General features: G+C 35.6%; 23 protein-coding genes across 32 annotated transcripts in view; 13 read left to right on the forward strand and 10 right to left on the reverse strand.

The window, feature by feature from the left end:
• LOC144438163 (uncharacterized) overlaps positions 1-2,703 on the reverse strand; it is a 46,288-nt gene extending 43,585 nt beyond the window's left edge. For 3 of the 4 annotated variants that reach the window (XM_078127195.1, XM_078127197.1, XM_078127194.1), the window contains exons 1-2: positions 2,525-2,703; positions 2,315-2,412 (exon numbers count right to left, since the gene is read on the reverse strand). In XM_078127195.1, the coding sequence (XP_077983321.1) occupies positions 2,315-2,412; positions 2,525-2,561 (135 nt within the window). In that variant the 5' untranslated portion in view covers positions 2,562-2,703. Of the gene's footprint in view, positions 1-2,314; positions 2,413-2,520 lie in introns of all 4 variants that reach the window. The other variant, XM_078127196.1, reaches the window with a different exon arrangement.
• A 1,620-nt stretch (positions 2,704-4,323) lies between these two features.
• LOC144437847 (ubiquinone biosynthesis protein COQ9, mitochondrial-like) lies at positions 4,324-9,683 on the forward strand. The gene is made up of 7 exons (XM_078126875.1): positions 4,324-4,420; positions 5,579-5,651; positions 6,207-6,473; positions 7,083-7,272; positions 7,842-7,997; positions 8,518-8,571; positions 9,073-9,683. The coding sequence occupies exons 1-7, from the start codon at positions 4,360-4,362 to the stop codon at positions 9,109-9,111; spliced, it is 840 nt and encodes a 279-aa protein (XP_077983001.1). The 5' UTR covers positions 4,324-4,359; the 3' UTR covers positions 9,112-9,683.
• A 2,596-nt stretch (positions 9,684-12,279) lies between these two features.
• Positions 12,280-15,808, reverse strand: LOC144437395 (uncharacterized). Its single transcript, XM_078126326.1, has one exon. The coding sequence runs from the start codon at positions 15,685-15,687 to the stop codon at positions 14,296-14,298; it is 1,392 nt and encodes a 463-aa protein (XP_077982452.1). The 5' UTR covers positions 15,688-15,808; the 3' UTR covers positions 12,280-14,295.
• A 1,420-nt stretch (positions 15,809-17,228) lies between these two features.
• On the reverse strand, positions 17,229-28,256 carry LOC144437394 (receptor-interacting serine/threonine-protein kinase 1-like). Of its 3 annotated transcripts, none has more exons than XM_078126325.1 (13): positions 28,208-28,256; positions 27,490-27,817; positions 26,717-27,011; positions 25,542-25,702; positions 24,196-24,245; positions 23,282-23,431; positions 22,621-22,709; positions 21,978-22,167; positions 21,403-21,480; positions 20,886-20,989; positions 20,355-20,382; positions 19,962-20,096; positions 17,229-19,402 (listed from the first exon to the last, which is right to left on the reverse strand). In XM_078126325.1, exons 2-13 carry the CDS (start codon positions 27,675-27,677, stop codon positions 19,134-19,136), a joined length of 1,737 nt encoding a protein of 578 aa, XP_077982451.1. In that variant the 5' UTR covers positions 27,678-27,817; positions 28,208-28,256; the 3' UTR covers positions 17,229-19,133. The 3 variants fall into 3 exon arrangements, with proteins under 3 accessions (XP_077982451.1, XP_077982449.1, XP_077982450.1); XM_078126323.1 differs by having other exon boundaries at positions 21,403-21,621; XM_078126324.1 differs by having other exon boundaries at positions 21,403-21,621; positions 27,490-27,842; positions 28,208-28,254.
• Positions 28,257-30,731: 2,475 nt separating this feature from the next.
• Positions 30,732-43,137, reverse strand: LOC144437647 (receptor-interacting serine/threonine-protein kinase 1-like). The gene is made up of 11 exons (XM_078126634.1): positions 43,057-43,137; positions 41,206-41,395; positions 40,514-40,808; positions 39,716-39,879; positions 38,790-38,839; positions 37,835-37,984; positions 36,803-36,897; positions 35,673-36,009; positions 34,012-34,047; positions 33,085-33,234; positions 30,732-32,835 (listed from the first exon to the last, which is right to left on the reverse strand). The coding sequence occupies exons 2-11, from the start codon at positions 41,385-41,387 to the stop codon at positions 32,567-32,569; spliced, it is 1,728 nt and encodes a 575-aa protein (XP_077982760.1). The 5' UTR covers positions 41,388-41,395; positions 43,057-43,137; the 3' UTR covers positions 30,732-32,566.
• A 501-nt stretch (positions 43,138-43,638) lies between these two features.
• On the forward strand, positions 43,639-52,216 carry LOC144437660 (nudC domain-containing protein 1-like). The gene is made up of 9 exons (XM_078126657.1): positions 43,639-43,763; positions 45,061-45,215; positions 46,030-46,218; positions 46,819-47,026; positions 47,442-47,624; positions 48,271-48,475; positions 49,102-49,246; positions 49,798-49,923; positions 50,639-52,216. The coding sequence occupies exons 1-9, from the start codon at positions 43,649-43,651 to the stop codon at positions 51,089-51,091; spliced, it is 1,779 nt and encodes a 592-aa protein (XP_077982783.1). The 5' UTR covers positions 43,639-43,648; the 3' UTR covers positions 51,092-52,216.
• A 507-nt stretch (positions 52,217-52,723) lies between these two features.
• LOC144437880 (transmembrane protein 170A-like) lies at positions 52,724-54,880 on the reverse strand. The gene is made up of 3 exons (XM_078126912.1): positions 54,708-54,880; positions 53,927-54,097; positions 52,724-53,687 (listed from the first exon to the last, which is right to left on the reverse strand). The coding sequence occupies exons 1-3, from the start codon at positions 54,808-54,810 to the stop codon at positions 53,557-53,559; spliced, it is 405 nt and encodes a 134-aa protein (XP_077983038.1). The 5' UTR covers positions 54,811-54,880; the 3' UTR covers positions 52,724-53,556.
• Positions 54,881-54,937: 57 nt separating this feature from the next.
• LOC144437610 (craniofacial development protein 1-like) lies at positions 54,938-62,693 on the forward strand. Its single transcript, XM_078126586.1, has 8 exons — positions 54,938-55,074; positions 55,450-55,546; positions 56,038-56,293; positions 56,653-56,771; positions 57,416-57,571; positions 58,149-58,221; positions 59,763-59,848; positions 60,570-62,693. Exons 1-8 carry the CDS (start codon positions 55,017-55,019, stop codon positions 60,664-60,666), a joined length of 942 nt encoding a protein of 313 aa, XP_077982712.1. The 5' UTR covers positions 54,938-55,016; the 3' UTR covers positions 60,667-62,693.
• A 3,126-nt stretch (positions 62,694-65,819) lies between these two features.
• Positions 65,820-92,420, forward strand: LOC144438299 (enhancer of filamentation 1-like). 4 transcript variants are annotated; one of them, XM_078127357.1, is made up of 3 exons: positions 65,820-66,390; positions 84,753-85,046; positions 87,946-92,420. In XM_078127357.1, the coding sequence occupies exons 1-3, from the start codon at positions 66,370-66,372 to the stop codon at positions 90,526-90,528; spliced, it is 2,898 nt and encodes a 965-aa protein (XP_077983483.1). In that variant the 5' UTR covers positions 65,820-66,369; the 3' UTR covers positions 90,529-92,420. The 4 variants fall into 4 exon arrangements, with proteins under 4 accessions (XP_077983483.1, XP_077983484.1, XP_077983485.1 ...); XM_078127358.1 differs by lacking the exon at positions 65,820-66,390 and adding an exon at positions 80,078-80,233; XM_078127359.1 differs by lacking the exon at positions 65,820-66,390 and adding an exon at positions 83,485-83,800.
• A 1,934-nt stretch (positions 92,421-94,354) lies between these two features.
• LOC144437707 (small integral membrane protein 13-like) lies at positions 94,355-98,391 on the reverse strand. The gene is made up of 2 exons (XM_078126713.1): positions 98,024-98,391; positions 94,355-96,901 (listed from the first exon to the last, which is right to left on the reverse strand). Exons 1-2 carry the CDS (start codon positions 98,094-98,096, stop codon positions 96,747-96,749), a joined length of 228 nt encoding a protein of 75 aa, XP_077982839.1. The 5' UTR covers positions 98,097-98,391; the 3' UTR covers positions 94,355-96,746.
• A 145-nt stretch (positions 98,392-98,536) lies between these two features.
• LOC144437583 (proteasome subunit beta type-5-like) lies at positions 98,537-103,213 on the forward strand. The gene is made up of 6 exons (XM_078126551.1): positions 98,537-98,684; positions 99,952-100,096; positions 100,467-100,678; positions 101,073-101,102; positions 101,800-102,004; positions 102,685-103,213. The coding sequence occupies exons 1-6, from the start codon at positions 98,538-98,540 to the stop codon at positions 102,777-102,779; spliced, it is 834 nt and encodes a 277-aa protein (XP_077982677.1). The 5' UTR covers position 98,537; the 3' UTR covers positions 102,780-103,213.
• A 3,126-nt stretch (positions 103,214-106,339) lies between these two features.
• On the forward strand, positions 106,340-122,933 carry LOC144437140 (phosphatidylinositol-3-phosphatase SAC1-like). Its single transcript, XM_078126001.1, has 18 exons — positions 106,340-106,371; positions 106,853-106,950; positions 107,485-107,562; positions 107,972-108,099; positions 108,956-109,105; positions 109,738-109,831; positions 110,842-111,029; positions 111,840-111,926; positions 113,181-113,249; positions 113,461-113,540; positions 114,121-114,219; positions 115,527-115,665; positions 116,141-116,210; positions 117,017-117,089; positions 117,543-117,636; positions 118,324-118,425; positions 119,284-119,344; positions 119,897-122,933. Exons 1-18 carry the CDS (start codon positions 106,346-106,348, stop codon positions 120,031-120,033), a joined length of 1,773 nt encoding a protein of 590 aa, XP_077982127.1. The 5' UTR covers positions 106,340-106,345; the 3' UTR covers positions 120,034-122,933.
• A 1,389-nt stretch (positions 122,934-124,322) lies between these two features.
• LOC144437172 (adenosylhomocysteinase B-like) lies at positions 124,323-132,461 on the reverse strand. 2 transcript variants are annotated; one of them, XR_013480998.1, is made up of 9 exons: positions 132,374-132,461; positions 130,474-130,664; positions 129,657-129,885; positions 129,283-129,395; positions 128,667-128,874; positions 127,542-127,744; positions 126,760-126,954; positions 124,857-125,882; positions 124,323-124,826 (listed from the first exon to the last, which is right to left on the reverse strand). XR_013480998.1 is itself a non-coding variant. In XM_078126053.1 (8 exons), exons 1-8 carry the CDS (start codon positions 132,396-132,398, stop codon positions 125,751-125,753), a joined length of 1,296 nt encoding a protein of 431 aa, XP_077982179.1. In that variant the 5' UTR covers positions 132,399-132,461; the 3' UTR covers positions 124,324-125,750. The 2 variants fall into 2 exon arrangements, 1 of the variants encoding a protein (XP_077982179.1); XM_078126053.1 differs by having other exon boundaries at positions 124,324-125,882.
• Positions 132,462-132,809: 348 nt separating this feature from the next.
• On the forward strand, positions 132,810-139,763 carry LOC144437268 (V-type proton ATPase subunit d 1). Its single transcript, XM_078126185.1, has 7 exons — positions 132,810-132,996; positions 133,962-134,133; positions 134,485-134,663; positions 135,333-135,490; positions 135,758-135,934; positions 136,858-136,935; positions 137,773-139,763. Exons 1-7 carry the CDS (start codon positions 132,870-132,872, stop codon positions 137,935-137,937), a joined length of 1,056 nt encoding a protein of 351 aa, XP_077982311.1. The 5' UTR covers positions 132,810-132,869; the 3' UTR covers positions 137,938-139,763.
• Positions 138,489-144,021, forward strand: LOC144437479 (dynein light chain roadblock-type 2-like). The gene is made up of 4 exons (XM_078126422.1): positions 138,489-138,551; positions 140,825-140,900; positions 143,403-143,570; positions 143,978-144,021. The coding sequence occupies exons 1-4, from the start codon at positions 138,489-138,491 to the stop codon at positions 144,019-144,021; spliced, it is 351 nt and encodes a 116-aa protein (XP_077982548.1).
• Positions 144,022-145,044: 1,023 nt separating this feature from the next.
• Positions 145,045-147,023, forward strand: LOC144437258 (dynein light chain roadblock-type 2). The gene is made up of 4 exons (XM_078126160.1): positions 145,045-145,099; positions 145,360-145,435; positions 146,002-146,169; positions 146,651-147,023. The coding sequence occupies exons 1-4, from the start codon at positions 145,097-145,099 to the stop codon at positions 146,692-146,694; spliced, it is 291 nt and encodes a 96-aa protein (XP_077982286.1). The 5' UTR covers positions 145,045-145,096; the 3' UTR covers positions 146,695-147,023.
• A 2,378-nt stretch (positions 147,024-149,401) lies between these two features.
• On the forward strand, positions 149,402-160,707 carry LOC144438259 (ras-related protein Rab-30-like). Its single transcript, XM_078127311.1, has 2 exons — positions 149,402-149,957; positions 160,038-160,707. The coding sequence occupies exons 1-2, from the start codon at positions 149,754-149,756 to the stop codon at positions 160,512-160,514; spliced, it is 681 nt and encodes a 226-aa protein (XP_077983437.1). The 5' UTR covers positions 149,402-149,753; the 3' UTR covers positions 160,515-160,707.
• Positions 160,708-169,633: 8,926 nt separating this feature from the next.
• On the reverse strand, positions 169,634-175,313 carry LOC144437127 (ubiquitin-conjugating enzyme E2 variant 2-like). The gene is made up of 4 exons (XM_078125984.1): positions 175,277-175,313; positions 172,584-172,723; positions 171,967-172,092; positions 169,634-171,549 (listed from the first exon to the last, which is right to left on the reverse strand). Exons 1-4 carry the CDS (start codon positions 175,296-175,298, stop codon positions 171,409-171,411), a joined length of 429 nt encoding a protein of 142 aa, XP_077982110.1. The 5' UTR covers positions 175,299-175,313; the 3' UTR covers positions 169,634-171,408.
• Positions 175,314-184,338: 9,025 nt separating this feature from the next.
• Positions 184,339-214,051, forward strand: LOC144437480 (uncharacterized). Its single transcript, XM_078126423.1, has 25 exons — positions 184,339-184,387; positions 187,823-188,061; positions 189,921-190,067; positions 190,856-191,005; positions 191,197-191,397; positions 191,999-192,119; positions 192,708-193,034; positions 193,810-193,990; positions 194,452-194,563; positions 195,346-195,444; positions 196,341-196,414; positions 197,338-197,352; positions 198,832-199,003; positions 199,492-199,610; positions 200,020-200,164; positions 200,747-200,932; positions 203,197-203,376; positions 204,168-204,307; positions 204,939-205,136; positions 205,617-205,743; positions 207,541-207,660; positions 207,808-207,961; positions 209,181-209,344; positions 210,972-211,050; positions 213,565-214,051. Exons 1-25 carry the CDS (start codon positions 184,339-184,341, stop codon positions 213,648-213,650), a joined length of 3,585 nt encoding a protein of 1,194 aa, XP_077982549.1. The 3' UTR covers positions 213,651-214,051.
• A 5,590-nt stretch (positions 214,052-219,641) lies between these two features.
• Positions 219,642-225,930, reverse strand: LOC144437536 (cyclin-dependent kinase 10-like). Its single transcript, XM_078126484.1, has 10 exons — positions 225,769-225,930; positions 225,293-225,365; positions 224,238-224,309; positions 223,401-223,706; positions 222,271-222,400; positions 221,602-221,725; positions 221,192-221,331; positions 220,917-220,969; positions 220,353-220,431; positions 219,642-219,848 (listed from the first exon to the last, which is right to left on the reverse strand). Exons 1-10 carry the CDS (start codon positions 225,883-225,885, stop codon positions 219,782-219,784), a joined length of 1,161 nt encoding a protein of 386 aa, XP_077982610.1. The 5' UTR covers positions 225,886-225,930; the 3' UTR covers positions 219,642-219,781.
• A 126-nt stretch (positions 225,931-226,056) lies between these two features.
• On the forward strand, positions 226,057-229,799 carry LOC144437609 (NADH dehydrogenase [ubiquinone] iron-sulfur protein 3, mitochondrial-like). Its single transcript, XM_078126585.1, has 6 exons — positions 226,057-226,129; positions 226,436-226,489; positions 227,009-227,256; positions 227,476-227,601; positions 228,635-228,754; positions 229,358-229,799. The coding sequence occupies exons 1-6, from the start codon at positions 226,072-226,074 to the stop codon at positions 229,520-229,522; spliced, it is 771 nt and encodes a 256-aa protein (XP_077982711.1). The 5' UTR covers positions 226,057-226,071; the 3' UTR covers positions 229,523-229,799.
• Positions 229,800-275,473: 45,674 nt separating this feature from the next.
• LOC144437866 (uncharacterized) lies at positions 275,474-278,933 on the forward strand. Its single transcript, XM_078126898.1, has 3 exons — positions 275,474-275,841; positions 276,255-276,488; positions 277,169-278,933. The coding sequence occupies exons 1-3, from the start codon at positions 275,481-275,483 to the stop codon at positions 277,312-277,314; spliced, it is 741 nt and encodes a 246-aa protein (XP_077983024.1). The 5' UTR covers positions 275,474-275,480; the 3' UTR covers positions 277,315-278,933.
• A 745-nt stretch (positions 278,934-279,678) lies between these two features.
• Positions 279,679-288,358, reverse strand: part of LOC144437254 (poly [ADP-ribose] polymerase 2-like) — a 14,438-nt gene continuing 5,758 nt past the window's right edge. Inside the window, exons 8-16 of the mRNA XM_078126155.1 lie at positions 288,060-288,143; positions 286,339-286,562; positions 285,386-285,449; positions 284,794-284,928; positions 283,793-283,914; positions 283,045-283,144; positions 282,488-282,586; positions 281,399-281,523; positions 279,679-280,801 (exon numbers count right to left, since the gene is read on the reverse strand). Of these exons, the coding sequence (XP_077982281.1) occupies positions 280,648-280,801; positions 281,399-281,523; positions 282,488-282,586; positions 283,045-283,144; positions 283,793-283,914; positions 284,794-284,928; positions 285,386-285,449; positions 286,339-286,562; positions 288,060-288,143 (1,107 nt within the window). The 3' untranslated portion in view covers positions 279,679-280,647. The remainder of the gene's footprint in view (positions 280,802-281,398; positions 281,524-282,487; positions 282,587-283,044; positions 283,145-283,792; positions 283,915-284,793; positions 284,929-285,385; positions 285,450-286,338; positions 286,563-288,059; positions 288,144-288,358) is intronic.

Consider the following 288,358-nt stretch of genomic DNA (forward strand, 5'->3'; position numbering starts at 1 on the left):
TTGTCTATTCAGCACTGAATTACTGTGTGTCTATTCAGCATAAACAGAGGATGAAATGTACAAAAGATCAAATTACATTTCGTATCAAAACTTATCAAATGACATTTAACTTAAGTAAAGTCGTTTTATAGTCCCTGATGAGATACCCAATATAATTTGATATCACATCAAATGGTGGTTTATCTCTCATGTTAGCTTTGCATGCAAAATCTACTTTACTAATATTACAAGTAAAATCTACATGTACCTATCCATCACTGACAGTTGGTTATATTGTAAGTCATGATTTAAAATCATGTCAATGTGAGTTTGTTATAAGTGATGATCACAGTAAAATCTACCTATCCATCACCTTGAGGGTACTATTACAAGTGATGATTTAAAATATCTATTAATAATATTAGGTGAATAATCATACATTTCATAACCTATGTAAGGTATATATATATATATATATATATATATATATATATATATATATATATATATATATATATATATATATATATATATATATATATATATATATATATATATATATATATATATATATATATATATATATATATATATATATATACAATATATTTGTAATTTCTAAAAATGTATTCCCAGTAAAAAGACTGACTGCACTATAATTTTTTTCTAAAAGTAACAGTGTTTTAATAATTGTTGACAGTACTCCATATGCAGTTTATTTATTGCTAGTTCTAGTGACTACCCATCAGCTGTTCACTGGAATTTTAAACTTCATTTGATGTAAATGAAATGAATCATAAATGGCATATTAATGCACTTAGAAGTGGAAATACTAGCTGAACAGATTATGAGTAACTGGAGGAGTATTAAAAAACTTGGAATGTATGAATAACATCTATTTTATGCTATGTCTGATTCTGATTTGAAACAAAACATTATACATACTTCACCATATTTCACATAGTACCTACTATTAGTACAATAAATTGCATAAACACTCAAGATTTGTTGTTACAAGGAAAACACTGGTGCATGCAAGGAATGGTGCAAAAATACTTGAATGGTGTTTTCTGTTTTTAATACTTGACAGGAAAGACATACAAGTACAAGAATATTTTCATATATTATAACATATGTCATGTAAACATAATGTTCAGTGCATGGTTGGGACATACATGTAAATACAAGTTCTTGCTTTTCTTTCATTTTTTGAACACTTGTCCCAAAGTGGCCATCAGCTAAATGTATGTACCCTCTGACAGTCCACAATCCATGACATAAATTTTGCTTATAAAAGGGAACATGAGTGAGGCTCATTTCATCATAGCTGCATATCTTATGCTCATGATGAGACACATACAAGATATTTCTACCAACCAACCATTCATCATTCAGCCTCTATATACATTGTAATAGTGTTATGAAGTTTGGCAATTCTGGCTCATCAGATTCCTCCTGCACATTGGGCTATGGCATCATCATAGCTAGCCAAACATGATCTAATTCTTACTTTGTTATATTATCCAAAAAAAAAAATTCTCCCATATTTTACTACATAAATTTACTGTTTTTTGTTTATGCTGGGATGTGAATAGAATTTATTTTTGGTATCTTGACAATGATAATTTCCACAGCACCAAACAGTCATGAACCAGCACCAAACAGTCTACAATTTAGTGCTACAATCTACCAAATTTTAATACTGTGTTCATCATGCATAAAACTTAAAAGTATGTCTATCACCCATACATCATGTAGACAAAATAATTTCTTAGTCTTTCATTATAATTGTTTTGTTTCCCCAATGTTTTATTTCCTTTTTTGTCTTTACATATACTGACAGTGACACTGTGATTTCTAAATTTAATGACTGAAGAAGCTGGCAATAAAATTTCTTGTAAACTTTCACACATTCACTTTGACAATTCAATAAACTAAACACAGTTCATGGGCAGCCTTTGATCAACGATCTATACCCTCGACCTCCCCTCTACACTGAATGCAAGGTCACCTGTGGGCTGTGTTTATATTATCCAACAGCTTTGTAATCAAAATTAAAAGTCTGTAAGCAGTGTAAATGTGTGTATAATGTACTTCTAAGTTCTATACATGAATTAATCGATCACAAATTTTGGTTACAAGAATTGGGACAATTACAATTGTCCGTGATTGAAAAACTGAACTATGTCACATTTCCTACTCACTGTTGTCACTTCAAAACGATTGAAGAACCTGATTTCTGTACACAAGTTTTGCCGTGAATGGTTCTTCCTGTTAGTACCGTTTGACAAACAAACATCGTGGCAGTACGTACGTGTATAAATGATGCACTTACCAACAAACGATCTTCCCATTTTTCCGTCTTCGGTTCCACTTTCACAAGTTTATATACTATGTGTTTACCCTTGTCTCCCAACTCATTTCGAATGCTCTCTACGTAAAGAAAAAAATTTGCAAGTAAATGAAGTTAGCAATGTTAATTTCTGTGGTGAATGTCGTTTACCGTATTGAATGCAACGTCTCTGAGCTATCTATCAACACTTGCCTGTTATTTCCTTCGGTACATCCTGCTGTGTCGACATCTTGTCTTACGGTTTTGACCCTAGTGGGCCTTTAGACTATCACTGGTCTGTTATATTACTCTTATAATCACATAAAGGAACTTTTTTTAGTGAAGGAAACAGAACTTTGGAAAGGCGGAAGTAAAATTGTAGTTGGGAGTGTCCGCCATGATCTAATCTGTGTAAGTAAGAGTCCCTAACATGATAGAAATTCCACAACCCTAAAGCTATCACCAGTGCTCATCACTCTCAACACAACTAAAGTGTCGTCATCGGGTCTCCATCTTTACTATATATATTATAACGTGATTATTAAATTCCATTTTGCCTTGCATCCTGTTTTGTTTAAATTTAAAAAAAAAACATATTTCAATACATCTGTGGTACAGCAGAGAATGTTTCATTTAATAATTAATAATCATAATCTTTGATTCTTATAAAGAGCATTACATTAAAATTAATCTCAATGTGCTGTACAACTGATTGGAGAAAAAAAACAGACAAAAAAGACAACAAAAATACACTATCTAAAAATAAAACTGTTAAAACTGTTAAAAATGACTCGATATTATTTACTGTATAATTAGAAGTTGACCGAGGTCTATTCTCACACACACACACACACACACACACACACACACACACACACACACACACACACACACACTGCTTTGCGAAGTTTGTTTGAATGTAGAATGGCTGAATATAGTAGATCAAAATATGTCTGGGTTTTTTAGAAATGTGTTACTTTTCCTAAACATTACTATCTTTTAAGTTTACAATTTGAATTGGAAAGGTTTATAGCAAGTTATTGTGCCCAAATGTCACCCAAAAATGTCATCCAAAAATGTCACCCAAAATATCACCCAAAAATACCATCCAAAATGTCACCCAAATGTCACCCAAAATGTCACCCAAAAATGTCATCCCAAATGTCACCCAAAAATGTCGCCCAAAATGTCACCCAAAAATGTCATCCCAAAATGTCACCCAAAAATGTCATCCAAAAATACCATCCAAAATGTCACCCAAAAATGTCATCCAAATTATCATCCCAAATGTCACCCAAAAATGTTATCCAAAAATGTCATCCAAAATGAGAGAAATGAGAGTGATAGATACTAATGAAGTGTGCATGTCACATGCTGAGAAAGAAATTAGAGGTTTGTGAACAATTTGTCAAAATCTGGGATTGCATAGAAATTAATATTTCAAATTTTGATACTTTCAAAATTACAAAGGTTTAGACATAGGGTGTAAACATGCTAGATTTCCATTGAAATTAGTAAGTATGATAATAATCAATCATCTTGAATTATTACAACTATTTTTTTTTAACTTCAAAATCTGCATTTTATCTTAGGATGTTGCCAAAATTGACTAATCATTTGTGAAAATTTGACAGCTCTTTCATGAGAACCGTCACAAATATTTTTTTTAAAAAGTCAGTCAAAGGAACAACTATTTTATTACAACTCTTCCACACACTTTCAACAAGCTCAGTGAACAATCTTTTTCTCAAAACACTTTATTTCACGTGAGTTAGGGGTCTTTGTATTTCGACCATACCACTTTCCGAAAGTAAGTTGTGATGTATATTTTTTGTGTTTTCGAGCTACTAGATATAATTATCATCCCGAGTTACGTGTGTTAATCAAATAAAATAGATAATAATATGGTATTTTGTATTAGTTTTGAAAGGATAAATGACATTTTTGTTGTTAATCGCGAAGTAATCCCCTTGTTTATGCTAATCCCCCACTAGTTGACAATGGAATAGACCACCCCAGGACGTTCACTCGCACACATCGACCTAAAGATGGCGTACAGCTGTGGTCACAATCTTCTGAAGACATCGCTCTTACTCGTCACTAGAACAGGTGAGATCGTATACTGACTACTAAACACATACTTGGATATAGTATTATCATGAAAATGCACTGGTTTGTTTTTCAAAATCGTCCAGACGACGAGTGAATTATAGCCCGAACATCATCACATGTGATGTAACACAATTTGGGGTTTACATAACATAATGAGCAAGATGAAATCTCGAGAGACATAACAGCTTAGTAAACCGTGAGGGCCGTGTATGAACTTGTAACGTTGGCCTCACGTCGATAACATCAACGGGAGTTCTGTCTTGTTCGGAAATGGTGATGGCCAGCCATGGCAAACAGGAGTCCCAAGTACCATATATTAGGGATTAACCATTTCATAAGGGGGGGGGGGGTCTAAATACGGAAACTTGCTTGTGGGACAGTATATTCTGTATGTAGCACAATCTTAGTATATAATTATAATAATGAAAATGTTAGTTTTTATATAATAGTGCTTTCCGACAATGTGCTCAAAACACTTCACAATTATCACCCATGGTATGGACCTATAAAGGCACAGCTGACCCTTATATTTCCTCTACTCCCTTGGAAGCATACAATCCATAGCACCCATCTGAACCCATATTAGTGCATAGGATTAAAGCATCAACATTGTAACTTCTATCCTACCAGGTATTCAATTATTATATAGCGAGGTTGACTGGGGCAAAATCCTAGTTCAAATCTTATCCAAGGACTTTAGCCATCAGAAACAAATGGCATTTAGTGAGGCTCAAACCCACAACCTGCAGATTCCAAGTCAGCCACTCTAACAATTCAACCATCAGAAACATAAACAATGAGATATCAACATAGTACAATCTCTCACCCATTTACCTTCATGTCTCATCCATAATGATATCCCCCTATTTCATATTTCATCCTTATTTCACCACTATCTGGTCTGATGTTTCTGTTCCATTTACATATTTACACACCTCACATCTTTTACATACATGTATGATAATGTATCGTCTATACATACCTCATGTCTAAGCCATTTACACCCACATCAAGTACAATGTCCTCTTTTCTGATCATTGCTAGTATTCGATAAAGACCTACATGTAATGCATTTTGTAATACTGATCATGCTACATTTGTAGTTCCAAAATGAAGCTTATCAAATTTCTTTACATAATTTGACTTTTTTTTCAGGTCTTAGGAGATGTATTGTAAATGGCAAGCAAAGTCTGTGTACAGCTACAAATAATAATGGCAACGGAGTAAGGTAATACCAATAACACACAGTTTTCATGCTACAAATATCACTGTTATGTGGTTTTTAAGTTTCAAGTAATGAAATGCCTCTTTCTACTTAGTTCCAATTATGTTGACAATTTGTACTGTTTTGTCCTATTTTAAAAGATTACACCCGTTAACCATACATCATCAGATTCAACAAACTCTTTTAGAACAGCTTAATTAAAACTAATTAGTTCTTGTATCACAACAAGGGTTACTTACGAGTAACATTTCCCCTGTTCAGGTAACTTGTTGACAAACTTTGCTGCAATTGCCACTAGGCCAAAAAAAAAGCCTGTCAACCTGAGCAGGTGAAATGTTACTTGTAAGTTATTCAATCCCCTCAGTCGTGATACAAGAACTAATCATTACTGTTTTAATGACCTAGTAAATGTATGTAAGGATAACTTACATGAAAGTGTTACATCATGTATAACTCTACAGAAAGTAACTTTTAAGAGATGCACACACTACATTCTCAGAACGAAACATTATTCTTAAAGAATCAGAAAAAAAGAACAAAACATTTGATTGTTTACAGTGGTGAAGAAATCTATGAAGATGGAGAAAGTGAGCAAGCAGTAGAGACAAGAATTCTTAATACAGCATTATCATTTGTTCCAATTCATGGATGGAGTCGTCAATCACTTGCTGAAGCAGTAAAGGCTGAAGGTTATCCTAGTATCACACATGGAATGTTTCCAAGAGGAGGCGGAGATCTAGTTCATTTCTTTGTAAGAAATTGCAATGAAGAGCTAGCAGCAAGTATGTCTAGTGACATGAAAGAAAGAGAGGCAGATGAAACAATGTGAGTGGCTGCTGAATTTTTAGTATGACTGAACTGAAGGTTCATTAGTACTATACTTAGTAAGTAAATCCCACATATTCATTTATCATTGATTTTATCACTTTGCCTTGAACAGTCATCCAATTAGACACCCAGAGTATATTCCCATCAACTTTCACAGCAGTTTGCCAAACTTCTGATATTCCACCAATCTACAGTGACATCATCATGGAAGGTGGACAGTTAGATTTACATAACTGACAAGTACTTTCACACCTGAATTTACATCTATTGAAGCTAACCTTTTCACACCTCTGGTTACTCAACACCTCCAGCAAAATTTGGATCATTCTGTCAGATCCAGTTAGACAATGAAGAAGGACAAGTGATTTGTTCAAAACATGTCTGTTTCTCAATCAAAAGTGGCAAAAGAGAACTTGTACACACACACACACACACACACACACACACACACACATTTGAATTGTATGATATTCTAGTACAAACTATTATTGACAGTTTAACTAGTGATCAATTAATACATCATTGACAAAAATGTCCATTTATGTTTAAGTAGACTTGTTTCCAAGGTTACAAAGCTAAAATTATCTTTTCATTCCTGTTTTCCAGAAAAATGAGTACAACTACTATATTAAGAGATGCCACAGAATCAAGACTACGCATGATTACACCATATATAGATACATGGCCTCAAGCCATGGCATTAACTGCACTTCCAGAAAATATACAAGAACATTTCAAAAATCTAGGTATATTAATGGATGATATGTGGTTCTATGCAGGAGATAAATCAACAGATGTAAGTCTTCTTTATAGCACAACTTAAATAAATAGATAAACTGCTTTAAGGTATAATTATGCATAGATCAGTACATATAGGGTTAAAGACCAAGTTTGGATGAGGATTCAAATTTAGGTGAGACAAACTATTGTCTGATAGAGCTATAGAAGTTGGTCCTGAACTGATAAATGATTACATTAATCTACTGATAAGCGCACTAAATGAGAGAACCTGAAATTGAATCATGCACCTGTGTGTGTGTGTGTGTGTGTGTGTGTGTGTGTGTGTGTGTGTTTTGTGTGTACATGTGTTGTGTGTGTGTGCATGCATGTATGCATGTGTGTGTCTGTGTGCGTGTGTCTGTGTGCGTGTGTGCGTGTGTGTGTGTGTGTGTGTGTGTGCGCGCATGTGAAGCACTTCAAGTACTGATGGTGGTAGAGGTGTTTCCGTAAAAGTTCAGATGGGAAATAAATGAGTGGATCATGTAAATGTAAATTAAGAAGAATCTGAACTCAAAAAAGTTACTGACAAGGTGCATGAAGCACTGACCACAATGGTACTTACTCTGTTTGTTTTCCTCATTTCAGTTTAATTGGTATACAAAACGAGCCAGTCTAGCTGTTGTTTATAAAAGTACTGAAATGTTTATGATTCAAGACTCTTCATTTGACTTTGAAGAAACATGGTCATTCTTAGACAGAAGACTTGCTGATGCAGCCTCATTTGGTCATCTTTCAATGGGGGTATGGTTCGTTTCATTTGTTTCAGCTCATATAATACTTTGGACATAACATGATGACCCAAATTTTGTTATCTGTACATTGTATAATTTGCCTCAAATAGGCATAGTGAGAGAGGGAGTCGCCTTAGGGATGATCGCACAATGTCACACAAGCTCAACAACTTCATTCGTTTAGGACAAAACCCCCTCCCCCATAATGAACATTCGCAAGTGCGACATCGACACTATAGCAACATATTCCATCTGTCCAACTTACTTATTCAGTTTACACTGTTAAATCTCTGTAACCAAAGAGAGAGTAGTTCTTCAGCAATTTGTACAATTCAGTGTACATGTATGTGGTACAGAAAATATTGCATAGCTAGGAATAGCAGTTCCTCAATACAAAGACATACAAATATGATTAGATATATATATGATAATAGCTGATATATGATATCTGTACAATAGTGGTCTTACTCTGTGTTTTTATACTTCAAGTTGTGACTCATCATTCTAATTTTATCCTGTTTTTGTGACAGTTAAGACAGTTCACTGGTAATTTTGGTACAGGAGCACAAACAGTATTTGAGACAGTAAGTAGTCAAGTTTAGTAGTTGTTTGATATGTATATCCAGCTGAAGTACTTTTTGGTCTTTGACAAAAATGATATATCATGTTGCAATCACTATGCAAGCTCATACCAATACTTTCATTCTTTTTATGCATTGTGAAATACATCTGAACAAAAGCATTTTGGATTTTGGAGCTATACAAATCTTATCTATTTTTAGTTCCGACCACTGTGTTAAATTTGGCTTATTTGCATGACACACCAAGGTTCACTTGGGGGATAAGTCTTTCATAAATTGTGTAAATTTCTACTTAAAAATGAAGTTTGTGTTAGCATCCCTAGTTACTGGCTAGGTTTTCATATCCTAACACAGTTCATTGTAGTATCTATGTGGACTGAGTTGATTTTAGTTTAGTCAATTGTGTTACAGTGCCATTGGCGCTATTTTTCTTTAGTCACACACACCATTCCATGTTCATCATCTATACTTACCAAAGTACATTTCATTTTATTTTGTATACAGGCAAGAAATATGGCCGGGTTGAACTCAAGGAACAGATGATCTTCAGATTTCAACAGTAATCAAAGTATATGTAGTATGATGCATTTGAAGTTCTCAATGCCAAAAAAGCAAACTATAGCTGTCACATTGCATGTATATGTTGAATGGATAGAGTGCTTAACAAGTATTATGTGAAACTTGATAACTCGCCACAGATGAACAACAGGGCAACAGAAATCAGCAATGGGACAACACATCTTTTAGACAAAGCATACATGAACAATGGCAATGAATCAGTTACGAGGAAAGTCAGTGATACCATTAGCAGCACTTTTAATTTATGTACAACTCTTAAGAAATAGTGTTAAACCTGGTTTGTAGAGTTTGCACTGTCTATGCTGTGACTTGACAACAACAATAACTTGATAGGTGTACATGTTTAAGTGTAAATTGACTTTGTATGACAAACTCTGACAGTCAACACTAGAGTACACAATTTATCAGTCATGATTTACTGATACATGTTCATACACGGCAATGCTGTCACCATTTCCTGTCATTACATTAAGATTTCTAAGAAAACTACTCGATGTATGATGTGTGTCACCAAAAAGCTCAGAAATTTCTTTGAATAAAGAACAAAAATATTTCGTGTTAAAGTAAATATTTTGTTGCGTTTGTTTTTCAATGAAAGGTTTCAGACACGACATGGCACTAGACCAAGTTCAGTACTGCTACAAGCATGGTAAAGTGTGTTACCCAGTCCATAAATGTATGCATGTGTGTGTGTAGACTGAATGTATGTTAGAATTGACCTTTGACCTTAACTTTCAAAGTCAAACTGCCAAATTTGGTCCGTGCAGTCATAGCAACTTAAATTTTCACCATAGTCATGCTTATCGAATTAGTCAAGAATACTAGTATATTTCATTTTCACTTTGTTGTGGTAAAAGGTACACTGCACTGTGGATATGCAAATTAGGTCAAATATGATTGTTGGTTCAAAAACTTTCACAAATTTGAAACCGGAATTAAGAGTCCCCTAACGAGAATTATGCTCAAGAGCCACATTCCTACCTCATTCCTACCTCAACAAGGTCAGGCCATCAAATCAACACTTGTAAACAATCTAGGTAAACAATAACATACGTTGATACAATTATCAGTGAATTTACATAAGGAATACTGTTGAATGCCTGTAGAGCTGCACAACTAGTTAAAAGTGTACCCATGGTAGAACCTTCCTTGTGCCAAGTTCGTTACTTCTGTAGTAGCTCATTAATATTCATAAATTCAGTAATCTCACTTGGGATATACTAGTAATGTATACTGCAAATATAGTGTACACGATCTGGTATACAGAGAGCAATTAGATATTGAATGAACAAAGCATATCACATAAGTGTCCATCATGTGCGTCAAGACACCTCATTGAACTTCTTGAGCGACAGTGATCGAACATGACAGTAGGAGAGTATTCATTATCATTTTCTTAGCTTAAAACAAACCTGCTTTAGTTTGACTCTAATTACATGTAAATAGCATTATTCTGATGGTTTTGCTGTTTATTGAAACCAAAGGAATGGCATATACTACTCAGTTCTGAACCAATGTAAATTCAAAGGAAAACACACTACTAGTCCTCGAAACCACGTCTAACATACAACATATGAAAATCAATTGTACGGTTTTGTACCATCGATTATTCTTGCTAGATTATAGACAGTGTTTAGAGAAGATCACTGCAAAGAATAAGAGTGTGTTTGGTGACTTTCAGAACACGACTATCAGTTGAACTGGCCTTCAGGCTGTACAAACATACAGTAAGTGTATGATTTGAATTGGTAATAAGTGAGGACCAAAATGTGACATCACTTCATGGTGTATACCTTTGCAGATCTTGAGTTCATTATGTCATTTAAATTTAAACTGTGACTGTGCAGTCTACACTCCAAATATAGCTTGAACACAGACACATTAAAGTAATATACCCAATCAATCAATCCAAATTGTTTTTAAGTCACACTGTCTACTTACACTCAGACTACCTGACAGACACTGTACCATAACTGTAGCCCTGCCAAACCTCAATTTAGTTGTGCTAACATGACCCATGCAAGGCTGCTTAAAGGTTAGGGTTGATATAACAATTCTCCATTTAGAAATCCCTAGAAACCTCCCAATCAATTTCAGTTTACTTCACACAATAGTTTAACTTTTAGATTTTCATGTCACACCATTGGATTGTTGGTGGCCAAATCATGGTTGAACCACTTTCCCTTTACCACTGCAGATGAGGTTCAAACCCTTGCCTGGATTTGATAAATTTGCAATACTGTAAGTGACAAGAGTCTCACCCTGTAGGACTCTACTAGACAAGCATGTTACCTAGATTCTCCAAGGCACTTTGGTTTCCTCCTGCACTAGCACTGACCGTCTGGACTTCTTTGAAGCCAAGCAATGATATCTTATACAGTTATAGAAAGATCATTATTGTACTTGTATTATTATTATTATAAACATGAGTGAGTAGCAGTCATTACAGTAACTACAGTACCCTTTCCCACACAGAGTGATGGGCAATAATTGGGAGGGTGTCTCAGAGAGGAGGCAGTACCGTACCTATAGTATCATGTCACCTTTATGATGACATAGGGACTATGGCAAATAACTCTTAGTTGTTTAGAACTATTTTTCATCTTGAATATCTCTGTCTGATATGTACCTAGCATTCCATAACAAGCCACGTCTTTGAAGTCACAGCAAACATCAAAACTGCACTAGCTGTAACCGGAACTATTTTTGACACAGTTTTGTTACATACAATGACTTACTAACTTGTAATATCGTAAACCCTGAACAGTATTCAATTACCTATAAGTAGATATATCTGTGTAGCTGTACAAATAATACAATACAATAAATCCAAGTACATTGATTTTTGGGTCAATACCCTAAAATCAGTGCCCCTTATGGAATCACAATTTTAATCTCTTACTGTATAACTTATCGTTAAAATTTACCTAGTACCTCTTGATACCACGTACAATGTTCTACCTATTGGTATTTTAAACATTTTTCACATTTTTCAGTTGGTTGTCATCAACAAAATAGTACTTCAGTTACAGCTAGTACGACTTTAACTTATTTTTATCTCATTACATCCAGTCACACCATTACATGTAAAAATCGTGAACCAGTACAAATTACATTGTTATATTTTGTCTGCAAATTTTTATTTCCCAATTAATACATGACTGGTTAACTGAGCCTGTAAAACCATTTATGTACCTAAAAAACATTGTTTTCAACTTTCAACTTTTATGTGTGCATTTTATGTATATAGGTACAGTATACCATTGTTTACAAAATGTGTGTGGTGTATACATATTTATACACAATGAACATATATACACACACACACATAATTCTGCCAGGAAGTCAAATAAATGTAGCTAAAATAACACTACAGTTAGGTTTTGGTATTCTTGTTTTGTGTGACATGTCCTTCATAGCTCACAACATACTCTTAAGATTGACCTTTCATGACCTTGGACATTCAAAAGGCTTAATATTGAACAAAGGCTTTTAGGTCAACATGTCAGATACAACACAATCCATAGTCTATTTTCTTCTGTTTATATATTTTTGAAGTACATTGTACCACTAACCTGTACTACATAACCTATTTCTAATAATGTTGCCACATTGCTGTTTTCTGTTCTCGTTTGTATGTCTGGTTTTCATCATAGTATGTAAGAGAAATTGCTATTTACAGACTCAAAATATATCCATTGTATTGTACATATGATATTATATGGACATTTCATTTAGTCCTGTTCTTTCTTTTCCACCAAACAAACAAATCATAGTCCAAGCGTATTTGAAATTAAGAGAGAAAAAAATGGCTACTTTCAAATTTAACTGGGGTAAAAAGAAGTTACAAAACTTCCCTGTCAAATAAAATAGTGTACTGGTAATGAAGCAAAATGGTGCATGTTTTGGTAGGCAAGTGATTCTGGGAATACAAAAAATCATTCAATTTGAGATTTAATGTATACAGTATAGTGTCATTTCATGGAACTATGTGTGTACGTATTGATTTTCACAGTGTACGCACTGACAGGGGTCTATGCATACACAATACACATTGGAAAAAAATAATGGAAACACTGTTCATAGTGGAATTATTATCCAGCAATCTGGATAAATATTGGGAATCACTGCAGTACAAGTTACTGAAAATATATGCACATGTGAGCAACACACTGCAACTAAGGGAACTATAATTGGACCACAACATATTGTAGTTCATTATAGCTGAAAACATACATGTGTGAACAACACAGAATTGCCAATAGGTTTAAGTAGCGATAACTAAGTTAATTCTGGAATACAAATGATGATAATAAATCTTTGGCAAAAATCATTTCATTGTGCAAATACATCTCTTTGTAAAAATAACTTGTTGTCATACCTTTCCAAATGTTTTAAAACCAATCTTCCCTGTGAGAAACAAATAATGAGCAAATCATAATAAAACAATGGGTCGTACAACAATTATATTTACATTAATTAATCATGAGGTTGTATACTACCAATATTGACTACTTGAATATTCCATTCTGGTTTATAATGAATCCTACCAGTCTCTTCTACAAAAACAAAACAAAAAACAAATACTGTGCTATTGAACATAAAAAAACAATGACGTAGTCATGTAGTGTACTTTTTTGTCAATAATCTTGCACTATTTTTAATTTGTTAAACCATAGACCCTACACATAGGGTGGGTCTATGGGTTAAACATTATGAATGTTTGTCTCTGTTTGCACAAATAACTGAGTAATGCAAAACAAGAGTGAGTCACAGCCATTAGGCCTGGCAAGTCCATAAAATTGATATTCAATAAAGCTGCGTATAATAGTAAATTCATTTGTAGCACTTTAGTTCAATTTCTGTGTATGACAAGGTATTTGTAACTTATAGTTATATACTACTGCATGATTGATCCCAAAAAAATATTATGGGATACATAATGTTCTACATTCAGCTCTTGTTGTCAGACACATGATAATGCAAAAGTTCAACTTCATACATATACCTGTATATGTAATGCATGACAATAGGATCCATTAATTAGCATTTTGTAACAATGTGTAATATTTATGTTTATGTCACACCATGTCAGACATTCCCCCACCCGACCCCCCCCCCCCAAGTCTCTGTCTTGATATGTGGGACTCAGAAGTGATTTTCTTCAAGATATCCCTTTATCCTGGTAGGGAGAGGTAACCTCTGGATATGGTCTCTGCGGATGAATTCTCGGATAACAAATCTGCATAGATATTGCAGGGATGGAACTTTTGTGAAACGTGACACTGGATTGGTGAGTCGTACTGGGTATGAACGTACCCCTGGTAAGCGTTCTCTTGAATAGCAGAACACTCCAGCTCTGGAATCATTCATGGAATGTTCTATCAAATCCACAATGGAATGATATCCTTCTGAGTCCGACAGTGGATAGAAACTAAATAATCCATTGCTATGTTCAATTCTGGTGTGTAAGGTCCTTCCATTTGAACGAAAGCTTAAACTAAGTAAGTAGCGATCATCAGAACTATCTCGCACAAGGAATGAACCATCTGGCATGTTGCTAAGCTTTTCCTCAGCTTCATTTCGAGTCAGTGGTCCCCAGTACCATGGCCTCTTTGATAACTTATTCAGCTCTCTGGTTAGACTGTTATGTGGTTGATCATTAACTAAATCATAAACTGGTGATGCCATAGCCTTTAAATCCAACTCACACCCATCAATCACCTTATCAGGATATGCAAGGTTATTTTTCTGCATAGATAAAGCTCTGTTATTCTTTCCCGGTTTGGCATTTGTGGGTCGTTTAGGGATTGGTGGTCCTTTGTGATTGAGTAATTCCTTTTCAGGATGATTTGTACTGGTATTATCAACGGCTTTAATCTCTTTTTGCGTGATATGGGAGGTGGTCGCATAGTTCATGACGGGTTGACTATGTGACCTGAGGCGTCCATCATTGCTAACAGTATCAACAGTTTCATATGTATCACTGCTAATACTATTCCCACCATTGTCATGGTGTCTATTTTCAGAATATGATGTCACCGTATCTTTCGTTTCACCCTCTTCACTTTTACCTTCATTGTGCACTTCTACATGAACTTCAAATTTGTCCAAGGCCTCTTCAGAATTAAAGGCACGGAGTGGCCCAGCAAATGAACGCCGACTGCGGTCACGCATACTACTGTAAACTTTCGGTCGAGGTGGTCGATTGTAATAGTCGAAATCAGAGTTTTCATTGTTTCCTGGTGACGGCTGTGTGTGTTGTGGCACAGGGAAGGCATCCTCCGACGAACTGATTGAACCCCTTCTTCCCCGGCCTTTACGGTGCGTTTTAGCTGTAATTCGTTTCCTTACTGTTTGTAGGAAGCTTTCTTTTACCTTTTGTCGCTCAATGTCACCGTTCACAGCAGTTTTAGCACGTTCTGTATCCGTCACCTCGATGGAACTCAGAGATCGCCCATTTTCGTCACCAGAACTACTTGGTTCACGATTTTTACGATGAAATGTTATTTTCAAGCCTCTTACCGAAAATTTCTTCATCTCGGATGTGTTTCTCTTAAATCATAAAGTTCTCATTTTCATTATACATACAAATGTTATTCTTTGCGACGAAAAATACAGCAAGTGATCATGAGGAACTCGACAATGCTACTTCCTGCTATAAATAGTACTGTTTAAAAACAATGGCGTCATTCTCGCGAGATTTGAACGAGGATGGTATCCACTGTTCCGTTGTCGTTCGTATGAGCTTCGTACACAGCTTGCACGTTGAGGGCGCGATCTTTATATCATCCCATTGATCCAGACTTGTTTTACACTATTTGATTTATGGGGAATGGATGGGTCTGAAGGACTTTCTAAAAAAAAAAAAAAAATTCGCAAGCCAAAAGTGGAGAAAAATATTTGCTGACCAACTCCAGACAGAAGACATTGATTCTAGAGTATGAGCTGAAGAAGAAATGTGCTGTAAGAGTGCAAACATAATACACATGTCAAATTTCAAGGTACACATGTCTCCATAGTTAGCAATACTTAAACTTTTAAAGATTAGCTTTATATGTAAGTTTTCTAAATTCAAATACAATTAGGATCAGGAGAGGGTATTCATTATCACCTTGACATGTTCAGAAAGCGCTAGATAGCACTTTCACTCCTTGAATTTCAAAAATCTCCAAGGCAGAAGGGGACAAAAACGCCTCTCGTACCCACCTCCACTTGGCTTCTTCAATTCTATTCAATTTTCGCCACCTACTTACAAATTTTACTTGCTATTTTTGAAATATGCTGCATTTATTTACCTGCTACTTCATCACTTTTGAAATCGAGTCATATCCATCATTAACGTCTCCTGTCACTAGAAAATTTAATTTCAAGAAAACAATTTTGCATGTGTGGCAGAAAAAACTTATGTTGGCTTCAAATCCCCCCCCCCCCCCCCAGGAATTAAATGATTTACTCCTTAGGATCTAGTAGTCCCAAAGCTATCCGAGATCTTCAGATTTGAAACAAACAGATAGCCTAGAGACTAGTTTTGGAGTCATTAGTTATAGGAACTGCACCTCAGACTGTACTCGGTGTACCCTGTAAAACCTAGGATTGAAAATATTTGTTCCCTACCCTCCCAAAAGTTGCATTTTTGGCCAGAAATATCAGCTCAGATATGTATCTTAAAGGGCACATTCATTGATTGGACATACGACTATCCATATGAATAACACAGTCACATAGCCTGGAATCCACAGGGGTTGGATTTTTTATCACGCTGTGATTGGAAAGATAAATGTAACACTCACAATATAGCCTCAATTCATAGATGTCAACCAGTATAAATAGCCATTTTAGAACATTCATAAAACATTGTCCAATGTATCAGTCCAGGGAAGATCAGGGAAGGAGCACTGAGCTTGTTTGGCAGCGGATACGTACACTACCAATACGGATACGGTCTACCAATCTTAACACACACACACACACACACACACACACACACACACACACACACACACACACACACACAGTTTGTGACAGTGTGATTTATTAACTCATTTAGGATTCTGAGAACAATCTTAAATGACATGTAATTCACTATTCAATTGCCACTGAAGTCATTGCATGAACATCAATTTCTTGTGCAATTAAATGTCATATCTACCGGTACATGTTTCCAGTGAAAATGATGTCCCCCTGAAAACAAAGAAACAATGTTCACAGAATCCCAATAATTACAGCATGTCTGATATTCTGAAACAGCGCATGGTTACTATGGTTATTACATAACTAGGTAAACTGTCAACAGCTTAGATAAAATCCCTGGCATAAAATGACACAAACATGGCATGAAAAGTTTTCTTCTACTTCTACTCTGTCTAAACACCCAAAAAGGATTATCATCACACAGGCGTAACTATTTAAAATGAAAATGCAGGACAATATCTTATCTTAAAATTAAATACATAATTATATGATTATGTGATAAAAGTACGGCTGCTTTAGCAAAAATGACCGTGACATATATAATTATAGCAATAAACACCTGTATGATCTTTGCTACCACTGGGGGCGCTACACATAATTTGCCACCAATGCACAAGACACTTGGAACACTTGTAAATCCTTAGTGTAATGGCAGCGTTTCCATGTTGTCTATGACTTAATTTGTGACAAGAACCACAACAAATATTTAAAAAGAAGTATTTATCATCCCTTAAAAAAAATGTTCCATACAAAGTTTCCAAACTAACTGATGGATTTCTATAGATATCTCGATAGAAATGTATTATTTTTATTGATTTTTGATTTTTGTAAATTTTTTGTAGCATTTAAAGTGCACATCTGTCAATTTCAACATAAATCATATTCCTTAATAAATTTTAATGAAAATATATTTTGCTCCTGGTTTTTATTAGACAATATAAAAACTTTTAGTTTTTTAATGATATGCAATGTATGGAATAGTATAGCTACTATCATTTGCAGTGTTTAACACCTACATACTCACATCCTCAGAAATCTTTTTTTCTTCAAATTTCAATAACCTTTTGTAGAGAGCAATTTATGTGTTATCTTATGAATATATTCAACTTATATATTTTGTCATTTTCAATGACAAAACTACTTGCCCTTAAGAACTAAATTCATCGTACCCAGTATACAGTTAAGACTCTACTAGCCACTATAGGTGCTACTATGCAGGGTTGGTTAAAGTGACTTCTCTCAGTCCCCTAAGCGTACAAAATACATCTAAGATAAAACCAGTGTCACCCTTATTCCCCTTTAAGGAGTCCAACATGGTGATTTATGGGATGATATATCCCTTCCACATGTGCCATAACAAACAATGACTTAATAAGCATGATAGCAAGGGCATTATTTACCACATGTTTAATTAACGTGTTATAATAAGGTCTTTTACTTCAATCATAGACCCTCCACTAGGTGGATGGTCAATGCTTCAATTGTAAGTACATAACTCAAGCAGTCTATTGTCTTGTTAAATGGTCCAGCCATGAGTATTTCCTCAAACCCATGATTGATATCAATCTGATTAAAATCCAATGTAGTTTACTCGGCACGATTATTTTTTGGCTCTTACGTTTATTGTCGTTTGTTCTTTTGTGAGCGCCCAATACCTACATCTGACATAATACCATAGGTGTTCTCGGACCCAATCTCATACTTATGAGTAGCCAACCAGAATACAATATAACACTCAACATTCAAAACTGAAAGAAAGAGAACCACCAAACAATAGCGATAACATCTTTGTGTGCACTGTTTGTGTGTGCTCTAGTGTGCTCTAGTGTGCTAAAGCTCATTTTGAACAGAGCCCTCTGAAGTAGTGTATGTAGCTATTGGGTGCTCAAAAAAGAACAAATGACAGTAAATGTAAGAGCTAAAATTAAAGAAATCATGCCTAGTACACTTAGCATACATTGGATTTTAATCAGATTGGATTGACATATCCCTCATTGTTATGAGTGATTTCATTAATCGTATGGCAGCAATTCAGCAACCTCATACATCTTCAAGTCAAACAAGATTTTGGCTAACTCTCCTCTTGTTGCACTGCTTCCTTGTCTTTCTTTCCATTTTCGTAGCAGCTGATAGTTCTTGTCATTCAGCTTATTGCAGTCATGGTCAAAACAATCCACTTGGCCATTGGAGAATCCTAACTTGCGTCCAAGGCGACGGAACGCATGACCAACATGTTCACTAACTGCTTCTAGATCCTCTAGCATTACTGGAGTTGTTGATGCTGAAATCAAGATCCCAAAGTTAAAGAATAAAGTGTTTCTGATCTTTTAAATTAAGATAAATGTGCCTAAACCATGACATAAGCATTGAAAGTACTGTATACTGTTGCGGTATACGTTCACATGTGAAAAAAGAACATTCACTTGCCATATGTTCACATTGAAAAAAGAACATTCACTTGTCTTTTGTGCACTTGTGAAAACAAACATTCACTGTCATTTGTTCACATTTGAAAAAGAATGTTCACTTGTCAATTTTTCACTTGTGGAAAAAGAACTTTCACTTGTCATTTGGTGACACTTGAAAAAGAGCATTCACTTGTCAGTTTTTCACTTGTAAAAACAGAACTTTCACTTATCATTTTTCCACTTGTGAAACAGTGTGTTCACTTGTCATTTGTTCATTTGAAAAAAAAAGAATATTCACTTGTCATTTGTTCGATATTGGAAGAGTATTGATGTGTGATATTCTACAGCATGTAATATTGATTATTGAAAGTATCTTTTGTTGAGAACAACAGTGAATGAAATCATCATTCCCACACCTTCCAGTGTACTTACTTGATATCTTTATCTTTCTAGGTGCTTTACTTGGCAGTTTGTCTGTTGATGCACTGGATATGTACATTGTGTTACCATCACCTATCTGGATACTGCTGTTATTGGCACTGATATTTATAATCTTAGATGCATCACCTGTTGCAGATATGAAAAAGCGTTAAATTTACAACAAATATCACCAGACCACGTTTGGTCAGAAAGCGCAAGGTCATGAAATTCCTACATTGAAGTCCAATCCTAACTTTTCTCCATTGCTAAAAGTCTCCTTTAAAATAAAACATCCGGGTATGCAACATAAATGAATATTCCTCTATCTATGATGTCTACTCATTTGTATATTAGAGTTCATGTGCATAAAGTTTGAATGCTAATTAGAACATTTCAGATATTTACCTTCTGCAGTGTGCTCTGGGACTGTTGTCTGCAATGAAATACCAATGACATTTATCAATGTTAATTAGACGTTGCCAGAATAAACAGTTACAAACATCCATTTCTATAGGTTTTTGTTTATTTTTTTTGTTGTTTATCAACAAAGCAGAAGACAATGAATTTGTTATTAGTATCAGTTGCTGTACATTCACTTTAATGATTTATTTTAGAACTGATGTACTTTTGATGTTAGTTGGACACTAGTAGAGGTACTTGCCACCTGTTTGTCCATTCCTTTTACTGGCTGTCTTTTGTTGTTTGTTGTATTTTCATTGTTTGTTTGTCGCTAGTGTTTTGGGTATATGTATGGTCTTTTTGTCCTGTTGTAGTCTATTGTACATGTTGTCGCTAGTGTTTTGGGTATATGTATGGTCTTTCTGTCCTGTTGTAGTCTATTGTACATGTTACTTTAATTTTGACTTACCTGTGATGAAGCGTAATAAATTAAAAATTAAAAAATTAAAAAATTATGAAATCAATTGTTACACTTACATGTTCAGTCCTTAAAAAGATAGGTTGGTGTCCTGGAGCAATATAATAGACCCCACCTTGGGTTGGCGTGTACTTCCCACCTGGGGGTAGGTCTTGCTGGTTATCTGAGAAATGGTAACCGTAGAGATTGTTGTAATACAAGTGGTGGCATCTGGTCTTGTAGGGCATGATGGACCACAGGTGATAATGAATCTCTGTGTACAAGGATTTACACCTAAATGTTCTTCATCAGTACCACAGATTTGGTTAAAGTTACATTTGTCATGATTTGGACTTTCAGGAAGTACACTTTGCTTAAGTTGGAATTTTGGTTAAGTCAGAAATTAGGTTTTGAAAAGTTTGTATTTGTTTTAGTGTGCTCTTATCATATGATGAATATTCTTTAGTTTTTAGAATGTTGTAGCCTGACAGATGTTATTATATACTGAGTTATAATATGGTACACAGACTCCTATGTTGCTCCATGAATGTTGTACAGTATTAGAAGTTCTAATTGTTATGGAAACAGTACACATACCTAAAGTACGACCAGTATATTCAGCTTCAGTAGGTTCACTTGTCACTTTGTGTGGATGTATCCCTGGAGAATGTGTCTCTGTTAATGGAAATGCATCGTCTGAACTTGTAACATCAACGGTCTCAGTTTTATATTTTGTACTGGAATATGGATCACTTACAGGAAGGTTATTGTCACTGCCTTTGTTTGGTGTGCCAGTTTCTTGTTTGTTCCTATGATCTACAAACAATCATCACCAGGATTATTTTTTGTGACTATTTTTAAGATGGTTTAGTATGGAATGACACTGATGATGATGATGATGATGATGATGATGATGGTGGTGGTGGTGGTGGTGGTGGTGGTGGTGGTGGTGGTGGTGGTGGTGGTGGTGGTGGTGGTGGTGGTGGTGGTGGTGGTGATGATGATGATGATGATGATGATGATGATGATGATGATGATGATGATGATGATGATGATGATGATGATGATGATGATGATGATGATGTTTGAAAGTGTACAACTTGACTATTGAGTGGTATAATTATTTGGAAAAAAACTTGTAACCTGAGAAGTAATATCTTTACTTCACTCACCTTTGTCAAGTTCACTTGAAGTTCTCAATTCAATATCTTCTAAAACCAAGTCATCAAACCTTGCAGAACATTCTGCTATTCCAGTTTTGTCCGGTTGCCTTGTGACCTTTGACACACCTTCAGCCTGTTCTTCCTCCTGTCGTATTACACTACCACCGTCACTTACTCTTTGCTCACATTCGTATTGATTCTAAAGATAGATAATATTATTTATAAATGTTATATATCACTCATACTCGTGCTTTACTTTCATCTCACATGATTAATTGTTTTCAAATTAATCATCGTAAGCCTAACTTCTGGCAGTGTCCCAATTTCCCCTCAATTGGATCAATATAAAAATGTGTGTGTGTGTGTGTGTGTGTGTGTGTGTGTGTGTCTGTCTGTCTGTCTGTCAGTCTGTCTGTCTGTCTGTCTGTCAGTCTGTCTGTCTGTCTGAGTGTGTATGTGTCTGTATGTGTGTAACAGAGAATAATAGATTATTTGACTCGGTAACATTAACAATTACTCACCTTAATTTGTCTGTCTGTCTGTTTGTCTGTCTGGCTGTCTGTCTGTCTGTCTGAGTGTGTATGTGTGGGGATGTATGTGTGTAACAGAGAATAATAGATCATTTGACTCGATAACATTAACAATTACTCACCTTAATTTGTTCTTGAAGATCTATTTCAGCATTTGTGATGTCAATTTCACGCACATTTTCCATCTCTTTTTCTATTCGTACTTTCAGATCTTAAAAAAAAAAACAGTATGTAAATATCATTGGTATTTGTACATTTGATAAAGTTGTAAGTTTGGTCTTATAATGATAAAATATTATAATTGGTAACTTGCATCTGATACGGGATGGAAATAAATGCAAGGAATGTTTCTCAATATACCAAAATCACTAGTTTTAAGAGATTACGAGATGTACTCAAGTTTCACTGACACCCCCCACCCCACCCACCCCCAGTCATCCCCTACCCCATCCCACCCACCCTATGAATTAAGCTGTAGACAACAATTGAAATGAAACAAATTGTTAGAAGTAAAGACCTGGGCATGGCTAACAAAGCATAACAATTATCCAACCTGCTTTATAATAAATCTGTTTCCATGGAAATATATTATTTTATGCTCTTAGAGTGTACATCAAACTGTCATAATTCAATCAGCTTATGTTTATTTTAGCCTAGAAATAAAGTGACACTGGGTTTATGAAAGTAAAAATCTTGGAACCGGTCTATTGATAAATTAAAGAGTCACTCCAGGCCCTTTCAATTCCACCGAGTCATGTCAAGTTTGAGTAGTATCAAACATACCTCCAAACGATGGCCTATCTTCAGGTGTTCCATTCCAACAATCTAACATCATAGTTTTCACAAAGTCTGGACATTCAGGTAGTACTCTGGCCATGTCAGGTCGTTGACCAGTTGTAATGGCAACACATATTTGTGCAGAGTTGTGGGCATCTTTGGTGAAACAGAGAAATTACATCTATGATAAACTTACACCTGTGCAAGCAGTAATTAGGGTATTATTGTTTCAATCAGACAATCTACTATATTCAATAAAATGTTCAAATACCAATAATTAGACATTGTATCGGTACATGTCAATTAGAGGTCTCTTTTATCTATGAGGGCTGATTTTTGGTTGCGGATCAAAAATCTCTTTTATTACATATATTTCTGAAATATAATGACTTAGTCATAAACTTGTATACCATGCACAGTATTGCATCAACTGTGGGTGAATGTATCTACGATACATATAGCATATGCTGAATTTCAGCATATACTATGTGTACCATAGATACATTCATCCACAGATGATTCAATAGTGTTCAGGGTATACAATTTTATGACTAAGTAACTACATATCTAACAAAACAGTTTCAATAAACATTCCAGTTGCAGCTAGTGCAATCTTAACTTTATCATATGTAATGAAATTTGACTAGGCATATAATTATTTTTATGTAATTAATTAATATGTGTACGTGTATGAGTATTCTAATGCGATGAGAAGATAATGTCTAATATGCAAATTAATTTACACCATATCACGCTATATAAATTTAGTCGTCTGTCGGTCTGAGTAAAAAATTAAAGTCTGTCTGAGTAAAAAATTAAAGTCTGGCTGAGTAAAAAATTATACATATGATAAACTTTGTTTGATCTATCAATTTATTGTTATGTATTACAGCAAAGGCAAATGAAGTCATTATACTTACGATCATAAGGAGATGCTTCCGTGATAATTTCCCAGAGTGTAATCGCAAAACTGAAATAGTTGGGACAATAAACAAAAGTATTAAAAGGGGCACAAGCTGAGTTTTTTTGTATTTGGGTGTAGTTTGTTGCTGCATATTTAAAAGCTAGTCGCAGTATTCTACTTACTGAAGCTTACTAAACCATCACTTGCAATTGACTAAACTCAAACTGGGTATTAAGATATAACCCATAAATGACCCGATGACATAATTTATCATATGTATAAAAAATGTCCAGGAAATCCATACCATAATTCAATCAACTGTTCTAACAATGCCAGAAGACAATTGTAATGTTATAGAAGACATGCAGTGACATTAACATAATACTGAAATGTGGTTTTATGTAGGTATTTTCACATGAGTAAAATATCTCATAAACTCAACATCTGTGCATGTATAAGTTATATCTTGGTAGACACATCCATGACATTGTGAACTATGTATAACAACAATGCCTATATACCAAAGCTTTAAGTTCAAACTCACTAATTGTCTCTTAATATCTCCCTGTTTGGGCCAAATAAAAATATAGTTTGTTTCTAATAACCCATTACTGACCCTAGTTTAAGCCCCCAACCCTAAACATGGATGTGGATTTAATGATGGGCAAATGGTTAGAGTGGCCGGCTTGGAATATGCAGGTTGCAGGTTCAAGCCCACTAAAGTGGCTAAAGTTCTTGGGCAAGATCTGAACCACGACTGTACCTCAGTCAACCAAGCTGTAAATTGGGAACCTGGTAGGATAGAGGTTGCAATATGAATGCTTTAATCCTATGTGCTTATAAAGGCTGCAATGAATTGTATGCTCCCAGGGAGTTGAGGAAGTATACAGGGCTGTTGTGCCACTATAGATCCATGCCAGGGTTAATAATTGTTAAGCGCTTTGAGCACAAAATAGGAAAGTGCTATATAAAAACCACATTAATATTATTATTAAAAATTTTGAAAACAAAAAGGTAAAATGGTGACAGTTTATTTCTATTTCTGTGTACACCTTCATGCTTTTGCCTCATCTGTAGTCACATTTTCTTAAAAATCATATTCCAGAGAGAAACCAGGTCTTTTTGGACTATAACAGTACAGTCTGCCTAACCGTTAAACGCGTTCGCCTACTTAACTTATAATTGTCTTCATTTAGTTCTTTTACACCTCATCAAACTCTCACGGAAGTATATGAGAATATGAGTATACATTGGGGTCAAAGTAATTTTTAAAAATTCAAAGTAAAATAAAATAAAATTCTGACCTACATACCCTATTTTCTGAAGTCATGTTATCAGAAACAAACATTTTTTTTGCCTTACCTGTAGACATCAAACAAACTATCTGGTTTTCTGTTAATATCAAGTAAACTCTCTGGAGCAATGTGAGATATTGTACCAGCTACTTCCTGTGATTGAGAGCGCTTTTTCCTTCTATATTTTCTGGTATACTTCTTCCATACTGACAATCCAAAATCCGATACCTAGGTCAAGGAAAGTTAGAAAAAATAACTGGTTAGAAAAATTAACCATTAATTATATGCTGCTAACAAAATTACCCAATTAATCAATCAATTAATTAATTAATCAATCAATCAATAAACAAACAATTTCATATTAATGATATTTGAGATTTACTGATATGACAACAATTTAAGACTAAAAGCAATGGAAAAGCAATTTGATAAATGACAGCTATCCTACTATCAAGTAGACACAGTGTATTCCTGTTTCTCATATTGGTGGGCTGAGATTCTGACAAAGTAAGCAAACCAATTGTTGGCTTTTTCATAGACTATTACCATGTACAGTTTCTCAGTATTGTTCAATCTAAAATTCATACAAACTGGCTGCAAATTTTAATACAGTTATAATATATTACTGAAAATTAATATCAATAATTAGACATTATACATATCAATTTATAGAGGTCTAATTTATCTGCAAGTAGTATTAATAAGTTGAAATCGTAATTCACTGGGGCACTGATTTTTGGATGTGGACATACAAATCAATTTGATTGGAGATATACCATATTCTACATACAGCTACACCCACTATTCAAGGTGAACAATATTACGAGCAAGTAGTCATATTGTGTCTTAGCTATAGATATTTCACAAGTCCATATGGTCTTATATACTAGCAAACATCTTGACTATAATAAACATTTAAACACATCTACAAATCATCTATAGTCTATATAGCCTTATAGACTAGCCATACTTTGGCTATAAATAGTTCATCACGTCGACAAATCATCTACACCGAGTCTATATAGCCTTATAGACTAGCAATATCCGGGCTATATATATTTCACATCTACAAATCATCTACAGTCTATATACCTCTATAGACTATCAAATACCTTAATGGCTATAAATATTTCATCACATCTAAAAATCATCTACAGTCTATATAGCCTTATAGACTATCAAATATAAATATTTCAGCATATCAACAAATCATGTATCCTGTCTACACACTTATAGACTTACCTTGGCTATAAATCCTTGTCCAACAAGAACGTTATCAATCTTGAGGTCTCTGTGTATAATATTCAAGGTAGTAGCCAGATAATTCATAGCTAATATTATATCACGTATCATTCTGGTCCTAATAGGCCATGGATTATCAAATCTTGTTTGAAACTTCTGTAACGATCCATACTGCATAAATTCCACAACCAGAGAATAGCTTCTTGGTTCCATAATGACACCATACAATAAAACAATATTCCGATGACGAGCTTCTGCCATTTTCTTTGCCTCGGCTACTAATTCTTTATGTTCCCTGCAAATAGAACATGATCAACACACTCTCATAAACCACTCATTTTGTGGTGTGTCTTGGATGGTGCCATAAAATAGGCAGTGTATTAGCATGAAATATTGTTTTCAATATGTTTACAATGCAACTTATGTTATGTGAAGGGTTTTTACCATGTACAAGAAAACCAGTACAAGGGTGTTTGTAGCACAAGTAATTAAATTCATTCATTTCGGGGAAACAGTTCAGTATTCGCAGTGGATCATGATACGATATACATTTATATGATTGCTAGGAATTATGGGAATGCTTTTTGTACTAGGAACATTACCACCAATTATTGAACTGCCTGTTGAGTCTCTTGACCAAAACAATCACAAGTTCAGAATGATTTACATTGTAAATTGCATGCTATGGGTAGTACTCAACATCATGCATATGTAATTCTATTATGTGCTATGCCATAGGTATATTTGATCAATGATATTAAACTTTCCTTTACCTATCCATTATTCTAACATTATCGAACATTGTTTTAACTGCAACGTCACCCCAGTCTTCATGACAGCTTTTATGTACAGCTCCAAAGCTACCAGCTGCAAGGAATGTCTTCCCTGTTAACTTCTCTGACGATGTTACTTTAAAAGTATATAGCCTTTCTGGTTCTGGTTCTGGTCTTGACTGGTTCATGTTGAAACTTTACTGTCTATTGATATTGAGCACAACTATACTAGAAGGTGAGTTTAAATGAAGGACGACAATCGAAGGACCACTGAGGTCTTCCAGTGCATATATCCCCTCTTCACTTCAGCTGACGTTCAAGCAAGCGTCTACAAATAAATACGAGTAAAGATCCTGTTCCATATGCAACAAATTTGATAAAATGATGACAAAGATGTTACGTACATATTGCCAGAAAAGGGATCCATAAAATTGAAGCATAGAAACGAGGATATTTTACATAACGTTCAATTTTTGATCAACACTATTGTCTAGTATTGAGGTAATGATATCTCAAATAGGACTGACTCTGTGACTGCATTCAATACAGTCTTACACGAAGTTACAGATATAAGTGTAAATAAAAGATAAAATTTTCGCATCTCAGACTAAAATATGTATGATTCATGAAGGATAACGAATTTGAATGGTTAGATATGAGCTATAACAATCTCACGGGAAGTTTAATTACTTGAAGAGACAACTATTCAAAACCTTACCGAACTTGAAAGACGATCATCGGCTATATGTTTTGAGCGCCACTACGCATATTGCGGAAGTGTTTGGGGGAATCCCCGGTCATATATGTGGGAGATTCCAATAAAATTATAGGTAAGTGTACTATCAACCTGGATGATATCTTGGTCACAAATAAATCCATCATTTATATCTATCAAATAAAACGCATTATTCACTTCCACGTGTACATAATTGAAAATTATTGGATTATGATACAGAGTTATCTACACAATACATGGGAATGTTATTTTTATCTCAGTTCAAAGTTGGAGTTTATGATCAACTAACTTGCACTAACCCGTACAACAAATAGTTTATCCTAAAGATATTGTCGCCGCCGCCGCCGTTTCAGTGCACGCCAACTTATATCACGTCCCTGTTAAATGTATAGATGAGAATTCTGCAGGAATGTTATTCTTGATTTTAATTATACCGTAACACGGACGTTGTCATACACACGATTAATGTGATCTCATCCACTGAAAGACACGGTCACGGCAAAAAATTTGCTCTATTGTCCTGGAACAAAACATTCAAAAAAAATACCGTCACTGGTCTCTGCTCTGCTCTTTTAGACCATCATCATTGAAACGTGACTATGTAAAAATACCCTTCCTGTAGACGTGTAGGACTAAACGCTACAACAGTATTAATTTCCGCTATCCTAACTGACATTTTGAATTTTCGCTCTGGATGAAGTCAAAAACCATTAGGAATTGTAAGAGTTTGATATTCAGTAGGGATGTTCAATCTCCATTTAGGAAGATGGAATGGGCGTTTTTGGGTCAAAATGATACATTTTTATTTTGTAAACTTTTCACTATGTACAAAACCATGTTGATCGTGGATTGTAGCGTCTGATGTTGATAGCCTCCCTGATCTTCCTAGATAAATAATATGGGGGATGTATCAGTTACGGAAACAAAGTCCCAGTCGATATAATGATTGTAGCTACGGGAGTGTTCAGTATGTTATAGTTTTGTCACTCACAGATTTGGGATGCGACTCGAGGTTCAATGTTCGTGCGTGTTCATCGATTCTGGTTTTCAATTGTCTTCCCGATTTGTAAATACACTTGATACATGGAATAATATCCAAATCACTAATATTGGTCGGTGTGTTTCAAATGATTTGAATTTCTAGATCACACGTTCCAAGTACAAAATTACCAGTATTTCCCGAAACATCCCTATTATCACAACCAGAGACTAACACAAAGGTCTGTCTGGATAAACATTACTCAATGACAAGTCTGCATTCTACTCAATTTTGTAAAATGTTGTTTAATGTTGTTTCTAAAATTACATGTCTCTGTTTTGATTGACAGTCAAATCTTGCAGCATCAGGTATATACAATTGCTTGGGACAAATAATGAATGAATCAGAGTAAAAGACCAAAAACTCTTTTATAGTACTGGGGGGAAAACGTCTGCAACTCCTCTAATACCACATAGTTTTTTTGGGAAAATATTTCCATACCCTTCTAAATACTGTAAATACACTCATAGAATTAGAACCTTCTGTTTGCAATAAGGAAAGTGAAACACAGCTTGAATTTGTGTAACCATGGAAACACTATTCCAGACTAACCACATACTACTTTTTAAGTTGGCAAAGAACATAAGTAGTTTACATAGAATAAAAAAGATGTGTTATGTGTTTGTACTAATGTATAGTTGTTGAATTTATTCATTTTCCTGGGAACACCCATCCTCAAAATGACCCTTATCACTTAATTTTTTTGATGACACCCCCACCCTACCCACACTCACCTAATTTCATATCCTGGAAAAACATGATTTGTGAAATAAATTCACGTTTCCAAGGGAATGGATTATTTGACTCTAAATCTTGTATATGAAATAATTAAACAAGAAAGCATCATCATAAATTAGCAATTCATCTTACATGTATACCATACATTGGATTGAATCATTCTACGAGAGTTTATAGTGGTGTCATGATGGTAAAGGGTCAACTGATGGTCATATTAGGTTAGACAGCTCAAGAGCTTCTGGAGTCAAAACAGGATAAACCCCCTTCCCCAACACACTGTGCAGTCCCTACATACAGAGTATCAACATTTCATTTTAAAGGGAAAACTAAAATACAAGTAAAAGTGTATTCTCACAATGTGGAACAAGATTCTCCTGTAGTTATAGAATCAGAAATGTACTAAGACACTAGCTGATGTCATTACGTATGACACATCCCATCTACACTTGTAAAAATCACACACACGTTCATGCACACACATACACACATATACACTCACACACACACACATGTGCTCACATACACACACATATGCACACACATGCACTCATATACACACATATCAGAGCACACTTGTAAACTTGCATACACACATCCACTCATACACACACATCTGTGCACGTACACACACACACACACACACGCACACATGACACACGCACATGTACACGCACACACACACACACACACACACACACACACACACACACACACACACACACACACACATTCATGATAATAAGTCAGTTGCAGATGTGGTGATAAGTCGGCCTCAAAATGTTGACTTAAAAATCCTCAAAGAAGACTTAGACCCAGTGAGGTACTTTGGTAGAATTCAATACTAAACACTATTCTGAGTATACCTATGCCTCTTGTAACATGGGGTCAAGTAGTGATTTAAATATACATTACAGCATTTGTGATTGGCCAAAGAAAACATAAGACCTTGAAGGTTAACTTCAAAGCAATATTCACTTTGAATTTTGTTTTTACATATGTAAAGATATTGTATACATAGTGGGCTTCTATGACAAAAATGGTTACTCTCCAAATTCCATATGGTCACAAAACAAAGTGACAGTACATATACTACGCAATATATAGCATTTATAGTATGTTATGCATTTATAATGATATGTTAATTAAGAATAACACAAAATGCTGAAAATTGACTTTACAGGATTGCCATGTAATTAAGTTTACAAAAAGGTCAACCTTGGTAATATGGTTGTAGACACTTGCATGAGTTGAGTGCTAAATTATCACACTTTCTGTGAGACATCATACAAATTACTGATCAAATGCCAAAATAGAACACAAGATAAAACGACAGACATATTTTCTATGTAATGTACAACCTATTCTGTGTTGTTACATTGTCTGTTGTGTGCAAGAAACAATCTGATTTTGACAGTTGTCAAATGTCAAGACCAATGAGACTTTCAAAGGAAAGCTCAACTGAGAAGTAATGGGTGTAGGCACTTGAATTGAGAGACTACGATGGTCTCAATAGGGAACTTGCAATCCAGACTGAGCATGCTCAGACGCAAGGGACTATGGGATTATCTGTGGTTACTGTAATACCTAATCTGGAGCTAATGATAAAATTAACCTCCCACAATTGTCAGGGTAATTATGAATTGATTATTTGTGGTTACAAACTATGTATCAACAATGTTTACAATACTAATTGATTAGTATTTATTATCACATTTCCCATGATGCAACATTCAACATGGCGGGTTTGCAAGTTCTCTATAATAAAAGTTTTCACAATGTATATGGCCTTCAGCCAATTTTTATTAGTGCTCTGTCCCTCTATCACATACAGGGATTGTGTATTAGATCACAACAAACAAGACAGACATATGCTCTATGTAGTGATAACCTTATAGGCTTGAAAGAAATTAACAAGAATCTTTTTTAATGTGATTCTAAATACTCACGGTATTAATAAATGTATTTTGCTAGACAACGTGTTCATGAAACATATTTTGGTTTTTAAAACTCAAAAAGCATCTGCAAATACCTTAAAAATATGTTTTTCAGTCGGTTCCCGACAGATTTACTTCGAGAGTCCCACCTAGGCACAATTTTGTGATATCACAGAGGGGTAAATTCAGCAGTCCGGAAGCATCTAAGTATAACATCAATAACTGTAAATGCACCATCTGTTGATTGCTGGATACTGTATCCTATCTAGATATTACACATCCTATCTTTATTGCATCTAATTTTTTGTACAAGGTTTGGATATATTAGTTCGAGCATGTTAAAGATATGAGGGTGCATGGATGCATAGACACATGAATGGATGGACAGACAGAACCCAATGTATAAGCCCCCCTCTAGGCATTGCCCAATGCGCTAATAAAGCCTAGAGTTAAAACTGAACAATAATGTAAAAATTCTTATAAACAAACATTTCTTTAATGGTAAGTGGCAACCTGTACTTATTTGGAAATATTTCATTTTCCAAAAATTGTTCAATGAAAACTTATCTTATTGGACAGAGAGATTAATTGTTTTCCTTAGTTACAAATATGTGTCATTCAACAAAGACTTTAATTATATGGTATCATTGCTGCAATATCATACAACTTAATTTTACAGAGAACTTCAGCTAATTTCCCTCTTGTAGCCTTTTTCCCGTTACTTTGCACCCAAGAATAAAGCATTTGGTAGTTCATTTCAGTTAGCTTAGAATAGTCGTGGTGAAAACCATCCAATTCGCCATTAGAGAATCCAAGTCTGCGTCCAAGAGTACGAAAGTCGCTACCAATATGTTTACTAATATCATCCAAGTCATCCAATTTTACTGGTGTGGTTGATGCTGTAATATGATAACATGATAAGTGACAAATTAGGAATATGATAACTCAAGGACAGTTTCTGGGCTGATGTTTCTCACTGATTGTTCAGCAGAGGGCCTTGCCTTAGACATGCACTGCACAAGCATCTCATGGGAACTAGCAGACATACATGTATAACGTAGAACATAAACATTCCTAATTTATTTAGTAGTTGGTGTTGATAATGTCAGCAGTATGGAAAATGCAAATAACCAGTATATAGTACTTACTTGAAACCTTTATTTTCTGACGTGACGTGGTAGGTTTTTTCCCTGCAGGCGTTCTTGCAGCACCTTGCACAACCATATAATTTTGATTTCCTATCTGTATTCCACTAGGGTTACCAGAAATGGTAATGTTAGTACTACCATGCTTTATACCTGTAAGAGAGAAGATATTTCCACCAAGTGTATTTCAAGGTTGCATGTACAAGTGGCACATATCATAATACACACCTAAAGCTAAGCCAACCAAAATTATACCACAAACTTTAGTTTATTGTTTTCATAAGAAAAACCACAAAAAATATATATTTGATGTGTTAAGCTGCCTCTCCTGTTCAAATTTTACTCACACTGTATTTCACTCACTTGGTCTGCTTTGTGCTGAGTGTTAGATCTAGCACTTTGGTCCTACACTTGTACACATTTAGCGCCTTTGCATTCCTATGAATGCACTCACACACATTAAAACACACTACATACATACACAGAATCAGACTCAGTCTGAAAGAGGCTTTTGGTCTCTTCTAGCATGGAAATAAGTATTCTTATAACATATCATTTTCATACAGCATTCAGTGATTGGTTTAGACTGTGTCATGTGATATGGACCACTGACCCATAGTAACCATAATTTGCATACAGAGGGCAATATTTGTTTCCTTTTTTTCCATAGCCATAGGGCACTATTACAATAGCACAAGACTAGTCTTACCAGATATTTTCTTTCACTCTGGAAAGAATATGTGCCTGGGAAAGTAATGTGTTATGAAATGCTTATTGCCTGGCTTTATTCGGGCACTAGTAAACACCATATTACCACTAATGCTGTTATGTACCCACTATTTCCCTCGGTTTTCAGCCTTGGGGAAATAGTTGTTGTAATAGATGTCTACTAGTGCCCTCATAGCCAGGCACTAAGTGTGTAGTACATACCAGTTGTGTGGATAGTTGTTGGCTGTATTCCAGGAGCTGTTATGGTAGAATTAAGAAAAAAGCATACATGTTTGAATCAAATAAGTGTAGAAGTACACATCCAAAGGAAATAAAATGTAAAAAGTTTCAAAGTCAGCCATTGGCAACACACCTGACAACGACCAAGCAGTATACCCTTACATCACTTCAGGAGCCCTGGGTGTACTTGTTACATAAAAATAAAGTACAGTATCTTTTTCTAAAGAAAGAATTCTCAAGGAAAAATTGTGCCCGGGTATTAAGAACAGCAGTCCTAGACATAGAAATTGGCATATGACAATGTTTATAATACTATACAGCCATATTAGTACACAGTCATACTTGTACACACAAAATTTGTGCCTGCAGGTACCAAGAACAGCAGTTTTATAGCCTTTCCCATAAAAGCTGTCAGAATGTAACTTACATACTTAAAAATGGTTTGGGAAGAGTTTCCCCTTAAGTTCATACCAGTGCCTTGTAGGAATAACAGAAGTTGTGTTCAACCAAGGTAAAAATTATAGTGTCAACAGATATAAAATGTTCGCGCATTTTCATTTTCATTTTTCATGTACAGTATGTAGTTTGTGAGTTTTTGCAGCAGTCACCTGATCTTTTTTTCATTGTAATATTTTTACTAGTGTATGAGTTTTGAGTGGCTAGACTAGATTAGTTATAGAAACTATTTTCTAGCCTCTAACCCGCTCTGATACAATTATGCACACATTGTGTATTATATGCTTTCAATTGTTATGTATTATTTTTTTGTGATGGGTAAATAAATTACAATTACAATTACAATTATGAAAGTATTTATGGTGTAAACTCAGCCTGAAATCCACTAATCTACAAATAGTTGAATCTTATGAAGTCATACCCAAATGACATTAATTGATTTAGTAACAATATGAACTGATAGTTAGGGATGCCTTCAAAAGGCTTTATAACAGTGACAATAATTCTCTTACATTAGTCATATTACTATTTTATCCAAGCAGAAGTAAAAATTATGTTGTCATTTCACAGTTATATTGAAGTTAATATTCAAAGTTTTGACCAAATCTTGTCTTGTTATTCTGTAAAACCAGATACTTTTCCTTTAAAATTGTGGAATCAGTATTTGTCATATTTCTGTTAACACCCTTTATTAACTAAAGGAAAGCTTTACTTTAAAGTACAGGAATAATGCAAATAATTTTCTGGTTTCTGTTGCTCCTAGCCTCTGTAGCAGGCTGAATGGCTGACTTTTTTACAAACATTCTCTCCAAACAGCCTGTGAGCTCGATAATGAGAAGTCAGTAATGTTCATGGTTCCCAAGCACAACAGCTGATTGGTTGAATAAGTCACATGATGACTAGATTATATGTGATTAGGTCACATGATGTCTATATGATATCCATCCATGTCATATTACCCAGATGCAACATAGTTGGTTGTATAAGAAAGAGTTTCCTTTGCACAAATAACCTTGACCACCAACATTTTATATTTGAAGTCTTTATTCAGGGTTCACAGTTCAAGAGAATGAGCATGGCCAAAATACTGAAGTTTCCTTACTGAGATTGCAAGCTGTGTGAAAATAACACTAACCGGATTGACCATCCAGTCTGTGTGACATTAGGCTAAACTGACCCTGATTTACCTGCACTAGCTCCTTGTGTTGCCTGACTGTGACCGCCAGGAGCAGCACCATCACCAGAACCTGCTGCATCAATTTGGTAAGGCCCTGGAGTTGTTGCTGTTTCTTGGTATGGTTCATGGCAAGATTTACTAGAATCATGGATGGAGCTGCTGGGTGGTAGACTCTTTGGACCTGCATCTGTAACAACTTCTTGAGCCCTGACATCACCTACAACTGGCTGAGGAGGGGAAGGTTGTAATGATGTCCTGCCAATCCTCTCTGTTATGTCTGCTACATCAGTATCTTCTGATGGTTGCTGGACTGGATTCATATCACTTGTCAAAGTGAGTGGGTTACTCTGTAATTTTAGAACAATAATAAATGTTTTGTGTCAATAGTGACATTACACTATACAATGTAACATAAACTGTTCATGAAAAAACAAACCATAAACTATATAAAACCGAATGCTGACTTTAATACCTTTAAATGAAAATATGAAATAAAATAAAAATCAGGCATGACAGTGTTGCTTTTAAAACTCAAATCCATATTTGCATGATTATACAGTCTTTAGAGATGTACCCATTCATCTATTTTACATTGTCAATGTTGAAGTGTTTGACAAGGTTATTACTACTATAAACATATATATTTTTGTCACTAGAAAATTTTGTGATTTTACAGTCATCTGCTCATTCTAAAAGACTAAGTTTTACCTATGACCAAGCTGGTAAATTGTGTTCATCAGTATATCAAACTCCCAGCTAACAATATTAGGAAGTGGTTAGATTAATACTTTAAAGGAAGAGTCTAGTCAGACTTTTTTTCTGCCTTAAATAGGAACACCAGTCCAGGAAATAAACATATTTTCATAAACTTTGGGTTCTGGAGAGTCATTTCATTGTCTTGACATTACCAGAAGTTTTCCCATAAACCCTTGCCAGAAATTCACAAAATGGCCAAACACATGTCAAGAGCAGTAGATCTTCTTTACAAGACTTCAAACTCAAAATCATCAATAAAAATAACAGCAGAAACCAAAACAAATTAAGTGTACTAAAAGCAGAAATAAATGTTACCTTTAATCATTTGAATGTTTAATGGTTATTAAGGTATCAAGCCTAGTTGCAGTGTATTAATTGTCTCACCTTTTGCCTTATCTGTTCCTGTAGATCTATAATGGCAGAAGACATTTCACATTCATACTTGGTTTTCAGTTCTTTTTCAATGACTTCTTTGAGCTCTGAAATCAAAATATATAGCATGGGATTTAATGTCAAAACCATTTTGAAATACAAGATCACAATTTAACAACAGAATTAATTCATTTTCATGCATATTCAGCTTAAAGGGACGCCACTCCAGCAAATAACATTTTCAGAAACTATTGGTTCTGGAGACATCACATAAATTTCACTCAGATGTCAAAACACCAAATTGAAACTCTTTTCACTTCTATTGGTCTTTCAGTGAAACACCATGCCTCCTGATTGCCTAGGAAGTTGTCGGTAATTACTGGCATTTGCAGGTGATAAATAGTCCAATAGAGGTGAATTTCTGTAAATACCTGAATTCAGCAGGTGACATTTTAAATTTACTAGCATTTGAAAGGTGAAATTTCAACTTAAGCTGCATTTGACAGACAAATTTTGAAGCAAATTTGCATATTGACTATTTTCATGATGAGAAATTTTTTTATTTGCATTAATATGAACATTGTCATTCAACAAAATTGATAATTATTTGTTTTCAACAGATAAACATGGCATTTGTTTAATTGTCACAGTGAATTTTGATAAGAATTAAAATTTTATATATATTTTTTTACTCTGCCCCTAAGTTTTAAATTTTAGAAGCATTTTGCTCCCAAATTCATGAGCAAATTGATCCTAAAAAATCTTACTCAAAGAGTTAACTTTCTAGGCTGCATGGGTCTTAGCAGACACCAATATTTATTAGATGCACACTGAATATTCACGACTATCTGTAGAAAATAAGCTGTTGTAGTAAATGATAACATGTCATCTAAATGATCTATCTATATTTCCACAATACTGGTCCCTGTGTAAGGTGAATGTTTATATGTAAATATGTCACGGCAGTTTTCTGTAGAGCCCCCGCCCCCTACCCTCCAAATAAGCTGAGAGTAACTTGGGATGAATGGTTAATTGTAAGCTTACCTCCAAAAGATGGTCTTTTTGTTGCGTCACCATGCCAACAATCCTTCATCATCTTTTTAAGAAACTCTGGACATTGTTCAGGAATTTCACTTTCATCAGGTCTCTGTCCATTCACAATACAGGAAAGAATTTGGACAGAGTTGTAAGCCTCTGAAGATTACATAAGAACATCAATGTTACTTCATATCTTAGCATCACCTGTATATATTAGCATTTTAGTTAATATCACAAGTACATATTAACATACCAGTTGACTTCCCCTGTACATATATTAGCATATTACATTATACCACCTGTATATATTAACAAATTATTTGATCACCTCCATATATTATAGTGGCCATATGGATGAGAATTGGGTATTTATTTTGGAATTTTGATTTATAAAACAACTTTACTATGTGTTTCTACTTGAAAAACACAATTTGAAATAACATATACCAAGTCCTCATTTATAACTCAATAAATAAAAAAAAGATGCAATCAGTGTAAAAAGTTTGTTCTTGTATGTACAATAATAAACATTTTACTTTTGCAATTTATTGAGTTACAAACGAGGACTTGGTACAAGTTATTTCATATTGTCTTTTCAAATAGAAAAACATAGTAAAGTTGTTTTATAAATCCAAAATCCAAAATAAATACCCAATTCTCATCCATATGGCCATAATAATATATTAGTTGACATCACCTGTATATATTAAAATATTAGTTGACATCACCTGCACATCTCAACATAGTTATTGACATCACCTGTATATATTAGCATATCAGATGACATCACATGCATATCTTAGTATATCAGTTGAAGTCATCTGACAGACTGCATGTATATTAACATATTAGTTGATGCTTGTATTAGCATTACCTATTGACAACATCTACTAAATAACTTCTAATAATTAGTGCTGTGTGTTATCGCTCACTTTTCACAACCATACCTGTATGTACATACCTGAATAAGGTTCTTCACCTGTTACAATCTCCCACAAGGTTATCCCAAAACTGCAGGGGAGACAAATGTAGTATCACTGGTCAGAGTACAAGATATACACTACTAACCATTCAAAGGTGGAAGAAAATATAGGTGACCCTATTTTTTTCTGTTTCTCATTACCTGACCAACCCAAATTTTCAGCTCCGGCATCAAAATAAAGAAAATATTTTACATTTTATCTCTATTAGACAGTGCCCTCTCTGGCAAGAATAAAACAAGTGTTTGGACTGTCAACATCATCTACAAGTGTTTGGACTGTCGACATCATCTACAGTCATGGCAGAGGTGACAACACTTGTTCACAAACAGAGAATTTCTTTCATGATGGAAGTTATTCAAGAAGAGAGGGGCTAAAAACATGCCAATTGTGTAGAGAAGCTGGGAAAGGGTTTGTTACCAGAGAAGCATGAAGATGACTTTTTTTTTACTTTTTTTTTTTTAAATCGACCAACCAACCCATAGTTGCTATTAAAAAGTAATGAGAAACATATAAAAAAAAAATAGGATCACCCTATTGCTGTAGCTATTCATTTTTGTTCCTGCTTATACATACTTGTTTGTTTACAACTTGTTACAAAACAAAGATCTTCTAATACAAGCGACCAGATGAAAAAAATAGCACTAACATTGTCCCACTGCTAGAGTCCACAATTTTATAGGGTCAGAGGACAGTATGACTTTGGAATGCTATGTTGGCCGTGAGTCATTCCTGGTCATTAGTCTGAATACGGACTAATATTAGTTTTGGGTAATAGGATTAGTAACTTTGGTTGGCAACAATTAAGTCAGTGGACTACAGTGTGAAGCCCAATGGAACTCTCGCTTCCAGGGGTAATATGTCAAAAAGCAATGAGTGCAACACATTGATAGTTTAGTATACATACCTATAGACATCACACGTGTAGCTCACTTTTGTGTTGATGTTGTCCAGACATTCTGGAGAAATGTGAGATATAGTACCAGACCCTCTTCCAGAACTACCTGGTGTGGTTTTCTTTGAATATTTTCTGGTATATTTCTTCCACATAGCTAATCCAAAGTCACCAATCTATTGTGAAAAGAAAGAAAGAGAGAGAGAGAGAGAGCGAGTGAGAGAGAGAGAGAGAGAGAGAGAGAGAGAGAGAGAGAGAGAGAGGGAGAGAGAGAGAGAGAGAGAGAGAGAGAGAGATAGAGATAGAGAGAGAGAGATAGAGAGAGAGAGAGAGAGAGAGAGAGAGAGAGAGAGAGAGAGAGAGAGAGAGAGAGAGAGAGAGAGAGAGAGAGAGAGAGAGAGAGAGAGAGAGAGAGAGAACAGCTATTGTAAATATCTGTTCATTGTCAAGGGGTGCTTTGTGTACATTTACATAGGACATAGGACAGAATGGGCTTTGCATCATAAGTGATTCTTCTAAGATGACTTCACCTCTTGTATGTTTTTTTATTATCAAGACTACAATTTGCGCTTCAGTTGTTCATTTTTAAGTCATAGAAATAGCCTCAACACAATCACAACCAGTGAGACACACACACACACACACACACACACACACACACACACACACACACACACACACACACACACACACATGCGCGCGCACGCACGCATGCACGCATGCACATATAATATACACATACATACATACACAAATTGACAACAAACATGTCAATAACATAACTGTTCTAGAAATTGAACAATTTGTTACCTTGGCAATGAATCCCTCACCAACCATAATATTGTCAATCTTCACATCTCTGTGAACAATCTTAGCTGTTGTATGAAGGAAATTCATCCCTAATATTGCATGATAGATCATTTGAATCTTCATTGGCCATGGATTCACATAGTCATCTTGGAAGTCTTTAAGTGATTTAAATTTCATATACTCAACAACTAATGAATAATTGGCAGGTTCCAAAATAACACCAAACAAGATAACTGCGTAAGGACAACGCACTTTTGACATTTTGTCTGCTTCTGATTCTAGGTCTGTTTTCTCCCTGTAAAACAAACACAACATATGTGATATCAATGCTATCTCATTCTAGCTTAATGATTTACATAACATCAGAATTTTCATGTTCAAACATGGTACCCATGACTTATATTGTTGTATGTTGATTGTTTATGGAAAAGTCCAGTTATACTTAAATTCTGCCTTTAGTATTGGTTAATGCTATCAACTTACATATGATTTGGGTGATAAAATAGCGTCTCTATAACTTAATATTCAAGTTTGAAAACTTGTGAAGAAACTCTACTGCACTTGACATGTGATCAGCCCTTGGGATGTACAGGAAATGCCCTGGTGATGACATTACATTTACTGCAATCTCTTTGTCTTGACATTCTTTGCAACTTTTTATAATAAATTAATCACGATAAAATTGTACTCACTTTCCTGATAGCTTTGCAGAGGAAAATAAGTGTTTAACTGCAACTATACCCCAGTCACTATGTTGTGCTTTGTAAACTTGTCCAAAGTGACCTGCACCAAGCAATTCATCATCTGCTATTTTGGAACTATGTGTGATAAAGAATTGGCTTGGTAACTTTTGTAATGTTGGTGGGTGACTCATGATGAAATCTGAAATGACAAGATACATGATATTATCCACATAACAGAACTCAATGATGCATGAGTACTAGTGTGAAGCACTCACAGTAATGCATATTTTGGTATAATTACCCCCCACTGTTTACCATCAAATATTTCACCAAGAATTAATTGAATATATACCTTAGCTAATATTTTAAGAACTAAGTGTGATTATGCTGTGATCTACTAAAAATCTGCATTTGAAATATCTATGGTACAAAACATATAAACACTGTAAACATTTGAATTCTAAAGCACTTTGGAAGTGTTACTTTTGCCATAACAAGAATGAGATGCAGATGAGAAGCTGTTCGTCATTGTCGTCTCATTCTTGTAAGCCAGATGCTTAATCTCTCTAGTACTACATACTGTATTGGTTTTTAAAACAATACATTTCAGAAAGTATAGCTGTGCATTGATCGATCCACATGATTTCACATACATGTATATCATGGATGAAACAGCAACAAGGGTTAAATCAGTCTAGCTGCTAGACCTCAGGCTTTCTTCTGATAGCTATGAGAGTGTAACACCCGAGCTATCACCCTTGCTATAACGACTCGGTCACCTTCACAGTGAGCAGATTAGCCTGAGGGGTCTGGGGGGCAAGACTAGGGTTGAATGTGCTTCAATGGAAACTATTTTCCTGGGAATTACTGATGAGTCACAATAACTAAATTAGCATTTGTGATTGTCTTTAACATATCACAAACACTTTGCACATAATTTCAACATACTGTAAACACATACATGTTGGTACACAAACATTTTAAAGACAATTTTTACACTTGTGCTACATTTTATAGATGGATAAAAAGTGTAAACATAGTGTTATAGCCATCTTACTTGTGTATATTACTCAGTGTATTGATTCATACCTATTCAGTAAATCTGATATTATTACATGTCACATAGTCTGGATGCCACTTTGGTTTCTAACTAAACCACTTCTGATCCCCCAATCAGCACAAAAAGTTGTTCATAACTGCCCCAATAAACACTAACTTTATGAGAGACTGTGTTATTGGTTAGAATTTTGTGATTGATTAACAAACACATGATGATGTTAATTATTGTGTGGGTGGCTGTGGATGAATTTTAAATTTCATCTCATGCATCCCAGGACTTCTAGAGTAACGACTTTGACCATACTGTGAATAGAAATGTAAATTGTAACTGTATAGGAACCGGGATAGGAACTAGACTAAATATCATCATTGAAAGTGACTGCATTTTCACGGTGATTTATTTTGGCGCAAACATTGATTGCGCCAGTAGTTTAGAGCTGTACATTAATGCACAGTCAGTGAGCGTTTGGAAGGAAAAAAGTATTGCCATAGCGACAGCATAAACTAAATAACGTCACCCGCTCTGAGAATATGGATCTGCCTAATATGATATCGTTGTGTCTCTATTGAATTTACTGTTAAAATGTTAGTTTAAATGGGGAAAAAAGCGCCGTGTGCGTGAGGTATGGAGCGGGTATGTTCGTCATGTTGTGATGTGTAATTACTTATGTCATTTCACCTGAAGTTCAGGTCATGTGTCTGTCTGCGAAGAAGTACACTCACACAAGCTGGTTTCAAGACTAGCTTTCACTTTGACGCGATCATCAGAAGACGGAATTTTTGAGAAAAGGCAAAACTCACCTGGATATGTCGCGGTTAGTGTTTGCTATCGAGATACATCATGACTTGTAACGGTAGTAATTTAACTTCCGGGTATGCGTGTGGTGGAAGGGGGGGCCGGGGAACTTCCATGGCACGTTCCATTCATCAGTAGGGGAGTTGCGATATTTACACTTCCTGGCGAGACATTGCGCTATTAGCATGAAGTGAAAATAAAAAATATCTTTTTTTGTATGTCTATTTTTCAAGTAAATTTGTTTAATTCTCTGATATATCTGTTTCATTTTTTTCTCTTTCTGCGTGCACGTGAAATCAATCAAATGTAATAACCTGATTCTTGGAACTGTGAGGTGCTAATTCGTGAAGTGCTGTATAACTAATACGATTTTAAAACAAATAAAGTTTTACGCGTATTTATATTTGAAATTGGGGGATCAATTTATCTAGTATGTCATTTTGAATATATAACATAATATTTTGTATGCATTTTATTGAATTTGGTATTGTTTTCAATGTCTCTTAAAATATATTATATACACAGTAGTATTAATTTACTGAGTACTTGATATTGCATCGCGCATGGCAGGTCATAATAAATTCAAAACAAGGAAAGATGGCGACTTGCACGGAGATGCTTCATGTTGACCGGGAGAAGTTGGATCCTCATTTTGATGGATACAAATTATCTCTCGACCCGTTACCAGTGTACAGAGTTTCAAATAACACAGGTAAGAATGGTAAATTGTTTGGAAATCATAACATTATTTTCACTGCTAGATAAATCTCCGCATATGTCCATGTTTCGCTGTGCTTCAAATAGCCACTGTATTCAGAACACCTCCGTGATGTACATGTAGTAAGTTCCACGTCACTCGTCTACACGTCATCCGAAGGCTCAACTAAAGATGCAATGTCTGCCTATTGCCAATATCTGAACAACTCTGTATTTTGAACAATTCAGTATTTCTGGTAAATCCATATCGTCCTTCTCTTTTTAAAAATAATCTTGATGCTGTTTAGAGCTGTAAATTCACAGTCAGTGAGCTTGATGTTGTTACTGCAATGGCGATATTGTTTATAATTATGATTTATAAATAAAAACTTCCAGGATTAACACATGGTATATACTGAGAGTCATTTTGATGTGAACTCCCATAAGATACAAGACTAGGCTACTTCTATATGCTACTAAAATGTTAAATGTTATGCTAACAGAGAATATATATATATATATATATATATATATATATATATATATATATATATATATATATATATATATATATATATATATATATATATATATATATATAATATGTATGGAACCATACATATGGATATATATAATATATATATATATATTAACAATTTTGATAATAATGCAAAGAAAGAAAATATAATCTACCAACTGTATTTATAATGTGTTGAACTGCAGAATCCCTGAAATTACAGACTATTGTCATTTACTAGTTACAGAACCAAATTTTTAATGAACACATTTGAAATGGTAGCCTACATGTACTGGTATATCGCATTACATCATGTTATTACAGCGATAGTAATGCAAAACGTATGTGTGTAATTATGATTTACTTATCCATACAGCTGTTGATAAGTCACCTACTATCCACTATTTTTATTTGGCAATTCTTAAAAGTGGAGGGGCTTTGATTAAACTACTCTAGTATAATGTTAATGTTGATACATGCCTTCTACGACATAACATTTGTCTTCTGCCATTGTTAGAACAGTTGATTGCATAGCACAGATTTCCTCAACATTTTATGTACGTATGATAATGTCATTGTACCGTTTATAAGTTTTATCTTAATACCAGGTTCCATTCATTCAATTGCAAGTAATGGTTTAATATGCTTCAGTAAGTAGGATACTGCAAGGACCTTTTAAATGTGTAGCAAAAATTATGCCAAAAAACATATCAACTCAGCTTGTATTCCTTTAAGCTAATTGATGGTTCACATTTTGTCCAATGTTCGAATACATTTATATTTGGTATTTCTGTAGGTATTGATGAAGTCAAACTTCAAGATAATCAATATTCATTGCAACATGTGAAAGCATTTGGTGTACATAATTATCTAGTACTGGACAAGTGGAATCCTAACTGTGTATTTTATGTTGATGATGAATGGAAAATACAGCAGAATAGAGTTGTCCTGGTGAGTGCTTTAAGAGCTTTGAAGTGATGAGAAGATAACACAGACTATACTTATGATATGATAGCAATCTTACAACTAAAAACATAGTTTCCTTGCCCTGGAATTATCTTTTGTATTAGTTCTGAACTCAGTGTGTAGATAATTTACGTAGGATATTTTGAACCACTCGGCTTTCTTCAACTGTTATTGTATACAATTCAATGATGTAGACTTGTCATATGACCTGAAGAAGGCAGAATGAATTAACCAAAATATAAAAGATAAATTATTTACACTCTGACTTTGAAAGTAATACTAAAAAGGCAATCTCACAGTTGTGCAAATGCACAATTTTCCATAATTCTATATCAAAACCTCATGCAGCATTGTAGGTCAAGAAACATCATTGAGATACTGTACTGGTTTTGTATATCCACAAGTATAGCTGTGTGATCTCTATGTTCCATGTGCCCTCTCATGAAAGACAAAGATGATTAAAATTGATTTCATATTGACAGGGAAAAGCCATAATTTGAGACTAATCTTCAAGGCCCAGTTCAGATTAGGTGTACATGTATAATCTGAGTGTAAAAACAGTTGTCTGGCAAAGCTTTAGAAAAAGTTGGTCCAGAACAGGGGAATGATCCTGTAAATGTAATGCTAATGGCTCTACTGATCAGAAAGCACTGATGCAAGAACTTTGAAACTTTGGCTTTGAAATTTATCAACATTGATAAACATAATTCAAGTGGTAGACCTGAGCTGCTCAGCATCATAATTGACACCTTTACTACATATCATGTTTTCACATCATCCAACTTTTTCTATTCATCAGGAAACTCACCTTGAACCCTCAAAGCCAGTGTTCCAGATTCCAGCAACCAACCACAAGACAGCTTCCAACAGACACTTTGTTTCATTTCATTTCCCTGATCCTAATTGGTCAGTACTAGCTGATGGTGCTGGTACACTGTTTATTTTGGAGACCAGTAATAGAGATCAAGCAGAGTTAACTGAATGGAAGGTAAGGGGTTTAAAACACGAAAGAAACCCTCATGGCATTTTTAAGTCTGAAACAGATTTCAATGACATCCACTCTATAATTAAAGGAAGGTACATTTCTTTTGCTGTTATTGAAATCAACCATCATGTATACATCCATTGTTACAAGATTGAGTAATTTTTCCACTTTCATTGAACAAGTATTCTGACATATGTTCATTGGTTGTAAACTATCTTCAAGTCATAAATATTCATGAGGAGTGACATCATAGAAATCTGACCAATCAATGGCTACCTCTTGACAAGACCATGGCTCTGCGCTTGGAAGATTCCTACAGAAAAGCTGAGGATAGCAGTAGCTCTGGTACGCTTTGGCACTCTTTGAACTGTGGCCTCTTTTAAATTTAAAGTTAGCCCAAAGGTCTAGCAGCTAGACTACCTCTTGAGGAATTTCATTACAGTAATGGCAATATGTTCTATGTGTACAGTTACCAAAACCTAAGGCATGGCAACTGTGTATTTATGACAAACCACTATGAAAGAATTATATGACTTTGAGAAAGTGGCCATTTACATGTAGCTTTATGGTGATGACAAATGTCGTGTTTTCTTTTCTCTGTAGATTGCATACTCTGAGGATGTGTGTGGTAGTGAGAGACCATTTATAGTGTTAGATTCCATCTTACACAAATCTGATACCAAGTATACCATTGATTGTTTACTTCTATACATTGAAGAAGCCAAACCAGAACCTTCCAATACTCCACAGAGATCCTCTACCTCCAGTTTTACCTCGATAATTGAATGGATAACTATCACCAGGCAAAGAGGTACGGCTCACTAGGCATATTAGTACATGTTTACTATTACCAGATATCGTAGTTGGGTTTACAAACTTCAATCTGAACGAGAATTTTAAATATCTTCAATGTCATAGCATCCTGTGGAAGGCAATAAAAATGTAATTTTTTGTTCATAGAAGAGGTATTATGGCAATTAGGAACACGACAGCTGTACAACATATTAAATTACAATTTTATGTAAATTTATTCAGAATGAAATACTGTTATAGTGTCACATGGGATTATGAAAGTGGACTATTATGTATCAACATTTGCAATCACCAAACAAAGAGATTTTGTAATTGTATGTGCATACATATTATAGTAATCACAGACAAAGAGGTTGTGTAGCATACATCATTTTTTTATACCCAAAAACTAGCAATATGTATTATCATTACAGAAGATGACCAATTCCAGGTTGAAAGGAAGAGAAAACTCCAGTCTAAGGCAGCACCTCAATATGCTGCTTTAGAACCATCAGGTGAAGCAGTGTATGTTGCTTCTGATGAAGATTATGAAATGGTTGAAGATTCTGTCAAACCTGTCGTAGTTAGAGATACAACAGAGCAGGTGACACAGAAAGGTAGATATACACAGACACTGTTTAAGCCCAACATAGATGACAGATTTTTGTCAAAAAACATTGTTGCTGACATTCTTTTCAACAAATATCAGTTGTGTGCATTGACTGAAAACAACATACACTTGCTGCCAATAGTTGTTGGATTGCCAAAAATGAACAGTGTACGGTGCCAACAATGTTGACAACAAAATCTTTTCTTTACCCATTCAGTGTCTCGTTTGGGGCACATGACAGGGATATTGTCTACTGTGATGTATATAATACCTCAGACCACAAATTTGTGGTCTGAAATAATACATAGCAGTCTACGGATGGATTGCACTGACAGATTGCATATTCTTTGTTAACAATTATGTTATCATTTCGGAGATAAAGCGTTTGTAAAGGTGAATACATCCATGTAGTTACAACACTGACACATGGGTTGTCATGCCATAAGCTACTGTGCAGTGAGATAAAATGCTATCAACAATGTTACTAACAACTGTGTGTGCCAAGTTTTAAGCTACATGGTTTGATATTAGGTAGCATGTGATATTTTGACAAGGTTTCATAAAAAATTGTGACATCTTGGCAAGGCCTCTCTACAAATAGTAGTGATAACCAACCAGTCTTTCTAAATGACAGATACCCTTTTTCCTTCCAGAAACTGTGTACAGTTGGACCCAGACCATGGAAGATGTGACAGTGACATTTATACTACCAGAAGGAATCAACAAAGCAGATATTGACTATAAGTTGACATCTAAGGATATTTCCCTGGGAATCAAAAACTCAGTGACACTACTACAAGGAGAACTGTTCAACATGGTAGAAGTCAGCAGTAGTGTTTGGACAATGGAAAATAGGATGTATGTTGTCATAGCAGTTTTATCGGACTTTCTCTAAGATACCTGCGTTTGTTGTTTCTTCCTGTCATAATGTCAAATTTTCTCACAACAAAGTTTTTGGCCATTTGTTGTCTCTTTAAATCAGTTTATCAGACTTTCTCATAAAGTGACTGATTTATAAACAAAATTTATTGGTGTTTTATTAAGAGTGGTATAAAAAGTAGGTAAAAATCAGTCATTTTACCAAGGTTCCCCACTATAGTTTGGTACACTGTATAGGAAACCATACTCGCTTTACCAGATATTTTCCTTTGTAGTGTATGGGAAACTGTGCTAGTTTTACTCGAGTTCCCCTTTATGTTACTGGGGGTTCCCAGACTTTAGCAAAAAACACGGAGTATACTATAATCAAGTAATAGACAGGGAAACAGAAATATTTAATGAAAGTATAAAACTACAACTTTCGTTAATCAAAACCCTTGTCAAAGCCATACCAAGTTAACCAGTCAGTTGTGATGTCTTCTCAAACCATAGCCCCTACTTTAGTCTATGCTCATCTATAATGTAAAGATCAAGACTGTTAGATTCACATCAGTTTATTATGTAACTGATCGTAATATGTGATGTATCTCCTTTGGTATCTTTAGGTTAGAAGTTACACTGACCAAAGTTGAAAGTGGACCATTTTGGTCTGAGGTGGTCAGAGGTGACCAGAGAGGGCAATATGTGACAGATGCAGACCAAGCAAGTGAAATTCATGAAAGACTAGCTAACCTGACTGCAGAGCAACTGGTAAGATAATTATATTAGACACAAGTCTCATATTAAAATAATATATGTAATATTTACTAATATAGGAGATTTCATTTGATATACAAGTACTCGCACTTGACTTGTTATTCTAATAGATTGTAGAATATAGATGTACATAGGTGTGTTTAGTCAGTAGTGCCCTTGTCCAGTTGCTGTAATAGGCTTTGATATTTAGCGTAAATGTCGATGTACTCAAACGTGATTCAGCAGGTTTGATGATTGCATGTGGTATATTTGATCTATTCTATGCTGTATTGATCATTTATTCAGATGTCAGGACAGCCATACACATATCATTGATAAAGAATCTATTGCTTGAAATGTCTGTTTTATTTTAAATAAATACTACTTATTATTTATTAAATATTACTTTTGAGACTGTTTGCCTGAATCATTACTTCTAATGTATGGTTTCACATTGTTAGAAAACATCAGTGAACATGACAGACGTTTTATTTGTGTTGTGTTAGTATGGCTAACGTATAACGTTATTGTGGTGCATTATGATTATTTTCTGTCTTCCTTCTCAGAGCCTCAGTGATGAAGACAGGAAACCAGCATACAACAGTCAAGAATTAGAAGAGTGTGATGCATTCCCAGAAGACTCCTCAGCCATGATCAGAATTGATGGCAATGAACATCACATCACAAACAAGGTTGGTAGATGTATTTTACCACACTTCACTAGATCTCAGCACTCAACATGGATGTATATAAGGGCTGGTAGCCAGCAAACATAACTCATGGCTACTCTGCAGTGTTTTGCTGGCTACTTTTTCAGGAATTTGTTTAAAAAATGTCTTTGTTTAACTCAGTATATTTCCATTGGTGGGCAATTCACCTACTTTTCACATTTGACCAGCTACTTTTAAAATTAGTTCCATCCCTGTCCATGACACTACATGGTGTGTTACATCAAGGACAGTGCTGTGCATCTTTTACCACACAGGTAAATAATTCACTAACTTCACCACACAGTGACACTAGATGAGACTACACTACATTACATAATATACATATCCACATTAAACCACATATTTTCAACTATGCTACACTACATCAAATTACACCATATCTCACTGCATCACTTCATATCAGCAATATCACACCACATTATATATACTATACAACACCACATAACACAGTATCTCACTACACCACATTTAAGCAACACACTTCAACAACACTGCCTTCATCACATCACTTCATATCACATCACCTCATGCCACGTCACGTCATGTCATGTCATGTCATGTCATGTCATATCACATCACATCACTTCGCAGCAGGCTTTTTCAAGAAGTTTATCAATGAATTAAATTGAATGAAACCATAAATATAAATTAAGTATGTATTTTATTGTTATTGCAGGTCAGCCTAGGTAGTCACCAGTGGTTATTTAACGTACAAATAGAACCAGACAAAGCCCCAGCTACCTGCTTACGACATGACGTGGATGGGTTAGTATGGCAACCAGAAAAACCTGATGCTGGTGGATCGTCCTGGAAACATATTGGCACATTCAATGCTTTAGGTTATGTTCAAGCCTCTAAAAGGGACAGAAAGTTTGCCAGTTGTGCTCCTGATTTGTCATATGCTTCACTATGTGACTGCTCCAGACATATCTATCTCTACAGACAATGTATACCTGCACAGACCCCTCTCAGAAACAGGAAAACTGGTCAGGTCGTTGGTCAGGTTGCCAAGCAACAGCTAGTTACATTAGACTGCAAAGAAAACATCTTAGGATTTCAAGCTTCAAAAGAAAGATTGTATATACTTACATCAAAGAATATATTTGTTGTCAGAATTCCCAAGAAATGAATTTACAATGAAAACCTTGTGTAGTGGGGATGTAGAAATTGGGTCCAATACTTGGACAGGCAGAGATTTGATTCCAAAAGTTTCAATAGAAAGTTAAAGGTATATGTAGTTGCATGTAGAATGGTAAGGTTGCTATATTGTTTGTTTGAAATTAGTTTGTAATGTTCTACTTATTTACAACTAGGATCCTTTCTGAGGTGAGGAAGATGGGGAATACTTGACATATGTTGCATACGTTTCTTGTAATATCAGCCATACCTTGCTCACCAAGTTATGTTAATCTTGCATTTTTTAAAGTCACACATGTCTAGTAACATTATAGTATATCTATAAGCATTCATGCATGTATAGGCCATTATATTTTCAAACCACTATATCAAGAGTTACAACCACATTACAGTATAAAATACAGAGTGATATTATATATTGATCGCTGTGTGGTAAGCAGCCTATCAATCATGACATCAGGCCAATGAAAATCATGAACTTTGACATGTGATTCCATTAAAAGTATAATTAGATGCAAGTAAGCCTTTAATGACTTGGTTTCAGTAACTCTATGTAATTACACCTCATATACATGTATTATATTTACATGAGTTAACATTGAATCTTGTCAAGGTATTTGATTTCAAATCGCAAACTATTATGCTTCAAATTGGGGTGGAAAATTCTCTAACTTACTATCTAGTATTGCTGATGATTTATATTACCTCATCTGATGTTTATTTTCAGTAAACATATATACATATAATGGTCATTTTATTCATGCGAATGTGACTTTGTGATAATATATACCTGTGCACCATCACATTAATGCAACCTACCTATGTCAATGCTACGTGAAATGAATGTAAATGCATCCATGTGTAAAATTATAAATCAGACAAATCATCATCATGTCTACGTGTGTTTATTTCTTGTATCTTGTGGAGGAGTTAGCAATTGTCCACTTAAAGTTTGAAGCACAAGCTGTCTTGAATGAAACTGTTTGTTTGTTTGTTTGAATGAAAAAATCCATCAGAAAACATATCATTAAAATTGATGGGCAAGTAGTAGACTGTATGAGTAGGAGATGTAGCTGAAATATGTTTTTGAAAAGTTTCCCATTTTTTGACATCCTACTAGTGGTATAAAGTTTTGTTTATAATAACATTGTCAACAAGATGGCACTGCAAAAATGCTGACATTGCTAGCAGCAAGTCTTTTTTGTACTACAGATGTACTTTGTCACTTGAAACCATAATGAAACAAACTATCCTGCTTCCAGCAATTTAGACATGACAATTATTCCAATTCGATGATGAAAAGTTGATGGAAATAAATCATGGATACTTGTGCATTAAAGTATTCCATACTGTATATGTATGTGGTGTAGCAGAGTGTATTTTACATTCTAGTGAGAAGTATAAATGCTGTAAGTAGCGACATACATTTGTACACTCTTAGTAGCCACATATACTGTCAGATAATCAAGTGGAAACAAGTTTACTTTGTTATTACTTCTTTATTATAGTTATTAAACACTTCCAATAAATTGATACGTTTTAAAATAACTGAAATTCTTTAATTAGAAATTGTTAATTGATAAACCACAAGAGGATAGTAATATTTGTAATGTTTTTGCACCAAATTGATAACATGTTAGTGGTAGTATCTTCACATAGGTAGGTCTATTTAATTCATACAAAATATAAATCCATCATTTCTCATCACATTAGTTACAGGATGAACATGAGTAAAATTATGTTTATGTCTGGCCAAGTGTGAAATGTTAAATGATTATCACTAAACACTAATCTCATCTTGGTGTGATACTTCTAAATTTCACTGAGTCAAAAGAAGCCAAAAATGTTTTCTGCTTATCCCCAGACACACCACATGGATATTTTGTCTTCAGAAATACTTACACTGAATCTGACACTGCTATATCTTAATATACACAGGCTTGGAATAAATGTTCATTTCTTGGCCCCCAATCTTAGCTGTGATAGTAGCACAACGGAATTAAACATATTCATCACTAACCCATAGATGATGAATGATAAGGTCTACTGTTCAACTAAGTATATACTGTTTCTGTATACTAATGTTGAATGGAGAGTTCTGATTTGTGCCTCAAAATCTGATACACATTACAAATTGGATTTTCTTTAAGAGTTGGTCACAGTTTAAAGGCATTTAGATATACAAGCATATTTCCTGAACAGGTACGCTTTGAGTATTCTAAATGTAATTAGATAATGTGGACACCTAGATGTGATAAACACTCCTACAATACGCTACTTTGTATGCACTTAGTTTGACAACTGTACGTCCATGTCATAATAAGGCAACACACTCCTGAGTCACTTTCTGCCATGAAGTCATGATCCAAGGCATGAAAAAGTACATCTGATATTAGCACACGATATTATATTGTACTGTATTGCACATAGTAATAAGTCTAGTCCAGACAGGTTCCATCACATTGTGGCAAGTATTCTTGAGAATGACACAACTAAAACCATTGTTGTCTGTCCAATTCCAAACACCATAGCATAGAGTGGCTCCATAGTAAAACCAGCTGCTCTATACACACCAGCAATGGCAACACCTTTAATAGATAAAACAAGCAATATCATTACATTGTACTTGCAAACATAAGATAAATTATGGATGTGCTATATATGGCAGTGTGTATTGAATTAGGGACTGTTGTCCTATTGTGTCCCAAGTTCCACTTGCAGATGAAAAATTATGGTATGTGATTTTGACTCACAAGATTATACGTCAACATGCAATGGGAGAGTATTATCAAGAATAAGGTAAGATATATTTGAAACAAGTTCTTACTTGTAATACTGCCTCCTGTCATTGGTCCAAGGAAACCCATAATAATTATTGCCACAGGAATGAATCTACCAATCTTATGCTTTCGAAGACAGAAGAATGCAATAATACTTGCAACTGCATGAACGAGTACTGATGAAAACAGGAACCATAAAAAGATGTGATACCACATTTCTGAAATTAAGAGACATGAAAATGCATAAAGGGTCATAGTGAAATCACAACCTACTTGTTGGTGATATATACTAAATTCATCAAAATAAATCTTTTGACGATGGAATGGTTCACAGTTATTATGCCCTCTATTTTGATACAGTGAATCAAATGCAAGCAAGCATTCATGGAGAGGTGCAACATGGAGTGGTAGTCGTTATTATCAGATGTTCTCATAGCTGGTCTCAGCATTATGTGACCAGTGTTTCTACAATGTAGATGTGTGAATCTCCAAACACTTAACTTCACACAGCCTTGTCCCAATATACAGCAGGCCTGTTTGTTAATTTTATAGGTTGGTGGAGAGTCTGTGGTTAAACTATGAATAAACAACTCAACATACACATGGACAACAAATCATAACCATGTTAATGAAATACACAATTAAGCCTACCACAATAATTGATTCACGTTGTCAGTACCTATGCAACAGATATTACAATAATATTTCCTATAAACAGGTTGGGTGTCCTTTAGCTGTAGTGGGATCACATTGACGTTCACTTTCGGACATTGATTATGAATGTCACTGACATTGTGAAATATGAAACTCTCAGACTCAAGTACTGACCTGCAAAACCTCGTAATGGGTCACTTGACAGTCCAATAACACTGGCAAAAGAATCAAACCGTGTTGTGAAGTCTTCTTGGTTAGCCATAATTATTTTTGACATTTCTAAATGAATGCAGATATCGCAAAAATTAGGATTTCAATCGAGACGATAGTTTTTGGGATTTCCTATTTACATCGTCGGCCATTTTGATTTGATTGTTCGCTAGCTGTGCACTCCACACAGTCACAACTCACGTGTTGTGATCGGGATTAGGCTCAGGTGTTTACCTCCGATTTTTTACGTATTGCTCCATTGGGGAACCAAGGATGTCTGATTCGGAAGAAGACTATAGCTCCGAAGAAGATGAAGACTACGTTCCATCGGGTAGGTATAGCGAAAGAAAGGTTTGTGACAGCCCTGTTGTAAATAGTATGTGATGGCGCACTGTAATTCGAGATGTCATTTGTGTTGTTATGATTGCATAGTGCTTGATGCAATCAACATCTTAGACCTAGGAACATAAATATTTCAACTGTTGTTGTCATTATTACCCAATTTGAAATGAGATTATCACTTAAGTGATATTGAACTCCTAGTTAAATGGCCGTTTATGATGATTAAAAAAAATAATGCATTCACTATATCAATATTTTAAGAAATATATCAGTAACACTGAACTTATGACGTTATGTACATGACACATTAGAAATGTTGTTATTTCAAGTTATCATTTGATGATAAGATTATGTCTCTTTGCAGCTGAAGAAAGTGATGAGGAAGATATTGTACAAGAGGACTCGGAAGGTACTGTTGCAGTAAAAGCTCAGAAAAAAGGAAAGAATAAAGATGAATCAAGGTATGTACATGTACTGTACATGCATATAGTATTATAGTTGTTTTGATTCAGCCAAGAAAATTAGAGTGGCCTAAGGGGCCTTGTCACTATGAGTCGAAGACGAGTAATGACAAAACTCTGAGGTCAGTGTCAAGTATTTTCTGACTGAATGAAGGAAACATTGGAGAATAATAATTACCATGCAAAATTATGATGAATTTCAAACTATTTTATTGATATTTCGAGCACCACAGAGACCCAATGATGTAAACACTTGTTGTCATGACAGAGACCAAGTCTCAAGGTATTAAATTTCATATTTTTTGGTCAAACATGTTCAACTTGTGCATGTGGTAAAATTACAATGTTACTTTCAGAAAGTTGACTTTTTTTTTGCACTTTTTTTTGCATTTTCTGACAAGTGAATGAATGTACTTGTGATATAATTTTCAGTTGTGTATATATCAACAGGGTACATCAAGTGAGTGGTCGTTATTATAATTTCATTACAGGAAAAGAAAAGGTGGCATACAGTTAGATGAAGAGGATGATAAGATAGCTAAGGAAGAAAGGGAAGAAGAAGAGGCACGAAAACTTGAGCTATCAAAGGAAATACAGAAAGAGCAAGAAAAGAAGAAGGAAGAAGAAGAAAAGAAGAAAGCTGATGATCTGTGGGCAAGTTTTCTAAGTGACGTTGATCCACCAGCAAAACCTAAACCCAAAACAAGTGTTAGTAGTTCAACATCACAGCAAAGCATTAGTCAAGTGGTAAGTTAGTTAGACAAATCCTAAACTTCTATCTATTGTATGAGAACTGTTTACGGGTAAAAACTGAAAACTAAACTCTCAAGGGACAAACCCTAGATGTTACCTTTTTTACCATCGCTTAAAATCAGCATGTATATGTGACAGCAGAATAGGAATTTTTATGTATTTGGGGAAAGAATGACGTCACATTCTCTGCCATATGCTAATGATAGTTACAGAATGTCAGACACTAATTTTTTATTCCCATAATGTAGATGTGTGACGCCAGTAAATAATGTTGCTGTTGTTATTTATCATGTAAGAGAATAATTGACCATTGTTTATTTTTGTGTATTTATTTTGTTATTATTTTTGTACAGGATAAAAGTGATGGAAGTAGAAGTGTTAATGCAAAGGAAAAGAAAGACGAGACCTCTAAAGAAACCGAAAAGAAACTCACAGTGACTAAAGTCTTTGATTTTGCTGGAGAAGAAGTAAAGTAAGAAATCAAAGAAACAATGTCATACAGATAATTGTTATTTGTTATTCATTGATTTCCACAAGTGTGCAAGAATGATGTCACAATTAGTAAAGACAGGGAAACAGGTCTTCTGTTCATCAATTTCCAATTTCAATCAAGTGTGGGCTCACCAAATTGAAATATTTAGATTATCAATTCCATAAGAAATCAATGTACAATATTCTGTAGACATATAGCTGATGTAGAATTTACTAATTGCCAACTTTTAAACCTATTTTCACTCATCAGAGACTATCGGTAATTTGATATGGTTTCTATAAAATAGGATGTATTGTCAACCCTTATATGGTTGCTCCAAAGATCTACCACAGTAACTATGGTATTTGATTTATATAGCAGCAAGGGTATCAAATAGAAATTAGGAGATTGATCATTGATTTATTGTTTCATGTGTGTATGTATGTAAGTGTGTGTGTGTGTGTGTGTGTGTGTGTGTGTGTGTGTGTGTGTGTGTGTCTGTATGTCTGTCTGTCTGTCTGTCTGTCTGTGTCTGTCTGTGTTTGTATCTGCATCTGTGTCTTTGTGTATGTATATATGTGTTTGCTGGCATCTGAAAGGACAGTGACATACTTAGCACATATCTGTATTTTCCTTTCTCAAAGAGTTACAGAACAGGTTGATGTTAATTCAAAGGAAGGCAAAGCATATTTAAAGCAGAAAGAAGCAGAGAAAGAAAGTCAGAAAGAAACAGAAAAGGGACAATCCAGCGGAATTTCCAAACCAACTATTGTATCAAGGCTAGGATCGGGTGTACCAGGGTAAGTCAAAATAATTCAGTCTTGATTTATTCATACATATACCAAAATAAATTATTGTGACAAAATATTAAACCATCAGTTTTCTACAGTTTGATTACTTAATTGTTATAACTAGAACAAATCTGTCATGACTTTCAGTAAACAGGTTCATAAGGTTGGAACTTCATATAATTAGTGATATTTGTTGATACAGAACCGATTGACTTTTTCCATACGTTTCAGCAGTGTGACAGTTGCCTACCTAAACTGACAATAATTAGGTTCACCACTAGATGGCAGTGTGGGTGGATGGGTGGGTGGGTGGTTGGGTGGTTGATTGGTTGGTTGGTTGTTTGTTTGTTTGTTTGTTTGTTTGTTTGTTTGTTCATTTGTTCATTCTCTGGTAAAATGACAGACTTGATTTCCCTGAAAACAAGACAGTGACTTGCTGAGTTTCTTTAAATATTTAATAATATTAATAAGCTTTAATATGGGAAAGTTTTGAGAGATTTGAATATTATTAACTTTAATTTTCAGGCAAATTGGCTGCTGAGGCATATTCTAACTTAGTATCTTCTGTCATCTTCATTTCTTACAGATTAAAACGACCAAGGGGTGGTCTCAGTGGTGTTCTTGGCAAAATAAACAAGAAGCCTAAAATGAGTACATTGGTAAGTTAAAATATATGAAGTGTGTTTTCATTGTCACTTTACTATAACTACAATAACAATATATTTGAAATGCATGTATCAAGTCTTCACTAAATCTAATACCATCTTCCTTGAAAGCACAACAGCTCGATGTTTCGTTTGCCCTCATCTAGGTATGTTAGAAATTAAAACAGAGGGAAGAAACACATATGTCAAGGAATTGTCACTAAATGGTACAATATCCAATCAAGACACACAGGTCTTTCCATAGGCCATGACAATTGTAGACTGTACAATCACAGTCATTGGTAATGCACCGCATGCTGTGCCAATCCAGAATGTGTCAGTAGAATATGTGGAGCGCCACCAATGACTGCATTTTACAATCTTAGGAATCTATATCTGTGTTGTACAGCATCAATGGATGATGCAGATTTAAAGTGTAATAATCATCTGATTCACATACATACCTCAGAGTCCTAAATTTGGGAAACTTTGACAGTAACTATGGACACTCAAACAAATTTTATGTTTGCATGGATATATACATGGTTAATGAAAGACTATCTTCCCCAAATGAACTTGTGTCATGCAAATAAACCAAATTCAACGTGATGGTGGGATGGGTAAGAGTTTGCATTGTAACCATGACGAGACGCATCATGTTTGTCAAAGAACAAAATGAACTTGCGTATCAGATGACCTCTGAACTTACCAAGAGATTCATCACATATACAATATTCCTAAGGTCAATGAAGCTAAGGTCAATGAAGTAACTACAGTAAATAGATATATCAAATCAATTTCAAAATCCTAAAATTCATAGTTATCTTTATCATGTTACATCTCTTTATTTATGACTTTGTGCTGGGAAAGTGTTCTGCTGTAAATTGCAAATTGTAAATTTAGTTTTATCAGTGATTTTCCACGTGTACATCTACAGGTGAGGTTACAGTATGAAACAAAATACAGAGTAATGTTTTGTTGTTATGTCTGTTGAGTAGGGAACAAAAATTCTGAATAATTTTTAATTTTTCCATTTTTTATTCGTCATTTTTAACGCTACTACAGTCTGCTTTGAAACATAAATGTTATTATTTTTTGGGGGTTACTTATTTGTCTATTTCCAAGAGCACAAGTGACAAATCAAATTCCAAAGTTTATTTTGTCATGTACACATGGTAATAGAGCATCTGTATATGTAGTTCACAAACTCTGTAATTGGAGTCATGATGGGCGAATGGTTCATGTTGCAGATTCAAGCTCTGTCGCTACCATTTGTTTCTGAGTGACTAAAGGCCTTGGGCAAGATTGTGCCTCAGTCAACCCAGTTGTGTAATTGGGTAGGAGAGAGGTTGCAATGTGAATGCTTTAATCCTATGCACGTATAGAGGTTGCAATGGATTGTATGCATCCCAGGGAGTTGAGGAAGTATAAAGGGCTGTTGTGCCGCTATAGATCCATGCCAGGGGTAACAATTGTAAAATGCTTTGAGCATAGTGTGGGAAAGCGCTATATAAAAACCAACATTATTATTATCATTGTCTGTCTGTATTTTTCAGCAAAAGTCACATTTAGACTGGAAGTCATTTAAAGAAGATGAAGGGATTGAAGAAGAACTAACTCAACATAACAAAGGCAAAGAAGGGTAAGATCTTTACAGTACCTTTAGAGAAATAAGAAGTGTGCACATGCACCTTGCAATACTTTTGAGATCTGGAATAGTTAAAATGGACTGAAGTTAATTGTAACTTTAGAGTGGTTTTAATAAAACCTGGAAAAAATAGGCTTTTGTGTCATTGCATTTTGTGAATTTTATCAGCAAACAAATATTACAAATCTGAGACATAAACTAAAATGATTGTTATTACATGAGGTAGATTACACAAGTGTATGATAGCTATGCCTTTGTTTGGGGATATCCCTGATTGTAATCAAGATAGTGTAAACACTGGATGAGGTTGGATGTGCTACTGAAACTTTTTTTACATCAACAGATGTCCATTGATAGCTTACATATCGCAATAATAGATTTTAGTATTGAATCAAACTTTTGTTCCAAATGCAAACTTGAAAACTTTACCTGAAATTTTCAACTGCACACTTCAGTCTTTGTCAACAGATTGACTCGCTGTTCAGCATGTGACCTTATGGATATGTGAGCCTAATAAGGTGACTGGAAGTTTATAAACTATAAAGTTTGTGTTTGGTGCAAAAGTACAATTCAGTTGTATGGTTTACCAACACAGATGAATTTATATTTGAAAATAATAGTTTTAAATTGTGTCTTTGTTTTATAGCTTCCTTATAGTCAATCTACCGCTGTGGTAAAATCTCTCAGTAATATCAACCATACATTTCTCTTGCAGGTATCTTGAAAAACAGGCTTTCTTGGAACGAACAGATGTCAGGCAATATGAAATGGAGAAAACTGTGCGCCTTGGTGTTAATAAAGGAAAGAGATGACAAAATGAAAACCATTCAAAACAGATGAACTATTGAAAGATAGAGAGTCATGAAAAATTTTAAAAAAGAGGAGCTTCAACCCAGACTACTTTTAAGATATTGGAAACAAAAATGATAGTTTTCATATATTGCTAAAAGATGTAAGCAGCATCCTGTTACTGCATAGAATGACCACAAAAAACATTGAAGCTGCACTAGCTGCAACTAGAACAATTTTAGAAAAAAAATTTTGTTAACTATAATGACTTAATTGTAATATTGTACATCCTTCAAAGTATTGAATCACCTGTGGGTAAACATTTTTAGTGTAGCAGTATGGTGCAATATATCCAATCAAATTGATTTTTTGGGTCACATCCAAAAATCAGTGCCCCAATGAATCATATGATTTCAATATATTACTGTATACTACTTGTAGATAAAATAGACCTCTAATTGATAAGTACAATATCTCATTATTGGTATATTTTAACAAATTTTAGTGAAAATATAGTTTGTTGAATCGTCAAAAAAATAATACCCCAGTTACAGCTAGTGCAGCTTTGATATCCCAAACTACAGTATAGGATGTTTTGTGAGCACAGAAATAGCTAGTGGATGCTACATATAAAACTGAATGTAAGTGTTATACTGATGAAAGGGTTCAGAGTGTGTGTGTGTGTGTGTGTGTGTGTGTAGATTGTAAGATACCTTGTGTCTCTCACTCCTACTCTGGCTTCTCTTTGAAGTAGTATCTGGTAAGATGGCACAACATGTTATTTCTTATTGAGTAGTCTGACTTGAGAGATGCAAAGTATTTCTACTGTTAGACTATTGATAAAAGGACAGAATCCCAGTCCCTCAGAAAGTAGTCTATGATACAACACAGCCCTTAGAGAAAATTATATGATAAAATCGCAAACACATGCTAGGGCTTGACACCCTTTAAATGTGTTTGAAAACATTTACTTAGCAATGACACGATGATAGTGTCCCTAGAACACATATTTCAACAAAGTGGCATGCATTTGAAACTGCAAGATTTGTTGTGTTATTCCACCCTCATCAGCCATCTCTTCCGAGGGATAGGCCAATGAGGGCGCCCTCATATGGCATATCTTACACAGACTACAGTAAATGCAGTAATTATCACAAATCTACAGGATGTGTTCGTTCTAAGATATTCAACTGATTTTTATGGATCTGTTACTTTTATGAATATTACTGCATTCCATAATGACCTTCTATTATTCAGTGTGTGTTGAGATTTATACCTGAAGTGACATTTCCCATGGCTTGTATATGAGTAGCCTTGCTACAAAATCTGAATGAATAATGAATGAGTAAACGATAATCACTTTTCATTAACATTTATTTGAAGTATGTTTTTTGACCAGTCTGGATGCCAACATGGTATCTTATTATCATCTCTACCCCAAAATCTAAAGAGATCTTCAGATTCAAACCAATGGATAGCCTCTTGACTAGTTTTTGACAAAAATGATATCAAATGTTGAAAACTCTTTTAGTATGTCTCACTTATTCCATATAGATATGATAAATTTTATGTTGACCATTTCCAACATTGTTCTGTCGGGTGATATGAGTTTGGCCATTTCCCATATTGTTTGGTGTGATGATCTGATTCTGAGCATTTTCCACATTGTTCTGTGTGTTGATCTGATCTGAGTATTTCCAACATTGTTCTGTCTGGTGATCTGGTTCTGAGTATTTCCACATTGTTCTGTCTGGTGATCTGGTTCTGAGTATTTCCACATTGTTCTGTCTGGTGATCTGGTTCAAAGCACTTTCCACATTGTTCTGTCTGGTGATCTGGTTCTAAGCACTTTCCACATTGTTCTGTCAGGTGGTTTGATTCTGTATGTGAATCTACTCTATTTTGAGATAGTAAAGTATTGCATGCAATATTAGTTTTACCAGTACCATACATATATTGCCAAATATCTCACTGTACTATGTAAATGTGCTCCAGAAAGTGCTCCAGAATAATTTAGGCTAGGCATATTAGCACAAGACAATACTCTCATTATCTATGGCATGTCAAATAATAAATAAAGAATATTTAAAACAAATGTATGCCATTAGTCAAAATATTTTATTAGACCTGATATTAGACTGTAAGATACATTGTGTCGCTCCACCCTTATCACTCTCACTCTCTCTCTCTCTCTCTCTCTCTCTCTCTCTCTCTCTCTCTCTCTCTCTCTCTCTCTCTCTCTCTCTCTCTCTCTCTCTCTCTCTCTCTCTCTCTCTCTCTCTCTCTCTCTCTCTCTCTCTCTCTCTCTCTCTCTCTCTCTCTCTCTCTCTCTCTCTCTCTCTCTCTCTCTCTCTCTCTCTCTCTCTCCACAATATATGATTGTATTATTATGATATGATGTTGATATGTGATGAAATGATAATACAATAGAGTGTGAGAAAGTATTTGTGGTTTTACTGAAACTTTAGTACCAGTGTATGCATTGGAGAAACAAAGTTGCAACCTTCAGAGTTTCTTTTTAAATGGCCAAGTAAATTGAATATATATGTTGATAACAGATTAGTACAGTAGCCGCAAATACCATGAATGTGGATAGTCACTGATTATCATTAATGAATGCACAGCTTAAGTGAGGTCAAGTGTAAGTAAAGGTTATTTTATCACAAGCGGGCAATGTTACCTTGTCCAAACATTTCGTGTACACTCAATTGAGTTCTTCAGTGGACTGATTGTTTTCACCAGGTCAGTGTTAATGGCATCAAGTAGTCATATAGACATGAAGCAAATGTGTGTGTGTGTGTGTGTGTGTGTGTGTGTGTGTGTGTGTGCATGCACATGCAAACAAAAAAACAACTGCAGAACCAATAACCATCTTCATCAAATCGAGAAATTCAAGAAGGACACCAAGACACATCGTTTGCAAGAGCTTTCTCCAACTTTTTATGTTGATATTGTTCCTGTTCAGTGCCATAGAACATTATGTCTTATTGGATTTTGGCTATACAAATTCTTTTGATTGATTGATTGATTGATTGATTGATTGATTGATTGATTGATTTGTGTTTGGTTAGGTTGTTACCTAGGATGTCTAGCTAGTGGATTTTTCAAATAAAATTGATGATATAGATGTGATTCAAAGTTAAGTTTCAAAAAATGATTTTTGGTAAAATACAAACAAAAAACCTTACAATATTCAAGAACTATTGGGCAGATTGGTCAGAAATTTGGTGATGTCCCAAAGGTGCCTCAATGAAGAATTGTTCAAGATGAAAGTCAATTGTTAATTTGGAAATTAGGTTGCAAGAATTTGATACTTAGTCAAAAATCTTTATTTCCAAAACTACCAAATAGCTAAGTCCGAAATTTGTTGAAGAGTAGATGAGTTGTTCTTGAAAAGATGTCATTCAGTGCTGATATAAAATTTGGTTGGGATACTGCTAGAGGTGTGTCAATGGAAAAAGTAATTCAAAATGTATAGACATAACTATTCCTAGCAACCAAGATCATGGCTTTAGCAACAATCAAATGTCAGCATCAACAGTGACTTATAGTGAAATAAATATGCATTTTTAGTACAACTGAACTGAACTTGGTCAAAAAATCTATAATTCCAAAACTACTGAGCAGATTCAGCTGAAATTTAATGGAGATTCATCTTGGGATGTGTAGATGAACAACATGATGATCCCATCAGAGATATCCAAATTAAGTCTAAAACTCTCAATTTTAGATGAAAATCTATATCTCGAAAATTACCAAGTGAATAGGCTGAAATTTTGCTGGGGTGTTTCTGAAAGTGTTATTCTACAGAGACTCAAATTATTTTGATACAACTGCCCCTAGCAACAAATACCATTTCCTTAGCAACAGGCGAATGACAGATTAGATAAAGGTAGGAACACCTTTGGTATTTTATGTGAATTTTAACACCTTTGGTATTTTATGTGAATTCAAAATGAACACTAGTGTGCCAACTAACTAGGACGACATCCATAGCAAAAACCAAACAAGAGCGTCTTTAGCAAATATAACAATAATGATTTATATAAATCAACCCACTTATGCTCAATGGTGTCCTACATGCCATTATGTTACCTAGAGCCCTTATTTTGGTACTCATTTGTTTATAAGTCTTATTTCTTCTTTGATATCTGTTCGATCACATATTTTATATATTTTTTATCAAGATTTTCAATGCCAAAAATTTCTAAACGATGTTAAACATCACATTTGGGCAATATGCCATACACCTTAATTCCTGGGGCAAATGGGTCAAATAAACAACCGACAACCCGGTCTATGTAGTCTGGAGTTCTAAACTGGTACAGTATTTATGTATTAAAAACTTCATTACTAATACCATTTGTAATGAATTTTTTAATCCGTAATACGTACCAGTTAAGAACTGTAGACTATATCTTTTGTGAAGAGCCCGCATTGCAAATGCCCACGGGAACATAAATTCAGACAGGGTATACGGGATGCTCAATAAAAAAATTAACTGTAGTCAATGTCACCTTTCATGTGTTTATTATGTATAGTAAAATGTAAATTGGCCCTTAATAATTCATATGTAGTATTACGTACGTACTCATCAAAATTCACGGACAAAAGGTTGTTCATATTAATTTTTAAATTATTATTATTTTGATAAATATTTACTATTTTGTCATTTCTGTTTTCAATCTGTCAAAGTTTAAAAGAAACTTCCGTTTTATTTATTATGATGTTCACGTCCAATTCATTATCATTGCCATATTTGGAAAGTAAGGCGGGGAACTAACATCCTGCTACAAGACCAATGAATGAATACCAATCGACGATGATTTTGTCCTTCATCTACACCCGAACCCGGATGACGTCATTCTCTTGTTAGGTTTGCTACGATTGAGAAAGCCATGCTATGATTGGTTTATGATGAGCTCCAGTTTCAAACGGGGAGCTTATATGAGTAGAGATATTTTCTGCTCGTATATGCTTTAGGCAGTAATGCGTTCAATATACGAAGACAACAATAATTAAGGAAAATCGTCGGTTTTTAATAGGCCTAGTATTTAGTGGAGATTTGCTGTATTTTTATGTCGGCTTGGCAGTTTGTAATTGTCCAATCATAAAACGTTTTACTGAATATCCCTTGTTTACATCCGGGTACGTGATAGAGGAATGCAGACAGGAATGAGAAGGCGTGAATAATGAACCAGCCCCATTGGGTTTATCATCTTCCTGGGATTTTCAGCAACCTACGTGTATAGGGTTTACTATTTTTGACCACGACCTGAAATTTGATCATTTCCTGCTGTCTTCCGTTGGTATTCTTGTCAACATTTAGGAGCTTGATCTGAGAGAGCTGACAGACCTTTCGTGTAGTATTGATCTGTACTGTCAAAATCGACTTTCTTCACTATGTTTTTCTATTATCGTAAATGACGTGAAGTCGTTTGCCGGTAGTCTAATTATTTTATTCGCTAGTGGTGCAGTGAATCGTCGAAGTGTAATCTATTTTCTTGAACGATGGTGGACTTTCTATGAATCGACCAATTGAGGCGGTACAAAGTGTTTCATTCATTTAGTACAACGTTGTTGTTGTTCTAACCCACGTCTAATACGGTCTACCACCGTTCCTGTTCGTTCAGTGTAACAAGCGAGTTCGACACGGACAGCAAACAGTTTCACTTGGATTAAATTTCTACAACTGTTTTCTTAATTTCGTTTGCCGTATAACCAAAATGGCGTACTCAGCTTCTCATGTAAGTATTTTTCCCAGTTGCTATGTGCAGTACATTTGTTATATGCCTTACCATTTACGTAATCTCGATTCATAGGACAAGGGTTGGGCTTGATAAAGATACCCGTGATTCACGTGAACTTGATTCTTGCGGTATGCTAGTCATAGTGTAAATACACGTTAACGGTTTGGTCAACCTGAAAAGTGAAAGAAGGAAGGGCCATTATCACTTCACAAGTTTGTGTTTTCAACATAGAATTCAAAAGGAAGAGAAAAATATCGGACCTTCAACCTCAAGCCACTTGGAGAATGCCTATATCATATAAAATGCATACAGTTCGTAATCACGACTCAGCTTAGCGACGTCCTGAATTTGGAAGTTCGGATCTATGATGATGTATTGTCGTCATATATATAAGATATGATCTATTCAATGATGTTATGATGAAGTAGCCTGAATCCTGTTTTAAGTAAATAATGTTTGATGTGTGTGTGTGTGTGTGTGTGTGTAGAGAGAGAGAGAGGATTGTGTGTGTGTGTGTGTGTGTGTGTGTGTGTGTGTGTGTGTCTCACTGGAGAGAACAGTGCTCGATGCAATATTAGTAGCAGATCATTATAGACCTCATCCAAGGGAGAAGGATGTTATAACTTATAAGTCGTTACTCAGAGTTTCAGACTTCTTCAAAAATAACACCCTTATCTCTTGGAGATATACATTCTAGTATATATATTATATATATAGATGTATATAGATAGATATTTGAATCCTTGTCAGGTCCCCAGGCCCATTTTGTAAATCCTCCAATGTTACCAGTATTACTTATCCATTTTGGGTAAATACAAAAAAATATTGTTGTCTATGGTGGTTGTAATTTCTTGTGCATAATTTCACTGCAAACTTCTTCTGTGAGGTAGAATTTGTAATGGAACAAAGAATGTTGACATAATCAGTCTGCTTTACACATTTCCTTACCGCAGCCGTAGTAATAAGTTACCTACCAACATGTGCAAACTTTGGGTTTTGCTAAATTTTATTACATTCTCCCATGCTTCATCAATCAATTGGGACCACTACTCAGTTACTGAAAACATGAGCAAATTAAAACACAGCCAGGGGAGTGAACAGATGTGTATGCCAGGTGGACGCAAAATTGAACAGCCTTGCAACCTCTGATACCTTTATTTGCAATATTACTTCACAAAGATGTACTTGTAGGAAAGGAAAGTAGAACTGTGTTATGTGGTTTATGAACATATTTGAATTTGAATGATTTGAAGAAAAAACCTCATAACACAGTGTTGGGTGACCTGCATATTTTGATGACTTGCTGTCTGTATGTTCATCAATCATCTGGAAATTTCATTACTGTCACTGAATTTTCAAATTTGAAACAGAAAGTTTCAATTATTAATTAGTTGATGTTGATTATGGCTCCATGCTAAAAATGAGATAAACTTGATAATTTCACGCTGCATCAACTTGCTAGATATCCCTAACACCAAGACTTGGAGAACAGAATAATCCATTGTTTGTATCTTCCTGGTAAATGGAGCTCATGAATTGTTCATGGGTTGAAACTGAAAACCTTAATTCTTGACACACAGCTTCAATAACCAGTTGACTTCTCTAAAATACTGTAGTCTATTCAACTGTCTTATCAGTTTATTTGCTTCATTAATTATCCAGAAATTCAAGCAGGTGTTCATACAATAGTGTGTTGTCACTGCAAGAGAGTAGATGATAATAGGGTTTTGTCCAGTTAGTAGGCAAAAGTTAGACACAACAGAACTAATACTAAGGCCATATTTTTAAAAATAGAAATAGCCTTGTTTACCAAAGAGATAACCACTGAATAGTCAAATAGAAACTGGGCAGTCAAGGGTCTTGTGAACTTGCTTGCTTTATATTCACATGGATTCATTGCATAGAGACATGTCTATACCTATGTCTCATCAATTTTGCCATGGATGTATGACTAGTAGTAGTACCAGTATGTTCACTGATATGTCAATGATTGCGCTGAATACTATCATTCTTCTTTCTCTGTATTTCATATACAAAAAAAAGGGCTATGATTTTTCGAGCTGTGTGTGAATGCCAACTGTTGAGAATAATATGACTCAATTGCTGGTACTTCTCTATACCTACTGATTATAGATGACTATACATAGAAAACAGCTGCATGTTACTGTAGATGGTCAGAATCCTTTGCATTTCTTCGTGATACATAAGTTTATAACTGATAAGTATGGAATCCATTGTGGACTTTGATAGACATACAGTGCCTCAAACAGAATCCATATCATATTGTTAAAAGATAGGCTCAGTTCATGCTACTGATTTCAGTTCATTTTGCAATCCATTTGCCATCCTCTCAGAAAATCAAGTAGGTGTGACAAATATGATAATTTGTTAAGTTATATATTGTCAACATTTTATCTGGAGGCATTTGGATTATTCCTATAATGTAACTTCAAACCAGACCGCCCTCTAACATGTTATATTTATCTGATCCCTTGGTTTCTTTTTACAGGTTTATTTTGTGTCAGGTTGCCAATTTTCATACATACTGATACATACACAAGTGACATATATATTAAATTTTATATAATATTACATGGTACATTATGCCATCATATGACATTCTTGGTAGTAACCATGGCAATCACATGATAATAATATTTGGTTATTTATAGAATTTTTGCAAATAACTACATGTATATGACATATTGAGTAGAGTACTGCTAAGTTCAAATAAGGACAAAATTGTGTCACCCCAAGTTACATGTAGATTAAAACACAGACAGGCATGTACATTTCTATGGTATCACTATCAGCACTATCAACAACAACATGGCATTGTGTCAAATTTAATGTTCACGACTGTGTTTGTACGTACGTACATACGTATGTAGACTGACAGACAGACAGACATTCATACATACATACATACATACATACATACATACATACATACATGATGCACACATATGCATGCATGCACACATATATGTATGCACATATATATACATACATACGTACGTACAGACAGACAGACAGACATACATACATACATACATACATACATACATACATACATTCATTCATACATACATACATACATACATACATACATACATGCATTTACGTACGTACGTACGTACGTATATACGTATGTAGACTGACAGACAGACAGACATCCATACATACATACATACATACATACATACATACATACATACATACATACATACATACATACATGATGCACACATATATGCATGCATGCACACATATATGTATGCACATATATATATATACATATGCATATCTTGTGTTGACAGAAATGGGTATATAGTTACATCATTGAATCCATCCATCATCATCAATAGTAGTGACTAGGTAACCTAAGTATTATATAAATGTATAAAAATACCAGTACTGTACATGGTAGTATACACTGAGAGAAAGTCTAAATAGCCAGATGTCTGAGAGAGGAAATTAATGGGGAATTATCTCTTGTCATGCAAATAACTTTAATTGTAGAAGAAACCAAATTTCAGGAAATAAGAGGAAATTGATGATCTCATTATCACAATTATAAACCTCAGCTTAATTTAGTGACAGGTTGGTCTGTAAACCTACTGTCTAATAGATCACACAGATTACTAATGAGCCAACTGCATGTAAATGGGAAATGTGTGATGTTTTCATAATGAGTGAAACAGGTTGTGAAACATGATTCCAAGGGTTCATCAGTGACACAATTTTATGTGCTTATTTACTGAACACTTCTAGTGTCTCTCAGTATCCTGGTATTCCCTCTGTTCATCAATTTAATTTTACGAGATGTGTGTTATAGTACAGTATTTATCTACATGCTGTTTACACAGACGTTCTGCAGTCATAATCAACTAAATTTGCTTGGTTGGTTTGTTGAATTGATTTCTGTAGATGATTGATGATGTTATAAGGACTGGTTATATGATTTGTAGCTAATTATTGTACAATTACTAACCCTGTGGCATAATGGAATTTACTTTTGTCCATACAATGAATAATTAAAGGTACTTCGGAGAGGAAAAATGATTCCCTTGGTCTCAATCAGCATTGAAATGTACTCGCTGTCATTTGGTGAAAGAGATATAAGAGAAATGACTCAGTTGAAAATAACGTCGCATTATGTATGACTAGGTTCACGTAGGCTACTTCAGTGCCTCAATTGTACAATGCTAGCATGGTTCTGATAGGAAGTCATGACATCACAGTGAATTCAAATTATATGTTGTTTCTATAGCTGAACACTTTAGTGATGAAGGTTTCATATACATTGTCCATACAAGTAGCAGGAAGTTATAAAACATGAATTTGAACAGAGTATTATGTTAAAAGTAGCTTTCAACTTTGATGATATAGGGAACCAAATTGTCCTGTACAGATGTGATTATCATTTCCTATTGAGATCAGATTCCCTTTGGGGGCATCCTGTACTACTGGAGTTACCATGAGAATGTATTTCATTTCCATACTTGTTACAGTTTGAAGATTTAGCAATTCACACCACACTGTAATTGTCAAAAAAATCATACACTAGTAAGTATGTTTGCCCTTTGTAAGAATTCATGCAACATTGATTACAAATTAATATTTACACACTAAACTCTCTTCATTAAAGTATTTTTGAAAATTCACCAATATTCCCAAAATCAAATTTAGGAACACCCATACATGTAATATGTGAGGCTATATAAAGAAGATATATTGGATTTTTTCTTTAAAAATACAAAATTGATTTTCTCAATGGTATCATGGTTAATTTGGGTTTGTGACCCAAAAGTGAAAAAACAGCTGTGTAGTTCTGGAAGTACATATAAAATACAGAAATAATATTATCAAACTATTTGTTTTATTTTGTAAAATTCATCCGCATAAGTTTCTGTTGTAATTTGTGTAGTATAAAATCAGCTTGAATTTTCAACTAGTTTTGCACCATGAGCAAGCGTTTACAAGAAGTTAGAAATGAAAATTTATTGACATGATGTCAAAAGAATTGAGGTTGACATGAAAAACTAGCAAGACTAGAATCAAATGAATTGTTATTTTGACCTCACACATCGATTCAGCCTAGTAGAATGTAGGCTAGGGATGGGTAAATTGAAACACCCTAAATAGGAATTGTGTTTAATATAAATGACATCTCAAAATTCCTGTTTATAAATTCCAACCCTACCCCAGGCCTAACCATTTATTTATATTTACTGTAATTTACCAGTCTACTTGAAAAGTTCAAAACTGTTTACAAATTCTTACCCCCAAAATGTTGACCAATTGACACCTTTTGCACCTATGTTTACCTTATGACACACCCACAAGTTGTGTAACTGCAATATACTAACATAAATATCTGTAGTTGTGATATCTTCTAATGTCTTATATGTGTGGTTTTAACCAAAACATTTTTTTCAAACATGTACATGTGGCGATAAAAATTGCAATGAATATATAATGAAGTCATGAAATGACCTTAATGTTTTGTTGACCTGTTTGTAAATCCTCATAAAAAGTCAGAAATTGTGATAAATCTCATTATGTAATGTATTTTACATAATGCAGACATACTCGCCAACTGTGTGGTCACCTGAGACCAGTTCAGTCCCTTTATTAGCATTTTTTTAATGGTAACATTACATGTAACAGTAGGCTTGTGACAACTTACAAGCTCTCAGTGTTCAAAGCCTTCAAGACTGTAAAGTGTAAAGCCATGCTATAAATATTTATGAAATATTATCAGCAGTGAGGGATGAGATCACCTTCTTTCATTCTTATTCAGGATAACTGAATTATCATAATGACAGCTCTGTCTTGTCTCTCAATTTTGAAATGTTTGAACTTTTACCAGTAAATTTTAATACTATATATTAATTTATTCAATAGATTGAAATACCATTAGAGCCTTTTGTGTGAAAATGTGTCCCCAGTTGTCATGAAGCGTATTGTGTTTGCTTTGTCAGTGGAAAGAAAGTGACACATTGATGTGTATAACAAAATTGACGGAGGTTCATGTTAAGATACATGTATTATGGATGAAGATGGAGCACAGCTGGGATGGTTCCATTCATTAGTTTTCATATTCATAAATTGGATTAAAATTACTAATAAATGAGTGGTTATGGTCATAATTAGTCTATATTGAAATTTCAATGGAGGTCGCCTAAAGCAATGTATATTTGTATTTTTCATTTCCATACATACTTGTGTCCAGTTAAATATGAATTTATATCTCACAGTGTGATAATTTTCTTTACCTGTAGTGCATGCATGTCATTAAAATAACAATCGTTCAATTTCCTGTTCCACACCATGAATTCCCTTCCACACGCTACACATGCATTGCAATTCATGTATAGTATGCATTAGAATACTGACGCCAAACCTTGTTCTACTTTGACCCTCCAGCATGAGGTGAAATGCTATTACAGGTACAGAGAATTACATGATTACAGTTGTGTTTTATATTCAGTCACTAACTAAATTCAAATTGTGTTCAGTACCAGTGTATTTCAGCTTTCACCCATTTGTCATTTACATCAGTTTATCATGTTAGACATGTGTCATACTAGTACTCAGTATGTCTTTCAAACACAAATTTCTGTTTGTCATCTGTTATCTAACTAATTTGAGCCATTGCTAGGTCTATAGTGGCAAGTTATGACTGAATAGTGACTGGAATAAAGCTGTCTGCCACAGTATGTGTATTCAGGAAATTTAATGCAAGTTTTGTTGTGTTGAAACTCTCAGCCTGCTCTTCCCTAGCCTATCAAGTCATATGGGGATTTTGGCTACTACTGTATCGATGGTATGGGGCGATAGCAAAAATCCCCACATAAGTTGACTCTAGGCTAGTCTGGATGTTGTAAATCATAATGATACCGTATAGGGACTAGACTAACTCTAGGCCAGCTCTTCCTACTTGCAATCTTGAAAGGACAAGTAACAAAATATGATTAAACTATGACCTTAGTGACATATATTATGCACATAACACTCTCTCTAGTCCTGCTTTCGTACAGGATTTGATTCTGACGTGACAAACACTTATGTAGAAGGAAAAGGGACAATGTCAGAATTGAGTCCATACTTATTCCATCTGCCAGCAGGTCTACACTCTCACACACTGTATATATACATTCTTGACAATAATGTATGGTATTCAGAACCACTGACAAAAAATGTGATCCCTTGTAGGAGACAGCTAAAACTTGATGATATACTTTTGAGGACACAGCTAGATGTGTGATACTTAGTAGAACACAAGCTTGGTAAAAATGTTGATGTGCAAATAAAATGCAGTGTTGAAATGCCAACACACTAGAAACCTCTCTTATAGGGTTATAAATGTATACAAATCAGACATCACTATTCAGTGACTTGCATAGTACACATTGTATAAGACTAAGCTAACATTATAAAAAATATACAGTTTTGTCTTTTGTTAAAGCTTTTTTGTCATTTCACACACAGGTTTAGATATGTTGTGATCGCATGGTAATTGAAATGTACACGTAGGTGCCATTTCAGTAGTGCAGTGTGATACAGAGTTGAACTGTTTCTCTGTCATCTATGCAAATGAATGTTATTTGACACAACAAGGTTTCAGTAACGCCACCATTGCATTTCAGTATACTTGAAACTATGCAGAGAGACTCTTGACCTAGTTTAGGAAGTGGAATTTATAGAAAACATGGACTGCTATTGTTGTTTCTCTCAATCTAGACATTATGGGATTATATAAGATTAGCCAAATTATGTGTATTAAATTGACCTTTATGAAAATTAATTAAGTCGTGGAAAATTAGTCCTTATCATTATCACAGGTAGGTAATGAACACTGGTGACTGGTCGTACCAGCAACTGACCAGTAGAAGGCTAGGCAAAACCCATAATATTCCTAGTATAATGACTAGCAGAGTTTACAACAATGAGTGTTATTTCTGTCTATTTACTGGTATAGATCAGTATTGTACAAAGTGAGATTTTTAGCATAAATTGTTGATAATTGAATGCAGCAATTTAACTAAAAACAGGATATGCATAGACTAGGCTGTTGTCAACACTGGATACAATAGATGCTATGCTGTTATAACCATGTCTATGCTAATAGAATCATGTGTGGAATGTGCACATGTAATGAAACCAATATAAAGTGTATGCAAGCCCAAAGAAAGGTTTGAAGGACTGTCTCATCTGCCTACACTAGCAAGACTCCACTCTTTTGTAACACTTGGTAGTGATACAATTTAAATGACCCCTTGAAGCTGAGTTCTCAAAGGAGTCACCTTCCTCTTTTGTTTCTTTTGTATAGTCAAATGAAACACAGACAAATTCATGAAATATTTCACTGATATAAAAGACCTACTGTAACTGGTTTCCATTGCTTTTAACACCTTTTGTGTTAGTGACCATCAAGAATCAATTTTATAAAAACCCAAGCACTGTAAATATGATTCCTTCATTAAGGTTGGGAATTACATTTGCCAGTTTCCATAATGGACAGTCCCCTTTATACATATCATATATTGAGTATTCAAAACATCCAAGAATTTTATTCGCAGTGCATCAGTTTTGACAATCTACACCTCTAGATGAAATATAATGTGTGTTCAAGAATTACATTTGTGGTGCATCAATTTTGATAAATGACAGCTCCAATATAGATATCATACTGTGTTCAAATACTTCTAAAAATTACATCAGCTCAAGTATGAATATCATAATGTGTGTTCGTACACTTTAAAAATTACATACGCATTGCATCAGTTTTGACCATTTGACAGCTCTAGATTTATATTGTATTCACACACCTCTAAAAATTTCATTTGCAGTGTCCGTTTTGACCATTGACAGCTCTAGAATAAATACAATAATGTGTATTAAACATCTCTAAAGTGTAAAAATTACATTTACAGTGCATCAGTTTTGACAATTGACTGCTCCAATATAAATATATTGTGTTCAAACACTTCTAACCATTTGCAGTGCATCAGTTTTGACAATTGACAACTCCAATATAAATATCACATTGTGTGTTCAAACACTTCTAAAAATCAGTATTCCATCTAAATTTTACTTTTAGAGTTACACTTACAGTTTCCATTTCATAGACACAGTGAGAACAATTTGCAAAATTAAGTGATACTATGTATATTTTTCTAGTACTGTGTAGGAGGACACTCAGTTAGCATATCACAGTAAATTGTCAAGTTTGATACGGAGTCACCAGGAGTGGTTGGTATTCTGTACAAAAACATGCGATGCATTCTAACCATTCTATGTCCTTTAGTCATGTCAACTAAGCCATTATTCAATTTAAGACCTTAGTGAGTGTTTCATGATAGCCAGCTGTCATCAAAGTACCAGTTTGCAAGGTTTTGTCACGCTTTCTAATAAATCAGTCTTATTTCTTGTCTGTCTTTGATGAAGTTATAATCAACTTGTCAAGTTTTAGGCATACTTTGTGAGTTGTTCATTCCATATCTCACACACTTCATTTAGCAAGGTATTTCTTCTCTAAACTACCGCTTGTTATTTATTTAAAGTCCCACTTTAGATTAGTATTAAAATGTAGGTGTGAAAAGAATTGTCTGGGAGAGCTATAGAAAAAAGTTGGTCCAGAACAAAAGAATAAATCTGTCTAATCCTAGCCCAGAGACTTGTTATTGGCTTTCAAACCCTCCATTAACTTGACAAACTAACGGTGAGTTGTGGCAAGGCTAATCTAATCTTTATGACTCCACAGATAAGATTCACTAATGCAAAAACCTGGGATTGAAACATAGCCCTTACAGTACATTACGTAACATATGACTCTTCTCACATATTTTAGATATAACAACTCCATCAAATTGTACAAGCTGAATATTTGAAGTATTTTATGAATAAAAAATATGTGTGAAACAAATGAGGGATGAAGACTAGTCAATTTACCCCACTTAAAGAACAAGACATATTGTTCAAATTAACCAAGACCTGTAAGTTTACATAAAACTTATCACTATCAGTCAAGAGCTTGTCTTTAGAAGTGAAAATGATTTGAGACATTAATTTGGTATTAGTTTACTTGAAAATGAAGGCCAACCTTCATGGTGGCTAATGAAGGCTTGCCGTGATAGCATCTAGAAAGTGAACAAGGTATCATTGTGGTACTTGATGTGGGACATGCAGAGTTGAAAGGTACATGTACATGATCAAATAAAACAAACAAGGCTTAACGCAGAACAGATTGCTTGAAGCTATTCAGTAGCTGAAGATGAAGACAGATACATGAAGGGCTTTCAGAGTCTTACATACTGTCTGTGTACTGTCTTTGGAAACCCTCTACATGGTAGATATCTGAAACTCCACACAAGGTTCATGGTTAAATTGTTAAATAGTTGTAATATATTTTATGGCGGATATTATGGTGTTATAAGACTTGGATGTTCTACATACCAAAACAAACAATTGGAAAACCTTGTACCTGTCCTTGGTGTCAGGGCTGCAACCAGTAATGAGAAGAATTATGATGTATGTACCTTGTAAGTGTCCGACAGTGTCTATTGAGTAGGGCCATAGTAGCTGTCAACATTGACAGAGTGCTAAGACTAAGTTCAGGTTTAAGTTTTAAAAAGTTTATGCCTGAACAGACAGTACTTGTATGTAACATGATGAAATAACTCTGCTTTCATTCTATTTCATTTTTTTTTTCTGTAACAGTAAAACAGGTGCATTTGAGTGTTTATTTTTGGAGTTGTCATTTACACCTGGTTAAAGTGGTGTAAGTGGTCCCCCCAAGGTTATTGGCATATTGCATTCTTTTGTATGTTTCCAGACCTTTCACTTTAATGTTACAAGGCTGATAACCTAAATCCGTTCTCTGTGCTAAATGTCCTTACTCCCAGCTACAGTGCAGAAGTCATTGCTAAATCATTGTTGACAAGGTCTACCAAGTGTATGTCCCAGTAGTCACGTGATAATTGTATATTTCAAGTTTAAACTGTAAGAAAGGATCAAGTCAGCAGAGTGCATGCCAACTCGGTATAAGATTGACACTGAAATGTGAAAGGGACATTGATTCGCTGGTGGTCTTAATTTAATCTTACTTACCTTGCCTCTTTCCAGATTTTGTATTTAGACTTAATTAAAAGATTCTAATCAGGCTAGTTAGAGCCTGGGGCTTAAACATTTACTCACAGAATCTTGACTGACAGTCCTTAGCTGGCTTCATTAACCAGTTACCCACATATACATGTGCATTTGTATGTACAGTACATTAACTTGTTGATGGTTTGTTAACCAGTTACCAATACCATCACCCACATACTTCAATGGCAACACATACAGTATCCTGACTGGTTTTGTTCACCAGTTACCTCCACATACAGTGTTAATGTGACTTGGTAATGGTATGGCTGGTTTTGTTGCTGTAACCAGTTACACACACATACAATATCTTGACTTGTTTTGGCTGGCTTTCTAACAAGCTACCCATGGTAGCTGACTTGTTATTGTCGAATGCTAATGTAATGGCACTTTTATTCACACAAACAGAATGTTGACAGAGAGTGACATGTAATAATTGTCTACCTACACCTTCAACACATAGATGACTACCACTGTGTAAGTGATTGTGATGCTGATATCACATTGGAAAGACCACATATATTTAAATGGCAATGTACTGTTGTTGTTTTGCCCTGTTTAGCATCAGTGAAAAGAAAGAATGACCAGAAAGAGGTCTTTCTATCCCGTCGTCTTGGCTTACTTGTCTGCCTTTCTTTATCAGGTATTAAGTCATGTCTACAGGCTTTGTTACAGACAAGATTTGTCTGGAATACTTTCTTAAGTGGTATTATTAGAGTTCAGCCTTTAATTTCAATCAGTCAGACAGTCTGTGTGCATCTAGTTAGTTGCCTGGGTGGTTGTTGTGGAAGGTACTTCTGAAGGCAATTTGGCGTAAAAGTGCTGTATATGCGTGTTCTATTTCACGACAAAAGAATCAATGGGGCAGTGTTTCACTTCTGAGACAAGAGACCAGAATAATGTAAGTACTTATGTACATGCTATGATGTTCTGATATATTTAGTTATGTCACAATGATGGGAGCTGGTAAAAGATACTCTGTGATATAATGATTACATTGTAAAAAGCATGTAAAGTACACTCTGTAACTCAGCCTTGTTTTAATGTGACAGACAAGTAAAGACTGTAATTCACCTGTGTTCAATGTAAGAATCGGGTAAAAACATTGACTCGTTTGATGAGTGCAACTTGGTCTCCTCATAACATACTTTTACACAATATATAATTGTAGTTTACCAGAAATATTGAGACCAGTCCTGGAGAAAATTCCATCCAAGTATATTATTAATGTGCAGTTTCTTTTAGTATTGATATTCTTCTATATATAAAAAAGTAAGGTAAACTGAAGATGATGGTGGTGGTGGTGGTGGTGGTGGTGGTGGTGGTGGTGGCGGTGGCGGTGGTGGTGGTGGTGGTAGGGATACTACATGTTTCTGAATCAGCTTTGTATATTGTAGTTCTGTTTTACTATACCTGGTATATCTCAAGTTCAATATCATTACACCTGGTATATTCATAGTTCTGTATTTTACACCTGGTATGTTTATAGTTCTATACTGTAACACCTGGTGTATATTTTGACCTGTATTTTTGCAGCTAGTATATTTGCAGTTGTATATCACAACACCTACAACTGTGATGTGGTCAATAGTTTTGACTTTTAATACATACTTTATTTGTAGTTCCACAAATAAATAACACCTGGTATATGTGTTCATGTACATTACACCTAACATATTTGATAATGATGAAACACTTGCCTACAATGAAACTTACATCAACTCTGATTACCCTGCATAACCTGTCAAAAGCTTTACATTAGTAGATTACATGCTAATTTTATAAGCATTACTGAAATTGTTATGGTCAAGCTTTTCCAAGACATGAATATGTAATGCATAACATTATAAAGAACAGTTGTTATAACTTATAACATTATGGTGGCACTATGTGACCGATAGTCTAGAGGGGTGATGTAAGTTTAAAGATAGTACTCCTTAGGTCACCAAGGTCCCTACGGCTTGACAGATTAGGTAAAGTGGGAACAGTATCATACAATGATTCAATTGTAAATTGTAAATTGTATCACTGTCAGAAACATTACTTTATCTTATTACACCTTAGTGTGACCTTGCTGGTTGTAATGTGAAGGTCAACTTGATTTATTGGTGTGTTCAATAAAGTGGGCCAAGTTCTCTATTGTCTGAATTGTTGCACCTGGAAATTTGTTTTTATAAGAAGGAACTGTATTCTATCATTTCTGTAATGGACAGGTGTTATTTTATTAGGGGTTGGAACACTGGAAATGGTTGCTGCCATGGCAACTGCAGAATGATAAATGGTAGTGACACCTGTCAAGTTTTGGAAGACTAATGCATGAATCGTGGTAATGATAGTGCTGTAAATTGAACTTGATTAAATCAAACCTGGTTTTTATCAGTCACCTCAAAGTCCAAACATTGAAAAAAAGGTCAACCCTAAGATGTGACAGGCTTAGTCCTATCTTTTCATCATAACACTACTTGAGATGTCCAAAGTGAGTCATTCACCTTCTGAAGTGAATGGAATTCTGGGAGTGAGGTATTGGTTAATCAGTGAACAATGTTTGAGACAGTGAAGCGACCAAGTGTGACCCAGCAGGACGGCCATAGCATGTCTCTATATCCGATCAGAGCCATTGTTTGTCACTAAAAAATACTTTACACGTCATGTATATATAAGGAACAAGACTTTGACAACAATGTTGGTAAGTCTCTTACTACTCTATGTTTTACATGTGTTCAGTTAATCACTGAGGAAGACTGTCAGGGGAAACAGCATTTGGTTAGATGAATGAATTTCAGTTGGCATGTTTATGATCAAGGTATAGGTAACATGGCGTAGTACTCAGAGTGTGTTTATGGTCACTAAACTGTATACTAATAAAGTACTGGTGTGTTGCCTTCCTGGACAAAGTAATAAGGACTTCAACCAGTATGGTCAGGCCAGACAGAATGAGAGAAAGCCATTAACTTACACATAATGTACGGGTAACCCAGTTACAATGGTGGTACTACTTAAACACTCCTAACACCTGCCATCTTACCAGTACTTCACTTTGTTCATTTTCTTATCATACCTTACCACAGCAACTGAAAATTAGTCAAGGAAATTTAACTTCATGAAAAGTCGTACGCCTACTTGCGAATAAATTTGGATACTCTGTAAAGCTCCCCCTCCCTCATAGGACCGCTTCCTGTTCTTTCTAATCTTGGCCTGTGTCCTGTTAGCCACAAAATGAAACAAATTGGTACTCTGTTATGTCTATACTATTGTGTTAAAATCAATATTGGCTTATTTCTTCCGCTAAAAAATTCCAAGTATTTGAAATTTCGACATGCTTGGAAGACACATGAAACCTAATATAACTTTTTGGGACAAAACACAGTATAGGTTCTGATTTAAATTTAAAAGAAATTCAGACTACTCCTCATGGAAGTGTGAAAATGTAATATTTATTTATTCAATACTGTTTACCTACTTTGTGTCTTTTTAAGTGAGTAAACTCTTTATTATCCGTTTTACCTTGATCTATACCTACGTCAGGAGTCCTAGTTAGAGTAGTGTAAACAACCCAACATTACCACGATTTGGTTAAACTGCTACAAGCATGGGGCCAAGCAAGGCCAGGAACTTTGACACTTAACAAGACCGGCTTTGTTCCAGTCTGTCTGACTGTGTAACTGGAATCTCGTCATACCTCTAACACCAAAGATGTGCATAGCAATTGAATCTGGCTTGTGGAACGAAGGAAAGGATTACTTTCCGTTCATTCAACTGTGTCCAACTGCATTTCTCGATCTCATTCTAGTCCCTCAGTGACAATCTTGTTTTCATTTCACCTTTTGAAAGCGTTACAAAAGGGGATAGGAATAGTCATGCAGTGTTCCCAATCAGTGTGTTTTACTAAGGTTTTGGAACCTCAGTAAGAGAAGGGGGAAATTTTGTAAAACTAGTATGGTTTCCCATGATTTTGGTGGGTGTACTCTGGTAAGATGATGTGTTGGGAGAGATGGCGAGAGTCAAGTTAAATCTACCTACTTTATGTTCTGAACAAAAAAACACTGACAATTGATCTACCAAACTTCTTGTGAACTGAACAATTCATGAATTGAATAGATTACAATTCAAAATCCAGTTATTTACAGAGTCACTCACATATTTTATGCATAGTACATTATGTAGTTGTAGTGTATTTGGTATGGTGGTAAGCAGGTAAAATCTACCTGAGTTCCCTAGTGATTTTACCAGGATTCCCCACCTAAATTATGGTAATTTGGTATGTCAATTACACCTATATAGTATTTCCCCTTTTCTGTTACCAGGGTTCCCAGAACCTAGCAAAAACACCAACGCTGTTGTCTTTACAAATTAATTTCCTAGTCTTTCTCATGACAGTGTAAATATTCAGGATATATATACATGGAGACGTTGACTAGTTTCTTGTTGTAACAGGATGTGACCCTACCACTTGTTTGTTTGATAGGTAGTTCACTTGTTTTTGGGTGTGGTGTCACCAGGGGGTAGCAATGATACCTACCCACAGCTCTGTGAAAGGACTAGAAGTTTTAGTATGTGGTATGTGCCCTGTCTAGCCATGATCCTTTGAAGTTGGTAAAATAAAACCAGCATATGTCAATGTGTGGTCTAATTTTAAAGGGGTTGAAAGTAGGACAGCTCATAGTGTTCGTAAAACAAATAAATACTTATCTGCAGTGGTACTAACATCATTTGACATCATTACTTGGCATGACAAACATGTTGGTTTTGTGATAAAAAGAAAAGCAAACAACAGTTATGAGGTGTCATGACTGTTGTCACATGTATGGTCTGCAAAAATACCTGATACACATGACTTGTGTTATACTGTAAGTCATTTTATTCTGTTCATCTTCACATCATATCCTTTTACATAGAATGGCTCTGTACATACTTCAAATGTTAAATTTAAACACGACTTGTAAACTATATATATGCAATTTATATCGTATATATACATAACACAGATGACAACTGGATGGTTTGAACCATACTTCACTCAGGTTTCCAGAAATTCTGACTTGTTTTTGACATCTTAGTAGAAGATCATTAAGTCTGCAAGTGTGTGTGTGTGTGTGTGTGTGTGTGTGTGTGTGTGTGTGTGTGTGTGTGTGTGTGTGTGTGTGTGTGTGTGTGTTTTAATGGTATAAAGTGGGATTGGAAGTCAAGGCCAACTTTGAATATTTCAACCCATTCATTGAGTCATTAGTACACATATTTATTTATATATACGATAACTGTGTTGATAGCTATACATATATATTAATCTATAATGTAATAACATACTCGTCTTCTTTCATGTATATTATATATATATATATATATATATATATATATATATATATATATATATATATATATAGTTATATATATATAGTTATATATATAGTTATATATATATATATATATATATATATATATATATATATATAGTTATATATATATATATATATATATATATATATATATATATATATATATATATATATATATAGTTATATATAGTTATATGTGGTCATATATAGTTATGTATTAGTTATATATAGGGATAGAGTTATATATAACTTATATGTATTCTTGTCATGGTGCAGCAGTGTGTACAATAAAGTCATTATGTGGTTGTTTCATAGAAATTATACCTTCAGTGTGTCAAGGATGTTTGTTCCTGACAAATTCTTCGTACTCTATCTAGTATATACCTGTTATCTTTATGTCCATTGTTTAAGTTACAAATAAATCAGTTTAGAGCACAATGGTTAGAAAGTCCTAGTATATAATACCACCTCTCATGTATGACGTAGGTACTATGAATGAAAGGTGTGATTTCTTAGAAGTTTAAAACGTCATTTCCCTATATCTTTCTTATATATTTTGGTGAGATGTAAAGCCCCAGTGAATCATATGTCTTGGTTGAATAGTTCTACCGAGTGTAAATCAGGTTCATTTTCTGTATGATGACATGTGTATATGTCATTGCGGTACTTGTAGTGTACTATGTACCACCTTCTCTCTTAGTCTAGAGGCTATCTGTGGCTTTGAATCTGTTCACCACAGTGAGCGATATCTTCAGACTTAAGCCGCCGATAGCCTCTAGAATACTCCTTTCTGAGATCAAATGCAGTAATTATAGAGGTGACTGTAGCCCAGAAACATGGCTATCTGTTAAGTCTGATAAACCTAGGCCAAACAGCATTGCTAAGCTAGAGAGCCAAGTTTCTGGTTTGATAATATAATGGTAAATGTGGTTTGACTGTTTTCGTTATCTAATATCATTATGACAAACTATTTCATGTATTTCAATTTTGAAACAGAAGTTTCGTCATCATGCATAAATAGTAAAGAAATACAAATGATGACGTCCAAAGTAGATCTTATGTAACTGTCAACTTATAGACTGGTTAAATTGTTGTCACAACTTTATAGCAAGATTAATCAGTCTCACTTATATTAAATGCTGAATGTGTTTCAATGTAAGAGTTAAGTATATACACAGGATATATAACATTATGTTATACAATTTGAAGATAATATATATTTACATGATAAAGCTTTATGGCAATCGGTCATATTATATAAGTTATATTGAATTTATGATACATGCGCCACTCTGCATGTATTTGTTGATTTTGTATTGTATTCCCCGTCAAAAGATTCTAGCCCAGAAACTTGGTTGTCTGATATGGCATACTTGCTGTATTAGTGAACCAGCATAGTGAGTGAAGTCTGTAGGCTAGCATGGGTCAGATTCTGTCACTCACACTTGTGTGACTAGAATAATTTACTGAGTGTTGTGAAACAAGTAAACTAATTTGAAGAATTTTAACTATCTTAATATGACTTATAAGAATGAGGAAATGACTATATGAAATATTATTAGGGTGTATTCTATCAAAAGTGGATATGCTATGTATGTGGTCTCTCTGGTATTACGAATAATTACAATGAAATGCAAACCACATATTTAAGTCGAGCTTTATTACATAAAATTGTCAGTAACAGTTGAAGTTACTAACTTTAGGAGATAGTAAATTGGTTGATTTAAGGCTATAGGTTTGACAAACACAAATTTAGCTTACTTCATGTTTTATGGGGGTGAGTTACCAATTTGACTCTTTTGAGGTCAAAAAGTGACATCATAAAATAAGAATTTGATATCTAATACTGTATTTTCGTTTATTTGTTTACAGCGAGTACTAGCCAAAGCATTGTATGATAATGTAGCAGAAGCCCCAGATGAGTTGGCATTTGTAAAAGGAGATATTGTGACTGTGATCGAACAGAACACCAACGGTTTGGAAGGATGGTGGCTATGTTCATTAAATGGGAGACAAGGCATTGCACCTGGAAACCGACTCAAATTACTTGCCGGGATGTACGAAAACCCGTATGAACTCAAAAAAGCTGCAGGACTATCACCACAGCAACCAAGCCAGCAGCAACAACAACAACAAAGGCATAGCTGGGATAACACACCAGCTAAGGTAAATTATCCTATGATTCATATTCTATTCCACTTGCCATGTATTATTGGATTGGCAAATTACTTGAGTTTTAGTGATATGTTTGCAAAGCTCTTTCCAATAAAATTCTAACCATTCTAAGTACTTCAGATTAAATATCGTTACGCTTCATTCCAATTAAACTCTTGATGTTATTGTTAGTATCACGAATCTGAATAGAATACACTATACTCATTCTTGTGTTTATTGTTCTGAGAAGGAACATTTAGGGTTGTATTACCAATTCCAATATTGTTCTCAGAATTGACAGCTGCAATACATGTAACATTTTACCTCGTGCTAGAAGGTCAAAATAAAACAAGATCAACTTATTTTCATGTGTAGGACATAGAATAGAAGTCAACCAAGGTATCAAACAATTGTTATTATCTGTAACATGCTGAGGGAATAAAATTGTATTTCGGGTAACAAGAATTTAGAGTTTACTGTTCCTTCAATTTGAAGGTGTATTTTGTAAACTTCAATCACTAAAGCCATGAACTCAAATCACAAAGAGACTAATACTGTTCACAAAAACCATGTCGTGTAAATGTGTACAACCAGACTTAATCCACTCTAGTAGTACACCTGTGACTATCCATTGTATATCAAAATGCCACAAGTATCCTACATGTATTACTAAGGTAAGTCAGGGCTTGAATTTACACTTGGTAGTCAGATTTCGCCAAGTGAACACTACCCAAGAGACTGGGCCATCTGGCTTTAAAATGTCATTCACCACTACTGTCAAACCATTATGTCAACATGTCAAGGCAAAATTGTCAAACCAGTATGTCGAGTCAAAATTGTCAAACCAGTATGTCAAGTCAAAATTGTCAAACCAGTATGTCAAGTCAAAATTGTCAAACCAGACTTGTCGAGTCAGAGCACCAAGTCTCTGGGCTTAAGAAGTAAACTGTTTCAACTACAGTTTTTCATTGATTTCCACTGGACTTAACAAACCACTACCTTATAAATTTTGTAGTCAACATACAGTGTTTAAGAATAGTTGTGTATGTGTCCTGAACTATTGCTAATTTGAATAGGATGGTTTTTTTTACTAGTCAGTGTCCTGGACTACTAAATTAAAGCCCTACAAGTGCAATGTAAAATGTGTTAGTTTGATCAGTCTTCCAATGGTACCAACAACGACTCCATTAACATTCACCCCTCAATCTTTTCCTTTTTTCACATTGTCGTTTTTCATCTTTTAATCTTTCCTGGTAAATGTGTAACATAATAACAATAATTGATGTTGTGTCTAGGATTAAGATGACGCAAAAGATACAGTGTCTGTTTGTTTGTTCATGACTCATCAAATCTTCAGTAAATAAATGATATGATAAAAGAAAAGTAGAAAAACATGATGAGTTGGTCTGCCTTGGGTTCGTTTTAATCCGATATAAGGCCAGGGTTTCAATCCCTTCCCAAGTTCTTGTATTAGTGTTATCCTATTAGTTTAGTGATGACGATTAAATAGGATTAGTCTTTTGTTTAGGACCTATAGCTCTGCCTAACAACCCTATTTCACACCCAAATTTCAATCCTAATTCACAGTTGGCTTTCAATGCCAAAGTGACATTTTGATGCCAAGCCACCACCCTGAAACCAAATGTTGAGAAATAGTCTTATAAGCTATAAATTCAAAACAGCAGTACAGAGAATGTCAAGTGGTTTTACTCTATAACTTGATATTTATTCAGCTGATATATGTGAATGGTGTATGAAAACAAAGTGAAGACTAATGATAATAGCAAGGCATAAGGAGTTACATAAAATCTACCATTAGTCATACAGACATTGTCAAAGCAGTTATTAGGTAGATGATTTATTGAAGGCCAAAAGTAGGTAAAACCTACTTGATTTCTAGCTAGTTGACAGCAAATCTCAGATTTATAGATTTTCATTTTGTATTATTTAATAATTATCGTCATTTATTATCATAGTACTTTGAAGCTAGTGAAACTGTAGGCACTACCACATATGTCCCTATCTGTTGGTTAGGGATGGATGGGGATCTAAAACCCTAGAGGGGGTATTAGCCTACCTGTAGTCTTGAAGGACTAACGTTACTACACTATTTCAGCTATCCTAACTGTAGCCTACCTGTAGTATTGAAGGACTAACACTGCTACACTATTTCAGCTATCCTAACTGTAGCCTACCTGTAGTCTTGAAGGACTAATGCTACTACACTATTTCAGCTATCCTAACTGTAGCCTACCTGTAGACTTGAAGGACTAATGCTAACTACACTATTTCATCTATCCTAACTGTAGCCTACCTGTAGTCTTGAAGGACTAATGCTACTACACTATTTCAGCTATATCCTAACTGCCATTTTGATATTTAACTGGAAGGACAAGCAAAAAATCAAAAAATCAAAATGGCAATGAGGATAGGTAGTACCATCAGTCCTTCAAGACTGCAGGTGGGCTAAAAGGACATAGTCTTCACATGGGGAAAGTTTTCAAAAATCTTTCTTGTACATCTTGTAAGTTGTAAGCTCAGTTATACAGATTGTTCCTGTCAACATTTGTGTTTTTTTAAGGGAAACAATAGTAGTGTAAATGTTAGAATTGCGTGGTTGTTTGTAGTAATGTTTTCTGACTCACACCTGAACTATATTGTACACCTGTGTCAACCTCAGGAAGTGCAAACAGTCAGGCTTTCATCAAATTGTGTAGACTTGGTTGCTTGGACAATGGCCACAATGCTGCTGAAAATTTAGTAACAATGAGGTGAAATAGTTTTGCCTAAGGTACAGACAAGACTAGGTAGGTAGGAAATAAGACAACCTAGAAAACAGCAAGATAGTCTGGAATTACTCTACCACACATCCTTTCTGACCATATTGTGTATAAACCATTCTGTCTTACAGGTTGTCACGCCACAAAAAGTTGGCCAGACTTACATGTACAATGGTGCTGGTACCAATGTGAAATATGATACACCATCCACAGTCCCTGCAGTGGAAGAAGACCAAGATTATGATGTTCCACCATCAAGATATCCACCCAATGCACAGATGCATTCAGAACCATCACAAGAGACATACGACACACCTAGAAGTATGCTTGCGTCAGATCAGGGATCTCCAACTCAAGAGGTATACGATGTACCCCCTATTCATCACCAAGCACAGGGTACTGTACCAACAGAAATATATGATGTTCCACCTAGGCATGGGAACCCTAAGGAAATCTATGATGTGCTTCCTAACCATCAGCCAACTGAAATATATGATGTACCACCCATTAGCCATTCAATGGGTCCAGGCCAAATGCCAACAGAACTGTATGATGTCCCTCCAAGACGCGATATCCCAAACAGACCTGAAGAGGTGTATGATGTCCCTCCAGAACATGGTGTTCCAAACAAGCAAACATTAATTCAAGACTTTGGTACTTGCAACAGGCAGGCAATCAGACAGCCATTAACTCAAGATTTTGGTACCCTGAATAGGCCAGCACTCACTCCTCAGCATGCTGCACCCAACAGACCAGCATTTACTCCTCAGCAGGTTGCTCAAAACAGGCCAACAGTTCCTGCCCAACATGTTGTACCCAACAGACCAGTAATGACACCTCAACAGGCTCCACCCAGCAAGCCAGCAGTGACTTTGCAGCATGGTGTTCCTATGAGGCCAGCAATGATACCCCAAATGGGTGTTCCCAACAGACAAGTTGTGACACCTCAACAGGGTGTCCCCAACAGGCAGTTATTTACTCCAGAATATGGTGTCCCAACCAGGCAAACAAAGACTACAGTGCTGCCTGATCATTTGGAAGAAGATTATGATTTCCCGCATCCTTACATGGAAAGTGGTGGTGATGTGTATGATGTGCCACCATCCATTAAAGTGGACCAGTACCCACAAGAAGTATATGATGTCCCTCCTAAACATATTCCCAGTGGTATGGAAGTTTACGATGTTCCAAAGAGTATTGGCAGTATGTCTGGAAGTGAATATGATGACGACTACTCTGATTACGTATATGATGTACCACCACAGGTGACAAAGGACAGACAAGACGGAGTGATTGGCACTCAAACTACTCAATCTTCCATCCATGAAATTAGTGGAGACATCAAGCAAATGTCTCTGAACGAGAGCAAACCAGAAATACTGCCAGGAAGAGAACTGAACATTGATTTAGATGCAGCTATGGATTTGTTAGTCAAACTGCAACAGCGAGTAGATGCATCAGTTACAAATTTACTTGGTTTTGTTAGTAGCAGTTGGAGGCGAAGATCCAGCTTAGAATCTAAGATTTATGACATCAGAGATGCTTGTCATCTCCTCAAAGCAGTACTTAAAGACTTTGTTGAATTCTCACGAGGTGCTGCTATCAACTCTGCCAAAGCAACAGATCACAACCTACAAAGAAAACTTAAAACTTACCTACAGCCACTTGAAGATACCTTAACCATACTGAATAAATCACTTGAAGTATTGGATGACATGGATTGGCAAGTCACTAAGTTATGCATGACAGAGAGTCTGAAAAGTCCTGATGAGTTGGATCAAATCGTCATGTGTGCACGCAGTATGCCTGAAGATGTTCGACAGATAGCATCAATCATTCATGGTAATTCTACTCTCATTTTCAAACGTTCCAGACAAAACAGTAATTCACCAGTACAAAGCCGTCCTCTACCAACACCACCTGGTTCAAAGGGAAGCACCCCGAAGCATTCACCAACTAGTAGCCCTGTTGCCAGCCTGAAAATGAAATCCAACTTGATTAAAACAGAAGCTGAGAAAGACATAACCCAGGCAAGACTCTCGACAGGTTCACCAGGACACCCGAACAAAAAACCCAACCAGTATGGTAGAGGTTGGCTGGACGATTATGACTATGTTCATTTAGAAGGCAAAGAGTCATTTGAAAGGAGACAACGAGAACTTCTGCAGAAAGGAGACATCATGAAACAAGAGCAACTGCAGCTACAACATAGAAAACAGATGGCGGCATTGGAAAAAGAAGCTACAGAACCTGTCAATAGTGATCCTTCAACTTGGAGTCCACCTCGGAGTAATAGGCAGTCCTTGCTACAAGCCAATGACCGACATATATTGACTTTCTATGCAGACCAATTGGATTCGCTCATCATTTCTCTGAATAATGCTATTGATGCATTCTTCAGTGCAGTCAATTCGAACCAAGCACCTAAGGTTTTTGTAGCCCATGGCAAGTTTGTTATTCTGTGTGCACACAAACTTGTCTTCATTGGAGATACCTTGCATAGAAGCGTTGAAAACAATGATATTCGCAATAAAATCACACATTCAACAGACGCTTTATGTGAATGTGTTAAAGTGACAGTTGCTTCTATCAAAACTGCTGCATTGGAATATCCTGCAATTCAAGCTATGCAGGAGATGGTGGACAGGGTGACAGACATCTCACACACGGCACAGCATTTAAAACATACCATATGTCAGTTTGCTGCCTTGTGATCATCAAATGTCAATCTGTGCACAAGTATGTGATGGTCACACACCTATTTAAAATTGTCAGACCATAACAATGTCCAGTGAAGTCAACACAGCTATCAATTCTTCAGTGAGATTCTCCTTGTTTTTGAGACTTCCCAGTGTACAGTTACATGTACATGTGACATATTGTCAGCTCACAAACCCTCGTTGCATGTTCTATGTTGTCAGCTCACAAATCATGATGTTTCTATAACACACCACCACCACACAGACAGACTGATGTGAAGCAGACCCTTGATTTCTCACAAATAACACTTCTGACATGTACCTCAAGAATGACATTGGTAATGAAAGAGGCACAGAATAAACTTAAAATAATCGCTTCACATCAATGATGACACACTTTTAAAAAGATGAACACTTTGGTGTCAAAACGTGTTAATATAATTTATGAATGTAAGCTATTTTATGCTAGAAAAGCAGGTGAGAGTTATTTTGTCATTCATAGATAACATTGTAGTGTTTAGAGGATAAAACTGTACTGCTTATAGCTATCAAGGACTTTGATATACAGATGCATGCCATTGTATGACAACATATACTGCATGCTCCATGTTTTCAAACACTCTTAGTAAGTAAATTATTGTAGTGAACATACATAACATTGAGTAGTTGAGAGATACTTTCAAACTGCCAAACTTGTTGATAGTCGTTTTCGCAGTTCCAAGATGCATTGTGTGTGACGTCAATCTTTTGATTTTCTTTTGTCAACACTTGAAAACATGTTCATCATTAAACGATGTAAAGACATATTGACCTCTTTAATTGTGAGCCAGTTTGTGGAACAAAGACTAAATGCGATCAATGGCAGAAACGAGTTTTGCGCGTAAACCTAGGGTACAGTCAGGTGAGCAAGGAGCGCATTCACAAGCCTGTGCACGTTAAAAATACATACCATTGTATGGGGAGATGCATCTTGGAACAGGCAGCATGTCTGTGATATGATTTCATTGTCAGTTACCTTGTCTAGTAGCCATTACATATACGTGTATGTATGTATGTAGTAACAGAAACCAAATCTAACCAGATATGACATTGGACTTCACAGTAGTAAAGATATGTGGTTTAAGACTTTGTCCGAGACTTGTATATGTTTGTGGTTTTTTTAACAGAAAGACAGATGTAAGTGATTTCTCCTTGTTTTTGTTCATTTTAATCAAGATGTTGATGTTATTTAATGAATGTAACAGTAGCAGGAAGAAATCAAAATTTCAAAAGACTATTATTTTTATATTCACTAATGTGTACTTAGTTATAATATTGTGGGAACATTCTACCTGATGGTAGATGCTGGTTCACTTCTATTAATTTTCATTCAGGGTTTTATTATCATCTTGTTGGATCCTTGACTAGCAAACAAATCTTCGATTTCTATTGAAATTTCATCTATAAACAATTATCAAGGCCGGAGAACATTATGAAACCTGTCTCTTAGCAACACTAACACCAGTGACCTCATAGCTATCATTGTTTCACAGTAGTATACATGTATATGGTGTCTTGGTGTGATTATTTCTGCTTAGTAGTAACGTTGTGTTGGTAATACGAAATACAAAATCATTCCACTCTTTCTGCCATCTTTATTTCATTGGGTCATGGGTTAATATTTTCTCGGTCATTATTAAGTAGTATGTGAACACTCCAGTTCGGTAAAGTTAGTGTAGTATACCCGTAATCTTCATAATTGTACACCTAGACTTAACCACCAGATATACAGAGGGCACTGTACAGTCAAATAAATATGTTCAGTTTGAAATATATTTGTCTCTCCACTTGTTATCATCCATGCAAAAAAATCTCACAGTCTGTCTTCAAGCAGTGGCAACTTAAAGTGTATATATATATATATATATATATATATATATATATAACTCGGTGAGTATCAATCTGCTATAAGACAGTGCTCTATACCGCAGTGGCAGAGCGTAATAGTTTTGGTAGTACTGGATGAGTGTCTGATGATCGCAATATGCGTGAAACTCCGAGTTACACCCAAGAAAGAGTTCCAGTACTACCAAATCTATATATATATATATATATATATATATATATATATATATATATATTCACACAATTTGTATGGCTGCAAAATTTCAAGCAACACTTAGAACTTGTTGGAATTATAGATAATCTAACACCAGGTGTAATACCATCTATAGACAGTCTAACACCAAGTGTGTGTGTGTGTGTGTGTATAGTCTACAGACAGTCTAGCATTAAAACTATAGACAGTTTATGGACTGTCCAACACTAGGTGTATGTATACCTATAGACAGTCTGGCCTGAGAACTATAGACAGTTTATAGACAATCCAACACCAGGTGTATGTATAGCTATAGACATTCTAGAGCAAGAACTATAGCCAGTTTATGGACTATTGTATACTAGATGTATAGTCTACTTACCATCTGGAAATTGTAAACAGGTCAGCATTGGTTATTACCAGTCCATGGATATCATAACCTATTAAATAGGTTTAGGGAAGACATACTAAAGATATTCAGACATCACATTTCTATGTTCCATGTATAATGACAAATTAGAATGTACATTTAGTATGTCATATATCACAACTCTGTACTCAAGCAGTTGACAATAGTTAGTGGTGCTAAATTACTGAATAACTGACAAATCTTTGCTGCAAAATAAACTAAAAGCAATAGTTTTATTGAAGCTTTTTTAAGTGCACATATTTTTTTTTTTTTTGTACTTCTTTTTAATGAGCCTTGGGCAGTAGACTATAATTAATTCATTATATCTGAATGCTGTTAGGCTTTTGAGAATGAAAGTTTAATGACAGGGTAAATATTTTTTTTTAGTGATTTATATCGTCTGCAAGTTTGTCAAACCCAGCTGTACAACATCATGCATCTCTCAACATTGTAGCTCTTGTATTCAGTCCTGTTGTAGTTTCTATGTGTCTGTACATGAACAGTTTGTGCAAATAAAGTTGGTAAAGTTATTACCAATGAATTATATGTAGTGATTATGTTATATAGTAAGTAAGTGTGCCCTTGACATTGACCGAGATTCAAAGATGACCAGACTGTCAATGTTTATACCCTGTCTATTAAGGATTCAATTCTTTACATGAATGATACTCAAAAGATGGATATGTGCTGTCTATGAACCTGGAAAGGGGTTCATACTTAACAGTGATATTATTTTTGTCAATTACTCAAGCAATTGATGTACTTTGTGGTGCTGAAATACTAAACCCAAGTGACAAATCTTGCTTGCATGACAAACAAAGCAGAACTGTAATAACAGCTTGAATTCTGTATTTATCATGTCTGAAAAGGAAAAGAGATTTTTCTCTTGCTACATCACACATGCCCACCACTTTCTCAGAGGATTAAATAACCTCTTCCCACACTTGTGGTCGAAATTCTCATTTTGAATAGCGCCTCCTAGAGGCCACACTATAGAATTCGGACCTTTGGTGTCATTGAGAAGTGTGTTATCTTGTCATATAAAGCACCCTACTTCATAATTCGTATCAAATCGATGAACAAGGCCCATGAAACATGGCAATTTACTCCAACACAGTCCATATTTATGACATAACCGTAACTCATTCCTAAAGAATCTGGTGTTGGTTAACAAACTACCATCCCATTCCGTGTACACTGACACAGAATCATACAAAGTTCAAAGTTTATCCATTCAAACAGACAATAGTCATATAACACTTGCTTACAACACAACATGATATATAAGTTTATTTCATGTCTTCTGAGGTCAGACACATTGGGACTTTTGTAAGTCAAACTTTGAGGTATAAATAAACTTTAAGGCATTTTTAAAATCTTCTATTGAGATGAAAAATAAAAAATATTACATTGATAAGTTTTCACAAACAAACTGACAGTAGTTACCATGCAATCATTCAACATAGGGCAAGAAACTGCAAAGGTTAAAGGTCAGAATCAGAGTAATAACAAAGTGCCACACAGCTGAGGGAAAATCTTTCAGCCTTGTAGGATTGAAGAACAGTATTTGTATGTTGTGTCCCATCAATAGGCCATTTTCCGGTTACCCTGCTTGCAGTCATTTTCAAAATAAGTGTCACCAGAGGGCACCGGCCGCACCACCTCACATGAGGAAATATAAGAGCTAAAAGTACATGGTAGTCAAATGAAGGAGTCAACAAAATAAGGCTAAAGCTACATCGAGTACATGTAATTTTAAACAAAATAACAACAGAATGTTTTGACTGGTTTGGAATGCCACTTGCTACTCTTGCTGTAAAAACACTGGGCAAAGATTTTCTATTCAAAGGAGGCTATCTATATTCACAGGACTGAGGTGCTCATGAAATTGCCCCACTCCCCAACTTCACGAGTGCCTGTGGAAATATTACTCATCTCTCATGGCCCTCACTTCTGCTCTTTCCAAACAGCACCCCCAGTGGCCAAAAAATATAATCTTTTGTCTTTCTGATGGCCTGCATATCAACCACAGTCAGCACACCTGAGTTGTAAACTATTTATTTTGACTGTAGACCCTTTGTTGTGGGCTATGCTTTGACAATTAAACTGAAATCAAAACTTTTATGGAAACTTCCCATTTTTGTTTTCTTTTTGATGTGCAAGTCCATGTTATATGACAATGGCAAATCAGCTGTCAGGAAGCTGACAGACACGAACTAAAACTATTGTTGCAACATGTTGATATAAGCTAGCAGCTGATGTTGATGTAATTACACTCAGAGGAGGGTGGCATCTCTGATAGCAAGATTTCCTCTAGTGGCTGCACATTTAAACTTCATTCAGTTTTTACACTATCTTGACTAAAGGGAGATTACATCTACATAACCAAGGCACTGTTCTCACCCCGGCACTTAAATAATCTACCACATGCAACAACAATGGTTTTAGTTTGTGTCTAGAGCTGATACCTTGTTTGCCAAGGTACTATGTAGTGACTACATGTGGGTTAACATTTGACACATCTTTCTCTTTTTATAACAATTGCTGATTTTTGTCAATGTAAATGGACCCTGTTTTGTGATCATTTACCCAGGGAAAATAATTACAACACTGAATATATTCCAAACAACTTGAATTGCACAACGTTTTTTGTCTATTGTGACACTACCAAGGTCATGCCAAATCTCAAAGACTTGGGTGTAAAAATTAAGAATTGCTGACATACATGTGGAATTTAATATTTACTTTTCATCTGTTCTCCCAACTAATAAGAGCGCACAAAGCTAACACCATCCTTGCAACCCAAGCCACCATGTTTCTGCTCTCCTTCAAAAGGTTTTGAAACTTTTCTGCTGCTATCCTCGAGTTCTAATAATCTTCCCTTTAAATAATAATGCATATACTTTTACATGACGAGAAATGGTTGATCCCAATTTTTTTTGTGTTTAAGTGGTGACTATACGCATGTCACAGTGCTTCACAACTGAAGACATGCATATATAATATTATGCAAATGATTAGGCAAATGTAATTGATATGTAAATCACCATGCAAATTAGCTATTATTTTTGTAGAGAGCACTGATTTGGGAGGTAAGTCAATGACAAACTGTGTAAGAAAATGAAAGAGTAATAGATGAATACACTAGATATTTCCTTCAATATTTTTGTTAAAATTGACAACTGCCACATTTATATTTTACAATCAGTATTCTATTGGTCACAAACTGCACTGAAATTGGTACATTCAGTAAAATTCAGAGAAAAGTTTGGTTATAGTCAGATGATGAATTAGGAAATAAATACAAAACATTTACTAATAGTTTGTTAAAATTGCCATAGCTGTAACTGTAAGGTTTTTCATCACTGACAAATATGTTCAATTATTTCTGAGCAGTTCATTTTATCTGTACTTCAGGATGTACAACATCAGCAGAGTTAACAAAACTGCCCCCCCCCAAAAAAAAAACTCCAGTTACAACCATTGCAGCATAAAAGTACACGTACGATTTCCAGATCTCTCACATAAATCACCACTCAATGACAAAGTGCACCAGCATTCACACTTCTTATAAAAAAAGACTGACAGAGTCGTACAAATACTAAAAAAAACACACACACTCAGCTAGCATGCATGCACACAATGTCATACATAACATTAAAAACGTAAATGACATTATATCTGGACAGGGGTAAAAATGGCACAAAAATATATATGTAGTTGACTGCAATTGGTCACAATTTGGTCTCAGTCATCTTTGAACCTTGTTCTCCTGGTAACACTTCTTGGTTTAGGTAGTGGACTTTCAGCTGGACTGTCATTTTCGTTATTATCATTTGCAGACAGCAGTTCTCTGATAAACTTGAACCTTGATAGGAAGGCCTTCCATACGATAAACCAGCCTAGACAATTGTGTGGACAAAAAAATAAATTAGCAGTATAGCACATAACTTTTCACAGTAGGTTAAGGAGCAGTGAACACCATAAAAAGGAATAAAGGAAGGATACACCCTAAGTGAATATCTAGTAATACCTGACTCCCCAGCACCCTTAGTATTACTAATTATTTATTTATACCTAGTCACTTTCCTAATCCTATTCACAGATCTATTAGCTGCATAATCTAAGTTCTACGCCATTAATACAATCCCTACATTATCCTCCCCCACCCCCACCATGCCACCACCACCACCAACATCCCCAATCTATGATAGCCTCTAACCCTATTTGTGGATTTGAGATATACATTGTAATAATAAGTTCTTTGCCATTTTACCAATCTCTACTTTAGCCCCAACAACCCCCCCCCCACACGGTAGGAATTTAACCCTTTCCAAGGATTTATTACAGATGTGATGTAAGAGTGATACCTGTTATTTTTCTACTTCTCATTATAACAGTACTAAACAGTACTAACACCATTAAAATAAAGTGTCAGTCAGTTTGTTAAAAATAGAAAGAAAAAGTATTAAGTGTATGTGTACATGTTGATGATGCTTTCACTTTAGAATTATACTTTTAACAGTGTCGATACCTCAGTAGGAAACTATGAACCACTTGTTTTATCCACATTTCTGTGGCAATCAATGATTTTGTGTTTGTGGGATCACTGTCAGTGACATTGTGATTTTTATCCTGTTGTAGAGGGTGTTGATTTTTTGTATTTTTTGCAGGATTGAAGAAATATAAGTTGGGTCATTAGAATAGAAAGACAAAAATAAAAAGGGCTTTACAAAGTTACCATTATTCAGATTTCTGACGTAGCATGTTACAAACGTGTATCTTTTGTACAGTCATTGAGTCATGACTAGTCAGTCCAACATTTGCATGAATGAATGAGCACGCTGGTGATTTCACAGAACGGTTTAGAATATAACCTGCAATCATTATATTTAACATTAAATTTCAAAGTTCAACCCCCCCCCCCCCCAATAAATTATGATGGGTCCCTATCTTATTTTACTTAGCGAAAGTAATGCTGGGTTTGCAGGAAGACAATAAATCTGTGGAGTACAAGTACTAACCTACAACAACAATCAAAATAACGATAACGAACGACGTCAGGAGAGACAATAATCCCAGGAGTATATTCTTCATGTCACAGTACAGTCACAACAATACAAACAATAGTTTGGTCTGGACCACGTATGCCGTGTTACTATTAGGTCAAGGAGGAAGCCAAGGTATTCGCTTCGTTTGAGAATGACATCGGCGACGCAACACACGCAGCTTCTGTCTTTGTTATCTTGAAATCATACTGTTCTATCTTTTCAAGTAAACAAGAACTCTTGAATGAATAACCAGCAACTTCACGTGAAATATTTCAGTCAGAATGGTTTCCGGATCGGTCTTTGCCGAAAACGACAGACGTCTTTGTCTTTCAGACGATTATTTAGAGGTAGTCAGCTGTTTGAACTCGACTTTTTACTTCCGGAACTTTAGAAGTTGTCAATGACCAATCATGTTTCAAGTTACATTTGTACCAATGGGCCAATCAAATTGTGTATAACAAAACGTGTAGGAAACTCCAAAAGCAAGATGGCGCTCGCTAGTGTGTGTGGTTCTACAGAGTTTGCTCCGAGAATAAGTTCAATTGCGACAAGGGGATCGGGACTTGAAAATGGCGAAAACTTTGAACCAGAATACCACGATATTCCAAAATTCATGGTACCACCAGTTGCTGAAGTAAGTCTTTCTTTTCCAATCAGCTATATTATTTGTTGTGGCCGGCCACCACAGCATGACCATGCATTAAACAGAACACAGCCGAGTGGATGACATAGCAAAACATATTACTTTCACTTGTGTTTGGGTTTTTTCTCGCTCTCCGAAAACATTTTCAACTTATTTTGCAGGAAAAACATAAACATCCCAGCTTTGTGTTCTTTGCTGTTACACAACTACTGTATGTAATGGGGTATAGGATAGGTGATGGGTAGCTGCAATAATTGTAGTTTTGTTTTTATATTTAATACGATACTATTTTTTATATTTTATTTTGTGAGACTCAACATCGTTCATTTTACTGTTTATTTTCTTACGGGGTTTGCAAAGAAAACCGAGAGCGACGTAACGAAACCGCTACAGTACTGCATCTAGGTAGTGGGCTGAAAATGAAATTGACAATGACATGTAATGTCATTTGTCACGTGTTGAACCACCACAACAATATGTGAGACTTAATAAAAAGCTCTTATTTGCACAGGCATGTGTTGTGAATGTGTCTATCATATGTATGTATGTATGTGTGTGTATGTACATGTATGTATGTATGTATGTATGTATGTATGTATGTATGTATGTATGTGTGTGTGTGTGTAGGTACATGTATAATGTATGTATGTATGTACATATGTACAATACATGTATATATATATATATATATATATATATATATATATATATATATATATATATATATATGTGTGTGTATGACGAGTATAAAGTTGGCGTCAGATTCAGATTCAGCTAGCGTCATATTGAGCATCAGATTCAGCGTCAGATCCGAAGATACCTGACGAACTCAATCAAACCTGAAATAATACCGTTGAGACTACAGGGAAAGATTCTGCTTCACAACCTTTTGATGGAAGATGGACCCATTTGTACAAATAATCCATCTATTACGTATTAGCATGGGTTTATAGCGATAACAGCAACTTTTCTCACAAATGGCTAGCAACTGATATTGATAGATTACTCGATAGCTTACTTACCTTACACATACAATCAAATCAGTGATTTAATTTTGATTTGCAGTGCCCCATCAACAGGACAGTACGACTACTGAAGTAGAGTTGCAGTAATATCAAAAGGTGTTGTTCCAATCGCAGCGTACATCTTTGTAGTTGTGACATCTTGTATGAATGAAATGAAAATGAAAGTTTTTCAACTGCGTAACTTTATTATGATGTGATACTTAAATTTTGTTGGTAAACCTCTCTCTCTACAGCCTGCTGAATACCTAAAACAGTTTGAAGATGAAAAGAGCAATGTTAGAATTCGTTTTCATCATGGTACAACAACACTAGCCTTCAAGTTTCAACATGGTGTTGTAATAGCTGTAGATTCAAGGGCAACTGCAGGACCTTACATAGGTAAAGTAACTGCATTTTGAAAATGAAAAGATTGGCAATACAACTATTGTAGCCATTATCTAGCGATATTAGATCATTGTTTTATCAGTCATGGACAATTACAGCTGAATTTGAATGTTTAAAAAATCTCCTTATTACACTATCAAACTGACAAACATGTATAAATACACAAAAACAACAGAGGGTGTCTTTGATGTAGGTTCATATGATGCTTTTATCAGTCTGTCACTTACAAAATCTAACACTGTAAACATCGTGAATTGACATCAGTTGAAAAATTTGAAATCAGTCAATATGCATGGTATTTCTGCCATCACTTTGAATTTGATGTAAATTGACTCGAGATAAATTTTGTCTTGTGTCCATTTAGCATCTCAGACTGTGAAGAAAGTTATAGAGATCAATCCATATTTACTGGGTACCATGGCAGGAGGTGCTGCTGATTGCTCATTTTGGGAAAGAGTATTAGCGCAACAGTGCAGAGTTTATGAATTACGAAATAAGGAAAGAATTTCAGTTGCAGCAGCTTCCAAACTGTTAGCAAACATGGTGTACAATTACAAAGGAATGGGTCTTTCTATGGTAAGTTTGATGAATAATCATGTGGTTGGTCTTTCTGTGGTAAGTTAGATGCCTTTTGTACATTGTCATGTGATTGGTCTTTCTATGGTAAGTTAGTTAAGTAGTGATCTAATTTCAATCCCTGTTAATTTTGGCAAACCATCTTAACCCAGTTGATATCTTTATAGTATTATGATCAAAATCCAGCATTGGCAGTTCTACATATAACATACAGTTTTCAATATTTCTATTACAGTCTCGGTCTTAAGTAAAGTTGTCATTTCAGCTCTGTTTTTTTATTTCTGACATTGTATTACTTTGAGAAGACCTTGATGAGGTATTCCTGAGAATATCATTTAAATCTTTAAATTCATTGAAACTGTACTTATTTTGTTTGTTTCTTGTTTTCATCCAGGGAACAATGATATGCGGCTGGGATAAAAGGGTAGGTCCTGTATTGCAATACTTTATATTAGTATAGACATTGTCAATGTTACAATAAGCAACCCCTAGATCTAGAGGGGATCTAGAAATAGGTTCTGTTCATCTGTGTGTCGCTGTCTCTGTCTGTGTCTCTGTCTCTGTCCACCCACTGCTATTTCTCTATTTCAGTCACACACAAAAATTAATGCTGTTGCAGCATAGATGTGAATTGTTTATAAAAACAGCAGATTAGTTGCTTGTTTTCACACATGGTTATCAGCCCAAAACTTGTGCAGATGTTACTGCCCCGTTGGGTTAACTCATTATAATGCAGATATGCAGCTAACTCCTCATGGCTTGATAGGTAAATGAATTTTCCCACCATTTGGAGTAAAGCGGGAAATTATTGTCTTGGTATGATGTTTCGTAATTGTTGGCCAATAGGAGGTAAGGATTGCACAGATGTTCTGTGCAACCTGGGGGTTTTGAAGTGCAAATGTGAGAGTTTTCTTTGGTAAAGCAGGAGTTGACTATGTAGTGTGCAAATACATTTAGTCTGCCATGAATTTACTATATAGGTTTACCTCAGTATGTCCTCTGCTTTCCATGGTCGAAGACTACTATGCAGTGTCATCTTAGATTATATGTCTGGTATTTATAGAGATTGAGACATTACCGTGTAATGTTACCATAGAGGGGGTATATCTTATTCTTTACAGGGGCCAGGTCTTTACTATGTTGACAGTGATGGCACCAGAATAACCAATAACATGTTTTCCGTGGGATCTGGATCTACATATGCCTATGGTGTGTTAGACAGTGGTTACAAGTATGACCTTTCAGTACCAGAGGCTCTGGACCTTGGAGAAAGAGCCATCTACCATGCAACACATAGAGATGCATACAGTGGTGGTGTTGTTAATTGTAAGTACACAGAACACATACAGTGGTGTCCGTGTTTTTACTAAGTTTAGGGAACCACAGGAACAGAATGGGCATAGTTTTCCTTACAATTTACCCTAATTTTGTTTTGAAACCCTGGTAAAATTACTGAGGAACTCTTGCAGATTGTACCTACTTACTGCCCTTAGCAAAAACACTAGGTGCTGTTAATTGTGAATAGATAAACATACAATATACAGACACATAATACACACTGCTATTCTTGATTCAAAATACATAAACGCATACCATTGTGTTGTTACACTCAATTTTTTGTAACCTTCCTGAAACAGTGTGTGTGTGTGTGTGTGTGTGTGTGTGTGTGTGTGTGTGTGTGTGTGTGTGTGTGTGTGTGTGTGTGTGTGTGTGTGTGTGTCAACAAATGTATGTTCTATCTTGGTTCATACAATATCAGTAGAAATGGACAACACTTCAGACACACCAACTCATTACAAATAAAATCAAAATACAGGTATTATGATACACTGTTAATAACCGGCGTATTGCACAAGGCTACATCAGGTGTAACATGTATACATTTTCCCAGACCTTACTGGAAGCAATAGTTCAGTTGTGTTGCCATCGCCACTATTTTTTTTTGTATTACCTCGAGTCCTTAGTGTATGCATACAGTTTTTAATGAAGTCCATATTTATTTGCAGTATATCACATGAAAGAAACCGGCTGGGTCAAGATATCTCAGAATGATGTACGAGATCTACATTACAAGTTCCAAGAAGAAAAAGAAAAGAAATAAGCTTTGTATATTTTTGCTATAAACATTTTGTTACTTTAAGTTTGTCATCAGATAAGGAGACCAAAATTTCTTTTCAATTTCAATAACTTTAGCAGGGAAGTTGCCCTTTTAGTTATCATCTGTCAAAGTGATGGGAAATGGAAGTTGGATAGAGTTATACCAGACACAACTAGAGAAAATTGACCGTTGATAACTGCTTGAAGAAATGACACTTGTGAAAAGACGTTTTTTTGTATGTGGAAAGTATCACTTGTGAAAAGACGTTGTTTTTTTTTTGCACGTGGAAGGTCTCTGGAGATGTATAGAAAACAAATAGCTGACAATACTCAGTGGATTCATTCAGATGATATATGATAAAGTGGTGTTGTCCAAAATCACAAAGCTTTCTGAGTGTTGTACTTTATGGTACAGTGCTGATTGTTAGTGGAATAAAGGTTCAAACATAACATTCCAATGATTACTCAGGTTTTCTGTCCATGTGTGTGTCTGTGTGCATGAGTCTGTATATATGTGTGTAGAGGGTAATGATCCTATCACCAATATGCAAATTAGGTCTCAACAAGACAAGTAACTTCAGCCGTGCTATAGGTAAGGTAAATGGTCTTATCTGTCTGTCAAAAACCCCAAGACCAATTATCTTGGTATTTGGTTGGTGTACAGTATAGTCGAGACATTTTTCAGATCAAAATGGTTGCCCACCATAGTTGTATACGTGGTCAAAAAGTGGTGTGTTTTTTTTGTTTAAAAAACTCAAAACTGCTTGTCAGATTGAGCTTGAATTTGCTGAGGTTTTTCTAGGGATGGGCAAATGAAGAATTGTTCATGACACGGTCTAATTTGTGATATGCAAATCAGGTAGAAATATTGGTCGAGCCCTGTTTGCATTGCGTGTGGTGGGTCTGTGACTGACTGTTATCACTCAACCATGCAAACACCCATAGTAAAACATAGAAGTCGTAGTAGCTTGAAGATTGCTGAAAATAAAGAAGCTATACCTGATTCAGAGTGCTTCTGACAAAATTTTGTCCAAAAATACCTGCAGATTACCATATGCTCCACTTTACATTCGAGATAATGCCGTCAGGATGCCATTTTGACTACTTGCATGGTGGACAAATGATATAACCAAGTTGTGTTTTACTTCTGAATGGTACTGTAAATGGCCTCCAAAGGGTGTTCATTTTTGAAAAAGCTCTTATCATGGGAGGGGCGACACCCCCTCCCAACCCCTCCCCATGCCTGCATAGCAGCGGGGGCACAACTTGAAATGATTTAAACTTTTGAAACCCTAAAATTAGTGATACTTTTATGTATAACTAAGTTGTGTTTTACTTCTGAATGGTGCTCTATATGGCCTCCAAAGGGTGTTCATTTTACAAAAAGCTCTTACCATGGGAGGGGTGACAAACCCTCCCCCATGCCTGCATAGCATGTGGGGCACGACTTGAAATGATTTAAACTTTTGAAACCCTAAAAATAGTGATACTTTTATGATATAACGAAGTTGTGTTTTACTTCTGAATGGTGCTGTAAATGGCCTCCAGAAAGTGTTCATTTTTCAAAAAGCTCTTACAATGGGAGGCGGACACCCCCCTTCCAACCTCCTCCCCAATCGCCACGCTTGTATAGCAGCCGCACACGAGCATAGATGCACTTCTCCCCATACTTTTCCCAGTTCTTTCCCTACTTTGAAACTTACTGAAACCCCCAGGTTTACAATTATATTAACTCCATCTCTAATATTGTACTTTATAATTAGCTGAATTAATCTATATTGGTAATAGTTCACTCAATCTAAGAGATATCCTAGAACTTTTGGTTACTAAACCATGAATATTTTACATGTCCATGAACAGACAATCATACATATTCTCCTAGGGTTCCTGTCTAAAAAGCTTTATACATGTGAAGCAATGGATTTGGGATAGCAATTCACCAGACTCACTTAAAATTACTGTAAATGTAACAAGTAAAATGAACTATGCAGTGTGCTGTATAGTGTTTTGAGAATCTAGAGTGTCTTTTGCAAGAACAAGAAAGAATGTTTCTTGTCAACAGATGTTGGGGGGGGGGGGGTCAGTGTGTTTTTTTATTTGTCAGGGGGTGCATTGTTTTGTGGATGAACCGAAGGGGGGTCACTATTTTTAAGTACAACAGGAACAAGAAGTCACCCCGGCCCACCCCCGACCGTAAAAACTGATCGCTCCCTTAGACCTCAGGAGTGGTCGTTTTCCGAGTACATTTGAAATTTTCTTGTGACTTTGCAGCAATAAGTTCTGTCTTATTTAGTGGTGAGGTCGGACTGCCATGCGAATGTGTTTGTGTATGCCTAAATCTCTCTTCCCTTCTCTCTCTCTCTCTCTCTCTCTCTCTCTCTCTCTCTCTCTCTCTCTCTCTCTCTCTCTCTCTCTCTCTCTCTCTCTCTCTCTCTCTCTCTCTCTCTCTCTCTCTCTCTCTCTCTCTCTCTCTCTCTCTCTCGAGTACAATTGACTTTCTGAACATTCAAACCTCAGGAGCAGTCGTTTACTTTGTACACGTGCAAAATTGTTCACTACTATTTTGCCTAACCATACACTTAATATTGCGAGGCAGTCAATAGACTTGACAAGCGAATTAATGGGTCACCTGGGTGTTTGTCTGCCAAATTATCTCTTTACAAGTTAAAGTGATCATATGGATGTGGGTTGGGTATTTATTTTGGATTTTCATTTTGTAAAACACTTTTGTTATGGCTTCCTGCGTGAAAAATCAATGTTAAACTACATAGGCCTTAGTCTGTACCAACTGTGGTTTCTAACCCGAGTCTTAGCGATACTCTATAGGAACTAGACTGCACAGACCAAGTCTGTGTTTTGCAACGCCATACAGTGCAAAAGGCTAAACAAACGCATATAAAAAGTTTGTTATTGTACGTACAGTAACAAACATTTTACATTTATTAATCTTTTGCAATTTATTGAATTACAAACAAGAACTTGGCATACTAGTATGTTGTTTCCCGTTGATTTTTCAAGTACGAAGCCATGATAAAATTGTTTGGTTTTTTTAAATCCAGCATGGTATAATAATATAATTGAGACTCAGTGTAAAATTGCGATATTGAAGACAATTTTCAAATACTCTTTGGCTTTTGATAATGTGAATGGTTTGAAATTTTATGCAGTTAAATGACCTCCTATATTATATTTTCACACACAAAATGCTCACCGTGGGAGGGGAGAAGATGTGTCGAAACCCCGCAGCGTATCTATTATCCATATACATCCGATCCAGAGCTATAATTCAGAACAATTTTTTATCTTGAGGAGCATGACAAATTGATTAAATACAAGTGGCCAGTTTTAATAATCACAGTTGTGGACATTTTTTTCACAAAACTCAAAATGAATAACAAACTAAAGACATTTGGAGATTTTGAGACTGCAAAATAAAAATCTTTCAAGGGACTGGTCGCCGATCTATGAGCTTGAGAAGGCGACTCACGTCATACCCCACGTGGCTTGGAGAGTTCGTTGACATGGACTGAAGTAACTTCCGCCGGTAAAAATGCATGTTGGGATAGCAAGATGGCGGTCCACGACTCTTTGATTCTGTACGTTGACGTGGTAAATCTTTTTAGAATTATGAGGGATCGTGCGTTGATCATGGAATGTCAGTGCGAGAAATGAAAGCATACGAAAGACCCCACTTCTGGTATACTGGGGCTCGTTTTTCTTTCATAGTGGGCCATATTCACACTTTCATCATAAATAGACCGACAAGCCACATCACTGTCATCAGACGGAGGAGGGTGGTGGGCAGGGACTCCTGCATATGCTGCTGCGTTCAGTACTAACACGTAAAATAAAACTCATTGTATACTTTTCAAAAAAGTCTTATTGATACAGAAAAACTGTTTCATTACACTAAAAACAGCTACATAGAAGTATTCATAACCATACTGAACAAAATTTGTTGTAATATTAATAAGCAATATGCAAGTTTAAATTTTAATGTTGAATAAACAGTTTTCGATTGGGCTTACTGCAATACTGAATTGTGAACATTTGTGGATTTTATATTAAAACTTACAGGCACATTACGGATGACAAATTTTACATTGCATCAAGAGATTCGGGAAGTAAAGAAGTATTGGTTATAGACCGTGTTAGCACCGAACTTACACTTGAAGGTATGTAATCAATGGTTGGAGATTAATGCTAGTATTACTGTTAATTTAATCTTGTCTCAAACGAAAATGTTAACTAGTCTCCAAGTTTACTTCATTTGTTGAAGTGTACAGTAAAGTAGTCTAGCTCCTATACAGTATCACTACGACTCACAGTATAATCTATCAACACCTATGTAAACATTTTATTTTATGTTTTAGGCTGGATCAAATGAGCTGGAGGGCTTGTCTAAATAACACGACTTAATCAAAAATAAATTGAATTAGATTTAGGTTGATAACTTCTGAGAGCCCAGAACATTATTCCTTTTTAGTGATTTTTTTGTGAGAAAGCCTGAAATTAAAAAGGTTATCCTAAAGCAAAAAATAAAAAAAAATATTTAGGCAAATGTTTCAAAAGAAATGAACATTTTGAAATCCCAGGAAATGTTGATAATCACCAACTGCATTCAAATGTGGACAATTGTGTGCAATGAAACCCGTATGTAAACTCCCTACTTGTCTGTTGTGTGATTTGACAGGTATTGTCTCTTTCAGCAAATGGATATCAAATCCCAACATACACAATTCGGAAGGAAATATGTGGGTTGATGGGTATCATAAGACTTGTAGCAGGTATGTACCAACCAAAAATATTGCAAGTTGTAATACAAATTGTCCAGCCAATAATGTATGTGCATGTAAACATGCATCTTTTTAATATTCAATTTAAATTTTGTGTGTTCCAAACACAACTTGAAAATTTTACCTGAAATTTTTGACAGATTGACCCATGTCATGTATCTTTTTATACTATGGGTAGATTTACTAATGGATATCGATCTGTTTGTGTCAATATGTATGAACATATGCGTGTGTGTAGATTTACTTGCGGATGTCTGTCAGTATGTATACATATGGTGTGTACAGCTTTACTTGTGGATGTCTCGGTTTTTGTCAGTGTGTAAAGTTTTAGTTTGTATCCGTCTTAATTGAGAATCTTAACGAATGTAAATCTGGAACATCATGCATTGTTGATTATTAGGTCCATATCTGGTAGTTATTACAAAGAGATCCAAGATTGGTGAAATCAATGGACAAACGATATGGAAAGTGGGAGCAACAGAACTACTAGCGTACAGAAGGACAACTGTGCATCTGACTGAAGAGCAGGTATGGTAATGTAAACAGACAAGCATACAATACTAGTTATCTTGTGATAACACTGGTAAGGGCACTGTGCCACCACCCATACTATGTTTGTCATCGGAGCATTTTAAAAACAATTGGTCAATCACTCATTAAGATATTTTTCTAAAAACAAAGCAAGTATATATGTTACATGTTAAACTTTAAAAGTCTAAATGACTTAGAAATGAAAATTAACATCAGAAGGAACCTTTGAATCATTTGTGTTATTAAAGTTCTGAAATTTCAGCTCAGATAACACACTCATGAGGGTCACCATTGTACAATTGGTGACATGATTGTTTTCCTTTTTAATTGTACCATAGAGGGCAGCATCACTTTTATTATTTTACCAGATTTAAGAAATACAGGTTATGAAAAACATCAAATTAAGTCCAGCCAGCATAATAAATGATAGGCAACTGTCAAACCTTGAAGACTCTGGATTAGGATTAAAATAAGATGTCAAAAGCTATTAGGCAAAAAAAAAAAATTGTTTGGTTCCAGTAACCTGACCCAACCCTAAACGTTTTTTTAGGTAATTCGAAAAATTATCAAAAAATCAAAAGATTTTGCAAAGTGGCGTACAAAATAGTGAGATTTAAAGACGTCATTGCCTCGTGTGATAAAACAACCTGTCGGAATTGAATTGGAAACATCAGAGTTGATATTTTCTTTCCATATTTTTCAAAGCAGTATTATTACAATATGATTAATTATGGATATTCTTATGATTAGTATATGGCAAGTGTTATTTGGGGTCAGATAAGTGTTCAATTTACTAGTAAACCAAAGAGTTAGTGAATCATTCATGTTTACTAATTGTCTATTCATTTTTTAGATCCAAGACAACAAGATTTATGTAGCTATGGTTGAAACGATACTAAATATGGAAGGGTACCATTTCTCAACAACGTATGATTTGACACACACAGTTGCAAGACTCAATAACACTAGCCCAGAATTTCTGTCAATGTCACTGCATGAAAGAGTAAGTCAAAACAATCAGTGATCACTGTCATGTGTTATAGCCTGGTATACTGTATTCACTCTGCATTGTACATGGTATACTGTATTCACTCTGTATTGTACCTGGTATACTGTATTCACTCTGTATTGTACATGGTATACTGTATTCACTCTGCATTGTACCTGGTATACTGTATTCACTCTGTATTGTACCTGGTATACTGTATTCACTCTGCATTGTACATGGTATACTGTATTCACTCTGCATTGTACATGGTATACTGTATTCACTCTGTATTGTACCTGGTATACTGTATTCACTCTGTATTGTACATGGTATACTGTATTCACTCTGTATTGTACCTGGTATACTGTATTCACTCTGTATTGTACCTGGTATACTGTATTCACACTGTATATTCACTCTGCATTACATCTGGTATACTGTATTCACTCTGTATTGTACCTGGTATACTGTATTCACGCTGTATATTCACTCTGCATTACATCTGGTATACTGTATTCACTCTGTAGCCTATATCATACCTCAGTCCTGGTATACTGCATTCATTCTGTATTCTTGAAGAAGTAATTGAATGCCATATAATACATGTCAATGTTTACACTGATTGCTGTATTTTTTACCATACCTAGGCTGACCAGAGATTTGTATGGAATGGACATCTGTTGAGAGAATTAGCCAATCAACCCGAGCTTCACCGATTTACCCTGCCAGTACTACTGGGCTGTATCCTTTTGATATTCATTAGTTTCATTGAATTGCCACAAAAACTCTCAGATTTTACACTCTTCTTTTGTTCTTACTAATTTGGCTGTATCCAGTAAGATTGCAGAGATGTAGAAACCCCCAAATATTACAAAATCGTTTTCCGCTCACAATGTACCATATTTGTGAATTACATCCTATGACATTGGCCATGTATAAATGGCTGAAATGTAACAAACAAAATTGGACTGTCCATTTATTTCCATTTATTTGTTCTGTATATCACAACTTGTAGCACCCAATTACACTGAGTGTAACAGTCATTGATATTCGTTATACAAGTATACAGTAGTTGACAAGAACATACCAGACTCAGCTGAATGTAATGAAAGATCAGTATATGTTGTTTTATTTCTAGCATGACTCATTGACAGACTAAGGTTCAGGGAGTGCTATATTCACATTTTTGTTGTTGTTTGTTTGTTTTGTGGGGTTTGTGTCTGTCTGTCTGTGTCTGTGTCTGTGTCTATGTCTGTCTTTGTGTGTGTTTTTTGTGTCTCTATGTTTGTCTGGGTTTGTGTGTGTTTTTTTCTGTGTCTGTGTCTGTGTCTGTGTCTGTGTCTGTGTCTGTGTCTGTGTCTGTGTCTGTGTCTCTCTGTGTGTGTGTGTGTGTGTGTGTGTGTGTGTGTGTGTGTGTATGTCTTTGTGTCTGTGTCTTCAAATGACAAATGAAAAACCATCTGGTGGGGTTGTTACTTATGATATCTAGTTTGGAAAAGATCACACCAAAGATGTGTGCTTTAAATAAAAAACATAATCTTGTATTTCACACATAAGATACTTGCTGGTTTCTCATCAAAAACAGCTCACTGTTGAGAACCATACATCTCATGTCTGCAAGTTTGGATGACATGCAGCACAAAAGCAATGATAGTGCCATACTCATATTAAGCTCTGAGTAAACTTGTAATATGTTAATACACAAAAACACACCAACATTTTACTATTATTCTTAACTCATGACACATCAGTTGTTGCCATTCATCACTGTTCAATCAACAGTAAATCGTTTGAGTACATTTTGATTTCTCGTCGTAGTTGTTTTCGTGCCGGCGTGCGTTACTATATGCGTGGCTTAGACAGTGAAGGTCACGCTGCTAATTATGCAGAAACTGAACAAATTGTGCAATATCAAGGAAACACCACATCCTTCGTACAGGTACGATAATAGCAGATCAAGTATCGGCAAACTAGACATAAAGATAGACACAAAGTACAACTCTTATTGCAACATGTTGATGTCAACTGTCAATGGACATTGCTGTAATTACACTCACTGTAGGGTAGCATCTCAGATAGTTAGTTTTCTCATTGAGTGTTTATACGCTATCTTGATTACAAGGTGATTATATCCTTACAGGAAGAGCACCACTATCACCCACTTGTGTAATCTACCACATCATGTAACAACAATAGTTTTAGTTTGTGTCTATCATAATTTTGGGAGAACATTTTCCATGGCAATAAATGCTTCTTGTTCTTTCTTTCTTTCTTGCTGTCATCCCTGTTTTGTACCCCCACCCCCCCCCCACCCCCCATGTATACATTGAGTCATGATGGTCAAATGGTTAGAGTGGCTGGCTTGGAATCTGCTGGTTGCTAAATGATTTTAATATCAATGCATACTTTTTATAACATTACAATTGTCTTCTGGCATTGTTACAACAGTTAATTGCATAGCAGGGATTTCTTGAACATTTTTTATTCGTATGATAAATGATGTCATCAGCTGGTTTATAAATTATACCTTGATACCAGGTTTGACGTCAGTTCATTGCAAATGGTGGTTAAGTGTGTTCCAGTAAGTGCAATACTGCGAGTACCTGATAACTATGCAGCATAAACTATGCCCAAACATGTGTAAATTCAGCTTGTGCCCCTTTAATGTATGGTGTAGTGGTCATGCCAAATAGATTATATTAAGAAAATATTTCCTGTGATTAAATTTCTAACAATTTTCTTTGTACAGACAAGGGGATCTGTGCCTATGTTTTGGTCCCAAAGACCTAATCTGAAGTATAAACCCAAACCAATACTAAGTAATACAAGAAAACAGGTAAGAATCACCTTATTACAATATATACATGTAGTACTATTTAACATTACATGTTGTTGATATGACAGAATCCCATGACATGTGAGTGCAAGTATGTCATGCTTGGGGTATTTGCATGAGTACTTGCAGTGTTGTCTGCAGCTGTACTTTCACAAGCGTGGTGAGTGAAAGTGCAGCAGAAAACACTGCAAATACTTCCCTGAGTACCCAAACAGTCACTCACGTGGCATGGGGTTCTGTTATTATTACAAATATTTATCTGAAACAACAAATTTCTGTAGATATGACACTATGCGATCACATGCTTTCCTGTAGAACAAACGATTGCATCCTCATTTGCATATCATTTGCATGCAGGTATGCACGCGCATCACTGCAAGTATGTAATAATTACTATTACTCATAAGTACTAAAATTTTCACCAATATGCACAACATAGTTTGATAAGCTGAGAATTTTTGACAGCAAACTCTGTCAGTCTAGTCAAAAGTTCTAGGTTTATCAAATTATGTAGCCACTTATGTAGTGTCCAGGTGCTTAGTGTGAAAGCAGGGGGGAACCCAGAGTATCTGGATAAACCTGTACTCAGTCGGGTCAAAGTGAGCATCAGTCTACTTACACTCAGTTCTGTTTAATTTTTAATCCAACCAAGTTGATACAAGGTAGTTTTGAATCCAGACTGCTGTGGTAAGAGGCACTCGAGTTAAGTGTCTGGCCAACAACCCAAAGAGAAACTAATGTCATAATAAAATGTCACATCAACTATTTTGTAAATACTAGAGAAACAATATTTTTGAAAATATGTACAGCGAGCGCACGCGCGCGCGCACACACACACACACACACACACACACACACACACACTCACAAACACACACACACGCATTTGAGATTTAAAAACTAATGTCATTGTGTTTTTCTGTACATTCACAGATTTTCTCAATGAATGGGTTCTAGTAGTTAAGTCCTGGTGTAAATTGGTATAAATACAATACAATACAGTACAGTACAATACAATACAATACATCTTTATTATCTTAACATGGGCAATTCTTTGAAATTGTGCAACATTAGAGAGTAAAACCATACTTGAAAAAATATTTAAAACAAGGTCACAAAATACCTTAAAATGTGTACAATAAATACAGTTCAAAAATGAAGAGACAATCACGAATCACTGTTTGGTAAGGAAGTACTGTTTTCACATTTACATGATGGAGTTGACCTCTTTGGCTGTTCTTCATTGTTTTCTAGTTGGATGGTTTCCAGCGACATTTTGACAGTCAGATTGTTAACTATGGTAAACAGGTCCTTATAAACTTGGTAAGTAAATGACTGTACAAGTAAAAAATTACGTTTTCAACAGAGACACTATTTTCTCTCCAGATTTGGTCATTGGCTTGTCTTGATAACGATAATAATCTAAATCAAATTTGGAAAATTAAGGGCAGTCACTACCTGTGCACACAGCCCAAGTATCCTATTGTTATAGCATTTAATATGTAACCCTTCTTCTCATGTGTTGTCATTTCAGCTGGATCACAAAGGAGCTGAAGACAAGTTGGAAAAAGCTTTCGCAAAAACTGTGTACGAATCTGAGAACAATCAAATAAGGTAAGAACGTATGAAGAAAAGCATTGTCATATCTCAGAATTTCAGAATAAGATTTACTCAGCAGGAAATGAGTAAAGAAGGTGTATAAAATCAAACGCTCATGAAATAAAAATATAAATTTATATAGATTGAGGAATTTGACAATAGTACTATGTTGGCGTCAGACTCAGGAATGAGGCAAGGTTCATGCAAAGATATACGACACAATCAGTGTCAGTAACTTGTCAAAGTATAAACACCACAGGAGTCTGAATCTCACAACTCTGTTTACTGATTAGAATGCTACACATTACAATGGAGTGCAACTGTTAACTGAAAGTTTATTTTACAGTATGACTAGCTTATACAGATACGAACAAACTATTAAATGAAAGTGATGCAGTCAACCTAAACCAGAGGCACCCATTATTTTCGTATCAGTTATCTTGTTGTCTTTACCTGATTTGTCTTTGCATAAAGTCTTCTCTTAGCTCACTTCATTCAAGCAAGGCACTGATGTTGACGTGATAGAGTACATGTTACTGAGTCAGAATGTATTTTGAGAAGTCTACAAATGTACAATGTCTTGCTATATTTCTAGGTATGAGTCATTTGATTTTCACCATGAATGTCGGCGGATGAGATGGGACAGATTATCAATTTTGGTTGACAGGATTAGTAAGGACCAAGAAGAATTTGGGTATGTATGATACTCTGTGCTAAGCTAGTCAGCCAGCTTTGGTATTCTGGTTGCGTAAGATCTAATCATTTCGCATGTGAGGATCACCACAAGATGGCACCCCAGATTTGGCAAAATGAAGACTCCAGTTCAGTCATGGCCACTGAATGTGTGGCAGTGCATGAAGCACTGAACAAAATATGTGTTAAACTACCCTGTGTTAATTCTTAAGATACCATTACAGTAGTGGTTAGGGTTGTTTTGACTACTTGTAGTCTAATAAAACAGTACAGGGAGAACAACATAGAGAATGAATAGGGAACTTGCAATCCACGCTGAGCATGCTCAGACGCAAAGGAGTATGGGATTATCTGCGGTTATAGTAATAACTTATCTGGCGCTACCGATGAAATAAACCTCCCACACTGGTCAGGGTAAATATGAATTGATTATTGGTGGTTATAACTTATAAACAATGTAACAATATTGTTTACAATACTAATTTATTAGCATTTTATCACATTTCCCATGATGCAACATTCAACATGGCGGGTTTGCAAGTTCCCTATTGCAATGTTGTATCTGCTGCCTTTATGTTATAATACTCCAGTATTCTGGCCCTCACTTCTGGTCCAGAAATGGCTTGTGAACAGCAATCCTAGTGGTCAAACCATGAAATCTTTTATCTCATTGATAACTGGAATATGTCTTATTACTTGAAGTTTTTCATATGTATGTACTCACCTCCTACATGAACAAGCTGCACTAGTTGTAAATGTAACTGGAGCGTAATTTCTTTATCAGACAACCAACTGTATATTCACTGAAAATTGTTTAAAATACCAACAATTAGACATTGTAAATTTTATCTATAAGTAGTACAGCAACAGGTTGAATTTGTGATTGCATTGGGGTGTGGATTTTAGGGTGTGGACCCAAAAATCAATTTGATTGGATTTATTACACCATACAGTGTTCGATCTAGGGCCCACAATGGCCCTCCTTTTTGGTATCCTAGATCGAACACTGCCATATTATGTTTACGCACATGTGATTTAATATTGTTCAGTGTATACAATATTATGAGTAAGTCATTATATCTACTCAAGCAGTTTCAAACAATCATTCCAATTGTAGCTAGTGTAGCATGTATGAATTTAATACCAGAGCACAATTAGATAAGTTGATAAAAGATGTAATATACAGATTTAACCCTTAAAATTCTACATACCAACTGACTATTTTTTAACCAAAACTGTTTGTCTTTCATTATTATAACAATTTGTGTTCCCTACACATTTTCATTACTTTTTATTATTTGTTAACAGCTTTTTTATGATGAGACGGGATGGTACCGTTGTTAAGACACAGGAAGGTGTCTTTCGTACAAACTGTATTGACTGTCTGGATAGAACTAATGTCGTACAGAGCTTACTTGCAAGAAGAAGTTTACAGGAACAGATGGAGGTAAATGTGTAGCAGTGACTTCTTTTTTTCATATCATTTAAAGGGGAACACCACTCCAGGAAAAAAGGACATTTTCATAAACTTTGGGTTCTTTAGCGTCATGTCATGCTTTTACATCACACCCACGTTATGCACAATTTTCAGAGAAATGTCAAGTTGTAGTTGGTCCCCATTTGGAGATTTTTGCCATGGGCCACATTGCATCATGGGAGTCAGCAGAAATGTTTATGCAGTCATTGAACAATGAATATTCATGAACCCTGAGAGAATATGACCATCAGTGAAAGTGTCATTTTAGAAATTTCCTGCAAAGGATTATGGGAAAACCTTTGGCGATGATGTCATACTTAACACAGTTTCTTCTCTTCACACCTTGTCTTTGTATTTGAAATTTTCATCAAATCTGAAATAAAGTTTAGACAAGAGGTGATTTTATCACAATAGAAGTTTAAATGTTTCTCTTCTTTTTTTACAGAAATTTGGAATTTTGAACCCAGGTCAGGCTGTCCAGGACCAAACACATTTTGAATATATCTTTAAAAATAGTAAGTACTACCATACTGTCAACTATACACCTTGCCATAAATGATTCACCATAGGTTCAGACAACCAACATGACAAACTAGAAACACAACACCTGCTTTGCTAGAATATTTGGTTTCTAATTTGGACAGAAGAAATTGACAACTATTATTTAAAGTAATTGACTACTATTAGAGTGGAGCCCTCTCCAGGATATGAAAACATTTTTGTTGACTTTGGAGAATAATTTCATATTTTAATTTCGTGCAATTACTAAGAAACATCAAAGTGTGTGATAGGGAGTCTAACTGGCAGAAATGTGGTATCACTGTCTATATCAAGATTTGCCCGAACAACCTGAACAGAGATGAGGGACAGTACTTTCTCCCTAAGATCTATGGGAGCAATCTATGTGATCGTGTCACAATGCCATCTATCATAGCCTGAACGAGACTGATACTTTTTTTTTTTTTTTCACTACTTTTAGTAACTAGTTTTTGTTACAAAAGTTTTGTCGTGTATTTCTTTTTTCCCTTTTTTCGTGATATAAATAAAATTAAAAAAAATTGATAAAATAAAAAAAAAGACTGATAGTTTGAAATTGAAAGCACTCAGCTTATGTTGTGTTTATTGGTCAAAATTTTAGTACTCATAAATTAAATTATTTCTAGAGTGGCATCAACATTATTTTGTTACTTCTAAAATATAAAAATAATACTTTAGCATGAACAGAAGTGTTTGGATTTCATTTTTTTACGGTAAGCAATCCTCATGTTGAAAATGATTCATTTTGTTAAATTCTGTGATTTTTGTGTCTATTATTATTCAGCATGGGCAGATAATGCTGATGGCTTAGCTAAGCAATATGCAGGAACCGGTGCTTTGAAAACAGATTATACTAGGTAAGTAATGTACGAACACACTGGTGCAAAATGTGTACAAATATTACGTTTATATGATGTAAATATATGGCTAACTTTCGTGACATAGAGCTAATATCCCAGTCAGAGCTGTGAAACAATTCATACTTGAAGATACTGGCACATCCTGTCATATTGCGCACACATCCTGTCTTAGCACATGAACTTATCACATGCTCTTCTTGTATTATCACATGTCACTACATGAAACAAAGCATGGAGGAAAAGGAGAGGCAAAGAAACATGAAAACAAAGATGTTTTATTTTTGTATTTTATTTTTTTAAATCGACCGACCAACTGACCCATAGTTGCCATGAAAAAGTAATGAGAAACATTTTTTTAAAATATGGTCACCCTTATCACATGTTGTCTTACTTGAGAAGTAATGTAAAGTACAGTTGACCGTATTGTCTGTCAAACTCTTCTCTCCATAGAACTGGGAAACGTACAAAGTGGGGACTCTTAAAAGATGGCTACAATTCTACTATCAGATATTATAAAAACAATTTCTCAGATGGTTTCAAGCAGGTGAGTTGAAATCAAAAGATATTTCAGGTACTCAGAAACATAAATAGCAAAGTTATTATTAAAAAGTCATCAAAATATAGATTTTCTTCTAAAGTTTAGATTTGATTGTTTACAGATTAACGATAATAATGTTACGCTTTCCCATACAGTGCTCAAAGCATTTTACAATTGTTATCCCTGGCATGGACTTATAGTGACACAACAACCCCATTTATACTTCAAGTTCCTGAGGGCCCATGCAATCATCGCAATTCAAGACTGAAAACATTATTGCATACCTGCATGCAAATGATATGCAAATGAGGGCATGATTGTTCCTTGCACATGAAATTGCTTGATTGCACTGTATGATTTTACTGAAATTTGCTGTTTTTATGACAATGGATGAATATATGCCCTTAACAACAGAACTCCATGCCACATCAGTGCCAGTGCCAGTGCCATGGATAATTGCACTCATTCTTGCGTGTTTTCTACTTGCTGTGCTCTGGGAAAGTATAACCACAGAGACCAAACACTGTAAGCACTCAGACAAATATCCCAAGTACACCACACTTGCATTATGAGGTACTGTCATAATACTAGTATTCCATAGATTCACTTGGGGTTAATTTGTTGTTGTTGTTTATCATGAAATATGGATTTGTTGTTTGTGCATAATTGTATCAACTTTGAAACTTTTCACAGGATGCCATCGATCTATTTCTTGGTAATTATATGGTAGAAGAGAGTGAAGGTTACATGTTACCATCACCACTGACAAGACAGAAGGAAGCAAAGTTTATTGCTGTAAGTTTGCTAAATCAATATGAAATGTCTCGCTTATAAGATCACCAAGAAATTAGTTTTGTTGAGATTTTTAGGAGTAAGCACATTTATTATATGAATAATTTGTCAGGATTAAACCAATTTCAAACTTGAAAATTATTCAATTATAATATAACATTCAATTCAAACGTCTTTAAAAAAGCCCGCTTAAGTGCAAAACTAGTCAAAAATTCAAACTCCTTTCTTCACTCTTACTGCTGAAGCTTGATATTATTTATTCAAAATATCCTGATTTTTCTGTGACTAGGCAAAATAAAAGAAATGTTTGTTCCTGATAAATTGAGTTCAGAAATTATTTTATTACATCATTATTAGGGTATGCTAATGAGCAAAGTAAGCAACAAACTGTGCATGTGCAACAAATTTACTTAATCAAACAAAACTTTTCGAGAAATTATAACGATTATAAGAAGTCAGACTTGTCCCTGAGCAATAGGATTATGTTATGTGTCTCTATGCCTGTGCATGCATACTAACAACTGTTCAATGCGCTTTTATGCACCCTACATTTCATTCTAAATACTCCCCGTAAGGTATGATATAATAGGAATACATGTCACTTTGCTTTTTAATCAAATGAATATAGAGAAGTAGAAGCTGTTTATGTCTTAAAATTCGACACTTTGTGCAGTATCTTTGAAACAGAGACACACAATTTCAATGTTGACAATTACATTATGTACTTCTGTCTTTTTTAAAATTTGACCTTGACATCACGATTCTGCAGATACATGTATATGTACAAAAAATTCTGATAATATTGCTATTTTTATTGCATAACTGGTTGTTGTTACAAACCTTATCTCTTTTATCTTTCAGTTGCCTGTCATTGCTTTAGTGGCATTCTCTATGTGTATAATATGTCTACTTGTACCAGCAGGTAGGATACTTTGTGTGTATGTATGTCTGTGTCTGTGTCTGTGTCTGTGTCTGTGTCTGTGTCTGTATGACTGCATGTGTGTGTGTGTGTGTGTGTGGGTGTGTGTGGGTGTGTATCTGAGTGGAGCAGTATTTTTGTAAATGTTGGATTCTGGAGAGTCATTTGATGATTCACAACACTTACATACCACACAATTGCTGGAAAAAAACAAGTTGAAATTTGTTTCTCATTTATTGTCATGTGTAGGTTCTTGTCTTGGACACGCACAGTCTCATGGTAGTCATGTATATACAATAGCTGAATATTAAAGTTCATGATTGTTTTACTTGAAAGTAATAAGCACTTGGGACTCATGAGTATAAATTTATAATAGTGAGTAGTGAGATTTCACTAAGTTTAGTGTGTGTGTGTGTGTGTGTGTGTGTGTAGGGGGGGGGGGTGTTGAAGTCTATCTTGAGTTGTGAGATGCCAATACTCATTGACATACAGCTGCTATTTGAATAGAGATACTGATACTATTATATTATTCTGTCCTTTCTCCTATGGTTACAGCTGAATTCTACCAACAAGCTATGTATGTGTTATTTTGGGGGGCAGCTACAACAGTTACCCTGGCAATCATCTATTACAATGGTATAGAATTTGTCGATAGACCCAAACTTACACAATCCAAGTTGAAAATGGAGTAAAGACTGTTCATGTGGTTCTACCTCAGTTGATTTAGTCAATGAAGATACAAGTGGGAGAAGAGCAACGAAAAGATGATCTGGAAAGATGGCGAACTGAATAAGATGACGTGAAATGAACATTTTTTCTGATCTGTTTACACCCATGCATAAAGTGGTTGATTGACACCCATAAAGTGGTTGATTGACACCATTTGTGTGGTTGATTGACACCATTTGTGTGGTTGATTGACACCCATTACGTAGTTGATTGACACCCATTACGTAGTTGATTGACATAATTTTTAGAATAAATATGAATTAATAAATCACACTGTTATATGATGATATTGAATCATGTACAGTATTCTATAATTTCCAGTATAGCTATAAAAGTCTTTCTTTTGATTATTCGTTAAGTCATAGATTCTGACCATGTCTGCTATTTTCAACAAACTATGTACCTTCTGTACTGATCAGCTCCTTTACATATAAAAAAAACAATAAGTAATTGTTTGAACTAGTATAAATTGTAGCTCTATCTGTCATTGTATCTTTGAAGTCTGTTTTGATGGATTTATCAGAGCTAATCAACTTGATGCAATTCCTCATCAAACTTACAACTGAAATGCAACAACATAACTTGTTAGTGTCAGTCATGTTAACAGGTCAGTTAGTTAGTGTGTATGTGTGTTTTGAGGTGGGGGTGGGGGGTGTATGTACATTAATGCTTGATTGTAAACAAACGCATCAAATTTTATTTTAAAACAAGCAAAAAAATGTCTGGAATTTAGGTTGCATTTACACAATGACGTTTTGAATTTAAAATTATAATATTGTCATTTTAATGAATTTTCATGTGTTTACATGATAGGCCAATTAGCAATTTTGACCATTTTAATACACAGAAATACCGAAGATGTAACAAATAAAAAAATGGTGCTGTCTCTCATGCGCTAACAAAACAACATGATTTAGGTGTGCGTGTGTGTACGTTATCAATGGGGGTCATTCCCGAGGTCCAATATGTACGTTATTGAATTATTGCATTTTTGTTTGTTTACATGACTCTGTTTCAGTTCTTTCCATTTTCACACTTGTACACAGACTTCTTTTATTGAATGAAAATGTATCGTTTTGAAAACGTCTACTTTTGGCAGCATTTTCAAATCATCGCATTTTCATGTGCATTTTTGGTGTCTCAATATCAACAGTACGAGCAAATGCAACAAAATAGTTGTGGATTCCTATTTGCAATGCCATCATGTAAACAGGGCCTTGGAAATCGAAAGAATATAAATTAGGGTATGTATTAAAATGGGAGACATTTACTTTAGATTTATGATGCTGTAACAAGAACGTGAGAAATACAATAAAACTGTAGTTACTCATGTAACAAATGAAGTCGTCTTTTGAGAATATTGTATGTGAATATAATCAATCAATTAATTATGAAAATTCATTAAATTGTATTAACTTTGGTAGTAGTAGATTCTACAGCTATGGCATACCATTAATGAATGCTTAATGATCAGTTTTTGTAATGTCTGCAAATTATTGAAAAATATAATACAGTCAATATTAATACTCATGTAACACTGTATCTCGGTACAGCACAGCTTTAATATTTGGTGGTAATATGCAAAAAATAAAAACCACATTGCCTTATTGTTAAATAGTTTATTTCTAAGAGTTTAAATAGTTAGCACTGAGTAGAGACAGTATAAGATCAAAGGTCATTGATTTCAAACAAATTCAAATTCAACTAAATCTGTATGATATGTAAAATCTTTATAAGAATGATTGACAGATCATTCGAGTTATTGACATGTCATTGGAATGATTGACAGATCATTAGGAGTGATTGACAGGTCATTTGAATGATTGGCAGATTATGGAAGTGATTGACAAATCACTGGAATGATTGACAGATCATTAGGAGTTATTGACAGGTCATTGAAATGATTGACAGATCATGGACATGATTGACAGATTATAAGCATGATTGACAGATCATTGGAATGATTGACAGATGAAGACAAATTCCAATACATGCTTACAGTAAAAGCCATATTTTCAAACGTAATATAATTTATGTAAAATTAGACTGCCATCTTTCTTGCAATTGAAGAATTGAAATATTTAAACTAATTCTTTAATATCTTTATATGGTCCAAATTTTGTTTTTCAACATAGATAAAGCATTCCAAGTTCATATTTCCTTGAAAATAGTAATATCATTGATCCAATTTGGTCCATTGAAAAGACACAAGATATACATGTTCATGAGATTAAAGTAAATTTTCAATTTGTTGACAATTATGTGTTGGAAAGCTGAGCACATACATGATGGTGTATCGACTTTGACAATTTTTACCATCGTTGCTTTGTCTTTTCTGGTGACACTTTTCACTGAACTCTGCTTGGAAATACTGGTAAATAATTTAGAAATTTTAAAATATTTTCAAGAATTATTTTCAATTTACTGACTGGAAAATTGTTTCTTGAAGCAAGGAGTTGCGTTGTTTGTATATTTGTGTCGGGTACAAACATTGAGAATTGTATGTTCTTTAACATATATTATTGTAAGTGCATATTTTATTCAACAATCTGTATGTAGTCTGTCAGAACTTTAACAGAAATTTTCAGTCATTTCAGGCCACTGATGTCATATCAAATACAGGTTTATTTAGGAAAGAATTTATTTTGTTGAATTTTATTTGACCAAGATTAGTGAATTAAATTTCAAGTGATATTTTTCAGATTTACTGCATAGTAATGTTAAGGCATGTCTTGAGATGCAAAAGAAATATTTCCTCTTGGAATCAGTATTTATAAGTCATCCTTTGAAATTGTTTATTTGGGTGTGCCTAATTTCTTGAAGGGCCTTCAATATTCAAGAATTTATCAATTGAGATGAGAAATAAATACATAGTGAAATTCAAGTATATGGTGTCAGTTTAGAATTGATCTGTGCCGAGTGTAGTCTAGCTGTTCGACCCTTGGGCAATTAATTCTGTAAACTCTATTAAGTGACCACAGGTTGCACACTGCCAAAGGCACTGGAGACGGTTTGCCTTCTCTGCTCCATAGGTAGACATCCTCTGCTTGTGTTCAGCACACATCTGAGGTCTTCTTACAAGACTGTACCGAGTGTAGTATTCACTAAATCTAAGTATTTGGCCTACCCTATAGTGCTCATTGCTACACAATAAAGTTACAATCCATTCCTCTTTTCTTCTCATTTTTTGTGCCATACATTGAAATCTAGCCATAAATCATAATATTTAAATGAAGCCCAATCTCTGCCAACCATTCCCTTATTTCTGAAGGTATATAGTTGTATCTTTCACAGTGTGGACACTTGCACGAGTGTGTGTGTGTGTGCTTAGTACTAAAATAAGGGTCAACAAGATGGGCGAAATGGACCTGTTTGTATATCTTAGCCAAGTTCAGAGTTACTAGCAAGGCATTGGTATAGATCAGGTTCAGAGTAATAGCAGGGCATTGGTATGGTGATATGCGAGGACATACACTTCTTGAATCTCTCATGGCCAATGTATTTCACCCAATGACAGACACAAGCACACAGTCAAGTCTCACCCAATGTCACATGCAGTAAGGTCTTGCCAATTGACGCATATGCAATGAAGTCTCACCTCAATGACTGACATTCGCATGCAGTAAAGTCTCGCCCTAATTGTGGACATACACACATGCAAAGGCTCACCCCAATGAAGGACACATGCAAATGCAGTCGTCTCGCCCCAATAAGTCACATACAGTAGTCTCACCCCAATAACAGATGCATGCAGCAAAGTCTCATCCCAATAACAGACACCGTCAAATCTCACCATAATCAATGACTGACAGTCAAGTCTCACCCAACCAATGACACAGAGGCACAGTCAACTGTCTTACTGAATCAATGAAAGATACACACAATCAACCAACCCATGACAGACATGTGCAGTCAAGTCTCAACCAAGCAGTGGCAGAATGTGCGCGCACACACACACACAGTCAACAGTCCCAACAAACCAATGAAAGATGTGTGCGTGCACACACACACATACGGTCAACCAACCAATGAAAGACGTGTTCACACATACACACACACATGGTCAAGTCTCAACCAACCAATGAAAGACACGCACACACACACACACACACAGTCAACAGTCTCAATCAACCAATGCAAGACATGTTCACACACGCACGCACACACACACACACACACACATGATCTATAGCCCATTAGAATCAATGACAGACAGAGGCAATATTTCTTTTCAATTTGTTATATTGTCAACAAAGATCAAGTTTGGAAAAGTGCAACATACATTCACCATTTTTATCTTTGATAACACAAGCAGTACATCAAGCAAATTTCCCCTTTACCCTGTTCTTTGCTGATCCAGATACCAATTTCCATACCGAGATAGATAGATAGAAATGAAAAGAGTGGCTTTCTACCAAATACACAGTCCAACCTGCCATCAATAAACAGCCTCACTAAATTTCACACATGTCTGCAGTACATGTAAGGGGGGACATGAATTACGTTTTGTATTTCTTATTTAGGCATTTAGAAAAAACCGAAGCATGTACAGTGAAACCTGCAATTGTTTCCCTGGGTAGGATCAATCAAGTATCTCTGGTTCTAGTTATTTTTGCTGTCTGTTTGGACCACAATATACCAGTCATCTTTGCAGGGCTCTCGCTACCCTTCTGTATTATTTGTAGACCTTACCCTCCCTGGGGGCAGATATGTTAACTCTCCCATCCTTGGGGCCCGATCTGTTGACTCTACCCACCTTGGGGCCAGATCTGTCGACTCTACCCACCTTGGGGCCAGATCTGTCGACTCTACCCACCTTGGGGCTAGACCTGTCAACTCTACCCGCCTTGGGGCCAAATCTGTCGACTCTCCAATCCTTGGGGCAGATCTGTCAACTATACCCTCCTTGGGGTCAGCTCTGTCGACTCTATCCTCCTCGGGGCCAGATCAGTCAACTCTACCTTCCTTGGGGCCAAATCTGCCAACTCTACCCTCCTTGGGCCACATCTGTCATCTCTACCCTCCTTAGGGCCAGATCTGTCGACTCTACCCTCCTTGGGCCAGATCTGCAGACTCTACCCTCCTTGGGGCCAGATCTGTCGATTCTACCCTCCTTGGGGCCAGATCTGTTGACTCTACCCTCCATTGGGGTCAGATTTGTCAACTCTACCCTCCATGGGGCCAGATCTGTCGACTCTACCCTCCATGGGCCAGATCTGCAGACTCTACCCTCCTTGGGGCCAGATCTGTCGATTCTACCCTCCTTGGGGCCAGATCTGTCGACTCTACCCTCCATTGGGGTCAGATTTGTCAACTCTACCCTCCATTGGGGTCAGATTTGTTGACTTTACCCATCTTGGGTCAGATTTGTTGACTCCCTCCTTTGGGCCATATCGGTCGATTAACCTTGGGGTGTGATCTTTTAACTCTACCCTCATTGGGCCAGATCTCTCTACCCTCCTAGATCTAGACTGATACCTCCCTGAGCCAGCCCTGCTCCCCCCCTCCAATGATACTTTAGCTCCCACCTTAGGTCTGTCCTTTAAACAGATCCCTCAACTACATTTACAGGTTTCACTGTAGAGCTACAGCCTTCTATTAGTAGGGATAGTTTTTGGAACACATGTAAGATTCCAATGAAATGGTTAGTTTGTCTAGGAAAAATTAATTAGTGACGACACTAATAACGGTAGTGGTTTGGTTTGTATGGACCCTCTGTTTTGAGACCCAAGTAACCGGCTTGGTCATCTGATAATTTGGTTAACTTCACACCAAGATGATCCAAATGTAAAGCTGCTACCTGTTCATCCAACTGAAATGTGAAAAAAGGTAAGAAAATACTTGAATATAGAACATGATGATGAGTAAATATATGGTTCAAATTGATACACATGTAATAGAATGGCATAAAAGTATGCAGGAAAATGCTCTGGAAGTTCAACTTTTATTGCAAAAAGTATATAAATTTGTCTTGATTTGGTTTCCAACCCATCATTTCAACTGGAATCGTTATCATGGCATGTTGACAAAGGTACAATAAATACAAAAGTCAAATAGTTGCCCATCAATTTTGGTGACCGTTGCATATAGTATACAACTCTTTGTTTTCAATTTTACCACAAACACTGAATATGTCTGAAAAAATTACTAAAGATATGACACCAAAACACTGTGGTGCTCTACTCTATGATATCAAAGGCAAGTTTTAGCAGGGGAAGAAAATTGTCAGTTAGATTTTGCTCAATCACAGCTTTAATTTTTTTTAAACTCTTGCTGTGAAATATAGTGGAACCGAAATCCCATTGACTGATAAAATCTTCTTTTTTTTATACTTCTATAATGTACTGTAAACCTGGAAATGTTCGCGTAAGATTTATTTTCGCTAATTTTCGCTACAAAACAAAAACGCAAAAATAAGTAGTAGCGAAAATATATATTTCGGCATAATGCAATGTACCAGTATGGTTATTAGTGAAAACTAATCTTTGTGAACTACATGAAGACTGTAAAATCGCAAAATTTTCTAGTCGTGAAAATACGCAGGTTTACAGTTTATGTATCACACAAGTGAAAGAATAGATGTCGTGCCGATTGAAACATACACTCACTTGCTGAAATGTAACTACATTTTCGGTCCACATATTGACAAGAGAAAAAAAGAATTTTTGTATAAATTTTGACAAACTTACATTCTTGGGGAGCATGAAAACACCAACTTTGTAATTCTCTGGCTTGGTCCACAGTTCTATTTGGGCAAGAACCTGATTAGTGAAGGAATTGGACATGACGAAACTAGGATGTCCCATAGCACAGCCAAGATTGACAAGACGACCTTCTGCCAGTAGGATGATATGACGACCACTTGGCATTGTGTAACGGTCAACCTGTAGATATTCGGTAAGTTTGAGACGATGTTAGGAAAAAAACCTGAATATTTGATTACCAAGAAAATACACTCTCTTCACTTCAAGTTCAAGGAATCTGACCTAATCCCTGTACTTGTGAGACAAGAGAATCAAACTACTTCCAGCTTTAATCAGCGTACTTGTACTATACAATATTTACTCAAACCTTTTACCAAACTTTGGTTATACCACGCACAAGCAAATTAGAACAAAAAATATGGAATATATACTCTAGTTCTTCTATGTCACGACAACGTGCATCTGTATCACGACAACATATGTCTACACCACTGGCTCTGCTGTATTTGAAATACGAGTCAAAACATTCTATATTACCATTACTTTCCCCAATTTTTCTTTGATATTACTGGTGCTGGTATAATTATGTTATTCTCTAATATTTGTCTTCATTCAGCCAGAAAATACTTGTGACCTAAGGGTTGTCACTACACATCTAAGGACTCGTAGTAAAAAAAAGACCCCTTAGGTCAATCATATTTTGCTTGGCTGAATGAAGAAAAATATTGAGGAATAACACCTAGTGTAAAGATGATTGACTTTATTACCTGAGGTTTGATGGTTTCTTTTTTGGCATTCTTATTCAACCACGCTACATCAATCTCGCAGTCAAAGTGACCAATGTTACACACAATACTGTCTTCTCTCATTTGTTCAAAGTGTTTTCCCATCAGAATGTCCTTGCATCCTGTGGCAGTGACAAAGATGTTACCCTCTTTGCATGCTTCATCGATGGTTGTCACTTCATAACCTGTGTATATGACAAAGTACAATTTGTTAGAACTACACTGGTTTTACAAAGTCATAGCAATGGGTACCTGGAGGATGAGATTGTTAATTTAGCTGATTTATCCTGCGTGTTCATTTATTCATTCATTCTTTCATTCATTTATTGATTCAAAATTTATGGCAGCCCTGTTTGTATCAGGAGAACCCATGGGCTCGAAAGGGGGTTCCTGTAACGCTCATAAAACCAGTGGCAGACTCCACTGTTTTGAGGGAGGACGCTTAAGAAGGAAGTGCCAAATCATGTTGGAGAGGATTTTGTCCTGTCCAAAATCGTCTCCGCAAATAGGGCTCACTAAGTATATTAGGAACAGCACTGGCAGTAAAATTAAATACATTCATGATAGTATTAATGTCACTCTATATTTGCCATACTGTTTCATTATGGTCCTACAAGCTTGGTAACAAGAAAGGGGGTAGAGATGGTTGTACACTTGTATAGTATTTGCATACATTAACCTTTACTGTCTGGAAGCACCAAGGATGATGACAGTAGCCTGGTAGATATCAGCTACTTACAATCCTTCACAGACACACAGGAACATAAGTGTCCAACTGAAATAGAATGCACCTATTGCGAATCTTACCGAAAGTCAGGAAATAATGTTAGCTGGAAGTATGGTAAAAGTCTTGTAACAAGACCTCAGATCTACATTCAGAAGTGTGCAAAACAAAAGCCAAGGATGACAGTACTTCTGGTGGCAGCTACTGGGGGGTTAAACACCCTGGATGTCCACTTTCGGTCACCTAATATCACAAGACAGCCTGACAGTCTAGCTGCCAGACTTGGTAAAATATTGTATCAAACTTCCAGATCTTCATGTACATACAGTAAAATTCACAATAGTTGCATAGCTATCATTTTTCTAGTGGGGGCTAAGCCTTACCTTCCATGGAAGCCTGGAGAGCATTGATTGGATCAATTTCAGTGATGAGAACACGGGCACCGAAGGCACGGAGGGACTGTGCACTACCCTTGCCTACATCACCATACCCTGCAACCACGGCAACTTTGCCAGCCAACATCACATCTGTGGCTCTCTTGATACCATCAACCAATGATTCACGGCAACCATACAAGTTATCAAACTTACTCTGTAAACAAATGTACAGGTGTCAAATCTAAGAGCTACAAGTTATCAAACTTGACATTTGAAAACTGGGTGCTTGTGAACAGGTGAAAAGGAAAAAGATTCAAAAAACAGCATTGTGTAAACGACAGAAAATGCAACAATTCGCAAACACACACACATGACTTCATGAATGATCCCCATCTATGACACACTTACGCATGTGCTTAAACCATGCCATTATGTTTGTGGATATGCAACAGCATCATTTTCAAATAGTTCTGTCTTTGGTGTTTCCGTGAAGATGATCAAAAATGCTTGTCCATCTTTCATTTAAACACATGGAAATGCATGAAAATGAAAACAATACTAGCATTTTTATATGAAAACACTGTTGTGTAAACATGGACTAAAACTAGAGAACTGGCCCTACCTTTGTGACGGAGTCATTGACATTGATGGCTGGGATCTTAAGTGTCTTGTTCTCCATCATCTTGTAAAGATTGTGTACTCCAGTTGTAGTTTCTTCTGAGACACCCTTGATACCTACGAGTACATAAAAACAAAGTTATGAAAGATGCACATATCTAGTATGTTTTTGTGAATGTATGCAATTTGGACAGACTTATCATAGTCACTGTTGAAGCAAGCACAACTCTTATGACACACATATGTTGGAATATTTGCATAATAAACTGACCCTAAAGTATTGTTCCAAGTTTTGCACTTTTACATGGTATCAATTATGACAAATAAAACCATACAAAATTCTACATCTTCAAAAAAGTACAAATAGTGTAACAATACCTTCTAAATATTGTGGATATTTTGTGTGAACAAGATTTGTGAGGTCACCGCCATCATCTAAGATCATGTTGAGTGGCTGACCATCTGGGAAAACAATAGTTTGTTCTATACACCAGATGTACTCTTCATCTGTTTCTCCTTTCCAGGCATACACTGGTACACCTGTTTTAGCAATGGCTGCTGCTGCATGGTCTTGGGTGGAAAAGATGTTACAACTGGACCATGTGACCTGCAAGACACGAAATACATCATCTTATCTTTTTTGTTTACAGATCGTACTATATCATAAGTAACTTAGTCCAGTTGGTATTTCTACTTACTGAAATCTTTCAGTGACCTTTGACCAGCAAGATCCGGCCTGTCAAAAGATCACCAGAGACTATCCTACACAAATATTTTACATACCTATCAGGAGTGATTTGGAATGTACTATTTCTTTCATATACATACTTCCATTTCTTTCTGTAATCTTTGCATCATTTTCCTCAGCTTTGTGTTTCCCCCAACTCATAGTTTGTTCTGTCAATACCAGGATTTAAGAACCAATAACCACTATGATATAACCTTACATATGTTAACCAAGAGAATACTATCCACTATGATATAACCTTACATATATTAACCAAGAGACTATTCATCGTCTTATCTCTAGCTACCCACAGTGACACTGGAGATAGCAAGACCACAACTCTGGGCTACACATATGTGTGATCTGATATCTCTCACTACAGACTTGGACCACTTTATACCTCTGCTCCCAATTCTGTGAGTGCTTCACTGAAAACAGCAATTTAGATAGTCATGGGAAGACACCTACCTCTGCTCCCAATTCTGTGAGTGTTTCAATCAATACAGCAGTTTGGATGGTCATGTGAAGACACCCAGCAATACGTGCTCCTTTCAATGGTTTGTCAGTTCCACACTTCTTCCTCATGCTCATCAAACCTGGCATCTCATTTTCTGCCATGTCGATCTCCTTACGGCCCCATTCAGCCAATTTGATGTCAGCTACAAAAGATATAGAAAGTACATTTTAAGCAAAACTGTTGTCACAGTAAATAAAAATCTTCCTTTTTATTTATTTTTTGAATTCATTGTCACACACACACACACACACTGTATACACGGGGGGGGGGGGGGGTTAAATCCCCTCCTTAACATAGACAAGATATACATGTATAGCTATTACAGCTATTACATGTCTTCTGGAATAACTTTAAATGCATCAATACAGATCCATTTTCCTTTCTTTTTTCATGACATTTATTCCTTAAAAAATTCAGATGTACTGTATGTGCACTGACATGTTATAACTATTGTCATGCATTTTCATAATGATCTATGCCCGGACATGAAAAAAGTGGAGAGGAAGCTTTGTATTAACATGCTGTATTCAAACAACAAATGGTAGTACAATAAAGATTTCTTCAGCAGTCATTATCTTCTTTGTTCCTTTTCACTAAATATGAATTCATGTACTTGTTGTAAAGGCAGCAATATTTCCTGCACATTATCACAATCATCTGGTTTAAATTTCTTTATTTTTCAGCACAACTTATATTTTCTTTCAGTATATCAAAATATTTCAAACGTGCAATCTTTCATGCATTTATTTTTTGAGATGAAATTGGAATGACCTTGGCTTATGATGATTGACACGTCAAAGAAGAAGGGATTGTCTACTTATCAAAAATTACATACAATTAGTCAGAATTGGTATTTGCTATCTGTGACTATTGAGAGAGGTGTGGTCACTGGTGAAAAAGATTGGAAGTATTAAAACAGATAAAAGTATGGAATGAATGGGTAAACTAGTTTTTCACATTTTTGTGTCTTAAAACTTCTGTTAAAAGATTTGACTTATCGTATCTGATCTACTTCATTTTCACCTCCACATGGGTGTCATGACATAAGAAGAGTTGTAAGAATATCAATTTCATGTCTGGGGGGTAAAAATACAAGTGCATTAGTCTGAAAATGTACTTGTCTTTGGAAAGAAGAAGTGAAAGTTGTTATACTTCACAAAATAGCAGTAAACTATGAGAATCACTTATGAATGAACTGAAAGCTCACATGGGATGATAATTGATACAAATAACCTTTATGGCTGTGACACCCCCCCCCCCCCCCGTTGCAAATTGCAAATTTCCTTGTCATTGAGATCCGTATTTAAGTTATTACAAATTACATTTAAATTCCCATTCTTTTATCTGCACATTTGTTTTACTCTCTTGTGCCTTGCTATACCACTAGTGTAGCTGCACAGTTCGAAATATTTCGTTCATGATCTCTGACGTGACCTCGACCTGTCTCTAAATCAGTGCAGAAAGTGAATATGCCATGTGCACTACTGGAACACACGTCACAATTCCTGATTTTCTATACAGTGAATGAATTATAGTACATAATTTCAACTGTACTACGCAAATTGTTCACTTTCAGAGGAGCGTAAAGTGTCTATTTGTGAGCAGTGAAGTAACTTTTTTCATTTTAACTTCAAGGAACTCGAGATCTAAACCACTTGCATATTACGGTATATAATTAGAGCGGTCAAAGGTCATACATGCAGGAAAACCGCGGCAGCGAAAATTCACATGTGGACAATTTGCAGTAATAATGGGGCAAATTATGCTTCGTGGTGCATGTCAAACATGGTCAATGTATCTCTGCTCATTCCATCAGTTCTCAAATTACAACGCTATTACGACGTCACTCACCGACTTTGTATCCTGGCTTGGTCATGATTGGTGTCTGTTGTTGCTGTGGTGGTGTTCTTGCCTACTCGGATATCTAGAATCGAAAGAGGCAGACCGTGGACATTCAACGTGAGTTATACACTAAGTGATTTGCATGATTTTTGCATAAATTATGTATGAGGCTGCCATTGGCTGCAGTACTAGTGTGCTTCAGAAAATCAAAGTTTCAACATGAAATATTAGAAAATAAGGGGATCGCACATTCTATTTCTTGACATATTGAGTGTCAAAACATATTTTTTTAAGATTTCGGGTATTTCTTGTCATTAAAATGCGAGATAAGCGTATCATTACTCTTTGCGACACACGACATGATTGGATCTTATCACGTCTGCCAGTCCTCATTAACCAATGAACGCATCTTATACTCAATCCGGTGACTTCATTATCACATGACTTTAGGTGACGGCCATATTGGAAAATCTGTAAGGGGACGTGAACATCAAATTTACAAAAAATGTCTATGTCTGAGAATTACTTCAACGTAGACAATGGCTATTTAGAAGGCCTTGTTAGAGGTTTCAAAGGAGGAATCCTACGACAGACTGACTATCTTAATTTAATCCAGTGTGAAACGTTAGAGGGTGAGTACAACATCAATCATTCGATCGTCGCCATTCTAATTTATTTTTAGCCCAAATCTACACTCTATGTATGAAGTCATCCTGACAGTAGTAATAATACAGTTACTGTAATAGTGTAATAGTAACCCATTGCACTGGTTTTGTTAGAGTAATATGGTATTGATAAACTTCTATAAAATGTGTCAATAGGACTTCCAGTGAGCGGTGTAATTAAAGCAAGTCACATCAACATGGTGTACCAGTATGATTTTACGATGATAAAAGTAGTTTTATCATAAATTAATCATGTATGACTACGGTTTAATCACATAATTTGTGATAAATATTGGTTTATGTCAGTGTGTGCGTACATTATATATATATATATATATATATATATATATAACTTGGTGAGTATCAATCTGCTAAGACAGTGCTCTATACCGCAGTGGCAGAGCGTAATAGTTTTGGTAGTACTGGAACTCTTTCTTGGTTGTTACTCGGAGTTTCACGCATAGTGCGATCACGCATAGTGAATTGTCTGATGATCGCACTATGCGTGAAACTCCGAGTAACAACCAAGAAAGAGTTCCAGTACTACCAAAACTATATATATATATATATATATATATATATATATATATATATATATATATATATATATATATATATATATATATATATATATATATATATATATAATTCTATTAAAACTATTGCGCTCTGCCACTGCGGTATAGAGCACTGTCTTAGCAGATTGATACTCATATATAATATATATATATTATTTATATATATATATATATATACACACACACACACACACACACACACACACACACACACACACACACACACACACACACCAAGCAGTTTCATATATATATATATATATATATATATACTGGTGAGTCAAAAAAAATATATAATAATAATGTTTGCAAAGGGGAATATGTGTATGTGACTCATATTTCTTCTCTTTTCAGATCTGAAACTACATCTTCAGAGTACTGATTATGGAAACTTTCTTGCCAATGAGCCGTCACCACTTACAGTCTCTGTAATTGATGACAAACTGAAAGAAAAACTTGTTGTGGAATTTCAGCATATTCGAAATCATGCCTACGAACCTCTGTCAACATTTCTAGATTTTATAACGTAAGTACAATTATGCTTATGAACTATTTTAATATTTTATAAGTAAAACTAATTTAAGCATGTATGCAAACCTCTTTCAATATTTCTAGATATTCTTGCAATGATAGTGTCAAAGCCCAAAGTTTTAGGGTATTTCAACTGTTAAGGATCATGAACGACCATATTGAATAAATGTCATGAATACCAGCAAATTTATCACTGTAATTTTATCACATTTAGAAATTGCTATTGAATGTTAGCTTGATTTTCTTTGTCTCATTTATATAAGCATGTCTGTATACCAGAGTACCAGAGTAGTGAACTGGAAAAGTAAACTCTGCATCTCACACTATTTTGTGTTTGATGTTATAGGTACAGCTACATGATAGACAATATCATTCTGTTAATTACCGGCACACTTCATCAAAGGGCAATTTCAGAACTGATACCAAAATGTCATCCATTGGGTAGTTTTGAACAAATGGAGGCCGTCAATATTGCCGCTACTCCAGCTGAACTTTACAATGCTATTCTGGTGGATACTCCTTTAGGTAAGTATCATGTGTCAAAGGTCACACCTATTGCATATAAATGTATCTCATAATTATTCAGTGGAAATTTCTCCCTTTAAAACTTACAGTGGCTATTAATTTAAAATATGCAATCTTGAAAAGAATGGGTGTTAAGGAGAATTACAATATCTGAAATGAATTTGTAGCTACATATTGGTAAATGGAGGTTTCTATGAATAGCTGACCTTTGTTGATGTTAACCCCTAACATGTCCAACTTAGACATGTGTAGATCTATTAAAGTCTAATGCTAGCTATGTCATGTACCTTCCTATCTTTGTCAGCTAAATGGGGAATGGCCACTAATTAGCTGTTTTGCCAGTTCCAAGTCACACAGCTTCAAAACTTAACTTGCGTCTTTTCTTCCATATTTTGTGATGATGTATGAATTTTTTTCTTTTTTCTAGTGATTGTAAGTGTATTCCTCTTTTTGTGTGTGATGAATAAATAAAATAAAATAGAAAATAAATAAATAAAACAAATCTCAAAATGTACATGTTCTCTATGTCGTAGTGTTTTTCCATAGAATATTTAATATGTAATGTTTAAATCATTTTATATGTATTCATGAATGAGAACAAGTAAAGGAAGATGTGGATGGATTATGTCGGGAAAAATAAGTTTATGTGAATGATTTTGATTTTTACAGCTCCATTTTTCCAAGACTGCATCTCCGAACAGGATCTTGATGAGATGAATATTGAGATTATCAGAAACACACTGTACAAGGCATATCTTGAAGGCTTCTATAGGTTCTGTCAGCAAATGGGTGGTGCAACCGCAGATGTCATGTGTCAAATACTTGCTGTAAGTACAAGTATAGTTTTGAAGGCCCAAAATTTCAGTCTCAGGTTCTCACATTTTTTCTTTATCAGTGGAACCATAAGATTACATAGGATCATATTTTTGTCCTTGACAAACTGTTTCTATAGCATTACTCTGTTATTACTACTGTTTTTCACTATCTGAACTGAACCCTTGACAGTAGTATGTCAGTAAAGTGTTTTCGTAGTTGATATCCCGGTTTTGATTTTTGCTTCCATTATGTCAATATTTGTGTATCTATTCATACAGTTTGAGGCAGATCGTAGAGCTATCATCATCACAATCAACTCATTTGGTACAGAACTGACCAAAGATGACAGAGCAAAGCTATACCCAAGGTGTGGAAAACTCTTCCCTGATGGATTAGCTGCACTGGCTAGAGCTGATGACTATGAACAAGTCAGGGCTGTGTCTGACTATTATGCTGTAAGTTATTGACTTCTTTGCTACAAGTGAACTCTCCTGGTAACAAATTTTAGGAAAAGCTTTAATTCAGCCCAAGGTATTGTTAAACTGTGGTTGTCCATGAAAAAAATTAGACAAATTCTAGTGATAAAATTGTTAAATATTCTAGATTGCTGATTCATGCCTGAAGGTAAAAAAAGAACAAGCTGGTCAAATTATTCTCAAGCGCACCCACAATAATACATGGAAGCATATGCATATGAAGGAGAAGTTGCTGTGTTCAAATCAAAAGTTCATTATATTTATGACTCGCCTAGGTGGTAAAATTCTGTTTCAATTCTTGAGAATTAATAATGTACCAACATGAACTCATTGGAGGTTATAAATATGGACAAAGTGTACATAAAAGTTACTTTGCTGAGAACTGGATATGTTAATAATTTCAAACACAAAGGAATTTTCACAAAAGAAATTGGTGGTATAATAAATTGTTTGCTGATTACCATTATTATGATCACACATTCATTAGGAACAAGTACAAAAACAGGAAGCTGTCATATAACAGTGTTTAAACCACGATACATTATGAACAAAATTTACAATTTGGAAAGGTTTAGTTTCTGATTTAAAAAAAAAAAAAAGTTTCATAATGTATGGCAGTATAGTAAAATTTGTTGTATTGACCTCAGGTAGAGTAGATGCTTTATATGTGAACAGTTGTTGCAAGTGTGTAGTCCCTAACAATTAGACATAAAAGGTATAGTATATGCTAATATTTATGTGTCACAAATCTCTGTCCAGTCAGAGATGTGATCTGAAATATGTCTCAATCAATGAATTACATAATAGGGAACAAATACATGAATAAATGATTGAATTCAAGAATTCAGAAATACTGAAATGAAAAAAACTAAAATGTTTTTTTTTGATGCTGTTATTTACAGGAATACAGAGCTCTGTTTGAAGGAGCTGGCAACAACCCTGGTGATAAGACATTGGAAGATAGATTCTTTGAACATGAGGTACAGAATTTATTACTTTGATGTAGTATGTTTAGGTATTATTCCCCATATATTTCTTTATTCAGCAAAGGAAAATGTGAGTGACATCAGGGATTTTGTCACTACCAGTCTTGACTCGTAATAACAATTCAGGCCCCTTAGGTCACACATACTTTCCAGGTAAATGAAGAAAAATATTTGGGAACAATATGATTATTATACCTCTAATGAAAAATCAAGAAAATAATGGCAGTGTACTGCAGAACCAATGATGTGTAGCCTTACATTGTCGTTACGTAAAATGTCTTGGGTCCAAATTCCATATTTTTTGTTCAAATGCATCAACCTGACTTGTGTGAGGTATAATAAATTCATGTGTGTACATGCAGAAAATAGTGAATGACTCTGAATAGAGAGACTAGTACATTAGGTTTTACTTCAGGAATGAATGAAAGACAAAGCTTACAATAGTGAATAGATAACAGGTGTAATAGAGTTTGGACAATAGCATACAAGTAGTAGTATTGACAATAGTCAATATAATTGTACAGTATATAGTTGACATGTACTGCAGTGCTGCCCTATCACATAGCAATTTCACCGTATTAAACTATACAGCATGGAAGTGATAATTACTTATTCAGCAGTTTGAATAAGCTGACATTGATAGAGTGTTGCTAGGAATATGTGAAAGACTTCCTCCTGATCAATCCATGTGGCTTACTGGATAATCCTAAGCAACTCTCAAACCAAAACCATAGATTTCTATGGATCAACAGCAATACTTACCTACCTCAGGGTGTAAATCAATCAGATAAGATAACAATAATAATACATTATCTTCTTGTATATCTGTAGGTGGAACTGAATGTCTTTGCCTTCATGCAACAGTTTCATTTTGGAATCTTCTATGCATGGGTCAAACTGAAGGAACAAGAATGCAGAAATATTGTATGGATTGCAGAGTGCATTGCTCAAGGACAGAGGGGCAAAATTGATAGCTATATACAAATACTAGAATAAGACACTTATATAGGAACCATGGTATTGGGGGGAAATAGCAAAGGGTACTTTCTGTGTGTGTGATAAACTGACTGAAGTAATGGCATTATTTCAGAACTAAGTAGGGTTAGAATTGTGAAGACCTCCTGTACTAAGTGTTTGCCTGTCAAATGTGGTGAGAAAATGTGGATTTCCTGTAATATTGAAATTAAAGCAAAGACTATCGTGAAATTGAATTTTATCCAGGTCCCAAATATTGTCGACTATTATATGTTATTAAATATGATTGACATGTTTTGTAGATTTCATGGATATGACAGACAAGAAAAGTACTGTTGATATTCAAGTACTGGTATACTAATAAAGTGTATGTTTGACCATAGGATAACATTTCAGAGGTTTAAAAATCATGTTCTTCTTGTATGGTCTTAGAGAGTATGTGATTCAATTTCACAGTGTAAATAATATGAAAGACATTAAATATTTAAAATGTAAGAGAAAAGTGAGAAACTGAGAGCCCTGAGTTTCGTACTCTGCCCACTGTGGTAAAATAGCAATGTTCATTCCAAGGCATGTATTTCATTGGATTGTTTGACCAAAAAGAAGCTGGACAAAATAAACCAGAAAGATTAAAAGTAATCACATACTGAATTTACCCTAATCAGGGAAAAAGAATCAAACTGGTATTGATTGGTTTGTGTTATACTGTGGGTTGACAAACAAACCCAAATAAGTGCAATCAAAGCCTGTCATAAAAAAAAAAAACACAGTTTGAGATCTTGTGAATAAATTTGAACTTTTTAGTTCAGCTATGTATATATATATATCATGTAGAACATATTAAAAGTTTCCTCGTAAAATTATGAGGTATAGTTTATTGCTTCAGAGGAAATATATGTAAAATAGATGACATTTGGAAGATGATGTATGTTATATATGTGTATGTTATCCTAAAATATGTAAGTTACTGTGATTTTTCAGAAAGTTTGAACAAAGTCAGTCATTCTAAAGTGAATTTAATTTTGTGTGATGGAACTCAGAAATCATAGTGTAATCGAATGAATTATGATAGGAATATTTATGTACTCTTTTTTGTTGTTGTTGCCAATATCATCTTGTATAAACTACATACAAGTAACTCATTTCAAATCAGAAATGCAAGTGATTGTTTTTCCTCCACATCTAGGGAAATCTCTCAATGCTTCCAAAACACAGACTTCATGATTATGATGCGTGAAAATGAAAGCTTGACATGATTAGTTCTTGTTTCACAACCAAAGGTTCTAATTACTTTATGAGTAATGTTTTATCAACATGTAGACTGTAAAATATGTCATGTTGTTGACCAATGTGTGAGGGCGCCCATCATGGTGTATCTTACAGACTATACATGTATCAAGCTGATGAACTTATTAAAAGTCGAGTAGGTGAAGTTTTTGGAAACCTGCAATCATAACTCTTCTGGTGATATTATGAATTTACTCCAAATATCCATGTTAAGACAAGTCCACGTCTGATTGGTCTACTGGGTGTAAATATCACAAAAATGCACATAACCCAAATTGTTACCAAGATCATGCATGTACATGCAGTATGTTTTAGTTGGTGTTACAGTTTTAAAGTGTGGAAAAAAACTATTGTCAAATTTGTTGTTGAAAGTGAAATTGAATTTAACAACACTTATACTTCTGGTATTTTCAGTAACTTCTATTCTGTGAAAAACAATTGTCAGAAATATATTGTGTGACAAACCTAACAAGATTTGATTTGTCAAACGACCTTGGTGCCATGTCATATGACCCAGGTGTTGTCATACTTGTATACATTGAGATGTATGTTCATACTGATGCAAATAAATAAAATTTAAAATAATACCCATGCATTTACGATGTAAGTCTGTTGTTGTTGTTGTTGTTGTTGTTGTTGTTGTTGTTGTTGTTGTTGTTGTTGTTGTGGCAGGCATTACACTTTTCATGATGTGAGGTGATATGAATTGCGGCACCAATGTGATGCCAACTAACAGAGAGGGTTGAGATACAATGTACTGGTTACCATAGTTAATTGCCACTGCAGGGGAAACTACTCTCGAATAAACAGCTACTACTAGTACTACTAGTACTACTACTAGCGAAATGCCAAGATTGTAAGGTACGTCATGTTGCTTCGCCCCCACCGTCCTCCTCTCAAGTTCTCTCGTTCACTAATTTAGTACGTGTAATCTCAGCTCAGACCACCAAACAACACAACAGACTAGCAACCTACGCCTATTGTATTAGGTGCGAATGGTACTCTTAATCACTGTAGCCGCTGTCACGAAATATATTTTGCGGTGTCAGTTACGCGATCATAGGAACCCGTGTTATTTTTAACCCTTTCACATGTTATCGGCCAAAATACGTCAATATTATCGATATTTTGAAACATATCAAACACAACAAGTGTCTGTCGTATAATTTTAACAGTGTGCGTCTTTTACATATGTACACACTTATCGTACGGTTCAGTGTGAACTTGCCATCATATCAGAGAACGAGGACACACTTTCTCATTATTTATTCGAATACATTGTTCGCAAGTTTAAGATCAGTGGGAACTCCGACTGAACAGAGTCATAACGACCAAATACTGTCCTCAAGTCAGAGCCTCTTCGGATTTAGGAAGGAGACAATCAGTTGTCAACATGGTAATAAGTTTCTCTTCATATTTCAAAATGTACGATTGATGACCATTGAACAATCATTACACAATGTATATGACGTGCATTTATTACTTGTACTTTCCGATCAAAGGACAGTTGTGATATTTATTTGCCTTTCCATTGCTACGTGCAATAATGTTTTGACAACTGCCTTGCCCCTTTTCATATTTAAAGCGACTTACATACATCAATCTGTTATCTTATCCACAGTCTGAAATTGAAGAAACGTTAAAGAGGATTCAGTCCCATAAAGGAGTGATTGGCACTATCGTAGTTAATTCTGAAGGTAGGTTATCTGGGTGTCAAAGACTTTTGATGCTTGTGATCTGCAAACGTAACAAACATCAATTTCCAAAAAATAACTGTTTGCATGTCATTGCTTTTTTTTTTTTTTTTAAATTCTCAATATTCCAGTGACTCGGAGTCTTATTATTTTTCTTTAGTGACAAGTTACAGTCACATGAAATGAAAGAATGCATGCATGCAGCAAGGAGGCTATGACTTGAGTACAGAGTCAGATATATTTGGTCGCTATGACTCCGTTCAGTCAGAGATCCGTGTGGTCTCAACTAGCGAACAATGAAATCGAATAACTGAATAATGAGAAAGTATTCACTGAACATGACGTAACCTGTACGATAATTGGTAATGAGTGCAGTGAGCAAAAAGATGCACTTTCTTCAAATTACACCACGGACATTATATTTTATCATAAATATTATTTCTATCTCGGGAAACATGTGTCTTTGAATTACACGAACTAATTAGTGAACGAGGGGGCAATATCTCATTATCATTCACGACCTGGAAGGCAAGTTTTTGAGATAAAAATCGTCTTTCTTGGACTATGCGGTTAAAAAAAACTTTATTCGAAATCATTTGAAAAAAATGCTTTTTAGAGGTTTGGAGAGTTGTAAGCTGATTTATTGACAACTTTTCACACTTTACTGAAATAAAAAAATTGTCAGCATCGGTGTTTGATCGCAAGTTATAATTACCACTTGGATCTGAATTACTCTGAGATCGAGAACGGAGTCATACCGACCAAATATATCCGACTCCGTACTCAAGTCAAAGCCTACTCGGACTAACACATGCAACAAAAATAGTTGTTTTACACATTGTGTCATTTGTTTTAACATATTACTTTGTAAAAACGTAACCTAAATCGTAACATTGGAAATAGACTACATGTGACTGTGCTCTTCAGCATGGTCATTTTGAAAAACCTATCAAGTGCGTGTAATCTATTCACACATCTTTTTTATCGGGCACATCGATAAGCTTATACGTAGTATAGCTACGTGCATGTACATATCGAAAATACAAAGGTTAGCGAAATCCTATTCCGGATCACAACTTGGTGTCTTCTGTCCTTATGATATGTTAACTGATACCTGATTGGGCCGTAAAACCCGTGATTTTTCAAGTCGATATTCCGATTATTCGTATGAACCAATAGAAAATTCCGAGCTCAAAGGAAGTAACCATGGCATTAGACCACAAAGAGAATTTGCGTCGGAATTCATGACTAGCGTCCAGTTGATGACGTGAAATTCACTAATGTCTTTCACGATACGCGCGCGTTTAATTATTAGCATTTAATACCATCGTTCGAAAATAACAATTATCATTATACCAGTATATTGATGGTGGAAATCGAGGGATCTGATTGGTCTAGACATCGAACTAGCGCGTCTAAAACGAGTGATAATGCACTGCTGGTACGATAATGCACTGCTGGCACGCGTCCAAATTTTGTTCGTCTACGAGTGAGCGTTGAGTTGTAGTCCGCCGTGATACTGATAGTGAACTCTTCGAATTGTCAGAGGAGGATTTTCTTTCAATGAGACAATATTTTATGAGAAATTATGAAGGAAATTTCGAAAGCAACCCAGTCATCGCGTATTTGTTCAAATCATCGCATACTACATGTACTAAGGTCAAGGCGCTAGGCATGCACGAGATCGGTCCCAGCCTCGGCGCTGCTGGAGTGTAAACATTGGTGAGCTGTCGATGTCCTGTCCTGTCATAAAAATGAAGCAAGTGAAAGAGCTTACACTGGCCGACTTACCATTAATCTAAATAGAAATTTGTCTGGGATCCTTTCCTAGAGTATCAGTCATCAATCCGAAAGGGACCGAAAATCTACTGACGTAACTTCCAGTAATATAAATACATTGTAAATATCAACCTGTCTATCTATAGCTATCACTTCATCGAGTCACGAATTCGGCTGGGAGCGATCGAAGCACGCTGTATTCAATAAACCACTTCAAGTTTATACCTTGAGTCAAACAGGTTGTTTATTCATCACTGCACTTTTAATGAGCCGATCAATGTACAGATTATCAGTAGAAACAAAGAGCAGATAAAATAAATCCAGTCGCGAGCTGCACGACGTTCACGTTGAGGCCAAGATCAGCTGTCTCATGTGTCTTGAAAAGCAGCGTTATTGTTATGCAAATTAGACACAGAGGCACATATGAAACATGTGAAACGAGAAAACGTTAGTTCTTATCTTGTTTCCGATATTATCAATATACTAGTATAATATAATAACTCGGTTTTGACCAGTGAACTCAATATATGCACTCGCTATCGCTCGTGCATATATTTCGTTCACTGGTCAAAACCTCTTGGTATACCATCCCCAGGGTATACCATTCACCTGCACAACGCAATATTCACATTCACTCGTTAAAAAAGAGGAAGATGCGCTTTCACCATTCACGTGTTAAAATATTAACGATTCACCATTCACACGTACTACCTTTACAAATTACAGGTATTCCAATCCGTACAACATTAGACAATTCGACGACAGTGCAGTACGCTGGTTTGATGCACAACTTAGCAGCTAAAGCCAGGAGCACAATCAGAGATATTGACCCACAAAATGATCTGACGTTCCTGAGAGTAAAATCTAGGAAATATGAAATTATGGTTGCTCCAGGTGAGTACAGTATCTATGCTGTGTGTATTGGTGGGATGGCTGTGGTGGTTTTTATAGTTATTGTGTATTTGTTTGTTTGTAGTTGTGTGGGTTTCTGGTTGTATTATATAAACAGGCATATCATCGATCGTAGTGATGTGACCGCTACAGTTTTCATCATGGTTTACATCGTATATATAAACGTGCGATGTCACACTTATGAACGTTCTTGAAGGGGGAGGGGGAGGGGGAGGGGATTGTCCTAAATGAACGTTATTGAACTTGTGCGACAGAGTGCAATCGTCCCTTACAGTAGGAGTCAATATAAAAAAAGACACGGTCTTGTAAAACAGAGGTACATTGTGTTCAAAATATGCTCCACCATATCATTTCGCTCTTTAAAAAAAATGGTTTCTTTCTATTTCCAGAAAAGGAATATATTCTGATTGTTATTCAGAACCCAACAAGCTAATGTGCTGCCAGCATCAAGTCAACAACCATATCTTAGATTCTATATTAAACCTGCGCAACAGCTTTTTAAATGTCATATTTTCAAACACTATAGGACTCTATGTTAATATCATTTATGACACATCCTTTTGAAATTTGTATCTGGTAAATTTGTCAGAATTATTTTATTGTGAAAGTGTTGAATTGATTATTATTTGGTTTTGGTCTAGCTGTCGTTAAATGTATTTATGGATTGTGTTATCCAAAATGTATTTGACCAGCATGTATATGTACACTTTATTTCAAATATGTTTCTTTTGCTTCTCTAATAAAAAAATATCGTTGTTCTGTACTTTTAAGTGTGTATTGACTGTATTTTCTCGGAGTGCAAATGTAAATATAATACCTGAAGACATCAAACTCTAACGGAAGTACAGTATTGTGATTGACGAGTATCTTGTTCGTATCTTGGGTTCGAAGTACAAATGTAGTTTAGTTTTTTTTTAACTTAAAATAACTTAAAATTCCGACCTACCTACCCATTTTTCTGAAGGCGTGTTATTGAAAACAATTTTTTAATATTTATACTGAAGACTAAATATCACTCAACCAAAACTTCACAAGTGAAATGTTTTGATAGGCGATATATTGTGTCATTTTACCCATAATTTGTTGATCTATTACTGAAAAATGATTAGTTCAATTCGGTATGTGATGTCTCCTTTCGGTATTAAAAGACTGAAATATGATGTAATGTGTATATATTATAAACGAAGGTAAATGATTTTCTTTGATGAGGGCGCCAATCACAAAGCCTAATACAGGCTTCTTATATATACACATCGTGAAAACAGGAAGTTATTGTGTTATTATATTATCATAAACATTACTCATTATTAATACAATCCATGTTTGCTATTTTTTTCTAAATTCAATTGTGAATAAAACTCGATTTTAATCACGTAAGGTAAGTAATTATTGATGAATTGAAACACTGTCCTGCGAACAAGGCCATATTCTGCCATAGTCAGAATAACTGCGCATGCGCGTTAAATCGTTAGCAACATAGCCCAGGAAGGAGACGATCAGTTGTCAACATGGTAAGAAGTTTCTCTTCATATTTTCAAAATTCTTCAAAATTCATACAAATTTGCTGATTCTAACAATTGAAAAATTATCATAGAGTGTATGTGACATGCATTTGTTACCTGTATTTTCCGAATTATCGACAGTTGTGATATTTTTCGCCATTCCAGTGCTATATATGCAATGTTTTGACAACTGCCTTGCCCCACTAGTCGTCTGCGAATTTTCATATTTTAAGCGCCTTACATACATCAATCTGTTATCTTATCCACAGTCTGAAGTTGAAGAAACGTTAAAGAGGATTCAGTCCCACAAAGGTGTGATTGGCATCATCGTCGTTAATACTGAAGGTAGGTTATCTGGGTGTCAAAGAGTTGTTGATTTGTAAACAGATGATCGATTTACAAAAATTAACTGTTTGCATGTCATTGAATACTAGTATTTGAAATTCACAATTCCAGTGACTCGGAGTCGTTATTGTTTCTCTTTACAAGTTGCAGTGACACGAAATGAAAGAGGGTTCATACATATAACAGGGTTATTTTGTTTTACTCGCACATTGTGTCAAATGAATGTACAATTTTGTATGATATTCTTTTATAAGCTGTGGAATTTTTTAACGTTTTGAAATTGTAAATAATATAATTTTTGTGTATTGGCAAAAATGTTACTTATTATGATGTATCAATTAGCAATTGTTGCCACAGGTTACAATTGTTTGTTGGTCTCTTTTTAGATGTATACTTCATAACAATGTGTGCATTATGATTTGTGTGACATTCTTGATGTATGATAGTGTACAAAACTCTGATATGAATCATATGTTTTACATGATTTGCACTTTGTTTAAGATAAAGAATATTAAAACTGTAGTTGTGCATTTTGGTAAAGGACTCGTATGTCTTTGTATTTACAGGTATTCCAATCCGTACAACATTAGACAATTCAACGACAGTGCAGTACTCTGGCTTGATTCATACCTTAGCAGCTAAAGCCAGGAGCACAGTCAGAGATATTGACCCACAAAATGATCTGACATTCCTGAGAATAAGATCTAAGAAACATGAAATTATGGTTGCTCCAGGTGAGTACAGTATCTGTGCTGTGTGTACTGGTGGGATGGCTGTGGTGGTTTTTAGTTAAATTGTGTATTTGTTTGTTTGTTGTTCTTTTCTGGGGATGGGAGCATGTTGTTGTAACAGTACTTCATATCTTAGTGACAATGCAATCTTCAATGTGATAATGGTAGTCTTGAGTAATGCAGGTTCATTGTGTTAGGACAAATTGTGATAACACTACCACACATGATTTCCTGCTCAGTGCTGTAGATATCCAAAATAAATTCATCACTGTTCAATCATGTCTGAGAGCTGAGGAAGGCAGCATTTAATGTGTCAATGAGAATGTATTACTTCTTCAAAGTTGTTTCATGTTAGAAAGCCATACATTTTGATGTAATGAATGAAATTACAAAGACATGGTCTTTTGAACAGAGGTACGCCATGTCCAACATGTGTTCCATAATATCATTATTTCTAACCAAATCCGTTTCTTTCTGTTTACAGAAAAGGAATACCTCCTGATTGTTATTCAGAACCCAAAAGAATAATGTGCTGCCAGCATCAAGTCAACAACCATCTTATATTCTAAAATAAACCTGTGCAACAACCTTTCGAAGCTTCATATTTCAAACAATATAGTACAGTTTGACTCTATGTTAATCATTTATGACATATCTTTTTAGAAATTTGTATCTGATCAATTTGTCAGAATTAAAGTAGTTTGATATGTTGAATTGATCAGTCATTTTTTGGTTTCGGTCTAGCTGTCATGAAATGTATTTATGTATTCTGTTATCCAAAGTGTATATTACCAGCATGTATAGGTACACTTTATTTCAAATAAGTTTCTTTTGTTTCTGTAATAAAAATATCATCGTTCTGTACTTTTAAGTGTGTATTGACTGAATTATTGTGTGCGTGGAGTGCAAATGTAATATCTGAAGACATTCCATGTTGCATATTAGTTATGGACTAGAAACTTGGGGAAGTGCGTATAAAACGCATTTGAAGGACATTTTGCTTGTACAAAAAAAGATTGTTCGGATTATAAATGGTAAGTACAATGCACATACGAATGCCCTGTTCAAAAAATTTGATATACTTGACATATATAAACAATTTGAGTTTCAAGTAGGTCTTTTTGTGCATGATGCACTAAACAATAATCTTCCACCTATTTTCCATAACTACTTTTCTTTTTTTGCACATGATCACAATACTCGCTGTAAACTAAGAGGAGATCTTCATGTTCCAAACTATACTAGCCGACTTGGCCTGTCTTCAATTTAATTTGCCGGTCCCATGCTATGGAACAAAATACCCAACGATATCAGAAATATTCTCAACTGGGCTAGGTTTAAATCAAAATATAAGCACTGGATTCTAAGTACATATTAAGGTTATTAGTTATTTGCGTTTTCATGATGCTTTAGCCAGTTGACATGTAAATTTCGTATCACTGTAGTTTGATTATCTGTTTTCTTATTAATGTAAACAATTGTTGTTTGTTGTTTTCTGACTCTGTAATCAGTGTTAATTTGAGCAACTGCAGTCTCCACATTTTTTTTTGTGATATGCAATTTGATGCTTTTGAAATTGAGTGGCTAGACTCAATTAGTTTTCCGAAAACTATTTTCTAGTCTCTCACCCAAAACTTGAAATCGTTTTTCCTTTAGGATGTTATCATTTATTTCTTTTTTGTATGTTTATTTCTTGTGGGGAATAAATTTCAATTCAATTCAATGAAATGAAATGAAATTGATATAAGTTCAGTACAACTTACAAACCAACATCATTTATTACAATAAATGTTGAAAGTTGCCTTTATGTTCTCTTTGAACCTGGTAGCAGTAGCTATGAGGTCACTTTGAGTTTGTGTTTTTGCAGAACAAAGCCTCTTGTAATTTCTGTGTTCTCTCTGAAGAAGGTAAGAGACTCACTGGGCCCTCTTGCAATAATATCTGTGTTCTTCCTGAACAGGGTAACAAGGGTACTGTGTTCTCTCTGAATGAGGTAAATAATTAATTTGCAATGCATCCCTTGCAGTACTAATGTTTTCTCTGAACAACGTAACATATAGTGAGCTCTCTTGCTAATGTTTTTAAAAAATGCCAGGCCAGTTTCACATGCTGAATATCACAGTTCCAGGGAAAGAGAAAGAAGATTTTCAAAAATTACAAGTCGTAAGTTTCATAAATAACCGAAGACATCATCCATGTACAAGTATAGTGAAGCATGATTCCTGCACTTTTTATAGCCATTAACTATTTTTATAGTTACATTAGAGAGAGTTACATTTCATTTCTTGGGGTGAATAAACTTAATTTCAACTTCAACAGTGCATTCAATGTTATTGAAATAAATTACAAAAATTAGCAAACTTTCTTGAAAATATGTGGCGATTAAGAAACAGATGATGGTGCCTTTCTAAACTGCTCAATAGACCAGTTAAGAAATATTTTGCAGCTACTCAAGTAGAAACTATAGCTAGCCAAATCTTGCCACTTCAGAATGATTTTAGCTTTTGACACCTGCATGACAACAATGTTTTATAAACTAGATTTCCATGACACAATTTTCTTTTCTATCATAAGTACAGACAATGTTTTTCTCTCTTTTGGATGGTATAAAAAAAGTTTTCCTCAAAAATCCTCCCACCCTCCTCAAAAAATAAAATGTAGCCCTCCCCCTGCACAAAAATTGTCAATGGCTAAAATAGCAGCACCGTTACATGTGTCTACTAGTACTCAAAGTATAGTGGAATGAAATGTCATACCCCAAAGCTGAAGTTTTGTGAGAGGGCGCTATATTCCCCATTCCATCAATCGACCAACAACGTTAAATGAGACGTCTCAAGTATTTATTTCTCGTCGTATTATATATAACAAATTATTGCAAATAAGTTTATAATTTCTTTCTTTTTTTGTTAAAAATTAGTGCAAGATTTATTATCAATATTTTGTTTACTGTCACTAAAATCTTACTATAGTACCACTTTTTCTGAAGTGATCAAAATATTTGAGAGAAAGTGCGTAGATAAATTTCCCCAAATCTTACAATATAGAATGAATAGTCTTGTGAAAGTAAATTACATGTGCATGATGTGGATGTGATGTAGACTAGACGCGGGGGATGCCATCATTTCTGCCCTCTAACGATGGAGTTCGACAAACGAAAGTTCAAGGTTCAAAATAACGCAGTGGTTTCATATTGTGAAGATCAAATATTGATCACACATTACGCTGTTTGCGTTGTTGGAAAACCCCGTTTCGATCTATTGAGGACTGACTTTACTCGCGACCTAGAATTCTTTCGACAAGCTGAACCATACATCGCTAAACACAACTAGCGGTGAATGGAAAGATCTTACACATGTCGCTTTCCTTGCCTTCTTCGCACACAGTGTACCACGACTCGACTTCGTACTGTGTTGGTTGATAAAGTGTGGAACCTGAATTTATGTTTGATGCTGTAGGCCTTTGTAAAGTTTCACAGCTGTTTCGCGTTTGGTGTGCTTTTGGCTCAAGTCAAGAATTCGTACAACTTCACACTAACAATATATCATTCATGTTCTCCGATAACCGACGTTGTTTACTTTGAGACCAAAATGTCGCAATCGCTACCAGCAAGTCCCAGTATCGGAAATTTGCGAACACACAAAGTGATTCTGTTGGGAGATGCAGGCGTAGGTAAGACGTGCTTATTTCGACGTTACATGGGAGAGAAGTTCCCAAGGACCACAGAAACGACATTGACGACACGTCCCAGCTTTCCAAGACGGTTCCAAGATGCCCATGGTCAACCAATTGAGGTATATCACTTTTTTACTAAAATACACTTTAAAATGTGAACAAAAAATATTATTGTGATGTTTATGAGATTTTCTGTGTATAGATGGTCAGATCATGTTGCTACAGTTTCCAGAGCAACGTTGGTATTTTCACACAGTACTCTCACACGTGGTATATATGGTATGGGGAAACCCAAACACAGATAATGGCTACACTGGTATGCCACTTTTTAATTACCAACCTAATAACATCGTTGTGAACCATACATTTCATTTCAGAATCTAAGCATAAAATTGTATCATTCCATACATTTATTAACCATGTTTTCGGAAGCTTACAACCAAGAAAGAGTTGAAGTGTATGGTTCACAATAATATTATATATAGAGAGTTATGAATGAGAGTACATGAAAGACAATATTATATGCATAAGCTCCATTTCCGACAACATGATCTATGACATACCAGAAGATCTCATAAATATCACAATAATACATTTATGCATATAAATATAGATATACAGATAGATAGATAGATAGATAGATAGATAGATAGATAGATAGATAGATAGATAGATAGATAGAGAGAGTTAGATAGATAGACAGACAGACAGACAGACAGACAGACAGACAGACTGACAGACTGACAGACTGACACACTTTTTTTAACTATATGAATACATGTATCTTGTTGCATGTATACTAATATAACATTAGCCTATTTCATTGTAGTTTTCTTTGATATCTATATTCCATTATATACCCAAATAGAATTGTCAATTTTCTATATGGTTGTAATAAAGTTATATCTTATCTACATCTATTATTAAGAATTCGTCAGAAATACATCACAACAATGCACATTTACATTATAGTGGCTCTGTAGTACTCAAAACATTCACCATTATACCATACAGAATTGTCTTTGAACAGAAAATATATAAACAGTATTATATACCCTGGTCTTTCTACATCATAACAACTCATGTCTACATCACTGGTTTTGTGGCACTTGAAATATGAGTCGAAACATTCAAAATCACCATTATTTTTCCCAATTTTTCATAAATTATTCTTGAGGTGGTATAATTATATCATTCTCCAATTTTTCATGAATTATGCTTGAGGAGGTATAATTATATTATTCTCCAATATTTGTCTTCATTCGGCCAGAAGGGTTTGTCACTACCCATTTAGTGACTCGTAGTGACAAGGCCCCTTAGGTCACACATCAAGGTGATTCTGTACCTTTATGTTTGCTGTGGGACATTGCATCATGGGAGTCAGCAGAAATATATATTCATTAGGGATGTTTTACACTGAAGAGTATAGGCGCTCAGGATTCAAGACTATTCAGTGTGCAACTTGAATACATTATTTTCGCTGACTCCATTGATGCAATAACCCATAGCAAAGATACCCATTTGCTGCTTCTCTGAAATTGCAATTAATTGTAGGTGATGTAACATCGTGAAATGACACTCCAGAACCCAACTATCGTTTATGAAAATGACTACATTTCCTGGGGTGGTTGTCCCCCTTAGACAGGTATAATTATGTTGTTGTACAGTAGTTTCCTTCATTCAGCTAGAATATGCGTATGACCATCTGTCTTTGTCACTTGTATTTTCCTTGGCTTAACAAAGAAAAATATTGGGTAATAATATTAGGATATACAATATACATAATGTATACTCTGCTTCAAGGTATTCTGTCAGTATTTGTAGGAAATAACGAATTAACAAAATTGATAGTATACAGTGAATTTCACAATAGCGTGCAGCTTTTCTGTTTGATAGAACCACACGGAAACCAACAAGAAACTGCATATGCAACACCCCAATAAGAAGATCGCATTTTTTGCTACATTTAGTCTATAAATGAAATAAACAATTTCAATGTATTGCAACTCCATGCAGACATTCAGGCACCAATATTTTTCTTAATATCAAACCAGATGAAGAGCGCGTAAAATGTCCTTTGCGGTGTTCATTTGATGTTTGTATGGTGGCATGTGTACTTCATTTCAATTAGACAAAATGTAGCAAGAAACTGTACTCATTCAATCTTACTATTGAAGTGTAGCATGTCCAGTTTCTTCTTGGTTTCTGCGTTGTTGTATCAAATAGAAAAGTTGCACGGTATTGTGAAATTCGCTGTATATGATGTAGATGATGATCTCGTCTTCCGTGTACAGTTACTCACAGAACAGTAAAATTGAATGGTTAGTTAGAAACAACTGGACATTTAAACATGTCTACTATGGACCTTGATCACACAAAAAGATTGGAACAGTAAAGGAAGCAATCTACACGTACATCAGACAGAAGAGACCCATCATGAACAGGGATACCAACAACCATCAATTTATAGACATATTATTCCGCCAGTTTTGGAGAGTGACATATTAACGTTGAATGATTAAATCATTGTGTGATCAATGTCCGTAGTAGACTGATCAAAACATTGTATTTATTTCAAATTTATCGTTCCAAATTAACTACCATTCTATTGATTTTTGGAAAAATAAACAAATATATATTGTCTAGAGTACTCATCTCTTTACATACTGATAGTAATAACTTTAAAAGTAGGACAAGGTGATCTAAATTTGCAAATTAAATATTTCAGAACTGTTTGCTGACAATAATTAATTTCCTAGTGTGGAGGCTAAGAAAAAAATGTAATAAATTATTATTGATGATTATATTTGATCAGGTGTATTTGACATTTTTTTGCTGACCCATCCACTTTTGGATTTGCTGATACTGAACATATCTCAGAATGGTTGTATAATTATCAATACAGTTAATCTTAGAGTGCTACCACAATAACTAATTAATATTAAAAAAATAGTAAAACCAAATTTTTTGTTAATTTTATAAAGCATTAGTCATATATGGAATTATGTCAGTGCCAAGACATCATGGTTCTCATTTCTTATATGATATCATATGAATAAGAAATATGTATATCCTGACATGTGAACTGAATTGCTTGTAGAGGTTATTTTTAGTGTTCTCGAGTTGAATAGTCATGTAGAGTTAGTTTCCTAGATATTATATTATATCATGATACCCATTGTTACAATGAATTGTTTTACATTCCATTGAATAGTTTAATGTCTCTTTGTAGCAAATGAAAATTTTGCAACTGTGGTATATTACTAGTGTGTGTGTGTGTGTGTGTGTGTGTGTCTGTGTGTATGTATGTATGTATGTATGTATGTATGTATGTATGTATGTATGTATGTATGTATGTATGTATGTATGTATGTATGTATGTATGTATGTATGTATGTGTGTGTGTGTGTGTGTGTGTCTGTCTGCCTGCCTGGAGATGTCTGTCTGTCTGTCTGTCTGTCTGTCTGTCTGTCGTCTGTCTGTCTGTCTGTCTGTCTGTCTGTCTGTCTGTCTGTCTCTGATGCATGCTGCATGTATGTATGTATGTATGTATGTATGTATGTATGTATGTATGTATGTTTGTGTATGTATGTGTATGAGTGCGCGTGCGTGTGTGTGTGTGTGTGCAGATGTGTGAGAGGATTGTGTACATGTGTATGTGTGTGAGGATATGTTTGTGTCTGTGTCTGTCTGTCACTGTGTATGGTAGGATGTCATTGTGTATGTGTGCAGAAACCAGTATGGTAATTACTACCCATGATTTTTACAACATGATGTAAACATAGCAGGCCAAAGGTACTTACTACAATTCAGTGATTTACTGTAGGTTTATGCATTGGTTTATGGATTGATGTCAACATCTAGAGTGTTATTGTCGTTTTTACCTACTAACCAGCTGTTAAAATCTTTTTATAGTTTAGAAACAGTAACTCGTACCCAATTTCTCACATACCAGAACTGTGACTGTATCCCAAAAAAGTGACAATTTTAACGATTCACATTTTACCATGGGTAACTGTTGTAAGTTAATAATATGTAAAACACACACCACAATGTAACAATTCCTGAGAAATGTAAATTTAATAAAAAATTGTAAAACAAGAATGACAGCATAGCTGGAATCATGGAATGCGTTAGTAGAGAACATATATACTTTAATGAGAAGAGGATTGAAAACCAAAATAAATTTACAAATTATGAAAAATAAGAATGGGATAAATTTGCGATATATTGATATGCCTTTACTCTCAATATCAGTGAGTAGTATGGTTTGAGAACCTGTCAGTTGTACATCAGTCAGTCAGACAACATAGAATTATTGATCATTCAGTTATAATTTAATGTATGCCTAGTTATCATTTATAAATAGATTTTGGCATAATCCAGATATGTGATAATCACCTCATATATCATTTGTGTAAATACTTAAAGGCTAGAGTTCATAACTACATAGTTGTTACCAAGGGATTCAGAATGTATGCCACTCTTCACATACACACTCACACTGTACTGATAAGTTATTGTGACTCTGGTTAATGGCATCTTTACATGCATCAGTTAATACTGACAGCAGAATACATTGATTTGAGAGCTAAATACAACGTTGACAATCAATATCATGACAATGGTGTATGTTCTAATATTAATATATATACACTGTAGTAGTGTTGCCATCACCATTGATCTATATTGTATGTTCTAATATTTACCTCTTTTAAAACTGCAATACATGTACTACCATCTCTGCAATGGTAAATGTTATATGTTCTAATATTTACCTGTTTACACTGCAGTACTACCATCTCTGCATTGGTAAATGTTATATGTTCTAATATTTACCTGTTTACACTGCAGTACTACCATCTCTGCATTGGTAAATGTTATATGTTCTAATATTTACCTGTTTACACTGCAATACTACCATCTCTGCATTGGTAAATGTTATATGTTCTAATATTTACCTGTTTACACTGCAATACTACCATCTCTGCATTGGTAAATGTTATATGTTCTAATATTTACCTGTTTACACTGCAGTACTACCATCTCTGCAATGGTAAATGTTATATGTTCTAATATTTACCTGTTTTACACTGCAGTACTACCATCTCTGCAATGGTAAATGTTATATGTTCTAATATTTACCTGTTTTACACTGCAGTACTACCATCTCTGCAATGGTAAATGTTATATGTTCTAATATTTACCTGTTTTAAAACTGCAATACATGTACTACCATCTCTGCATTGGTAAATGTTATATGTTCTAATATTTACCTGTTTACACTGCAGTACTACCATCTCTGCATTGGTAAATGTTATATGTTCTAATATTTACCTGTTTACACTGCAGTACTACCATCTCTGCATTGGTAAATGTTATATGTTCTAATATTAATATGTATACACTGTAGTAGTGTTGCCATCACCATTGATCTATATTGTATGTTCTAATATTTACCTGTTTTAAAACTGCAATACTACCATCTCTGCAATGGTACATGTTGTATGTTCTAATATTTACCAGTTTTAAAACTGCTGTACTACCATCTCTGCAATGGTAAATGTTGTATGTTCTAATATTTACCTGTTTTAAAACTGCACTACTACCATCTCTGCATTGGTAAATGTTATATGTTCTAATATTTACCTGTTTACACTGCAATACTACCATCTCTGCAATGGTAAATGTTATATGTTGTAATATTTACCTGTTTACACTGCAATACTACCATCTCTGCAATGGTACATGTTGTATGTTCTAATATTTACCAGTTTTAAAACTGCTGTACTACCATCTCTGCAATGGTAAATGTTGTATGTTCTAATATTTACCTGTTTTAAAACTGCAGTACTACCATCTCTGCATTGGTAAATGTTATATGTTCTAATATTTACCTGTTTTACACTGCAATACTACCATCTCTGCAATGGTAAATGTTATATGTTCTAATATTTACCTGTTTACACTGCACTACTACCATCTCTGCAATGGTAAATGTTGTATGTTCTAATATTTACCTGTTTTAAAACTGCACTACTACCATCTCTGCAATGGTAAATGTTATATGTTCTAATATTTACCTGTTTTAAAACTGCAGTACTACCATCTCTGCATTGGTAAATGTTATATGTTCTAATATTTACCTGTTTACACTGCAATACTACCATCTCTGCAATGGTAAATGTTGTATGTTCTAATATTTACCTGTTTTAAAACTGCAGTACTACCATCTCTGCATTGGTAAATGTTATATGTTCTAATATTTACCTGTTTACACTGCAATACTACCATCTCTGCAATGGTGAATGTTATATGTTCTAATATTTACCTGTTTACACTGCAGTACTACCATCTCTGCAATGGTAAATGTTATATGTTCTAATATTTACCTGTTTTAAAACTGCTGTACTACCATCTCTGCAATGGTAAATGTTATATGTTCTAATATTTACCTGTTTACACTGCAGTACTACCATCTCTGCAATGGTAAATGTTATATGTTCTAATATTTACCTGTTTTAAAACTGCAGTACTACCATCTCTGCAATGGTAAATGTTATATGTTCTAATATTTACCTGTTTACACTGCAGTACTACCATCTCTGCAATGGTAAATGTTGTATGTTCTAATATTTACCTGTTTTAAAACTGCAGTACTACCATCTCTGCAATGGTAAATGTTATATGTTCTAATATTTACCTGTTTACACTGCAGTACTACCATCTCTGCATTGGTAAATGTTATATGTTCTAATATTAATATGTATACACTGTAGTAGTGTTGCCATCACCATTGATCTATATTGTATGTTCTAATATTTACCTGTTTACACTGCAGTACTACCATCTCTGCAATGGTAAATGTTATATGTTCTAATATTTACCTGTTTACACTGCAGTACTACCATCTCTGCATTGGTAAATGTTATATGTTCTAATATTTACCTGTTTACACTGCAGTACTACCATCTCTGCAATGGTAAATGTTATATGTTCTAATATTTACCTGTTTACACTGCAGTACTACCATCTCTGCATTGGTAAATGTTATATGTTCTAATATTAATATGTATACACTGTAGTAGTGTTGCCATCACCATTGATCTATATTGTATGTTCTAATATTTACCTGTTTACACTGCAATACTACCATCTCTGCAATGGTAAATGTTATATGTTCTAATATTTACCTGTTTTAAAACTGCAGTACTACCATCTCTGCAATGGTAAATGTTATATGTTCTAATATTTACCTGTTTTAAAACTGCAGTACTACCATCTCTGCATTGGTAAATGTTATATGTTCTAATATTTACCTGTTTTACACTGCAATACTACCATCTCTGCAATGGTAAATGTTGTATGTTCTAATATTTACCTGTTTTAAAACTGCAATACTACCATCTCTGCAATGGTAAATGTTGTATGTTCTAATATTTACCAGTTTTAAAACTGCAGTACTACCATCTCTGCATTGGTAAATGTTATATGTTCTAATATTTACCTGTTTTACACTGCAATACTACCATCTCTGCAATGGTACATGTTGTATGTTGTAATATTTACCTGTTTTAAAACTGCAATACTACCATCTCTGCAATGGTACATGTTGTATGTTCTAATATTTACCAGTTTTAAAACTGCTGTACTACCATCTCTGCAATGGTAAATGTTATATGTTCTAATATTTACCTGTTTTAAAACTGCACTACTACCATCTCTGCAATGGTAAATGTTGTATGTTCTAATATTTATCTGTTTTAAAACTGCAGTACTACCATCTCTGCAATGGTAAATGTTATATGTTCTAATATTTACCTGTTTTAAAACTGCACTACTACCATCTCTGCAATGGTAAATGTTGTATGTTCTAATATTTATCTGTTTTAAAACTGCAGTACTACCATCTCTGCAATGGTAAATGTTGTATGTTCTAATATTTATCTGTTTTAAAACTGCAGTACTACCATCTCTGCAATGGTAAATGTTATATGTTCTAATATTTACCTGTTTTAAAACTGCAATACTACCATCATTATAGCTAATTTAAATTACACAATACATAACACCAATGAATTAATATTAGCACTGAACAATCACAGTTTGAATTATTCTACACATTTCATGGTTTTTTATTTATTTATTTGTTTCAATATGTTGACCCTTGATAATTATTTTTACATTATTTCCTGTCAAATAATATATACCATTATACTATATATATTACACACAAAATATGCAGCAATTAACTATTAACTGTTATTTATATTACATAGTGTACACAAAGCTGTAATAGATCATTTGTCAATGGCATTTATGAAAGATACATATGATAAATTTGTATCTTTAATTTTTTCATAAATCACATTTAGGGGATACTAAATAGGGCAGACTTGTTTCTGATTTCATGACAAAAATATTACAGCTGAGTGCAAAAGCAATATGTTATGTATTAAAGAAAGGCTGGCATATGTAATATGTGTGGACTGTTTTTTTGTTATCACCATCCAATGCCAGACTAGAAATCCACAAAGTCCCTCATGTACGTCTGTAAAACCCAGACTTCTTCTTTAGTAATTTACCCCGAAGGTCAAATGAACAATTCTATTATAGTAGTCCATTCAAATTATAGACAATGTACCATGTTTTCAATTTATTGCTTCTCTTCACACACACATGCATACATACCGGTACATACATACATACATACATACATACATACATACATACATACATACATACACACACACACACACACACATACATACATACATACATGTACATACATATATACATTCTATTGAACATTTCAGATATTGTTATAAGACTAGTGAAGTGATCATATAAAACTATTTATATCCGAACAATCTTCTGTGTTGGAGCCTCCCCCCCCCCCCCCCACAGGGCTTTCTGCAGTGCATTGTGTACATTTGTCACAAAGAAGCATATAGTTTAATCTTTTATGACAGTATACCTACAGTACTAAGGGCATGTAGGATAGAAATATGGATGGAGTAATAATCTAGGTATAATTATGACAAAGAATTTTGTCTGGTTGACACTCAGATTAAACATCAGTCTAAAAAAGTAAATTTACCATTATAGCCGAGTGACCATATATCATTGTCTAGTGCTATCGGTAGCATGGAATCTCAAGATCTCTCTCACATCTAGCCTTTGTTATTCAATCGCAGAATTCTGCCCAATGACAAGTTAATGTTTATTGGGCTAGTTACATAATGTCCAAATATCATACAATTATCAGAGCAGGACGCTACTTATAAATTTCTAACAGTTGGAAGTTTACCCATTTGCAAATTTTGGTACATGATTTCTCATTAAGCTAGATGATGTGAAGATAGATCTTGAGATTTGATGCCACGGAAAGCATCTAGACTACATATATCATTACTTATAGAGAAAACTTGTATTAAACCAGTTGTCATGGTTATACAGATTTGAATGAAAGCAAACAAAACTGAAAATATTCCAACAGTTTGCTGTGTTTCATTTGAACAAAGTCAACCATATCTGTATGTATGATGCATGATGCTCAGTTTGACCCTACTAAACAATGCAGACTTGCCCTGGGTACTCCAGTTTCCCCCACCTCTAACACTAAGGGCATCAGGGCACTGCATAAATGATGACCATATATCTCAATTGCTAAATATGATTTGGATCTACCCAAAGTATATTGAAGTGCATTATTAAAGTTCAGTTGTCATCTGATAATGCATGCCCTGACATTTTTGACAAACATGATGCATTGGATCACATTGTCAATGTAACATGGCTCAAAATACCTATCCAATTGTTAGGTTGTGCCTACACAATATAAAAAATTATGCTCACGATTTGAAATAAAACTATTTAATTTGACAAATGTGGAAATTGTTGACCTTTGACCTGTGTTGCTAATTGATCATCCATACTATTAAACCATAATGCAATGCTATTGTGTTTGTCTGGTTGACTGGCAAGTTTCTGTAGTGTTGGACCCCATGGTGTGTGCGCTTGAGTCAAATAACTGTTGTACTTTAATTTTTTTTATATATGGTGTAAACTATATGCATATAAAAATATGACAAGTTTATAATTCATAATCATATCGTAAAACACAAAATGTACTAGAACATAACGTAATCAAAATAGATGAATGTAATAAGTTGTGTGCTATCTATCATTGATTGTAGGTCGATATCTGGGATACTGCGGGAGCTGAAAGAATGAGATCTCTGACGGAGAATTACTATCGGCATACGTCAGCAGCGTTGATGGTGTACGACATCACAAGTAGCGAGAGTTTCGATAGTATTGTTACATACTGGATTGATACTATCACAAGCAGAGATGAAGGTGTCAAACTCTTCCTGATTGGCAACAAATCTGATTTACTGAAAGACAGAGACGAGGAGGACGCCAGAGAAACAATTGCCCAAGCAGACAAATATTTTGCTCAGTCCCAGGATGGTAAATTAATCAAGCACTTTACCGTGTCTGCGAAGCGTGACGATGGCGTGGAAACAATGTTTCATGATGTTGCTCAATGTTTGGACAAAAAAGATGAAAGGAAAAAAAAACGAAGTACCATCATGGTTACTGATTCCGAGGAAGATATTCAAACTAAAAGTTTTAATTTCTTTGACTGGCTCCAAAATATTTGCAAATGAAATATACATTTTGATAATTGGCCTACATATTCAATGGTATTTATAGTGCCAAACATTTCTGCCAAAATCTAGAATTTTAAGAATTTTTAAAGAAAATCTTTAAAAGGTGATAATAATGGAGGTACTCTGAATGTATATCTCAAAGAGATGTATCAAATCATGATTAGGTATGGTTAAAAAGACTTCATGCAAATTTATCAAGATATTGGCAGAAATTTGTTGTAGTCGGACACATTATTATAAATTACATCTAAGAAATAGAACAGTGCCTTTATTATGTTGCTAAGCAATTCATGTAATTTGTCTGGAATAAATTGATTTATTGGTCTGAGTAAAACTAATCAGTATCCATAGCAACAGTCTGGTGATAATTCCAACGCTAGAACATTCAGCAACATATACACACAGAAATATTAAGAGCCTAGGGGGTCTACTAGTTTTACACTCTAGATGAATAAGATAAAGGGATCACTTGGAATTAAGAGCAGCAATGCTCATAATCTGAAATAAGACTAATATAATTTGACAGAAGTGGAAATTGTTGACCTTTGACCTGTGTTTGCCAATGATCGTATATTCCATACTTCCCATAATGCAATACTAATATGTTTGTCCTGTAAGTATTGTAGGTATTAGAACATTCATAAGAATATTTTTTTGAAGAAAGATTTGAAAGGAGTTTAAAATAAGTGGGCTCTAACAAAGTGGCAATTTTCAAAAGCACAAATTGCAGTGGACACACTATGATGTTTTCCAACACGTGTTTTACTCATGGAGGTAAAAATACATTGTTTACTTCATTTATGTGTACGTAACTCAATATTCATATTTTCAACAGCTAGTTTGTTCATATATTATTGAATTTAGATGTGAAGATTAATATCATATATTGACAACCTAAAGTATGGTAAAGTCACAGCGGCATCTCAGAAAAAGAAAGAAATGGGTGTAGGTGATAGATTTGAACAGAACTATACTTTGGTATTGTTTATGGATATTGGTCAACACTTTTCCTACATTTTTTACAAAATTGAAAACTATTGTGACAGAAAAAAATGGACTAGCAAGTCTCACTGCGAATTTTCAGTGAGATTTTTGTCAAACAAAAAGCAAAAATAGCATTAACAAATTCATAGAATAAATAAATAATTTCTAGAACTTAGCAAAGTCCAAGAACAATTCACTAGCACAGGAGTAGAGTTACAAGTTATAGAAATATATACTTTGATAAAAATATGATATATGGTCCAAGTTTAACTTACACGACAGGAAATGCTTGTAAAAGTATTACATTGATATTACCATTTACCACAATATGTCAATAGCCCAGGAAGTGTTTAAAGTTATAGGGAGTGTTTGTAACAGAAAGGTACATGTATATGTATATGTATATCTCATGACACCATGATGGTTTGGAAGCCTTGTAATGTGTCTACATGGAAATATGATGACTTTGTTTTGCCCTTAGCCTTCTGACCTGTAACCATGTAGCCATCCCACTCAATCACAAATAAGCAAACAAACTGTTCAACTTCTGTAACTTCGTATGTGACCTCAAGGACATAAGAGTCATACATGCTTTCTATTCCATCTGGATACCATCCATTGTTCTTGTCATGAGATGATAAAGCCAGTCAGTGACTCTGAGTACGTATAAATGGTACAAAAATCTTAGGAAGAAAGTAATTCCTCCTTGGGATATGTTTTATCCGTATTAAGCAATGGGTTTGATTTTAATATTCCAGAAAAACATAAGTACAAAAATGTAAAAATTGGAATTATTTCAAACCATTTTATCCCTAAGTAAGATTTGATGTGTTGTTTTATATACTTTTGACAAGATACTGTGTTTACCTTGTGTGAGACAGCTGGCATGATTAATCATGTCAGGCCATACCAAAACTTTAGTTTCAAGGTGACCACCATCAATATATATATATATATATATATATCATTCTGCTTGTCGGTATATAACTTTAGTATCTGTTTCAAGATGTCAGCAATCAACTCAAACATACAACATCTCTGCTTGTGCAAATTTGTTATTCACTCGCAAGATACGTCATCCCCAACCCCATGTGCATGTAGAATTATCTTTTTATTTTATCATGATCAAGTAGTGAAAATTCAAATCAAATACAGTATGTTTCAGTGTGCAAAATATACTGATATGACTCTTAAACCTGTAAAATCTCACACAAGAGTAAAATTCTAGTTGTACAAAGCAATTTCATGTATTCACACTCAGACCACAATAGAAATGGTCTGAGATTCATAGTAGTGTATGCCTGTGGAAGCAGCAGACTAACATGTCAATATAGTGATCCACAGGCTTTATTTACATTTTCATCTGATTCCAGAAAAAGTTGAGAAAAGTTTTGACTACCGAGATAGAGGTTTGTAATAATGGTAGTTATACTCACATGATTTGTGTGTGTGACACACTGTGTCTGTGTGTGTGACACTGTGTGTGTGTGTGTGTGTGTGTGTGTGTGTGTGTGTGTGTGTGTGTGTGTGTGTGTGTGTGTGTGTGTGTGTGTGTGTGTCATTCACTTTCCAAATATGCAAGGTGAATCACATTAGATTACTTGGATTATTTTGTGAAACTATAAATGTTTTCAGTGTATCTCAGGAACTATATCACATCCCATAAAAATTTAGTCCAAACCAAGAATTGATGTATAGGGTGAATGTTTCTCTTTGATTTTTTATTTCAACTGTGTTCTTTGTCTTGAAGTTAATTTACAAAGTTATGTAAAACATTTCAAAGACGTGTGATAAAAATAAAATTGTCCACAGTCCAAAGCAGTAAAATTTAAATGCTTAGGAAATTTGTTGTGTAACACAACCAGTGTTATATAGTGTTAGAAAGATATTGATTCAAGAGTCATATAGTGTGAATTCATGAGATCATTACTTTGTGTTGGCCTGTTATGTTTTGTGAGTCAATTACAATGTAAGTCTCTGGAGTATCACCCAAAACCAGTCAGAGGTTACATACATCACATACAGGTTCACCATTCATGTAGAATGTGCCTTGGAAATTTATTTTAAAATCTTTTTCTATTACTTTGTTCAAGAAAACTTAAACCCAGTCTCTGTTAAAATTAATGAAAAAAATGAGGGGTCATCGTACAAATTTTTGTAGATAGAGGACAAAATATCCAATCATTTTGAAATCCAATATGGCTGCCAAATGCTTCACCGAAAGAACTTTGATTTTCAGGGAACGTGATCACCAAGGCGCACTCTACCTTAACAACCATACAGGATCAGTATTAGTATACTGTCATATGGAAAACTTGTTATACAACATGTAAACTATGTTAGTGGGACAATTATGAATTACGCCAATGAATCATCATGCATTACTTATAACTGGGATTGAAACAGCCTTACCAGTAGATCATAAGACATATGTTGTGTTGTTTATAGCCCCAATCAGTCTCCTCATTACTGGCTGATGGGTGAGGTGGCACTGCATATTGTATCTTACAGTCTACCTTGCCAGGTATATGTCACTAGACTAATGACCCAGTGGGAAATGAGGTCACATGATATTTGAAGAACGACAAGGCAGGGGTCATCATTGGACATTTTGTAATATTGGAGGAAGAGTACTAACCTATGTAAAAATGATATCTGTACAACTTAACAAGGGATACATTGAAGTAACAGTCAGACATTATGTAGTATTGTTAAACACAGCTAGATACATACTTTGATGTGTATTTTCCAAGTGAAATTTATTTTTAGCTGATGTCTGTTTTCCAATATGAAAGCCAGAGAAAATATTTTTGTCATCACCTCGCTTGATTTTGGATTTTATGCAACCAATCAAAATATAATTCTCATTTTCCTTTTGATATACTGCCATGTGTTATTTCTTTGAAATATTGGAGACTCCTTAATAATGTATATTTCTCTGATATAAACGCAATACATGACATGGAGTGCGCCCTCTGCTGGTGACTGATGTCAAAGAAGACCACTCTATAGTAGCAATTCCACTATCACTCAAACAATTCTGTTGATTTTGGAAACATTTGCTGAATTCAGTATTTTGGTAGTGAAGAAAACTCTGAGGCTAATATAATGTGAGTGCATGTATGTTATAAGTAAGACACATTTATTATTGAAGAATTCCCCGAGTATCTACACCTGTTGGGTCTGTTTTGTTATAATAACAGAATTAAGAATTCATGCAGAGGTGAAAATGAATTTGCTGATCTTTGGGATTTGAAAATTTTGTACACAGTGTACAAAATGTAGATGTAATCACTGTCAATCCAAAATGTCGGCATTGATGTGTATACCAGTATTACTATGTAGTTAAACTTATTTTTTGGGGCTCACATATTAAACTTGGACTGAGAATATATCAAAAAGTTCAGAATAGAATGTACTCCAGAACAAGAATGTTGAATGGAAAATTGTGAGTAATATTACTGTATAAGAAATTGAAATGTATTAAGTTACATTTGAATACAGTGCTTTGAATTCTGAGTTAATGACTTACAGGATTAAAGTGGTCATAAGGAAGGCCTGTCATGTGCCGGGATGACAAATGGGTAATAATAATAATCTATAATAATCTTTATTTATACTGGATAGTTCTTTAAGCATTTAAACACTTGTCTCCCAAGAAGTCCAGTGAGGGCCATCCCTCATGGGTTCAGTGTTAATGCAGGAGGAAACCGGAGTACCCGGGGAAAACCTGTGTTGTTCGGTAGAGTCAAACTGAACGACACTCTTCTTACTTACAGCGTGGTAAATTTAATCGAACCCTGAATGGGGTTCGAACCCCAACCGCAGTGGTAAGAGGCAAGTGGTTTAACCACTTGGCCACCGACAACCCTATTTTAATATTTTTTATTATTTAATATTTTGGATTTTTTATTCATAAAACAACTCTACTATGCTTTCCTACTTGACAAAACAATGTGAAACATCATATACCAAGTCCATGTTTGTAACTCAATAAAGACAAAAAAGCTAGAAAGTGTCTGAAAAGTTTGTTGTTGTACATACAATAACAAACATTTTACATGTTTTATTAATTTTTGGCAATTTATTGAGTTACAAATATGGACCAGGTATATGTTGTTTCACACTGTTTTTTCAAGTAGGAAAACACCATACCGAGAGTTGTTCAAAATCCAAAATAAATACCCAGTTGTCATCCATATGACCACTTGTAAGTATAAGATTAGTATGTTGGATAATAGATTACAAGATCATGGTAGCTAGCCTGTTTACTGTGCTATCGAGATGCATTGTTAGCTGGTTGTACCTCCTAGCCCTCGTATTCTCCGCTTGTAATGATTACATTCTTTTCAACCATGACAACTATAATCAGACTGTCATTATTCAAATGAATCAGTATGTAAATATACACACGTTATGCCACGTGATGTGGTAATTTACATGTTATTTACATATGATTTATTTAAATTTAACCCAATGGGTCCTGAATAACCATGATAACAATTTTTGGGAGTGTGGTTACATGAATCTTTTCAAAAATGTTCTCAACAAAATGGGAGAATACGAAGGCTAGGAGGTAAGGCCAGTTAATGATGTATCGATAGCAAAGTAAACAGACTAGGGTCATGTCTGTCTGATCTTCATACCATGTGTCTCAGTATAACTGCCCAGTGTCACAGCCAGTAATTTTTTTCTATGTATTATTTTGAAAGGACACCATTTTTTTTTGCGATGACTAAAATTAAATACTAGCAGACACACACATTTTATTAGTCAAATATCACCTAGACTTTGGATTTTTTGTAACTGGTAATACTTTTATCAAATACAGTTCATATGTCAGTTTTTCAATGATATTCGTAGATATAAATTTATCTTATTATTTTGATTGATCAAATATTAAGTTTACCTGGCATATCCAGAAATTGCTTCCACTTATATAATGTGCCCTCTCACTGTGGGGTAGTGAGTGGCTACATAAGTGGACCAACAGCTGCACCTTTCAGATTAATATTAAATCTGTATTGGTTAGAAATGATCACAAGAAAAGTATATTTCTAATCCAAAAGTCCGACCATTATGTCCCTGGACAATTACAATACAAGCATGCAAATTTCTCGTGCATTCACAATTTAAAAAATGCATTTCCAAGTGAATTTTACAAACACTGTATATAGTGATGAGTCTGCTGCCTTTGAAATCTACTAAAATAAACAGCTGATGTGTATCATTGATTATAGTATATCAAAGGAACACAGTCTGTACAGTTTTGGTAAATGTAATACTTAGCTTATCGAATTTAAACACATTGATATCTGATCTGAATCAATTATGTCAAACTTAGTGTTAAATATGTAGTTTATGTACAAACTCCAATCAGAGCCATGCTACTTTTGCATTAAGCAGTAGAGCGCCACCAGTGGTCAGAGTGTTGTGTTGGCGTTGTTCTACTTTAATTTCATGAAGCATCCAGAGTGTTACATTAAAATGAAGGGCACACTGGCCACATTTTAAGAGAAAGATTTTAATAGGGACAGGTTTTTAGCTTCATATTGCTCACATTTTTTAGAGTTGATAAATTGCCATTCATTTCAATATGATGAATTACATCACTTCTAAGGTCATATTAATGTAGTGGCAGATGCCATACAGATGCGAAAAATTATCTCTTAAGTTTGATTGGTTTAAGATACCCAGTCACACATGTAGAACGTACATAGTTAGTATTGTATGAACAGAGGACTACAAATAGGGAACTTGCAAACCTGCCATGTTGAATGTTGCATCATGGGAAATGTGATAATAACTATCCTCATCAATTACTAGCATTATAAACAATGTTGATACATTGTTTGTAACCACAAATAATCAATTGATTGTTACCCTGACCATTGTGGGAGGTTTATTTTATCGGTAGCTCCAGATTAGGTATTACGATAACCTCATAATCCCATAGTCCTTTGCGTCTGAGCATGCTCAGTCTGGATTGCAAGTTCCCTATTGAAATGTTAGTGGTTAAGAACCCGCAATGGGCATTAAAGGTGGTAATCTCCTAAGTTGGTGCGCTACACTTTGTTGTGGCAGTCTATATTTTAGTGGTGACGGTCTACATTTCTTAGGTGGAGGGAAATTTAGCGAGAAAAATATTATCTTACTACCAGGTTCCAAGTTGTGCTCTACACACACAGGAACTTGAAGGACATGTCGTATAGTCATAGCTTGGGTTCCAGGTTGTTTAAAATCTCATTTATTTGCATATATATTAAAAAGAAATGTACATGTTCTTTAGGGTTGCACAAAAGTGTCCTGTCTCATTTAGTCAATATTTATAATGTAAATAACAGATGTCTATTTTCATCAAGTTGGGTGTGTAAATTTGAAATGTTAGTTTGTATGTGTACTTTAATACAAAATCTTACGACTGATAGTGTAGTTACCTTTTCAACTTTAGTAAACTGCATTTAGAAGTTTTAACTGTAGTTACTGTTACTAGTTTAATTAATGTAGGATTTAATCACATTATTTTGGTAGTGTTACAATTTTATTCCAAATAAAATAAAAATTATTGCCACTGTAAAAATTGATTTATAATATGTGTTATTCATGTCCCTCTGTATGTATATGTATACGTGTCTCCTCATCAAAGTGTACTTCAGGTCTCTCCCACTATTTTCCTGTGGTTCTTGCCTTTTTTCTCTCTACTATTTGTTTTCCTGCAGCCTGATCTGTTGTATATCCACATATGCACTGGCTATGAAGTTTGGTGTCAGAAACAGGGGTAGGATAGAGACGGGAGTCAAATATTGAAACAATTAAATCACATACTTGTCAAAATACATGGAGAGTGTCCACGACAAAAATCGTTGCTGGGTTAAAGCTTATATTAAAGAATTCTAAAAAAAAATGTGGGCCCAACATGTACTGTACTGGAGTGTATGTGTATGCATAGTAGTAGTACTACTTGTAGGAATGCCGTTGGTGGTATTTCGTTTTCGTTTAAGATATTGGTCAAATATGAAAACAGTATCACTAAGTGCATTCTACTAGTACTATGTGTACCATGCACATGCAATGACCATGTACACTCAAGTGCAATACTACAATTTTTAGTTTTTCTTCAAAATAGGCTTGAACCTAGAAATGTTTTGTCATTGATACTCTCCATGTATTTTGACATTGGATAGGACATGTTTAAAGATATCAAATCTAAAACTGACTGCTGTTTTTCGGAAGAAAAGTAACACTTCCTTCGATGGATGCCGCCATTTTGCAAAGTTGTGCCCTCACATGGTGATTCAGAGAAACTGGTTTGTGACTTACAAGTTTTTAGGGTATAATTTATGGTCTTAGTATATGATTTCATGTTTCAAATTTGACTCCCATCTCTATCCCACCCCTGAGAAAAGGAGTAAAAAGAATAGTGATTTTCTATTGCCAAAATGATTACTTGGGTATTGATAGTTAATCCAATGTGCCAGACTGAGATGAAAACAATATAATACTGAAGGAAATGTTTAGTCAAGACTTATTACTACCTTTAGTTCACTTTAATATATTGATTACTGCCATCAAAGTGTGATTTTATGATGAAATAACACTTCAGAAACCTGGAAACTCCTCATATCATATTTGCCACAATATCTTTGTCTTGACAAATACAACTAGCGAGCACTTCACCATTTCCAGGATGTATACAATTCACTTGTCACTGCTTTGCCAATTTCCAAGATGCTTACATCACATTTATTCTAGCCAATATTTGCCAAATTCTCAGCTGCTCTCATTTCATTAATTCTAGCAAGTGCTTGCCAATTTACATACCACTTTTATCTCATTCATCCTGGCCAGAACTTGCAAATTTCTAGGAATGCTTCCATCAAATCCATTTCAGTACTTACCAACCTTTACACGACTTGCATCTAATTCATTCTAGTGAGGGCTTGTCAATTTCCAGAAATTCATTTCAGTGAGGGCTTGTCCATTTCCAGGAAACTTACATGACATTCATTCTACCCGCACTCACTCATTTCCAGGAAATGTACATCAAAACAAAGGCTATATTTCCAGACAGCATTCATTACATAACAGTTATAGTAATGATAACAGTCACCACTAAAGAACAATTGGACTTTTCTCACATGTTTATTCACAAAATGGAGCAGATCAACAAACAAAAGGGGAGGTGTTCGTGTGTGTGTTTTTTTCTTACTTTTTTTCTCTTATTTATGTGAATGCATTCAGTTTGAAATATACTATCACTAGTAAGTAAAGACTTCAAATCTTCCAAGACAAATTTTCTACTTAGTATGATTTTGTAAAGGCCAGATCTTATTTTGTAACACCTAATTTGCATTTGAATAGATGTATGTACATCTGGTTTGGATGACCCACCCTAAAGTCAATTAAACACTTAACTTTGTTTTTTACCTAATGTATGCACACATCCCTGGTTTTATTTCACATATAGTCAGAAGATCACTTTTAAACTCATTCGCATCCTCTGCTGGTGTACATACATCTGAACATGTAAAAGCAAGATCAGTCATTTAACACCTACAGCACGTTGTACTGATGTTTGAATTTCTTGGAAATACATGCCAAATTCACCTTTTCAACAACTTATTTCAATGACCGATGTACATACATCTGATTGTGTCTTAGAATATAAATTCGTAGAAGTTGAAGAAAATCATACATACATGAAAGAGCTAATCTTTATCTACATGTCAACTTAACAATTTTTTTTCTTGTGTTTTTGTTATTTTCCTTTCCTAGCTAAAAAAAAATGCTATACCAATAAGCCTTGCAAACATTGACAATTACTGCAGTCTATACTATACGAGCTAGTTAGTAAGCACTTTCATGATTTTTCACAATTAGTAATGAGCAACTTGTATGTATCAACTACAATAAGTGTGCATGTTGTTTTAATGCTGGAAAATAAATGCCACCTTCTATATGTTTCCTATTAAAGTTAAATTTAGACCACACATGTGCGACTAAGTCTACTAAAATAATGTACTTGGTTTTTGAAAACAGAAGCTGAAAGTAATATTCTGAAATAAGAACTAGTACAGTGAAAGGATAAGTTGACATTGCTGTATTGTACATTACAACCCCTCTTTACTCATTTTCAAAATTGACACAGGACGAAATAGTAACAATACAAACCAGAAAAGACAAAACTTTCTCTGTATTTCTGACTTTACATATGCCTCTGTCAGGGGGGTAGACTTGTTATTGCAGAGCAATGCATCACTCAGTTTATAGATACAGTAACAAAAATCAGGCTAGATACATGTCTCATTTCAAATTACAAGAAGACTTAGCGATAGTTGACAGTCAATTCCACTTTCTCTCGTGTTTCTGACAAGAGGTAGGGTTCAAGATGAATCACTACCCTATCTCTCATTTCTAAGAAGAGGCAGAGTTAAGGTCACAGTCAACTCCCCTTTCTCACATGTTTGAGAGGAGGTGGAGTTAACATGAGTCAACCCCTTTCTCACATGTTTGAGAGGAGAATGAGTTAACAACGAGTCAAGATTATATTATCAGGCTTCTTGAATTATCTTTGCAAAAAAGATAAATATCCCTGTATAAAGCAATCAGCCATCAGTTTTGCTCCCGACTATTGCAACGGTATCAGTTTTGTAGAATTTTGGAGAATAAGGGGCTTTTATGTCACAATTCAAGGAACATGACCAAATGTGTTAATTGCATGGTTAAAGAGCTATAGCTTGGTATTTGCATTATCTACTTTCACATTGTCCACAACAACAGGATGAATGTGTTATTTCAAAATGAAATTTGGACTTTCAGAATCATACATTCATATATATCATTGTGTATGGTTCTCTAAGCTGGAGCAAAACTGACGTTTAAATGCAAAGAGTATTGAGCACAACTTTTAATATGTGGCTCCTTCAGGGGGTTGTGGTAATTTAGCGTTTTCTTTTAGCGTCATCATCCTTTTTATATCTGTCAATATTGTCTTAATTGTATAGCTTCGTGACCATCTGGCTAACACAGAACATGATTTACGATCGATCTGGGTGAAAGAAAAAAGAAGAAGCAGTAATGAGTTATGGAGAAATTGTCAAGTAACGCTATAGGTAATGAGTTTTTGTAGAGGCTCCGTCCCATCCCCATCCAACCCCCACCCCACGCCACCCCACCTGATACGATACGATTCTGAGGAGGACTGTCGCCATAGTTACAGCTAACTAGGTAACACCATTCTGAGGAGGATTGTCGCCATAGTTACAACTGACTAGGTAGCACCACTCTAAGAAGGATATCATCAACCAGGACAGACCGAAAGTTCAATGCTATGTATAAAACTGAACTACTTGTGTCTTATAACCTTTGTAATTTAACTGTAATTTTACTTCACATATGCCATGTATGAGTACACACATGGACTAGAGTGAACACAAATTATGATCCTGTACATGTTTATACTTACCATTCCATTGCTACTATTGACTCCATTCATATTAATTCTGGAAATAAAGCGTACGGTTGGGTATTCATCTGGGTATGAATTTCCACACTCTAGTCTTATACTGTACATACGGTTATCGTATGGACTCTGCAATATAGATAGAATCATAAGATATTCTATTGAACCAAATCAAATTAAGAAATGATAACATAGTGACGAGTTACACAGCATAATGGTGCCCTTTTGATAAAATAGGATCGCCTTTCTTACATGCAGATCTAGTGAATTTTTTTTTCATTCAAACCTAGGCTGCACTGGGCAGGGTTGAACTTACAGACTTCAGAGGTATGAGGTATACACACCAACTTCACGGTTCTGTCCCATCATTTCTGCCTACAACAGTGAATGCGCTACTAGTTAAAATGAAACATGACTTACAAGAACCATCAGAATTGAAACATAGCATCAACAAGTCTATGCTAGTGTGCGAAACAAGCTCTGAACTTAGTGGCACAGCACAGCCTGTGTTCAGAAACAACATACGGTATTGAACAAATAAAATTGGTACAGGAAAGACTACAGTACAATGTTTGAGTTACAATTTATGAAACAATTCTAGAGAGGTGAGTTGTACATACTCTGGGTGGTCCCATAACCATACCAGTCCACCTGGTCATTGAGATATCATCATCATCTTCCAAACCCCAACTCACTGTCCCATCACCTCCTTTCTGACCCTCCTCCAACTCTTCCAACAGACGGAAATTGCGGGGAATTACTGCAAGCAACAGATGTAAGTACATGTTAAAGAAAAGGTCCAACCAAACATATTTGCAACTTTAGATACTTTTTTGTTGTGTATTTAATTGATATGTGGTATGGGAATTTAGGAAATAAAAATAGAATATTAAAGTTATGTGACTTTGAAAAATCAAAATTTTGGCCATTTCTGCTTCATTGTGTGCTGCCATTTTGGCAGCTTTTGCTGCAAAGGCTACAGGGAAAAATCTGTGCTGGTGATGTCACATCATCCTACACTCCACTGGTATCTAGATCTAGGTATGTGTAGCAGCAGATGATCGTATTGCAAACATGCTGACATGCAAGTATTACAATGTAATAATCATGTTCAACAACATGACGTCAATTTTCTCCATACCCAATCCAATAAAATTTTCTTCATTATTGCAATTCTCGATATCTGCAATAGCTTTTACCTCATGCTAGAGGGTCAAAATAGTGCACATATAATACATGTGAAGAGCATGGAGTGGAGGTTATGGTGCCGACCAAGAAATCAAATGTTTTTATGATGTGCCTAGGTAGTAGTATTCTATTTCAGGTACCGAGAATTGTGGGCGTATCTAAGGCTTTCACCTTTAATGAACCCTTTGAATAATCATTGAATTCGGCTGGCATGGTTCTCTTTGGAGGAACTGAAATGTATCAGTTGGTTTTAAGTGAGTCCGTGTGTATATCTAGTGTATTTTCTCTTGGACCTTTAAAGATCTCTAGATCCAAGTAAGTTATTTCTTGCAGTGAACTTTAAAAGTCAGATGTAGATCATTTATATTTTTGGTCAAGATCTGTTTAGTACCATTGAATAGTATGAAACTATCATCTCTGAATTATGTGAACCCAAGAGAATATGTTCACTGCGTAGTTTGCGAAGTCTTTGTTCCAATTCATGGAATGTAGGCGATTTCAGGTTCTGTGGGCAAACTCATACTGCACCTGTATGTCTGTTTGTAGAATTTTCCGTTGAATTGTTTTGATGGATAAATTTTAATAGTTTTTTTTCATATATTTTGTCAGAGGCTTTTTGATGCTGACCTTGTGCAAAGACACTTTTCCAGAATCTAACACCTTTTTTACAAATTCAATGGCTTCATTGTGCGGAGTGTTCGTGTACATTGATACTACGTCACCAGTGTTTCTGCTGACACTTGCCAGACGTTAATGACGTTATTATAGATATTTACGATAGTCAAAAAATACTGTTACGGGTCACTGTTTCAAGGTTTCCGTAGGTGAACCTATCTGAAACAGTGACTCGTAACAGTATTTTTTGACTATCGTAATTACCTTAATAACGTCATTATTTTGTATTATGATCATCCTAGACTAGAATATCACCATCTTGGAATGGAATATGAGTTCACAAGTGACTGTGTAGTGAAAGTTATGAAAAGAAACAGCGAGTGTAGGAGGAATGGTTCACCGAATTTCCTTGGTTGGTATACACACAGGGACTCGAAGCATTACAATAAACTGGTATAAATGTTACCATCATCACATCAATGCATGATTGGTCCTTATTTCTATTTTCTAATACATTGACATGGATCACTAATTTTTATGGCGTCTTGGCTGGCTAGTTCTGGCTAATCATTTTATTGTATGATTAGCCAGAAAGGCTAGCAGATGAAATTAGCCAGAGGAAACACTGTGTCAAGTGTGACTAGCATAGCATTTTGTGGTACTTTTGTTGTTTGAATTTTTGAAGTCAGTTGGTTGGAGCCTACAAATGAACATAAAATTGGCAAAAGCCAGAATGACAAAATGACAACTACAAAACTAGCTGTTTTCTAAAAGATGCAATTTACATATATGTTAAAAAAACCTGAACAGTAGCATGGGATTTGATGTCTGTGTTTACATCATTCTAATTATATGCAATGATAATGATTAAAATCTTGAAAGTTTTCATGTTTTGCATTTCACAAGAGCTGACAAATGCTATTTCTAAATTCTATATTGAATTTCACTTCATGACATTAATGCCACTTGTCGTTTGGCTGTAAACAAGGGGTTCTGGTAATCATTAAACTGCGTTACGATACGGGGTACGTCGGCACTGGTGGATGTATACATTTATTGTTCTGAATCAAGTCCACTGCTATGTGGAATGACATGCAAATTTTGACGGATGGCACATACACATACACCATCTTGCGGCCACATCCTGTCACGTTTTGTGTCAAGGGCAGTCAATTATTCCGTCTAACACATGGATTATGTAAGGTGTTGATTACACCCTTCACATGTGCAATTTAACTCGTCCCTTTTAAGAACAATTTATAGACCGGCATGTTTTCTTGAAATCGTGAAATTCGGACAGGCGGCCTTCGGAACAATGTGTGAAAAAAGCCACCGTATCAACTGCGTTTCATCATTATTTCCTTCAATCTTTCGCTCTTTGAAAGTGACATGACATTACAAAATGAACCTTGTTATCTGAAAACGTTAGTAAAATTGAAATGTTGCTGATTTATTTCGAGTAGCGCTGATTATTCGTGCTTAGAAACAAAACATTGACGAAGCAACTTACCAACTTGGCTGGGCGCCGCCATTTTCTGTGATTGACGAAACTGGGCTGACCCCCCGCAGAGCAAAGTCGTCACACTATATGGGGCGCCCTCACATAGCAAAACAAAGTTGGTTCATTTCATGCACTTGGACGGGGATCTGTGTTTGTTTTCCAAGGGAACGAGCAGAATTCACAAGGGTGGTGGGGACGGTGGTGGAAGTGGTGGTGGTGGTGGTGGTTGGGGGGGGGGGGCTGAGAAGAAAATATTTTGTCAGAATAATTTTCGCAGTTTCCCCTCCCCTTTGCGATCTCTAAATGAACCCAATAATTTTCGTAGCCCCCCCCCCCCCCCGGCTACAAAGCTAGAGATATTGTAATTGTACAATTATACGTTACCAATTATGCGTCAACGACAACGTCAGCTATATTTTACAGTTTCTGACAGTCTAATTGAGACACGAGAAAAGAGTAATTGTACACCATCGATAGTTATTTATGTCTGTTATAACTACACAATCACATTCAAATGCTGATGTCAAAATCTATTATGACGTGCGTTCTTTTCGCTTTGATCATGGATGTATTAGGGAGATCTCCCTAATACATCCATGATCTCCCTTATACATCCATGATCAGATTGATCACAGAGATCATATCCATATACATGGAAGGAGGACTGGGGATGGGAAGAGCGCATTTTAATTTTTTTACAGAAAACCGTGATAGCAACCACTGCCATCAATTGAATGTCCGACCTGATTCCCACGAATCTATCCCTCCTCTCGGAGGATATTGGTGTCACATTTCTAACCACTTTTATTATTATTTGGATTCTTTGAATGATGTCTAGCTACTTCCATGTTGCTTAGTAACGACAAATACATGTGGTAATCATACTCGTTACTGTCGATGTCGTTTAAATATTGTTCCATCGATCCAAGTTGATTGACACTGCCACTGAAGAAAATAAGTTTTTACAACAACAACACAGGAAAACATGTGAGTATGATAAATGGAATGCGAAATTTAGATATTCTGGCAGTAAATTTTTATGTTTGATTAACAAGTAAAGTAGAAGGAAATATGAGGTGCACTGTGAAAGATTGGCAGCATGTCTGGAGTCATACCATAGACACTTGTTACCCGACAGATGTTTTCAGAATATAACAAAAATATCAATATTGAAAATGACAGCATATTTCGAATAAAAATATATGCCCTTTTCCCCAAAACAATGGTTGATTATGATATTGTTGTACCCATATCCTTGCGATAGCAAAACATTTTTATTCGCGGAATGTTAATTTACTCTGATTTACTCGGTGATCAGGATAGCGCCCTCTGGTGTTACAACTGTCAACAATATATCATGGCGGATATTTTGGTAAGGGAAAGCCGGTTGGAGAGAACTTGCTGTCAAATAGTGTGAATGTAACTTCCTCTAACATACCCAAGTGGTGCTACTGAAGTGTCTTGTTTCTGTAAGTATATGAACTGTAATTCCTGGAAATTATACTCGTTGGTTCTCATTTACATGGCAAAACCGCGATGTTTTGCCAGCGTTGGCGACACCAATACAATCTTCTGACTCGACTATGCACCGACTAGCGACTGTATGAGTGATCGTAATGCTAGTGCTATCTACAATGGGCATACACAGTATCGCACTTTGTATAGTAGTTGCAGCTGAATCGAAGCCGTTGGTTGTAGCAGTTTGAAGACATTATAGCCTTTGGAACCCTGTTGCTCAAAATTACTGGTATTGTGAATATAATTCAGGGGGTCTTTGCGGTGTAATTTCAAATTGTCCACAGACAACAGGTCTATCTCAGTATTTTATAACAATATTATTAATGATATTTACTGAGTGGTGTGAGCAGTTGCACTGTATAGTTGTTTTGATCGCGAAAACGAGCTCCTTGTAGCTTTCATGGTTTGATTGATTTTTATTATGCCCGTTTACTAAAGCTTATCGACGTTGTAGTAAAACTGGAGAGATAAATAATGGAACAGAAAATAACGAATTGCTTGTTTTTCAAGTAACTGGACATGATCCAACTCGCCTGTTGCTTTTCACACCTGAAGAGGTGTGAATAACTTTCACTTTTGATGTAATAAAAACAGGCACCTGGCAAAATTATACAGAATATATAGAAGGAAACTATTGTCAAACTAGATGCTGGATATACAATAATGGAATCTGTAGGGCTAAAGTAAATGTTTTGCTTTCACTACCTTGCCAGTCATATTCGATAATACCCACCTACTCCAACCCTCAACCCCCACTCCTTAAAATGTTAGTAAAGCTTCCAAGAGTTAGATTTAGGGCTGGCATCGTGTTTATTCATTATTCTATTCACTAATTGTGATTTACTAAGTTGTAGCTTGATAATGATATATACGGATCATATATTTAAGATGTTATTGGTTATTGAACACGAACAAAAAAACTGGAGTTTATATGTAACTGAAAATTAAATAAAAGAAAGAATTTATCTTTGAACATCATGACACTCATGAGCTGAAGTGTAGAACCCTGTCAGAATGTGTGTCACACACACACACACACACACACACACACACACACACACACACACGTAGACAGTGCAGGGCTTAAATGTATGCATAAGAAATGTAATGATTATGGCATTCATTTGCATCTATAAATGTGTCTGTTAGCTTGTTATAGATGTGTTTAGACATGTACATTTATGTTATGGTGACTCCTCTAATTTCATTCCATTTTGAGAAACAGCATAGACTGAAGAACAGTACATCAGCTGGTTGTGTAGAAATGTTTTGAGGAGTTACCATGGAAACAAAGGACCCCTTGAGAGACTTGATAGCAGCATCAGATACTTCCCATGAAGTTGATGCATTAGGATCACTGGAAAAACAGCTAGTACCAAATAAAGGATCTCTGAGTATTGAGGATTTAGAACAAGAATGGTTGGAATTTGCGTCCAGTAGTTTGGGAGATGACTCCGCTGCAAATAATCCATTCCCGGATAAGTATCCGGAGAAAATACTGGCAAACATTGATGACTTGAAACGATTCACTTGCTATTTATTTGAGAGACGATATGGTTGGTCTGAAGCCTTGTGTGAGGATAATAAAGTAGACTATAGTAGTAGACGCAGACTTGGATCAACACCTAGTTGTCCTACTTCTGAGGAAGATGTCAAGTTGAAGGCAAGACTTAATGACCTACTTGATGATTTCCTTAAATGGTAAGTCAACAAAATACTATGTGTGCATGGTAAGTCAATGAAGAATTGTATGTTCATGGTAAGTCAATATAGTATGGTAACCGTAATTTGTAATAACATGGTACTGTGTACATGGTAAGTCAGTGCAATATTTATGTGCATGTAGTATTCAAATCAAATTAATTGTATATACATGGCAGGTCAGTGAAATATGTGCACATGATAAGTCAATGACGTACAGTATTGTGTGCACATGGTAAGTTAGCATTTTGTTACATGATGGCATATTTTGTACACAATAGTCCTAAAAAGTGTTTGTATTTAGCGACAGAGTGCATTCAATAGACATTTCTAAATATGTGTAAATATACAAGTTTAAAATGAAGATTCAATGTACAGTACATTAAGATGTGTAAAGGTGTTATAGAACACATGGTAAAGCATTGCTTCTAATTTATCCCTTTCCCTGCCATAGATGCCATCTGCTGTCAAGCTGTATTAAATTGAATTATTTCAAAGAGTGATTATCATCCTTTAGTTTATAGTAAATGTTATCAGTAATTTATGACAATAGTTTGGTATCACTATAAAAATAATTTGTGCCTTTGTGTGTAAGGCTTAGAATCTCATCTTCTTCAAATCAGGTCATTTCATTATCAATGAGATAGAAAAGATGACTTGGTCTAGATTTTAAACTACAAATAACTACAATCTTTAGATGTTAGAAGTGTTTGGCCTTCCATCATTTCATATTACACTGCGCTAAGTCTACCTTGAATATCTAAACTCAATGAATTCCGGCTATTACAACCCCTGCAGCAATTGTCTAGAGATACCTCTGATCAGCACATCATTTTATTACTGGTTGACAATTAAAACTGGCTTTGGAGGTGCCAAAAAGTCTACCAAGTTATCAAATAAACACTATCAAAAATGACATACATTGATATAACAACAATAGTGAGTGCTTGTGATGTAGATTCACACCATGCTTTTATCTGTTTGATATCTGTGAAAGTTAGTCAATATATTGTCAAGTCAGTGCAGTCAGGTCATATCTGCTATACAATTGTATAGGCAGATACAACCTTACTGCACTGATGTAACAATATATGGTTTATGATGATAGTTTGATAGTGTATAAGGAGAAGACTTCCTGGCACCTTCAAAGCCAGTTTTAACAGTCCACTATTGTCTTGCCATAACTGCTGCAAGGGTTGTAGTTTAAAAATGAAAATTGTATTGACATTGACTAGAAGCAGAAATGAATCTGTGATGTAAAGGATAGCTAAGACAGTCATGAAATATAAAATATTTTTGACGATGTTTGGAATTTAAAATACAGGCTTGGACTGGCGGCATATATTATGTTGGGTGTTGAATAATAGTGAATTATTTAGCATTCAAAAATCAGTTTGCATTTTTTATGTGATTGCCACTACTTCCTGTTTGGTTAATATTCTGTATGTGTGTACCATTGCTTAGGTTAGTTGAAAATACTATATTGGTTAGTATGGTTGTACTGTAGATATAATACTTAATGATTTAATACCTTTAAAAAAAAGAAAAAAAGCACACTTCACTATGCCAATAGTTCTCTTTACAAGGATAAAAAATGTAGATACCGGTACATACATGGATAAAATAAGGATAAATTTACGAAGATTACAAAATTTTACATGATAAAAAAGATCCCTGTGTATATACCGTATGTATATATGCATGACATTGTCCATTTATGCTGTGTTATTAAAACATAATGTGTTCATATACTAGCAAAGTATAATATTTGAATTTTCAAAGCAAACAAATCATAGGATCCATATAATGTCTGATCGTCAATTTTAAGATCAATACGTCACAGGTTTGTCATCCATTACTAAATTCAAACTTTGCGTAATGTGACTTGTCAAATATTTTGTTGGGTTAAACTGTTTAGGATTAATGGAAGCTCGTATGTTACTGACTACTGTTCATAATATTTCGCAAAATTATCTCTCCTTGAACATCACAGATTAAAGTGATTTGTGGGCAGTTTTTTGTTCTCAGCAATCTATTTGGTCGATATTAACAATATTTTGTTTCATTAAGAATAATGGTCTCCTATCTGTGGGTATATTTGAATCATGTTAGTACTAAGTAGTCAAATTGCAAAGGTTATAATGCCCCATTACTTTAATTTAGTAAATAGCATTAATCATTTGATCTGTCTTGGTTGATCATCCTCATCAGAATGTCAATTTTTACTGAATGGTGGCCATTTCATAGAGACTTCATTTAAATGTCTACCCCTACATAATTAGATGTGGGCTTTTTATTAAGACATTGACCTTTGACCTTAGCATTGACTTAACAAAATCAGCTAATTTTTTGCTTATCACATGTTCATTTGAATCTACAAATACATAAACATTTCATTCAAGTGTCTACCCCTATATTATCAGGTACAAGTTATCAGATAGCACCTTGCCTTTTGACATTGACCTCCAGTTTATCCTTTCAGTCATGCACTAGTAAATTACATTATGGGAGGGGTGTCTACTACATTGACTTACTGTTATTGCACCACAGTGCAAATGCTACTAGTATGTGGTGAAAATAGATGCAGGATAGCAGTACTCGAACAAACTCGTAGAAATACAGACAATATAGTCAGACACAGGATAGTTTATTTGAGAGACTTCTAACTGTTCAACATGCCACCATATAACCTGGTTCCTGGGTAAGATTTAAAAAACATCTTAGTGGTCTTTCACCTTTGTTAAGCTTCTTACATGTAATACTGTAGAGTAGTATGATGTAGTTAAAAAGTATGTCACAATATCCTCTTTCAATTCCCCTAGGATGCGAAACAAAAAACTTTTTTTTTCTTGGCCTTAGGAGTATGCAAATAATCTTGGCCTTAGGAGTATGCAAATAAAAAAATAAATAAATAAAGCAAATCGAGAAATAAAATGGTTTCTGTTTCACTGTCTGATCTCTACTAGTCTGGATGACCAGACTGGTTTCTAACCCAAACCAGGCTGGTCAAATTCCCTCAATCAGCACACATTCCTGGACTCCCTCCTACAGCGTTCATATAAACATGATTATGTTGTCGCATCCCCACGTCATTTAGTTTAACAGGACTGGCTCTGGAGTCCTGGTTGGACATTGGACATCGTCAAATACAACTGTACCAAATTAATATTTAATGAGCGGTGACGACAGCCTGTTATTTTACAAGTGACATACACTTTTAGTGCTTCGCTTACTATAAGGTTGAACCATAATTAACACTCTTCGCCAGGGCCTTGACTATACTGTGAGTTGTAGCATGGAAGTATACGTCTATGGTCGTAGTGATACTGTATAGGAACTAGACTAGATCTCTACCAAAAGGTTTATCTAATTATTATTCAGTGTGTGAAAATTTACAATAATTGGATAGCAGTCTGACAACTTTTAAGACAGATTGTGCCATTTGTTACTTTCTAATGAGTTCCCCAGGGTGAAATGTATTATTCATACAATGGCATTTCATTCCACCCATGAGTGTGGATAATTTATAAAGCCAGGGACAGGTATGAAAACAAATATGATCTCTTCTGAGAACATCTGAAAACATTGCTTGTAAAAAAGGATGATTGAGTCACAAAATAACCTAGTCGAAGTCTTAGATTAATACCTATGTAGATTTCATCTGAATCATTTTGTGTGTATTTATCCAATTGCGGTCGTTTTCCTGACAATATCACAATTTGTTACTGTACATTGTAAATGAGGTACAGAACAAAACCAGTCATATTTGCTTTCATTTATTGATTATGGTTCTGATATTTGAGTTAATATAAAGTATGTTTATGTGTGCAATATTAAAGTGTGTGCATAAAATATTCCATAATTGGAATTGGACAAATCTCAAATGATGTAATACACAAATATACATTAGAACAAACAAAATTGCATGTGAGCGATCATGTCATTGAATAATGCTTTTCAGCATGAAAGCAAAATTTGGTTAACAGCATGTTAAGAAAAACAATCTTGACTGCATTTTGCTGTATAAATCCAAAGAATTTCATCAGCTTGGTTTCATGATATATTATATTAAAGCATATGACCCCATTAACACCTGATGAAAACATTCAGTCCACTTTCTTTGAAGAAGTCAATCGAGTCTAGATGAAATATTTAGACAAGGTAACATTTCCTGCTTGTGATAAAATAACCTTTATATAAATTTTGGTGTAATTTAAACTTAGAAATTCTAAAATAAGTCATTTTGTATAAAGACTTTTCTAATTCTGAAATATTCATTTCATACATGATTCGGATTTTAATATTTAATACACACATTTCAATGACAATATGTGATATAATTTAAAATTTATATGAGACTGTATGGCATTACTTTAAGTTGTGTGCTAATGATTAATATGTGAGTGTCATATATAGTATGCATGCAGTTTTGCCGCAATTCATAATATTAGAGACGTTTTTTACTGCCGACCCTAAACTTTTTTTTATGTTTTCGAGAAAAAAATAGTAAAATTGCAAAATTTGTGAAGTCTCATGAGAAATAGTGGATGTGGAAACTGACATCAACTTAAAAAGACTTGAATATAATACTGTTCTTCCAATCTGTGATGGCTGTACATCTGATAGGAAGAAATAATCAACACAGAGACCATTTGGAAAAACAATGGAAAATCAGACTCTCACACATAAAAAAATATATACTAAAATAAAATAAAAAATCTACCTACCCTACCTATTCTAAAATTGAGTGTAATCAGAACCACACAGTATTTATTTTTAGGCCTAACACATCGTGGAGAGAATATTTTAAACCCAAATAGTAGTATGATATTTGTTTCCATGGTAACAGAGATTGTATACTGTTCATAAATCTGAATATTTGAGTGTTAGCATCAAATTTATTTTACTTATGTTTATTTCATGGACAAGTGTTGCCATGGTAACAGTGGAGTCCCATGTGAACCCTCCAGTGATTCAGATGATAATCTGATTTCCTGCACAGCTGTAGCTGCAAGCAGTGTAATCAAAAGTCATACTATACACAGAATAATTCTTCATAAGGGTGACTGCAAGCAAGGCTCTGCTGGCCAGGCACTCAAACATGGTTATGGCAGAATATGAAAAGTTATACGTTATTGAAGGATACATCACTAATTGATTAGAAATATGACCATTTTTTGTGAGGAATACACTTAAGTTTAGGTCTCAGTCAAAGATCTATAGAAAACCCCTAGATTGATATGTCCTTTGTGAAATGTAGTTTGAAGTGTTACCATGGCAACTGACATCTGCACATCAGCATGAAATTGATCATTTTAAGATGCTGTGTAAATGATACATTGTAGCATTCACGTAGCACTGTGTTAGTAGCAATCTTTGTATGTTGTTACAATCATATAACATGTTGAGTGTATGTAGTGCCTTGTAAAACATGATCCCTAATCAAGTATAACCATGGTAAATGTAGTATAGCATAGTTTCTTTGATTGTATGAATGTGTTTATATTAATGGCTGGACCCACTTGGCCAGTCAGAAGCCCAGATTTGCAGTAACTTAACTGGACACATAACCCACTCGTACTCAAAAATGACGTTATATTCTTTTTCATGCAATAAATTATACAAAACTTTTCAAATATTTTAAGGAAGAGTTTATTCCAGCAGAAGCTCTAAAGATACAGAAAATGTCAACAAGGCAAACAGCTTGTCAATAATCTGTTTGAAGCACTAAAAATCAGATGGAATTGTCATGTTTGAGTTTGTTGAATAGTTTCAAGCATTACCATAATACCTTATAACCATATGCAAGGAATAGGCAGCGTTTCAAATTCATGTTGCTATCCATCTTCGATATGCTTCCCTGGTGTGCCTCAGACAGTGGTGTTAGAAATCATCCATTTGGTATGTCAATTACACACATTATAAAGACATTGTCCTATTCAATTTTCATGATCAAATTAAGTTCTTGCAAATCATTGATGATTTCCTTGGACTGATTTTGTTATTGACAACAGCATAATTTTGATATGAAAAACATGCAAAATATCATACAACATTTGAAACTCTTATAGCCAAAAAAATCAAACCTTTTCGACAAAATGAGCAAACGTTTATTTTTCAACCAATCATGCCATTAAATATAAATAAGTTAGTGAACCCATTATGTGCCAGAATTCAGGGGTGGCACCTCCTTATATGACACCTCGCCAAAACTTACTGCAGTACTCACTATCTATTATAATGTCACTGCACTGTTTACAGTCAATGTAATACATATTATATATATAAATGTCTTTGTACAAATTGCCTCAATAATATTGTGTGTTTTGTTCCATGTAGTGAATGCATATCACAAATGTAGTGTATATATTTGTTATCAAATGTAAGACACAAAAAAATTATTGAAACAGATGACGGTGTCACAGGGTTAATTTGAATGTAATAAATGTCTGTAAGGCTGACCCTATTTTTTAATGTATCTTATTACTTTGTCATGGCAACTATGGGTTGGTCAGTCGATTTAAAAAAAAAAGGGAAAAAATAAAAAATCATCTTCTTCATGTTTCTCTGCTTCTCCTTTTCCTCCTCTCTATCTTCTTTTTATTGGATTCCTGGTAACAAACCCTTTCCCACATATGTTGTTGTGTCTTTTTATAAAGAGTAGTTAATACTGAGTAACTATCAGCCAGTGTGTTAACATTTCTCATCAGTAGCTATTTTGAATGTAATCATTTCAATGTTTGTTTAGGTTTACGCTGTCTTTGTATTTCATGTATATCAGTTATAAGGAGTGTATTTTCGTCTTTTTTGTTGACGAGGCTGAAGACAATTTTCTTTGATTTATATGCAGACAATAAAGTTATTGAATTGAATTGAAATGAATTGAATTTAACCACATTTGAGCTGTTGTTAATATTAGCAAGACATCAATCATTGATAACTAATGTTGATTGAGTGACAGTCTGGATTTCTTAAAATAGTCTTTTTTCTGCAGTCTTGATTTCTAAAGACATCCGACTGTCAGGATACATTAAAACACAAAAAAGATATAATGTATTTACAGCAATGATTTCACGAGAGATATATGGAACCATGATTCTATCACGAGGTTTCATCATTGCATCAGTTTATTAGTTTGTTCGTTTGTTGAGATTTACTAGAATATATATAGAGAGAAATATGTACTGCTGATTTAAAAAAATATTGAATGCATATACATGACCTGGAATTGTTTAGTCTGTGAGACTGTCGTTGTCATGACAACTGGTTGAGTGACCTTCTAGCAATGAATGTGAACTGTTTTCATTTTTAATGTGTAAATGGAGTAGTATATATAATTCATCATTTTTGATGAACATATTGCATTTTTTATTTGGTTATATATAGATTATGTATTAATAACATCTGTAAGATATTGAATTCCCAGTGTTTGACTCTGCATTATGTATGTATTCAATACTTTTCTGTATGTAGTAGATGCTATGCTGTTGTTACCATAGATTTCCTCTGTTTGTTCTGTAGGTACTTATGCCAGCCATTAAGTAAGCCATTGTTGGAAAGTATTAAATACACTATACATGAAGGTAAATATATTAACCCTCAAAGTTCATATCTTTCTGTATGACCTACTAAGGACTGTGTAATCTTACTGTGTTGAGCATTTTTACATTGTCCAATTTGTGTTTTGCATGTAATGGATTGTACTCACAAATTTGAAAAATGTATTACTCCATAGGCTATGGTATTTCGTTAATTATTTTCAGTAATTTTGTATTAAAAATGCACTGCAATATTCAGCTAGATCTTTACCACAAGGGAACAAAGTTGTTCATCAAAGTCATTGCACTGTATATTACTTTGTGATTTTACAGGTGGTGAAAATCTGAAGTCACTATTTTTAGTCTAAGAAAGAATTCTAAATGTCACTTGAATAAATCATGTATTTGATATATAAATCATCTTCATAATATGTTACTTATGTACTATTTATACCGTATGAAATTAATCATTGCATAGTTATATTAAGTGTAGGGAATTCTTGTGTATTACCGAAAGAGACTTTGACCACCTCGGCTCGTCATAAGATAATTGTGTAGTTTATTACCATATATATATAAGATTTTTTACAGTTCTTACAATAAAGTAGATAATAGAAAAATAGCATAATGCTAGTTGAGTCTGACCCCACAGACACTTGAATATTACAAAGTAACTATTAAAGCAAATTAACTAGAGGCCAGTGTAAAGTATATATTGTTTTATAAATTAAAAATCCAAAATATATATCCAATCCTCATATGGCCATTTTAATACTATAAGCATAATATTTAATTTAATTTAGTTTAATTTTAGTCTACTTTCATTTGAGTTAATTTAATTTGATGTAATGTAATTTACAGTGATATAAAATGAAGGTTGAATGAATTTAATTGAATTTAATCTAATTGAAATCCCTTTGGCCCAACTAGTAATTACTTGTGTACAAACATTACCCCCTTGGAGAAACAGAATTAATATAATTTTAATTCAATTTAATTCAATTTAATTTGATTTAAATTTAGTCCACCAGAAAGTGAAAACAAGATCTTCTTGTTCTATTTTGACCCTCTAGTATGATGTAAAATGCTATGACAGGTATCAACATTACAGCTGGGATTTATAGACTTCTTGAAGTCCGAGACTGTCAAACCGCATATTATCAAAATTTGATTTACTTCCATTGCTTGGCAAGGTTCTCCCTATAAATTATTTTGTTCATGAATACATGTCAAATGTCATTCTTTACAAGAATCTTTATTAGAATCCTCTTGCAACTCTTATGCCATTACCATGAAGAGTTCATTTAAAGGGAAACACCACTCCAGGGAAATGCTATCATTTTCATAAACTATAGGTTCTGGATCGAGAGTCATTTCATGATTTTACATACCTACAATTACTTGCGATTTCAGAAAAAAACATCAAGTTCATTTTGTGCCTTTATAGGGTATCTTTGCTATGGGCTATTGCATCATGGGAGTCAACAGAAATAATGTACTCAAATTGCACACTGAGTATCAAATCGCAAGTACCGGAGTAATTGTAGGTGATGTAACATCATGAAATGACTTTCCAGAACCTATATTCCATAAAAAGTCTCAATTTCCTGGAGTGTAGTTCCCCTTTAATGTGTTGCAGCTTTCGTCTGTTTATTCTCATTTTCAAAGTTTATCACTCATGTGACTGTCATGTGACATAAGACCGTAGTACCAATAGTTTGTATGTACTGCAACCATTATAGGTATATGTTTAACTTTGTGCCACCAATCTCATGTTTTGTTTTTATTTTTCTATCAGCTAATAGTTTACCTGTTGTACGTAATCAAACCTTTGTACATGTGATGGAGTGGTTGAAAGTCAATTCCCATGATTGCGTCAGAATCAGTGAAAGTTTTCACTTGATAAAAGACATCATAGTGAGTGGTTTGACTGATATTTGGTCTGCGATCAGAAATGCCTGTGTTGGCAGACTTAGTCCAATTATTGAACAGTTCAAGATTACTCAGATTGAAGCCTTCTTCAAGGACCTTGTTCAGGTGAGTTATAGAGTTAGTCACTTTCTGTAGGATTTACCAGTTTGACTGGTCAAGGAATTAGACTTTTGTTTTCAGCTATAAGAACACAATTGGAACTTAGGCCAGCACTGCATCCCTGTATATATGTGCTAAAAGCATACTAATCATAATTTTGGCCAGCACTGCATCCCTGTATATTTCAGCTAAGAACACAGTCATAACTTAGGCCAGCACTGCATCCCTGTATATTTCAGTTAAGAACAAAGCCATAACTTAGGCCAACCTAAGGCTCAGGGCATCCTAGTCATGTAACACGATCTTGGATCTTCACTCAGAAGTACATCCCTGTTTACCCCAGCTAGGAGCACAATCATAACTTGCAACTGTATATTTCAGCAAAGAACATAGTCATAACTTATAGCACCCCAAGTCTCTGTATATTATAGCTTACAGCATGCCTGTATCAGTGTATATTTCTGCTAAGAAGTTCAACTGTCATGACTTAATACCTGTGGCCTTGCACATATCCGGTCTGCTATCCAGTCCATAGTACCTAATTCTGGTATAGCAATAATGAACAAGGCTTTGCTGATAACAATTATTTGTCATGGACATCTAAGACTAGTAATTTGTTCAGTCTCAAATTAAGTATTGCAAAACCCAATACAAACCTATTACTAATCAGACAACTCTATTAGAATTGAACTGTAGTCTAATGTAGACTGTAACCTGATACAGGCTAAAGATAGTGTTACAATACTTTGACATCAAATATTCATAGATTATTTCCCATGTAAAAGAGATACTTCCTCCCTGTCTGTAGTTTCCGGATGTGAAGCAAATACATTGATGTAAGTGTAATGTTGTAATAGTCTGTAGAAAACAGCTGCAACGATCTAGAGGGTTACATTGTGACTATTGTGTATAAAAAATGTTTTATTTACACCATTTAGGATATCATTATCAACAAATTCATTTCAACTTTATGCTAATGTTCATGTTTGTGTTTGTCAATGCAAAAGGGTGATGATTTAGCTTCAAAATTAGCTCTTCTGTTTCATGCATATGAAAATATAGGGAAGCATAGAACATATGGGGGGAGGGGTTGTGTGTGTGTGTGTGTGTGTGAGGGAGGGGTATTCCCATAGGAGGGTGAATGGGGAGTGCTGCCTGAAAGGGTTTCTTTCATGAAAAATCCTTAAACATTCTTGGTCCATTTTTTCATCTGAAATTTTTCAAAACATGAGGGTCAGTAGAGATGTGTACTTATTCCATGCTTGAGATATGTCTCCAATCTTTGAGTAAAATGCAAAATTGCTTCCAAAAAAGTCATACTATTATTAAGTGCCGCCAAGTGTCTTCTGGTGTGCCATTTGTAATGGTATGTAGTCTTGTTCAAGAGTGAAAACCTGTTTAGGACCTCCAATAACCAGACAATTTCGTATTTTAAAAAAGACATCCTTAGAAATAGACATGTTTGGAGCCATGGCAGAACACCCCAGTCAAATTATCCAGCATAGCTGTACACTGACTGGAAACCAAGGAAGTAATATACTGTCTAGAGAGACAGCATGGAAGCACTAGAAATGCTGTTCATGTATTGCCAATATGGTGATGCATCTTTTGACATTTATACATGTAAAGTTACTTTTAATCAAAAGATTTGTCACGAATTGATGAAAGAAAGAATCCTTTCACCTTCATAATAAATAAATATCTTATTTTTCCAAGGTTTTGTCGCATGTTTGATTTTTTTTTCAAGGATTCCATGGATGAACTCAGTGATTGACTTGTTTCTTTCATTGTGACACTGTTAAGAGTTGTCTTAGGTAAAGCCGGTTGACTGTTAACAAATTTGTTTCATTGTGATTTTGTTGTAGATTTGTCTTAGTAAAGAAAGCAGCTGGCAAGCTATAGAGGGGGCATCAATGGGAATTAATTCTGTTATACGACGATTTCAATGGATTGGATGTCAGCCAGTTGAACCCTCACTGTGTGGATCAGAGAAGGCTGAGTATTACCTCAAGGTAAGGACAAAGAGCCTCTGTGTGTGTGTCTGTTTGTCAGTCTGTCTGTTTTGTCTATTTATGTATCTGTCTGTCTGTCTGTCTGTCAGTCTGTCTGTTTTGTCTATTTATGTATCTGTCTGTTTGTCTATCTGTCTGGTTGGTTGGTTGGCTGTCTGTCTGTCTGTCTGTCTGTCTGTCTGTCTGTCTGCTATTCGTATGGCTTGCAGTCCGTTTGTCTAACTGTCTGTTGGGGTCAGAGAAGGCCAAATGTTAAGGCAAAGATAAAGTGTCTGTGTTTTTTTTTTGCATTTTAAATTCTGGCACCAAAATAGTGAATCTGATATATAAAGTTAACATTGATACCATTTACAAACAAAGAAACACATTCATCTCATTTGGAAAAGATAAAACATTGAATATTTATAACTGATCTTGACATGTGATGTAGAAAAATACACCATGTATTACATCAACATAAAATAGTAGTTTCAAAGTGAAATCAACACCATGGATTGAGAAATTGGCAAAATGTAATTTGTACTTTTCAGACATACACATGTATTCATGTAAAGGTGTACAATTCCATGAAAAAAATGCAGTTTTAGAAATGTAGATTGATTGCTTGTTTAGAATAACCTGCTGAAATTTGTTCAGTCAAATGAACAAACTAGTGGGTTGTGTGTATAGTTGTGTCTGAGATAATAACATTACCAGACTATGTGTACATTTTATCTAACTCATCCTGCTTGTTAAACAGACATGAAGTCATCTTGACATGGATTCTGTCATCATCTTTTCACTTTCAGTTTGGTCATGAAGAATTGAAACAACTACCACTTTTCATCAGTAGCCAAATTCATTCTGTGATCTTTCCTCTGTTGGGGCATCCACAATTGAGTATCAGAGAAAATGCCATCAAGTCATTCTCTTCCTTCTTATCTAGGTGTGAATTTAAGGTAAGTAAATGTCATCAAGTCATTCTCTTTTCATATACAGCCAGGATTCGAGAAATGTGATTTCTAAATTACTACAGGAAGCTGATTTTAGTATTGTGATATTCAAATTTCTGTACCTACCTACCACAAGAACCTCTAGAGTCTTGATTCTAAGATTGTGACATTCCAATGTGTGTACCTATCTGTTTCAGGAAGCTCTTCTGTCCTTCAAGGAAGTGATCAGTTTACTATGTAAAGGAGCAATACCAGATCCACTTCCATCTGATGTACAGACAACTCTACCATCCACACCAAACCACTTACCTCACTTAGCTGTTCTGAACCCAGACTATAAATTCTTAGATGCCTACCATGCTGAAGGATTACTTGGTGTTTGTACATTTCTTGTCAAGGTATGTGTGATTATCTTCACTTATGTAAAGGGTCACCATGGGGAGGCTGATTTTAAGTTAGTTCCATTTCTTTATGCTTAGAGAATGCAGAAAAGTCTTTTTCACCAATCCTGCATCGGGATCTCGTTTTGGATAAGTAATTGGCACTGCCTCCTTAGGAGTGTCACACCAATGGAAAAGGGGTCAATGGGGGGGGGGGGGGGGAGGTCAAGCTAGGAATACTACTGATTTACGTGTTCAAAGGTGATGTCGAACGTGATTCAGTGATGGGGGGGGGGGGGGGCAGGGTTAGGATTGTTCTGGTCAGGAATGGGTTCTTTAAAATGTCAGTTTTTGCATCAAGGTGTCTGTATCTAGCAGCAGCACATGAGTTTATATGAAAGTTGGTAAATCTGACTATGAAGAGGCCTGATGGACAGGTATTAGAAGCATCAAACTTTGTTTATTACTCATGTTAAATGTTATCAGTCCAAACAATGCTGAGTGACTGCTAGATATCTGAACATTTCTTTTCAGGGTAAAGAGTTATATGAATGGATGTTATATTATATATAATATATGTTATCTTACCATATGTATTATTATCAATTTGTCAACACAGCACATTAACCCAGGATATCTACTACCACACTGGCCACTATACTTCTCAACATTCAATTTATATTTGATGCACCCAGCATCTACAGTGAGACAGGCAACAAGTGGAGTCTTTAAATACCTAGGTAGGATTATGTTGTTAATCATTTGAGACACAATGGGGGTGTATTCCTCAGTTTGATGGTTTTCTTTACTTCTCTTTTGTCGAGAAAAAATATGTTTTCACTGTGAGTTCATTGAAAAAAAAAATGCAACAATTTAAGTATCATAGTTGTCTGATTCACACACGTGGCCCATTGGCTTCCATGCTAGGAAAAACCTTGCCAGTAATAAGGACGCTCAAAAAAACTGTGTTCCTTAGCAGAATTTTACATAAAGACTTATTTCCTCAAGTCACAGCACCTTGGCATGTCTTGCAAATAAGCTGAATTCAACACTTGAACCTTGGGATGGGTTAGAGTTTACATGGTGTTGCATGATGTTTATCAACTTCATCCAGATATGCGCAGATGGCACAGATATGATCAGATGGCCTCTAAACCTTTGATTTGTATGGTTATTACATAGTCTTTATTGTGGCCAAAGATGGCAATAATTCTAGTTTTCACATAAATTTTTTTTTGTGTATTATGTTATAATTATGTCCATACTGAAGCCAAAGATGGTAATAATCCTAATACCACTTTGTGTTCGTTTTTGTTTCGTCCTTACAGTGGCCAAAGACAGTAACAATCCAAGTTTACTCAAGTTAGTATTACAAGGTTTATGTGCTGAATGGAGTGTAGACATGCCGTTACTAACACAACATGTCAACTATAGAGCCATACATAAATCACAAATTAGTACAGAACCACAAAATCCAGGTTTTGAACACGATGAGAAGTGTTTCCCAGTCACAAGACAGAGAGTGTCATCAACAGATAGCTATGAGAAGGCCTTTGATGGTGAGATGTTGACAAGTCGACATAGTGTACATCACTCCAAACATAGAAGACTTAGTATTGGTATGATTCACAGTACTGGATCTGGAGATCAATCGTGTATGTACAAGTCTCATTTTATTCTCTACTTACTTATTGTTTGTAAGTTTTGATCAACGTGAATTATTGTCTATGTTCAGAGAATGATTTCTATCTTGTGTTATTAGATTTCCTGTCTGTTCAGTCTCAGTGATAAACCTTTATACCACTGTCAAAATAAATTGCAATGAATAGCTAGGCCATGCTACGAATACTATATGTAAACAGGTTTTGAAAGAGTGACAACTTTGACTGTGTTAGTGAACCCACTGGATCTTGAACTTTGAACGTATACTTATATCATGACATTTGAACCCACTTGGATCATAACCCTTGAATTCACCTGGATCATAGCCTTTGATCCACTTTGATCATGACCTCTGAACCTACCTGTATCCTAGCCAACCCTTGAACTCACATGGATCATAATCCCTGAATCCACCTGGATCATAGCCTCTGAACCAATTTTAATCATGACCTCTGAACTCACCTGGCCTGGATTCTAAGCCTTGAACCCACTTTGATCATAACCCCTGACCCACCTGTTTCGTGACCCAAGAAACTATCTTAATCATGCATGACCTCTGAACCCATCTTGATCATGACCTCTAAACCCATCTGGCCAGGATCATAACCCTTGAACCCACCTGGATCCCAACCTCCATTGAATCAGGACCCTACAACTTATTTTTCTTGTAACAGTAGTGTTCACCAGGTCATTCCTCTGTCTGACATACATCCTTACTACACTCTGAAGTAAAGTTGTGTAACCATGTGGTTCTGTTTGTGTTTTCAGATACAACACCAGACAGTTTAATCTCTAAAGCCTGGGAATGGAGGGAAGGCAGGTTATTTGCCTATGAACTCATCATCAAGTTTTTAATTATCAATCACATTCATTATCTATTTCCATCCTATGCCTTACCACCACATAAATTTGATGGTATGGCATCAACTGATGACACAGTTACTGCAAGGTAAATGTCTTACGAATGTCCACAAATTAATAACTGTTGTTAAGCCATCCGTATACATTCTCTTTGATGCAATGATACAATTCTTATCACCCAGGCATGATAAGAAATAACAATCGTTCAATTTCTTTTTTATACCATGATTTATGATCGATGCACTACACATGCTTCACTATAGGTGTGTGCGAGAGTAAGTTGGTGTTCTTGTTTTATTTTGACCCTCTATCACGAGGTGAAATAGTGTTACAGGTATTGAGAATAAAATGATGAAATAATATCAATTTCATATAATGCTAAATATCAAAGTTTTGTGTCTTGTCATTAAATCTATAAATCATAAGATCATTTGAAAATGTCTTGTGTATATCCCAGCTTAATTGATACTGTATTATTTATTTTCAGAAAAAAATTATATATTTAAAGTGTGTTACTTGATTTTTGACTTGTCACTTTATTTTTGTTAGTCGACAGAATAGAATGCTAGATTCGAAATCTCAGGAAAGAAGTCAGAGTCATGGTGGTACAAGTTTACATAGAGCATTTCATGCACATGTCTTAGTCAAGAAAAATTCATTGGTAAGTTCTAAAAGTATTCCATGAACTTATTACCACAAAAAAATGTACTATTGGTAGACTAAGATAGATATAAATAAAAACCAGTGTTATTGCATGTGGTAGATTACACAAGTTGGTGACAGTGGTGTCTTGATTATGTGGATATAAAACCCTGTAGTCAAGACAGTATAAATGATGGAAGTCCCCAAAATGTATGCTGTTAGATTATGGAAGTCTATAAAAAGTAAAACTCAGTACCTGGTATATGTCTTCCCATAGCCAGGACTGTTCAACAATGCTGTACTGTGATTGTAATTTATTCATCATATAATAATTTTGATAATTTGTACATGTATAAACATGTTGGAGTATAGTTTCAGTTTGTGTCTGTGTTAGCTTGCTGATAGTCCATTTGTCATTGTTTATATTTTTAATGAAGAGAAGTTCCCTAGTAAGTTATGGCAAATTGGTCGGATAATTTGATTTACGATGTATTTATAAACCATCCAACAGGTATTGCCCAATAACAGGAGGAATGTTCAGTGTTAACACAATGTGTGAAAGTGTGTCTCATAATTAGCCAGATATAAAGCTCTCAAGTATCAGCACTGAGTTATTCATTTTTTGAGAATTCTGTTGGTTTGTGTTCAAGACTGCTTGAATCAACTTGAAGACCAGTCAAAGATAACGACTTGCAATTAATCAGCCAGGAGGAGTTACAGGGAGTTACATGTGGACTAAATGTTACAAGAAATCTACTTGTAGATGTATGTGTAATTATGTTTTCCTGTTTGTTTTCGTAGGATGAAACTAGAAATCAAGGTGATGACAAGGAACGTTCATCATCAGCTGGTAAAGAACGGACACCTAATTCACCAATATCACAAAGTAATAATCCAAAGGTAAACATTTTGTCGTCTTGTAAATTGTGTTTGTATTCATCACTGTATGACATTATTCACCACTGTGGTATCAGATTTATGCTGTTTTCATCACAATGACTGTTTTAAAGCTGGTGAGCTGTTTCAGGCTGTTTTTAAATTTTTTTTTTTAAAACTTTGTTCACATTATCAAATCTGTTCGGTTGATGAAGATATTTTGCTGAAGTGTTTAGGTCTAGAGTAGATGTTCAATTACCAAAGTGTTCAATACTTTTCTGAACACGTGTCAATAACTTTAATCAAAGTTTACTTGTTTGTCATGGTGGTATACATATTTATATACACTCCACGGCATCATTATGATATATGACATGTATGTCAGATTGTGTTTACAGCTTTAAAGTGGCCGTATGGATGAGAATTTGGTATTTATTTTGGATTTTTATTTGGTAAAACAGCTTCACTATGTTTTTCTACTTGAAAAAATAACGTGAAAGAACATTGACCAAGTCCGTGTTCATAACTCAATATATTGCAAAAAGATGCAAAAAGTGTAAAAAGTTTGTTATTGTACGTACAATAACAAACATTTTACACATTGTTTAATGTTTATTGAGTTGCAAACATGAATTGGTATATGTTATTTCACATCATTTTTTCAAGTAGAAAAACATAGTGAAGCTGTTTTACCAAATAAAAATCCAAAATGAATACCAAATTCTCATCCATATGGCCACTTTAATAGTTTCCACTTCTGTCCAACAGTGGTTTCCTTACATTCAGTTCAGTTCTGCCTAATATACACACTCAGTCTACTTTAATAGAGACTGTTCTCATAATATGAAAGGGTAGTCATTGTCAAACATATCAATCATTGTATTGACAATAATACAAAGTTCTCTCCTACCATGTATTAGGTATTGACAAGGGCCAGCAGTGAAAGGAGGAAAGATACACAAACATACATACCAGAGGAACTACAGACTAAGAGGTAATATTACATGACAAATGACATCATTCATTGTATAGGATGTTGTCATCAAGCTAACAGTAATTAGGTACAAAAATGGCTTGAATCTTCAATCTCCTTGGTTTGTGAATGATACACAATTAGTGTAGATATTGTAATGTACAGTTTGCGGATAGTTTGGCTAAACAGATGTTAACATACAATATTTAATTTGATATTCACAAACTTGTGATTGGCTCAACCTTCTTATTTGCATATTGATGAAGTTCAAATTTTCATATTTGTTTCAGTTATATTCAAATTTTAATATTTACAGTCGTGTGATTGGCTCATCCTTTTTACTTTGCATATTGATGAGTTTCAATAAACATATTCCTTTCAACATACTTACAATCACATAGATACAAATATTGGTCAAACATACATGTATTGCCAAGTTTAAGAGTTCCTACAGCCATTGTTTTCTCAAAAAGAATGCATGCTTGTGATAATACTCACAACAGAAGTTGTTAGATTGAAAATAATACGCATTTGACATCTTTTACAGTAAAACCAAATCAGTAACTATTTACCTACAATCATCCTTGTCAATGTTATTATAACAATGATCCTTTAGTCAACAATTTTAACATCATTCAAACAGTCACCCCTTTCCTAGTCTAGCTGCTAGACCTCGGATGTTCTTCCGATAGAATATGACACATGACCGAACATCACCGTCGAGTTCAGGCAAGCCCTCACTACGAACTTCGTTCGCTTATCGTATCGGGAGAAAGCCTGAACATCTAGCAGCAAGACTACCCCTTTCCTTGCTATCCAGTATAGTTCAGTAATATAACAATGTAAACATTCCTTGCATAATTTACCAATAATTTACCAGTGTATGTGTCAATTTCAATTTAACCACATTACTTCCAACATTTTATATGCACTCACCTAAACAGGAAAATGTTCAAAAGGTTTGTTGTACAAATTCTTCAATTCCTAACATATTCTTTCCTATCCTTCACATTTGGTATTCACATTAACACTTTTATAAATATTATTTTTAAAAAGTTATACCATATTATTTTCTGGATTGCATTTAATGTTGATGTGCTTTCACTAAGGTTTGTTTATTATCTAACACAGCATTTATTTATCTATTTTTTGGTTTTTTTTGCAATCTTTGATTTCTGATGAGAATGCTTGCAAACAGCATTTTTAGATCTTTTTTGCTTTGCCATTGTATAATACACCGTAAACCACCACTACATTTTCATCATCTCTACGAATGTAATACATTTTTTACAAAGTACATTTCATGACGTAGATGTGGCTGATAATAACTTGCAAGTAGCTTGACACACTGTAGTACATGCAGCATTTGCACACTCAAAGCATTATCAGCTGTACACATTTCAAAGTCCATACTTAATAAAGCCATTCTATCAACCGTCATCATGGGATATCACACATGGTGATGAGTGGATTGTTTGCTAAACAATATTGTACATGGTAGTGAGTGCATGGTTGCTAAGAGATATCACGCATAATTATGAGTGCATGGTTGCTAAGAGATAAGACACATAATGAGCGCATGGTTGCTAAGAGATGTCACTCATAATGAGTGCATGGTTGCTAAGAGATGTCACAAATAATGAGTGCATGGTTGCTAGGAGATGTCACACATAATGAGTGCATGGTTGCTAAGAGATGTCACACATAAATGAGTGCATGGTTGCTAAGAGATGTCACACATAATGAGTGCATGGTTGCTAAGAGATGTCACACATAATGATGAGCAAATGGTTGCTAAGAGATATTTCACATGGTTATGAGTGTATTACTAAGCAATGTCCCACATATAGTGATGAGTGTATGGTTTTATTCAGAAATCACACATGGTAATAAATGTGTGGTTGCCAAGGGATATCACATATAGTGATGGATGCATGGTTGCCAAGAGATATCACATATGGTGATGGATGTATGGTTACCAAGAGATATATCACATTGTGATGAGTGTGTGGTTGCTAAGATATCACACATGATGATAAGTCCACAGTTGCTAAGCGATATTACACAGTGATGAGTGCATGGTTGCTGAAAGATATCAGAACTGACATTTTGGGAGTAACCCTTCAAGTAGCATACATCCTAATACTTCCGAAACTGTGAATGGACTGTATACAAGAAAAGAATAATGTAACAGTTAGTCTGCTCTATAATTAGAATCACTTTCACTGAAAATGGAACAGACAACAATATATTGCATGGTTGCTAAGCAATATGACATTAAAGCAAATAAGAGTAAGGTTGCTAGGTGATGTGATGTGACTTTTTGTGATGAATTGATAGTTACTGAGAGATACTAAACATGATGATGATGATTAGTATGTGGTTGGTAATGGCTTACTCTTAACATGTGATTCACAAATTGGTTATTCTGTGTACAGGGCAATGACACTAATGGAGGTTGGACCACAGACACACAACCCAATCAAGAAACACTACTCCTACTTTGCCAAGCAAGAAAAACAGAAGATATCACCAAGATTAAAATTCCTCGCTACTGCAACGTCTTTATTGAATCAGACAAAGAGAATGGATGAATCACATGCATTGAAGGTAATTAGAACTTACAGTCAGTTTATGTATGCATTATACTATGTAATAGGTAACTACAAATCTTACAATGTCCGATTATGGTGTCAATTTTATTCTCTTGGATAAAAAATGAAAGCATTAATCGATTATAAATTGGAATGTAAAGTATGTTAACTGTGTTAGCAAATACAACTATATGTATGTGCATGGCAGGGAGGACAACCACAAAAACTTTGCTAATTTTAATGGGAACACTGACTTTGACTTTGGTACCTATGCTAATGTCTACCCCATTTCTGATTCAAATTCTGATAATAATTCCAAAACTGTTTTTGTTAATGAGTTATTGTGGAAAACCTTTGAATTTTAGTTATTTGAATTCCTAACAATTAACAAGCCCAAGCTGTTTGCTAAGGGTTACCACTGTGAATGTATTTATTAAACTTTTCATGCAGCGACTCTTTCATAGAAATCATCATGCATTAATTTAGTGACTAATTTCATTGCAGTCTTCAGAAGCAGGTGATGTCAGCTGTTTACATTCACCAGTCAGAAACCAGAAAACACCAGATGACATGACCAGTGATATTGAGTTACTCAAGTCTTGCCTCTATCCTGCGTGTAGAGAGTAAGTAGATATCTAAGTCATGTGACTGGGAGTGTTTACCATGTGATCTATTGAGTTGACCAATGATATTGAGTTAATACTCATAACAAATTATACATTGATCCATCTTGTAGTGCATGATGAGTAAATACTTCATAAGTCATCTGACAAAGGCTACTTGTCATATGATCTGATGATTTGACCAGTGATATTTTGCCAAGTCTTGCCTTTATCCTGTTAAAGTAGATAGTTGAATAGTCATGTGATGGGGAGCGTTTGTCATGTGATCTAATGAGGTGACCAGTGATATCAAAGACATACTGATGTGCTTACTGAGGCTTTAATAAAAACTTTTCTTGTCTAATAAAATAGGTGGGTCTGCCTTTCATGTCATTGTCGTAGGTAGTTCACTGTCAATGTCTCTTTTCAGGACCAGTTTAGAGGATGTGATTGTACCTGAGTGGATTAATTCTGTCCAGTGTGAGTCCATGGCTGGAATATTGCAGTCCTTACTGTTTGAAACCATTGAATGTCTAGCTGATACTAGATGGGAATTAAGGAGGATGGGACAACAGGTAAGTCTGACAATATTGTACACCATTGCATACCTGGTTGACATAGATGGGAATTAAGGAGGTTGGACCAACAGAGAAGTCTTAGGAAATAAAAGGTGAAATTTTTGGCTGAAACATGTTGAAATTAAGAAGGATTGGTCAGCATAAAAGTCTTATCTCTCTCTCCAACATCTATGGTCTTTATGCAGTTCACTATATCATAAAGTTTTAAAGTATTTAATCCTAGATAATGTTTTGAAATAAAGGAAGGTGGCCTATATGTAAGTTGTACAGTACACAATGTCATAAATGTCTGAATTGATGAGTAATATTAATTTTACACAGCTTTGATCAATTGTGGGTTTTTTTTACAGAAGAAAGGAGCCTCATGTACAGTATTGTTGAAATGGAAAAGAAAACTGTAGCATGCATTATTAAGTGTAATCAACAGAAAGACAATTTATCTTTATTAGTATTGGGTACAGACAGGAAGACAGTATGCTGTGAAACACAGACATACCACCATTATTAACCTTAAAGTTTATATATCGATGTAAAAATGATGTAATTTGACTTAGTACAATGTGATTTGTATCTCCACAGACGTTACCTCTAATCACCGAGTGTATTCGATGGTATGATATGCAGATACTGAAAGTTTTATGGAATAAATACTTAGTGAATGAAACTACTTTGATGTGCTATGGAGCTTGTATTGCGTTGAAATTTTCCATCAATCATGCTGTGCGGTTGGTTCATTTCTTGGAACAGCCTCCTGCTTCCTGGAAGGTATGCTCATTTATGGAGTTTAAGTGCTTTCAAAATGATGTGATCTCCAGCTGTGCAGTGGTCACTATAAGGTTTTAATGCTGTCTTCAGCTAATAGTATTTGATATTATATTTTACAATCTCGTTATGATTACCATGTTTTTGTTGCAGTAAATAAGAACAATTTTGTTTTCAGCGTTAAAGCGAACCTGTGATGAATATATTGAGTTCATATAAAATCACTGATTAACCAGAATAGTAGACTGTTCATAGTATCAAATCACTGATTAACCAAGAGTAGACTGTTCACAGTATCAAATCATTATCAGAATAGTTGACAGACTGTTCATTGTATCAAATCACTGATTAACCAAGAGTAGACTGTTCATAGTATCAAATCACTGATTAACCAGAATAGTAGACTGTTCATGGTATCAAATCATTGTTATCAGAACAGTTGACAGACTGCTCATAATATTAAATCACTGATTCACCCAAATGGTAGACTGTTCATAGTATCAAATCACTGATTAACCAAGAGAGTAGACTGTTCATATTATCAAATCACTGTTATCAGAACAGTTGACAGACTGTTCATAATATCAAATCACTGATTAACCAAGAGTAGACTGTTCATGATATCAAATTGCTGTTATCAGAATAGTTGACAGAATGTTCATAATATCAAATCATTCGGTTATCAAAACAGGTGACTTTCTAATATCAAATCACTGATTTGCCAGAACATGACATGTTTCTAATATCAAATCACTCAGTAATTAGAACAGTTGACTAATTCTAATATCAAATCACTCAGTAATTAGAACAGATGACTGTTTGTAATATCAAATCACTCAGTAATCAGAACAGTTGACGGTTTGTAATATCAAATCACTCAGTAATTAGAACAGTTGACGGTTTGTAATATCAAATCACTCAGTAATTAGAACAGATGACTGTTTGTAATATCAAATCACTCAGTAATTAGAACAGTTGACGGTTTGTAATATCAAATCACTCAGTAATTAGAACAGTTGACGGTTTGTAATATCAAATCACTCAGTTACCAAAGAATGACCTGGTTCTGATATGAAATGAGTTATATAAAAATTGATACATCTATGATGGATACCATGCAGTTGTTTTGATTTTGAAAAGTTATGATGTAATATTCAATATTTAATATGTTTTATCATGTTTCCATTTTTGCATGACATTGTGATAGAAACATGTAAAGGTATGCAGTCTAGCATAAAATGCAAGTTTTTGTAGATCTTCTTCAAGCGAGTTATAGTATAATCTCTGTCGTGACTTCTACTGGTACTGCTCAGTGTGCTAGCCTCTGAGAAATCTTTACCATGTAACAGTTGGTTCGTCTTTCTGGGAAAACTTTCTGTTTCTATGTGTTTTACATTGATTTTTATCATTTGATGATATGTTTTTTTTTTATTTTGTTTAATTTGCTGACAATTTTGTAGACATTAAATGTAAATATTGGTTTTTGTTTGTGTATTATATTATGTGTTTGCAGTGAAAAAATGATTGAATTTATCCAACTTCATTGATAAATGATTGTTTTTTTAATGTGTTTTATTCTTTCTGTTGAACAAAACAGTCTGGCATTGTATTAAACTCTTAATAAGGTGTGATGTGTTGACAGAGTATTATTGCTGTTAATACTCTATTGTTTACTAACTTTGATAATTACTAATTATGGTATCACTTTCTGCTTTTAACATGTGCATTGGAAATATAAAAAAAATTAATTACTTTGTTCAAGAAAACTCAAACCCATTCCAAGTTTAAATCAAGAAAAAAAATCAGAGGTGACCATACAAATTTTTGAATTAGAGGCCAAAACGTTATCAAAATTTAGTAGAATCGATCCAATATGGCCGCCTTATAGAGAAAAAAATTGTTGATTTCCGTGAAAACAAGATGGTGGACAGCCAAATTTCTTATGTTACATCAAAAGGAATCAGAACTGCTTTCATATGACAAAGGTTTGAGAGATTTTGACAACTTTGATTTTTTAGGGTAATTGGTTCCTTGGGGCATTCTGACTTAAAATAATCTTTGTTGCAGTGTGTAACTATTCTGTGATATGACTACTAGACTAGAAAGTCAATTATGCTTGCAAACTATTACAAGTGATAAACTAACCTAACACTACATTCTAATGGAAACATAATAGTAATTAGATTTCTTTTGCCAATTTATATTTGTGATATAAAAATAATTGTAAAAATTCACCAAATTATCACCAACATTGTTTTCTTACCCAGGATCCAGGTGCATGTCGGGATATTGCATTATCTATAGTTGACGTGATTCGTGATGGTTTACCAAAATGGATGAGGATTGTTCACCAAATCATCCATCGACCAAACTTTGACAAATTGACCGTGGTTGCCATGGAGATAGTCATGTTAGCTCACAGCTGTTTTCCTCACTGTACATCAGAGGTAAGGAGACCTGAGTTGACATATGAAATGACACTGATGGAAATGAAAAAATGTGTGTGTGCTGTGAATGATAATGAGTGTTGTTTGTTAGAATATAGGAAAAGGGTATGTAGCCAAAATACAAGTGAAGTATGTACAACTAAGATAGAAAAAAATATGATAGCCTGCGCCCAAAAAACTACTGTGACTTCAAGGATGCCATCGTACTTAACCGTAGTCTGACCTCATCTTGACCTTTATTTGCTGACCTTTGCAAAAATAAGGTACATGATGCTATACACAACCAGACTATAAAGACACCATAAAATGTCCAATAAATGTACAAACAGTTTTGTGTGATAAAAAAACAGAAAGTGGACTTTGAGTACTCATCTAAACTAGAATCTTTGATTTCCAGTGTTATTGCTTTGCTTTGAATGAATGAATGAATGAATGAATGAATGAATGAATTACTTACATTATCATAATTATGTGATGCATTGTATAATTGATGAATACATGTACATTATCTTGCATGTCCATTCCTAAATCTCCCTTTGATGCATGCTATTTCCATCATATACTTGATATTCCTGATGACCCAGTTAGGAGTACAATTAACATATAGATGTTAAAACAGTTGTATTGCAGAGCTTTAGAAAAAGTTGGCCCAGAACAGAATAATAATCTTGTGTACTCCTTATTGCTTTATAAGGTAACACTGAAGTGAGAACCTAGGATTGAAGCCCTAACCTTTAATGTAACTTTCAAATTTGTATTTTCATTGTTGATGTTTGATGTTCTCTTGTCAGAAATCTTTTGAGGAGATGACTGTAGTGAATCTATTCCAGAAACTATTTGTCCATGCACATCGACATCATTCACTGGCAGAAGAATTGAAATCAGGAGTGGATATACAACCACTACAAACACCACTAGAAGGTTTTCTCAAGTATGTTGGCAAATACAGTATCTAACATTTATACATCATAACAACTACAGACATTGTACCAATACACCAGTACATAAAGATACATTGGTATTATTTGAGAAAAACACAGCTCAGAATAATTCATATATACAAACAACCATGAGCATTTGCTTAATGTCGTATATGCCTCTGAAATGAAAATCATAAAACTCTTACTATTACTTTGTTCAAGAAAACTTCAACCCATTCTCAGTTAAAATCAAGAAAAAAAATCAGGGGTCACATGCAAATTTTTGAAATAGAGGTCAAAATATTATCAAAATTTAGTCATTTTAGAATCCAATATGGCCACCAATCCAATATGGCCACCAAATACTGTATCAGTTCTATGGGAAAATAAAAGAGTGATGATTTCCTTGAAAATAAGATGTGAACCCACAGATTTCTTTCATTATTTCAAAAGGACCAGGAACAAGCTTTCATATGGCAAAGTTTAGAGAAATTTGAAGAAGTGTGATTTTCAAGGAAATTGGTCCCTAAAGCCTATTGAGAATGTTTTGTCATTACTTCATTAACAATGTATATTTCTGGATGCAACACCCAAAGAATTATAATATTCCCTGATGTTAACAATGAATAATTTCCTGTACAGTTGCTGTGTGAGGGATGAAATCAGAACTGGGTATCCAGAATTGATGGAGAAGTATGCAGTAACAGAGTGCCATCCATGGCTGCCACATTTCCTCAGAAGTTGTGATATTGAACGTGCAATTAGTGTCCTACCCATCGTAGTCTATCATATTGGTTATTACAGTGAAATTAGTGATATGTACAGAGCTCTGCTAGAAGCGTAAGTCATAATGAAAAGTCATTTTAGGCAAGAATTTAAACACTGCCATTTATACCAATGCTGAAATCAGCATTAAGCATTTATTGTGGCAATTTAATATTTCAAGTTTAGTACTTTGTAATGTACTGCTACAAGTCCATTAGTATATTCTATCTATGTCATCTATGGTCAACATCACCTTGGCAAAGCCATGTAATAACCCAATATGTTGTCAACATGTCACCTAATGTCAAAGCCATGTAATAACCCAGTATGTTGTCAACACGTCACCATGTCAAAGCCATGTAATAACCCCGCATGTTGTCAAAACATCACCTTGTCAAAGCCGTGTAATAACCCCATAAGTTGTACACTTTGTTATAGAAACTGTATGTTGAATGTATTATTACACACAAGATGTGTAGTATTGCCTTGATATTCTCCATACATAAATCTGACATCAAATGAATCAAATGTTTGTATGTCTTCTTTCTTTCTCAGAATTCATTGTATATTGCACATGACAAGTGAATATTTACATAAAGAGTGCCAGGTTAAGCCAACTGGTGAGATGGCCAAGTCCTATAACCTTGCCATGGTTGAAATGTGCAATCTGATCACACTTAAGGTGAGTCTTACTACCATGGTTGAAATGTGCAATCTGATCACACTTAAGGTGAGTCTCACCATGGTTGAAATGTGCAATCTGATCACTCTTAAGGTGAGTGTCACCATGGTTGAAATGTGCAATCTGATCACACTTAAGGTGAGTCTCACCATGGTTGAAAGTGCAATCTGATCACACTTAAGGTGAGTCTTACTACCATGGTTGAAATGTGCAATCTGATCACTCTTAAGGTGAGTCTCACCATGGTTGAAAGTGCAATCTGATCACACTTAAGGTGAGTCTTACTACCATGGTTGAAATGTGCAATCTGATCACACTTAAGGTGAGTCTTACTACCATGGTTGAAATGTGCACTCTGATCACACTTAAGGTGAGTCTTACTGCCATGGTTGAAATGTGCAATCTGATCACACTTATTAAGTTGAGTTTCACCATGGTTGAAATGTGCAATCTGATCACACTTAAGGTGAGTCTTACTGCCATGGTTGAAATGTGCAATCTGATCACTCTTAAGGTGAGTCTCACCATGGTTGAAATGTGCAATCTGATCACACTTAAGGTGAGTCTCACCATGGTTGAAAGTGCAATCTGATCACACTTAAGGTGAGTCTCACCATGGTTGAAATGTGCAATCTGATCACTCTTAAGGTGAGTCTCACCATGGTTGAAAGTGCAATCTGATCACACTTAAGGTGAGTTTCACCATGGTTGAAAGTGCAATCTGATCACACTTAAGGTGAGTTTCACCATGGTTGAAAGTGCAATCTGATCACACTTAAGGTGAGTCTTACTACCATGGTTGAAATGTGCAATCTGATCACACTTAAGGTGAGTCTTACTGCCATGGTTGAAATGTGCAATCTGATCACTCTTAAGGTGAGTCTCACCATGGTTGAAAGTGCAATCTGATCACACTTAAGGTGAGTCTCACCATGGTTGAATTGTGCAATCTGATCACACTTAAGGTGAGTCTCACCATGGTTGAAATGTGCAATCTGATCACTCTTAAGGTGAGTCTCACCATGGTTGAAAGTGCAATCTGATCACACTTAAGGTGAGTCTTACTACCATGGTTGAAATGTGCAATCTGATCACACTTAAGGTGAGTCTTACTGCCATGGTTGAAATGTGCAATCTGATCACTCTTAAGGTGAGTCTCACCATGGTTGAAAGTGCAATCTGATCACACTTAAGGTGAGTCTCACCATGGTTGAAAGTGCAATCTGATCACACTTAAGGTGAGTCTCACCATGGTTGAAATGTGCAGTCTGATCACACTTAAGGTGAGTCTTACTACCATGGTTGAAATGTGCAATCTGATCACACTTAAGGTGAGTCTTACTGCCATGGTTGAAATGTGCAATCTGATCACACTTAAGGTGAGTCTCACCATGGTTGAATTGTGCAATCTGATCACACTTAAGGTGAGTCTCACCATGGTTGAAAGTGCAATCTGATCACACTTAAGGTGAGTCTCACCATGGTTGAAATGTGCAATCTGATCACACTTAAGGTGAGTCTTACTACCATGGTTGAAATGTGCACTCTGATCACACTGAAGGTGAGTCTTACTACCATGGTTGAAATGTGCAATCTGATCACACTTAAGGTGAGTGTCACCATGGTTGAAATGTGTATTAATCTAATCACACTTAAAGTGAGCCTCACCATGGATGAAATGTGCAGTCTGATCACACTTAAGGCGTGTGTATGTGTACGTGTGTGTATGTTGATATATTGATTCAACTGGACAGCTGATTAAAATGACAACACACACTTTCTCTCTCTCTCTTGCAGAATTTGGAATTATCTGTTGTACGTCAGTTACTAGATCTGTTTGTCATGATGTGTTCATATGTTGATGGAACTGGACATCTATGTAGGATATTTGAAGTCATCACAGCACGGCTTGATTTGGTAAGTCAAACTTTTAACATAAACAAAGTAATGCTTAGATTCTCATATACTTGCAGAATTCATTTGTCTTCTAAATTTGCCTTTAAAATATCAATGAATTCATGTGATATATAAAATAAATTGTATTTATTTGTGTATTGTTTGTAGTTTTTTGCCTTGGGAGGTGATCCGTCGCCAGTCCGTACAGACAGTGAAGCCTATGGTGTTAATAGTAGTAATCTAGTTCTAATGTCTAATGATATACCTACAAGTCCTGTAGAAGCAGCCGAGGATGTTTCAGATGATGAGGACAAAGAACATGGTAGGTGTTGGTACACTAGACTGATCATTGTTCAATTCTACTTTGTCAGTTTGGAATATTATAACCTACTGAGTATTTCAATAATGCAATTTTAAATTTTATTTTTTTAATACTCAGTTTTATGAAAATTATAATCTGATACTTATTTCAGTCACCCATGCAATATGTATTTATTGAAAATGTGCATACGATGAATAATCAGGGATCTGGTAGAATAGCAGTTGCTATGTGAAGGATTTTATCCTATACATTTATACTATTATAGAGGCTGCATGCAATGGATTGCATGCTGTTCAGGAGTTTGAGGATGAAAACATGAAAGGGGGGGATATTGCACTCAGGAAATCACTACTGTTGGGCCTGTCCACAATAAATAACATTCGTCTTACTTTCAGACATTTGTTTGAACACCTATGTATTGGTGGGTTGAAACATTTACCCTTCATGTCAGGTCCTTGGTTAAAACAAAGTCTGCATTGGTAGTAGATAAATGTGCTAACCACAGAGACCACTGACAACACATGTATCTCATTAATTCATTTGAGATTTATAATACATAGGTTAATATGCTGATAAACATTTTTGGTTGTGAGATTTATGTGTTTTGAATTTACAAAGTTTCATAGCAAAAATATATCTATCACTGTAAAATGAGAGAGAGAGAGAGAGAGAGAGAGAGAGAGAGAGAGAGAGAGAGAGAGAGAGAGAGAGAGAGAGAGAGAGAGAGAGAGAGAGAGAGAGAGAGAGAGAGAGAGAGAGAGAGAGAGAGAGAGAGAGAGAGAGAGAGAGAGAGAGAGAGAGAGAGAGACAGAGAGAGAGAGACAGAGAGAGAGAGAGAGAGAGAGAGAGAGAGAGACAGAGAGAGAGAGACAGAGAGAGAGACAGAGAGAGAGAGAGACAGAGAGAGAGAGACAGAGAGACAGAGACAGAGACAGAGACAGAGACAGAGACAGAGACAGAGACAGAGAGAGGGAGGGAGGTTATACCTCAGTTTAGAGAGCTATACAACCGGGTCAAACAAGTTTACTTCTTGGCAAAGAATAATATAACATTATTGTCTTTCTTAAAGAAATGGACTCCTCATGCTGTATGTAACATAAGTTCTTTTTAGATATTTCTGTGTCTTTTGTTTTGAGATTGTGGTATATAACAAATTAGAAAGAAGGCAATATTCATATTATAATTCTAATGTCATTGTTGACATTTACTGATTTTACAGACCAAGTCATTCAAGAATCCCTGGTGTTAAATACTAGTAACAGTAGCAGTCAGACTCCAGGTAGAAGGAGTGCTACACCAGAAGGACGTGTTATATCACCAGCTATAGGGGATAGTGAGTCCGAGTCGGGATCTGACTGGGATAGCTGGGAAGATGAGGAGGAGGTTAGTATATGTAGTTTTTGTACTGGGATAGCTGGGAAGATGAGGAAGAGGTTAGTATATGTAGTTTTTGTACTGGGATGAGGAAGGGATTAGGATAATACTGGGATAGCTGGGAAGATGAGGAAGAGGTTAGTTTATGTAGTTTTTGTACTGGGATAGCTGGGAAGATGAGGAAGAGGTTAGTATATGTAGTTTTTGTACTGGGATGAGGAAGGGATTAGGATAATACTGGGATAGCTGGAAAGATGAGGAAGAGGTTAGTATATGTAGTTTTTGTACTGGGATGAGGAAGGGATTAGGATAATACTGGGATAGCTGGGAAGATGAGGAAGAGGTTAGTATATGCAGTTTTTGTATTGGGATGAGGAAGGGATTAGGATAATACTGGGATAGCTGGGAAGGTGAGAAAGAGGTTAGTATATGCAGTTTTTGTATTGGGATGAGGAAGGGATTAGGATAATACTGGGATAGCTGGGAAGATGAGGAAGAGGTTAGTATATGCAGTTTTTGTATTGGGATGAGGAAGGGATTAGGATAATACTGGGATAGCTGGGAAGGTGAGAAAGAGGTTAGTATATGCAGTTTTTGTACTGGGATGAGGAAGGGATTAGGATAATACTGGGATAGCTGGAAAGATGAGAAAGAGGTTAGTATATGCAGTTTTTGTATTGGGATGAGGAAGGGATTAGGATAATACTGGGATAGCTGGAAAGATGAGAAAGAGGTTAGTATATGCAGTTTTTGTATTGGGATGAGGAAGGGATTAGGATAATACTGGGATAGCTGGAAAGATGAGAAAGAGGTTAGTATATGCAGTTTTTGTATTGGGATGAGGAAGGGATTAGGATAATACTGGGATAGCTGGAAAGATGAGAAAGAGGTTAGTATATGCAGTTTTTGTATTGGGATGAGGAAGGGATTAGGATAATACTGGGATAGCTGGAAAGATGAGAAAGAGGTTAGTATATGCAGTTTTTGTATTGGGATGAGGAAGGGATTAGGATAATACTGGGATAGCTGGAAAGATGAGAAAGAGGTTAGTATATGCAGTTTTTGTATTGGGATGAGGAAGGGATTAGGATAATACTGGGATAGCTGGAAAGATGAGAAAGAGGTTAGTATATGCAGTTTTTGTATTGGGATGAGGAAGGGATTAGGATAATACTGGGATAGCTGGGAAGGTGAGGAAGAGGTTAGTATATGCAGTTTTTGTATTGGGATGAGGAAGGGATTAGGATAATACTGGGATAGCTGGGAAGATGAGGAAGAGGTTAGTATATGCAGTTTTTGTATTGGGATGAGGAAGGGATTAGGATAATACTGGGATAGCTGGGAAGATGAGTAAGGGGTTATTTTAATAGTTTTGTATTGTTCAATTATACAGTACAGTCTGTCAAAACTGGTCATGATTAAGACTCGATTATGGTCAAGTTGTGAGTAACAGTGGGTTTCATTTTCTTATATGTTGACTCTTGTTTCAATGTTGTCATCAAATAAGTGCATTCAGACATCACATACAAATCATCAAGTCTAGTTTCTTATGTTGTCTACATTTGAATCCTACATACCGTTGTCATTGATGGTATCTTTCTTAACAACTTGATTTCTATGTTTAATGAATATACAGGATCAGACAGCTTTGACAGGAATATTTGCAGAGTTTCTCCACAAACTTCAAATTATATACTCATATGTACCACAAGGAGGTAAGCCTAGTCTTAAAGTGTACATGCAAAGGTACATACTTTTTTTCGTAATTATGTTTATTTTGCCATAAAAATAAAGGAAATCGGGTTTGTAATAGTACAATAGCATTCTAACACGAGAAATTGCGCGAAAAATGAGGCACTCTTGGCTCAGCCACAGAGCACCTTCAGGTAAGTACCTCTCATTTGCATATGGATAGGACAGGATTTGGAACTTTATGACGTCACTTCGGGAACACAAACGCATTCGTCAGTGTATCTTTACATGCAAAGCCATTATGGTCGAACCAGAAGGTCAACTTCAAAACCCGTTTTCGCCAGAACCCGACGTTGAATATTGATCAGATTCCTCAAGCGTTGAGCAATACACTCCAGCATTAACATCTGATGGTGTGATTTAGCCAAATTCATTCGAACCGACCGCTAGCAGTAACGATAGTTCCTCTGGTAGTGAATGAGTATGTCCTAGTGAAGCCGTGTTGTTTACATAAAGTGGATGCTGTTATCAGCGTCCTTTGTTGACATAACTATTCAATGGGTGGAAAACAGCTCCTGCAGACAATGTAATCGAAACGAAAATTATGTAATATTTCCATACCCATCAAACATACAGAGAATGAGAATGGCTTCAAGAGTTCCCCATAATATTCTCTCAAGTTGTTCAAATGTAGCGTGTTGTAACAGTACATTCAATCTATGACCATTCAAAATCTTCGCGAAAGTAGACCCACAAATTCGTTAGAGCAGAACGTTTTGTTGGATAACCGTCCCTCTTGAAAGCTATGTGTACACGTACTTTATTTCATTTTTACTGCGTTCATTACCATCCACACAGTGACATGAAGTGGTTTCATCTTCTTTCAAAGCACGGCCCATGTTCACTGAAGCCGGCCGTACTGTGGTGTATTGTGTATTGTCTCCGACCATTTTTGTTTGAGTTTTTTATGGATAGACATGTCTTACGTTGTGGAAGTTATTTGACCTGGGAGCGTGAAGCTTAGTGCTGACTGTGCTTTGCTGTGTCCATCCACTTTTGACATGTGATTGGCATGACACGGTAATTGTTCATGTAGACAAAACAATGGAAACAAAAATAGCAACATTATAATGAGCGTTGCGTCTTTTTACTTTGATATGATTCCGACGATGTATGTGATGTATCACAATGAAAACGATCGACTCCCAGCAACATGGAAATCAAAACATACAATCGGACTACGCATTGTTTAAAAACAAATGCTATCGTAATGAAAATATTTTATGAAGCTAACTTGCTTTCTTGAAAACATCATTTCAAATTATTTTATTTGTCTTCCTTTTTTCGCTTTGATCATGGCTACACCGGTGGCGTGGAGAACCCCGGCCCCGGTAACATTTACCGACTTTCACTGTATGGCGTCACTGTCCAGTTTTTACGTGATTTCAACTGCCTTCACCCATTATTACCTACTCAGTTATATCACTCGGAAATATGTGTAGGGTGATGTTTCACTGCGGGTGCTGCCGACAAAACACCAAGGAACCATTGTTGTCGGAAGACTAAACTGGTACACCACAATATGTACAGTTACAGATAATACTATAATGCAATCGTAATTAGTAATTCATAAGTAAACATTACACAAAGGCTTAGAAGGCTTTTGTAACACGTGGGACCTCGACACCTTTTGTGAGCTGGTTGCGGTGCCGAAGTTAGTCGAAGCACAGGGGATTAAGGGGGCAAGTATTTTTGCGACTTTCTTGCCAATGCGCGCAATATTTAGAGGTATGAATGCAATTTCATTTATTTTTATGGCAAAATAAACATAATTACGAAAAAAAGTATGTACCTTTGCATGTACACTTTAAAGTGTACAGTTGTAATTGTAGAAATGACATTTGATATAAATAAAGACATGATGACCCCCCAGATACGGATTAAGATGTAATACCATAGATACAGGTGTAGGTATTGTTACCTTGTAGGAATGGTGATGTGTAACAGAAATGGGTACTGTAGATATGAATGAAATACTGTGACCACAGATGGGTTGGTGGGATTACTCTAATAGGTTTTGGCTTTGTAGCACTGTAGAACTGATGTCAGAAGGGGTCACAGGGTGACCATATATTTGGATAGCAACATAGCAACCCAAAGGACGTGTTCTTTACAACTACAATGTGTGCTAGGATTGATAGGATTATATTTGGTGCCTAATAATAGCTTGACTTGTCAAAAAGTATGACCTTTGACCTTATCTGTCAATTCATGGGGTATACTAATAACACACCTATAAATCAAATGTTAAGAAGATTCAAGCCATTTTTTGTACTGCATTAATACTGATGTTCAGGGGTTTGACACCCTTTGTATGATAGTGTTTGTCATCAGTGACATTCCTGTGTAATACGTAATACTGGTTCTGAAAATTTGAACGAGAAATTTGTAAGACAGTTTTAAAAAACGTTTGTACAAATTTGCAGTATATGTAATTGTTGATTTTATTTGGAAGTGAACGATGTTGTTATTTGTAGGGAAGCACAGTGCCTTTCATGACGAGTTGGTGAAAAGTGGTGAAAGTGAAAGAAAACTAATCAACAGTTTGCTGGATAAAGCATGACGGGTAACTCACTCAGCAGATGAACATACCAAGTCACCCAGCAGATGAACAAGATGTTTCTATAGTCAACAAAACATAAAAACCTACCAGGATAAAAGAGGGAACAGCCATCCCAGTTTGTACATGGCTCTCTTTTATTCAATTATTCATTCCTTCATTACTACATTCTTTCATTCTTCAGATGTTTTACTTCAAGTAATTATGGATGTGTGTGTACATACATCATTGTATAATTATATTATCGGTACTTGAACAATGTAAATGATAGAGACTGTATAGTTACCAAGTTACAATTGCTACAACTACATCTTTAATACCTACATTATATGTGTAGATGGTCAAACTCATGTTTACTTGCATGTATATGATGTCAAACTTTACCCGAATTATTGTTTTGTACTTTTGGAAGTGATATTCAAACTAAGTTTTACTGTGTTTTGTACTTTTTGGTGAACACTGTATTTGTCACAAGTGGCCGTCCAAGTCTTTATGTATACTATATACCATGGCTGATTTGTCCAATGCAAAGAGTATTATTTATCCATGATGATCAAACTTACACAGTCATGTATTGTTGTAGTGCTGTGACTGATAGAATGCAATATTCAAGCTCATAGTGTAAGTATTCATATATATTTTGCACTGTGCAATCTTTATAAAGATTTTTAAACAATTTATTTTCTTCCCAAGCAAAAGACCAAAGTGAAAGTATTACCTGATTGTTTTAATATACCTAAAATATGTAAATGTTATAGTTGTGGCAGTGAAGTGACTAAAATGTACTTATTTTCATATTTGGTGCTTTAATTATTGTTGTCACTTGAAAAGTGAATTCCAAAATTAGTTATTTTTCACGGGTAATGCTTATATTGATGGGAAATCCACAAGGTAGGTCAGACTGACCTTTAACCTCTGAGGTATCCCATGATGCACTTTGTCATGTAGCTGAGATGGTCATTGCATTGCTGCTCCAGGGTATACATGTAGTGGATTTGTTGATTAGTCAGTGTAGATAGAACTTAGATAATTAAAGTGTTGGCTAACAATGCCATGTGTTTACTCTCTATACAAGATTTCAAAAATGGACCAATATAACCATTACTGACTAATCAGTGAGTTACAGGGTACTGGGGAGGAGGTGGGGGGACCACACAAAAAACAGATTTCTAAAGCAGACCTTATGTAGAATATAGAAAACAGATTCGTTTGGTTATCTTGCCAAGTTACTTAGCTGCAACAATGTACTTAATATATACAGTGTACTTACATTTGTAATCTGACTGTGCTAACAAGTTCAAATTTGTAAAAAGAAAAAAAATTAATGCTGTACTTTTTAAAATCATAGACACTTTCTGTGTAATATATTCTAATCTGCACACATTATGTACATGACAGACTTCAGCTTCTGCTTGATACTGTCTGAACACCTTGTGGTTATCACGTACAGGTCAGTCTGTTGATAAGCATAAAGACAGACTGTGATATGTATAAATGTAAAAGTGATTTAGCCACGAATTCAAAGGTCAGATGTAGACAAACTAATAAATTGTAAAACTTGAATGTATATTATATGCCATTGTTTGTCACAAAACCTGTTAGGTAGTGTCTATGTTTGTTGGCACACAATGTGTAGTTGTGGAAACATGTACAAAGTTTGGTTTAGAAACGTGAATATTACTATTAGCCAGTAGACTTGTAATGTTCACTATAAATTATAATAGACCTGTTGCCAGTTTCAAGATGCTTTGCATGTCTCTCCATACAATGCCATGTATTGTGTACATGCTGAGGGGTTTGCACACGCTACTCAGGGGGATGGTTGTCACATGACAGTACCCTGTGTTCATCCGTAAAATCTCTCTCTGTCATTGATGGTGTTTAGTCTTTGTTCTATAAAATCACTCATAATCAAAGAGGGCAACATGTCTTTCCATCATTTCCTGATGAAAATGTTATTTCAAACGTAATCAAGACAAAAACATGACTAAATGTAACATCTTAAGTGTCATCCTCTAGTGCAATGCATCTTGGAACCAGAAAATCAACTATTGCAATATTTACAGCCTACAGTTTTGTCAAGCTTTCTAGCAAAGTCACTGAACTAGGTAGATATTGGTGTACTTGAACTCTAGGGTGTTAGGCATATTGTGGTGTTACTGTCCATATAGTAACATAAAGAGAAAAGACCATGAAATAAAATCATGATTTGACAAAGTACCCTGATTAATGTTATTTTCATTTCACTCTTTGTGTACTGATGATAGGCGGAAATGTTCAAAATGAGATACTTAGTAGTGGACGTTTGTACATAAACTTTGTGATTTGTAATTAAATTGAGAAAATTAGTGCTGGATGTTTGTGTGTACACTTTGTGAGTTGTAACATGAGGTACTTAGTACTGGACGTTTATACATATATTTTGTGATTTGTAAAATGAGATACTTAGTGCTGGACGTTTGTACATGAACTTGGTGATTTGCAACATTAGGCCATAGTACTTAGTACTGAACGTTTATACCTACACTTTGTGATTTGTAAAGTTGTATTGGTGTTGTTTTCCTTGATATGATGATGTAACAAGTGGGTACAGTAAACATGTAAAGTGTACAGTGTGATAGTATCGTTCATTAGAAATACAGAATGATATAAAATTGTAAGATTTCCTAGTAAAATATATGTTATCCATATTCTTTTGAATTCTGTTTCCAAGGAAACACAAATTACTACTGATGTTACAGAACGCTTGACCTTACATTAGTAAAAGTGTCCAAAACTTGATGTATTTAAAAGCACTCTTGTTTTTTTAATTCACGTAAACTTGAAATGTTTGACTTTCTTTCTAATGTAATTTAATTTCCCTTAAATAAATTCCAAATCCATAATTTATATGCATTACTATTTGATGAGTAAAAAAAAATAATCCAAACCAAGTTCATCCTTTTTATTTTCTGTTTTAAAAGTGTAAAATCCAAAGAAGATGCTTTATTTCAATATTGATTTTAATTATCAATGTCACGAAACATACATTAGACTTCATGGTAGTCTGTGAGATAGTTGGAGCATCTTCGCCATTATTGCTGGTTCTTACATCGTGTCGCATACAATATGCAGGTAACTAATAATCACCATCTGCTCTTTCATTGGTGGAGACGATCTGACGATTAACCATAAAGAATTGTGGGAACGTACATACATGTATATATATAGTTTTACATGCAAATGGCATATACATAGTTTAATATGGCAAATCCAAGATGGCAGCTATTGGGTATCTACAGTCTCACATGAACTCCTAGGTCACATGATGACCCAGTGTCAGCATACACCACCTCTCAGTTTACCCCTCTCAAAAACAAAATGGCGCCGAGGTTGGAATGACACAATTTATCATACAGTCTAAATTCAAGTTTTATTCCAAAAACTAATATTACAATGGCAATATCAAATTAAGTGCATTTTCAAAGTATTTTTTTGATGTAACACTGTAAATGCTAGTATTCTGCATAATGATGTCATGTTTTGTTTTGTACTGAATGATGTACTTATTATAAATAAAAATGTAGGTATTTATTTTATTCTATGCACATTGATTTATTTATGACACCTGTTACAAACATGTAATATAATATTAATATTCTTAATTTTAAAAAAAACTATAAAAGTTATTTTATGACTAGTTTCTGAAAAGATTTACTTCAAAAATAGCTTTCAGTAAGTTTTCTTTAAGTTTATTTTGTTTTGTTTTGTTCTTAAGTTGTCATGTTGAAATACTTTGCCATCCATCCATCTGTCTGGTTGACTGTATTATATTATGGACTAGGTTTTTAAATACCCCTTCAACTTTAAAGGTTTCACAACTGAAATATTCTTATGTAGTATTTTCTGTTCAAATATTTTATTAAAGATCATTCATTTCGTTGCAAGTTCTGGACTTTCTATACGGTCACATTTTTTATTGCCACGAATATGACATAAGCGTTCCTGGCATTCTCGACTGTGGAGTCACGGCACATCACTTTCAGTTCACTCTCTAAATGTTTGTACAGGACAGAGTGCTGTGGTGAAAACAAACTTATCTGTGATAAAAGTCATCTAAGTCTGATACAACCCGCGAAAAAACAACAGTGTGTCTGCTTGAATGAAGTGAGCTACAGAAAGATTTCATGCAATGACAAAATTACAGGTAAAAACAATACAACTGATACATAAATAACACAGGTGCCTATGATGTAGATCCAGGCAATGTTTTTATCTGTTTGTTTATATATGTGGAAGTTATAATGTAACACTAACAGTTGTACTTAACTGTTTTACCATGTAGCATTCTACCAGTAAACAGAGTTAGCGGCTCCTGACTCCTGTGACGTTTATATTTTGATAGGTTTATCAAAGCTAATTATATTCTACGTCTTTGCATGAAACTTGTCTCATATCCTGCTTACCACGAGCAGGCAGGCGAACACACCAGTAATTTTTCGCTGGTTGTATCTACGGTATATTTCTATTGTAGAGCATTGTTCTTACTTCTAGTCAGTCTTCTGCTACAATTATTAAAATAAAATAATGTTTGGGATACCAACAAAACCGAGGAGTTTGTCTCTTGCCATACCAAATTCAGAATCCTGGGTTCCTCTTTTAAATATGCACAACTATTTAAAAAAAGTAATATCAAACGATTAATAAGATTAGCTGTTTTCTGTCGGTGGTTTATCTACTTTTAATTGTGACAGATATCCCTACAGTGCATTTGCTTTGTATTTATTATAACTTACAGTGATAACATGGCCTTTCTGTGTGTGTACTATTTTTCTGGTGTGTCAGTCTTTTTTCTGCTATCTTTCGTCTTTTAAATTTTTATAATATTGTAATTATGAAAAAAGTAGACATAAATACATTATTTTGTGTCTTGATTCAACGATCATCAGACCGAGTTATCTGTGAGAACTTTATTTTAAATGAGAACTCACCAATTGTCAAATTATTGTGTGTATATATATAGTGCCATGTGTCCTATGATTGGGCTTTATGACTTGGAAACAAAGTGTATTCTTTACTATGACTGGTATACAGGGGCTGTATTCTACAATGCTTGTATTTGTAATACAATGTCTGTATTCTACAATACAGTGTGTTTGTTTGTTTGTGTGACTCTGGCTGTATCCTACAACTGAGTGTATTTGCAATACAGTAGCTGTATTCTATGGTATATTCTATTTGTAAGTGGGTGCATTCTGTTGTAAAGGGCATTTGAAATACAGTGGCTGTTTTCTACAATTTTTAGTGTATTTGTAATACAGTGGATGTATTCTACCATGCAGTGTATGATCTGTGATACAGTGACTGTATTCTACCATAGTGTTTCTGTAATACAGTGACTATGTACTCTACAATATTGTGTTTGTAATATAGTGACTGTATTCTACAATAGTTTATTGTAATATGTTGGCTGTATTCTATCATAGTGTGTCTGTAATACAGTGACTGTATTCCACCAGTGTATCTGTAATACAGTGACTGTATTCTACCATAGTATATCTGTAATACAGTGACTGTATGTATTGTACAGTATTGTATCTGTAATATAGTGACTGTATTCTACCATACAGTATATCTGTAATACAGTGACTGTATTCTACCATACAGCGTATTTGTAATACAGTAGCTGTCTGCATAGTGTTACCATTTATAGTACAGCATACATTGTAACTTCACATTTAAATGTTGAATTGCCGTCCAAATGAGCACAATTAATATTTCCCACTCTACATCAGTTGTTGTATGTGTGGTATTAGTAAAGCTAGCCATCCATCAATACATACGTGTGTGTAAATGTTGACACTGTTTGAACTCTATTCAAAATTTTCACTGCATTGTAAAGTGTACGTATCGTATGGACTATAATAAAGACTTTAATAACACACAAACTTGTTTGTATTTATGTATTTATTTATTTATTTATTTACAAAAAAAGTTTCATGTTTAGTATGTTTGCCATATGAATAAAGTACACAGTAGTTGAAATGTATGGAATAGATAATATGTACAGAGCTGTTGCAGCATGGTTGAACATTGAGATTGAGTCAAGTAGATATGCAGCATAGTTTTATTTACACAGATCAAAGCGAGATATTTTATTTCTTCTTTTTCCATGCTTGTGTACCAAACCCACCAAAATCCAACTCTTGATATTGAGATGACCTAGGAGGAGCGAGACAAAGTTAGATACAGACAACAGTGTGTGTGGATGGATGGGTGTGTGTGTGTGTGGGGGGGGGGGGGGGGGAGGTTGTAGGGGTGTGGATGGATGGGTGTGTGTGGGGGGTGTAGGGGTGTGGATGGATGGGTGTGTGTGGATGGATGGATGAGTGTGGATGGGTGTGGATGGATGGGTGTGTGTGGATGGATAGGTGTGGATGGATGGGTGTATGTGTGTGGGAGGGGTGTAGATGGATGGGTGTGTGTGAGTGAGGGGGTCAAAATAGAGGAGACAATATGAAGGAGCGAGTGAGTCAAGTATTAAGAGAAGAGAGCTTGAGAGGGAGGAGGAGGGGGAATGAAAACTAGACAAAGAAAGCAAGAGAGAAGAAAACACTAGGCAGGTCTCAGACAACTAATTGTCTGAGGACAGGGAGAAGAGGGAATGGGAGAGAAATGTTGGGTGTATTTTCAAATCAACTCTATAAAGAGATAAGATTTACTAACCTTGCTTCTTTAGCTGATGTTGTAGATTTTCTTTTGTTTCTATGTTCTGGAAATGTTGGCATCAACTCAGGGTCTGAGGCTGTCAAAAGAAAACATGCCACAAAAATATCATATCTGAAAATAAATTCTTGTGTATGTTGCCTTGCTGGACAGATGTGGATAATATTGTATTTTATCAAATGGAAAGAGAAAACATACTACCCTAGCATACAACATGAGAAAGGGTGAAAATCTCTATTGAACAGCACTTTCAACAAATTGAAAAGTTGCACCATTCTTTGTACTTTACAAGAACACTGAATTTTCATGCCTCAACCAACATATCAGATAGGGTCAGTATCAGGGTTGATCAAATGACTACTGTGGTATAACATGGTCTTTGGGTTGTATCACATGGCTGTTCTGTATATCAAATAGATGTTGGGCTTTATCACATGGCTATTCCATATATTAAATGAATATTGGGCTTTATCACATGGCTGTTCTGTATATACATTGGACCATATCAACTGGTTGTTGCATATTACACCATGCGGATTGTAGGCCATTTCACATTAAACTTACGGAATGGTTGTTCTTTGAAGTAGGAACTTTCCAAACAGTCTTCAGCTGTAGCCCTGATAATAAATGAATCATAATTAGTTGTCATGGTGAGTCATGTTGTAAGTCACTATAAAAATAGTACAAAGTACATAGAGACAATGACATCATGATGAAGTAAGAGTAAATGAACACAACCAAACAAACACTTCGAGGTCTGATTTGAAATACACATTGCTGATTTTGAGGTAATGGACAGTTGACGAAAGAAAAGTGTTTGAAGATGTAGAAATATTCACCTTTTCTTTGGGTCAAACACAAACAGAAAATTGAGCAATCTAAGTCCAGCTTCAGTTAACCACGGAAACTTGTGTTTCAGATTGTTGTATGGCTGTTTCTTTAAGTTGAATGATTCTAACAATGGTAGTTTAGAGAAACCCTGCAAAGAAAAACAAGATGACACTGTCAGTGTCACTATGTCTCCATAAATAACACATTAGATAACACATGTATATTTCCTTTTGTCCAATTTGTTTGAAAGTGTAATGTATTATTTATTTATTTATTTATTGTTTTGTTTTTTGTTATCTGATGAAATAAATTTCAATTCAATTCAATTCAATTCAATAAAAATGATATTATTTGAATCTATAGCAACAATATTCAAATTTCAATAGTGAAATAAATATTTGAAATCACTACTACTTACAGGCCAGATGCTGTCATTTGGAGTTCCTAGTAATTCTACAATCATGTCAATTTGTTGTATTTCTGATCTGCCTGGCATCAAGGGTTTGTGTGCTAGTAGTTCACCAACAATACACCCTGCAGCCCTGGCAACACAAGTAAACAGTAAGGAAGGTGACAGATTTAGACAGATTCATCAACAATACATCCCGTAGTCATGGCAATAAATGAACAAAAAGTACGATAAGGTGACATATTCTATATGACTGATTAAGACATAGCGCTGGTGTAATTCACAAATGATACATCCTGTAGTCATGACTACATACTGGATGGTGTCCTCTACAGACTGATGCAAATATTCTGTTCATCTGATTCAGACATTCAGTTCTGGTGGTACAGTAATTTTCAAAGCCTGTCTTATCTTTAACTCTGTGTGTGTGTGTGTGTGTGTGTGTGTGTATACTGAAACTGAACTGACAGGGTAGTTATACGTAACATAATGACCTTTGACAGCTTGACTTCTACTAAGTTCCAAAGTTATCTATAATATATATTTGAAATTGAAGAAAACGTTTTCATTCCAGCTTCTATTAGTAAAAAAATCTGGAAACAAAACTTGATTACAGCATAGTGTATATACTGAATACTGTATATTGATTCTCTCTGCAAAACTGTAGTAGATACTTACCATATGTCAATAGCTGTAGTCTGTTCTTTTGATCCAAGTAATAACTCAGGAGCTCTGTACCACAGTGTAACTACTTTAGGTGTCATTGGCTTTAATGGAATACCATACGTCCTTGCTAGCCCAAAGTCAGCTGAAAATGGCAACACAGTAAAGCTGGAATTGTGTGTAGTTTGTTGATGTATGCTTCTAGCAAGATGTTTGTACACAGTACGTATACATGTACCAATGTTGTTAATGTTTCATTTTTCTGTTTTACAGTCAGACATCTCTCTTCTCTTCATTCTTATTATTTAGTAGTACATGGACTTGTGATTCAGATTAACATGTTACACATTTCAACTCAGTCTAGTAAAGAATCGTTAAATACTGGTGAATAATCATCTCCCAAATGACTCTACATAGAGGACTCTGTAGTATTACAATATGCTTAGCATTTTCCTGAAACAACCATGATAATCAAACCAGGGGAGGGGAGGGGGGAGGAGGGAAGGATATAAATATGATTTAAGATATTAAATCTGGGTTAACTTCTCAAGTTTTCCTCTTGTGGTAAATTTGTCATAAAATGCAGTAATTTTAAAAATATGTATCTGTGGCATTGTTTTGTTGATAAACCATTGACACATTCCGTAGTGAAAATAGCAGCCCAATAATGGCTGAAAACTGTCTGTGGTAGCTATTTCTTGGCTGAAAACTGTCTGTGGTGGCTATTTCTTGGCTGAAAACTGTCTGTGGTGGCTATTTCTTGGTTGAAAACTGTCTGTGGTGGCTATTTCTTGGCCGAAAACTGTCTGTGGTGGCTATTTCTTGGCTGAAATAGCAGAATGCATAGATGGGCTGAACTGTCCTCAATGGCTGCAAGATTGATACAGAATATGGCTGAAAACTGGCTGCCATGTCTGTATTATCAGTGGCTGAAATATGTGTAGCAGAATGGAGCTAAATAGTCCAGAATGGCTACAAAATTGCATGTAGCTGAAAGATGGCTGTAAAGGTGATTTATAGCTGCAGACTGTATTTGATAGAAATGTGGCTGAAAAAAAGGCTGTAAAAAGGTTAGATTTAACTATTGGGTACCTATGTGTATTCATGTCAAGATGTTGAAGTATTATCTAAATAATCTAACTTACCAATTTTCAAACATCCTTTATCAGTCAATAACAAATTGGATACTTTTAAGTCTCTGTGGATTACAAAGTTTTCATGTAAATATCTCAGTCCTTGGAACATTTGTAGTGCCAAACATTTGACCTGTGCTTCTGTGAATGGTGTTGACATGTTATCTAGCAGACTGGCCAAGTCTTGTTCACAATATTCCATCACAAGGAATATACTATCAAGATGGCTGCCTACAACAACTTCCTTTAAATAAACTACATTTGTATGATGAAGGTTGATGAGAAGATGAATTTCACGAAGACTGCTCACAGGTAAACCTATATTGAAAGAAGAAAAAGGACTGAGATGAGAAATAGGTAGACTAAGACTATGTATGGTGTCCATAGTAGAGGTATAACATGGAGCTTTAATTTTGATTGACTAGAAAACTGGAGAAAAGTGATGTCTGTAGCCTGTATTGTTAGTGATAATAAGGGAAGAAAATGTAGTTCTTTAAACTTTCAAAACAGTTGGACCCTTCTGAGGGGGTGGGGGTGCCACTACACAAGCTGAGCCTAGGTAGTAAAATTTCATTTCAGATTTCTGGTAGCAAGATTTAAGGTTAGAAAATAAAATAAAATCTGTGCACAAATACAAATACAAATACAAATACAAATACAAATACAAATACAAATACAAATACAAATACAAATACAAATACAAATACAAATGCGGATGCGGATGCGGATGCAAATGCGAATGCGAATGCGAATGCGAATGCAAATGCAAATGCAAATGCAAATGCAAATGCAAATGCAAATGCAAATGCAAATACAAATACAAATGCAAATGCAAATACAAATACAAACCATCTGATTCTTTCTCCATTCTGACTTTCTTCAGGGCAACAATTTCATCAGATTTAGAATCCCTAGCTCTATCTGTAAATGTATAAAAGCAAAAGAAATAGGATAAATCATACAAAATAAGGAATAAGTTAGTTGGACTGATGTGTGACATTTTAGCATTAAATACAGTTGTTGTAGATCACACTTAAAATGGACTAAATCATTTTATACATTGTCTAACATGTTTAATCAAAGGCTAACTTAAAGTGGCCATATGGATGAGGATTGGGTATTTATTTTGGATTTCACTTGAAAAATCAATGTGAAACAACATTGACAAAGTCAGTGTCTGTAACTCAATACATTGCAAAAAGCTAAAACGTGGAAAATGTTGTTATTGTACATACAATAACAAATTTTTTACACATTTATTATTTTCTTGCAATTTACTGAGTTACAAACAAGGACTTGGCATATGTTGTTTCACAATGAATCTTTTCAACTAGAAAGCCATGATAAAATTGTTTACTAAAATTTAAATAATTTAAAATAAATACCCAATCCTTAAGTTTATTTTCAATTTATAAATTGATCCACAGTAGTTTAGACATGCATACAACAAGTAAATGAAGTGAATACACAATGCTGCAGTGAGACTTTGTACACATACTGGTAATAATCATTATCAATTCATGAAAGTCATTGTAGTGTAAAATGTATAAAGAGATAGAATACCCTTATTAATTACAATAATGATAGAAATAGTCTACAACATGTGTAACTAAAATGGCCTAACAAGGCTTATATGTCAGTAGAGTCTACCTATAGGTTCTCATTGATGTCAGCTATGTAATTAATAACTAAAAGTGAATGAAATCAACACATTTTATCTTGTTTATTACCCAAGTTTTTATCAAACATTGAAGTCAGAAGGTATGCTTTCTCTATAAATTCAACTTCTCTGTTGAGTCAATTTTAGGTGAGAATCAGGCCATTGGTTAACTTACTAGAAACTCTATTTATATTTTAATAATCATGTTTCATTGACTGGAATATAGCGTAACCAATTTACTTACATACAATTCCATAAGTACCTTCTCCTATTCTGTTCAACTTCTCAAATTCTGACACACTTCTGCACAGTCCAAGCTATAATCATGGTAGACAAAGTAATAATAACAGAGATCATGTTTCATGACAATTACGCTTTCCTAAATACTGGACAAACTTTCCAGGCTTGTAAAAACACCTTCTATAACAATATTTACAATAATTTATAATAAAGATGGACCTCTGAAATTAACACAACAAGGAAAATTTGGTATAATTATTAAAGGAAAAAATATGACTTATGTCCTAAAATGTACAATGTATTTTATAATGAGTATATTCTACTTCAGTTTTGTAAAGTAAAAATTGCATTTACCTCATCAAATACAATCAAAACAGCAAAACAAACTGTCTATGATTACATATTCATTTTATATTCATTCAAACTTTAACTTACATATAAGGTTATAAAAATAACCATCTTAAAAATATTTTGATGTACCTTATCGTCCTCTGGTATTGAAAATCTATCCCCAGTCTTCAATGACACGAAGGTATTTGATTTTGTTTCTTCATTTTCCTTTGCAATGGGCGCACAAGATTTCTCCGTTGCATCCATCTTATTTCTGATACCTATCTCTGCGATGTTGCAGCAACACTGGGTCCCTTGATCTTCGATTGACACAGCGCCCCCAGAGTCATTATGCCCGAAGTGAAAATAGGCCAATGATAACTTGTTTTACAAAGATGGAATAAATCTTAACCAATCACATTCACTGTTGGATTTACACGTCTACCGGGAAAGATGGCGTCTCTCGTAGGTCATGTTGCTCGATCAACGAGACATTTACTGAAAATAAACAGTAAGTGATAATGTTTTCTGAGGTTGTCTGTCATTTTTATATAAACTGCAAGTAGTAGGCTATACAGTAGATTAAAAGAAGTTGCATCGTTGCGTTGAAATTTTAAGATATTACATAGTTAACTTACTAAATACTATGTCGAGCTGTCGTTCGTGATGTGTAGAATACATACCACAACTCACAAGTTCATAACCTACACACGTTTGATCTTTCAACATATGCACTGCTCATGGTGTAAAGATTTAAAACAGTTTTGCCAAAGTCGTCGTTGATTTAACAGTTACCACCGGAAAATTATTCTTACAGGGTCCATCTTACCGTCGTTGGCCGTGCCCACTCGTCGAACGTTGACGACGAAACGTAAGTACATGTAGTATGATGTACATCATAATTGTTACAAAAAAAATGTACAATTTCGTCGAGTCGAGAAAGGGACAATGTCATAATCGAGCCTCAATCTACTGCTTCTCATTCTGCAAGTAGAACTAATAATCATGAGTAACTGTTGCTCGTAGGCCAAGTAAAAAGTGCAAGTGTTATTATTTTGACAAAGAATGGGGCGTCAAGTGTCAAACTGATATTATCACCTTGGTTAGAAGAAGTCAGTGTGAATGGAGGTATATGACAGGAGACGGTTTCCATAACGCAGCTTGTTGCACTCTTGAAACACTATATATCATATGACAAATTGATGCAACTGAAATCACAACCTACAATCACCTGCAAGGCAAATACCTCTGATACTGCAGAATTCAGAAGGAAATTTTGTAACTATTTTTACAATTTCTTAAATCTTGACTCAATATTTTTGGTACGTGTACATAGAATGTGTATGCTTTCAACCTGTTTGGACTGAATGTTGTAAATTTATTTTTACAGCTACAATCAGACCATTTGATGAAGTTCACAGAGCAACGTTGTCAGACTTTGGGCGCTATGTAGCTGATATTATGCCTAAATATGTACAGCTTGTACAAGTCACCCATCATAATGAACTTGAACTACTGATACATCCTGAAGGTGTGGTACCAATGATGACCTTCCTCAAAGACCACCATAACTGTCAGTACACTAACTTAGCTGACATCACCGCTGTAGATGTACCAACCAGAGAGTTTAGATTTGAGGTAAGGCCATCATAATTGTAAGTACACTAAGTAACCACGATGACACGACAGCTATTCACATTGGTTGACATAAATGAAATGTAAAAATATGTGGAATTAACATGTAAATTGTGATTAACAAGAAATGATATCTGATATCATCTTTATTAATAAGTTTGTTGTTTTTCCTTGGATCTCAGATATCAACTTCTATCAATCTGTTGTGTTGTTTTTCCTCAGATTGTCTATAATCTGTTGTCATTACGGTTTAATTCAAGAATCCGAGTAAAGACCTACGCAGATGAACTGACACCAGTTGATTCTGTAGTTTCTGTACATAAAGCTGCTGAATGGTATGAACGTGAGGTAAGTTTATACGGAAAAAATGCCCTCCATTATAACAGAAACTGTTACATAAATTAGACAACAAATTTGGTGATCTGCACAGTATTCAGACAAACAAGACTGTTCAGTAATGTGCATGGTAATTGGATAAGCAAGTAAATGAGTAATGTGCATGGTAATTTGAATTGTAGTTCCGAAAGAGTATAAAAAGTTAATGTAGTATGTTTCTGCCATATCATTTGACCACATCAAACACTGAGTGAAAGAAACCATCAAGCTTGATCGGCAATACCTGTCCTCGTCCTGTGGTCATATGACAAGTGTAATCTGAAGGCAGAGTGATTAATACAATGAATAACAATAAACTAAAGCTCTATCTCTAAGTGTTACACTCATTTACAGCATTCATAGCAAGTATAAAAGTATACTGTTTCAATTGGTTCATTTAGAAGCCTAGCATGTGGCCTTTCTAATGTGGTCAAGTAGCAAATGAAACAGTATACTTTACACTTGATATGGATTATTAACGATTGTGGTACATACAGGAAATGCTTTACTTTAAATTGGTGTTGTGGGTTGTATACGCGGTCAATTATTTATGCTCCGAGTACAGAACTAGTACATATTACAACACGATGTGTTCATATAGCCGTCAGTGATTGGCTTAGATTGTATCATGTGGTATGGACTATTGATTCATAGTGACCTCAATTTGCATTCAGCTTCAGAAAATCGTTGCTACATAACAGCTTGCATGGGTAATAGACATACCTAGTGCCCTCATACCCAGGTAATAAGTTTATCAGATAATTCCAGAGGAAGGAAACAACACACTTTCAGTTGAAATGCATTTGATAACGGCACTGTAATCAGACAAAGGTTGAAACAAGACTGTATATGATAATCTGTACTAATATTCAGACAAACAAGACTGTATTTGATAATTGCAGAACAAATATTACAGCTATAAGAATATTTCTTTCAGTTTCTTTATACCTTAAGTACATTAAGTATTGTATATCAGTTATAATAAACTTCATGTCTTTGACTTTAGGTTTGGGACATGTATGGTGTTTTCTTTGCCAATCATCCTGATTTGAGACGTATTCTAACAGATTATGGATTTGAAGGCCATCCCCTCAGAAAAGATTTTCCTCTCAGTGGTTATGTAGAGGTAAACTTTTAAATTTATGTTATTATTATGCTTAGTATTCAATCTGTAAGTGAAGCCTTTTTGGCTGTGTAATTATAAAAACATTCGCTGACATAAAGTGTACATTACAGTGCTTCTAATATAAGTATGAATGATACAGTATGACAACATATTGATACATTACTGAACTTGTCCTGATACATTGATGGAGATTTAGTTATAGAAGTCACAACATTACGTACACAGTGGCAAAGTTGAATAATAGTTTACTTAGATAATGCTGCTGCAACACACCAGTTAGAGTGTCTCTTCAATAACATTTCAACTGTCAATCTGGTCATGTTCAGGTATATCATCCCTGTTACAATTTAAAGTTGACTCATTCTCCCTAGAACATCAAATTTGTAGCATTTGAAGAAAGTGACGCTTGCTCGCTCCAAGTGGTGCATGGTCATTTAGCCTTTTAAATTTGTTGTTTATCAATAACTATGTTATTATATTAGCTATGTTAGCTATAATGTGCGTATGCCAAGTTTGAGTTTTGAAAGTGACAACATATAAACAGCTCTTTGACACTAGTGAAAACTTGTTAATATTAATTCTCCTATTTACTGTTTCTGACAGGTGAGGTATGATGACGAGGTCAAACGTATTGTAGCAGAACCAATTGAACTTGCCCAAGAGTTCCGTAAATTTGACTTGACAAGTCCATGGGAAACATTCCCAACTCATAGGAAGGAAGAACAGCTAGAAGCTGGAGAGACTGCAAAGCCAGAAGAGAAGAAATAGATGATGTGTGTGATTGTTTTTTGTAGAGACTTACATGATATAAAGTCTTGAATTCTGACTGTTGGCAAAGAACTACAAATAAACTACGAGTACTGTGTAGTTGATATATGCTGGTAGCATGACGTGATTTTTAAAGCAGTTACACATAGACCAAGCTTGTTTGTACAAAATATCAAATGCACAAGAATGTGTAGACTGTAGAATTTTTTTTCAGTCAGGCAAATAAATTGTTTTTCTTTGTTTGAATGTTTTCCTGGTGTTGATGTGTACTTTTACATAGGCACACTCAAAATACATATTACAATTATGATAACATGCATATTAACATGTGTAGATGTGTATGTTTCCACCTGTCAGTACATGGCTATGTTTCCACCTGTCAGTACATGGTTATGTTTCCACCTGTCAGTACATGACTATGTTTCCACCTGTCAGTACATGGCATTCCTAATTATAGAAACATCATTACTTGCAAATGAACATTAAAATGTATAAGCTACATCAACAAGTTTCAAAGGACATATGCACTTCTTCACCATCAATGCAGGTACTAAATAATTTGAAATTGAAACCTTGCATTCTAAAAATATTGCCAAATTATCATAAATGATTATTTATGCAAATTACTCATCACAATTAAAAACTACATCAAACACAAGGTATTGTCTAATTATCAAACATGTGATTTGTTATGATTGATGTATGTACCAAATTATATGAAATTTGAATTCTGCATTCTTAAGATATAGCTTAATTGCTGAAGAACCTCAAGTGTTCAAATTACACACAAGTCATTAAGTAAAAGCTGTGTCAACAAGCTGCATAGGATGTGCAGATTGTTATGGTTGATATATGTACCAAAACTATATGAAATTTGAAACTTGCATTCTTAAGATATTGCCTAATTACCGAAAATCATTAGTTATTCAAATTTCACATTAAACTAAAAACTACCATCAACAACCTTTAAAGTCCATATGTTCTTTGTAAAGTTTGCTTTATGAGATTATGACATACTAAAATGTGCGACATTTGAAGCGGAATTCTAAGATACGTGTCTCCTCTCCCTAGCAACTAAGTATTGCAGTATGTGTTTACAGCGCAAGTGGTACTTCATTAGTGGAATACGAGATACCAAAGACCACAGGCACTCAAATCAATGTGTAGAAAAAAAATATGTATTGTATGTATTATATTGTTGTGTTTTTTTTTAAATCATACACATTGATTCGAGTGCCTGTGCCACAGACCCTCCAAACTGAGTACTACTAGCTTCGATTTCATATATGCTCAGGTAAATTATATGGTAAAGAGTTGGGGCGAGTTGAAAATTGGACGAGTTGAGTGGGACGAGTTGAAATTGGGACGAAATGATCCGTCACCGTTCCCAAAGTTAGTGAAAGGCAATAATGCACGAGTTTCACAAGTTTTACGCTATGATGTGAACTGCTCCGTGTTCCACTGCTGCACACCGTTTCCGCAGTCCGCGTCTATATTTCTATCTTTTTCAGGTAAGTCATTGATGAATTAAAATATTTGAAAGTTACACAACGATACTTTCTCGCCACCGTGGCTACAGCTATCGGTCTTCAACTTCTTTCCCTGGGTCACCTGGCAACGTGCCTCAGAGTCTGTAAATTACATTGTCCGTGCAAGTTGAAAAAGTACATCATTGCTATTAATGACTACCATTGTGACTATTAATTCAGCAAGTAACATTTTCAGTCAGATGACAATTTTTAACAAATATATATGTCTCAAGTACTAGTGATATCATTTGTGTAGACGATTTCTCACATTTTAATTGCAATAGTACACTCTATGAGTATGAACCTGCCTTTCTTTGACCTTGCACATTTTTAACACCAAAATTGATTTTGCATCGTGCTCGAATTACAGATCGTAGATTCATGCCATTTTTTCCCCACCAGTTGTGTTATAGGTCCAGGCACCTGCCGGTGCACAAATAGAGTAATACAAACGATATATTTTGACGAAAAAAAAGCAGTTTTATAAGTCTCGTGCAGAGCGAGATCTCGTGCATGCCATGTATCAACTTTTGTGGCAACACGACGTGATCGACCCCGTTGCTAGTCTTGCTGCTAGACGTTCGGGCTTTCTTTCGATGCTATAACTATAAGCGAACGAAGTTCGCATGTGAGGGCCTGCCCGAACACTCGGACGTTCCATCCTCGATAGCGTTGTTCGGCTGTGTGTCGTATTTTATCGGAAGAACATCCGAGGGCTAGCTGATAGACTACCCCGTTGCTTAACCTATATTCATACGTCGCAACTCCGAAAAGACTGTGGAATATGAATTACAGCGAACTATTTTCTATTTTCACCTACATTTTATGACAAATAATCTTCAGATTTTCTTTTGTGCCTGAAAGTAAAAAGTCATTACGTTTTATAGCAAGAAAGTCGACGAATAAGTCACGCATGGTATTTATAAATGCGCAGCACCCTGACACACTTTCAAAGTTTCATTTCTTGATCGTCCGCCTCAATATACAATTTTGCAATTTGATAACCGTAAAAAAACTCACACGACATTGTACACACTATACGTACATCTTTTCCATATATATGTGTAACACATGATAAGTTTTGTTCTGAATATACCACAGAGAGTGGAAGTTTTGGTAACGAATTAATGAGTCAAGGCAATGATGACCTTAAGATAACCCCTGTCTGTCATCATCCTAACACATATGTTGTATTGGAATTTGCCTAGGCCAAGGGGAAGACTCATGGCGTCAGCAAATTTGCCTGTATTAAGATTGAATATAACATATAATCAAGTCATGTGACAAAGTTTCCCGCCACGTATTAAGTATGACATCACAGATAGGAATCCCATTCAGATTTCCAATATCACATTGGACTATAATTCTATGCTACCCCACTTTGACTTGAGAGCTAGCAGCAGAACATCGTGGTCTAAGCTTGTGCTATTTGGAGACAGCGTGGTTGGTCCTTTGCTCCGATTGATTAAACTTTCAGACCTTGAAGTTGAAAGTTGAACTCGAGAGAGAACATTGAGACGGCTAACGTTACAATCGTTTGAGGAAACCAACGGACGGAGACTGACAAGCGACATCGTATGGTATTCGAAAACATGGCGTGTTTTTATGTAATTCGCCCAAAACTGACCAAGTACGGGCAGAGTTACGAGCTCGTAAGGGAGCATTCGTTTTTTACGGGGAGGGGGGGGGTCGGTGGACTTTTACAAAGCAGTTTTTAGGAGGGGTCAAATTTTATATCCAATGGTTTGGGGGGGGGGTCAATTTTTACAACAGATTTGTATGGAATCATAGCAAAAAACAACAGAATTGACAAAAAAATGTACAAAACAGAATACAAACACGTCTTTATTCTGTCTGATCAGGTGATAACAAGTAAAAAAAAGAAAACACAGAATCACAAAAATAAAACTTTCAGGCTGTGGCAATATAATGACATACCTCACTTTTAAAACTCTTTAAAAACTCTTTAAAAACAACAGAACTCATTCAAATTAATTTTTGAGTCTGAGAGTGAACCATGAGAGGGATAAAGAGGAGGAGGAGAGCGATGAAGAGGATGAGATGGACGAAGACAGTGAATCAGAAGATGGACATGTAGTGATACATGAATTGGGTGAATCAGAGGAAAGTGACTCGGAAAGTGACTCTGAAAGTGATAGCAGTGACATTGAAAATGAACTCTTTCACACAACAAGATCAGGCAGACAGTGTACTACTTGGAAGTCACGGAACTACATGGACTAGGTTTCATGGTCCATTATGTGATATGTCGAACAAACACTCATATAAGTCAAGTGTTCCATAAATCTATTATAAATCAAGTGAAAAATTTTTATAGGGGGGGGGGGTCACATTTTACAATTGATGGATTTAGGGGGGGGGTCAAATTTTAGAAAAGTAATTTTTAGGGGGGGGGGGTTGCTTTTTACATTTAATTCATACCTCAAATTCCACCCCCCCCCCCCGTAAAAAACGAATGCTCCCTAAGTCTCAAGTACGAGTGACGTCTGAACTCGTAATTTCCATATACGGGTGACGTCATACTCTTGCAGTTGGCCTAATTTTCGATGAGTACGCAGAGGACTCACGCTGTCGTATTCCGCGAGTACGTGGCGAATATCCGAATTGATCGGTCATCCGAACTGACTACGTGTCCACCGAAAAAATCTATTGTTCTGATATCAAAGTAATGTTTCGGTAAAAATTTGAAGTTTGATGAATGACGATCGACTTGTGAATGAGCGCGGCGCGGTTTGTGATCGTGAAACTTAAGATAAAGTCGAAAACGATGTCCCGTGTGAACCAGTACCATTGCACGGCGAAGCGGCAGCTATACTTTCTCCGTGTTTGTTATGGCTAGAGTCGCAGCCAGATTGTGAACCTACCCAGTTGTTATTGCTCCGTAGTTCACACAGAAAAGCAGCAGACAGCCGTGCAATGAAACAGGAACCCCTGACGTCACTCGTACTTGAGACTTGCGAGCTCGTAACTCTGCCCGTACTTGGTCAGTTTTGGGCCAATTACTTACATGTTTGTGTATTTATGTAAATGAATTTAGTCAGGATGGTTCTAAATTGTGGACACATGAACAATACATTGTAGAAATGACTTGATTTGCACAATCTCTGGACCATGGGTAGGACTGTCTGGAGTGGTTTGGAAATGCCATTTCATAGGACTGACTTGCAACCATTCTTTTATGTTTAAAAACATTGTATATTAATACTGGTTTGGTAACGCATATTAATAACTCTTAGAAGTTAGATATAAGATACACATTATTATCTCAATGTGGCTCATATATATTACATCTTCAAACACAATCTCAGAGCAATCTAAGCGCATGACATTGACAATCTAAGTTGTTTATATATTCTGTAGCGAAATATGCACATTACACATCGACAGTTCTGCAGGCCTGCAGGATGGCTTGGAGAATGTATCAGGGTTGCACGTGGATAAATAACTTACAGAAATTATATCTATGTGATCTCGATATTGAAAACGACCGTTTTATTAGCACAACTGAACTGAGGTTCAGTAGTGCTATAGGGATCTCCCGGCGTGTGTGTGTGTGTGTGTGTGTGTGTAAACCACTGAACCGATTGCCATGATATTTGGTGGGTCCATTACCTTGGGTGTCTAGTTGGGAAATTGTCAAAATGATCGCATCACAGGTGTGTGATTTGGGTAAAAAAATGTGATTTTTGGTCAACAAACTTAAACTCAGAAACTACTGGGCAGATTGGTGCGAAATTCGGTGGGAACATTCTTAAGGGGGTGTAAAGTAAGATTTGTTCATGACATGATGATTCTATCAGTGATATGCAAATTAGGGCTACAAATGTGTCTTTTTTGGTTAAAAATCTATAATTCCAAAACTACTGAGCAGATTGGGCTGAACTTTAATGGGAATGCATCTAGGGATGTATGGACGAAGAAATATTAAGTATACAATGATTCCAAGAGTGATATGCAAATTAGGTGTAAAAATGTTCATTTTTGGTCAAAAACTTATATCTCAAAAGTACTTGGTCACCAAGTCTGAAACTTGGTGAGATGTTTCTGAAAGTGTTATTCTGCAGATTTTCTTCAAAACATTTTGACAAATTTGGCCCTAGCAACCATGACCACGCCCTTAGCAACAATCAAATGGCAGTATATGTTGGTAAAATAACATCATCTGGTAGGTAAATGAGTAAACATTCAAAAAAATGTATGCAAATACCCTAGCAACCATGACCACGCCCATAGCAACAGCCAAACGGTGGTTTATTTCACAAAGATGACAACTGGGATTAATAGACAATTGAATAAACATTCAAAAAATGTATGTAAATATGCCTAGCAAAAGACCACGCCCATAGCAACAGCCAAATGATCACATATATTGCAAAGATAACAACGGGGATTAATAGACAATTGAATAAACATTCAAAAAATGTATGTCAATATGCTTAGCAACAAGACCATGCCCACAGCAACAGCCAAATGATCACGTATATTGCAAAGATAATATCAGGAATTCATACACAAGTGAACAAAAACATACAAAAATGTATGCAAATATATGTAACAACATGACCACGCCCATAGCAACAGCCAAATGATAGCATATATCGTAAAGATAGCAACATGGTTGGATAGGCAACTGGATAGTCATTCAACAAATGAACACTTAATGTTAGCATGGACTACCATAGGGATAAACATTTTTAAAAACTGTACAGTTGTGCTACAACGCCATTGGCGGTATTTTTTTATTTCACATTACATTGTACTTTACTTTTGAGTGGGGGGGGGTGTTAAGGGTTGGTGTTAAATCGTCGAGCAGTATATCAATGCATGACCATATTTTCAGTACATACATTGTACTTTAATACTTCAGAAATGAAATATGGAATGTAAGATGGTATCGGGATGGTTTTTAAAAATTATGAACTCAAAGCTCGATATTGAGAACGCAATATGTTGTTGTTGTTGTTGTTGTTGTTGTTGTTGTTATTGTCGTCGTCGTCGTCGTTTTGGGGAATCATTGACAATGAACGAAATTGGCAGTAGGGGGGTCATGCTGTTTTTAAAGTTGTGGATAGGGGGGTCATTGTGTTTTGGATTGTGTTGGAAGAAAAAAATCCTTTTTCTACAATGGCATATAGCCTTGTCTGAAATGTGGTACATGTAAATATTTGTTCTTCTCCATGTTTCTTACATGAATTCTTTAATATTACTTATTAGTTCAAGCATAACTATAAATATACATATACATGTATTACCTAGCTACCACACTAGTTACAGAACATGTCATGTAAATGCTTGGCTGTTTCACAATCAGTGCTTCATACACTTATATTGCACTTTGGGGCAAAAGTGAACTTGAAGGTTTGTAAAGCATGGATTGAGGTTTGTTTTGTTCGGACACTCCGAACAAAACAAACGTCACAACACGATGAATAGAGGTAAATAAGGACATCTAGCCGCTTTCACCACATCGGATTTTAATCAGATTGATACACACAACGTATTTACCCTGTGTAGTCAATAATTATAATTATGATAGTGCTAACCCGGGATCTTGTAAAGTAGCTAGATGCAAGACAGTCAAACAGTCCACACTGAGTCTAGTCTATCTGCTAGACCTCGGATGTTCTTCCGATGACACACGACCGAACATCGCTATCGAGGATGGAACATCGCCCTCACTGCGAACTTCGTTCGCTTATAGTATCGAAGGAAAGCCCGAACGTCTAGCAGCAAGACTGTAAGGGGTAGACCATTCGATATCCTGGGGGGGGGGCTTGGAAGATTGGTGGAGAGTCATTATTTTTTTTTTTCACCTGCTTGCCTGAGAATTATTTTTTTTCTCTTTCGCCTATGCTGGCAACCTTTTTTTTCTTTGCTTCTTTGAGATATCCGGATTTTTTTTTACGTCAATGTTGAACACCTACATTTGTTGCCACAATTTTCTGTTTTGTTTTCGCATAGGGTAATATAGAGAGTAAAAAGATGCTGTTCTATCACACACAGATTTTATTTAGAAAACTACATATTTCATACATGTTTGATTTTCAATTAAATAAACACCAGTTTTTATGCCATGGTATGATGACACACTGAAAATACAAATCGGAAACTTGATTGGTGAGCTCAGACATTCAGATAGACCGGTCAGTTTCTCCAGCTTGGGGGGATTGGGGGTGTCAGTGTTTTTTCCATTGGGCCAACAAAAAGTCACTGACCCCCATGAATAAAGTTTCATAACATCTGACAGTACGTTGTAGAGGGAAGAGCTTTGAGACTGGGACATGTCTATATGTGCGAGTGTGTGTGTGAATGGGGGGGGGGGTTCTCGGGGGTCTCCTCCTAGAAGTGATTTTTACTTCTAAAGGCAATGTTTAGGCTATTCACAATCACTTTCAGACAATAGTTTACAAACTTTACAAGACAGCTCTAACATGTAAAAAGCAACTACGTGAGATTGGAACATTTTTTAAATAAAGTTTCATAGCATCTTGACAGTAAGAGGTGGAAGAAAGAACTTTGATTAGAAACTGGAACATGTCTACCTCTTATGGGGGAAGGGGGTTCTAGAGGGTGTCCCTGGAGGATTTTAAAGCCAATTTTCAGGCTATTAACAGACACTTTCAGACAATAATTTGCAAGCTTTACAAGACAGCTCTAACAATTGTAAAAAAACAACTACACATGGTTGAAACATTTTTTAAATAAAGTTTCATAGCATCTTGACAGTAAGAGGTGGAGGGAAGAACTTTGATTTGAGGCTTGGACATGTCTACCTCTTATGGGGGGGGTCCTAGGGGGTCTCCCCTAGAAGCTTTTCAAGTTTTTTTTACCAATTTTGGTGAATCGTATTGTTGGTTTAACGAATGAGTGGCCTCTGGGGTGATGGAGTCCAAGGGGTCCCCTCTGCCAAATCTGCAGTTTTTTGTTTCTATTTAGGCAAATTTTAGGTTATTCATAGCCTCTGAGATATATATTGCCAAGTATAGAAAAGCTAAAGTAAATATAACCTTTTTAAATAAGTTTTCCATGTTATAAAAGTGGGCCTGTAACATTAGTATAGGGGCATTGATAGTGCATGCATAGTAAATTTACTGATGTGTTAGAGCACTTTAGGAGGTCATACCTAGTGTACAATAGAAACTTGAATTTGAGTTGTGGTGTCGATACATGTAGTGTCTGAAATAGGAAGTATATCATCCCTTCTGACAAATTCATACTGAAGAGACGAGAACAATTTAGATTAAGCTCTTTTATAAACTATCCAATAGTATGAAGGTTACCATTACAAAACCTTCAAGTTCACTTTTGCCCCAAAGTGCAGATAAGTGAAGCACTGATTGTGAAACAGCCAAACACTTACATGGCATGTTCTGTAACTAGTGTGGTAGCTAGGTAATACATGTATTATATGTATAATTTTATGTATAGTTAAGGTGTTTGAACCCTTACATGAAGTAATATTTAAACCATTTATGAAAGAAACAGAGACAAGAACAAATATATATATGTACCACAGGTTAACGAAACTGACTGGTCCCTGACATGTGTTTGAAACTGTTTGTCATGATTTGACAAGTATCCTGGTTGGAGAGGTACGAGCAGGTTGAACAGTATACTCGAACCTGTGCATCATTTCCCTGCCAAGATATTTTTTTTTCTAGCAGCAGTGGTCCATCTTTTTTTTTCCATCACACACCCATACCCGGATTTTTTTTTCAAGCAAATCCACTTGGCATCTTTTTTTCCCCCGAAATCTTCCAAGCCCCTCCCAGGATATCAAATGGTCCACCCCTAATCGGGCAAGCCCTCACTGTGAACTTCGTTCGCTTATAGTATCGAAGGAAAGCCCGAACGTCTAGCAGCAAGACTACACCGAGTCATGATAAAAAAATAGCTGTCATGTGAATATTATATATAGGGGGGGGGGGCATCATGTTTTAGAATTAAATGATAGGGGGTCAGCCTGTTTTTGGTTTTACAGATGGGGGGGGGGGGGTGGTCAGTGACTTTTTGTCGGCCCAATTTAAGAATCCACCGCCCCCCCCCCCCCCCAGGCAGAAGAAACTGACCGGTCCTTAGCTCTGGATATATGTGCTGTGACTGAGGATCGACACACCCAGAGAGAAGACCGGCGTGTCGAACCTCGTAGTATTTCAGACGATATAGAGATGAATCTCCGGAGTTAGACTAGACTAAAGGTCATGCCAAGAGTAGTGGGTCAGAAGTCACAATTTACGCATAATTTATAAGCATTCACCATTCACATAACAATAATTCACCAATAACTCAATATTCAGCAATATTCACCACTCATGCGTAAAAAGATAAACCCTGAGTGGTTTAACGCGTCCCAGCGCAGCGTGATCTAGTTTAGTATATATAGTGAGTGGTCTAATAATAATATAAAGGTTGAGTGGAGGTGATGGTAGTAACGGAAGTTAACTAGACTTTGCACTCCAAGTATATGTTAACACATGTAGAGCGCCATTTTACGTATTCAACCGTCTGATCGCATGCAAATTTGAACGAGTGTCCATTTCATGTATGTGTCATTTAATTTGGACAAGGATATATACCCAACGCTGATGGTGTTTACAAGACTTGAAATGTGATAATCGACCAATCTGGGGATAACATTCGACTCTATAGTATTAGGTATTTTATTACGGAGTGTCTCGTGACCGGCGCCTGTCAGCAGACTCGGCCGCAGTGCAGTGGACGTGCTGGTGACAGGTACGGGATTTTACGGAATCAATTTGATGTGTATTGAAAAACGCGCTCAGCAGACTCGGCCAAAAAACCGGTCAGATCATATCATGGAGGTCTTCCTACGCTATCATAAGAGATTACATTGTAAAAGTTACTTCGATCTTTGTCTTCATCATGTACATCGTCGTTCTCAAACTTCAAGTTGAATGTTGTAATTATTGAGTAAGGGGTGGGGTTTTAGCGACGACAATATTGTACTACAAGGAATATTATTAATTAAGATGTAAAAACGTTCCATATTCTTTTTCATTGTAAAATAATAGTTACCACTATGGGTATTTACTAGTATAGCCCAGTTTCTGACGACCGTGTTCCGATTTTAGACTTACGTTATCTTCACTACTGTTTTGTATTTCTAGTACTACCCTGCCCATTTAACTGATTTTGCCCTGCTATGCGCTCGAACTACAATCGTAGATTCACGCCGTTTTCGGCCACCTTTTGCGCTACAGCTCCAAGCACATGCTGGTGCTCAAGAAGAGTAATAAAATGAGAGATTTTGACGAAAAAAAAGCAGTTTTAGAGCGAGATCTCTTACATGTAATAATCACACAATGGTAAAATGTTTGTAGCAAGTGCAACGTGACCCCGCCCCATCGCCTACCCTCATACTCATATTCATATCATACAAAATAACTCAGATATCATACAAATAATGGCCGTGGTGATACAACAAGCAAAAATACGGCTGTTGGTGAAAAATACACCTGTGTATCTGCAGGGCTCTCGACCAATCAGAATGCGAGATTGGTGACAGGTGACGTATAAATATGAAATATGTACAACGTTGAAATATTTGAACCCATAAAAAATCACACGACATTGTAATTTGCACACGCTAATATATCTTTTCAATTTGTCGACTAGGGAAAGTGGTGACCAAATTGGAGCTAAATATGCAGTATTACATGGTCTGGTAAAATATCATCAAAAACATATGTATAATAATGATGATGTAATTTGTACAAAGATATACAGAATTTCTCTCCTGTTACATGTTGCACGAAATATTTTTACAGAAAACCCGCGCCATGACCACTAGCCGACACGTTTCACTCACACTCACAGGCACATGTTTCCCAGAGATATCTCACGGTGGGTGGACTTGCGCGATCACAGAAACAAGTGTCATTTTACCCATTTCATATATAATTGGCTAAACACGTCAATATTATCGACATTATCAACATTTTATTTATTCTGATAGAAACATTCTGATAAGTTTGATAGAAAAAATATTGCAATAACGCCCAGAATTTAGAAAGACCCTGTCAATCAATCAACACAATGATGGGGGTTCAGTGTGACAACTCAGACAGGAAATGTGTGCTATCGCTGGGTTTCAAAAACCATTTTATTTGGCATATTTGGCCATAGATGACTGTGGTAGATGCTTCACTAGTTGCGAGTTGTATAGTGGGAAACTGGGCCTTGTCAATACAAAACTAGACCTCTGTCCCTGACGTACCAAACTGCTGTCTTGAGTTATCCTTTAGTCTGAAATAAAAGTGACGGTTAGTCTGAAACGTACTTGCTGTGTGTTCTACTCGTGTAATTTATTGGGGTGCGAGACGTTAACCTTGCTGCAATCCCCGATCGCTCCATACTTACTGAACAGATATTACGTGGACTTGGACTCACGGGGCTATTTGCTGGTGGAACGGGGATTCGAATAAGTTCTCACGGTAGACAAATAGCACACACGGGGCTCGAGTGTGACAATTGTTTGTCTTTACATTTCCTGATAGTTGTATATTATTGTTATCATGCTAGCAGTCGTGCTACGATCAAAATCTTGACTATCAGAGTAAAATGAATTTTGCCACTTTTATTACTATTACTGCATATTACTGTTGTAGGTGCTAAAATGTTCAACCAATTCAACATTTTTAGCACAACTGAACTTGTTCAGTAGTGCTATAGGGATCGCCCGGCGTCTGTCTGTCTGTCTGTCTGTGTGTGTGTGTGTGTGTGTGTGTGTGTGTGTGTGGATGTGTGTGTGTGTGTGTGTAAACAACTTAAAGTCAAAAACCGCTGAACCGATTGCCACGATATTTGGTGGGTCCATTACTTTGGGTGTCTAGTTGGGAAATTGTTCAAATCAAAATGATCGCATCACAGGTGTGTGATTTGGGTCAAAAAATGTGATTTTTGGTCAAAAAACTTAAACTCAGGAACTACTGGGCAGATTGGTGCGAAATTTGGTGGGAACATTCTTAAGGGGGTGTAAAGTAAGATTTGTTCATGACGGGATGATTCCATCAGTGATATGCAAATTAGGGCTAAAAATGTGTCTTTTTGGTTAAAAATCTATAATTCTAAAACTACTGAGCAGATTGGGCTGAAATTTAATGGGAATGTATCTAGGGATGTATGGACGAAGAAATATTTAAGCATACCATGATTCCATGAGTGATATGCAAATTAGGTGTACAAATGTTCATTTTTGGTCAAAAACTTATATCTCAAAAAGTACTTGGTCAATTAGTCTGAAACTTGGCGAGATGTTTCTGAAACTGTTATTCTGCAGATTTTCTTAAAAACATTTTGACAAAATTGGCCCTAGCGACCATGACCACGCCCTTTAGCAACAACCAAATGGCAGTATATTTTGGTCAAATAACAACATCATCTGGTAAGCAAGTGAGTAAACATTCAAAAAATGTATGCAAATACCCTAGCAACCATGACCACGCCCATAGCAACAGCCAAACAGTGGTGTATTTCACAAAGATAACAACAGGGTTTAATAGATAATTGAATAAACATCCAAAAAATGTATGTAAGTTTGCATAGCAACAAGACCACGCCCATAACAACAGCCAAATAATCACGTATATTGCAAAGATAACAACAGGAATAGAAAGACAGATGAATAAACATTCAAAAAATGTATGCAAATACCCTAGTAACCATGACCACGCCCATAGCAACAGCCAAACGGTGGTGTATTTCACAAAGATAACAACAGGGTTTAATAGACAATTGAATAAACATTTAAAAAATGTATGTAAATTTTCCTAGCAACAAGACCACGCCCATAGCAACAGCCAAATGATCACGTATATTGCAAAGACAATATCAGGAATTCATACACAAGTGAACAAAAACATACACAAATGTATGCAAATATATCTAACAACATGACCACGCCCATAGCAACAGCCAAATTATAGCATTTATCGTAAAGATAGCAACATGGTTGGATAGGCAACTGGATAGTTATTCAGCAAATAAACACCTATTGTTAGCATAGACTAGCATATGGATAAACATTTTTAAAAACTACAGTTGTGCTACAACGCCATTGGCGGTATTTTAAAAATTTCTCTCCAGGGGAAGTTGTTCCTCACAACTATAAGTACAAGTTGGGAGAAAGAGAATGAGCTGCCAAACAAATTTTTTTGAGTAATAATATTTGTACACCGGCGTGGGCGTTACTTGTCAAGCGACAGTGACTAATCGGGCGATCAGCCAATCAGGTGTTCGCAAACTTCCCGCTTCAAAATCCAGGGAGCTGAGAATATGAGAAATACCATCCGGGTAATGAAAAGTCCATACCCAGAGTGAATTAGACAGACATGGTAATGAAAAGTCAACATCCGGAGTATATTAGACAGACATTGACTGCGCAATAGACTCCAACAGGAAGATGTTTGTAATTAAAAGTATTGAGTTTGTTATCAACCAGAAAGAGCGTTTTATTGTGTATCGAAAACAGTTGCTCGTCATTCCCCTGACTGAAATGGGTCATATCATTTTTGTGGGAATGATACCACATAATATTTTTTTTTTTTTGTGTAAGGAAACTGTTGCAAGCCATTGCTGCATTTCAATAAAGAAATATGTATTTCATTTAAATACGATGATTGTGCTTATTTCATTTAAGAACATGGAGAGTATCCAACTTCATAGATGTATGTCTTCTAACTCCAATGTAAAAAATATCCTCTATAGGGCTACCTTGATTCATTCTAGGGTAGATTCTAAGAGCTACAAATACTGACCCTTTCTCACTTTTATCACTTTATTTATTGCAGTGTCTACTTAAGTTATAAACCGTGACTGTTTACAGGCATGTCGTTATGCCAAAAACCATACTCATTCGAGGACTTTGAGCAGCACAAGAAACCTGTGCCTTCTCATGAAGAAGGATGGTCACTAGTGATAGCACAACTTAAGGGGAAGAAATACTTAGTCCATGTTAAGGATGAGTGTGTTCCTGTTAAATCACCAAACTGTAGTATGGGTAAAGTACAAGCTAAATGTGTCGGCTGTGAGAGTGATATTTCCTCCGTCAAGGCAATTGCAGGTCACTTCAACAGTGAATGTGCCAATCAAGGTTATAGCAAACAGAACCTGTTTAAGCAGTACATAAATAGTGGTATGGTGGCAGAAAAAATTATTTGGCCAGCGAGAGAGGGTGAGTTATAATAAAAGTCAATTTACTAATATACAGTAACAATGCTTAGAACAAAATACAGAGAGAGCAAGAAATGAGATCTTAGTTATCAGATGCAATGCATGACTGTTTTAGAGATATTTATTATGTGTTGCCCAATTCACTGAATCTTTCAACTATTTCATTATTGCTTTTTAGTACAACGGAACTGATAAGGTTCAGTACATGTAGTGCTATAGGTGTGGTGTGGTGTGGTGTGTGTGTGTGTGTGTGTGGATGACTTAAACTCAACAACCACTGGACTTATTGCCTTGGTATTTGATGGGGATATTATTGCATGATAGATGTGTGATCTAGGTCCAAAAATGTGATTTTTGGTCAAAAAGCTTAACTCAAAACTACTGGGCAGTTCGGTCTGAGGTTTGGAGGGAATGTTCTCATGGGTGTTTACATTAAGAATTGTTCATGACATGATGATCCCATCATTACTGATATGCAAATTAGATCTAGAAATGTGTCTTTTTGGTCAAAAATCTATAAATCCAAAACAACTGAGCAGATTGGGCTGAAATTTAATGGGGATGTGTAGATGAAAGTGTATTCACAAAATGATGATCCCATTGGCAATATGCAAATTAGTTCTAAGAATCATGGTCAAAATCTTATATCTTGAAACTATGGTGAATGGGACTGAAACTTGTTAGGGGTGTTTCTGGAGGTGTTATTCGGCAGTTACTGATGTAAACATTTTGTCACAACTGGCCCTAGCAACCATGCCCATGCCCATAGCAACAGTAAAATTATGATGCATATTACAAAGATAGCAGGGTTGGGTAGGTTAGTGAAAATTCTTTTTTAAAAGTATGCAAATAGCCTAGCAACAAGACCATGCACATAGCAACAGCCAAATGGTGGTGTATGTATTTCTACAACAACAGGAATGGGTAGGCATGTGAATAAAGATTATAAAAAAGGAATGCAAATATGCCTAGCAACAATACAACTCCCTTAGCAACAGCCAAATGATGATGTATATCTTTTGGAATCCCTTTGAATTGATATACTTGTGCTACAATGCCATTGGCACTATTTTTCAATTTATGCATGTGTTCTTTTTTTTTCCAAGACATCAAAATTCCAGAGTGTAATGAGCCGATTCATAAGTTCACGGGAGAGTCCATAGAAGATGCAGAATTGTATATCAAAATCAAACAACTAGAGAAAAATGAAATTGGTGTTTGTATACCAAAGGCGGAATCTGAACTAGTTGCAGTGAGTGACAAAGATAACATACCTGGATTAGGACAGGTAAGTGGTTTTTGTTAAATCATGTATACATAATTTTTTTTATATCTACAAAGGTCTAATGATAATCCTGTGAATAATTTTCTTGGCAATTTCAAATCTTAAAAAAAATCAACCTATCTTAATGCCAAAGTAGCCAGCATTGCAATTCCTTTACACGCCGACTGTCATCCTGTGATAGGGAGCACGGCAAGTCTCTGGGCTATATTAGCTGATGTGGGATTGAAACTCATTTATGCCAAATAAGAAAAAAATTGTGTGTTTCTGATAACCCGGCTGACTCTGGTTTAAGCTGCTGACCCAAGAACAATTTTACCATTCAAAAAGGTATTGAGAATGTACTTCTGTTTCAGAGTAAATTTTTACATTGTTTTACATTCAAAAAAGTGAAATGGTGAGAATTAACTTAAAACTTTCGTGCCAAAGTATCTTTGTTCATTTTTCAAGTCTTTTAAGACTGTAAATTGAAATAGTATTGTGTTTGTGTACTTCACATTATAATTATTGTCTTCATTTACTTCTTTTTGACAATATCAAACTATCATGGAAGTAATGGCTATATCTTGTCATAGGTTCGGTTCGAAGCAGTTTCTCAAAATAAATATATAATTTGAAAAAAATGAATTACAGAAATAAAGTTCTGACCTACCTACCTTATTTTCGGAAGTCATGTTATCGGAAACAATCAGTTTATTTTTGCCTTACCATACTTGTATGTATCAAACTTCAATTGTTAAAAAATTGAAATGTCGATCACTAATGTAAATAATGGTACACTTTGAATTACCCAGTAGACTTTTAAGATGACATTTATCCATTGATGATGTGTGGGGAATTTTATCTTTCAGAACACTTCAAACAAAAAGGGCAATTGGACATGCTTGGGTTGTAAAACATCATTTAATAAGATAAACAAACTGGCTCAGCATTATGGTATTCAAGTGAAGAGGGCTCAGGTAGCGTCTCTTGTTCCAGCCTACCTGCAGGTAAATGAACATGAGGAAATCGTCAGAGTCAACATAAATTGGAAGTTAAATCAAGATCCAAGTGGTAAGCATACAAATTTATCATGCAGTAATTTCTACATGTGAACTTTACAGCATATCACAGGGAAAAGGATGAATAATTACTTTTGGTCTCACGATTTTTCTGATTTCTCATATTGTATTTTCTTATTAGCACAACTGAACTGAAGGTTCAGTAGTGCTATAGGCATGCTAAAGTGTGTGTGTGTGTGTGTGTGGGTAAGCAACTTAAAGTCAAAAACTTCTGGACCGATTGCTTTGATATTTGGTGGTCATGTTACTTCTGGTGGTTAGTTGGGAAATTGTTCAAATGAAAATGATTGCATCACAGATGTGGGTTTTGGGTCAAAAAATGTTGATTTCTGGTCAAAAAACTTAAACTCCAAAACTACTGGGCATTTTGGCATGAAATTTGGTGGGAACATTGTTAGATGTTAGTCAATTAAGATTTGTTCATGACATTATGAGTCTCTTAGTAATATGCAAATTAGGGCTAAAAATGTGTCTTTTTGGTCAAAAACCAATAATTCCAAAACTACTCGGCAGATTGGGCTGAAATTTTAGAGGGATGCATCTGTAGGTGTATAGATGAAGAAATACTAAACATATAATGATCTCATCAGTAATATGCAAATTAGGTGTAAACAATTTGAATTTTGGTTAAAAATTTATCTCAAAAAGGACTTGGTCAGTGAGACTGAAACTTGGTGAGATATTTCTAGAAGTGTTATTCTGCAGATTTTCTTCCAAATATTTTGACACAATTGGCAGATGTCTATTTAAATATTTATGGACATATTTTACCAATGTGATTAAAGTCTGATGTAGTGTACACGTCGCAATTTCTTTTTTGGCTGTTATGTTTACTGTTGTTTGTTCTTTTGAAGGGCTTAATTGTTACTTACATCTGACACAATACCAAAAGTTTTCCCGAACCCAATCTCATACTTATGAGTATCCAATCAGAATCCGTCTTACAATAAAACACTCAACGTTTGAAAATTGAAAAAGAAAGAGAATGGCCAAACAATAAAGATAACACCGTTGTCTGCGCTCTGTGTTTGAGCTCTTTTAGAACAGAGCACTCTGAAGTACTGTACCTGTATGTTTCAGCGTATTACACATTTTCATTAGTTGAATGAATTCACTCAGTGCTTGTGTGGCTCAGGGAAACCTATGGTATTGTGTCAGTTGTATGTAACAAGCACTAACAAAAGAACAAACAACAGTAAACATAGCCAGAAAAGAAATCGCAACATGTACTACACTACGTCGGATTGTCATCAGATTGATATTTTCCTTTCTTATATATGGCAACCTGTTTCAGACAAAACACACAATGTGATGATAACGTAAAGTTGTCAGAATGAGTTTTTAACAATGTAGAACTTTTATGTAAAACAATTAATGTAGAATCAATGTTTTTTCAATTTTATCTTTCAGCACCAAATACATCTGACATGGACATATCAAGTGATGTGATTAATTCTGTGTCCAATGATACTGATGATGGTAACATTACTACAAGTGGAAATCTTGATACTACTACAACTGATGATACTGGTAAAGGTGATAATACTAGTGATTATTCACTTATCAAAAACACATACAGACTGCCCATTTTCAATCTAATAAGCCTGCAGTATTCATATACCTTATCATATGGCCCATTCTCATAATACGTAATAGTAAGATTATTAATTTTGGTCAAACTATATGGTGCATATCACATGAAACACACATTGTATAATTACGTAAGAGAGGATATCACACAATATCACATAAGCTCTACAAACAAATGAACATTTCAACCCCCTCCCCCAAAACAAATGACATTAAATGTTTATACATGATGTAAACTATGATGAAAACTTTAGCAGTCACACCACTACGATCGGTGTAATGTAAACAAGTGATTGTAAACACATTAAAATACTACCAGAAACCCAACGCTGTGTATCACAATTTAGAAGTAATAAGTTTTTATGAACTTATCAACATCTCACTAGTTTATATACCAATGCTGTTATCATTGAAGGAGTGAAAGTTTTCTATTGAAATTTGGTTTGAAGTGCAAAAATGAAGTTCAGCCATCACATGGATGCCAGATGAACAAAGTTCACTTACTGAGCTTGAGTGACACTGTGTGATTGTCCCTAACTTCATTTTATATCACAACATATAATAACAAAAATCCACGATATATCACTGGGCCATTTCATAATACCTCAAATTGATGTCCAAATACATACATGTACATAATGTTTTTTAGTATCTTTCATTTTACTCAAAAAATACCACATGTACTCAGTGTGTATAATTATTCCATATTCTATTGAACAATACCATGACATACACACAACATGCAGCAGAGACCATCTATCCTAAACTCTTTTCCTCAATTTCTTATCAAGTGAATTCCCAAATTTTGATATCATGTTCAAAGATTATTTTTTGTTCATAGGAAACCTTGTGTACTATGTGAATTCTGCCTAGGAGACTTTACATGCATAATTGCATTAACCGACTCTGACTCGCCTGATCCTAACAATATCACTGGGTCAATATTTGTGCTGTTAATGTGACTCAGGGTAGTTCACAACTCAGTTTGTGAATGTAGTCAAAAAGCATAGCAGCATTTGTAATTACATGTCTGACAGGGGGTTGCCAGGCTGGTAGGTTGTAGTTATAGCCTTCATGTCTATCCGTCAATGGCTGTGATAGCTATGAAGGTTTGGGTTAGCCTTCACATCTTGTTCACTTAGCCATCAATAACTGCTCAGCTTAGCCTTCAATAGCTGTGATAGCTATCAAAAGCTTATTTTTCACCTAAATTCAGTTTGAAGAGCTATCGGATAGCTATTCGAGAGCTTATTTAGCCTTCCAGTTTGGTGAGGGACAGCTTACAATTCTTGAAAGCTGGCCAACCAGTAACATTATTTGAGAATTGTGACATGGCAATCAATGACAAACAGGCAAATTGTTCCATGCTATTGTTTTTAATGACTTCCTGGGAACACCTTGATAAATACAATATTTACAAGATCCTCAGAATGATCTTCATCCCCAGCTAAATTAATAAATCATGTTGTCTTCCATTATAAAGTCAATATGGTCACCCTGCTGGTTATATCAGGCTAGCCCTGCAGTTCAGGATGAGCACAGCATACTGATATATCTTGTTTTGCCTTCTCTTGTATTATCAACTAGTTTACCTTCCACCTATATCAGTATCACCTGTACAAAATGTATAATCAGACACATCAGTTCTGTATGATTCTCATCACCAAGTCTGCAATCACATTTTGATTTACTCCATGGTGGACTTTAAAGGGTGTACTTGTCGTTTAAGTTACTACACTAACTGTTTTCCCAGTTCATGTGGCACTGATTTGTCCTGGATGTCCATGAAGTGATTGTGGTAAAACACATGGATGACATATAAGGCTGACAATATTCAAAAGTCCCCAGCTCAGTGTTCTATTTCATTTGTTTGCACCATTGGTGGTCATTAACAGTGTTGCCATGATAATATACAAGGTATGTGACATGCGTTAAAAGGAATTAAGGACAAATTTCCTCATAGGATTATAGCTGAACATTCCAATCTCACTTTGAGCAAAGGGATATGCTATATGTGTGAACGAAACTTTCATTCAAACCCAGACACCAGATGCTATCGCATAGGATGTTGTACATGGAAATTCCACACTTCACAATTGTCAGAGATGAACAATAATCATGGGTTGCGTGCCGATTTCAGTGATTGTTTACTTCCTGGTGTTTGTGTGCGTGCAGTAGTACTGTGGGCACACCCTGTAAAGTTCTGTATCGTGTCTGTCGGGCAGACCCCGCAAACTTACAGATTTTGTAACAGAGCCTAAACAGTTGTAGTGTTTAGACTTGTGGTAATACTAACGCATTGACTTGTGGGTACATAACGCTATCTCACGTGATCGTAGTACTTACGGAATGGTGAGGTAGAATCATGGGTTGCGTGCCGATTTCAGTGATTCTTTACTTCCAGGTGTTTGTCTTTGTGTGTACTTGCTTTAAATTGCTAAAGCAGTCATCAAAACCAATATATTTATGGAACAACATGTTAAATATCTAAACAGTATGATTGGAAATAGTTTGTTCACCCTCAAACTTATAAATTTGCTTTATGGTACAGTGTTGCAGCCAGAGGGAGGGGGGGGGGGTTGGGTCATTTGACACACATTTTTTTTACCTGACCCACAATTTTGGAAGTGATGGGTCATAGATGACCCACACTAAAATTGTATGCAAATATGTTATGAACATGACAACACCTATACCAACAGCCAAATGATTGCGTATATTGCATAGATAACAACAGGGTTGGATAGGCAACTGCATAATCATTCAGCAAATATCTAGCATGGATCAGCATGTGGGTAAATATTTTTAAAACTGTACAGTTGTGCTTTTTTATAATGTCCCAAAAAAATTTGTGCTGACCCAGAGAAACGAAAATCTTGGGACACAATGTCCCACTCTTTCAAAAGGCTGGCTGCAACACTGATTATAGAATGATGTTTTGCTTGTTGATACTTGGAGTCTATGGGATGCTAATTGACAACAGAAGTATATGTAGACATGTTGTTTCCTTTCAGAAAATCACAGTTCTGAATTTATCATTTACTTTCAAATGGTGGAAGTGCATCTCTTTATGGGATATATACAAGGCAAAGTGAGTAGTACTTGGACAAGACTGAACCAATAAATAACTTACATACCTAGTTATTTGTGTAACCCATCATTGAGCCTTGATCAACTATCTGAAGAAGATAAATTTGAAAGCAGACTTTGTAGGATGTGTTATTCACCATTTGTATTTGTGTCAGGTGACCCAGAACATCAAATACAGTGTTCAGATAAACTAGTCTTGCATCTTATTCATATAAACTTTTTAAAACTGTCAATGAGAAATGGAAAAGTGGCCATTGAAGCTATAATTTTAAAGAATGATGGAAAACATCCATACTCATCCCTCAAAGGCCCTACTGATGTGAGACGGTCTAAGCGTGAACTTATGGCACCCTGATCTACTAACAGCAGAAGAACATACATTTCATACCAGACATGGTAGGGAAATTGTCTGTTATTTTATCTCAGTCAGATTGGCCAGAGAAACAGACAAGTTTATAAAGTAAACTTGTGTTTTGTTCATTTTAACTCTTCACCAAAACGTGAATAAAGGGCCAATGAAGTTAGTGCACATGGGGGTTCCTGGTAAACTAGCAAAAAAAGCTATTATACCCTACCTTCAAAGGCCCTACAAGAGTGTTATTCCTGTGTAATGTCACCAGCACGATGCAGCTATCTCTGCACATCAGTATAGTGCAGAATTGTCTGCACAATAACCAATGGATTCCCATATCACCAATATGATGCAGTGATGTCTACACAAAAACAAATTATTAGATTCCAAAATCCCAGTGCACCAATTAAGAACCAATGGCATCACACGATGCAGCAATATCTACACAAGAACCAATGCAGTCCTGCATCCCAAGGATGATTTAGAGAATGAATTCCCACATGCACATCCCCCATGTAACAAAGAATTCAAAATCGGAACAGTTGCGGGGCAAAGTGCTAGATCTAGCACTTCGCCACTTTTTGACAAAGTGCTAGATCTAGCACTTTAGCGAAAACTGACGAAGTGCTAGATCTAGCACTTCGTCAAAAAGTGGCGAAGTGCTAGATCTAGCATTTCAACAAAGTGTGGCAGAGACTGCTAGGTCATCGGTAAATATGTCATGTTATACCAGTAATGGACATGTTATTACTCTCAGTGTAAAATGTTACTTCCCGTGTTTATAACGACCTTAGAGTACACAGACTACTGACATGACGCATGTATGTGACGTTTATCGATGCGAACGACCACGTTATATCCTGCCATTGGAGGCGCGTTGTTGTTTACAGTCCCTCACTTTGTTGTTTTCAGGCGAAGTGCTAGATCTAGCACTTTGTCAAAAAGTGGCGAAGTGCTAGATATAGCACTTTGCCCCGCAACTGTTCAATTTTGGACCATTTAGCTACCTCCATCCCCAGTATGATGCAACAATGTCTACACGTAGAACCAAGTATGGTGCAACAATGTCTACACTTAGAACCATTGGATTCCCACATCCCTAGTATGATGCAACAATGTCTACACGTAGAACCAAGTATGGTGCAACAATGTCTACACGTAGAACCATTGGATTCCCACATCCCTAGTATGGTGCAGCAATGTCTACACGTAGAACCATTGGATTCTTACGTCACTAGTATGATGCAACAATGTCTACACATAGAACCATTGGATTCCCATGTCACTAGTATGATGCAACAATGTCTACACATAGAACCATTGGATTCTCGTGTCACTAGTATGATGCAACAATGTCTACACATAGAACCATTGGATTCTCGTGTCACTAGTATGGGGCAGCAATGTCTACATGTAGAACCATTGGATTCTTACGTCACTAGTATGATGCAACAATGTCTACACATAGAACCATTGGATTCCCATGTCACTAGTATGGTGCAGCAATGTCTACATGTAGAACCATTGGATTCCCATGTCACTAGTATGGTGCTACAATGTCCACATGTAGAACCATTGGATTCCCGTGTCACTAGTATGATGCAACAATGTCTACACGTAGAACCATTGGATTCCCATGTCACTAGTATGGGGCAGCAATGTCTACACGTAGAACCATTGGATTCTTACGTCACTAGTATGATGCAACAATGTCTACACATAGAACCATTGGATTCCCATGTCACTAGTATGATGCAACAATGTCTACACATAGAACCATTGGATTCTCGTGTCACTAGTATGGGGCAGCAATGTCTACATGTAGAACCATTGGATTCCCATGTCACTAGTATGGTGCAACAATGTCTACACATAGAACCATTGGATTCCCATGTCACTAGTATGGTGCAACAATGTCTACACATAGAACCATTGGATTCCCATGTCACTAGTATGGTGCAACAATGTCTACACATAGAACCATTGGATTCCCATGTCACTAGTATGGTGCAGCAATGTCTACATGTAGAACCATTTGATTCCCATGTCACTAGTATGGTGCAACAATGTCTACACGTAGAACCATAGGATTCCCACATCCCCAGTATGTTGCAACAATGTCTACACGTAGAACCATAGGATTCCCACATCCCCAGTATATGTTGCAACAATGTCTACACGTAGAACCATAGGATTCCCACATCCCCAGTATGTTGCAACAATGTCTAGAACCATAGGATTCCCATGTCACTAGTATGATGCAACAATGTCTACACGTAGAACCATAGGATTCCCACATCCCCAGTATGATGCAACAATGTCTACGCATAGAACCATAGGATTCCCACATCCCCAGTATGATGCAACAATGTCTACGCATAGAACCATAGGATTCCCATGTCACTAGTATGATGCTACAATATCCACATGTAGAACCATTGGATTCCCGTGTCACTAGTATGATGCAACAATGTCTACATGTAGAACCATTGGATTCCCATGTCACTAGCATGATGCAACAATGTCTACATGTAGAACCATTGGATTCCCGTGTCACTGGTATGATGCAACAATGTCTACATGTAGAACCATTGGATTCCCATGTCACTAGTATGATGCTACAATGTCCACATGTAGAACCATTGGATTCCCGTGTCACTAGTATGATGCAACAATGTCTACACGTAGAACCATTGGATTCCCATGTCACTAGTATGGGGCAGCAATGTCTACATGTAGAACCATCGGATTCCCATGTCACTAGTATGGTGCAACAATATCCACATGTAGAACCATTGGATTCCCGTGTCACTAGCATGATGCAACAATGTCTACATGTAGAACCATTGGATTCCCGTGTCACTGGTATGATGCTACAATGTCCACATGTAGAACCATTGGATTCCCGTGTCACTAGTATGATGCAACAATGTCTACATGTAGAACCACTGGATTCCCGTGTCACTAGTATGATGCAACAATGTCTACATGTAGAACCATTGGATTCCCATGTCACTAGTATGATGCTACAATGTCCACATGTAGAACCATTGGATTCCCACGTCACTAGTATGATGCAACAATGTCTACCCGTAGAACCATAGGATTCCCATGTCACTAGTATGGTGCAACAATGTCTACACGTAGAACCATTGGATTCCCACATCCCCAGTATGATGCAACAATGTCTACACATAGAACCATTGGATTCCCGTGTCACTAGCATGGTGCAGCAATGTCTACATGTAGAACCATTTGATTCCCATGTCACTAGTATGGTGAAGCAATGTCTACATGTAGAACCATTGGATTCCCACGTCATTAGTATGATGCAACAATGTCTACACATAGAACCATTGGATTCCCATGTCACTAGTAGTGATATGGTGCAATGATGTCTTCACAAGAATGATCTGCATATTAAAGAACCAATGAATTCCCACATCTGCAGGATGATGCAGTGATGTCTGTGCAAGAACCAATGGATTCCCTTGTTGACACAAAAACCAATGGATTCCTAGGTCACCAGTGTGATGCAGCAACATCAGTGGAGAACTTGTGAATTCTCACATCCCCAGTATGATGCAGCAATGTTGGCACAAGAACCAATGGATTCCCACATCACCAGGATGATGCAGCAATATCTATACAAGAACCAATGGATCCCATATCATATATATCACCAGGATGATACAACAATGTCTACACAAGAAAAATGGATTCCCACATCCCCATGATGATGCAGTGATGTATACACAAGAACTGATGGAATCCAATGTTACCAGTATGGTGCAGCATGTTTGAACAATAACTAATGGTTTATTCCCACAGCCCCAGGATGATGCAGTTATGTCTACACAAGAACTGATTGAATCCAATGTTATCAGTATGGTGCAGCAATTTGAACAATAACTAATGGTTTATTCCCACAGCCCAAGGATGATGCAGTTATGTCTACACAAGAACCAATGCATTCCTACATCCACATAGTATATGGCGCAGCTTTGTGTACAAATGAGCCAATGGATTTCCGAGTCAACAGTATGACCCAGCAATGTCAACAACTGCTCAGATGGATTCCTATGTCAACACTAAATTGTATGATGCAGCAATATCTGCACAACACAAGAACCAATGGATTCTGTGTCAATGGTATGATGCAGGTGCACTGTCAACACAAGAACCCATAGATTCCCATATCATGAGGATAATGCAGGAATATGTACACATGAACCAATGGATTTTCATGTCATCAATATGATGTAGGGGTGATGTCTACACAAGGTCAATGGATTCCTGTGTTGCATTTATAATGCAGCAATCGGTTGATTTTCATAAGATACCACTGATGTTAGCAGTTGTTAACACCAGTGGTATTTTATTCATTAAAAATACCCTCATTTCATAGTATACACATTTACAATATAATGTATGTTTATGATATAAAAATAAAAAGTGACTAAAATATACAAAATCTATCATGCATTTGGACTTCAAAAAAAATTTCTCTCTACAGGAAACAGTACGTATGCAATTATATTTACAAGCGATAACCTTATAGAAGGTGACTTCAAACTTCGAAAGGTAGATGACGTCAGCTTTTGGCCAGCAGATATACTCCAAGATGTTTCAATTGAAAGTCACAATATGGTACACTACTTGCTAGCGTTAACTGAGAGAATTGATTGTGATGATCAGCAGGCTTGGGTGGAACTGATTTTGGATCTAACTCCAAGACAAATTGAGGAATATGAAACTTGGCAGAACTTCAAGAAATTACTAGGAGAAATGGATAATACAAAACAATACAACCAAATTTCTAAGAACCTGAGAGAGAGTAATCTCAACAAAGACAACTTTCATCTTGTAACTGGTTCCAGGTTTGGCCTCATGGTTATTGTAGATGAAAACCTTGATCCCTTTGGGAAAATTCAAGGGAGAATAGATGAAATACGTATCGCCAAACAACAAGATAAGGAAGAAGAAGAACGTGAGGAAAGGGAACTTGAGGAAGAGATTGAAGCAAAGGAAGATATAAGGCAAGACACATGGTCACAAGAAGACAATTTTCAAATTGAGGAGTCGGAAATGCCTGCAAACCATGTACTTGTTGAAGATCCCCCAATATCCAAAGTAAAACCATGCTACTTTCTATCCCAGATGTTGATGGGAACAATTTTGAAAGATCGGTTAGTGGCCATATACAAACACCATCATGGTATCAACATTGATCAGAAGTATGATGACGTAGAATTTATCATATATACTGCACGGTACAATATGCTACAAAGCCAAACAGTTTTCCGGCTAAGTGATCCAAGTGCTGGCTGCATGCCTAGGGTTGACCATCCACGCACAGAAGAAGAAATCAAGACAGCCAAGTCATTCGTTGATAAATACATGTGGAATACAACAGCTGAAGAAAAGCACAAGAAACTCCTTGGGCGAATAGAAAGCAACAAACAAACATTGTTCCTGATAATTGCCGATGAGGCTCACTGGGGAATAACAGGTGGTAAAAATGGAAACAACAAGCTAATAAATTCACTTGCAGAATTTAACAATGCTTTTGTATTGCAAGTTACTGCTACTCCATACAACTTGCTGACTAAGAACTCACGTCTTCCCTTTGTATACTATGATACAGTCAAATCAATTGATAGATCTACTAGTGACCAACCTGTCAGCATTGATAACCAAACAGTCCATAGTACTGTACCACCTGAAGACGACAAAGAACTGCATATTGCTTCATGGTCAGAGAGTGAAGTGTTGAAATTCAAACAAGGGGTGAAGACAAGACTGAAAGTTGCTGGAAAATCTGGAACATCAGAAATCAGATGCTTCCAATGGCTTTCTGTAAATGGAAACTCTATACAAGGTGTAGACAAAGCTGAAGAAGCCTCAATGTTTATTTTGTGGGGGAATGATGGAAAGGTGAAGATTGACATATGTGGTGCCGATAATTTGGCCAGTAAAGTTCTGTGTATCCAAGGTAGAGGTCGAAAAGAGAAACTTGTAGTTGCAGATGCCAGTGATAGAAAAGAAGATTTATTTGCAGTTCATGGAGAGTTTGGTGTTGATATTATTGTTCTGAAGACAGTGTCTCGGGAACTTAACTCCGTGCTAGCATTTGATGATAAAAATAACAGGTTGACTCTGAAAGAAGTCCAAGATGAGATCACATGCAACAACATGATTTTTCTTGACCAGCCGAGAAGCCTAGATGACTTTAAAGAAATCAGTAGATATCTGTCTCTGAACTTCTACTTGAATAGTATGCGTGAAGACAACATTGATGAAAGACATATTCGTGAAGATAAGGATTTCCAAGGTATTGTGAAAGAAATGAGGAATGAGTTCAACCTTGACGTGTCAGACAGTCCAAGAATACACAAATATTGCAATGAAAGCCAGAGTGCCGGCAAATGTATTCGTTGTGTGGAACTGAAGAAAGAATCACCTAATACACATTGCTTTGGTGAAGATGATATTTTGGCGGCAGAATATGCATACTACATTCTAGTGCTGAAGCTACTTTACGGTGAGGCTGAAATTGCACCTGAAACGTTAACACTCTGTACTAAGTACAGTAAGAGGAGACTGGAAATATTAGACAAATACAAGAAAGAATTGGTCCACCATTCCCATCACCATGAGTGCATAAGCACAGCCATGTTTGACTTTTTTCTGGACACCTTCAGAAAACTACAACTTGAGAGATTCAATGAACATCTGAAGAACCACAAAGCACACCCAACAGATAGAGAATATCTAGACAACCTTGTACAATGCTGGGTGGCATGCATTTTTCATCTTCCCGATGAAGACTTAAAAAAAAACCAAGAGACGATGAAAACCACACTGAGTGAGAGTACTTTAGAGGAAGTGAAAGAACGTCTGAATAACAAGAAATCATTTGATGATTTGAGGAGAAAGCATCTTTGGAGAAATGAAACTGCCCGCATAGTGAATGGATTGATATTAAAGACTATCAATGACAGCACACCAATGAAAGGATATATGACAATTATTCGTGTAAAGAGTGCACATAGAGGAACAAGGCTCTACAAGTCACTATGCGTTGCACGGGAGGTTGCAGCCAAAGTTCAAAATGCCAAGAGACTTGAGTACAGTTTTGAAGTACTGAGAGACTTTGCCAATTTTAAATTGTCGGAAGAAGTGAATAAACGAGAAAAGCCTCTATTCCGCATCAGGAGAAAACTCCAACCAGCTTCATGTCAACACAGAAACAGCGACTTTACTAAGTGTAAGTGTGGGGAATACCAACCACGAAATAGAGGGACAGACATAAAGTGTCAAAACTGTCAACACGTGCATATTAAAGTTCAACAATATGAAGATTTGAACAATTTGCCTTGCCTTTTGATTTTGGTGGAAAAAGGTCGAATGGGCGATACTTTCCCACCCAGCTTTACTTGTATGGATCTCCGGCTGCAGTACGACTCGAAATACGTTGCAAGATTGTCAACAACAGTGCAAGAGCTTGGTCGACTCTGTCGTTACATTGTACCATCAAATCAAGATACATCCAAGATACCTTATGCCCTCGTTGGACCGGAGTTACACAAGGCTTTGATTTCAACTTTGAAAAACTTTTCATGTATCTCCAAGTTCAAGAAAGACTCTCCACCTGATAGATACATGGGGAATAAAACAAGTTGGAGTAATGATCACAAAACTAGTGTGAGATGGAACCAATTCAAGGCCTCTGAACACAGCTATGACTACAAGAATGAGGGGAAGAACAGAAACCGTTTACTATTCATGGCAGAACCTCAAATAGGTAAAACTGGTACTTATATGTACTTTATCAAGGCTGTTAGGGAATTGATTTGCAAGAATCTTCAAACACAAGATGTTGACATGAATAATGTTACTTTTGATCCACAAGACATGGAAAGTCCTTTACCAAGCAACACTGAGAAACTTGCCACTTGGATCCTACCTTACTGGAAATTAATGGATTTGGACGGAAAGAAACCACCTGTCTTGGCTGTGAAAAATAACCATGGTAAATATCACATGCAAACAGGCAAACAATATGAATATGGATCTGATCCAGACACTGGAATAATCAGGACAGCCACAAAAACTAAAGTGCAAAAGGAAGGCCTATCTAAAGAACACCTTGAAGTTGGTGTTACTCTGAAGCCCTATCCTGCTTGTCACTACAGTAGATGTATAGATTGTGCTGGATACAAGGAAGGCAGAAAATGGAAGATATATACCAATATCACATACACTCACAGGGAATCAGATATCACAATTCCAAATATATCTCTTCCTGAAGAGGTGAAAATGGAACATTTCGATCTGACCAAGTTGAAAAGACGAGATGCTAGTAATGCCATGTGGATCTTCAACCCTTCCTATAATAGGGTAAATAAAGCTCTTCTTAACTACAAACATGTCATGGGAAATAATGCAGATGAAACTGTTCCATATGTACATGTTTTAGTGGTGAGGAAGTGTGACTTCAGTGATTATGTTGCCATGTGGGGGCCAACCCATGTTGTGGTTGAACTTCCAGAGCAGTTACCGGGCTGTAAACCTTGGCAGACAGAAAATGGTGGAGTTGGATATGCAAGATTCTTCATACAGATGTTTGCAACTTCTTTGGGGCTGGAGCAGATATTTGTGGCTGATGATAATGTTTGTGTTATATTTGAAGTACAAACAGACAGTGATGTCATTCGTAGAGATGAACAAGGACAAGTGGAACTTAAGCCAGTATCATTCGTGAATGTTTTCAGGAACATGATGCTTCAAATGAAAGATGATAGTCCTTTACCAGAAAGTATCAAGAATTTCGACCAACATTCAGATGTCACTGGACAGGAAAATCGATCGGTATCTGCATATTGTGGCCCAGCAAAGAGATATGGTGTTCTTGGTATGCTTAAACATCGTCCTACATTGACAAGTGTGTTGCGAAATCCATTCAATCGCACTCATGTTCACTCTCTTGTGCTGTTAAATCTGACTGTATTACATAAGAAGAACATCTACTATAAGCCATGGCCTATATGGGAAGATCTTACACTAAACAATGATTGTGACAAGAATGGTCTGTGGGTGTGCAAGTACAACAGGTATATAATGTCTAAACTGCAATTTCGTGATTGGCAGAAAAGTTTGGTCTCACACTCACAGATTTATATTTGGGATGACGACACCAAGCTTGTAGTTCCAACGCCACCCAATCAAGTCATTAATGAGACTACAGTACTTAAAAGATCATTATGTGGTGAAGACAACATACACAAATCATACTCAATCCCAGGTGATTTGCCACAGTCAGATGGTACTATTGTCAAATTGTATCGTGAAGTCAAACGATCAAATCAAACAACAATATTCATAATTCCAAATTTGAGTTTATTTAGTGATATCCTAACGGTAGTCAAAATGCTCCTCACAGAGAAGTGTCGTAAATTAAAACTGATCCCTCTAAAAGAGGCAATTTCCTTGGTTATGAGTAGTGACCTTGCTCGCCAGAGTGGGCTTCTGTCAATTCAAGACATTGAAAAGAAGTTGGTGGATGAAAGTCTTGGAAAAGGGAATGTAGTCACTGTGTACACATCTCATCCTGTCAACCTTTATAATGTGAGTTGCTTAGTGATTAATGTTAAGCCTCACATTGGACAGTCCAGTGTTACAAGAGTTGACCAGGATGAAGGCAATTCAACAGAACAGACAGAGGTGATTCCAATGGAGGATAGTGACATGACTTCAGGTGGTGTTTCCTTGCCCAATGCTGGTCATCCAAGTGGTAGTGGTGACTGTGGATCAAACCAGGCATCAGGTAATGATATTTGAAGTCTTCAACATTTGAAACAGGCATGCATCACAATGTTCACTATCTATTCTTCTATTCTTTTCATGCAACAAGTAGTCATTATCGGATATTACAAAGTGGTACACATCCTCTGAAAATAAAGGACAAGCATGTTCTGTATTTCATTTTTCAAAATAGATAATTATTGCTAATATTAGCACAATTATATAAGGTTTGGCAGTGGTATGTTTTATTACATCATTTGCCGAGATATCAGGATTTTACAGAGATTAAAGTCAAAACATTTTAATTTAGAAAAGAATACTGACATAACTTGTATATTTGTTATGGAATGAAATGAGAGAAGTGTTACAATATATCTTATAGATTTTTTTTAAATTACTGTAATCAGTAGCAGCCATGACTTATGATGATATTATTTTAAAAAACATAAGCATCATGATGTGCTACAGTGCCACTAGTGCTGTTTCCATCCCTATGATCACAAGATGAAAACACTTCCATTTATGAAAGCTGCACTGGAGTATTATTTTTTGATCATCCAACCAACAATATATTCACTAAAATTGTTGAAATACAAATAATGAGATTTTGTTGCATTGGGTCGCTGATGTTAGGGTATGGGCCCAAAAATCAATTTGATTTGATTCTAATACCATATCGCGTGTGCAGCTGTAAAGATTTGTTCACCAGCAGGTGTTCACGGTAAATGATATACAAGTATTCAGTCATAACTAACAAAGCAGTTTCCTAGAATGTTCTGGTTGGAACTAGAGATGGGCCTGCTTAATTTGTCAATAATGCTGTTCAACACATCTACACACACACTGTTCTAAAAATATGTTATCAAATTAGTGGCATTTTAATTTCTCCCTAGATCATACAGAAACTGCTTATACCAAGAGAAAAATTGAAACATCTGCATCCAAATCCACAATGCCAAAAAAACGAAAGATGGACAAAGTTTCTAAGGGTGAGGTATGACAGCTTTGATTAACATGACTCCAACATGTCCACTCTCCCCCCCCCTCTCTCTCTCTCTCTCTCTCTCTCTCTCTCTCTCTCTCTCTCTCTCTCTCTCTCTCTCTCTCTCTCTCTCTCTCTCTCTCTCTCTCTCTCTCTTTTACAATGCCTGACGTTTGAACATTTGATTGACTTATATTATATATTAGGTATATTTTCAGATTATCTGTATTATGTTTACCAAAATACTTTTAAAGTTACAATCGGGTAATATTATGTCATTGTGAAATGTCATATATGTAATAAAATTAACACTAACACTTCACATGCATTTACCGATAAACTATCTGCTTGTTACATTTGCACTTGTGCTTATCAGATAGTAATCTGTTTTGTAGGAAGCAAGAAGTAAACAGTCGACTGATGGTGCATCGACCTGTGGTGGCAATAGGTCCCGTGATAAATGTGATGTGTGTGGATTTCTGTTCCAGTCCGATGTGACAGATCATGTTATTGATCTACATTATGAAAGTTGCCTGAGCAAGAAGTAAAGGATGGTTAACAATGTTATAGACAGAACTTTCGATTCTTTTGTACCTCAAGGCTCTCTATTCATGCATTTTAACCTAGCAGTGTGGTAGAACATCATGAAATTTGCAATTTTATAACACATATTACTTGCATTTATTGCAATCTCATACCCTATTGCAAGAGCACAACAAGAACAGATTACATATAAACCATTTCTTTGATGAGTAAAGGGCTGTACCTTAATTTTTAACCATTGATGTTTTAAGCATGATTTATGAAATTAATGTATTTGTCTCAGGTGTTCTTGAATGAACAACCCTTTCAATGAATGATTGACAAGCTTCTTGCATTTAGTTCCATCTGTGTGTGCTTCTGTGCATCCATTCACCCTCATATTTCTGGCATGTACCAGCTGATTCCAACCAAACCTGGCACAAAGGTAACATGTGATGTGAGATATATGCATGTCACTTTGTTCTGCTACTGAATCAAATATGGCAGAATAGTGGCCATATTTGTTGTTAAATTTCACAATATGCATAACTTTGGAGATGTAGTGTAGTGACACCCATATTATCAAAATGTGAGCTTTCTTGAAAGACTTTGACCTTGCAAATCTTCTTCAAGGTCAAATAGCCAAATTTGGGTTATCTTCAGAGCTTTTTTGAATAAAACATTTCAAGCAATAATATTTTAATCATGACTTGGCTTTGATTGTGAGGCATATGCAAGTCACTTTCATGTAATTTTGTGGGGGGGGGGTCATCATGTTTTAGAATTAAGTGATAGGGGGGTCAGCCTGTTTTGGGTTTTACAGATAGGGGGGGGGGGGGGTTGTGACTTTTTGTCGGCCCGATTTAAGAATCCACCCCCCCCCCCCAGGCTGGAGAAACTGATCGGTTCCTAAATTCAGAATTGGCTTGACTCAAATAAGACATGATGACGGGCACATTTTATGAAATGTATACATTATAATCAGTAACTGACTTTATTATAGACCTGTACTGTTGTATTTTTTTTGACAGTTGAAATTTGCACTGCCATGTTTGTACTTTGTGTGTTCACATTACATACATTCCACACAATTATTTTAATAATATTTTATTGCATTATATGAGATTGTTATAGATAACAGCTGAATGATGGCTGAAAAATAAAACTTTGCAGATGACATAAGATAGAGGGAATGTTGGAAATTGAGGGAGGGAAACTCTGGGTGACATGATAAATTAGTGACAGTGAGTGGAGTCTGACATGCTAGAATAACCTGTTATAGTAACGGTTGACATTGATTGAAGTGTCTACCATGCCATTCTTTATAATTACCTGTCAGTGTCATCCGGAGTGAACTTCAATTATAAATTACATTGAATGTTGTGGTCAGGAAGTGTTTAAGTCGATTAGCTTTATACTTCTATGGTGTAATCAAGACGTTGGGATGATTTTGACAATGGCCATGAACATTATAAGGGACAATAGAGACAGGCCAAAAACAATTGTTTGGTTCCGGTAACCCGACTCAACCTGGTTTTTTTTTAGAGGTATTTGAAAAACTTAACAAAAAATTGCAAACTAGTGAGATTTGAAGATGTCATTGTCTGGTGTGATCAAAACAACATGGTGGAATATAGAGTACATTACAATGTCTTCTGTGTATAGTACAGAAAGTGTGATTACATCGACGTGAAGTCTCGGTTGACCTCTGTGAATTTGAAGAGAACATTTGAACAAATCCTCAAAGATTAAATAATCCTACCCCCACCCCCTCCCACCCTCCATTTTGAAAGTGGGCGCTATCGGAACCACACAATTTTTTTTGTCTAAGTATAAAACAAAGTAGTTATCTGAGAATTTATCCTTTTGTTTAGAATTAGGGTTGCTTTTTTCACATGCACCCGGAGTAAATAGATATAGACTGAATGTTATTCAGAGGTAAGACATCATTCGGATGATGAGAGAAAGCACTTGCCTGACATCATATGTTATATTGTAACATTTTTGCCTCTTCGTTAATAAACTACGTTAAACGGATTTATTGGTATACCGCGTGTCACTGTTCTGGGGTAACTCTTGGCAGATCCTGGTATGTCAGTCTGAGTAATATCAGACTTATATATTAAAGCCATGTTACTGTCATTGTAGCAACTGAAAATAAATCATTTCTTGCTAAATCATATTTATAAGTGGTGTGTATAACATTTAGACTCTCAACAGTCCCCAGAGCTTGGCATATGGCTAAAATTTGGGTTGTCTTGTAGTATGTACTGATATCTACTGCATAATTGTGTTTGAATATCCCTGTAGATATCAGTACATACCACAAAACAACCCAAATATGCGAAGTTCCTAGGACTGTTGATAGAGTCTATGTGTTTAATAAAGGCTTTAGCTGCTCAAAATATTTACTTTTGCACGAAATGGCACGACATTTTCTGTCATATCTCTTGGAAAAAAACTCTTCTTTTTGTTACATTTTGTTGTCACCAAATAGGTAAAAAAAAATAATTTGTTATTCATTTTAAATGTTTTCACATCCCGTTACGAAATGCTTCTTCTTTTGGCAAATGAAATAACTAATACAACAGAGCGATACAAGAAACAATGGCCTGACACGAAAAATAAACACGAACGTGCAGCATTACGAGTAGAATGGGTGACCTTAATTGACCTTAATTGACAAACTTTAAATATTAAAGCTATTAATCACGTATGTAGTCAAGCACGTGATACATGCATTGGTTAAAATTTGAAATCACGACCTCACATGAACGTACTTTTACTATGTACACCATAGGGACGCGTAATATTTCATAGATTGTTGTTTTCCAGGTCTACACACTAAATATAACAACGTTTTGACTATATATTCCTACCTAAATATTTCTACGTAGTATAGAGATTGATACATTTGTAGCAGCAAGATTCGTATGATATTTTCCTGAGAAAAAGGCAAGCTTAGCAATAATACATGCCCCTGTGATGTACACTATGACTCTGACATGAATTGAACTCTGTACACGTCGGCAGTCGTTTAACCAGTATTTTCACCCTCACTAAATTACTTCCCATGGAGCAAGCTGGAACCATTGGTCATTAAAGGTAACGTTATGCAATATTTATGTTCATTTTTCAAAAGAGAATGATGTATGATTTTTATTGTAGCATGGGATATGAACACCAACTGTGAACAAGTCGTAGGTATTTAAAATCCGACATACATTTAGCTTGTATATAGTAAACAAACAAGCATATAATGTAAGATTTCTATGGTTCAAATTTACAGCTTTTATATATATACTAGTAATGTATTCCTCTTTACAGGGGCGCCCAATCTGATTAAAATCCGATGTAGATGTCGGCTAATCGTGTATTGCTATCTTACCATCGTTATTTACATTTGTAGCTTGAATTGACCATACGTAAACATGTACTACAAAGGTCAATTCAAGCTAAATAACGATGGTAAGATAGCAATGCACGATTAGCCCCGACATATACATCAGATTTTAATCAGATTGAGGGGCGCCCTGCTATACGCTAGGGGCACATATCGAGAATATGAGGACATGGCTATAGGGCATTCAAGCTACCTGTAGACGTGAACCACAATCGCTAAGTATTTACAATACACCTTTTTGCTGTTGTTAGGTGTATAGGGTACCTCCCACATTCATCAAGCACATCACAATTAGGAGCGCATTTTGAAAGACCTAAAGATGGTCTGCACGCTAAAAGCTGTACTCTTTCTACTAAAAGATAACTTTGAAAACCCCGTATTTCAGACCCATTATATAGTGCTCAATCGGGGGTTCAATTGTTTTTATTTTTCGCTTTCGCTACGTTACGTAGCGGATGGTAGCGAAGGTAGCAAAGTGACCTGGGATATTAATGCGCCATAGATGTCGTAGGAACTACTTTTGCACACATGTCTGCCCTGTTGTGATAACAATTTGGCGGCTTAATACAAATCACAGACAAGTAAGAAGATACTTGTCTGTGTTCAGAGACACGTCGGACTAGCTTTGACTTTTACTTGTATGTGAGATCAGTTGAATGGCGCCTTTCACCACCTCTTTCATAATTCTTTGAATGGTGCTACTATTCTTGGAAAAAAACCGCTCATCTACTTTCGGTTTGATCATTCAGATGCTGTCTTTCGTTTGTATCAGTATTGGAGAAAATTATGGCGAGAAGTAAAACTCTTCGTTCACAGCGATTAGGCGAGAATTCAAACTCTTTACTTCATTCAAAGCGATTTGGGGTACACTATTTGATTGGGGGGGGGGGCAGGAGGGTTTTCGAGAGAAAAAAACATTGTCGCCGGGCTAAAGCAGGGAAAAAAATTGCTCACAACTCAAGACAAAAATAAATTGTTGTGCTGCAAGTGCAGAAACTAGCTACAAATGTGAAATTCAAACTGTTAAAATTTCTTATGTCAAAGTTTTATACTAACTGTTGGCAAATGCTGAAATATTACCATCATGTGAAACCCCTCCCGTACCCCCCCCCTCCCGTATCCCCCCTCCCGTACCCCCCCCCCACACACACACTGTATTTTGATTCAAAGTTTAACTAGCTAGTACTGTTTTCACCTTGACATGTTGAACAGCATCACAAAGCATTCTTTAAACAAGGACTTGGCATATGTTGTTTCACATTGATTTTGCAAGTGGGAATTACCATGATAATATTGATTTTTTAAGTAGGAAGCCATGAAAAAATAATTTTATAATTAAAAATCCAAAATAAAAACCCAATCCTCATCCATATGGCCACTTTCATGTTACCAGATTTAAACTGGATGCCTCCCGATCCCGTAAGGGCAAAACCGTAGATTGTTGGGCCTACACACATTGTTAGAATGCAAAATTCTAAACTATAGATAATATACATAATTGATTCTTGAATAATTAATATATTGCCTAGCTAATTATTTAAATGCAAATTAACCATATAGTTCATAAGTTACAACTTCAAGCTTTAAATAACACAAGCACTTCTTTACCATCAATACATGCTGAATGATCCACAGGTAGGCTCCAAATACAAAACTTTATAGGACATATATTATGGTTAAGGTATGTACTAAATTGTATGGAATTTAGAGCATGCCTTCCAAAAATATAGCCTACTAACTAAAAACTAAAATTATGCAAATGACTAATTAATGTTCATTGGATGTTTATCAAAATCTAATCAGTTCTTGCTAATTAGCATATGGAAGATGTGTAGCCAGTTTCATCAGAATCGATGGTGTAGTTTTTGAGAATATTGAGTCCACAGACAGACAAACAGACTAACACACACGGACACAGACAGACAGACAAAGACAGACAGAAAGAAAGACAGACAGACAGACAGACAAAAGCGTAACATAACACTCCCTTACGGGAGATAAAATCATACTTTTAACAGATCTAGATTGCGTAGGAAATACATCTGTGATTATTTGAGCAATAAACCATCGCCTGGGGGTGATATACAAAGAGATTTTGACCAGTGAACAAAATATATGCAGGGCTTATGCACGATAGCGATTGGAAAGCACCATTTAAAATCCCAATCCACATGGGTTCCAAGCCTGTCTAGAATGGGGGAATTTTTTTAAACTCAAATTGGTCCAAAATGGGGCTTTGGATTTATCACAGGGGCGGCACACCCCTCCTAAACCATTGTGGCGTAGCCCACCCCCCCTTCCCCCATTACATAGGATTTATTATAGAGTGTGCCCTCTGCTCTTGACTTTGCTAACCAGTCAAGGTCAAACTGTACCTCTCATCAGTTAAATTTATACATGTACTTTCCCTTTCAGAAATGTTCTGTTGAGAGTGTAAATAACAATGCCACTGCCATTCTGTAAGGAACCTATCACATTTGAGACATGGAACGTTAACCAAGAACAGTTGCGTCCCCCAGATGGAACAACGGTTGTACTTTTGCAGCCACTGGACTCCGATGAAAGCACGAAATATTTGGTGTATATTAATGATGAGTACATTCCTATCAAACTTTCTACGTATGAAACGAAGAAGAAAATTAAGGCCAAGTGTGTTGGATGTGGCAGACGACTATCACGCAGGTCAATTCAGGCAAAAATACCGATGTAAAGTTAAAAGTAACAATGAACGATTAGCCGACATCTACATCGGATTTTAATCAGATTGGGTTATAGGAAACACACAATTTGTTATTTTGCTTTATACTGTGTTTAGAAGTGTTTTTGAAATATGCTGATTTCATGCAATAACTATCACACAGCAATGAGTTATACACACCACCTACTTCATGTATATACCCACCCTGTATTAAATTCAACATGTCTTCCTCATTTTACAGGTGCACGTCCTGCAATGATGACCAATCCCCAGACACTGAACGATAGTTGTGTTAATGTTGGGGCATCCACGAGCTCCTATGGTACTGGTGCTACAACTACTCCAACAGAGCTAGATGAAGAATCAGAAGATAAATCCTCTGGTGAAGATAGTGAAGAAGGTGAAGATGTATCTTTTGCGTGTACACAGGGAGGTAAATCCATTTATACAATTAAGGTATCCTAAATCATTTCAGAGAGAATTATTCATAGATATCATGTGTAAGTGTGGAGGCTTACACCTTTGTATCTGTGTGCATATGTGTGTTGGCTATCTTGATAATTTAAAAAAGTACCCAGCACTTCTGTTTTGAGCATTTAAGTCATATCCAACTAGAAAATTAAACACCCAATTCTATCCATATCTTTTACTTTTGATCACACTGTTTGTTAACAGTTGGTTGCATTTTTCAGGTGGTCTGATTCCTGATGAACTCACAATGATTTTTACGACTGTTGATCACGAAATGGCAGATTTCAATATGACATCAACAAGTTCTGTAGTAAGCTGGCCCGTTGATATTCTTCCTGATATTGCCTTTGGTCAAGAACATACCATATATTATTTGTTGGAACTGACAAAATATTTGGGGACTGAAGATAATGAGACGGTGTATCGGATGATATTTGACCTCAAAGACAATGACATCCAGGAATTCGAGTCATGGGCCAGGTTTTGGAAACTCGTTGACTCCTCGGAGTCCAGCTTGGTTGAGAAGATTCATAATTATTTGACTGAAATAGATGGTATAAGATACTGCTTAAAAGAGGGCACGTGTCCTTCCCTGATGGTGCTGATGAATGAAAAGTTAGATCCTCGAGGTAAAATTCGAAAACGTCTTCTTGAAATCACAAAGGCAAGTCGAGAAAGGACAAATGCAGAAAGACGCCTGGAGGAGGAAGAAGAGATTGAAATACAACAAGAAGCTGAAGCAGAAGAAGATATCCGAAATGATACATTTTCAAAGTGTGACGACTTCCTACTTGAAGAAAGTGAAATGCCAGAAAGTAAAGTCTTAGTTGAAGATCCAAAAGTAAGGGTTGGAAAGCCTTGCTATTACCTATCTCAGATGTTCATGGGGGATATCCTAAAAGAACGTCTTGTGGCTATCTATAAGCATTATCATGATATCAACGTTGAAGAATATTTTGATGATGTTGACTTTATTATATACACAGCACGCTATATCATGTTGCAAAGCCAGACTGCACTACGACTTGCTGATCCACGTGCTGGATGTCTTTCACTGTCAGATCTGCAAGAGAAAACAAAAGCAATAAAAGTGGCAGAATCCAAAGTTGAGAAATATATTTGGAATGAGTCTATTAAGAGAAGACAAGAAGAGATTATCAAGGAAGTTACAGCAAATCCCAAGAAACTATTCCTAGTTATAGCAGACGAGGCCCACTGGGGAATCACGAGTGGTAAACATGGCAATAACATGCTTATCAATTCATGGTCTGAAGAACGCTACAGGAATGTATTCATTCTCCAAGTAACGGCTACACCATACAACTTACTCACCAAAGATTCCAGAATCCCCTTCAAAAAATGTGCTACGATAGCAGACTTTACAGATGAAAGAAAAGGGGAACTTATAACCCTGACAGAATCGTCAACCAGTTTAAGAGCAATTGAAGAACGTACACAAAAAGATGTCACTGGAAAGATCAGCAATATAAAAGAATTGCATGTTGCAGGCTGGACTGAGAGTGAACTTTTACGGCTTAGTAAAGGAGTGCGAACAAAGTTAAAGTTTGCAAAGAAGGTGTTTTGGGTACCAGGTGAAGTTGAATACTTCCAATGGGTCACAGTTGATGGACATGTTTTAAGAGGTACCTATGATGCTGAAGAAGCAACAGAATTCACGATATGTGGTGAGAATGGGAGAGTGAAACTTAAAGTGAAGCAGGAAGGTGACGATCAAGAAAAAATACTCAGTATTCATGGTACCAGTCGTAGAGAAGAACTTATACTGACTGATAGTGATGACACAAATGGTGCCATGTTTGAAGTAATCCCCACGTTTGGTGTTGATATCATTGGATTCAGAACCGTCAACCAAGACATAGAATCAATTCTTGGGTATGATGCCAGAAACAATAGAATCTGCTTGAAGGGAGCAACTGAAGATGCTAGAAATTTCCCAACTGATTCTATGTTCTTCTTGGAAGATGCAACATCATTGACATGTTATGCAGTCGGATCCCAGCACCTGTCCCTTAATTTCTACTTCAACAGTATGCGATCGCAAGATCAGCACAACAGAAGCATTAGAGAAGACAGGTATTTTCAAGCACTAACAAAAAAGATGAAACAAAAATTCAAGGAAGGAAATCCGGGATTCTCTGATAGATGTGACAGGAGCAAAGATGCATGTGGCCGTTGCAAAGAATTGAAGGAACGTTCTAAACAAACAACTGCTTGCTTTGGTGAAGATGATCTACTGGCTGCTGATTATGCCTATCACATTCTTATAATAAAGTTGGTGAGAGAAGCAACACTCGATACAGAGCATTTGCAGTTGGGTAATGACTACAATGCAAAGAGAGGAATCATATTGGAGACGTATAGACAGCAATTGGAGATTAACAAGAATAACTACAAATGCATCAGCCTTGCCATCTTTGACTTCATGTTGGAAGTCCTAGAAGCCGATATTGTTGCAGATTTCCTTGAAAGTTACCACAAGCTTACTACGTCCGAGTCCAATCTCCAGAATATTCAAATACTTGTGGACTGTTGGTTATGCTGCATGGTTAACTTGAAAGAAGACACATTGAAGAGTTTCAAAGTGCAATATCTGGAGATGTTAACCTTGGAAACTAGGAACCTGTTTGAAGACATTCTAAAGGACTGCTTTAACAAACTTAGAAGTGCTTACATCAGAGAAAATGAAACCATGAATATCATTGACAGTTTGGTTTTGGCAGACATTGGTAACAGTAGGCCAATGAAAGGAAAGATGACTATCATAAGAGCAAAGAGTGCTCAAAGAGGCAATCGTATTTACCAATCCATATGCCTGGCTAGACAAATTGCATGTGAATATCTAAACACGCGTAACATTAAACTTGAATACTCATTCGAAGTCCTCCGAGATTTCAGTAACTTCAAACTAACCAGAGAGGTGACTAAAAGAGAGGAGCCACTGTTCAGAATACGTAGAAAACTACAACCAACTAGTTGTCAATTCATGGATAAGGATTACACCAAATGCATTTGCAAACAGTACTCAACAGAACCAGCACATTGTTCATTGATATGCCAGATGTGTGGACATCAACATCGTGAGATAACACAGTATGAAGATTTACAGGATCTTCCTTGTCTGTTGATTTTGGTTGAAAAGGGGAGAATGGGTGACACATTTCCTTCAAGCTTCATGTGCATGGACCTCAGGTTGCAGCATGATAATGAGGTCTCCAATTTATCAACGGTGGTTCAAGAACTTGGTCGCTTATGTCGTTATGTTTGTCCGGCAGAAGATGGAAATATTGAAGTTCCATATGCTCTTGTAGGGCGTAAGCTCTATAAAGCATTTGTCGACAGTTTGAAGACTAACTCGTGTTTCTTCAACTTCAACAAGAGCAGAATGCCTGACAAATACATGGATAGGTATCGACAGTCCAGTAATGCTGTGATCCAGTCTCCATTGAGATGGAATGGTTACAAGGCTTCTGAGAAGAGTTATGACTATGATAACTCTTTAAGAGACATTAACAGATTATTGTTAACAGCAGAACCTCAGATTGGCAAAACTGGAACATACTTGTACTTCATCAAATGTGTACGAGAGCTAATTAACCAGGAGTCAAGAATACCTGATGTTGATTTAAGTAATGTCACTTTCGAGGTTAGTGAAGTCGGCAATTCACAGAATCCTGTACCACTTAGTATCCAACTAGATGGTTCTAATGTCACTTACTCAAAGCTATGGGACCAGAATTACTTTGGAAGAGAACAACCTCCTCTTGAAACTCGGTGCATATATGATAGGTTTGCTGAGACTGAGTTAATATACAACTATGGACTGGAACCTAATGCTGAACAGGTGGCAGTTGCCACAAGTAGTAAACAGAAGAAGCAAAAAGTGCCTGAAGAAATAGTGACATCAAAGCTTACAGTGTTCCCAGCCAGTCATTATAGTAGATGTATCGACTGTAGTGTACACATTGAGGGACCCTCCCCGGTAATTAAGACAGGTGTAAAAGTGAGCGGCTCAGGAATAAACTTTTCAATCCCCATGATCTCTATCCCGTCACATCTCCAAGGTATGCTCAGTGTGAATGACAGTGGAGGAATTGTCAAGATGGACAATAGTTGCAGAATTTGGATATTTAACCCATCTCACCAAAGAGCAGGGAAGGCCTTGCTGAATTATGCACATGTTATGAGAAATGATAATGGTGTAATAGAGTCGTACATTCAGATTGTAGCTGTACAAAATGCTGATTTTCCAGCTTATGTTGAAGTCTGGGGTCAAACACACGTCATCATGGCATTGCCAGACACACTACCTAACCATGTTCGAGGAGTAAAAGGTGGCGGTGTTGGTTTTGCAAAGCTTGTGATTCAACAGTTTGCGATAGCAATCCATCTTGATTACATATTCATTGCTGATGATAACATTGCTACATTCTATGAAAGTCAGCAAGTTACACATGAAATGATGTTGAATGGAGTCAGTGACAAACCAATTTTGAGACCTTCTAGGATAGTGACTGCCATCAAACAGATGTTGAAAGTATTTGTATCAGATGTTACTCAGAGAGAAGTCAACATAGACACCAATCCAGGGAGGAGTATCAAATGTGCCATTCTTGGCATATTGGAATCCCCTCGTACTGCTGATCACAATTTAATAACTTGTGCTCATGTGCAATCCTTTGTACTATTAAATGTCAAGGCTCTGAAAATGCACAATATCTGGTACAAACCATGGCCACTATGGTATGATCTCAATCTCGACAACCAATGCGACCAGCAAGGCTTATGGGTGTGTAAGTACAGAAGGTTTGTAATGGCAAAGCTTCAAACAGAAGAATGGAAAGAAGTAATACCAGAGTATTGTTACAGATGGGATGACGATACCATCCTTCCATCGAACAGTGGACACCTTCCAATTGCAAGACATGAAGAAAAAGACAGACTTCTGAAATGGATGACTAAGGAAGGATTGAAGAAACAGAAAATTACCAGCCCTATGGTTGATAGTTATGGCGTGCTGCGACTTGATAGTGGAATAGTTCAAGAATTATACGAGGAACTAGAATATCCGCGACAATCCAGCATATTCGTTCTACTGAAGGATAGTCATGGTGCACATTTACAGGGCATCCTATTCCATGACTTGTCAGATTTAGGTCTGAAGCCGCTAAATGAGCCAATGTTTCTCATACTCAGCTCTGTATTGGCCCGTTCTTGCATGTTAACTTCAAAGGAAGAAATTTGTCAAAGATTAATCCAGCCTTGTCTTGGAGATGAAATTGAGATAGAAGTAGTAACGAGTCATTCTGTTGATAAATATAATGTTCAGTGTCTTGTAGTTTGTGTGATGCCAAAAGGAGAAAATAATGATGGTACAGACCAATGTGTTGACATTGGTATGAAGACAAATGTAGGAGAAGAAGAAGAAGAAGAAGAAGAAGAAGATGAAGATGATGATGATGATGATGATGATGATGATGATGATGATGATGATGAAGAAGTTGGGATCAAGTCAAAAGTAGAGGGTAAACGACTGGGTACAAATCAAAGTCGAGAAAATGTGATGGTGAAAATTGAGAATGATGCAAATGACATACATAAAAAAACTCATGGAGATCAAGCTGTAACTAGTGGTCAGGACCAAAGAAGAACTTCATCCATTATATCACCAGAAACACAGTTCCAGCCATCAACATCAGATCAACCAGTCTTCACTCCATTTGCTGCCCTGTCATCAGATCACCAAACGTCAATGAAGAGGCCCTGGAGTACACCAGGCAAAGAGGAAGACATGTCATCAGATCACAAAACATCAATGAAGAGGCCCTGGAGTACACCAGGCAAAGAGGAAGACACGTTATCAGATCACCAAACATCAATGGAGAGGCCCTGGAGTACACCAGGCAAAGGGGAAGACACGTCATCAGATCACCAAACATCAATGGAGAGGCCCTGGAGTACACCAGGCAAAGGGGAAGATACGTCATCAGATCACAAAACATCAATGAAGATGCCCTGGAGTACACCAGGCAAAGGGGAAGACACGTCATCAGATCACAAAACATCAATGAAGAGGCCCTGGAGTACTCACGGCAAGGAGGAAGACACGTTATCAGATCACCAAACATCAATGGAGAGGCCCTGGAGTACACCAGGCAAAGGGGAAGACATGTCATCAGATCACAAAACATCAATGAAGAGGCCCTGGAGTACTCAAGGCAAAGAGGAAGACACGTTATCAGATCACCAAACATCAATGGAGAGGCCCTGGAGTACACCAAGCAAAGAGGAAGACAAACTTGGTATGTAGAACAGGCTGGTTAGTTTTACTACTACTGTGTTTTGAAAGAAACAATGATTCACAAGACTTCGTGTTACTATTTTAAAATGTCATCAATGTTATATAACTGTTTCACACATGATGACAACTCATATATCTATTGAAACAATATTAGTACTTTGAGAACCAAAGATATATCCACGAAACAGATGCAAATATGAAAAATACTTTTTTCATAACCTATGGCATGGTTGATCATTATTAACACTTTAAAGTTACAATTGCTATGAAATAATAAACTCTTGAGGAGTTTATTCTGTTTGTTTTAGAAGCCAACAAAACATATTTACCCACAAAGAACTCAAACTGACCTCTTAAATAAACAGTGCATTTTCAAATATCAATTCTTTTGTTTTGCTTCTCTCCAACATTTAGAAAATATGAAGTATTTCCACTCAACCCAGTTCTCATCACCGGCACCAAAGAAACAGAGAGTGAGTACAGAGATGACTGCAAGTAGTACAGAACCCCATCCCAAAAGAGAAAGGAGAGTTGAAGAATTTAGAAGTCTGATAATCAGAATGCCAAGTGCTTCAGCAGCAGCAGCAGCAGCAGCAGCAACAACAACAACAACAACAGCAACAAACTCATCATGCGCAAATACTCAAGGTTTGTGGTTTTAGTGGATTTAGTGATACGTGAGATTTCCGTGCAAAAACATAAATGTACAACTCCACATAGTTTATGATAAAGTTACATAGAATTATTTACATCTTATACTTAGTTTCGAGGCATGAATAGAAATACTGCAAGACAATGAAGGGTGTCAACATTTTTTTTTTGCATTAGTTTGTTCGTTAGCAACAGTTTTTCAAATAATGTTGGTTTTTAGTATTTGAACTAGAGCATTCTTGTATTTGATAGGTGATTTAATTGAAACAGCTGAAGTGGAAACAATATTTGAAATAAATTCATGTTAAAACCGGCTGCTACAGCAAAGGAACACGAATACTTAATATCACTAGGGAACTTGCAATCCAGACTGAGCATGCTCAGATGCAAAGGACTATGGGATTATTTGTATTTATCATAATACCTAATCTGGAACTACTAAAATAAACTTCCTACAATCAGGGTAATCATGACTGCATTACTTGTGTAACCTTACAAACAATATAACAAATTGTTCCCATAACTGATTAATTCATATTTTATATTTCCCATGATGCACCACTCAGGATTTCCAAGATGGCGGATTTGAAACTTCCCTATTTCCATCTATATTTGCATACATGGAATGCATAATTAATCATTTCTTTGACAACCACCAATGTTTTATATTCCTTTAGGTATGGATACAGCATTGTCACAAAAGACTAGGGAGGAAGCCTGGAGATCTTGTACGATGTGTGGGTATATATTCCCAGCAGGTGCAGGCGTAGCAAGTATACTACAACACAAAATAAATCATATCTCTGATGACAGAAAGAAGTAACTGATAATCACAAACTGTATACTTTGTAGTCACGTGCACATGTACATGATGAAAGATTTGTTGGAGCATATATCGATAAAAGTTACTTTGGAACAGTAAATTAGAAATGAATGTATTTAGATCTGTCTACTAATACTACAGACCTTGCCCATGCAATGATTTCATTATTTAGCATCAATGTCCCTCTCCAACATGCTGCATAACAAAATCACTGTATGATAAAGGTCCATAGCAGATGGGTTGAAACATTGCATTCATTTCTATCTTGTCGTTCCAAAGTAACTCTGTTTTACTGTCCAGACGATTTGTTATGTCACATAATTAAATGCATTGTCTTGTATCTCTACAAAGTATTTGAGATATCAAAGTACTGCTCATTTGGAACTAAATGACATTTAGACATCCAAAGTGTAGTGGTGGTGGTGAAACAAAATGAAAAATCTACTAAAACTGAAAAGTAATGTTTATCTCAGATATGTTTCCCAAATATCCTGATACATGTGAATAACTCCACTTTCTAAAAGTACTTGACTGTACTTGCTACACTCACTTGAGATGGTAGTTTACAAAAACTATATATGTTTTGGTATGCAAAGACTTGGTTCATTGTTGTTTTTTTCTGCAACAGCTGCAACTTTTATATTTAGATAAGAGGACATACCAAAACAGCTGATAACGAGCAGTAAATGGAATGACCGATAAAACTACTGCAAATACTACATTTAGATAAAAGGACATACTAAAACAGCTGACAGTAGTAAATGGAGTGACCAATAAAAATACTGTAGGTGTGACAAGTTAAATTTACAAAAGTAGAACTGAGACAAGTTGCTAGGGTAAGAACTATATCATAGGGACACAGAATTCCTATGTTGTTGTTTCCGTCTCTACAGGCTATTAAAATATAATAATGTTTTGACTTGAATACCAGTATATTTCTCCTTATATCTTCATTGAAAGAACATAGAGTGTATAATAATACATTTGTACTAGCACGATTTGTGAGATATTTTCCTTTGAAAAACAACAATCTTGAAGCAATAATATGTGTCCATGTTGGCTATAGTCAGCAGAGTTAGACTTCCCAACAAGCTGTAGTTCCATTCGTGTTCTACACTGGCCTCGTACTTTGATTTGTGATCATGGGATTTTTCCATTTGCTATCACCTATCAAGATGGCCTTTTAATAACACCAGGCTTGCATTGCAGATAAATAGTTTGTCAATCACTACATTCCATTCACGTATGTGAAGTATGAAACAAGACATTTCGAAACAAAATAAATTGTACTTTATTTTCAAAGTACAGTAATATATAACAATGCTCCATTTCTATTATATAAATCAGAAAAACAAAGCAAAAAGGCACTAGTTACAGGGCTCGAAATTAGCGGTAGTCCCGCGTCAATTGACTACCAGTTTTTCCAAAATGACTACAAAGTTCGAAAACTGGTAGTCATCCTTGACTACCACGAAAATCCTAGGGACGCCAACCCACCGTATGCATGGGAGGACTGCTGACAAGTTGGCAATGTAGCGTGAGCACTGGACTCTAAAAGCTACGTGTGATTAGAAACGGCTGGCATGTTTGATATTGCTTACTTTGTAGTCAATAACAGGTGCTTGGTAAAATAAACACATGTAACATTACACCTCACATCGTTATTGATTCAGTGAAATAACCTACATGGAAAGTACGTAATTTTGTTGTGACTAGCGATTTTAGTTAGTGTTTGAAGTCACGTCCTGTATGTACTGTATGTTTGAGGCCAGTAATTGTTTGGTGTGGGCGTGTGTTTGTGGGTGGGTGTGAGTGTTTGTACATGTATACATGTGTGTGTGACTGAATGAATGTAAAATATGTGTATATTTATTATGTATGTGTTATGCCAAAATTTGTGTCACTGTCAGTTTGAGGTTTCCAAGTGGTCATTGCAAAATAACAGCTTGGTACACACAACTCACAATAATCATTTATATTATATTTACTTACTATGATACTGGTATGATATTACATGTATTATTTTAGGACAGGTCAAATGTTTGCATAATATGAATGTCACAATCTTGAAGCAATAATATGTGTCCATGTGGGCGATAGTCAGCAGAGAGTTAGATTTCCCAACAGACTGTAATTCCATTCGTGTTCTACACTGGCCTCATACTTTGAATTGTGATCATGGGATTTTTTTCATTTGCTATCACCTATCAAGATGGCCTTTTAATAACACCAGGCTTGTATTGCAGATAAATTGTTTGTCAATCACTACATTCCATTCACCTATGTGAAGTATGAAACAAGACATTTCCAAACAAAATAAATTGTACTTTATTTTCAAAGTACAGTAATATATAACAATGCTCCATTTCTATTATATAAATCAGAAAAACAAAGCAAAAAGGCACTAGTAGCTGGTTATACCCTGGTTTATACTATAAAGAGTGAATGACAATAGGTTTGAGATGAAATGTAAATGAGTTTAACATATTTGTGTCGAATCGACAGATCTGTGTCATGAGGGGGGCAGGAAGTCCACACAGGACTGATCACTGATTAAAGAAATACTACCCCATATAAATAAAACATGTTTCTTTGAAAAACAGGACACACACAACTCAGGCTATGCAATACTGTAAACCTAGATATTTTTGCTACTAGAAAACTTTGTGATTTTGTAGTTTTCAGCTAGTTCACAAAGACTATTTTTAACTAATTACATTTTAGTCACTACTTATTCTTGCATACCAGTGTTTGTATCTCCAGCAAAATGAGTCTTTACCATCAAAGCCAAAATATTCAGGTTTACAGTGTCACTATGTACATGTATGATGTATTCATTGCTGGTACTCTAGTAATCTCTGCTGTGAAGCTGACTGATAAAAGTTCTGGCTGACAACAGAATCCCAGTTACCATTGCCCTCCCTCCCTCCAGACTACTTAAATTAAATAACTAGTAAATGTTTAAAAATATTTCATACAGCTCCAACAAAAATGGTGAAAACCTGAAAACACAGATTAACCTTGAGAAAATGTTTGTTAACTTCTATTTTTAATCACTTACTCATACTGTATACAATCAATTTGCTGGCAACTTTTGTAACGAAGAAAAATCTACCACTTTTTATCCTGTAATATTAGGACAGAAACTTTGGTCACCTTAATTTGTACATTGCTTTGATAGAACACATTGAATGTTGAATCATGAAGTAGTAAAAAAATTTAGTTTACTGCATAGTTTGTGTATATATTTAAAGAAAATGAAAATGATATATATATATATAACTATTATATACAGTTGCCACACCTTAACATTTTCATGCCTGAATATTTCCACTACTTGAAATTGAATTTGATTTTCACTAGATATCTCATCCTAATCTGCCGTGTGTCATAAACAATAAATTCATTGTAGTTGAGAGTATAGCCACGAGGGTTGGTAATACCAGTATCAGTTGCTTTACCAAGTGGCACCACAGTCCCATCAGACCTAGAATAAATAATAACATTTTTTTGTAACTTTTCACACACAGATAGAGTGAATGAAGACATAATTTTGTATAACTCGTCAGAGATAGTATGACAAAACTAGCACACATTTATTCATTCATTTATCCAAAAGTTGAATAATTACACAACTATATTTGCCATCCAATGTCACTATCATTATATATACATAATTACTTGTGTTTCTCTAGCCAGGTGCAAATACACCACTTACATTACTAAAGGAATTACTGTGTGGAAGATGCATAATAAATAATAAAGAATCATTTTAAATGTAATCTTTTGGATTATGTACTTGCATTCCACACCTACTCGCTCTGTGCATGTGGTGTTATTTTACAGAGTTACTTTGTCTTTTGCCACTGGTTTTATTACTTTGGTTGGCCAACCCTGATAACAGGGGGAAGCGGTAGAGACAGTGTAATGTGATAATATGCTCTCACTGCTGTAATATTTTGTTTACATGATCTTTTTTAACAATTTTTTATTTTGTATATTGGGATTTCTAATATACCAGAAGGAAATTTTTCCATTATGTGTTTTAATTTAATGGACAATACAGGTTTTGAATTGAACTTACATGGCATGGTTTTTACTAGCATCAGGAGCTATTCTTCCCAATCCTTTCACACTATGTGTTCCAGCTGGTAATTTATCAGCTTTGTAGTCAGCATTCAGTAGTTCATTGGGTGTACCTAATGAAACCTGTAAACAAAATATCATACATCAGTATTGATTGGTTCACACCAGATGAAGTCTGGCACAAAAAAATAACACACATTACTTAGTATTGACTGGTTTCAGTTATAATGTTTCTGTTTGAAGTTGTTTCTATTTAGTCTTTGTAGATGTGTTTAATATATTTTGTTCTTTGTTTGTTGTATCAATTGTCCTTTTCCAAGTGTGACCTATTTTCCCTTTAGTTTTTGTGCTTTACTTTTTTGGGGATCCCTGGGTAGATTAGCCTGGTCCTAACAGGGTTACCCTTTTATCGATGTATATTTTTAAAGCATTTTGATGATAAAAGTTGTCATTATTATAATTACTGTTATCAGTTTGGCTTAAAGGACACACTGCTTGGTCACCACAGAGTAAGGGGATAGGGGAACATCAAATTTTGGTGTGTCACAAGAAATTATTGTAACACACCTACTACATTTCCGGTGTTGTGATTTGTCAATACATGGTCACGCGGTATGTAGAGTTTTGACTGCATGCAAATGCCATTTACTGGTCAATAGTTGCTTGTGCTGTTGCACATCTGTTGCCTGTATGTGCAACAGCACTAGCAACTGTTGACTTATAATGTCATACGCACATGTGTACATGTTTTCAAAACAAATAAACCAGGTGTCCTCTGTTGGCTTTGAGTCACACGAGCATTGAAATTTCATTGTTTTTTTCTTCAAATTTCTGAAGACAAACTTGCCACCCTTGTGCCAGAAAAGGATTCGGAATGAATACATTTCATTATTATTAAAGAAGTATGGTTTTCCATGTTCCTGTGTTGTTTTCTGATCTATCATCACTGTTGTCATCTGTTAACCACACAGAACAGTGTGCTGAGAGAGTGAGAATGTGGTAGGTGTGTTACAAAAGACATATTGACTGATTGTGCTCATGCAACATCATCCGTTAGATAGAGGGCGCACTGAGTATTGATACTCACCTCACTGAGTGCACATAATCCAACATTCTTTGACTTGGTAGCAAAACAGTAGTTGGCTGATTTAGACGACATGTCTGCAAAATATACACCTTTGCCAAACTGTAGATGACAACAAAAATAAAAAGAGAGAAATTAGAAATGCTAAAATATCCACAATCCTAGGCTATAAACAATCTGTTAAAAACCCCTATACTATACAACACACCCGAATATCTCTCTCTTATTTCTTATTTTTAATATTGGCTAATATTCAATAAAGTGCACTGTTTCATCTCCTGGTGAATCTGGTGAAATCGCATACAAACTGTACTTACAGTAAGTTACCATACACAGAAACCAATCCTCCTGATGGTGCCATACACAAAGTTACCTTTTTTTAATATTCAAAAATTAAATATATCTTACCATATACCCAGTCACTGGTCACTCCAAATTAATTAATTATAACATACCAAGTATACCAGATCTGACTTATTAACTTTTTATCATTTCAGTTATTAGTGCTTCTGATGTATACTGTACTGTATTCTTGCAAATAAACTACTCGTATAACTTACCATATACCCTGTCACTGGTGCCTCTGGTGGAGCTATGCGCAGACCTTTACTCAATATTCCTACCCAATTACTTAGACGAGAGCCATGCCACAGCAACATTCTGGGAAATAAGAAAGTTTGAGATGATCTGTTTAAGGGCAAAGACTTATGAAACAGTAAACAATAGCCCAAGTGTTGTCTTATCATATACCCAGTATAGCATCCAATGCAATTCAATGGAGAGCATGTGCATCAAACCCAGGCAGTAATTTTCTGTATCACACCCTAGCACACTTTGCCCAATATGGCAGGTGGCGCATTAATTGCTAATCTGTTCACTCGGTGATTTGGCTTTGTTAATTTCTTCACTACTTTTACATTTTTTGTGAATGAAACAATAATTCTCTGCCAATTTATGTGATTATGTGATTCAAATCATGTTTCTGTGCCACTACATGGGATATATGATACAACCTTTACGGCCCGGATGTGAATTTTGTGGACCTCGGTAGTACGGCTTACGGGCCTTCCCACCATACAACCTCTGTCCGCAAAACCCATACACAGGTTGTAAAGATTATTATCAACAGTTATAACTTTCACAGAATCTAGTGCACTCCTGCTACTCATAGCTGATGTTCTTGGCAAACACAGTTGATTTCTACTTCTGGTAAACTAATGCACAGTGAAAGGCATGCAGAGTGGTATTTGTTTGTACACAAAAAATTACACGTTGAGAAAAACAGGATTAAGATGTTGATAAACTCACCTATTTCCATGATCTGTGAAATCTTCCTTTCCTCTGACCTGTGTCTTGAACACATCCAGGACTTCCATCTTGTACTGATTGTGTGTGGTGGCATGGGTATTCTTTACATAATCACAAATCACCTAAACAAGAAGACAATACAAGGACATTGAATGATTATTTCTGACAGTGCTTAAAATATGTGTTACATATCATGTGTTTGATTTTGATCTGACTTTAATATTAAATAGTATCATTTCAAAGTTCAAAACATTATAATGTCTATCTAAAGGATTTTGTAACCACCACCCCCCACCCCCACCCCCCACCCCCACCCCACATCCCCTTCCACACAAACCTGGAGTTAATACCCACCTTGAATTCAGGATCTGATTTATCAAGTGCCGTCATTTCAAAATTCAAAGCATTATTATGCCTATCTAAAGGATTTTGTAACCACCCCCCCCCACCACACACACACACTCCACCCAACCTCCCTCCCCTTCCACACAAACCTGAAGATTTAATACCTACCTTGAATTCAGGATCTGACTTATCAAGTGCTGTCATTTCAAAGTTCAAAGCATTATAATGCCTATCTAAAGGATTTAGTAACCCCCCCCCCCACCACACACACACACTCCACCCAACCTCCCTCCCCTTCCACACAAACCTGAAGATTTAATACCTACCTTGAATTCTGGATCTGATTTATCAAGTGCTGTCATTTCAAAGTTCAAAGCGTTATAATGCCTATCTAAAGGATTTTGTAACCACCTCCCCACCCCCACCACCACACACACACACTCCACCCAACCTCCCCTTCCACACAAACCTGAAGAGTTAATACCTACCTTGAATTCAGGATCTGACTTATCAAGTGCTGTCATTTCAAGATTCAAAGCATTATAATGTCTATCTAAAGGATTTTGTAACCACCTCCCCACCCCCACCACCACCACCACACACACACACTCCACCCAACCTCCCCTTCCACACAAATCTGAAGAGTTAATACCTACCTTGAATTCAGGATCTGATTTATCAAGGGCCGTCATTTCAAAGTTCAATGCATTATAATGCCTATCTAAAGGATTTAGTAAGTCTCCAGATTCCTTCTTAATGATAGTCATTGCTATTTGGATATCTCCCAAGGCCTACAAAAACAAACACAAAACAGTTTAACGATTTATCACTACATACATAAGGTGGTAATTCATCACAAATATATCATGCATGAACCAAGTTGAACAAAAAATATAGAATTTATACCCTGGTTGTTCCACATCACAACAACACATATTTATCTCATTAGTTCTACTATGTTCAAAATATGAGTCAAAACTTTCAAAATTGTCATTATTTTCCCCCAATGTTTTTCTTCATTCAGTTAGAAAATACTCGTGACCTAAGGGTTTTGTTACTACTTGTCTAGCGACATGTAGTGACAAAGCCCCTTAGGTCACTCGTATTTTCCTTGGCTCGTAGAAGACAAATATTGGGAAAGAATATCTTCCTCTAGTTACTTGGAAGAATGTCAGTAATAAGAAAAAGTAACCTTGTAATCTTTGAGTTCAAGTATTCTAAGTGGTACATGACAGCAGTTTCACCTACCTCAAGTAACTTTATTTCTCTCTTCAGTTCTTCATCTGTTCTTATCAAAGGTGGTCTCTTCATCCTACACAGGTACGATACAAATATCAAGAGATTATATATGATTCAAAATAAATACAATGTGCCTACTGTTTAAAAGTGGCCATATGGATTTGAATTGGGTATTTATTTTGGAATTCTAATTTATAAAACAACTTTACTGTTTTTCTACTTGAAAAACACAATTTGAAATACAATATACCAACTCCTTGTTTGTAACTCAATAATAATTGCAAAACATTAAAAATATGTGTAAAATGTTTGTTATTGTACGTAAACTTTTTTGCAATTTTGCAGGGATGCAATGTTTTCAGTATTGCACTGCAGTGCAAATACCACTAGTATGTTCGTGCACCAGTGCCAGTAACCTCTGGTACATATATAATAATACCTTTTAGACTTCCATTATGAAATATGGATTTTAGTTATGGTGACAGCGCCCTCAGTGATGAAATCTCAAATGTAGTCAGTCCTATTTTTCTAATGAAATGTTGTACACAATACAAATATCAGTATTTGTTCAATTTGTTTGGCTCAAGAAATTCTTAACACATGTAAGAGTACACATCTATGATCTACATCAATACAATGATGATGAAGAATAACACAGTGTATATGATATCATTTCACAGATAAAGTATTACAATGTTGGTTGGGTTCACTTTTACTGAAATAAACACCAGAACACCATTTCTGTTTTCGTCAAAACCAAATGAACTTTCACAATTTAGGATGTAATTTACTGGTACCCTCTCTCAAAAACGAAATTAAAACCAAGTCAATTGTCTAAATTAAGCCCATATATTCATACTACCCACACAACAGTGAAGCTGACAATGGGTGAATACATCAGTGTTCAAATTTACAGCCAGCAGACATTAATCTTAATTAATACAGAGTACTAAAATTCTCACCCAAAGTCATGAGGTATCCTGGTATAGTAGGCATCACATGCTTTGATGAGTTTATCTCCAATGATACTATTCCTGATACAATTTTCTATAACTTTCAAAGCTGATAAACCGGCTTTGATTTGGTCTTCTGTTAGTTTTCCTAGTGGTGCCTTCTTAGCATCATACTTCATCTCTATCACTGTGTCTTCCATAGTTTTCACATTACATATCATTTCGATCAAGTCCTGCGAAAAGACAAAAAAAAACTTGTACTGACAAATTCAAGACTTCAAGACATACAAGCTGAGTTTATATGTGTTTGGGACAGTGCGCCTCTAAGCCAATTTGACGCAGAGTTGCTAGTGATGCACCAACATTTGATGTTCCCTGATCTCTTACTATGTGGTGACTCACAAGAAATGCCAGTGTTTCTCCTTTTGACTCACACCAACAAAATTTGGCTAACATTAGAGGGCACACTGGTGGGAACTCGGGGATGTAATTTTTTTCTGCATATTAAGATGTACTCACAGTATTCTACCTAATACTGATGTATACTTAACTACCACTTGTCTCAAACCTGATATTAGGATATAAATTATAAACAATCCGATGATGTAATTTATAATAAATACAAAAAAATGCACGGAACTTCCTACTATGCCATCAACCGTTCTAACAATGCCAGAACACAAATTGCAATGACATAGAAGGCATGCGTTGACATTAACATTATACTAGAATAGGTTAATCAAAGTTTTTTGTAAGTATTTTCACTTGAGTTTTAACAAAGCTTATAAATTCAGCTTGTACTTTACGAAAAGAGAACAAAATATTGTATCGATGATTTCAACAATTATCATATCAGGATGAAAGAAATGAAACAAAACTTTAAGATTTGTGAAAACAAAACACTGTCTTAATGATTTCACCACATATCATTTCGATTAGGGCCTACAGAAAAAGAAAAACACCATTTCATCAACAATTCTGACATTGCAATTTCAATACGAGTCTATGGAAAGAGAACAAACCGATATATTAAAAACTATAACACTTATCAATTCAACTGGGGCTAGTACAAGAGAATAAAATTTCCCATGGACAAACTCCAACATTTGTCTTTGCAATACAAGCATATGAAAAGAGGGAAAGGGTATCTATGATTTCTTCATATCATTTTAGTGACACCTATGAAAATGATGAGGGCCTATGAAAGTACAAGAATAACCATTTCATCAACAACTCTAATATCAATTATTTCAATGGTCTATTCAATTTTTTCGTAGCTTGTAAATGGTATGAGGTGAATCCTGTAACAACGTTTACAAGATGTGTATTTGGATTGTGAAATCCTACAAACTATTCCAATACTACAAAATCTTGATCTACAAAATTGTACAATTGCAATTGAACTGATTTAGTATGATGAAAAAGCTCATCTGTGCAAAAAGTTCAGTCTAAGTTAATAGGTTTAACTTCATATTGCACCAAACTTAATTAGCTTACCACAGCTTTCGCCAGGTATCCACTATGGCTTTGTCAGTGTTTTCTGAAGTCACGACGCATGCAATAGAAGGAACTGATTTAGTTTCCCTATTCTACATCAAAACACTCACGATATTGCAGTAAATGTAGCCTGTGGTTTCCCCAAGTTCAATATCTGTACACTGTTTCAATGTCCATATATTTTACATTTCGTGAACAGCTTTAAAATTGAAATATAATGATAAATCCAATACCTGTAATCTTTTGTCAAGTTTGGAGTCTGGTATTGGTGTATCTTTCTTTTCTTTTGGCTTGGAGTCTGTTTCTGTCTCGTTGCCCTACAAGAGAAAGTTATATTTCAGGAAACTATCTTAGCATTGCGAGATAACAAAAGTTGATATAGGATGCAAGAAACATAATCTTGGCACAATGCAGAAGCAACACAGCAAAGTAAGTATGAAGAGAGATACTCTGATAGTGTACAACAATGTATACTATGCTTTAACATAACACTCTTCTTCCCAATGTTTTACACAGAATATTCAATTAATAA

The sequence above is a fragment of the Glandiceps talaboti genome, chromosome 7, assembly GCF_964340395.1.
Source record: "Glandiceps talaboti chromosome 7, keGlaTala1.1, whole genome shotgun sequence".
In the NCBI taxonomy this organism is placed as follows: Eukaryota; Metazoa; Hemichordata; class Enteropneusta; family Spengelidae; genus Glandiceps; species Glandiceps talaboti.

Bases quoted from the DNA above. Each gene is read 5' to 3' on its own strand.
- LOC144437847 (XM_078126875.1), top strand. From the start codon at position 4,360: ATGGCGTACAGCTGTGGTCACAATCTTCTGAAGACATCGCTCTTACTC. The intron at 7,273-7,841 runs GTAAGTCTTCTT...TCCTCATTTCAG, and splicing joins CAGGAGATAAATCAACAGAT to TTTAATTGGTATACAAAACG. The intron at 7,998-8,517 runs GTATGGTTCGTT...TTTTTGTGACAG, and splicing joins TTGGTCATCTTTCAATGGGG to TTAAGACAGTTCACTGGTAA.
- LOC144437395 (XM_078126326.1), bottom strand. From the start codon at position 15,687: ATGAAGAAATTTTCGGTAAGAGGCTTGAAAATAACATTTCATCGTAAA.
- LOC144437394 (XM_078126323.1), bottom strand. From the start codon at position 27,677: ATGAACCAGTCAAGACCAGAACCAGAACCAGAAAGGCTATATACTTTT. The intron at 24,246-25,541 runs GTAAGGCAAAAA...CAACTATTTCAG, and splicing joins AGTTTGTTTGATGTCTACAG to TTTTGCGATTACACTCTGGG. The intron at 20,383-20,885 runs GTAAGTGTAACA...ATTTCATTGCAG, and splicing joins TCTTTTTAAGGACTGAACAT to ACAACAGTCCCAGAGCACAC.
- LOC144437647 (XM_078126634.1), bottom strand. From the start codon at position 41,387: ATGAGTCACCCACCAACATTACAAAAGTTACCAAGCCAATTCTTTATC. The intron at 40,809-41,205 runs GTGAGTACAATT...TTTGTTTTACAG, and splicing joins TCTGCAAAGCTATCAGGAAA to GGAGAAAACAGACCTAGAAT. The intron at 36,898-37,834 runs GTAAGCTTACAA...TTTTGATTTCAG, and splicing joins AAAAAGACCATCTTTTGGAG to AGCTCAAAGAAGTCATTGAA.
- LOC144437660 (XM_078126657.1), top strand. From the start codon at position 43,649: ATGGCGACTTGCACGGAGATGCTTCATGTTGACCGGGAGAAGTTGGAT. The intron at 43,764-45,060 runs GTAAGAATGGTA...GTATTTCTGTAG, and splicing joins CAGAGTTTCAAATAACACAG to GTATTGATGAAGTCAAACTT. The intron at 49,924-50,638 runs GTTGGTAGATGT...TTGTTATTGCAG, and splicing joins AACATCACATCACAAACAAG to GTCAGCCTAGGTAGTCACCA.
- LOC144437880 (XM_078126912.1), bottom strand. From the start codon at position 54,810: ATGTCAAAAATAATTATGGCTAACCAAGAAGACTTCACAACACGGTTT. The intron at 54,098-54,707 runs GTCAGTACTTGA...TCTTAATTTCAG, and splicing joins CCCATTACGAGGTTTTGCAG to AAATGTGGTATCACATCTTT. The intron at 53,688-53,926 runs GTAAGAACTTGT...TATCTATTAAAG, and splicing joins GACAGGAGGCAGTATTACAA to GTGTTGCCATTGCTGGTGTG.
- LOC144437610 (XM_078126586.1), top strand. From the start codon at position 55,017: ATGTCTGATTCGGAAGAAGACTATAGCTCCGAAGAAGATGAAGACTAC. The intron at 55,547-56,037 runs GTATGTACATGT...ATTTCATTACAG, and splicing joins AAGAATAAAGATGAATCAAG to GAAAAGAAAAGGTGGCATAC. The intron at 56,772-57,415 runs GTAAGAAATCAA...CCTTTCTCAAAG, and splicing joins TTTGCTGGAGAAGAAGTAAA to AGTTACAGAACAGGTTGATG.
- LOC144438299 (XM_078127357.1), top strand. From the start codon at position 66,370: ATGGCGTACTCAGCTTCTCAT. The intron at 66,391-84,752 runs GTAAGTATTTTT...ATTTGTTTACAG, and splicing joins TGGCGTACTCAGCTTCTCAT to CGAGTACTAGCCAAAGCATT. The intron at 85,047-87,945 runs GTAAATTATCCT...TCTGTCTTACAG, and splicing joins GGGATAACACACCAGCTAAG to GTTGTCACGCCACAAAAAGT.
- LOC144437707 (XM_078126713.1), bottom strand. From the start codon at position 98,096: ATGAAGAATATACTCCTGGGATTATTGTCTCTCCTGACGTCGTTCGTT. The intron at 96,902-98,023 runs GTTAGTACTTGT...ACAATTGTCTAG, and splicing joins TATTTTGATTGTTGTTGTAG to GCTGGTTTATCGTATGGAAG.
- LOC144437583 (XM_078126551.1), top strand. From the start codon at position 98,538: ATGGCGCTCGCTAGTGTGTGTGGTTCTACAGAGTTTGCTCCGAGAATA. The intron at 98,685-99,951 runs GTAAGTCTTTCT...CTCTCTCTACAG, and splicing joins TGGTACCACCAGTTGCTGAA to CCTGCTGAATACCTAAAACA. The intron at 102,005-102,684 runs GTAAGTACACAG...ATTTATTTGCAG, and splicing joins CAGTGGTGGTGTTGTTAATT to TATATCACATGAAAGAAACC.
- LOC144437140 (XM_078126001.1), top strand. From the start codon at position 106,346: ATGGCGGTCCACGACTCTTTGATTCT. The intron at 115,666-116,140 runs GTAAATGTGTAG...CTTTTTTTACAG, and splicing joins GTTTACAGGAACAGATGGAG to AAATTTGGAATTTTGAACCC. The intron at 117,090-117,542 runs GTAAGTAATGTA...TTCTCTCCATAG, and splicing joins TTGAAAACAGATTATACTAG to AACTGGGAAACGTACAAAGT.
- LOC144437172 (XM_078126053.1), bottom strand. From the start codon at position 132,398: ATGACCAAGCCAGGATACAAAGTCG. The intron at 130,665-132,373 runs GTGAGTGACGTC...TATCTTTTGTAG, and splicing joins CAAGCCAGGATACAAAGTCG to CTGACATCAAATTGGCTGAA. The intron at 129,886-130,473 runs GTAGGTGTCTTC...CGTGTCTTGCAG, and splicing joins TCACAGAATTGGGAGCAGAG to GTCACATGGTCCAGTTGTAA.
- LOC144437268 (XM_078126185.1), top strand. From the start codon at position 132,870: ATGTCTATGTCTGAGAATTACTTCAACGTAGACAATGGCTATTTAGAA. The intron at 134,664-135,332 runs GTAAGTATCATG...TGATTTTTACAG, and splicing joins TCTGGTGGATACTCCTTTAG to CTCCATTTTTCCAAGACTGC. The intron at 135,491-135,757 runs GTAAGTACAAGT...CTATTCATACAG, and splicing joins TCATGTGTCAAATACTTGCT to TTTGAGGCAGATCGTAGAGC.
- LOC144437479 (XM_078126422.1), top strand. From the start codon at position 138,489: ATGTATTTCATTGGATTGTTTGACCAAAAAGAAGCTGGACAAAATAAA. The intron at 140,901-143,402 runs GTAGGTTATCTG...TACAAATTACAG, and splicing joins TATCGTAGTTAATTCTGAAG to GTATTCCAATCCGTACAACA. The intron at 143,571-143,977 runs GTGAGTACAGTA...TTCTATTTCCAG, and splicing joins TGAAATTATGGTTGCTCCAG to AAAAGGAATATATTCTGATT.
- LOC144437258 (XM_078126160.1), top strand. The intron at 145,436-146,001 runs GTAGGTTATCTG...TTGTATTTACAG, and splicing joins CATCGTCGTTAATACTGAAG to GTATTCCAATCCGTACAACA. The intron at 146,170-146,650 runs GTGAGTACAGTA...TTCTGTTTACAG, and splicing joins TGAAATTATGGTTGCTCCAG to AAAAGGAATACCTCCTGATT.
- LOC144438259 (XM_078127311.1), top strand. From the start codon at position 149,754: ATGTCGCAATCGCTACCAGCAAGTCCCAGTATCGGAAATTTGCGAACA. The intron at 149,958-160,037 runs GTATATCACTTT...CATTGATTGTAG, and splicing joins CCCATGGTCAACCAATTGAG to GTCGATATCTGGGATACTGC.
- LOC144437127 (XM_078125984.1), bottom strand. From the start codon at position 175,298: ATGGCGGCGCCCAGCCAAGTTG. The intron at 172,724-175,276 runs GTAAGTTGCTTC...TGTTGCTTGCAG, and splicing joins GGCGGCGCCCAGCCAAGTTG to TAATTCCCCGCAATTTCCGT. The intron at 172,093-172,583 runs GTATGTACAACT...TCTATATTGCAG, and splicing joins TGGTTATGGGACCACCCAGA to AGTCCATACGATAACCGTAT.
- LOC144437480 (XM_078126423.1), top strand. From the start codon at position 184,339: ATGCTTCCCTGGTGTGCCTCAGACAGTGGTGTTAGAAATCATCCATTT. The intron at 200,165-200,746 runs GTAAGTCTGACA...GTATCTCCACAG, and splicing joins TAAGGAGGATGGGACAACAG to ACGTTACCTCTAATCACCGA. The intron at 209,345-210,971 runs GTTAGTATATGT...ATGAATATACAG, and splicing joins GCTGGGAAGATGAGGAGGAG to GATCAGACAGCTTTGACAGG.
- LOC144437536 (XM_078126484.1), bottom strand. From the start codon at position 225,885: ATGGATGCAACGGAGAAATCTTGTGCGCCCATTGCAAAGGAAAATGAA. The intron at 220,970-221,191 runs GTGAATATTTCT...ATTTATTATCAG, and splicing joins GTGTTTGACCCAAAGAAAAG to GGCTACAGCTGAAGACTGTT. The intron at 220,432-220,916 runs GTAAGTTTAATG...TTCTTTTGACAG, and splicing joins CTTCAAAGAACAACCATTCC to CCTCAGACCCTGAGTTGATG.
- LOC144437609 (XM_078126585.1), top strand. From the start codon at position 226,072: ATGGCGTCTCTCGTAGGTCATGTTGCTCGATCAACGAGACATTTACTG. The intron at 226,130-226,435 runs GTAAGTGATAAT...TTATTCTTACAG, and splicing joins ACATTTACTGAAAATAAACA to GGTCCATCTTACCGTCGTTG. The intron at 227,257-227,475 runs GTAAGGCCATCA...GTTTTTCCTCAG, and splicing joins CCAGAGAGTTTAGATTTGAG to ATTGTCTATAATCTGTTGTC.
- LOC144437866 (XM_078126898.1), top strand. From the start codon at position 275,481: ATGGAGAGGCCCTGGAGTACACCAGGCAAAGGGGAAGATACGTCATCA. The intron at 275,842-276,254 runs GTATGTAGAACA...TCCAACATTTAG, and splicing joins CAAAGAGGAAGACAAACTTG to AAAATATGAAGTATTTCCAC. The intron at 276,489-277,168 runs GTTTGTGGTTTT...ATATTCCTTTAG, and splicing joins ATCATGCGCAAATACTCAAG to GTATGGATACAGCATTGTCA.